At 36.2% G+C, this 288,358-nt stretch overlaps 4 protein-coding genes, 1 non-coding gene and 2 pseudogenes across 7 annotated transcripts; 5 read left to right on the forward strand and 2 right to left on the reverse strand.

The window, feature by feature from the left end:
- The first annotated feature begins 14,170 nt into the window (after positions 1 to 14,170).
- LOC131161346 (uncharacterized) lies at positions 14,171 to 54,099 on the forward strand. Its single transcript, XM_058117051.1, has 4 exons — positions 14,171 to 14,527; positions 14,622 to 14,709; positions 27,709 to 27,861; positions 53,810 to 54,099. The coding sequence occupies exons 1-4, from the start codon at positions 14,395 to 14,397 to the stop codon at positions 53,841 to 53,843; spliced, it is 408 nt and encodes a 135-aa protein (XP_057973034.1). The 5' UTR covers positions 14,171 to 14,394; the 3' UTR covers positions 53,844 to 54,099.
- Positions 54,100 to 81,087: 26,988 nt separating this feature from the next.
- On the forward strand, positions 81,088 to 126,677 carry LOC131161745 (mitogen-activated protein kinase kinase kinase 1-like). The gene is made up of 10 exons (XM_058117704.1): positions 81,088 to 81,325; positions 81,426 to 82,579; positions 88,262 to 88,346; positions 88,483 to 88,545; positions 105,668 to 105,825; positions 112,483 to 112,555; positions 112,658 to 112,717; positions 123,958 to 124,068; positions 125,461 to 125,700; positions 126,186 to 126,677. The coding sequence occupies exons 2-9, from the start codon at positions 81,630 to 81,632 to the stop codon at positions 125,671 to 125,673; spliced, it is 1,713 nt and encodes a 570-aa protein (XP_057973687.1). The 5' UTR covers positions 81,088 to 81,325; positions 81,426 to 81,629; the 3' UTR covers positions 125,674 to 125,700; positions 126,186 to 126,677.
- Positions 126,678 to 144,094: 17,417 nt separating this feature from the next.
- LOC131162386 (polyprenol reductase 2-like) lies at positions 144,095 to 148,735 on the forward strand. 2 transcript variants are annotated; one of them, XM_058118818.1, is made up of 6 exons: positions 144,095 to 144,542; positions 145,312 to 145,661; positions 146,966 to 147,200; positions 147,787 to 147,879; positions 148,192 to 148,263; positions 148,357 to 148,735. In XM_058118818.1, exons 1-6 carry the CDS (start codon positions 144,384 to 144,386, stop codon positions 148,459 to 148,461), a joined length of 1,014 nt encoding a protein of 337 aa, XP_057974801.1. In that variant the 5' UTR covers positions 144,095 to 144,383; the 3' UTR covers positions 148,462 to 148,735. The 2 variants fall into 2 exon arrangements, with proteins under 2 accessions (XP_057974801.1, XP_057974802.1); XM_058118819.1 differs by lacking the exon at positions 147,787 to 147,879.
- A 610-nt stretch (positions 148,736 to 149,345) lies between these two features.
- Positions 149,346 to 217,406, reverse strand: LOC131162608 (NADP-dependent D-sorbitol-6-phosphate dehydrogenase-like; annotated as a pseudogene).
- Positions 150,038 to 150,130, reverse strand: LOC131163260 (U6 spliceosomal RNA; annotated as a pseudogene).
- Positions 158,240 to 158,395, forward strand: LOC131163228 (5.8S ribosomal RNA). The gene has a single exon (XR_009139004.1). It is a non-coding gene; the product is annotated as a 5.8S ribosomal RNA (ribosomal RNA).
- Positions 207,992 to 233,913, forward strand: LOC131161796 (uncharacterized). 2 transcript variants are annotated; one of them, XM_058117767.1, is made up of 2 exons: positions 207,992 to 208,297; positions 232,536 to 233,913. In XM_058117767.1, exon 2 carries the CDS (start codon positions 232,549 to 232,551, stop codon positions 233,521 to 233,523), a length of 975 nt encoding a protein of 324 aa, XP_057973750.1. In that variant the 5' UTR covers positions 207,992 to 208,297; positions 232,536 to 232,548; the 3' UTR covers positions 233,524 to 233,913. The 2 variants fall into 2 exon arrangements, with proteins under 2 accessions (XP_057973750.1, XP_057973751.1); XM_058117768.1 differs by having other exon boundaries at positions 208,022 to 208,357.
- Positions 233,914 to 288,358: the final 54,445 nt, after the last annotated feature.

Here is a 288,358-nt window from a genome sequence, read left to right on the forward strand (position 1 = left end):
CCCTACGGATCTTCATTCCCTTAAGCACCGACTAGAATATAATGTTGGCCGAGCTCCCGTTGTCTATCAGCACGCACCTCACTTTGTAGTTAGCCACCAAAAGGGAGACTACTAAAGCATCGTCATGGGGTTGTTGTACTCCTTCTTCATCTTTGCTATCAAAGGTGATAGCATTGTCTTGTTTTTGTCTTTTGCCGCTTGGCCCCCTTTTCTCCGTTAAGAGTACCTGCTTAACATACCTTTTTCGGGCACCTCCGCTGTCTTTGCCACTAGCAGATCCTCCAAAGATCACAACAATTTATCCTACGATCTGTTCCTCTTTCTTGTCCTTGTTTGGCCTTTTCTGCTCATGAGATTCCCCTTGACGATCCCCCTTCTTTATGAACCTTGAAAGGTGGCCCTTTTTTTTTTTTTATCAAGGCTTCAATTTCATTCTTTAGTTGAATACATTCTTTTGTATTGTGCTCGTGATCCCTATGGAATTGACAGAACTTTGACATGTTCCGTTTATATAAGTGTGTTTGCATGGGTTCGGGCCACGAGATGTACTCTTTCTTTCTTATGTGCATCAACACATCGGTTCGCAGTGCATTTAGGGGAGTATAAGTGGGGAACTTATTAGGTTGACCTCTCGCCTTAGAGCTAGCATGCAGCGTGTTGTTCTCTTGCCTCTTCATGGGTCTGAAAGGTTCGCCAATCTCTCTATTACTCTTCCTTTTTCAACTCGATCTAATTTCCTCTAGTATCCATCATTTCTTCTAGGTTGATATACTTCTGTGCTCTGGCCATTAGTTATCCCATATTAGCTGGTGGCTTCTTCCTCGATGAGTACAGGAAATTTCTCGGTTGAAGGTTAGAGCGGCCACCCCCATATCTAGGTTATGGATCTCCAGGGTTACGGTGAGGAAACGGTGCATGAACCTTTTTTGTGTCTTCTGTTCTCCATTAACCATGCTCATCAAATGAGCTAACGTTTTTACGATTCTCCGACTACTGAGGAAATGGCCGGTGAATAGCTACTCCACCTCCGAGAAGGAGCCAATTGATCCAGGTCGTAGGGTTCGGTACCAATCCCTGACACTACCTTTAAGAATGGCTACAAATGCCCGACACATGATGGCATCAGGTGCACCCTACAATTGCATTAACACCTTTAAGGTGTCCAAATGATCGACTGGGTCAGTCAATCCCTCGTACCTTTCAAAGGTTGACATTTTGAATTTACTGGGCAATGAGACCTCCACCACTTCTTTGGTGAACGGCAACTCCAAGGATCTTAGAGAGGCTTCCCCGTAGAAGGGGTTGGTTTGGCCCTCTTTCATCATCTTCTCAATTTGGTCTATACAACCCTCTTTCATCATCTTCTTAATTTCATCTATCTTCTTAATCCTTTCCTCTAACTCGGTCAATCTTTGCTCGTTGACGCCTACGTTGTTCGCGTCGTCCACCTTCTTTGTGAGGTTAATTTTTTCCTCACTCTCCTTTAGTTTCTATGCTTTCTTGGGTGGGTTGGGGCTAACCTGTCGTTGGTGGAGAACGTGCTCTTCCTGATTCTTTCGCTGCAATAGTAAGTTGAACATATCCTTCATTTTCTTTTGGAAGGTGAGAAATTCCTCCATTTCCTTAATCTCATAGATTTTTCAATTAATGCAGATTTCTTCAATAAATTTAATTGAATATTCTAGCATATTCCCTTTTGTATTTTCCTTGTATTCCACAGTATTTGTATTCTAGTATATTGATGCAATAAATATGAGAAATTGATTTTTTCAATAATTGCTTTTAGGGGACCCGATTGTAAAAGGGGTGAACTTAATTCTGGGAAACAAAAGGACTTAATAAAAAGGACAAAATGAATCCATTAATTTTAACACAAAAGGACTCAATTTTTGAAAAGGACTTAATTTTTAAAAAGGGCTTAATTTTAAAATAAAAAGGACTTAATAAAAAAATAAAAAAATCTCAATTTTAAAACAAAAAAGACTCAATAAAAAAAGGACTCAATTTTAAATCACAAGAACTCCAATAAAGCACATTTAATAAGGGGACTCAATAAAAAGACTTTAATTTTAAAGAAACTGGGACTTGATTCTAAAATTACTGGGACTTGATTCCGACTCAATAAGACTTCAATAAAAGGGACTCAATAGCACGAATTCAATAACAAGGACTCGAAAAATAGCAGGGACTCGATTTCAACTCATAAAGCCTTAATAAAAAGGGCTCATTTAATGGGGACTTCAATTTTAACTACCTAAAGCTTAATAAAAATGACTCATTTATCAAGGACTCAATAACATGAACTCAATTTTTTAAAAAATAAGGACTTAAGAAAAATGACTCAATTAACAATAACTCAATTTTAAAAATAAGGACTTAAGAACAAGGACTCAATTAACAGGGATTTCAATTTTAACTACCCAAAGGCTTAATAAAAATGGCTCACTTATTAGGTACTCAATAACAGAGACTCAATAACATGAGCTTAATTTCAAGGATTTGATGATAGGGACTTGATTTAATAAAAAATACTCAATAAGATATTTCAAAAAAGTCCTTCAAATTTCCAGAATACAGACTCAACCCCTCCTTATGTGAATCATTATATTGTTACGAAAGGTCCCCACACTGAGTGGAAAAGAGAGGCCCAGTTAAAATTGGAGTGTCTACATTGTGTGATTGTGTTATGTAATTATTTTTTCACTAATTGTTGTATTTCATTGATTCAATATTCCGCTGTACAAATGCAATTTATACAACACATAAGAAAAAAAATATGTATCTACTATTCTGCATTAAGAGGTAATAGTTTAAAGGTATTTAATATTTACTTAGTATATCATTAATATAATTCTAATACTTGGTTTGAAAACCTATACAATATAAATATGAACATTTTGAAATATTTTTTCTAATTGTCTATCACTAATTTTGTAACGTAGTTGTTAAAAAATACCTAAGAAAAATAATATGTAAGTAAAAGAATCAAAGTAAGATTTTTGCTTTTCGTTTTCAATGTGAACTACTTGTCTTTTTTTGTTAACAATGCTTTTACCTTGTCCTCTATCTCCTTCTTTCTTCTACATTTCCTTTTCTCTTATTAATTTTTTTCTTATCCGTTGAATGTAACCCTTATTGTGCAAAACTCCGGCCTAACAAGCCTATTGAAGAAGCAAGCTTGATGTTAGTAGAAAATCCCAATAAATTAATGGAAAAAATTTGAAAAGATGGAAAACCCAAATAAATTGATGAAATAAATGAATATGATATCATACTTTATCAAAACCATGGTGGTTGTCGGAATTTACCATAGTGTCCGATGATTTACTGGTCAATCAAAACTATGGGGGCTGCCAGAATCAGTCATGGTAGCCGAGATTTATTAGTTTATCAAAACCATGGTGTTCAATGACTGTGTTATAAATGGGTTACCAACTCTTAACGGGCAAAGCGAGCCCTTTCATTATGAAATAAAGAAGGGAAAGATGAGTTGATATTTTTATTGGAGTCGTCGCGACTGACGGGGTCGAAACCGCAGCTTTCGCCTTGACAAGGCAATGCTCTGATCAATTGAACTACAACAAATGTATTTGCTCCAGCAGGTGGACCCCACGAATCCTACGAGAAAAACACATGGTAAAGAATGCTGCCTTCCATTTGACTCCTAGGAATAAAGCTTTTCAAAGCACCCGCAGATTGAACAACAGAATATCCGGAGCTTTTCAATATTCAGATGACCATGATCCAACTAAAATCAAACTTAACCAAAACAATGATGAGGGAGTGAGAAGCACAACATTAAAATGGTGCATTGCTTACTCATGGTAGAGATATATATTGTCGGAAAAGAAATGAGAAACAAAAAGAGAGAGTTGTTGAAATAGTTTAAAACTCATATGCAACTATTTCATTTATACTCTACTTGTAGAGACTCGAAGAATTATAGTAATTAAATAATAAAAGAAAGGAGAGAAAAGGAATCTTTAAAAAGGGTTTCAGTAGGGTCTCGTCGATGAGTGTAGAAGTGCTCATTGACGAGCAAGGCTCTTGGGCTCATCAACAGGGACGCGTGTCTTGTCGATGAGAAATTACCGAGAGGACTATTTCCAAAGCCTGAAACACGTCGACGAGGAGAAGGTGTTTGTCGACGAAACTCCTTATGGACTCGTAAATGAGGAGATGTGGCTCGTCGACGAGGTGGACAAGCATTCTATATAAGGTCAAGAAATCATTTTTCTTGTGAGAAACATGCAGGATTTCTCTCTCTCTCTCTCTCTAGCTTCATCCCCTCTGCCTTCTCTTTAGAAATTCATCTTCATTTCACGCCGGTACGACGATCCGAAGCTGCCACGTTACTCCTGGGAAGATTCTCTACAAATCTTTTGGAATGATTTGTTGGTTAGGCCAACTTGGGCACCACCCCAAAATTTGGGTAAGTTGATTATTTTAATATTTATTAAGGTATTTGGAATTTCTGGGTTGAGGGAAGGTATTAAATGAGTTTATACTGATATTTTGTTGGGGGAAAATGTAATTTTAGGGTGTTGTGCTGGGCACACTACAGGTGTAGAGTTGGTTGTTTTGTGGGCTTCTTAGGAAGCCAGATGAGGGGATAAACTAAGTCAGTATTTTTCATGAAATTATTTACCATATTACAACATTTATTTTTAGAAATTATGTATGTATTAGCACAGTGTTTGGAAATACTGTAGTTGAATAGGAAAATGGATTTAACGTTATTTATCAGGAAATATGATTTCAGATTAGGTTTTATACTTATAACATTATTTATATTTGCGTGGCATAAGTATAATTTTCATGGAATTATATTATATCAGAATATTGGCAATTTCTCAAAATAAGTATGTTTTTCTTAGTTTTCAGGAAATGCATGAAAATAGTACGAGAACTATGTTTAAAGTATGGTATTGAAACAGTACGAGGATTTCAAAACTATGTATGTTAAAATATGCCGGCGTAAAGGCCGTGGTTTTATATGATATATTATGTCGGCGTAAGGGCCATGGTTTAACATGATATACTATACCAGCGCAAGGGTCGTGGTTTTAATATGTTATAATATGTTGGCGCAAGGGTCGTGATTTACATGATATGTTATGCAAAAATATTATCATGACAGATATTATTGTGAAACAGTCATGTATCATTATATAAAACTTACTATATGTTATCAGAACTCGGATGGTTTGGTTTAGGCTTTCACGAAGCACGATACCATTGCTATATGTTCACAATCATGTATATGTTAGTGCTACTACATGTCGTAAGGGACTGTGGGAGAATGACAGTCGATGTGGTTTCATGGTAGTGCAGGCGTCCCTTTGGAAGTTCGAACTATGAGGAGCAGACCCATCGTACTTACAGACTTATGTTGATCTAGTGTGGTTGGCTAGTCATTGCTAGGTCCCGCCTTCAGGTTGCACAACTTAATCTTGTGGGGGTAAGACATGACATCAGCCAGCTATCCATCTAGAGTGTTATTTCATGTACAGTTATATAAGATGATTTTTATATATAGAAACTCAGTATGTTATACCATGATATGATAAATTATGTTTTATTCAGATATGATACAAACAGTTTTACCAAATATGATTTATGAACTATTACATATATAACACGAAAATACTCATGTTACCACACACTGATGTTAGTTTATTTCCCTTACTGAGAGGTGTCTCACCCTAGCTATATAAACATTTCAAGAAACCCAGATAGAAGAGCGAACAGAGTTCCGCAGCATTAGAGGTCGACTGTTATACCCTATTAGAAGGGTAAATCGCTATGGTAGGGTCTGATGGATTTTTGGGTTATGACCCTAGGGCACTTTTTTGGTTTTGTTTTTTTTTTTTGGATGTGTATATGTATATGACCAGTTTGGTAGAACTCTAGTATTTTGTTGGTTGGATGATTTGAAATGTATATGATAGATGTTTCTGCTACTTAGGTATCAGAGGTGTGTGATAGATTTATTCCATGTACCCACGGGTTAGGTGTATTATGTTTATGGATATTATAAATGTTTTATGTAAAAAAAAAATTATTATATGGTAAAATAGGCAGATCATTACAGTTTAGTATCAAAACCTAGGTTACTAGGTTTTGTAGACTCTAAAGTGCAGTGAAAACAATACTAGAGTATAGGAAAAGGATTTGAGGTTTTGTTTTGTAGTTTTGAGGCAGGACTTCCATGGTGATTTCTGTCTCTTTCTTAGAGTGACGATTTCAGGAAAGCCATAATGAACTATTGTTGGGTTTTGTTTCTATAGTGTAGGACTGAATCTCAAATAAAGATAAAAATGTCAAAATAGGGGGGTTTTGGTTATATGCATAAATTATAAGAGTAGGGTCCCTGAGCCATGATTATTGTCTTTTCAGGATAGACCCTGGAGGAGGTAGTGCCCATGCAAGCGGTAGTTACAGTGCAAGGCCCTCGAGTGCAGGCGGGGTTGATTCAGATGCAGTACTTGTCTAGCTCAGCAGGTTATGGCTGAGATCGCTAGGAGCTCTAGAGAGCAGGGAGGCCCGTCTGTAGGCCATGGGTGCACGATAGAGAAATTCATCAAGATGAATCCTCCAGCATTTTTAGAAGGTGCTGATCCTGCAGTCACCGAAAATTGGATGTAGGAGATTGAAAAGGTGTTGGTAGTATTGTAGTGTACGGAGGAGCAGAGGGTCTTATTCACCAAACTAACAGGGGAGGCTGAGAGGGGGTGGACTACTGTGAAACTCCTGGAGCATTAGAAGACAACGCTAATAGCTATGACATGGGACCGATTTAAAAAAAAAAAATTTTGATAGATATTTTACAGTCACTATTAGAGAGGCTAAAGTGGAAGAATTCCTGAATCTAAAGTAGGGACAGCAGTCAGTCCAGCAGTATGCGGCGATATTCATAGAGTTGTCCCACTTCTCCCTATACATTGTTCCTGATGAAATAAAGAAGGCGAGACAGTTTAAAAGAGGATTGAAGCGTAAAATATACAAGCAAGTAGTAGTGTTGAAGATACTGGATTTTGCTGAGTTGATCGACAGAGCATCATTGGCTGAGGCTATTGAGCGGATGAATGCAGAGGAGTAGGGATAGAAGAAGAGATCTACGCCTTCAGGCTTCCAACAAGGTTCTAGGCAGAGTCAGTGGAGGAGAGGAAACTATGGCAAAGGATAGATGTACGAGACTGGAGGTCGTGAGTTTCAGGTGGTGCATAATTTCCCTGTCTGTCAGACTTGCGGAAAGAGACATTTGGGAGAGTGTCGAGTGGGGAGAGTAGTTTGTTATCGCTGTGGTAGGCAGGGACACTTGGTGTGAGATTGTTTTACACCACCTGGTACCGCTCCTACTCCAAGACCTTACCGGGGAGGCTATTAGGCGCCCCATGGAGGCCAGCAGAGGAATGTAGCTCTGGCGAGGGTCTATGCTTTGACACTTGGAGATGCCAAGATGGTAGGCGACGTTGTGACAAGTACCTTTAACTTTTTATCATATCAAGTAATTGTTTTATTTGATTTAGGTGCCACCTACTCCTTTGTATTTGCGGCCTATATTAAATTGTTTGGAAATGAGACCCAGTTATCAGATGTAGAGTTGTCAGCTGCTACTCTGACAGGGTCAGTGGTGCAATGTCGTATGGTGCTCAGGGGTTATCCGATAAAAATTTAGGGAAGAGTACTATCAGCTGACCTTATTGTGCTTAGTATGCATGGATTTGATGTAATACTAGGTATGGATTGGCTGGCAGCTAACTATGCTAATATTGACTGTCATATGAGAAATGTGATATTCAGACCATCGGGAAAGCAAAAATTCAAATTTGTGGGGTCGCAGGTGAATTCCCTGCCTCAATTAGTGTTAGCTATGCAAGCGAAAAGACTACTTCTACACGATTATCAGGGGTTTGTGGCCTTTGTAAAGGAAATGTCAGGAAATGAATTAAAGCTTGCTAATACGCTAGTAGTGAAGGAGTTTTCAGATGTCTTCCTAGATGAGCTACCCAGTTTGCCTCCTGATCGCAAGGTAGATTTCTCTATTGATCTACTTTCGGAGACGACGCCGATTTCTAAAGCTCATAACAGAATGGCTCCAACAAAGTTAGGAGAGCTAAAGGATCAGTTGCAAGACTTGCTCGATAAGGGATTTATTCGGCCTAGTGTATCGCCCGAGGGAGCCCCAGTGTTATTCGTAAGGAAAAAAGACGGGTCCATGAGGATGTGTATAGATTACAGGGAAATTAATAAGATGACAATTAAGAACAGGTATCCTCTACCCCGTATAGACGATTTATTTGATCAGCTTCAGGGCACACGGGTCTATTCCAAGATTGATCTCAGGTCAAGTTATCACCAAGTGAAAGTAAAAGAAGAGGATGTCTCAAAGACTTCTTTCAAGACCAGGTACGGACATTATGAATTTCTAGTTATGCCATTTAGAATGACGAATGCTCTTGCTATATTCGTGGATTTAATGAATAGAATCTTTCATCAGTATTTAAACCGGTTCCTTGTAGTTTTCATTAACGACATACTGGTTTACTCGAGGAGCTTTGAGGAACATAAGACACATCTACGACTGGTACTTTAGATGCTTAGGGAAAATAAATTGTATGTCAAGTTTAGCAAATGTGAATTTTGGCTGGAGAAAGTGTCGTTTTTAAGGCATGTTATTTCAGGGGATGGTATTTCAGTGGATCCTAGTAAGATTGAGGCAGTGTTGAATTGGGTCAAGCCGAATAACGTTCAGAAAATCAGGAGTTTCTTGGGATTGGCGGGTTATTACCATCGGTTTGTAGAGGGGTTTTCACCTCTATCAGGGCCTCTGACGCGACAGACCAGGAAGAATGCCAGAATTTTATGGGATGATGAATGCGAGTAGAGCTTCTAAGAATTGAAGTAGAGGCTTGTCACTGCATCAGTGTTGATCATTCCATCTGGGGGTGATGATTATTTATAATGGCGCGTCCTTGAAGGGGCTCGAATGTATATTAATGCAGCAGGTTAGGGTAGTAGCGTATGCTTCCAGACAATTGAAATAATATGAAAAGAACTACCTTACCCACGATCTGGAATTGGTTGCAGTCATACACGCGTTAAAGATTTGGAGGCATTACTTGTATAGTGAGAGATGTGAAATATTCTAAGATCACAAAAGTTTAAAGTACTTCTTTATGCAGAATGAATTGAATATGCAGCAAAGAAGATAGTTAGAGCTCATCAAGGACTACAATTGCGCCATAAGCTACCACCCAGGTAAGGCTAATGTGGTGGCTGATGCATTGAGTCGGAAATTGGGGGATGCATCTTAGTTAGCAACAGTAATTCAACATCTGACCATGATGGAATTGGAGAGGTTCGGCATAGAATTAGCGGAGAGTGATCACCAGGCTTTTATTGCCAACCTAGTGGTGCAGCCTACTCTACAGGAAAAGATTAGGACCGCTCAGAGAGATGACGCATAATTAATAGAGCTGATAGCTAAGGTGCAGGATGAACAGGGAGAGGAATTTAGTATTTATGATGACGGTTCCTTTAGGTTTCGTTCCAGGTTGTGCATGTCTGCAGATATGGACATCAAGAGGACGATCTTAGAGGAGGCTCACAGGTCCTTGTACACGATTCATCCAAGTAGTACTAAAATGTATAGGAATCTGCATGACTTTTATTGGTGGAGTGGCATAAAGAGAGAAATTTCCAAGTTTGTGCAGCAGTGTCTAACGTGCCAGCAGGTAAAGGCTGAGCACTAGAGGCAGGCAGACCAGTTGCAGGCGCTTTACATCCTAGAGTGGAAGTGGGATCATATATCTATGGATTTCGTGACGAGTTTACAGCCGGCACCGCATGGTTAGAATGCTATTTGGGTGGTCATTGATGGATTGATGAAGACCGCTCACTTCATTCCTAATAAAGTCAACTAATCCGTAAACAGACTGACGAAATTATATATTTAGAATATAGTACGATCACATTGTGTGCTAGTGTCTATGGTATCAGACTGAGACCCATGTTTCACGTCATGATTCTGGAGGAGCTTGTAGAAGGCTCTGGGGTCTCAATTATCTTTCAGCACGGCGTTTCATCCTCAGATGGATGGCTAGACTGAGAGGGTGATTCAGATATTATAAGATATGCTGCGGGCGTGTGTACTAGATTTTAGGGGTAGTTGGACCCAGTATATGCTGCTGGTAGAGTTTGTATACAATACCAGTTATCAGGCCAACATCAACATGACACCTTATGAGGCACTCTATGGTAGGAGGTTTCATTCTCATCTATACTGGGATGAGATATGTGAGAGGTGAGTGTTGGGACTAAAAATAGAACAGCAAGCCTACGACAAAGTCCGACTCATTAAAGAATGAATTTATGCAGCTTAGAGTCGGCAGAAGTGCTACGCCGATACTCGCTACCAGAAGTTGGAATTTGAGGTTGGGGACCATGTGTTTCTGAAGATAGCGCCATTGAATGGAGTTATGAGGTTTGAGAGGAAGGGTAAGTTAAGCCCTAGGTTCCTTGTTCATTTCAAGATACTTGAAAGAGTGGGGTCAGTTGCTTACCGACTAACTTTACCACCAGTTTTGTTTCGAATACATGACGTATTTCATGTTTCCATGCTGATAAAATATGTCCCAGATTCCTCCCACGTGATCAGTTATGCAGAGTTGGAGCTTAGAGATTCACTAGCTTTTGAGCAGTAAAAAAAATTCCTTTAGTAAAAGTTCTGTGGAGAAATCACGCGGTGGAAGAAACCTCTTGGGTGTTGGAAGAAGAAATACGATGGAAATACCCGCACTTATTTAGTGGAGATTAACACTAGGTATACGAGTAAAGTAAATGTAGTATGGTTTAATTTTATGAAAAGCAAGATGATATATGTGTGAGTAGTATTGTAGGTTATAGAATATGTAATATTTTGGTTTTGGGAGAATTTTTATTTTATGTATATTTTGTAATTTCCCAGGACTCTGTATGTAACCACGATATTCCTATGCCACAAATGAGGGCAAGTAATAAAATAAGTAGCCTATTTTCTTTAAAGGATGGTGTCAATATAGATAGTAGATTTCGATGACGAAATTTTTATAAGGAGGGGAGAATGCAAAGACCCGAAAAATTATAGTAATTAAATAATAAAAGATATGAGAGAAAATGATTCTTTAAAAAGGGTTTCAGCAGGGTCTCGTCAACAAGTGTAGAAGTGCTTGTCAACGAGCAGGACTCTTGGGCTCGTCGACAAGGACGCATGTCTCGTCAACGGGGACGCGTGTCTTGTCGATGAGAAATTACCGAGAGGACTGTTTCCAAAGCCTGAACTCGTCGACAAGGAGAAGGTGTTCATCGACGAAACTCCTTCTTGGACTCGTCGACGAGGCCACGTGAACGAACATTCTATATAAGGCCGAGAATTCATTTTTTCCTGCGAGAAACATGCAGGATCTCTCTCTCTCTCTCTCTCTCTCTCTCTCTCTCTCTCTCTCTCTTTCTCTCCCTCTCTCTTTCTAGTTTCGTCCCCTCTGCCTTCTTTCTAGAAAAACAACTTCATTTCACACCGGTTTGACAATCTAAAGCCGCCACGTTACTCCTGGGAAAATTCTCTAAAAATCTGCTTAAGTGATTTGTTGGTTAGGCTAGTTTGGGCACCACCCCAAAATTTGGGTAAGTTAATTATTTTAATATTTATTAAGGTACTTGGAATTTCTGGGCTGAGGGAAGGTATTAGATGGGTTTATACTAAAGTTTTGTTGAAATAAAATGTAATGTCAGGGTGTTGTGGTGGGAACACTACAGGTGTAGGGTTGGTTGTTTTGTGAGCTTCTCAGGAAGTCAGGTAAGGGGATAAACTATATCATTATTTTTCATGAAATTACTTACTGTATTACAACATTTATTTTCATAAATTATGTATATATTAGCACAGTATTTGGGAATACAACAGTTGAACGGGAAAATTGATTTAATGTTATTTATCATGAAATATGATTTTAGATTAGGTTTTATGCTTAAAACATTATTCATATTTGTGTGGCGTAAGTATAATTTTCATGGAATTATATTATATCATAATATTGTGAATTTCCCAGAATAAGTATGTTTTTCTTAGTTTTTAGGAAAACCATGAAAATAGTACGAGAACTATGTTTAAAGTATGGTATTGAAACAGTACGGAGATTTCATAACTATGTATGTTAAAATATGCCGGCGTAAGGGCCGTGGTTTTATATGATATATTTTGCCGGCGTAAGGGCCGTGGTTTTATGTGATATACTATACTGACGCAAGGGCCTTGATTTTACAGTTATAATATGCCGATGTAAGGGCCGTGATTTACATGATATGTTATGCAAAAATTTGTGAAAATATTATCATGACAGATATTATTGTGAAACAACCATGTATCATTAGATGACACTTACTATATGTTATCAGAATTCGGATGACTTGATTTAGACTTTCACAAAGCACAATACCATAGCAATATGTTCACAATCATGTAAATGTTAGTGCTACTACATGTCGTGAGGGACTGTGGGAGAACGACAGTCAATGTCGTTTCATGGTAGCGTAGACGTCCCTTTGGCAATCCGAACTAGGCGGGGTAGACCCATCGTACTTACAGACTTATATTGATTTAGTATGGTCGGCCAGCCATTGCTAGGTCTCGCCTTTGGGCCGCATAATCTAGTCATGTGGGGGTAAGACATGACACCAGCTAGCTATCCATCCAGAATGTTATTTCATGTACAGTTATATAAAATGATTTACGTGTATAGAAACTCAATATGTTATACCATGATATGATAAATTATGTTTTATTCATATATGATACAGACATTTTTACCATATATGATTTATGAACTGCTACATATATAACACGAAAATACTCATGTTCCACACACTGATGTTAGTTTATTTCCCTTACTGAGAGGTGTCTCACCCCAACTATATAAACATTTCGCGAAACCTAGATAGAAGAGCGGATAGAGCTCCGTAACATTGGAGGTTGATTGTTCTACCCTGTCAGAATGATAAGTCGTTATGCTAGGGTGTGATGGATTTTTGGGTTGTGACCTTTGGATACTTTTTGGTTTTTTTTTTTGGGATGTGTATATGTATATGACCAGTTTGGTAGAACTCTGGTATTGTGTTGGTTGGATGATTTGAAATATATATCATAGATGTTTCTGCTGCTTAGGTATCGGAGGTGTATGACAAGTTTATTCCTTGTACCCACAAGTTAGGTGAATTATGTTTATGAATATTATGAATGTTTTAGGTAAAAAAAAAGAAATTATTATTATATGGTAAAATAGACACTTCGTTATACTACTAATAGTTTTTTGAACCTCCCAAGAGGCTAAGAGGTAGTGGGTGCCTATTGCTAAGCTGCTTATCATCCATTGCCCAAGTTGATTGTTTCCTTACTAAATTCAAAGTTGCTCATCCCGAGTCCAAAAAAGGAAAAAAAAAAGAAAGGATAAATTTACAGGATGTTCATGCATTCCTTACAATCATAAAGGATTTGAAGGTTTAGTCTGGCTATGGAGGAATTAAATTTGATAAAATAGAAGTAAATTCTAAAAGAAGTGGTGAAGATAATTGAAGAGAATAAATTATTAGAAGTAGTTGCATATGACAGTTTGTTATTTAACTTCTAAGTTTGTTTAGTGGAGAAAAAAATCTTTTACTCGAGGCTAATATTAAATTTTAAGAAAAATAATCTACTATAGATTTTTTTTTGATTACATAGGAACTCCAGTCACCAACAAGCCCTTCGAACCCCCTGGTGCGGCACCAAATCTACGAATCAGCGTCCTCCCCCTAGGTCTCGCTGATAAGGTAAAGTTCGAAATGCGGACACGACTTTCGTGCATCAGTTGGATGTTCGGTCAACCCGACCCCTGGGACACATATCCATTATCATTTACGATCCCCGCTGGCTCACAAAAAACTCTCACCATCCACGGTTCCTGTTGGGAACTCTCACCATCTACGGTCCCCATTGGCTCACAGAGTAAATTCTCACCATCCAAGTTTCATAAGTATATTTACATGAAATTGAACCTTCAATACTCCTTATTACGTGTTGATACCTTTCCACCGCACTATGCCCGTGGGGGCATCTACAATAGATTTAGGCATATGTTTTCATTCCTCCATTCTTTATTTATTTTTCCTTTTATTTTTTTCCCAAATATTTTCTGATTTTAACGAGCCCTTCCTTTTAAGCAGTCGATGAAGTAGGGAAATGGAAACCGTGCACAAAAAGGGGCCTGCTAGGGGTACTGCGGGTAACCGAGGTTCATCGGAGGGTGCGATTGATTGTTGAGCATTGGTCAGATCCGCTGACGACGACGCTTATTAGAACCGAAAAGTAGGGGGGCAATGGATTTGGGGGAGCTCTGGGCGATCTTCGGGCCTGGAGTTGCAGGTGCTGTCTTCGGCGCCGGCTGGTGGTTCTGGGTCGATGCCGTCGTCTGCAGCTCTGTCAAGGTCTCCTTCGTTCACTATCTCCCTGGTCCGCTCTCCCTCTCTCTCTCTCTCTCTCTCTCTCTCCCTCTCTCTCTCTCTCTCTCGTGGAGAAATTGATTTTAAGGTCGTTAGTTTTGCAGGCATATTTGCGTCATTGGCTGCTCTGATGTTCAACTGCGTTAGGAAAGAAGACATTGACTACTCTCCTTACGAAGAAGGCGAGTGGAGGTTAGATATACCTCTCTCTCCCTCTCTCAACTGCTTCTATTGTTTTGTTCGTTTGTTTATTTTTACTTGATTCAAGATCGGCCCATCTTGATTCTCTCGTACTATATGTAATATTTGGCTGTTGAAATGACGGGAATTATGTGAGTTAGGGTTTTATCCTTGCTCTTTCCTATAAGGGGTTGTCTCCATTTGATAATTTTTTGTTTAAAATTGGCTAACTATACAAATACTTTGCCTTTTTTGTTTTTCCCGGATACGAGTTTGGCCTTCAATATTGGATCGTTGATTATGCTCATTGCCATTTTCAACATTGTATATTATTTTACATATATATATATATATATATTTGCCTCACTTGTATATTCCTGTTTGATTGGTGTTGGGAGCTAAAACTGTATGCCGTGTTAGAAATGTTTTCTAACAAATAGACAATTTTATATATGCCTTTTCAATTTAAGTTACATTTCTATAATTTTACAAAGAGATGACTGCTTATTTTATTCAAAATTAAAAATGAATCTGCTGTGTAGTAGTTGGTGTGGCCCATGTCCTAGTTTGCTATTTATATTTTTCTGTAGGTATCATTTTGCATCTTAATGATTTGGGATTTGTGGTGACTATCCATTTGGTTCCTCATGTCTCAAGTTGTCCAATATAATTCGTGGCTGTTTGATAGAGCTATTTAAGTGACATGAGGTCAAGCCCATCATTGTTATTGACAAATCCTGCATACAAGTCCATATTGACCCAGAAAAATGTTTTGTTTCCTCTTTTTTTTGGTGTTTTTTGGGGTATTCAATTTATATTGTTTTATTAAAAGTAACGATATAAGACAAAAGATTCCTCAATTTTGGAGAAGATTCAATACTTGCCTCTTTATGATGTGTTGTCTTTTGGATGCTTTACCAAGAATGGAGGAATCTTTTGCTTTGATATTTCATAGTATTTATTTGTTGTTTTTGGTTTTTTCTAGAATTTTGACGGGAAATGTTCTATTCTCCTCTTTGTAAATTCTTATCTTATTAATGAAATCTCTTCTTTTACTATCTAAAAATAAGTGTAACTAAATAGAGAAGGGGCAAAACCTGGCTAAATTGACCAGCACCATTTTGGTAATGCTCACCGCTCATCGTCCACTCAAAACTCACTCACAGTCACTGAAATCCACATGCTAGAGATCACCATGACGCCCACTTCCATTTATGGCTAGTTGCAAAACCAATTCATTACATCCGCTTTGGACCGCCAGCACTACCACCCGATGGTCTGCCACCATCTTTTTTGGAAGTCCCCATCACAGCCATAAAGCCTTATCCATTGTGACGGCAGCCATGGCATCTATAGACCTTCAAGGAATCAAATTGCAATGGTCCTGGAAAGGCTACCAATTGCAATGTTCCCCTTTTATTTCTAGAGTTCACAATCAATGACAAATTAAGGGTGACAACCTGCACCAAACTAGCTAGTTTAAGAATTCTCTGTTTTTCAATCTCCAACCTAGAACATAAGCACAAACCTAGAGAGAGCGATGATGATGAACATCATAGCAGCAAATAAGTCATTGTCGCATGGGTCAATGAAGGTGGCAGTATTGAGACGATGTGTGGTGGATATTGAACCAGGCATGCTCATGAACTTCCAGGACCCATCTTAACTATCTAGAAACCAAAGTAACTGGTGAAGAAACCCAGACCCGCCATGAAACAAACCTGTTGTAGTCCCTTGTAAACTGCTTCGCTGCTGCAACTGTGCTACCATGATCCCTGGCTGCCCAAGCCATCCATCTTCATCTTGCCCTTCCCTTTTCTGCTGCTTCTTATATTTTCATCAAATCAACCCCTCATAGAGCAATGTATCTATGGCTCTACGCTGTGCATAATTGATCCATGTACTTTGTTCCTTCAGGTGCAAAATTGATTCATCTTGATAAATCAATCTTTGAGGGCTTTTGTTTTGGTGGACTTTCAATAACATTATTTTTTGAATGCTGAGAATTTTTTTTTCGATAAGTCAAAAACTGTTGATGGAACAAATATGTCAGTTCTTGGCCACACATTGGTGTGTGCTCTTTCAAAATAGACCATCTATAGGAACCTGCTATACTTAACAGCTTTATCAAACTAGTGTCTTGAAACGCAATATTCTAAAATATTTAGGGTTTAAATTGTGCAAGAAACTAAAACACGAGAGAACCAAATTGGCAACCCAAATATATGAGTATAAATGAAGCTTGCAGATGGCTGACAATGGCGATTTTCTGGTGATTGGAGTGGGAGAGAACTAGGGAAGGAGCAGCATTTTTGGCTAGAATCCCACCCAAATCCAACTTCAGATTTTAAAGGAAACTGGCTGGTTTGAAAAGGAAATGGGCCTCTATTGAATTGTCAGGCCCAATAAATAAGTGTCAGGTGGGTTTAATTGATAACAAGGTCTCTTCCTATGAAAATTAAGCTAAATAGGACAATTTCTCCAATAGCTCGTTTAACTTGGGCTTGCAAACATTGTGATAATTGGCCCACACTTTGTTTCTTCTCAGGGTTAGTGCATTGGTACTGTTTCTTCATCCTTGCTGGAACGTCAACACGAATGAGATTCTTCACCTGTTACTGATTCTGCTTGCAGAAATCCAACTGGCACAGAGTTGTCATTAGAATCAGATGGGGCCATTCTGATTACAATAAGATGCAAGCAAAAAATTTTCCTCGTCAAAGTGATGATACAATTAAGCTTCTTTCTGCTACAGATTTATCTTGCTGTAAATAATTTGAAATGATGGTTTTCTTGGAGTTGAAAGGGCATTTTGAGCATAATATTCTATGACAAGATCAAGCAAACCAAAGGGAGATGAAGGACAAAGACTCGAAAAGGAGAATTACTAGAATTATGAGACGCATATTGGAGGTGTATGAGCTAATGAAACAGAGGCTGTGTGAGGAAGAAGAAGGGGACAATGAAGGGGAAAAGAGGTGCTAGACGTCTCCCTATGCTCATCATTGTCTTCATTAGCACTCGAGCCCATAATCTCCCTAGTCACTGTCTCGAGTTTTTGGGCCCAAAGTTGGTGCCTCTAGATTGAAGGAGAGTTTATCTCTTCAAAAGATAGTTTGATCGTTGGAGGCTCTCAAGGCTCACAGATGAATGGAAATTCTAGCAATCTAATAGGGCTGTTCCACCATTGGAGGAGTGATTGGCTACACCTTCATCAATGGGTTCATGGGTCTTGGATGTCAGCTTCAGTAAAACCTAAAGTGATTCTAGATACTATGGGAGTTTAGGTGATGTTTCTAATTCATTAGTGGGTGGAAACTATGATTATGATGAGAGACTGGCCGACCAACATCCTTTAGTTTTTGTTGATTATGAAGTATCTAGAAGCTTGTGGGGATGATGTTCAGGGTGAGCTTGGTGGTACAGAGGGGCAGTGAAGTCATTAGGGGAATAGTTGTCATAAGGCTAAGTGTAGTAAGGTTTATCCTGTCGATAGCAGTGCAAGCTGGTGCTAATGTTCAAAAGGGGTGTGCGGATTAAAAGGTAAGGGAAAGGATAAAAATTTATGGGGAGATATGTCAGATAGTGAGAGTAGGTGGGATATCAATGCTAGCTTGAGATGTTTCTTTGGGGAGTCTTTGGAGGACTCTTTCTCATATTTACTCTATTTTACCCCTCACTAAATTTGTAGTGGTGAGGGGATGCTGCATTCGTTTTTGGAAAGAGCCATTCTCGGGAACGATTCTTTTTCCATTTCTTTTCTGCATCTTTTTAGATTGTCCTTTGGGCCAAACAGAGTTATTTCTTTCTTTGTGGATAATGGTAGTGGCTTTCTAGTCTTTTGGAATCTTCATTTTGGGAGACCTCTGAATGATAGGGGGATGGTAGAGTAGTCTTCTCTCTTGTCTGTATTGAACAATTGCAAATTATCCTTGGGTAGGGATGTTCTTTCTTGGTATTTGGATCATCTGGGATTTTTTTTCTTGTAAATCATTCTTTGAGTTTTTGACCTATTCAAATTATCCCTTTCCTCCTTTTTTAGATATTTGGAAGGTTAAAGTTCCCCTAAAAATTAAAGCATTTACTTAATTGTGCTTAACAAAATTAATACCAAAAACTTGTTGCAGATTAGGAGACTTTTAAAGGCTCTCTCTAGATGTTTGCATGGTCTATTATAGGAATTCTGAAACAGCCTCTCACCTCTTTCTGCATTGTGATTTTGTATGGAGGATTTGGAATAAATTGTTCAGTTTTATGGAAGAGAGTAGGGTCTGCCCCTATTATGTGGAAGATTTGTTAATCACTTCTTTTTGGGGTTTTGGGGGTTTTTTCTTGTAAATTGTATTATGGGGGTTTTTTCTTTTAAATCATTCTTTGAGTTTTTACCTATTCAAATTATCCCTTTCCTCCTTTTTTAGTTATGTGGAAGGTTAAAGTTCGCCCTAAAAATTAAAGCATTTGCTTGGTTGTGCTTAACAAAATTAATACCAATAACTTGTTGCAGATTAGGTGACTTTTGAAGGCTCTCTCTAGATGTTTGCATGCTCTACAATTGGAATTCTGAAACAGCCTCTCACCTCTTTCTGCATTGTGATTTTGCATGGAGGATTTGGAATAAATTGTTTAGTTTTATGGAAGAGAGTAGGGTCTGGCCCTATTATGTGGAAAGATTTGTTAATCACTTCTTTTACGGGCTTTGGAAGGAGGAAAGTAGGGCAGCTTTATGGAAGTGTAGTAAGTATGCAGTTTTATGGGGTCTTTGGTTGGAATGTAATGTGTGGGTTTTTTCCAAGAAGTAATTAAATTTGTATTTGGTGTGGGAAAAGGTTCAGTTCTTTACTTCTTTATGGTGTATTGGATTAGGAATTTTTAGGGAAGCTAGCTTTCAGGATTTAAATAGTGACTTGGAAGAATTTGTTGTGTAGACACCCCATTTTGCCTGGGGCATTTATATAGCAAAATTTGGATTTTTTTCCTTAATTTAATTTTAGTGCTTTTTGGGGTCTTTTATTCGGTATAATTTCTCATTCAGTTTTGAATTTAGCATATGTTTTTTGTAAAACATACAAAAACTGAATACATGGAAAATGAAAAAAAATTGAATACATTGAAAATGGAAAAAAAAGAAAAGAAAAAAATGAATTAAAAAATTCAGTGGGCCAGCATCTTCATTTTTAAACCTGCACGCACAAAAGGAAAATGACAATTAGACATGTGGGAAATTGCACAATTAAACATGTGAGTGAAATAAGGTTTCAAGGCAAATATAAATGGATCAATTCAATTTAAATTTGATTGATCAAATCAGAATTAATTGAATTGTTTCCCTAGGCCTATAAATAGTGAGCTTCAAAAGGGATATGGGAGGTGAAGAGAGGAATTGCTCATTAGAAAAATTGGAGAAAGAATTTTGAGGGAAAATTGAGTGATTGAGAGTGAGGAAGAGGAGAAAGATTGAAGAATAAAAGGCTTGAATTGCAAAAAGTGGGGAAAACTTGGTAGTGGAAGTTTAGATGAGTTCGGGCGAAGGAAAAACAAGTTGGCCGATTGGAGAATTCAGAAACAGAGGTTAGTTCTTAATTTTGTTTAATTAGTTTAATTCTGTTTCAATCTCTGGTAATGTTTAAAAATTGCTAAATTTTAAAATTCAGGGTTCTATAATTGAAGTTTAAATTGGAGCAGAATTTTGAACAGAGTTCAACTTTGACCCAAATATTAAGAATTTTTGCCAAACAAATACGGGTATTTAACCCGGATTCGAAAGCCTAAACCTAAATTTGGATCCAGACAGATTCGAAAACCTGAATATCCATATCCAATAACCTGGGTCCTAATATCTCAGATCTGACCTAGAAGACTTGGATCAGCTTGACCCGGGTCCAAGGTCATTGACCCATCCACCCAAGACCCAGGTCAATTTTGACCTGGGACATTGACCATTGACTTGGGTTCATTGGTCCTTGGAACTATACGAAGCCTAAGCTAGATTCACTTACCAGATTAGCCCATTTCCCAAATTGAGTTCATTGGGTTTGGCCCAATTGGCCAAGCCTCATTTAATTAGGTTCAAGCCCAATTCTTAACAAAACCTGACCTAATAGCCCACGACCCAATTGGGCCTGGCCCAACTTAACCAAACCCCAACCTAACCCTAACCAAAGGCCAAACCAGAGCCTAACCTAAGCCAACCTTGGCTAACCTGACCCTAGTTCAGACTAGCCTCGGTTCCCCTTGTTTGTTTCCCTAGAAAATGAAAGAAAATTGAAATAAAAGAAAAGAAAAATGAAAAAGAAAAAATTGAGAAAGAAAGAGGGGTTCGGTTCTTACCTCTCGATGATCCGAATTTGGATATGAACATTCTTTGCCTTTTATGATTAAAGAGCTGCAATAATGAGAAAGACAAAGTGAGAATAAGAAAGGAGAAAAAGAAAATCAAAAAAGAAAGAGATTGAGTGAGAGAGAGTCGTGAAAAAGGTAGAAACAAAGAGAGAAAGGTGAGAAAGAAGGTGAATCAGCGAAGAGAGGGAAAGAGAAGAGAACTAGAGAGTAGGAGAACAGGGTGAGAGTGAAGAGAGGAAGAAATCAAAAAAAGAAAGAGAGTGGGAAGCAAAGAGATTGAAGAAGGATAAGAGAGATGTGCGAGAGGAGAAGAAAATAGGGAGAGAGAAAGAGCGGGGTTTGAAGAGAGAGAGAGAGAGAGAGAGGTTCAAAGAGCGAAGAGGGAGGAGAGAGAATGGGAAGACAAAGAGAAAAGAAAAGAAAAAAAGTTTTTTATATTAAAATTTTTAAAAAATAAATAAATGAATAAAAATTATAATTAGTAGGACACATGTCACTGTTCGTACGGTGACACGTGGCATAACCAAGACCGCGCGTTCGGGGTCAATGTGGCGCGATTCTAGCCGCCCAAGTTGTGTTTTCTTTGGACAGCCGGGGTCATTGCCACGTTAGCAATCTAAGTCAAAAGCCTAGTGCCCATCATAGCCTACCACATGGTGGACGTCACCCTACTATAGCAAATTCAAATAAAATAAAAAAATATATCTTGTACCACGTGTCGCCATAGTTGGTTGACGTGTGGCAGGCCTCTTCCCCAATCGAGTCAGCCTGGTCCGACTCGGGTCGACCTGACGCAGGTTGACTCAGGTCAAGTTGACCTGGTCCAGACCGTTTGAACTGGTCTGACTCATTCTGAACCGCTGGTTTATTTCTAAATTTTTTTAAAAAATTTTAATTGCTTTTAAATTTGAAAAAAAATGGGGAAAATAGTAAAAAATCATAAAAAAACACAAGAAAAATTATTAAAAAATCAGAAAAAATAAATAAAAATTATTTGAGTTATTTTTTGACTCATATAACAAAAGAAAAACCAAAAATAAATAAAATGAAGGATAATTCTTTAAAAATTCCAAAAAATTGTAGGAAAATGCTAAAAAATGAGAAAAAAAATCTTGCATTTTTTTTTATAAAAAATTTGGGTAATGTTAAAAGACTTTTTTTTGCTTGATTTTTAATGAATTTGTTTAATCATTTCATGTTTAAATATCTGTATTATTGTATTTTGTGTGAGTGGATCCCAATGATTAAACAAAGGATAAAAAAGGAATTTCAAACCTCACCTATATTAGTTTTGAGGGGGGTTTATCTAATAAAATCCCCTCCTTTGGATGTCTTATTAGACATTCTTAAATCACACTTTATTTCATTTTTTTTTTTTAAATTTAATATTTATTAGCTTTTTAAGGAGTTAATTAAGATCACTAGTTTAGGGATAATTCATGGTTGATTAGATATCTTTCGTAGAATAGGTGTGTAGGGCGTGCTTGTACCTTCCCTCGCATAACTGAACTCCTCATCCCAATTCTGGTGAATGCTGACTCAGACTACTGGTTCCTTAGCCTAGGATTAGTTTAGAGACTAATCAACAAGTAGTAATTAGGTGAACTAACCGCATCTAGGAAAATAACAGGTTAGTGGCGACTCCATTAAACCTTTAATATTATTATTCTTCGCCATTCTGGACCCTTCTCCGCGACGCTGCGGCAGGTTGGAGTGATTTATGTTTTTTGTTGTTTTAGTTTTTCTTTGGCTTGTTCCGAATTTTTTGGGAGATGCCTTTTCTCCCCCTTGTATATTCTCTTCCTATTAATGAATTTCTTTTTCTAAAAAAAAAAAAATGTTGGATGGTGAGAGAGATGTCTCTGGTGAGTTTGCCTATGATGACAGTTTGTTATTGGATGAGTTTCAGGAACAATATAGGCTGACCGGTTCTTCTCTTTTAATTGGGAGATTTTTTGTATGTGCCACTGTAGATGGAGGGTTTGGTGGGGAGATGGAGTTAGTAAAGAGCAGAAATGTACATATGGGATTTTGCCAATTCCTATGGAGGAGATTAATGAGAAGGATTTAAAAGTCCAACAATTATGGGATAACATGGGATTTTGGCTGTCTGGTCCTGGAGAAAGAATATATTTGCCTTTTATATTGATATTAATGACGAGTTTATAAACCTGTTCAGTGTGAACTCCGACGTAGATATTCACTGAATATTGTTTAATCTCTAAATTCTCACATTGATTTTCAAGTAGCAAACTATCTTTGGCTTCCTTAATGTGCACCGTTGTCATTAACTTCTCCGAAATTTACTTCTTTGTGAGGTCCAAAATTTCAAATATGGAGTCTTGTGTGACATTTCCTTGTGAACAATTTCCCTCCTAGTTTTTGGTTTGTGTTTGTACGCCCCCATGTGTTTGTTTGTGCGCGCGTGCATGCGCAACAGAGAGAGAGAGAGAGCTCATAGTCCTGTGGTTGGGAATATTGTTTTAATCATTATAATCCACACTAGTGAATGCTATCAAGATTCATATGCCATAATAAGAAATCATTATAATTGTAGCTTAGCCTTAGTGTGGCCTAGCTGCTTTAATCTGTGCCTGAAGATGACTGCTAGATTTTCTGTTCTCGTAGTTTGTGGGATTTTGTAATGCTTTCAACTTATTTAGGAGTTCCTTTAGGTCATGGGAATCCTATATTAGAGAGGTTTTGCGATCCTTTGATTCCTAAGGTTTTTAGATGTCTTGATGGGTAGAAGGGTGTATACCGTGTATTCTCCATGGGAGGTTGGCATTATTTTAATCCAGATGTGTCTCTCATCCATTCCCTTGTACTTCTAATCCTGTTAAAATTCTTGTGGGGGTTTCTAAAAGGCTAAAGAGGATTATGTGAGATTTCCTTTGGCCATGGTGTGGTGAGAGGAGGGATCATCTTGTGAGTTAGGATGTTTTTTGTATGTCTAAGGATGAGGGGCATTGGGTCTTGGTAAGTTGGTGTTAAAAACATTGCTTTGATGGTTAAGTCATTATGGCACTGCCCTTTGGAAATGGATTCTCTAATGGTTGGGATGCTAATATTGTAGCTAGAGTTATGCATGAAAGCCCATGAAAATTCATTGTGCAGGCGTGTTCTTTATTTTTTTCCCTTTTATGTCAAAAATTGGGAGAGATGGGTGTAGGGTTCGATTTTGAAGGGACCTTGGAGAATTAAAATTATCAATTGCCTTTCAATCTTTTGTCTTGCGTGGTTCTTGCTGCTCTTATTTTTTCTTTTCTAATTATTCATGACATTGGGTTTTCTCTAGGATTTTAAATTCCACAGGGACTTCTAATAATCAACAGCAACTGTCTTCGTATCCTAAACCGTATTCAAAGAACTCTAGTTCACAACCAATTCACAATGTTATCTTCTCTATTCATCTACCATGATACTGATTATCAGTCATGATGGGGTACAATATCTGGCAATTAGTACAACTTGCAGGGAAAATACTTTGATTTGGGACTAGGGAGGATGAGGGTAGATGGTTTTCCAGTATTGATAAAGGAGAGCAAGAAAAGATCAATGGGTGAGGGTTCCTTTGTTGGCGATAAAATGGATTTTGCATGGTTCATGGTCTCATCTGAGTAGGTTTTTTCAGAGAAAGAAATTTGGTCATCTCGTTTGTGTTGCTACAAGGTCGATTCAGATTGGCAGATTTCTCGAGTTGGGAGTCCCATGGGTTTTCAGTTTTTGTTCCTAAAGGGTTAAAAGGAGGTGTTTGGAGAAATTCTGCGGAAGGGTTACAGGATTTGGTAGGGCGAAAATTGTTGAATGAGTTAAATCTTGAGGGGAGATAGTACTGAAGTGGTAAAGAAGGGCAACTCTGTGGAGTGAGGTCGTTAGGGAAAGAGAACTTCCTTTGGAATCATCTGCTTATGGATAGAGGTGCACAGGTTGTGGAAATAAAGAATGATTCCCTTGTGAAGGTAGTCTGAAAGCTGCAGCAAAGTGCAATTGAAGAGATAAGATGGCGGTGGCAGCAGATCTTGGGGTTCCTGCAAATGAATCCTCAACCAAAAAGATGATGTTGCTTGGGGAAGAGGGTATGGACTATCTAAGCCATGGTTGTTGATTTATTGAGTAATGGATCTTTTTAGGCTGCTGGGCCTAAGAATGGTGGGCTTCAGAGTAGTAAGCCTATGAGTACTAAGAGTTTCATGGGCCTGCTGGGAGAGGGAAGGGTCCGTTTAAAATTTTCAGTTGACATGGCCCAGTTGATGAATTGTTGTGGCCTTTTTATTGAAGGGGCTAAGGTAAAACAGACGAAGGGGTACCAAGAGGCATCCATGTTTTGAGTGGCTTCTTTTAAAGGGCCGAGGCTTGATTTATGGGATGAAGGGGCTTCATATTGTGATTTGGGTTTTCTTATTCAAATGTTGTAGGTCTTTTTCCAGATGTTTCTTTTCTGAATCAGAATGTTGGAACATTTGGAGCAGCGGCTTACTAAGCAACCTGTTATTGGTCTCAATGCTGATAAATCAATTAATACTGAAAATAGTGATTGTACTGTGGAGTGTCCAGTAAATTTTGTGATGAAATGGTTAGGATTTGTCAGGTAGATCAGGAGTTGCAATCAGATGGACACCATAATAGGGAAAATCTTGACAATTGGTTGTGCCAAGACGCAGTATTGTTGTGTCAAGCAACGTTCGGAACGTTTGTGAAAAGGCAGTGGGATTTGAAGGCGTTTAAGTGTTGATCAATGAGGAAAGAAGCGAAAGAATGAAAAACTTGCTTAAGAACTATACGAATTTACATATGGGGGAGGAAATTTTTAAAAATAGATGATGCTGGAAAGTTTTATGTTGAGGAGTTGCAGAATCGTTCTAAGTTTAACTTAGGTAAAGGAGGAAAACATTTTCAGAAAGGGGAAAAAAAGGAGAAACTGAGGACATTTCAGAAAATAGTGGGTATGATAGTGATTTTGTTTATGAGTAGTGGTCTTTAGTTGGATGAGTTTAAAGAAAATTTGGATAACGCTCTTGGTGATATTCTGTATGTACCCCCTACTCTGCTTGAAGGTCTGGAAGATGTTTTAATTGTTAAGGATGCGGATTTGGGTGTAGACTTGGCTGTGACTAATAAATGTTGGGATGATTTATTACCTACTCCATTGGAGGAGATTAGTGCACAGGAAGTTGGTAGTAAAAAATTTCTAGAAGATATGGGAATATGGCTGGGTGATCCTGGAGGGAATGAAGTTTGTTAAGATGGGGCTAAAATTAAAGCAACTAAAGGTCAGTGGGATCTAGCAAGTTCTCTATTCTCCATCAATTATGGAGGGAGGGCTCGGGGAGAGATTTTCTTGATTTGGGTTGTTCATATTTGGTTTTTTTTTTTTTTGTTATTTTTTTTCCTTTCTGGTGTTTCTCTTGTTCCTTTTTGTTTTTCCTGCTCTGAGCATCTCTTGTCCTCTCCTAGATTGTAATTCTCGATTTTTTTCTCTCTATATATTTCTTTGGTGATAGATAGAAAAATCACTAGAATCTTAATGATAGGGAGAGTGAAGAGCTTTCCACTCTCAAGTCTCTCCTTAGTTTGTTGAATGCTTTCAAACTTTCTCATTTTGGGATTTTTAGGGTTTTTGTTTGGATAATTTTGGTGTTTTTTTGGTGAACCTTCTTCCTCTTGTCTATAAATCAGTCTTCCCATTATTTTCCTCTTGGCTCTGGAGAGAGAAAATTCCTTAAAAAATGAAGGCTTTTGTGTGGTTTGCCATTCTTAGTAAACTCCCAACAATTTGTTGTATCTTCACAGGCCATATATGGCTCTTCCCCAGCCCAGCTGGGTTTGCTCAAGTGTTAGGGGCAAAGTTGGGCTTTGGTGACCCCAAGATCCAATGTTCGATTTCCCACGTGTGGCTTGCCTAGTGAATTACGAGGGATGCGTCAATGGGTGGGTGGCAATGTTTTCATCCCCCCTGTTTAGTGTCACTTGGGTGGGTCCAAAGGGCTTGCCTAGGTTGGAATTTTGAGTGTGTATATATATTTGTATAGTCTTTCCCCATGTGTGTGTTATGTGTTATGCTAGTAGTGGGTATCATGCTCATTCATTTCTTCATTGCTCTGTGGCTGTTGCTTATGGAACAGGCTTGTTGTTTGTTGGCGGGAGTGTTGGATTTGTCCTTAGTGTTTGAACGGTATCTTGTCAACTTATTTTGTTGCTTTTGGAGACAAAAGAAGGCAAAGGTTTTGTCGCAGTATGCAGTTTTTTCAGTTATATAGGTAATCTAGTTGGAGAGGAATGCTCGAATTTTTTGAGATCATGTGTCAACTATAGATCTGTTTCGGGACAAGATTATTTTTAGGCTTCCATGTTGGTGTTCTCTACAGGGTGTTTTGGTAGTATGGCCTTCACTGATATCCAGTTTGATTGTTGGTCCTTTTAACTTTATTTATTTATTTATTTATTTTTTTTCTATTAGCAACTTTTGTCTTTAAATATTATCTTCCGTTGTTATAATTCATATTTGTGGACACTGATTACTTTTAAAATTTTAATATTCATGTATTATAAAAATTCTCTTTCTCATGCAGGTTCTAAAATTAAATGGAAAACTAAATTTGTCCTGTATGTTTTTCTTGTTGGGGGCAACAGGTACTAATCCTTCGAACTGTGCAACTTATGAAATTGCAGGTTGAAGCTTTGGCTTTTCTTGGCTTATGTTGTATCCTTCGTCTCTCTAGCAGCTTCAGTTGGCTTATTGATAGAGGATTCACTCGAGAAATCAGATCCGTCAGTGTGGACGGGGATTGCGGGTGTCTTGCAATGTGTGTTTGTGCTGGTCAGGTAAATTTGCTTTTGGCTTCAGGGTTTATTTGTTTCTGTATAAAACGGAATAATGTTTTTTATTTTTTATTTTTTTCATGGTGTGAACGTACTTATTTGGATTGATGAACCTATTTTCTACCCCTGTTTTTTTGTTTTTAATCAGTAGAAGAGATAGATTCAATAATGGCGACCAAAGGGGTGCCGACCTTTGTACGAATTTTATATAATTCCAAAAAAAGTGTGAGAAATCAACAAGATCTAAATTAGCTTGTAATTCCATTTCATAGTAGCTGTAATACATTAATATCAGCAGATTAAGCTTTTTGATCATCTGTCTCTCAGATGAACAAAAGTGGTTTCCTCTCCTTTTGAAGCTCTTCTATTTCTCGCCCTTGACACAATCCAAAAAATAGTGAGGGTGATAATCAGTGCAGTTTTCTCTCTTCTATACAAACTGTAAATTCTGACCAAGCCCAGAATGACTGGTGCAATTGAGGCAGCAGTCACCCAAGAAAAAAACACAGCAGAAACATTGCTGTTTACCAAAGTTCCTTGGTCCAAGAACAGTAAGGGAGAAGATTGGCGTAAGAAGCATCTGTTAACCAAAACCTTTCCTCCAGAAAAAAAATGTTAAGACTGGAAATGCTGGCAGAATGGGATTTCAAACGCCCCCCTGGCCCCTGGCCAACAGAAAAATCAAAGCAGATTGGAAGTTTTTTTTTTTTGCCCTTTTTGAATTAATTGAGGGTGTGTTTATTTGTATTAATGAATTTGTTGGGAAGATATCCATCTTCATCTCATTGGAGTAGGATGCCTGCAGATGGATTGCCATCCAAATGGAGGTCTTCTGGTTTGGCAAAGAAAAGCATCTGTGGGTGAAAACTTTAAGGGCCCGTTTAGTTGTGGAAAAGATTTTTCATTTTCCATTTTAGTTTTCCAAAAATTATAAATTAGATAGCTAATTTTTCATTTTGAAAACATTTGTATAAAATAAAGGAAGAATGACAAAGTTTTGGCACTATTTACTGTGGTAATAGCTTTATTTTTTATTCTATATTTTCAAATAATTGCAAAAAATGCCACCTTGATTTCCAATTTTCCAAATTTATATAGAAAAGTTGGAAATTAATTTTTTGACTCGTACTTTATGTATAGGAGCATGGAATTTGGATCTTGGGCTTTAATTGTGTGGATTATTTGTGTTAGGGGCGAGGTATTGTAATGTAGCAGGAGAAGCTGCCGTTTTGGCTAGCGCGGCAATAGTGTATTCCATGGTTCTGTTTTCCTGGGAAGTAGTGGCTACCTGAGCCATAGAAGATGCTTTTGAGTTTCTTCCAGATCCACAAATCCAAATTCAAATCTCAAAATCCATGACCTTAAATACTACCTTATATAATTTTTGGAAAATTGAAAAATAAACTATGACGCCCCAATTTTCGTACAATTTCTTTTTATAAACAAATGAATTTATATTCACTCTTCATCCATAAATCGGCCACGTTAGCAATCCTACTATCATTCATACGACCCGACCCACATTGTGTACTTGGTAAAAAGTTATTTTATTATACAACCTAACAGCGGAAAGCGGTATATACATATCAGTCAGAATACAATACCCAGAGTATCAATATACACATATACACAATACTATTTCATACCCAAAAACAATACAACCCTAGGGAATCACACCTCCCTAGTCCAAACTTACCCTGTATATCAGGATTCTAGCTCCCTACTATCACGGAACTCTATCACCCGGTCGGCCTCTGTTCCCTGAAAAATTTAGATAAATTGGGTGAGACACATCTCAGTAAGAAGGAATAAATTATGTACAGTGTGTGGCCATATGAGTACAATTATAATACACTTTACTTTTCAAATCATCATTTCACCTGAGAAAATACATTGGCAAATATATTCTCATAGTCATATAGATATACAACACAAGCTTTTATAAGCTTTAAAACCATTTATCAAATTCAATGATTTCCAACACATATTTACCCGCGAAGTTCCTGAGAATAGGGAAGATTACCCGCCCATATAGGTAGCTTCCCTCTGCCCTAACACGTTATGCAGCCGGGTATGACCACATCTTATACTTATCAGGACACTCACCTTACTCAGTAAGCCATTAGGCCTAGAGTTTCACTTCGCCTCAATTATTTATGTCATTAACTTACACAGTTCATTTCTCATATTTAAAATTTTTTATTTCTCAATTTCCATTCTTTCTTTCATTTTTCATTTTAGCCAATTTTATCATTCTTTCACTTTCCGTTTTCATTTTACTTTCTGGCTCATGAGTATCCTTGGTATCAAATACCAACATCGCGTATGTAACTCATGGCCACCCTGAGGATCTTTCTATCCACGCCATGCTTTCCCCCATGGTCAAGGTTGTGCGGCCCGAAGGCTGGATCTAACCGCGGTTGGCCGACCCAGTTAGATCAAATATCTTATCACATATCGTGTCTGTAGTACAACTGACTGACCTATAACCCTGATCCGGACTCAGGGGGCCCACAACCCTACAAGATGGTATAGTCAACTGTCATGCCACATGCTCCAAGAGTCCGTGTGGTTGCACTAACACCATTAGCAACGGTATCGTGCTCAATATCATAACCATCCATCAGGATTCACTACCACTTACCCGCAATCATTATGCGGTATTGACATTTCATCAATCATATTTCAGTATATCACAATTCAGTTCAATATAAATATTCTCATTATTTCTATGCACATTTCATCATCTCGTAATAACATATATCATATTTCAAGTATTTTTCACATTTTCCCAAAATACTCATATCAATAATTTGTACAAACTCATTTCTCATGCAAATAATTTTTACTTACAAACAAATGCCCCATTTCATTATTTTCCAATAATCACATCAATCATTCTCATTTCAATATTTTCTTAGAAAATAAATATCGTTATATTTCACATTTTTCAATACATGTCATGTGCCACACAATTTTCATCTAATATTCATAACATATTATTTTCACACTCCAAAACATCACAATTTAAAATCACTCAAATGCCACACAATTTATCTGATATTTATATCGTAATAATTTACAGACAAAATAGCATGAGCACATTTTCACATATTAATTTAAACAGTAATTCTAAAAATACTGCTATAATTTATTCCCTTTACTTGACTTACTGAGAGTCTCGTTAACACTCAGATTCTACACCTTTGGCGCCCGAAATTCAAATCCTGAAATTCATATTTTTCCTAGATTAATTAATTCATTTCCCCCAAAACAATACTCATCTAACCTTCCCTAGGCTCCATATACCTCAAATTAACATTTAAACTAATATTTGACACCCCCACTTAATTTTCTGAATTTTATCTGCAGATCCCAAAATTACACCTGCGGTGCTCACCCGAGCCCTAAATTTCAAAAATTCTACTTCAACTCCAGATGCTCAACATTTTAGCATTTCTAAATTAATCCTAATTAATTAATAATAAGCCCCTTAATAACGCTTGTACCCCAAATTTGGGATTTTGCCCACAACGACTCCACGAGAATTCCGTCCCGTTAGACTTGTAGAGAATGATCCCTAGATTTTTGTGGTGGTATCCGTTCGTCAATCAGACTTATAATTTGCAAGAAATTAAAGAAAAAAGGGAAATTGGCTTACCCAAGGAGATACATCTACACCGCTCCTACCACTGATCCGCTCCGGTAGAAATGACGGCAGCGGAGAATGGAGTCCAGCGTTATCTTTCGATTTTCGATCGGGCGAAAATCGGTCATGAAATCGAGGAGTGAGGGAGAGAGAATGAGAGGAGAGAGGGAGAGTGTTTGCGACAACAGAAGAAAAGAAAAGAAGAAGAGGAAGAAGAATGAAATCCTGAAGCTTTTTAAGCTTCAGGATAAGATATAATAATAATAATAATACATTTAATTAATATTAATAATAATATATTTTATTAATAAAAATAAAAATAAATTTTAATTATTTTTGTTTCTTTTTTTTAAATCCGATTAATTAATTAATTATTATTATTATTATTTTTTTTTTTTTGGGAACCACTCTGCTAATCTTCTATATCCCTTTTTGGAGTTATTACATAAACTATATTTTTTGTAATTATTTTGAAATCTAGAAATAAAAAATGAAAAAATTGTTTTGCACATTTAAATAAACTCTTTATTTTCTAGCCCTTTAATGTGAATATTAAAAAACAAAAAATAAGCCAAAATTTTATAGTTTTTTGAAAAAAAAAAAAATGAAAAATGTTTTCCACAACTAAATAGGTCTGTAGAATGTGAGTGAGTATTCACTTTCGTGAGACTTCTAACGAATAACACGGGGATGGTTCCTTTTTGGAATAGACACATAAGTCGGAGCCGCGGCGCCGGGGGGGGGGGGGGGGGGGGGGGAGGAAGCCCTAACCACATAGATGCAATAGGGTGTTGGAGGGTATATAAGATGATGGAATCAAAATTTAGTAAATTTAGACTTTTAAATTATGTTGTGTAATTTACAACATAATTATAATATAATTATATGTTGTATAACAATAACCTAAGCTTTTAAATACATAATTATAAAATTTAGCATTAAATAAATAGAGTAACAATTTGAACTCGAAAAAACTAGAAGAAGAAAAGGATGAAGTTGAAAAATGCAAAAAGGAAATATTAAATTACTAATATCATTGAAATAAATATTTATTTTTGACAAAATAGTTCCATATCCCCATGCAAAACCACAATGCAAAAAAGATGGGATGCTGTCTCAGAATTCCTGTAAGGCTATACAGAGTACACAAACATCTGAATAGAGAGCCTTTAAAGGTCTCCTAGTCTGCAGCAAGTTATTGGTGTTAATTTTGTTAAGCACAACCAAATAAAAGCTTTAATTTTTGGGGGGGAACTTTGACCTTCCAAATAATAGGATAGAGAGGACAAGGAGAATTGGAATAGGTGAAGAATTCATTGAATGATTTACATGTAAACACCCCTGATTGATCCAGAGACCAAGAATGAACTTCCCTTTCCAAAGACAAGTTGCAATTGTTCAATAAGACGAGGAAAACAACTCCACCATCTCTCTATTGTTTAGAGATCTCTTGAGATGGAGATTCCAAGTGACCAAACTCCAAAGAGCTACTCACATTTTCAACAAAAAAAGGAAATTACTCTATTCGACTCAGAGCACAATCTAAAAATACGAGTAAAAGAAATGGAGAAGAAACATTCCCAACTCCCAAGCCATGGGTCTTTCCAAAAACAAATTCAGGAACACCCCTCCCCACCTCAAATTTAGTGTGAGGGGTGAAAAGATATCATGGAAGAGAGTTGGATTTGCCCGTTTTCAATGGAAGACTTGTTAGCCATCTCATATGTTGGCCTTGGAAGAAGTAAGGATAGAGCAGTGCTGTGGAAGATTGGCAGATTGGTAATCTTATGGGGAATATGGCTAGAGCGTAGTGCATGGATGTTTTCTGGGAAGAAGTTAGATTAATCACTGGCGGGGGAAAAGATTCAGTATATGGCTTCTTTATGATGTGTTGGGTTTGGAATTTTTAGGAAAGCTAGTTTCCAGGATTTAAATAGGGATTTGAGGAACTGGCTGGTTTGATTTTTGTTGTTTAGTATTTTTCTGGTTTGAACCAGATTTTCTTTGAGAGATATCTTATTCTCCCTTGTAAATTATTTCCCTTTCAGTGAAATTTCTTTTGTCATCATTTTTTTTTTTTTTTTTGACAAAATAGTGTTATCAAATTATTAAATAATCATCTCTTGTGAGTACTAAAACAAATAAATAATTTTTGTATCATTGCCATCTTCATTATAATTTTCTTTCCCCCTTTTTTCATATATAATATTTTGATAAATATTTATGAAAGGGGGAAAAGAGAAAAGAGAAGAAAAAATAAAATTTTTTTTTTTGGCCAATTGTAGTCCTGTAGCGGTTATATAACAGCTGTAGCGACCATTACATAATGGTAGTGGTCTGTAATGGCCGCTAGGACTGATTTTCTTCCTGATTTTGCAGTGTGTTATTTTGCGTAACATGTTTGTGGCCGCTATTTAAAATCAACTTTTTTGTTAGTGCTATGTATCCTTTAAATTAAAAATGAGATGAGCTGATGTGGGTTAATAAGTTACAGCATATTGGGTCCAATTTGGTATACTTAATATTGTCCAATAAAAACCAAGGACTTGAAGACGCTGCAATTGCAGGGGACAGAGCTGCGATGCCTTCGGGACCATCCGAGATGACCACGACTTAGCTGGTAAAAAAACTGAAGGAAGATGAGAAATGTTTGGAAGGCCCAAGAACAGTTGAGTCTATGGAGAAGCCAGCTATACCTAAATCCCTCAAATGGGTTGGTCAATAAGGTTTTTACTGAGTTGCAGAAAGCGTTGAAATGGACTCTCAGATAGGTTGCATCAGAAATCCTGGAAGACTGCTGGCAACAGAAAGAGCATATGCATTGAATCCATTGATGTCTAGAAGACAAGGAGCCTACTTTAAAGCAGGGAGAAGGATGTTTAGGTAGTAAAAACTACTTGCCAGTGATAGAATTTTGTGGAATAGTAATGTAATATTGAAGGTGTCTACCAAGGTTCGTGAAGGTATCTTTTTTGACATATTTGCTTGGGGCAATCCGATGATGAAGGCCAACTAGAGTGCCCGTATGGCGGTGATGAGGAATTGTTATTGGATAAATTGAGGATTTTTTTATGATACTTATAGCTCCCCTCTTTGCTATCTTGCTGATGCTGAGCCCAAGGTCCTGTTTGAAGAGGGGTGAAATGAGGGAAAGGGAAGGAGCAGGAGACCACCTTGGGTCATCATAACATTGTGCAGCAGACATGCTTTTCTCTATTTGGGTCTTTGCTCCAAGGAACGTAATGATATTTCAGGGGTGGTCGCAGAATACAGAAAAGGTATTGACAGCAGAGGTATTTTTAGTTTTTTTGCTGGCATTCTTGATGTTATTAACCTTTTGTTTCTGCATCCCCCTAACTTAGGCTATAACTTGATTGTAAATGAATTTTAAGATGCACTTGTGGATGACAGAAACCTCGAAAACAGCATCCTACATAGGCCTGCGCCTGTCGATGTGAATACTAGCACGAGTTTTCTGAAATGCCACAGGGAATCAAATTTGAATAGGGTGTTGTGATTGTGGAATTTCAAAGGGGTGAGAGGGATGTCTCATACATGAAACTCCACTCAAAGGGCAGCCCGGTGCATAAAGCTTCTGCGTATGCGGGGTACGGGTAAGGGGCGGACCACAATGGGTCTATATAGTACGCAACCTTACCTTGCATTTTTGCAAGAGGCTGTTTCCACGCCTCGAACCCGCTCCAGGTCACACAACGACAACCTTACCATTTATGTTGAGACCGAGTTCTATTGATCGAGAGGTTCTTGTTGTGGTCCCGAAGACATGTAAAAGAAGAAGAAGAGGACAGAGGTTTAGAAGGAATTGAAGAAACTTACCACCTCTATTAATTATGGAGGTAGTAAGGGTAGATAGGTTAGGGGTAATCATGTGTTAGGGTGAGGCTACTTAGTTGGAAAAATAGGTTATGTTTGGTTCACAGAGTGCCTATTCCTAGGAGTAGATTAATTGCAATAGATTGGTTATAGTTATAGAGAAAAACATGTTGCTACCATAAAACAAATAACAATGTGAAACTTTTTATCAATCTATAATAAGGAATAGATAATGAATAATTATTTTCAAATTTCAGATGATGAGAAGTTTCTTATGGTTAAGAGTTTGGGGTTCTTGGGATCATTTAGTTAGGTGGGAGGAGGCCTATAGGTCTAAAAAGGAGGGGGGGGGGGGGGCTGGTCTTGGAAATTTGGTGTCTAAAAACATCGCCCTCCTGGCTAAATGGTTTCGACTTTTTCCCTTAGAAGATCATTCCCTTTGGCATAAAGTGATTAGAAGTAAGCATGGGTTGGGTGTGAATGGGTGGGATACCATTGTTAATTTGTGATGTTATTTGGCGAGTCCATGGAAATCCATTTCTCAGATTTATCCGTTATTCACTCCTCACATTGATTTTGTTATTGGGAGGGGTTCTCCGATTCGTTTTTGGAAAGATCTGTGGTTGGGGAATGTCCTATCCACATCTTATCCTCACCTCTTCCAATTAAGGGCAAGATAGTATGATTTCTTTTTTTTGTGGTCCATTCGGTTAGCCCTTTGGTTTCTTGGAAATTTCAAAAGATCTCTAACTAATAAAGAGATGATGGAACTTCTTGTTGTCATTATTAAATATTGTCTTCTTTCTTTAGATAGGGATACTTGGTCTTGGGCTTTGGATCATTTGGGGGTTTATTCTTGTAAATATCATTTTCGAGTTTTTGACCCATTTCAACTCTTGTTTTCCTCTATTTTCATGTATTTGGAAGGCCAAAGCTCTCCCAAAGGTTAACGCTTTCATTTGGCTAACTTTGGCACTTTGCTGAATAGAATCAATACTGATAATTTTTTGCAAATTAGAAGACCTTTGAAGGCCTTATCTCTAGATATTTGTGTGCTTTGTTATTTGAATTATGAGTTTTTGACCCGTTCCAACTCTTGTTTTCCTCTATTTTCATGTATTTGGAAGGCCAAAGCGCCCCCAAAAGGTTAAGACTTTCATTTGGATGATTGTGCTGAATAGAATCAATACTGATCGTTTGTTGCAAATTAGGAGACCTTTGAAGGCCTTATCTCTGGATGTTTGTGTGTTTTTTTTTATTTGAATTATGAGTTGGCTCCTCATATGGTCTTACACTGTGATTTTGCTTGGAGCATTTGGAATAATTTTTGTGTGTTGGGAGAAGTTTAGGTTTGCCCAGTGACAGTGGATGGAATGTTGGCTATCTATTTTGAGGGCTTTGGAAGAAAAAGCATAGGATTGCTCTTGGAAGTGTGGAATATTTGCAATGCTGTGGGGTTTATGTTTGGAGTCTAGTGCACAGAATTTTCAGGGATAAAATTGAACAGGTAGATAGTTTGGGAGAAGATTCATTATTTGGCTTCTTTATGGTGCGTTGGCTCTGGTTGCTCTAAGGAAGCAAACTTCTCAGAAATTCAGCAAAGATTGGAGAATTTTTTTTGCTTTGATATTTCAAAGTTTGTTTTTTTTTTTTGGTGCGCGTGTTTTAGGTTTCTTTTTTCTAGATTGTTCCTAAAACTTGATGGAAGATGTCTTATTCTCCTCTTTGTAAATTCTTCTCTTTTTAATGAAATCTCTTCTTTTGGTATCAAAAAATTTCACCATTGGATGTTTATTCCTTGACACATGTTCGATGAAATAATAACAAATATAAAAGGAATAGCTATTACCTCTATTCCCAAATTCCTCATTGTTTTCCATTTTATTCTAAGGAATAGCTATTCTACGAACCAAACATAATCTTAGGGGTTTAGGGAATCTTAAGAAGCATCAGACTCTTAAACATGCTATTTCTAGGGCATCCACTAATTTGGTATGATTATGGAATCTAAGTTAGAGTAGGTCTATAGTTTTGTGGTTAGAAGTGTCAAGGGTCAAGATTTGAGGTTTTGAAGTGGATGCCTAGCATTCTTGTTATTTGGGACACTAGGTTTGCTACCAAAGGTGGATAGGCTTTTGAGATCTTTTTTCATCATGGTTCTCTCAGAGGTTCAAGGTCTTCTATAGTGGTTCATATCAATGTATGGTCCTAAACTCCAAATTGTCCAAAGCTTAGGAGTGTGTTTTTTTAGAAACAACCCATAAAAATCAGCAGGCCCTATCAATTCAATAAGGAAAGCTAATTATTTTATTTTTTACTTCTTCTTCCCACTTTGTGTTTTCCCCCCTTCATAAATCATTCTTGATATACTATGTGGTGAGAGGGGGGAAATATTATAATGATGATGATAATGATACACAATTTATATTTTTCAACTTATACCTTCTTTTCTTTTCTAGTTATTGTATATTTGCATTATTCATGTGTCTTATGTGTTTGATAGATTAATGGAATGTATAATGTATTTTGTTTTATTAATTAATTTATCGCACATAAGAATTTATCACACATAAAACTAATGAGAAAGTATAAATATGCGCACACACAATTTTTTTTTTTGTCAGTGGCGGTTTAAAACAAATGTAAATTTCTTCCCCTCACCAAACAACTTAGTTGAACTAAAGGATCCAAAATAAACTAAAACTCTTTCTAAGAAAGGTTAAAAGCTTAAAACATGCAAATACGCTAATATGCACAAGGTTTTGCGTGCTTGAAAAAATTCACCACTGTTACACTGGCTTCCCGTTATGTTATATTTGCTGCTTCCCTTTCCCAATAAACCCATTACTGTTACGGCATGTTACCCGCTACCGAGATTTAAAACCATGGAAGGAGGTCTCTATACCTTATGATAATGGACTACTTTCACAAGAGCCAACTCTCTAAGATACAAATCAAACTGAACAAGCTTCATAACAATACTAGAATGTTAGAGAGATTCAAAGCAAGATTGTGATGCTAAAGATGATAGAAGTGTCGAAGAGGGATTAAAAGGTGGGTGGAAAGTAGTGGAAAATTAGAAGCTACCCTTAGGGGGGATTCTAATGTTCTTTATCCAAATTCTAATAGATTGAGAGCGACAAGGTTTATGGTTGTTGGAAGGCAGCTTGTATGGGTTTGGAGATGAGGAAGGTGTTTGATGATATGCGAAAAAAATATGATGAGTCAATGCCAAAGATATTAAAGGGATATTAAAGGTCCTTGATAGATCTATCATCAAGGGATAATGTTTCATCTTGATCGAAAGAAATCCTCCATGGATGCAAATCCATATCAAGGGGAAAATGGAATCAGTGAGTGAATTGTCATTGTTGGTTATCATTCTTCAGATTTCACCTCAATTTTGTTTTGAGTAGCTTCATTGGCAGGAAAAGATTTAGCTGATTCAAGTATTTGGTGTCGATTAGACAAACTTGAGCTGGAAAATTTCTAGGAAGGGGTTTTGATTTCTAGATTTAAGGGTTATTTGATTTCGTTCCATTGGGGTGGGGGTGTGGGGTACGGGCACAGCCAGAGAATTTTTGTGGATGGATTATAAGGTTTTTGGGGCAGCAGGGGTTGGGCATGCCAGATTTGAAGGAAAACCAACCAGAATGTTGGAAGCACGCTTTGATGGGGTTTAAATAATTTGAGGAAGGATGATAATTTATTGGTTCGTGATTCATGTTATGGAAAAATGGCGTCTTCTGGGGATCAGATTTCCAAGCTAGCAGCAAAGATTAGCACTTGTTTGACTGCCTTGATGGGTAGAAAAGAGGAGGTGGCAGCAGCGGAATTGGGCAGCATTAACTAGTTGGAGGGTAGAAAGGAGGAGAAGGGCTACGTTGGCTACTTGGTTCAAGCATTGGAGGGTGGGGGTGGGGGTGGGGGTAGGTGTTGGTTATTGTGGAGATATTTAGGTAAAATGGAAGACCTAATCACAACGATAGGTCTCTCCATCTATTTATAATATATGTAAAGTTAATGCCAATGACATCAATGACCATAATACCCTTGCTTACAATTGCTTATTTACATAACACTAGAGCATATTAATAATACTAATAATCAAAATGTCCACTAACACTCCCCCTCAAGTTGGAGCATAGATAACTTGTGCTCCTTGCTTGTTTATTTAACACAGGCAACCCCCCCCCCCCCAAAAAAAAAAAAAAAAAAGAAGTCTTGGTGAACAAGTTAGCAAGCTACACAGATTTCACATAAATAGTTGTAATGAGCTTTTGCACAAGTTTCTTGTAAACAAAGTGCCAATCAACTTCAATGTGTTTTGTTTGCTCATGGAAGACTAGGTTTGAGACAATATGAATAGCAACTTGATTATCACTCATTAACTTCATTGACCGAGAATGTGGAAAACCTAGTTCCTCCAACATATTCTTCAACCACACAAGTTCATATGTAGTGTAATCCATGGCTCTGACTCAAGGCTTTACCCAGCTGTTGCACTTTGCTTCTTACTCTATTAAGAAACCAAATTACTACCAACAAAGATACAATATGTAGTCATGGAACTTTTGTCAGAAGGGGACTCAGCCCAATTTGCTTTTATATATCCCTAAATATAAGTGTGACCTTGATCTTGATATGAAAGACCTCTTAGGTGCACCTCTGAGATATCTCAAGATCCGAACTATTGCATCCTAGTGACTTGTTCTTTGAGAATTCAGAAATTGACTCACAATTGTTGGAAAAGATATATTTGATCGATTGACTGAAATAATTAAACTTTCCAATAAGTCTCTGGGACCGTTCTAGGTTAGACAACAAATCACCCATATCTGATGCTAACTTGCTATTAGGATCCATGGATGTATCTATAGGTTTGGATTGTGACGACCCAGTTTCATCCAAAATATCAAGAACATACTTCCTCTATGACAAAACAGTTCACATATGAGATTTGGATGCTTCTATTATCCAAGAAGTACTTTAATGGTCCAACATCTTTGGTCTGAAGCTTAGTTTGTAGAAAATGCTTTAGGCCCTAGAGACCTTTATTCTCATCACTAGTAATCACATATCATCCACATACACAATAAGTTGGTGTGTGCAAGTGTGGGGACTTCTTTTGGTGATGGTATTTCACAAAACTATTATCAAGAGTTTTGTGACCACTTACGTGGTTGTTTTTGTTAAATATGGAAGGATTTTGATGGTTCTGAGAAGGGCAATGACTGCCAGGTTGTGTTTTGGCAACTGCTAAGTTTTCCGGCAATCCCTAGTCTAGTTTCTAGGCTATAGAGGTGTGGTTGACCCTCCTATAATGTCAGATTTGCTAGGATAATCAAGTTTAGTGTTTAGTTTGGTGGTAGAGTTTAGGTTGGATCTTCCTTTAATAACATGTTAAGATATTTAGGTAAAAGGAAGACCTAATCAAAATGGTAGGTCTCTCCACCTATTAATAATATGTCATGTACATGTCAATGACCATAATACCCTTAGTAACTCTCACTTATTGACATAACACTAGCACATACTAATAATGCTAATGACCAAAATACCAATTAATAGTTACTAAAAGATGGTCCAAGTCTAGTAGAGATTTTGGACAAATATAAAAGGAGCGATTAGGGTTTTGGCTTAAGGGATTTGAACCAAATTTTAGGATTTCATAGAGAATCAGGTATGTTTAATAGGCAGGCTTTAGTTAGCCCAACACAGCTTGACCCGAAGTATATTTTGCCCATTATGTCCAATGGTGATTAGACCCAAAATATGAATAAACCTTTGATTCAAAATTTGCAAATGATTAGGGTGGTTCCTCAGGCTTCAAAGACAAATGACAAATCAAATCTTTCAAAAGAGGTCCTTTTGCAACTAAAGGAGGAGTGAGCTACATATTCTTCCCAAGCAAAGGATAAATGGATAATGGGTCCATGGGTTTTGGTAAGGCAGATTTCAGAAACAATGGGAGTGGTTCAGCCGCTTAGGTAAATCTGGTTTTGGGAATTCAGTTGATGTCTCTGCTTCCTTAAGGTGTGAGAAATGTGGTCATGAGGGGAGACTAGCCTATGAGCATCCTTCATATCAATTGATGGGATTACAATTATGAAGGTTGGGGTAATTTGTGGGGATGATGTTCAAGTTAAGCTTGGAGCTGTGATGGATAAGTGTTGTGAGGGTAGAAATAGTTGCGATAGGGCAAGGGGAAGTAAGGTTTATTCTCGCAAGCAATAGTGTAGGTGGATTTTAACAGTCAAAGTAGGGATACAACTAAAAAGTTAAGGAGAAAAACATTGAGGTGTGTTGGAGGATGAGAGTGGCATTGTTAGTTTTCATATGTTTACAGTTTGTTATAAGATGAATTTTCGGAACAGGAGCAGACATGAACTATGTACAAGAAGGATTAATTCCTACTCAATATTATGAAACGACTACAACTCAATTATATGGAACAAATAATGCAAGATTACAAGTGCAATACAAAATTTCAGATGTACATATTTGCAATCAAGAAATTTGTTTGAAAACTACTTTTATACTTGTCAAAGATATGTAACAGGAAATAATATTAGGAACATCTTTTTTCACATTAATTTATCCATTTCAAGTCAATGAAAAAGGTATTCATACACAAGTAGGAGGTCAAGAAATATTGTTTGAATTCATAGATAAAATGAAAGAAAAAGAAGTTAATATGTTGAAGGATTTAGCGAGAAAAAGAATTAACTTGATAAGACAAAAAAGGTAACATATCGAGCAATTATTAAAAGAAATTAATCTTAAAAAAATCGAAGAAAGAATTCAATTACCCGAAATTAAATCCAAAATTGAACAATTCAAAGAAAAATTAGAAAAAGAGGTCTGGTCTGTTCAAGTTTACCCAATGCCTTCTAGTCCAGGAAAAAGCATTTGGTAAAGCTACCTTATACAAAAGATTTTACAGAAGATAAAATACCTACCAAAGCTCAACCAATACAAATGAATCATGAATTGCTTGAATAGTGTAAAAAAGAGATTAAAGACTTATTGGACAAAAAATTAATTCGAAAAAATAAGTCACCATGGAGTTGCTCTGCTTTCTATGTTCAAAATCAAGCCGAAATAGAAAGAGGAGCCCCAAGACTTGTCATAAATTACAAACCCTTAAACAAAGCTCTTCAATGGATTCGGTATCCAATACCTAATAAAAAGGATTTATTAAATAGATTAAGTACTGTTTCAATATTCTCAAATTTTGATATGAAATCTGGATTTTGGCAAATACAGATTGCTGAAGAAAAGTACAAAACTGCATTCACTGTGCCATTCGGACATTACGAGTGGAATGTAATGCCCTTTTGTCTCAAAAATGCACCTTCTGAATTTCAAAACATTATGAATGAAATATTTAATCCTTATACAAATTTACAATTGTATACATAGATGATGTCCTTGTATACTCTGAATCAATAGAACAACATTTCAAACATCTAATCATTTTCCTTGAAGTAATCAAGAGGAATGGTCTTGTGGTTTCACAACCTAAGATCAAATTATTTCAAGTAAATATAAGATTTTTAGGTCATAATATCTACCAAAATACAATTACTCCAATATATAGAGCATTAGAATTTGCTAAGAAATTTCCAAATGAAATCAAAGATAAAAATCAACTACAAAGATTTCTAGCATGCCTAAACTACGTAACAGATTTTATTCCAAACCTTAGGATCATACTCAAATCATTATTCAAAAGATTAAAAAAGAGTTCGCCAGCATGGATGGATAAACACAACCAAATAATCATAAAGGTCAAAGCCTTAGTCAAAACTTTACCTTGCCTTAGTATTCCTGACCCAAAAGCCTTTATGATTGTGGAAACATATGCCTTTGATGTTGGATTCAGAGGTATTCTCAAGCAGCGGTTAAGTTCAAAAGAAACCTTAGTTAGATTTCATTCAGGAGCCTGGTCAGGTCCACAATTAAACCATTCCACAATCAAAAACGAGATTTTATCAATAGTTTTGTGCGTTCAAAAATTTCAAGATGATTTATTTAATAAAGAATTTTTACTAAGAATCGATTGTAAAAGTGCAAAAGATATTTTGGAAAAGGATGTTAAAAATCTTGTTTCAAAACAAATTTTTGCTAGATGGCAAGCCATTTTGTCAATTTTCGATTTTCAAATTGAATTCATCACAGGAACTTCAAACGCATTACCATATTCCTTACAAGAGATTTTTTACAGGGAAAAAATGCCTTGTCAAAAGACTAGTGACTATTACTCAAAAGCCAGCTCCTCAAAAGATGTCCTTGTTCAAAATAGGTTTCAACCCCTTATCAAACCTCCAACAATATCAGTACCTTTATTCAAAGAAATTATGGAAGGACAGCAACAGAGCTCTTCTTCACCAAAGAAATTTGTAAAAGGTTACATTAATAAAGATATCATCGAAGATCTATTTCCCATTGAACCTGAATGGGATTCTTCTTCCCCCTTTGATGTTATCAAAAGTTTTTTTTTTTTTTGGAGGATGTCATTTTGACACTCCTGACCCTCTGAAAAATCAAAAGTTTTATGAATTAATTTTAATTGATACAAATTCTATTTTCATAGGTCATAACTATGATCTCAAAGAAGTTTCAAAAATTAATTTTTCAAAAATAAAGATTTTAAAGATCATTACTCCTTTTGAGTGGGGTCAGCATCCACGCGTCTCAAGAAGGTTCAGAGGAATTTTTGTCCTCAGAACTATGACTACAAAGACTACATTGATGCCTGGTTCAATACCATGTTCATTCGTAATTACAGTCATTCATGGTTTATCCACTTTGATCAAAAGATTTTGAAAAACTTTCCAAAATGGTTTTTATCATGGTTCAAGTTCTTTGGTCATGAGAAAATTATTTTTCTTGAATCAATTCAAAATGATTTTGAATTGTTTCAAAAAAAATTTCATCCTTATGATCTGTCTGATCCCTCCTTCAAACTCCTACTATTTTGTTCATATTTCATGATAACTTGGATTTTTTGCTGGGATTATATTATAGTTCCTCGTGAAGAAAGTTCAATTTGTTATTCAAGAACTGTTAGAAGGATTTATAGGGTATGATGGTGGGAAAAATTCACCATGCCTGAAGGAAAAGTTCAAGCCTGGCTCCCTCAAGCCTCTGGTTCAAGCCCACCTACCTGCTATCCAAAATCAAAAGACAAGAAGAAAGTTTTTGAAGAAGATACTATGTCATCTTGTTCAAGAAAATCAAAGTCAAGCAGTATGAATCGAAATTATTATAAATGATTGCTCAATTAGAATCAGAAGACTCTGATGATTCTAATGATCATGATTTGCCCAAGACCATTGATCTTAATCAATTTGGATCAAACATCGAGAATTGGTATGATTTTATTCATAAGGATGATCCTATGGTTGAAGCCACTTCAAGATTTGAAGAGCCAAAGTCTTCAAAGGAAAAATAAATGATTTCAATATTTGTCAAAAGTTTTGCAACAGCATCAAAAGCATGAGGCTGACATTGCAACATCCAGCCTTATTTTTCAAAAGAATATTGTCAGGATGTCTCTATCGTCATCAAAAGCATTTTACAGCTGGTTGTCTTTTCTCCAGCTTTGTAATTAAATATGTAAATTATGAGAGTGTAAGGGAATGATTTTACACCTGTCCACCACTTGGGGTCAGGGTTGTAATTTTTAATTATTAAAGTATCTTTTGTGGTAGGGGTTCTTCCACCCAAAGGCAGCCGTCCATGTGCTGTTACCACCTCGCTTTAATAATTTTGTCTTTTGTGTTGGCTCGCGCGTTTTGTAAGAATCCAAAGTTGAATTTAGTGGTTGATGGGGCCCAAGGAGCACCCACACTAATTCACCCCCGATTTCAAATGGTTTGAAGTTCAAGCCCTGAGTTTATAAATATGTATTCATTTCCTTTGTAATACTTGCACCTGTTTGAGGGATAAAATCCTAGGCTTAGAGCCTCACTCAAACTCTCTCTCTCTCTCTCTCTCTCTCCCACATCTTTCGTCCAACTTCTGTCCTTGTAAAGAGGCATAAAATTCAATAAAATAAATTTTGTAACTTGAATTCAATTAATCATGTTTTGATGATTTAATTTTAAGTATGCTCTGTGATTGCAGCTTTTAGAGCTGATCCTCCGCATCATAAATTTTGAACTGTTTCTAATGTGTCTTTAATTCTATCCCTAACTCTTTGAGCAAATAATTTTGGTAATTTTCCTATGAATTTTTCTTTCCAAAATCCACTTCTTCCGTCAAGTCTCCATAACACTTTTGCAAGAAAAACATCTTTATACCATGAAAAATCGGATAATTTTGGACAAGTTAAATTGACTAAAATGACAATATTTTTCTCTAATGCATTATCAGGTTCTCCTATGAAAGCTTTGAGTATTGCCCAAAGTAATGCTGAAACAGCATCGCTAACTTGAGTTGGTTGACCATTTATTTCCTCAATTTTGACTGCTGCAAAAATTTCTTCTTTTTCTTGCAAAGTGAGATAATTATCCCACCAAGCCCTAAGTGTTCCATTAAATCCTTGAGATATTATATTGGCTATTGTAGGTTCTTCATTTTTTTTGAGTTTGAAAGCAGTGGCTGCTAGAGCCATTTGCTGTACTAATGTAGCTATTTGATATTCAGTGAATCCATCTAACTTCTTTCTGTCTTTAAAGGTTCTTCTTCAAATAACAAACTTGGTGGTGTTGGTCTTTTGTAATAAGGTCTATTGCTCTTATTTTTCCATGAATTAAAATTTCTTAATTTATTGATTTCGAACTCATTATTATCTTGATTGAATGTTTTTTTCCAAATTATGAATAGCTTCTACTTTTGTTAAAGTATTTATATTTTCATATTTTTTTAGTAGTTCTTCATTTTTTTTCATGGTTTGCTCATTTTTAGAATATAAATTGAGTTTGATATTGTCTTGAATTGTAAAAGGTTTATATATTGGCTCTTGTTTTTTAACTGTTTTACTTGATTCACCTATTTCGAAGGTACTATTAATCTTGACATCTTTGACATCTAACGACTCTCCTAACATGTTCTCGATTCTTGAAGATTGGCTTGCAATAGTTTGTAATATTTGATTTGTATAATTATTTTGACTTACTCCTATTAGGAATGTTAAATATCCCAATGTAAGTCCTTAATGGACTCAATTCTAGTTGAGTTGGGAATCCTAACACATTAAATAAAAATCCCAACATTAAATAGAATACCAATTGATTTGTGAATCATAATACATTAATTAGAAATCCCAATTGTCTTCGGAATCCTAACAATTTTAATTAGGAATCCCAATTGTAGCAATAAACTCTGGGAATCTCTCCTCCAAAGATTGATAATTTTCCTAAGTTGCACTTTCAGGTGGTAAGTGAGACCAGTGAACTATATCTCAACTTCCACTTTTGACCACTTGACGATCCAAAATTGCTTGTGGCTGCACTTTTGAACCTCACCAATAGGTGCAACATCAGTCAAGTGGCGTTGCATCATAACTTGCTTCCCCAACTTCTTTTTGAGGCTAGAGACATGAAAAACTAGATGTACCTTATTACCTATTGGTAAGTCAAGACGATAAGCAACAGGGCCTATGCGTTCCAGGATCTTATAAGGCCCATAGAATTGAGGAGACTACTTCATTGAAGAACGGACAGTCACAGATATTTGTCTATAGTGCTGTAATATGAGAAATACCCAATCTCCCATTGAGAATTCCCTTTCACTATGGTGCTTACCAGCTTGCTGTTTCATACGAACTGGTGCTGCAACAAGATTTTTCTTGAGGAGCTGAAGCACTTTGTCTCGATCATGTAACTCCTTGTCAACTTGATTAATTCTAGATGATATAGCTGATGACCTAGCAAGAACAGGAAGAGCTCAACCATAAATAGCTTCAAATGGAGTCAACTTGATGGAGAAATGATAAGTGATATTATACCACCATTCGGCCCATGGAAGCCATCGCACCCAATTCTTTGGTTTGTCACTAGAAAAGCAACAAAGAAGAGTCTCCAAGCACCTGTTGACAACTTCAGTTTGCCCATCTATTTGTGGATGATATGCAGTGCTTTTATTCCATTGTGTTCCTTGCAAACAAAAAGCTCCTTCCAAAAGTTGCTGGTAAAGACTTTGTCACGATCATTGACAATAGATTGAGGAATTCCATGCAACTTGACAATATTCTCAACAAAAATATGAGCAACACTTATAGTAGTATAAGGGTGTTACAGGCTATAGCACAAAGATGAGCATATTTTGTGAAATGGTCCACAACAACAAAAATAGTAGATTTACAATGAGAAGATGATAGTCCCTTATTAAAATCTATGGAAGCATCAGTCCAAGCTTCTTCTAGAATAGAAAGAGGCTATAGAAGACCTAGAATTGTCATAGTTTCCTCTTTTTATCATTGACAAACATCACATTCTGCCACTAACTTTTTGATTTCACCCTTCATTCCTTTCTAATAAAATTCTTGAGAAATGAACTTGCAGGTTCTAAGAAAACCAAAAGTGAGCTGCAACCAGTTGTGTGTGTGTAATTCTTTTAATTTGGCTTGCTTGAGGGTTGAATTAGGCACTAATATAATTCTCCACATATACAGTAATTTTGAAGAGAACTGAAGTTGTTCTTCTTGTAACTTTTGAATAATACCTAGTCTCCAAATTTTTCTACAATTCCTTCTTGATTTGTTCAAGAGTAGTACATGCACGAATAAAAATAGTTACAAGTTCAACTTGTTCAGGAAGTCATGAGAGTGCATCTGCCACCTCATTCTCAGCTCCTTTATTGTAAATAATCTTATAGTCGTAGCCCAACAACTTAGTGACCCACTTATATTTTTCCATAGAAGAGATTCATTGCTCCAAAAAATACTTTAGGCTGTTCTGATCAGTTAAGATTTGGGAATGTTGGCTCATTAAACACAATCTCCACTATGTAACTGCATGCACAATGGCTAACATCCCTTTGTCATAAAAAAACATGTTGATTTGGGATGGAGAAAGCGCCTTACTAGTAAAAGCAATGGGGTGTCAGTCTTGCATTAAAACTTCACCAATGCCAACTCCTGATGCATCGGACTCAATGATGAACACCTTGTTGAAATCTGGACAGGGAGGAAGTGGTGTGGTGGACATTGCATGCTTAGCTTGGCAAAGGCTTGTTTGGCTTCCTCACTTCATTTGAATGCATCCTTCTTCAAAAGAGCAGTCAATGGAGCACTAATCTTTCATAATCCTTGACAAACTTATGATAGTAGCCAGTTAACTCCAAAAATCCTCATAGCATTTTGATTGTTTGTGGAATAGGCCAGACACTTGTATTTTACAAGGATCTACTGAAACACCTTTTGGGAAACAGTATGCCCAAGGTATTCCACGTGCAGTTGAGCAAAGCTGCATTTAGATTTCTTGACAAATAGATGATGCTCAGGAAGAGTGGTGAGTACAGTTCTAGATGACAAATGATCTTCAAGAGATGAGATATATATCGGGATATCATAAAAAATGAGAACACGCTGACGTAGGTAAGGTCGGAAAATGTCGTTCATGAGACTTTGGAATGTCAAAAGGCGCATTGGTTAACCTGAAAGGCATAACCAAGAACTCATAGTGGTCATCTTGAGTTCTAAATACAGTCTTTTGAATGTCATCCTTGTGTACCCGAATCTAGTGATAGCCTAATTTCAAGTTAATTTTGGTGTACTGCTAAGTACCTCCCAACTCATCTCTAACAATTCATCCACAACATGGATAGGATATTTATCCTTCGCAGTGTTCTTGTTCAGTGCTTGATAATCAACACACATTCTACAAGAGCCATCCTTCTTCACCAATAATACAGGAGAAGAATATGGACTGACACTTGGTTGAATTATGCTAGCATCTAACGTTTCTTTTATTGTCTTTTTTGTTTCTACTTTCTAAGAACAAGTATAGCGATGAGGACAAACGTTAGCAGTGAGACTGCCTAGCAATAGGGGAATGCGGTGATCATGTGTTCCCTAAGGTGGCAATCCTTGTGACTCTTCTAGAATAGGTTAGAACATTTTTAAATAAGAGATTCTAGCCCTTCATCTTGGCCAAATTAATGTTGCAACTCTTGTGGTGCTCGAAGTTGTACTAGAAGGCCATGTTGCTTCTTTCTAAGGAGCTTCTCCATACAATGGGTTGAAACTATTGTGACATTACCACAACATATGCCTTTAAGAGAGACTCTCTGGCCATTCGCAGTGAACTTCATGACTATTATAGAGAAATTCACAGCTACATCACCTCAAGTGCTTAACCGTTCAATACCCCGAACCACTTCATAGCCTTCTAGTGGCAGCAAAAATAAATCAACCTACAACCTATGATTTTGCGTATTAAGTTTAACCTTCGGATACTTGCTTTAACATGTCAAGGTCCTTTCATCTGCAACCTTCACATCAAAATTTTCATATTGCTCCAAAGGATAGGCTAATCATTTAGCAATTTTAGTGTTCATGAAATTATTTGTGCAACCTGTATCAATTAAGAAAGTAATAGGTTTGCTTTTTAGGAAGCCACTAATTTTCATGCTTTGAGAATTAGCATAACCAGCTAGCATGAACTGAAGAAGTGATAGATTCATCATTATCATAAGAAATCCATCCCCCTTTGATCTGAAAAAGGGGATCATCCTCAACCTCTTTTGGCTTCTCCAATTCATCATTATCATCAGATTCCACCCCTTCTTGATATGAAAGGGGGGTCATCCTCGACCTTTTTTGGCTTGTCCACAGGTTCAATCACAAGAGTCGTCCCTTTTTGCAATGGTGCCCTCTATGCCATTTTCATCACATGCCAGCACGAACCCTTTGTCATTCACTCTTTAAGTTCTTCCTAATTCAATTGTTTGGCAAGAGGATTGCGAGGAGCAAGTGGTGTGATAGTACTGCTAACACTCTGCTTGCTAATGTATTTGTTGGAGTGACGACGTTCTTTTACCAACTTCTCCTCTTCTAATCATGGAAAGGATGTTGTAGCAGTCATAGTCCATGTCCAATGCACTTTTCCTCACGTCGAATGTTAGGTAGGACTTAGAAGACCTTCAATATAAGTTCCGACAAGTTAGCTTTCATTCCAATCTTTGGTCCTATTTGGTAGTCGTTCAAATCATGTCTAGTATTCCAAGACAGTGCTAGTTTGGGGTATTTTGGCAAGCTATCCATCAATATTCTCATATCTAGTGGGCAGACAAGTAATCTAGAAACAAATTCTGCCTATAAAGGCATTCGATAATGAGCTTCAAACTAGTCATACCATTGAATAGCATCACCATTCAAACTAATAGAAGCAATCTCAACTCTAGATGTTTCTAGAGTGCGGTGAAAGCAAAAGTACTTTTCAGCCCTAGAAACATAACCAGTAGGGTCATCAGTGTCCCATCGAGGAAATTCCACCTTCATGCGATAAGTACCATGATCACGCTTCCCTTGATAACCTCCTTCATGCGTGTATGACTGCTCCCTACAATTAGCTGTCGTAGAGGCATCATTTTCTCTCTTTGTAGGAAGATGTAATGAGTAGTTTAGAGAGCGATGCCTAGATCTCTTCAAATTGAGACTTAAAACATATTGCTAAGTTCAGCCTTTAGCCTAACTTCCATCTAAGATTGCTAAATTTTTTTAGGCCATTGCATATGAGTGAAGATCAAGAATTCCAAAATCTTGCTTTTGTTGGCGGGTTAACAACATCCTCAAGAATGCCAGCTCTGATACCAAATGATGAGACCCTAGGGTTTTATCGTAGAGAATATGGGGAAATTGAAAGAAAGGAAAATAGTAAGAGAAAATAGGGTTGATCACTTTGAAAGGATCTGCCTCCAAATTACACAAAGGTTATGAATTATGTTATTGCTTGAATCAAAAAAGCCCCATAGGGTTACATATATATACGGTAAGAAACCTTACTCCTATTAGGAATGTAAAATATCCCAATCCCATTTGATTTTGGAATCATAACACATTGATTAGAAATCTCAATTGATTTGGGAATCCTGACATTAAATAGAAAATCCCAATTGATATCAGAATCCTAACACATTAATTAGAAATCCCAATTGATTTGGGAATCTTAACATCATTTGATTCATTGGGGAACATATTGTATGTGCCACCATCTCTAATGAAGGGTTTGGAGGGAATTCCTATTTTTATGGAAGATGGGTTGGGTAAAGAGAAGCAGATGGGATTTTGCCTGTTCCTGTGGAGGAAATCAATTGGAAGGATGTAGGAACCCAACAACTATAGGAAAATATGGGGTTGCGACTGTCTGGTAATGGAGGAATGGACTTCGCCTAGGTGTTGGCAAAAGGAAAGTGAAGAAAGGCCAGCAGGAATTAGCGAACTTCCACTGTTCTGTGAATTACGATGGTAGGGTTTAAAGAGGGGTTTCCTTAATTAGGTTCTGCTGCTGCTTTTTTCTTTTTCCCCACCTTCTATTTTTGGATTTTTTTCCTTTTTCAGGATTTCTTGTCCTCTCTTTGGTTGTAATTCTTCTTGCCCTTCTTGATATATTTCTTTTTCTATATATACAAGAAAACACAAGAATAGCGGGCTAAGAAAATCATCCACTTCCTCTGGAAATCCAAGAAACAAATTCTGTTGAAGCAATCAGAGGAATAAGTTTTCAAAGAAGTGAGGAAAGCAATTTTTCCCCAAATCAAATCTAACGGTAAAGAGCAATTATTAAAAAAAGACTAGCATTTCTATAACCTAATGTTCATGAATCATAACACCATATAGACTGTACCCCAACCTCAACTTGCTATATGCTTCCTAAATTGTTCGAGATTAAATTGATGTAAAGGTTTCCAAAGAGATCATCCAACATTCATCAAAGAAAGCAAACAACTTATTTCATAAGCTCCTAGTGCCTGGACAAAGCAAGGAGAGATGCCAGTGTTTCTCATCAGTACCATAGCACTTCAGACACATCAGGAGATGGAAGCATTGTAAAATCTCCTAAACTAGATTAGATTATTGGTGTTTTCCTATTAAGGATGGCCAACCAATCAAAACCTTGATCTTAGAGGACCTTCTTTCCAAGTACAAACTTGAAAATTGGAGAAGGAGTGGACGAAAGGGTCAGTTGGGAATGAAAAGATTTACAAAAGAGCCCAAGGACCATCCAAAGTCAGGATCCTGGAGTCTTTTCTAGAAGAAGCCAAAAAGAGTCCCAACAAATTTTAGTAACAAAGAGTGTTCACCAGCCTATGTCATTAGTTGCCGGGCAAATGAAAATCCCAAGTTCAATTGTCATCTAGAACCAAGAAATAGGAACTAAGTGCACTGTGAGTAGTAAGACCCAAAAAATGGTTTAAGCTACACAAAAAAATGCTCCTTGAATCATAAATCCTCTCAGACCCAGACCTGAGGACCATTTCATACTTTGTATTTGATGAAAGAAAAGAAGGATTACATTTACAAAATAAGTTTCCAAGGATTTTCATGAGTAACTCTAATTCCAATATTGACATCTTACCTGTTCTCTTGCAAACCAAATTTACTCTTGATCACCTTATGCTAAGGGGAATTTAGAATCAGCTAGAGTGAAACCTCATAACCATTTCTCCCACAAGAGTAATGTTCATAGACACCGAATTAACAAGACTCAGCCCCCTTTTACTTTTAGACATACAAACCACCTCCCAACTCACAAAGTGATCCCTCTTGGCAACATTAAACCAAAGAAAAAACCTTCATCACTCATCTCAATATAGCAACTATTCTAATTGGAATATTAAATGAAGAAATAAAAAATGAAGAGGAGTCGAGGAAAGGGAGGTCTTGAGTTGGAGAAATACTGCTGCTCGAAGAAAAAGATCCCCCTTCCAACAACTATAAAGGCATTTAGATAGCTTGGCAACCACTGCTGGATGCCAAAAAAGACCAAACAGATGAAAGTCATCGGCCATTGCAAAACCTCACAACCTACTAGAGGCAAGACCAAAAGTCTCATAGCCACTTGACCCTCATACTACCTAAACCTATAAAAGGCTAAGAATATTATTAAAAGACAATCTATCATCAGATACGTAGCATTATCAGAAATATGCTGCTCAGAAACAAATCAAACAATGAAATCATCCTTATCCACTATAAGACCTTGCAGTAGGCCCCTTCAAAGGCCGTGTCTGGGTTTTGAGCTGATGAAAGAGCTGTTTGATTTATGGAATAAGAAGATATGTTTTAAACAACAGTTTCTGCTTTATGGGATGTGAAGACACAAAACTGCACTTCTTGTTTTGTTGCATTAATATTTTTTGGTTTTACCATCTCCTTGGATCTGCCACATCTGCCCTCTCCTTCTCGTCTCTGAGTTGACGGGCAAACCCACACCACCATTATTTTCCTGTAAATAAATGTCTCTTTTTTTGGGGGTCATATTCTCTCCAGTAACGCAATTCTGTTCTTTGCAGTGGGCTTATTTACTGGACTTCTCATTCAGAGTAGGTTGGCAAATATTTCCATTTGAAGTTGGCAGAGAAGGGAGCTGTCCATGCATTGTATCTTTACCTTAGTATGAGTGGTATAGAAATTGGTTCAGGTTTGTTTGTGTAATGTCCGTCCATATGTTAATAATCTCACAGCGAAAATAGTCCTGTTGATGTCATTGTGGTTGAGGATATTGTAGTTACCTTGTGAATTTTTAATTCTAACAATCTGTAGTTGGTTATATAAAATCTTAGTATAGCTATATTAAATATTATTTCTGTGGCATGTTTCCCCTTTTCAATCGTTTTCCTCTACCGGGACATCCGTTGTGTTCTACCACATCAGCCATGTATGTGGGAGCTTCAATCTTGGGTCTTAAATTTGAATTTGTGTGGATATAATACAAATTGGACTGAGTTCATATATCTAAAAGAGACTAGGATTTGAATTTTTATGGATTTTGATAATATATATATATATAATTGTATTAAATTAACTTAAATTTAAAATTTAAAATTTAAAATTTATGCTAACAAATGCAGCATTAAAGTATTTTACTTGTATAAAAAAAAAATGCATTCTCCAATTGTCATTCTAGGTGGGACGAGGAGTTAATTTTTCAAATCTGTTCAGTCTAGTTTGTCTCTATTAATACTCGATCTTCCGGAAGAAGTTCACCTCTCAAAAACTTGAATAGCATGGCCTACAAAAATTGGAACCACATGAAAGGACAAAAAAGCAATCACCCGATTTTGGTATTTGAATTTATAAAAAAGTATTGTATTGTATGTACTTGTGTGTGTCTGTATCTCTAATTTGCGATGAATATTCTTGAACATTATCTTAGAACATGTTTCGTTTGCAGAATGAAATAAGGTAAGAAAGAAATTGAATTAAAATTTGAATTGAGAGCATGACAAAATTAAATGATAAATTCAACTCTATTGTCTCAATTTTAATTAAAGCTTATGTAGAATTGTGTGTGTGTATACATACACACACTCATCCACAAGATGAGTGTAATCATTTTATATACAAAAAACGTCATTATATTTTAAAATTATAATAAAATATTCATGAACAAAAAAGCTAAAATATATTCAGATAAAATTTAAAATACATGCTCTCAAACTCAAGATAAATCTTTTTATATTTTTTTAGGGTTTTGTCCTTTTAATTCATTTTAGGATTGATACCCTTGCAATTTTTTCATTGAGATTTTTTTTTTTTTTTTTAGCATTTTTGGGCTCTATCGGTATGCCCTTTTAATTCCATCTAGGCTCAATACTATTGTAAAAATTTCGATGAGCCTCTCTAGCTTTTTTCCTGAGCTTTATGCTCTCTTTAATTCCATTTGTATACAAAATTTATAGGATGTGTTTGGTGGTATAGATTTGAGACATTTGATTTGAATTTTTGTGGATTTATACAAAACTCAAAGTAGTTTTATGTTGTAATTTGTTCACCTACATGAATCAAAATCCAAGGTCATGCTATAAGCTCGCAAACATCAAGTTAGAAATTTTTTGTTTTGTCTTTTTGACATGTCCATACACTTTTACTCTATTTTTGGGAGAGGCTTTGGATTTAGATTTGTGTGAATTTGAATGTGATGTAACACAAAATTATATTGAAATTTATGCAAGTTCACCTAAATGTAAATTCATGGCCTAAAATTTATGCTCCTAAATGCAACATTAATTTCATGAGGACTCAATATCTTTAGGAATTTTCATTGAGCTTCTATTTTTTATTTTTTTTTTCGCTAGGTTATATGCCTTTTTAATCTCATCCAAGCTAAATACCTCTAGGAATTACTTAACAAACCTTTTGTGTTTTTTTCTAGGCTCTATGCTTTTTATCTCCTAAAGACACAAATATCCTTACTCTGCGTTTAAGAGCATGAGTTTCAAACTTTAAATTTGGATTTGAACAAATTTGGATAAATTTCAATACAATTTTATATTATATCTTATCCAAATTTAAGGACTCCTCAAGCATGAGGTTAACAATTTTCATCAACAAAATGAAATACCTACAGAAAATTATCATTAAGATTCTTTGGCTTTTCTTTTTTTTAAGGAAATCTTCCCTTTCAATCCCATTCAAATTCAATACACTTTGAAAATTTTTATAAGCCTCCTTGGCTTTCGTCAGGCTGTGTCCTTCTAATCCTACTTAGCACCAATACCTTTAGGAATTTGTGGTTAAGCCTCTTCATTTTTTTAAGGCGCCCTATGCCCTTGAAACCTATCTTGGCACAATACCCTCATTCATTAATCCTATTTGGCTTATTTTTGGACTTTATGGCCTTTAAAACACGTCCATGCTCAAAGCCAACATGATTTTGGTCAATAAAATTAAATGAAGTAGCCATATTTGAAGTTGTATTAAAAATACTAGGATACACATACCAACAAACTAGTAAAAAAGAAGAACAGTTACTAATAGTATTTGTAGGGATTTTTTCAAATTCCATGTGCAAGCCACAACTTTGCCACTAGGGTTTCTCTAACCATGTAGAGACCTTCCCAGTTTGCTCTAAATTTTCTACCAGGGGTGCAAGCAAACCAACCAAAACCAACACAGCCCACTAAACAATATCCAACCATAACAAATTGGTTGGTTATCTTTTCAACTAGTTCAATTCAGCTTGGAACTAAAGAAAAAACAAAATCCTTGGTTCATTTTCGATCTTTGTTTTAAAAAATAGATAAACTGAAGTGAAGCAATGAAGGGGTTCTATCTAATTAAAAAAAAAAATAGTAGTTAGTGTGCCTTTATTGGTTAGTCGAATGCAAAACATTGTGTTATTCCTTATAACCCCATATTAAAGCTTGATATACATTGTTGACCCACAATCTGATAACTTAAGTTTTTAGGTAAAGTGGTTATCTAACATGATATCAGAACTGGTTACTAGGAGGTCCTGGGTTCTAGTCTTGTTGACCGCAATTTAAAAATAAAAAATATTGCATTCCTTATTATAGATGTTGTTTATCATGTGTTTATCTCTTCACATGCGGAAGAGTGTTAAAACTTGATATACATTATTGACTCACAACCTAACAGTTTAAGCTTTTAGGTAAAATGGTTATCTAACACCCCATCAAACCCAAAAGTCAAATAAAACCAATTTACTATTCTCTTATTTTAATTGAAGTTGTGGCTATGCCCCTCTCATGCTCTCAACTCCTTTGAAACCCTTAAACCATAAAACATCAACATCTGTAGTAGTGTTGTACGCACCCCCAACCATCGTGCGTCCACAATTCATGGCAGCATTATTGTTATGGTACCTATGTAGCAGTAATAAGTTGTTGCTTCTCCAGTTAAGACCCTCCACCTAACCCTAGGTAATCTGGTTTTTCATTTTTAATTTCTTATCTTAATCTATCTCCCTTTTTTTATTTTGATTTTTAAGGCCCATTTTGATGTTCTAATTTCTCAGTTGGTAACTTGGATAATTAAGGCCCATTTATGTGGCCCAAATTGAATAGACCCAATCAAACCATATTGAATACTTTCTACTCTATTCAATTTATTTTTATACGTGGTTTTGGTTTGGTTGGCCTCATATGTTTTAAAAATCGATAATTTGGTTTTAGGTGTAGAATTTTGCTCAAAATTGACCAAAACACATTGGTTACACCCCTATTTTCTACTAAAGTTTGGCCTTAGCTTGATATGTTCAACAAGACCAAATCCTTATTTCTTAATAGATCTTCTTTGGCTCACTCTATATGAATTTGTGCCAATTTTTGTTTATGTGTAGATGTTCAGATTGGATAATGCTCTTAAGATACTTTTAAAATATCTAAATTAGGCATTAAACTAGAATGCTTAAACATTATAGGAAAGAATTATCTTGACTAGGAAAATGCCTTTGTCCTATGTGAGGTTGAAAGGGGCTTCTTTGGTGGATGATTGTCTTGTCCATTGTTTGGTATGGCTATAAGATCATTGATAATTCTTCAACCATTGTCCTATTAAGTATTCTACTTTTGTTTTCCATGTGTGGAGGATCGTCTAGTTGCATATTTGATCATCTTGTTTTTTCCTATATAATTTACTTAGATGCATCGGGTGCAAATATTTAGTTTTATACAAATGCCTTGATTTTGTTGTTGTCAAATTGTTCCCTTTTATCTATAAGAAATATAGTTATATTATGGTTGTTTAATTATGTGCACTAAGGCATGAACTTCAATTGACTTTGAAGAGTTGTCAATTTCTACAACATTGAGCTTTCTTTCCCTTTGCATGGCAGGGATCACGAAGGTCAACCCCATAAGCAAAGAGCCAAGGGCTAACAAATGATGTTATTAATGTCCGTCCAGTCTCACATCGTTTCTATGAGTAGTTTCAAAGTCAGTATAAGATTCTCTTAACTCTCTCTCCTTAACACCTAGATTTTGAGGATGAGTTCTCTAACATGGTATCAAAGCTGGACCTTGGGCTGCTTAGCTCCTTTGTGGGCTGGACTTCTCCTCGCCTTATTTCCCCCCATGGGCTCTCGTCGCCTCATTTCCCCCTATGAGCTCGAAGGGGAGTATTAATATCTGTCCAGTCTCACATCGTCTCTATGAGCAGTTTCAAAGTCAATATAAAATTCTCTTAATTCTCTCTCTTTAACACGTAGGTTTTGAGGATGAGTTCTCTAACAGATGTCAATATAGTTATTGGCAGTTTGAAGATGCTTGCTTGTTGTTGGCATCAATCACATTTCTTGACAAGCTCTATATGACGTAATATTGAGGTGTTGGCTAATGACACAAATGTTGAAGAATTTGTAAGTGAGTGTCTTGCCCTCGTGAAATTCTTGGAGGGGATGTTGTGAGCTTCCTCTAAATATAAGCATTTAGTACTATTAGTTATCTTCCTATTAGTACTATTAGTACTATTAGTTATCTTCCTTCTAACTAAAGTTGAGCTTATAGCAGAACAACATGTTGATTCTGAGATTTCATTAACTTGGTTTTTATGATAACAAACTATTCTGAACTAATGATTTTTCTTTTAAGTCAGGTTTGAAAAGAATTTCAAGCCATTAGAGTTACATGTTGAAAGTACTTGAAGCCTTTGTTTATGTTATCTATTTGTATTTGTTTCTCTCAAATTGTAATGTTTTGTATGCTACAACTCATAGGACTACCATAGTAAGACATAACAAATAATAAGGATGAATGAGATGGATCCTGGGCTACTATGCTCGAATCAATTAACTAAATTTGGAAGAATGGTTGCTTGATCAACTGGCCTTTAGGATAGGTCGATCGATACCTATGTAAAAAATGAAAAAGGATAGGGGGCAGTCGAACCTCCTACTAGAGACCAATGACTACACTCGCTCTCAGGTTAGATTGGTCAATCAACTCATGTTTCATGGTCGACCTCTTGTATTAGTGTTAGCCCCAAGGTTTCATTAACCTGCTTTTGATGATAACAAACTATTGTAGTCTAATGATTTTGTACTTAAATTGGTTTTCTATAGGATTAAAGACAATGAAGTTAAATAATTAGAGAAGAATTGAAAAATTAAATTTTCATCTATTTACATTGTTATTGTCTCAATTGTATTGTACTTTAAGTTGTAAAAATATAATGAAATATAAGGTACAAAATAATTGGACAAAAACAGGAATTTTGGGAACAAAGGAAGACTAATTTCGGCCTTGGTGCTAGGGGCAATCAATTGGTCTAGCAATTCTTATCTGCAATGCTCATTTCTTTGCCTTTAACAGCTAGTAAGTGGTCGATTGGACCTAGTAAGCAATCAATTGGTCTGACTAGTAAAAAGGCTCCAATAGGCAAACAAACAACTAATTTTTCTCCAATCTCTATATATATGCTCTCCAAAGCCTTAAGAACGTTATAAAAAAATATAGATACTGAATATCCAAGTGCTTTGCCTTGAAAGTCTCTCTTACTCTCTTTATGTTTTAAATTGCTCATCTTTGAGAGAAAACTCTTAAGCCTTACTTTGATTACTTTTTAAAAAATTTATTTTGTGAGCTTGAATCGTAAATCTTTCTTGTGAGGAATTTGTTTTTGTAAGAATTGTTGTGTTTGGTTTTCTTGGTCTCCGAAAAAATAAGAATTATAATTTGGTTGCCATGTCTCCAAAAAACAATGGGTTGTGTTTGGTTCCTTGGTCTTTGTTAAAAGAGTGGGTTAGTGAAACCTCAAGGTGATTTGTGTTGAGAGAGTGGATGTAGGTGGAGATAGCCAAACCACTATGAAAAGATTTTGCAATCTCTTTTCCCTTCTATCTTTAAATTGCTCTATTATTGTTTTTTTTGCTTGATTTGTTTTATTTGATTTAATTTTTGCATCAAGCACTTTAATTTTCATTAAACCCAATTTACCCTCCTCTTGGGTTGCCTTTGGACCAACAATTATTATCAAAGCCCAACTCTTCTTTTAAATTTTGACTTAATAGTCTTTGAGTGATCCATGGCAACTGCCAACATTGATATTGAAGGATTCTACACCATTGGATCTTCATTCTTTAATGGAGAAGACACTACATATTGAAAAATGGGATAAACATTACTCCCTTGACTTTAAAATTTGGGATGCTATCTACAATAGATATACTATCCCAACCATTGTGGAGAATGGTAAGACCAAACCAAACCTAGACATATGTGGAATGATAATGAAAAATGTATACATCAAATAAATTCTAAAGTTATATACATTTTACATTGTGCATTAAATCATAGAGAGCATCAAATAAATTCTAAAGTTATGAACAATTTACATTGTGCATTAAATCACGGAGAATTTAATCATAGCATTGGATGTACTTTTGCTAATCAAATTTGGCACACACTTTATGTACTCATGAGTGAACCTCTTAAGGTAAAATTGTCTATGATAAAAAAGCTTGTCATTAAAAATGAAGTATTTGAAATAAATCCAAATAAGAAAATTAACGACCAACACTAAAGTTAAACTTGTGCAAAGAATACTTAGGTGTTTACTGAAAGAGTGACATGTTAAGAAGACCGAGACTATGGAGAAAATGGACCTACAAGAACCTCCACTTAAGGAGTTGCTTAGATATCTTCTTGTGCATAAAATGGAAGCAAAGATGATGGTGTACTTAAGAGACAAGAAAACATAAGCACTCACCTTAACAAAAGAAAAAAAAGGAAAAAGTAGATAGCGGTGATGAAATAATACTCATCACCAAAAAGTTCAAGAGATTCCCTAAAAAGAAGAATGATGAAAAGAATGAATAAGCAACCAAATAAGGGAAGATCACTTGCTATGAATATAAGAAGTTGGGGCACCTTCACACTGAATGGCTTATATCTCAAGAAAGAAATGAGGAGATTCAAAAAGAAGTCTTTGAATGTTTGCCTTATGATTATTGAGGACAAATATGAAAGAAATGACAAATCCTTGCCTTATGATTATTGAGGGCTATAAAGTAAGTTCTTTCTCCTTGAATGAAAATTTTCAAGATGACTTACTTAATACCCTTAAATTTAGGCCTTTTCAAATCTTTTAGTATTTTCAAAACAAATTATTATTTGTTGTGAAAGATGCCCTTTTAAACAATGCACAGCGGAATATGTATATTGTGTAAAGGATCAAACAAAGCCAAATGCAACAATATAAATGGTGATTATCCAAAATTATTCCACAACCACAATAAAGAAACAAAGTAATAATAAGAGCAATGACACCGGGAATGACGTGGTTCGGCAAAGCCTACATTTACGGGAGCAATCGACAAAGATTTCACTATAAAGATCACAAAATACACAATACAATGATTTTCAATGATCTTCTCTTATCAACCCTATGCAATATACCTAGAATGACATATTTAACAATCCCACGGAGGCTTCCCTTCAAATACCCAACCATTCTAACATTCATATTCAAAATTTGAAATCATCCTCACAACCTCGAGTCCATTTGTAGACAAATAGGGTGGGTCAATTTGTCGACAATTAGGGTTCGTTCGTCGACTCCATGCAATATGACTAATGCCAACTCTGCCCTAAGTTTGTAGCTCCACCTGCATCACACGCCCATTCATATTGTGATACTGTTGACCCAAGATAGAACTCCCTGTATTTCTGCCCTGACTCCCCAACTCCACTTGAATAACATGATTGGTGCTGCCACGATTTTTTGGCATTTGTTTCTCTTCCTTTACCTAAGTACGTTGTTCCTCGGCTTCATCAACAAAAGCCATGTCCTCGATCACCCTTTTTTTTTTTTGCTACAGGATCACCCAACTTGAACTCACCTTTTTTATACTCCATCACTAGAATAGTGCACCAGTGGACATCCACTTATAACCAAGTAGTCTACCGCAGAAGCTGCACACAATTCACTTACAACTTTCCCATCTAGCGATACCTTTGGTGACCGGTCACACGAGAAATGCACCATACGCACTGATTTCACCTAGAAGTACCTTGCAAGCCTTATAGACCTGGTAAAGCGGATCGAGTCGGATAATCCGTGGCAGATAAGGCGGATTATCGGGTGAAGAAATTATAATCCATATTCGACTCGTTTAAATGATGGATTAGGCGGTTTCGGGTCGGATAATTCATAGCAGATGGGTGGATAATCCACCATTCTCAAATATAATTTTATTAATAATTTATATTGTGTCATAATAATTTAAGTTGTATACGACAACTTGCGATTAGTTTGTGTATTAACTTTTCTAATAATTATATCAATCATTCAACCGTTTATACTAATTAACAACTCATGATTCATGTAAATAAAACTGTAAGCATTAAAACATAATAAATTAGTCCCAATAAAACTCAAAATAGAAACTTGAACCGTGCGACTCGTGTGAGTCTCTAAAATCAAAACATTACAACTGTTCTTAAAGCATGCGAATTTCTTTAAACACGGCTATTTTCAAATCCGAGGAATCTCTCAAAATAGACATTCGCAATTTTCCATATTAAAAATAGGATATTATCATTCTCTATTCAATGTTATAATGCATTTTTATTTACATTACTATGATAACATCTTTTAATTTTTTTAAACTATCAATTTCTTATATCATGATTTTATATCCTTAAAACAGACATTGATTGAATGAAAGGTAACCTCAATTCTTAAAAACTATCTCATTATCTCTTGCTCTACCAACAAAGTAGCCAAGCAATGCTCAAATTACATATCTCAAATTGCACTAAGTTTTTTTTTTTTCAAATTCACAACAATTAAAATCATAAGTTCAAAACTCATACTCTTAACAACGATTGAATTTTCTCCCCACATATTTGCTTTTCTTCAAATAAGTTGTAGAATTATATTTTTAGTGTGAATTTATATTGAATACCATCTAAGTACAAAGCTCGAAATCAACTACCTCAAATACAACTTAAGACAAAATTTTATGGGCTGATTGGTATTATTGTCAAAAATTACAGAAACGAAATCAAAAATAAAAATTAAAAATAAGAAAAGAAAAATCAAAAAATCAAAAACCAACAAACGACACAGAAGTCAGAACTCGGAAGACAAATTTCCCCAAAAGAGAGAGAATTGAACCTAGTTCCGTGGTTCGTGAAGCTGAAGCAACAAGTGAGTGATGGGTGGCAGTCGACGACGACGAAAGCGAAACCCTAAACGAAAGTGAATGAGAAGTGAGAACGCAGAGAATGAGAGAAGAATCAGACGACGAGCGACTCGAGTGAGAGAGCAATGGGCAAGCAGCAAATTGGCAAAAGTACGGCAACACCGCAAGGCAAGTGTTGCCAAACTCACAAGGCTCCGCGAGCGAGCGATGGGCAGCAATCGATGACGAGGTCGAAAAATTGAAGTATGAAACCTTAAAAGAAAGTGAACGGGAAGTGGGAAGTGAGAACGCAGAGAATGAAAAAAGAATCAAAAGATTCAGATGAGTGACTTGGGGAGTGGGAAGGGCTGAAGTAGTGAGGCGTTGAGTGGGGCGTGTGGGTAGTGGGTCGTGTGCGCATTTAGGCAGTGGGCTTACTGGGCTAGCTGGGTTAAAGGGTTTGAGCTGTAGCTTGTTGGGCTTTCCTGGGTTAATTTTGTAAGCGGGTTGGCGGATATCCGCCGGATAAACCCGACTTGACCTGCTAAGGGGGCGGATATGAAAATGAAAAATCATTTTCGACTCGTTTAGAAAACGGATAATTATAAGTCGGTTAAAATGGGTCAGATGCGGTTCGGATTAACAGATTTTTATCCATTTTGCTCGGTCTAAAGCCCTGCATATGATCCGCCCTACTCACAACACTCCTTAAACAAAACCAGCGTACTCAGCCCTAAAGTCTTACATGAGAATCTATCTCCTGGTTTGGTTCTCCACCTCAGCTACTGCATGAAGTACACTAAGACCCTTCTTGATAAACCCATGAAAAACATATGTCTATCCCTTGATGCTATCATCATCAGTTCCCAAACATTTGAATACACGTAGTCACTCATATGCTTTAACCGCATATGCCACAAGATATCTGACTCAAATTCAACAGTTGCAACTCCACCTACAAGCGTAACATCCTGTAGTGCATAGATATTTCCTGCTACTTTTTCTCCTTTCATCACTATGAAGTCGCCTTCACACACTTTCATTTCTCCACTTTCAAGCTTATAAAAATATTTTATTACAGTCTAAAGTACCCAAAGAAATAACATTCTTCCTTATACCCAATTCATGCTTTACGTCACATATGGTTCTTATAATACCATCATACATTCTGATTTTGACATTTCCAATAACAAATATTTTGTATGAAATATCATTTTCCACCAAAATAAACCTGCATAAACTGACCTGTAGGTGTCAAATCATTTTCTAAGATAAGAGCATCTGGTGTCTAAGATCCAAGAATCACCCATGAGGCACTCTGAGCCCGATAAAACACATAGCATATCTTTATCACTACATTCTGAATCTTCCTCCACTACATTTGCAGATTTTGACGAACCCTTAGGCATATATCGACATTCCAGCTTTCGCCAAACTAATGTCGAAGAATCCTCATCCATGACGTGATACAACACGTCATTAGCCAAACAAAGTCGAATGGTTGATACTTTCTGTTGGAATTGGTGTATACCCAAAAGGGGGGTGAATTAGGTATTAAAAATTTCTCTTGGGTTGAACTCAATTTGCAGCCAGTATTTCACAACCAAGGGTTTGTCTACGCATTCCCAATTAATCAAGCATGCAAATATTTAAGCCAAATAAGATATTCTCAGTAAATTAAATACTTGCATACAATCACCACATCATATCCCATTTAATCTTCAAAGCGTGTATGTAAAAATGATTAAACCATGAAAGTAAACATACACGTACAACATATCTCATTTAAATAAAAGTGTGCATGCAAATAATTAGAATTATGAGTAAACAAGCATACACATATGGAAATTTAAAGTGCAGTAATTAAATGAGATAGAGAGAGAGCAACACACGATATTTGTTATCAAGGTTTGGTCAATACTGCCTATGTCCCCGCCTTGGGCATACCCCCCAAGGATTACACTCTATTCCTACTCACTTAAACGGGTAGAGCAGAAGTCGTTACAATATCTTTTTACAGGGTGAGGTAAACCCCAGCCCAATTACCAGATTGAGCCCAACTGGTCTCACTTACGGGGCAGAGACACCCTAGTTCAATTACTGGGTTAAACCCAACCGGTCTCACTTATGGGGCTGAAACTCCTCAGTTCAATTAATGGGCTGAACCCAACCGGTACATTTAAAAATTATTTTTATATATAATGCAATGCTTCTAAATACAAGCATGGATGTACACATTAAAAGTTCAAATACATGCACTCTCTTATGATATGATATAAGCTTAGTAGAGTAAGGGTGCTTATCAACTAATCTATGCACAAATAAAATATATGGAAAATGAGTATTATGTTCTCCTATAAATATTTTTTCAAATAAAGAACATTTGGAAAATTTAGGAATTTAAGCTTAAGAAAATATTAGTGTTGTTAATAATTTTCTCCCAAAAATGCTTATCAAAGAGATAACCGGGAGAAAATCTAAGCTGCAATGCCCCAGACCCGCCACGTGGGGCCCGGAACGTTATGAGACCAACACGTGTCTCTGATACCATTCACACAGCCGAAAAAAAAAATAAAAAATAAAAAAAACCTCGAACAAAATATACTAGAGTTTTATATTTACACACGCAGATCTATAATGATTATAACCTCTTTCTTCATATTACAAACTTTAACAAAATATATTAAATATAAAAACTAAAAACATAATCGTCCTGGTACCACTCACAAAACTACCCCGCCCTAGAGCTATCTAAGCTCGATCACCTAGATAACCTGAAAAGATTAAATCAACGAAGGAGTGAGACACCTCTCAGTAAGGAAGAAATAGTTTATAATAGTGTGTGGCTGAAGGGTTTAATATATAATTAAAATATTCATACAATCGCGTTCATGATCCACTAGTAGCCAAAATATCATGCTCATAATCATACCATGGTCAACGTCTTGTCATCCAATCACATGCCCACATACATGCATATTTTACTGATAATTCCCAAGAATAGGGAATTCTACCCGCCCATACAAGTAGATTCCCTCTACTCTAGTACCAACACCAGGGCACTCACCTTTCTTAGTAAGCGCTCGGGTTATGTATCCAGGTAAAGTCACCAAGAATAGGGAAGGTCACCCGCCCATACAAGTGGCTTCCCTCTACTCTGGTATCCACAAATGAGTACTCGCCTTTCTCAGCAAGCTCTCAGGTGGAGTAATCTACTTTACCATAAATACTTAATTAATTGAAGTCACATGCAGCCAACAACATTCGTTTACAGAACTCCACACATATATGCATATACGAATAAATCAACACAAAATAATCATACAGTCTTCAATCATACCCACATAGAGTCTACAATCACACAATAAGTATTTGTCCACATAGGACTCTAACACACACATCATACACGTCCACATAGGACTGTCAATTACAACATACTTGTCCACACATGACTGGTCCACATAGGACTAACAAATCACACTACAAATATGTCCACACAGGACTTGGTCCACCCAGGACTAATCAAACGACACAGAGTACAACACAAACACCCCGTTCATGGTAAATAGGTAAACATCCTCCTCATACCACTACCAAAGTTTACCTCCTAATATAGACACCCACAAAACGACCTCCTCGTACCACTACCAACGTTAGACCTGGCAAAATGGATAAAAATCCGTTAATCCAAACCGCATCCGACCCATTTTAACTGACTTATAATTATCCATTTGCTAAACGAGTCGAATACAATTTTTCATTTTCATATCCGCCCTCTTAGTGGGTCAGGTTGGGTTTATCCGGCGGATATCCGCCAACCCGCTTACAAAATTAACCCAGGAAAGCCCAACAGGCTACAACCCAAACCCTTTAACCCAGCCAGCCCAGTAAGCCCACTGCCCAAATGCCACACGGCCCACTACCCACACGCCCCGCTCAGCGCCTCACTACTTCAGCCCTTCCCACTCCCAAGTCACTCATCTGAATCTTTTGATTCTTCTTTCATTCTCTGCGTTCTCACTTCCCAGTTCCCGTTCACTTTCGTTTAGGGTTTCATACTTCAATTTTTCGACGCTGTCGTCGATTGCCGCCCATCGCTAGCTCGTTCGCTCACGAAGCCTTGTGAGTTTGACAACCCTCGCCTTGCGGTGTTGCCGTACTTTTGCTAGTTCGCTACTTGCCCATCGCTCTCTCACTTGAGTCACTCGTTGTCTGATTCTTCTCTCATTCTCTGCGTTCTCACTTCTCATTCACTTTCATTTAGGGTTTCGCTTTCGTCGTCGTCGACTGCCGCCCATCACTCGCTTGTTGCTTCAACTTCATGAACCATGAAACCAGGTTCAATTCTCTCTCTTTTGGGGAAATTTGTCTTCTAAGTTCTGACTTTTGTGTCGTTTGTTGGTTTTTGATTTTTCTTTTTTTGATTTTTAATTTTTATTTTTGATTTCGTTTCTGTACTTTTTGACAATAATACCAATCAGCCCATAAAATTTTTTCTTAAGTTGTATTTGATGTGTTGATTTCGAGCTTTGTACTTAGATGGTATTCAATATAATTTCACACTAAAAATATAATTCTACAACTTATTTGAAGAAAAGCAAATATGTGGGGAGAAAATTCAATCGTCGTTAAGAGTATGAGTTTTGAACTTATGATTTTAATTGTTGTGAATTTGAAAAAAAAAAAAAAAAAAACTCAGTGAAATTTGAGATATGTAATTTGAGCATTGCTTGGCTACTTTGTTGGTAGAGCAAGAGATAATAAGATAGTTTTTAAGAATTGAGGTTACCTTTCATTCAATCAATGTCTATTTTAAGGATATAAAATCATGATATAAGAAATTGATAGTTTTAAAAAATTAAAAGATGTTATCATAGTAATGTAAATAAGAATGCATCATAACATTGAATAGAGAATGATAATATCCTATTTTTAATATGGAAAATTGGGAATGTCTATTTTGAGAGATTCCTCGGATTTGAAAATAGCTATGTTTAAAGAAATTCGCATGCTTTAAGAACAGTTGTAATGTTTTGATTTTAGAGACTCACACGAGTCACACGATTCGAGTTTCTATTTTGAGTTGGATTGAGACTAATTTATTATGTTTTAATGCTTACAGTTTTACTTACAAGAATCATGAGTTGTTAATTAGTATAAACGATTGAATGATTGATATAATTATTAGAAAAGTTAATACACAAACTAATCGCAAGTTGTTGTATACACTTAAATTATTATGACACAATATAAATTATTAATAAAATTATATTTGAGAATGGCGGATTATCCGCCCATCCGCCATGAATTATCCGACCCGAAACCGCCTAATCCGCCACTTAAACGAGTCGAATATGGATTATAATTTCTTCACCAGATAATCTGCCTTATCCGCCACGAATTATTTGACCCGATCCGCTTTGCCAGGTCTAGCCAACGTTATATGACGAATATACCAGGTACGATATAACGATCTCCTCATACCACTGCTAATGTTATATCATAATTTACATGAACCACAACACAAATAAAAAACAAACCTGACCAATCAATTACATCGACACAATTACCATAGTATACACAATCATCTAATATTTTCAAGCAAACAGTGTTCACAACTCAACAATATTCGCAACCATCATGATTTATCATTCCATGATACCCATAACCATTTAATTAGCAAAAATGGTTTCAAGCCGCACGATTTCTCCAAATATAATATATAATCAAATTAACATTTTCATTTCCTACATCATATAGATAATTATACCAATATATATATATATATAAAATTTTGTACCCAAATCTAACCATTTTAAAATTATTAAAAATCTATTATAAAGTATTTCCCTTTACCTACTCCACGGGATTCCTGCTCAAATCTGAACAAAATAAGACCCAGTATTCCAAAAATCTCAACTTCCTCAAATCTCAGAAAAATACCCCTTAAATACTTCCTAAACCCCAAATACCTCAAAATAATAATAAACCTTAAATTATCTCACTTGCCCTGGTTTTGGGATGTTTCCAAAACTTCTCAAATCGAAAATCCGCTTTGCTTATATTGCAGAGAATCTTCCCAGGAGTCTCGTGGTAGCTTCCGATCGTTGAACAGAGCTAAATTCGGCCCGGAATCGAAGAGAGAAGGCAAAGGAGCCGTGGGTAGAGAGAGAAAGTGAAGGAAAATAAAATTCCTCCACTGAAATCTGATTTCTCCCTATTTAAAAGCAACTTGGCACGTGGCCTCGTCGACGAGACATTTGGACTCGTCGACGAGCCCAAGCACACCACTCATGGATGAGACCAGGAGCTCGTCGACAAAATTCAAGCATTCAAAACCCTCTCTCAGTAAACCCTCGTCGACGAGACATGCATACACGAGGCTTTGAAGGCTGCTCATCAATGAGAAAACTCAACTCGTCGACGAGCGCTTGCTTATTTCCTATACAATTTCTTTTCCCTTTTCTTCTATTTTCCCTTCTTCCTTTTATTATCTTTCTTGTTATTTTAATTAGTTAAAATTCTCTTAGTCGTTACATAAGTAATACTCTCAAAAATGTTTTTCAAAGATTAAGTGCTAAGTAAGAGTATATGCAAATAAAATGTCCTAAATAAAATACTTTCCTCAAAAATAATTTTGAAATAAAAGCATGAAAGAGAGTTTGAGAGATTTGTATAAAAGATTTTGCTCCAAATGAATTGATTTTAATAATAAAAAATGTTGTGGGGGAACTTTAATTAATAATGGATTAGAGAGAAAATTTGAGCTAGTCAAAATTCTTAATCTTGAGTAATGAAGGGATATTTATAGAGTTGGGCAAAAATATGACCGTTTGGGGACACGGAGGTCATTTTGAAAATGTTTAATCATGTTTAGTTAATAATAACCTTGTTTATCTGCGGTAAAAAATTGACCAATCTAAGAGGTTTGGTCGACCAAGGACAAGGTTCGGTCGACCACTTATATAAGTTCGATCGACCAAGACAAATTTGAACTATAGGTTTGATTGACCATCTCAGAGTGATTCTGAACCCTTCGTGGGTTCGGTCGACTAAGGCAAGGGTCTGGTCGGCTACTCATCTTGGTTTGGCTAACCAAGGCTAACTTGAACTACATATTTGGTCGACTAAGTAGTTGGGGAGTTAGACACTCTATGGTTCGGTTGACCTAGGGAGGTACGTTCAAAACAGAACGGTCAACCGAGGGAAGTCAACATGTTGACTTCTAGCCTGTTCGGTCGACCAAGCCAATTTTTGCATGGTGGGTTCGGTCGACTAAGGCTCTTCAACTAAGTCAAAAATCCAACGTCGGTCGGTCGACTGAAGGCTTTGTTCTTGCGCCGATTTTGACCATAACCAATTTAAACCTTTTTGTATGATTTTAGTTGTTAAGAGACGGTTTTATGTGAAGTGTGGATGTCCCTAGGATCCGTCTATGGTTTTTTCTGAGCATATAACCATATCATGCATACGCATGCATTATTACAAACCAAATGATAAAAATAAATGCATATACAATTGAAAACAAATGTCTTCGTCTTTCTTTTGCTCTTCAAGACTCCATGGAAAGCGCATGAGTGTATAGTCTTCTCATCCATCCTGACTTCCATTTCCAGTCCACTTATGTGTGTGTTCAATTATAACCTGTTCAATCACTAAATGCACACATAAGTAACTTGTTCTTTGTCAGCATCAAAATAGGGAGACTAAAAAAGTTAACACTTTCGTTGCTCTCAATTCATTCCAAGTTGCTGCATCCATGCTATCCTGTTGATTTTTGTATAAAAATTTCACCATACCTTGCTACACCAAGAGATCCTTCACCCTTCTCTGCCACAAATCGAAATTTCTGGTTCCATCAAATTTTACAACGTCAAATTTAGCACAAGAAGATGCAAAGGCCATTACAACTTCGCTCTGATACCAATTTGCTGTGAAAAATGCCCCTTTAAACAATGCATAGTGGAACATGTATATTGTGTAAAGGATTAAACAAAACCAAAGACAACAATAGAAATGGTGATTATCCAGAATTAATCCACAACCACAACAAATAAAATAAAGTAATAATAAGAGCAATGACACCATGAATTATGTAGTTCGACAAAGACTACATCCACGAGAGCAATCAGTCAAGATTTCATTATTAAGATCACAAAATACACAATACAATAATTTTCAATGATCTTCTCTCATCAACTCTATGCAATTTACCCAAAATAACATATTTAATAATCCCACGGAGGCGTCCCTCCAAATATCCAACCATTCTAACGTTCATATTCAAACTTTGAAATCATCCTCGCAGGCCCGAGTCCATTCATCGATGAATAAGGTCGATTTGTCGAAGATTAGGATCCATTCGTCAATGAATCAAACCCATTCGTTGACGACTTTTGAATGTCTGAATTTTATCTGTTCTCAGTATCTCCACTCGTCGACGAACTATGCCCATTCATCGACGAATGTCTGCTGCATTACACCAATGACTTCACATATGCCTTTTTTCCTTTGTTTATGCACCCCACCAAGTATAAGAGTCACAAAAACACAACATTTTTGCCTAAGGTTTCATAAAAAATAAGGAATTGATACCGTTTTTAAATTTATGATTTTGTGTTTCCTTAAAAATTTTTAACATAATTGTTTATATGATATTTTGTGCAAATCTTCTATTATTTTTTGAAATATGATGAACATATTTTGAATTTAGATTTGTAATGATGTTTTGATGATAAACGGAAATTTTGTTTAACGATGAGCATTTTGATGAAAATTTGAAATTCTCTTATATTGAAATGCTCGTTATGAAACTCATGCTCAAATCTTGAGTTTGTTTGCATTGATTTAGGAGGAGCATACTTAAATTTAATATCATATATTTTGATTTTGTTATATGAATACATTGATGATTTTTTTTAAATATGAATATCTTGTTGATCATTTTTTAGCATAATGAGTTGCAAATTTTTGAAAATGTTGAATTTATGAGAGATGAGTTTCAATGAAATTGAACTTAGCTGAGTATCTTGTGTGACGACCCGATTTTTCTACCAATTTTTTTCATATAATAATAAATAATAACATTCCATCATTTGCCACATATCCCTGATACCATATATCAATATAGCCCAACCCGAAATGGGATATTGGGTATCTGACCATCAATACGCACAAACCATGCAATGTAATACATAAAGTGTCTGGGTCCCAAAATACAATACCAGAGTGATATAACCTTTACACACATACATATACATCCCCAAAAATCCGCAAATTACTCTAGAAATTATACAAGTCATATCCCCAACTCTAAAACACTTACCCTGAATACTAGGGTAACAGGACCTCCTCTACCTCAGAGCTCTCTTTGCTCATCTGTCCTGATTTTCTGAAATGTTTAAATTTTGGGTGAGACACCTCTCAGTAAGAAGGAATAAATTATTCACAGTGTGTGACAACATGAGTTTGGTTATATCATAACACATTCATTTAAATAATTATATCAACTAAGAAAAATATACAAATTTGTATTCATAATCATATATATATAAACATAGTTTCATAAACTTTCATATCATTTTCATAATCATATACATAAGCTTTTATATGTCATACCATATCAATACTCTTTCATTTTTTATATCATATACATACTCATTCATTTCTTATATCATATACGTACTCTATCATTTCTCATATTCATAATCATACTCTAGCCCATGGGTATCCACTAGCATATAGCACAACGCATCTGTAACCCATGGCTATTCATTTCTCATATTATTTTTCATTTTCATAGCCTAACTCATGAGTATCCACCAGTATAGAATACACTACACGTCTATAATTCATGACTGTTCATTTCACTTTTCACTTTTTATAAATATTTTCTAACTCATGAGCATCCACTAGTATAAAATACATGACGCGTCTGTAACTCATGGTTGCATATTATCGCGTCTGTAATGAGAAACCATATTGAGAATAATCACTTCTTTATGTATTCACCCTATATGACCGGGTTGTGCGGCCTGAAGGCTGGACCTAACCGCGGTTAGCCTACCCAGTTAGATCAAAACAGGGAACGCATCTGTAGTACAATTGACCTACCTAATCCAGGTCCAAACCCCAAGGGGTAACACAACCCTTCATAGACTCAATAGACTGTCTCGCCACACTCTGTATGTGATGACCCAAAAATATATATACGATTAAAGTACAATAATAATAAAATACTAAAAATGGTCATTAAGTTAATATCAATACAAAAGTGTTTTTCTGTAAGACTCTTGATTCCATGTTTGATGCCTAAGAAATATCTTGTCTTAGTGAGTGCTCAGAGACCATTGCGGCTTAGTCGCTCCTTGGAGGTTGGCCTGGTCAAAATGAAATTCCATAAGATAAACATGATAGACACTGTTTGCACACGTAAATAAGTACATATACATAAAATAGTGTTTTGATAGACATAATTTGTAGAAATACATAGTAAGATAATGATAATAATATAGGTATCATATGTGAGGCCCACATGAGTCCCGAAGTCGTGTGGGATTCACATGAGTTTCGAAGTTATGTAGGACTCATAAAATCGTATTAGAATTATTGGACTTACGTAGAATCCATTTGAGTCTCGAAGTTGTATGGGGCCTACAAGACCATGTGGGACTCACATGAGTTTTCGAAATTCAAATTTAATTCTTGTTCAAAAATAAATAAATACTAAAAATAGTTTAAAAGTAATAACAATGATAATAATGATTAATAAAAATAATAAAATAATAAAATAATTAATTAACTAATTGATTAATTAATTAGGTAAGTAATTAATTAAAAAATTATTTAATGGGAATGATAGCAAGCACTCCCACATGACTTCCATTCCCATCCCATGCTCAACCCATACCTTGCCCATCCCTTGTCCATTATTTAATTTAAAAAAAAATTATAATTTCACCCATCTCCCCACACTTTTATAAATTTCATTTCTTTTTCAAAATTTTCCTATAAATAGGAAACTCTCAACTTTCATTTTTCACAATAATTTTTCCAAGGAAGAGAATAATTAATGAGTGAAAGAATTTGTGGTGTAGAGAGAATTTTTGAGTAAATTCTCACTCACCCACTCTTTCCGATCTCATTTCTTAGAGATAGTTATTGTGTTCGTAGGATAAGGTAAAAGAAGAAGGTAAGTAAATTTGATTATGTTAGTTTATTTTTATTTAAAATTCATACCCGAGTTTATTTTATACGTAAATTTCAATTATGTTAGTTAATTCCATAAAATTTTCTTGAGTTTATTTTTACATATATTTAATTATACCAGTTCTATCTTTAATATACTTGTATTTATTTTTTTGTTAAGAAATGTTCTAATCCTCTCAGGTAAATTTTCAGCATTTCTTTCTATTAAAAAAATGATATATATTTTTAACACAAAAATTGTGTGGCATGAGTTTATTTCTACGTTGCATTTTTTTTTTCATGAAAATATGAGTAAAGATGAGATTTTCATGATATTATTTTAAATTGCATAAATTATAATAAAATGATTTTAAAACTCCTTATGGCAAAGCAAGTTCAAAGTTATAGATGCTCGGTACCGCAGTTTAAAGTTTAAACAGATAAGAATGCACCAACACTGTTTACAGAGTGGTTATTTATGTTAGTGGATTTCTCCTGAATGCACACCTAGTTCCAGACCAGGATTTAATAAGAAAAATCTCACTTAATATTTACGTACGTTGATTTAGTTTGGTCGGCTATCAAGCTAAGTCCGGTCTTCGGACCGCACAACCCAGTCATAGGGGTAAACATGACTTACGATAAATAGGCCTAATGGTGATTTTTACAATATATAAACATACATATTTAATTACGTGTACAAAGTTATTAATGATTTGAAGGAAAAGTATATGTTTATATGAAAAGGCCAATTCTTATGCTTAAATGACAATCTAAAGAAAATGTATAAGAAAAAGTATCTATATAGGTATATAATTAAATATTTTTACAGTTTTAAAGTTAAAAGTTAAATTTAACAGTCACAATATATGGTTATTAAAATTTACTGTTACAGTTGATGGTAAAAGTTTTATGCAGAAATTTTCAAACTCACATTTATTTTAGAAGCATTTTCGAAGTTATGGTATTAAATATTGTTTTACGAATTTTTTTAAAAAAAACTCATTTTGACTACACACTAATAATAATCTTATTTACTTACTGAGCATCGTCTCACTCCAATCATATTTTTATTTCAGATAACTCTAAAAAGCATGTCGGAAATCAGGCTTAGCAATCATGCAGGTGGGGATAGAAAAATAAAGATTTATTAGAAATATTAGTATGATAACAGATATTTATGCTTGTGTAATTTTTCTTCTTTTGAAATAAATAATTGTAATATGGATAATTAGCGCTCTGATTGAATAATAATTGAGTTTATTTACTTCCGCTGTAAATCAATAGTAAAAAGTAAATATCTCAGACCCTTCGGGGTTGGGGTATTACACTGTACCAAATGTGTGGTTGCACTAAACAATGCTAGTAATGGTACTGTGCTCTCAAAATAATTTTGGTCTATCAGGGTTCTCATTTCCACATTTCAGTATTCATATTTCACTATGTTTGTGTAATTCTCATCACATCTATATACATATCTCATCATTTCTATATAATTCTCTATTCAACATTTTTGTACAAAACATCTTTAAGTATTTCACACACCATCATTTCAGTATAAAACACATCTGTGTATTTCTCATTTCATCATTTTTGTAATTCTCATTATTTCTGTATAATTCTCATCTCATTTCATCATTTATGTGTAAAACATATTTGTATATTTTATATATCATCAATTCTCAGTAAAAACATATCTGTATATCACATTTCATCATTTCTATATAAAATATAACTGGATTTCTCATATCACCATTTTTATATAAAAATATTTCTGGGTTTCTCGTATTTTCATACCTGCATAAAATATAGTAGTATATCAATATTTTTCAATACAAATCATATATTTCATTATCCTTCACATTCCTAATATAAAGCTATTATTTCATATTTCTCATGCCACACAATTTTAAACGGTTATTCACAATATAATAATCATAAGGAAAATATTCATATCATAATTTTCCAATACTATATACCATATTCTCATTTTCACATATTTTAATTAATCAATAATTTTTCAAAAATATTTGTTATAATTTATTCCCCTTACCTGCTTACTAAGAGAATTCCTGCGAAGATCCTAAAACCCAAGCCCATGATGTTTTGGAGTTCAAAACCCTGAAATCACATTTCCCCAATTCAATGAGCTCAACCATAGAATTATAATTATTTTAATATTTCCTAAGTCCACACACTCCCAATAACTAATTAAACTTTAAAAATAATTCACTGATATAATTTTATTATCCTTACCCTAACTTTGGAGTGGTGTTTAGGAAACTCAAATTAAAAATTTGCTCTGATTAAAATGATGAGAATCGAAGTTAGGACCCCATGGTGGTGTCCAATCGTCGATTTGGTTAAATTTTTTTGAGGAATAATTGAGGATAGAGAGAGAGAGAGAGAGAACGAGAGAGTTTACCTTATCCTAGTAGTGGTGCCTACAACGCCCTAATCACGAATCCATTTTGGTTAAAATGTTGGCGACCGAGAATGGAAGCCAGTGGTATTTTTTGTTCTTCAATCGGCCGAAAATCGAGGAAGAAATAGAGGAGAGAGAGAGAGAGAGAGAGAGAGAGAGAGAGAGAGAGAGAGAGATGCCTATTATATTGTATTAATATATTATTATATTATATTATTTAATTAATAATAATAATTATTTATTTATTTATTTTACTTTTCCAGGATTTCATGTAAGAACTCAAACTGTGATATAGGGAATTAATTAATTAAGAGAAGGGTAAATTGGTAATTAAGCAAACTTCGTCAACGAAGTCTTTGTAGTTCTCGGTGATGAAGTGTAGAGTCTTGTCGACGAGGAGTGGTTGGGTCAAAGGGTTATAAATAGATATTTCATTACTTCTCAGCTAAGAAAACTCAAATTCTCTCTCTGTCTCTCTTGAAACTCAACCTACTCTCTATCTCTCTAGATTTCTTCGCCGTATGTAGCGGAAATCGTAAATTTGACGTTACCACGAGGATCAGGGAAGTATTCTCTACAAGTTCTATGAATTGAATTTTCGTTTCGGGCATTCTCGGGTTTTGGCCCAAAATAGAGGTAAGACTTAATTTTCAGTTTTGATTCTGTAGTCTTGTAGGTAACAGAGTTGTGAGCGAGTTTTGTATTGTAGGTTGTAGGTTTTTGAACTCGATTTGCGGTTTAGGGGCCTTGGAGTTCAGGATTTGTCATTCGGGAAAAGGTAAGGAGATTCAGTTTATGTCAGTTATTTTTTAAATCAAACTCGGTAGAACTGTGGTTCACAGTCCTGTGAGTGTTTTAGTTACTCATTTGGGAAAATCTAATGGGTAAAACTGTAGGTTTTTCATGTAACAGTTCTTGGGAAAAAGTGGGTACTAGGCTACAATCCCTAGCTTTGTTGGAAAACCTTTGGTATACTGTGTTATGTATTGTGTTAGAGATGGTCGTGCCTTGACTTTATTAAATTTTATACGCTTGGAAAATCATGATTTATAGATTACCAAATGGCTGTGGTTTGTTTGGTTATATGAGCATGTGTGGTTGTGTTTTGATGAAATGCAATAGGAACTAGGTTCCAAGTTGTTCCAGGTATTGAAAGAGTGTCAAACTCTATATCCGAGGGCGTGTGTTTATCGCCTGCCATGTTTGGCGAGAGTGTCTGCTCTATATTCGAGGGCGTGAGCCGTACCGGCTGATCACCGAAGGGTGTGGATGTGGATCCACTAGTTTGTACCGATATGATGCCATGTGAGCGTGGGGTTCGCCATGTGCCGGGGACCCCGTGTATTGCAGGCTGGCTACGGGCTGACGTTGGGTATCACAGGCTGGCTTCGGGGCGAAGGGTGTGACAATACCGGGTTACTTGATCATGTGTGTGTGCGTGTATGCACTATTTTGGAACTGTTTTGTGAAAGTATTGGAATTACATTTAACTGTGTATATTTTGCTGTCATGATAACACTTAAATGCCACACACTGATATAACTTGTATCTTCCTTACTGAGAGGTGTCTCATCCCTGCTGTACGTACATATTTTTTAGGTCCTTCGGGTAGCTGGAGCTAGCTACCTGGTGTAGGAGCGTAGTGTTGGTGTACAGTGGGAAGTACCTAGGTAATTCCTAAGCTTATGCTAGGTGGTCTTTTGGGGGTTTTGACTGCCACTAGAATTTGTGTTGTATTTTGTGGAGTTAGACTCCTTTGTATAGACTCTGATATGGTACTGTACATGTATAAAAAAACTTATCTTCCGAGGTGTTTCCATGGTATATGTAAATATGTATAGGGTGCCTGGGAACCCCACGGGAATAGACCCTCATTCATTGTATTGTGTCATTGGTGATTTGTATGATACAAGGACATGATTAGGTTACTTATTCACTCTCGGGTCCCACTACTGGGTTCGGGGCATGACACTTCACATCATGTGGTTGAGAAAAATTGAGCATATTGTTGATTATATTCAATATATTGATTATGTGAAAGATAAGCTTAAATAATTATTTTGTTGAAATGATTGAATTTATGGAATATTGAATATCTTGTTATGAATATTTGAGCATATTAAAATATTATCGTGAATGGTTTTATGGATTTGAGATTTTTCCTCCCTCTTAAGAATCTTTTGATATTTATTAAGAGGAAGCAAACATAAGTGAAAATCATTTTAAAAATATGAGCATCTTTGTAAATCATTTTGAAAAATGATTGTGAAATATTTTTTTTTTGAAAATTATGAATATATGCAATCTTTAACTATAACACTTTGGTTCAAACTTGATTTTCAAAAATTCATACCCCCCATTTTTTTTATACTGACAAAGGGATGAAATTTTTGATGGAATTTTTTTTTTAAAAGTTAATATGTATCAACTTTCTGTTAATTGACTTATGATCGATAATAATTGGTATCAATTTTTTTAAAATAATATATGACCGTACATTGATTTGATGTCATCAATTGTTATGGTGTTTGACTATGCTAATATTTTAAGTGGAGCATATTGATATGTCTTTTATGAAGAGATTTTTTTTTTTGTTTTTGGGATAAAATTGAAACTTTGTGCTAAAATGTTAAAATTTTTAGCCTCACCCTCATACTTTGGTCTTGATGATGTTAATGGGAGAGAGATAGGAAAAATAGGAACTTATGTGTGAACTTAATTGATTTATATTTGTTTATATTTTTTATGAATAGTTTGTTATCATAAAAAAAAGGGAGATTGTTAGCCTAGAGCCTTATTAACATAGTTTGGATGAGCATATTATTGTGGACTAATGACTTTGTACTTAAGTTGATTTTCTACATGATTAAAGTTATTGAAGTTGAAGAATTGAAGAGTTAAATTCTCATTTATTTGTATTGTTATTCTCTCAATTGTATTACACTTTAAATTGTAAAACTATAAGGAAATATAAGGCACAACATAATTGGACCAAAATTGGAATTTTGGGAACAAAGGAAAATTGAATGCAACCTTGGTGCCAAGGGTGGTCGGTTGGCCCCAGGGGCAATCGACTAGCCTATGCAGAGGCTAGAGGCGGTCAACCGACCCTTGGAAGTAGTTGATCATTCTGAAAACTCTTGTATGCAACAGTCATTTATTTGTCTCTAATGGCTAATAAGTGGTCGACCAGTAAGTGGTCTATTGAATCTAGTAAGCGATCAATTGATCTGACTAGTAAAAGGCTCCAATGGAAAAAAAGAAAAGAAAAACAGCTTTTCTCTAATCTCCTTATATATACCCTCAAAAGTCTTAAGAACGTTAGAAAACATGCACACTGAATATCCAGTGCTCTAACCTTACAAATTTCCTTTACTTTCTTTGTGCTTTAAATTGCTTATCTTTAAGAGAAACTCTTAAGCCTTTTTTGGATTATTTTTTGAGAATTTATTTTATTAGTTTAAATTGTAAATCTTCCTTATAAGGAACTTATTTTAAGTTGTAAGCATTGTCATATGGTTTCTTTGATCTTCGAAAAATAAGGAGTGTAAGTTGGTTGTCTTATCTCTGAAAAATAAAGGATTGTATTTGGTCATTGTCTTTATCAAAACAAGGGGTTAGTAGAAGTGATCTGCATTGAGAGAGTGAATCTAGATAAGGATAAACAAACCACTATTAAAGGAGTCTTCACTTCTCTTTTCAAATTGTCTTGATAAAAAAATTAGGTATAAATATTAGATAAATACAACTTTTTAAAATCTAAATTATTGAAATTTTATATAGTATTTATTTTATATATATATATATTACATATATAATATTAGTTTGGCTTGGTTCATTGTGGCCATTGAATGGTCGAATCTGAATCGACAACTGAAAAAATAAAAAAATTCAAATCCAAACTAAATCAAAAAATTAGTTAATCAATTTTTTGATTTTATTTGATTTGTTTGATTTTTTGATTTTTTTTGCCCACCCTAATCTAATAATAATTTTTTAAGAAACAAGTTAAAATTGATAATAAAAAGAAAACTGATAACCTAAACGCGATTGTAGACTTATAAATAGAAAATAAAAAAAATAGACGAAGTATTCTATCACACTCCACTGACAGAGATCGGGTGGGGAAGGGGAATCCGGACCCGCCCAGGCATTCTTCCCCGCGTTTTCTCTCTCTAGCGGCTGCGTTTACCAGTCTCTTCCCAGCTTCTCTCCCGCTCTCTCTCTCTACCCTCAAATTGACTGGAGCTCCAGTGGTCAGCTTTTTTCCCATCGACACCTCCTCTACGCCGCCAAATCCAAAGCACGAAATACAGAAGGGGCTCTTAGGTGAGACAGAAAATTTCTCCACTGTTTTCAGGCTGATGATTTTTCCTCGAATTTTCTCATCATCTTTCCTTCTATGATCAAACCCTTGGCTTCAATTCAGAGAGAGGAGACAGAAGAGAGAAAAAGTACAGAGAAGGAAGAGAGGGAGGTGGAAGAAGCCGCCGTTGTGTCTTGAAATCGCTCTGATAAAACCCTACCCTCTCGACGCCTTGTTGGAGTGAGGCGAGCAAGTGAGGAGATAGAAGTCGGAAGAGAGAGAAATTGTATGAGTTCTTGCGGTTAAATTACATGGATCGAGCTTTCAATGCATCTGCTACCTCGAATACTCGTTCATAGCAAGCAAAGCAGAAGCATGGACTCGAAGCAGAAGGGCAGGAAGCCGAAGCTCGAGCGTCGCAATGCTGCGAAGAACATCGACTATGATGCTTCGTCATCTTCTTCTTCACTCGACGAAGCTTCTTCACTGCGCACGCGATCTCTTGACTTGACCTCGCTTGGCGATCGCAGGAGCTTCAGAGTTGAGGGAACTGATGGAGACTTTGACCGAATTTGCCATAGTTTGGGGCTTTCTGCTGAGGATTTTGCAATTCCGCAAGCGGCATGGGAAGCGATGAGGATCCGGTCGTCGTCTGATGTCCTTCCGAGATCTCGACTACACCAATTAGAAAGTGCTGAGAGCCAGGAACGGGAGATAGAATCGCTGGAAATGCAGGACCGGGTGGTGTTATGTGATTTGCCAGCTAGGGTTCAAGATAGTGTTAGGGTAAATGATGCGTGTGAGACTCGGAACGACTCTCTTGAGTTGAATGGATATTCGAGTAACGTTGGACCTGCTGGCTCTGGTGGTGGTGGAATTAAGGGGGCTCGGCCACCGCTTCTTGCTCCTCCGCCAGTAATGTTGCTTCCAGTTTGTGATAATGGATGCTCGACTTGGGATATATTGAGATCTTTTGCTCCGGAGAGTGATAGAGGATCTTCTATTACAGAGCCGGATGCTTTTGGTTCAGATGATGAAGTTGGTAGGGTGACTGATCAGAGAGAGGAGGCTGGGGGGATGAGGCTTGGTGAGACTGCTATTCTTTCAGAGTCATGTTCTTTTACCACATCAAATGATGACGACTGCTCCAGCACTACCACGGAGCCTATGTCAAACATTTCACCCAATGGAAGATTTTCACACAACATAAAGGGTTGGCAAAAGGGTGGGCTTTTGGGGCGTGGTTCATTTGGATCCGTATATGAAGGAATTACTGAGTAAGTGCTGCTAATAATATCATTTTGAAACCATCTAGTTATAGAAACCATGAGAACGCCTTGCTTTGCTTCTCCTCTGCAGTACATTGCTCTGGAATTATATTAGGCATTTGTTTCACCAAAATGGTTTCAAAAGCATAATTGTGTGTTGGTCCTTACTCTTTTTGCATAGTTTCTTTTGCTGCTTTCTAGGTGATTATGTGCAGGGATATAGCATGGTTGTGATCTTTCTTGTCTACTGTGTTACATACATGAACTTTTATTAAGAATATTTATTAGGTTGGATGGTGGCTATTACATATATGCAATTGCTTCAAAAAATTTGAGAATCAGATGAAAAATGAATGGATAAAGTTGTTGGGGTCGGAGGATTTTGATTGCTTTAATATTAGGATCGCATATTTTGAATTATGTAAGCTTGATTTCTAGAAAGCATTTTTTTTTAAATAAACATGACTAGTGAATAGTTCTAACCACAGTCATGAAAGGGTAAAAGGAGAAAGAAAAAAGAATGGGTCGTGTCCAAATGGAGAAGGAAGCTGTTCAATCAAAGAGTTATCTTCTTTCTACTATCAGCAGTACTTGTTATCTGGACCCAAAAACATTGGGGGAATCATTATTCCTATTTTTAGAGTTGTAGGTTTTCATTTCAAATGAAGCGTTGCCTCATACCTTCCATGCAATCTTATTGCAAATCTTTGAGCAGCCTAGAGCATATCTGTTTTGTTGATTCCTCACTTGCATAACCATGAAATTCTTTTCACTGTTGATTGAATGAACTTATAAATATGTGTGTGTGTGTTTGTATATCTTACTGTCAATTTTACCCCCTTATCCTCAAAAACGGGAATTAGACTGCCCCTGTTCTTCAGAGGATACCTACTATTGAATGATTAATGGCCTTAAGATTCTACTTCTACTTCACTTTAGCATAGAAGAGCGGGATGCACTGATTTGAATGCTTACGATTGTTGGTTGGGGTAGACGTGATGGTAGACTATTACATTGTTACCAAGGAGAGGCTGCTCTGGCTGTGTAATAGTGAAATACTGCAGAAAGAAAATGCATTGTGCATTGAGAGAGGCTGGTATGGATTTGTTAGAAAAACCATTTCCTTGGTCAAGGTGGTAAAAAATGGGAGCGTGCTGGAGGCACATATTAATTTGCAGAGAAGGGAATTCACAGTGCTCAGGCTTGTCAAAGAGCACAAAAAAAAATGTGAGTATAATAAGCATTGCTGCTTTTTTCCTCGCTGCATGAAGAGTAGGGATTATGCATGAGGGAGATGGAATCCTAAAACATTTTTGAATTATTTTTCTTCCAATGACGGGGAAGAGCTAGCCCCTATTTAAGGCAATAACATTTCATCTCCACCAAGTGAAGGGTTTGCTGACTTGCTGACTTTCGGTGAGCATATGTTGAAATTTGATGAAATCCCTAGATGGAATATGGTTGCATTGGAAAAAGTTGATACAGTGATCTGTAAAATGCTACTTTCTTTGTCCAGTCAAGGAGGTTTGTCGGTTTTCAGCCGTCTTGTAAAGGCTAATTCATAAAGAAACGCTTAAGTTTGAAGATGGTTCTAAAAGTACCCCTCTTAATTCCATTGACTAATTTATTGATCTTTGGATTGCTACCAAAATAACAATAGCTAAAAATGACAACTCAACAAGGGAGGCTGCAGAGCTTTTTGTTCTTTTGTGCTTGTTGGATCTTTTTCGGCCTCCCCATGGAGGGTGTGGTAGCATTTGAACTTTGGACATTGCTGGTGTTCTCTTGTAGATCATTTTACCCATTTGGGAATATGTTCATTCCTTAATTTATCTTTCAATGTTATATCACTCATCCATTTAAGCATTCTCATTTCGGCAACTTTTACTTTTTGGATATTATGTTTCTTCTTCGCCCAACATTCTGATCCATATAGCATAGCTGGTCTTATAGCTGTTCTATAAAACTTCCCTTTTAATTTTAAGGGTATCCTGTGATCACATAGCACATTTGAAGCGCTTCTCCATTTTACCCAACCTGCTTTAACTCTATGCATTACGTCATCTTCAATTTCTCCTTCAGCTTGCATAATATATCCAAGGTATCGAAATCTACAAGTGTTATTTATTTCTTCATCATTAAGTTTAACTTTGTCTCCAATATTCCTCTTATCATTACTAAAATTACATTTCATATATTCTGTCTTATTTCTGCTTATCCTAAAGCCTCTAGATTCTGAAATTTCTCTCCATAATTCTAATTCAGCCTCTACTCCGTCCCTAGTTTCATCAATTAATACAATATCATCTACAAACAACATGCACCATGGAACCTCCTTCCGAACACTCTTAGTCAGTTGATCCATCACTAAGGCAAAAAGATAAGGACTCAAAGCAGATCCTTGATGTACACCTATGCTGATTGGAAATTCTCTAGTTTCTCCATCTATAGTCCTTACACTAGTCATTACTCTATTGTATATATCCTTAATGACATCAGTATACCTACTACATACACCATTTTTTCTAAAACCTACCATAGAACTTCCCTAAGTGTCCTATCATATGCTTTCTAAGGTCAATAAATATCATATGCAAGTCCCTCTTCTTTCCCCTAAACTTTTCCATTAATCTTTTTTAAAAGATATATAGCTTCTGTGGTAGATCTCCCAGGCATAAAACCAAATTGATTTTCTGAGACGTTTGTTTCACCTTAATTTTTTGTTCAACTACTCTTTCCCATAGTTTCATCGTATGATTCATAAGTTTAATTCCACGATAGTTATTACAATATTGAATATCTCCTTTATTTTTTTATATAGGTATTAAAGCATTTTTCCTCCATTTATCTGACATTTTTTTAGTTTTTATAATTGTATTAAATAAATTAGTTAACCATATAATTTCGTTATCACCTCAGCATTTCCAAACTTCAATTGGGATGTTACCGAGTCCCATAGTTTTCCCATTTTTCATCTTTTTTTAGTGCAAATTGAACTTCGTTAACTCCAATTTTGCAAATAAATCTCATAGTTTTAGTCTTTTCCTCATTTGACAATTTTAAGTTTAAGTCTTCTATTTGGTTTTTATTAAACAACTTACTAAAGTAACTTCGCCATCATTCTTTAATGTCTTCGCCCTTTACCAAGACAATATCTTCCTCACTTTTTATACATTTTACATTTCCTAAGTCTTTACTCTTCCTTTCTCTAGCTTTAGCAAGTTTAAAAATATCTCTTTCCCCATCTTTTGTATCTAATTTATCATACAAACTATTTAATGATTTGTATTTAGCTTCATTAGTGGCCTTTTTTGCATCTTTTCTCGTCTCCTTATACTTTTCAAGTTATCCCTGTTTCTACATTTTTGCCAAGTTTTATACCAAATTCTTTTTGTCTTTATAACTTTTTGTACATCTTTATCCCACCACTAACTTTCTTTGCTATTCGAGAATCTTCCCCTCGATTCACCTAAAATCTCTTTTACTATCTTTTTAATAGAGCTAGCTAATCTACTCCAAAGAGTATTTGTATCTATCCCATCCTCTATAGTCCAATCCCCATCTTTGATCATTTTATGTTTAAATTTTATTATATTTTCTCCTTTTAGGTTCCACCACCTAGTTTTTCTTTTCTTGCATTGGTGAAGTTTTTGTTATCCAAAAAAAAAAAAATGCCTTCTTTTCTCAGGAAGCCTATATGCTCTGAATCCTTACCTTCAATAATGTGCAAAAGAAATGGGGGAATATTTTGGGGATCGGGGTAACTGGTAAATAGATGTTTTTTTAAGTATAATGCTTAATCTGGGGGTCACAGCCTGTTGCACAGCCCTTGGACTAGAAACATCTGGGAATTGGCTATTGCTTTGGTCAAATGATGCGGGCTACAGCCAAAACTGTTGAAAAAGAAATCTTGGCCTGGAGGTGGCAACAGTAAATGTGCAGACAGGGAAAAAAGCTCTTCAGTATTTTTACACAAAGATGGCTCCCCCTTGGTGCCATACAACGATATTTCTTTCTTCTTATTAAAAATATTAAGAATTTCCAGACAATCAATTTTAACTTCTGATTCAGTACCTATCTTAAAATTGCTAAAATTGCTTCTCGTATTCTGTCTTTATTGGATTGTTATCATGACCTTTAGATTATGAAGGTTCTTTATACAGTCCCGCTTTTGAGTCCAAGGAGGTTACCATTGAAATTAACTTTAAAGTTCTAAAACATGGGACCTTCTTCTCTTACCTTCTTCCAAAACAACATGAGATCTCTAGTTGGATGAATTGTGGAATTTGAATTAGCCTCATAAATGTTTTAAGGAGACCAAACATCATTGACCTTTATCATGGTGATTCTTGTTTTGTTTTCATATTTCCCTGCCCTTCTTGGTTCTCAGGTTTTGTGAGTCATATTTATGTGTTTTTTATTCTGTTTCCATTCAGTGATTTTATTCTTTCCAATTTTATGTTGGACTTTTGATATTAATGGTTTACACTCTTGCAAATTTTTCTCGGCTACTCCATGTGAGGGAGATTCCTTCAACAACTCTCTCTCTCTCTCTCTCTCTCTCTCTCTCTCTCTCTCTCTTAATTTAAAAATGTGTGGTTTATCATTTCAACATCCCTTCAAATATAAAAATACAGGCCTATTGAGAAAGGGTGGGCATAATGTCGTCTCAGTTAATATTTTTTTTTTTGGTGACAATGCTTATCATGCAAGTATTGATATATTCTCTTGTATTTGAGGTGTCCTGGCTTACTGGTGGCAGGACTGATCCTACTGGAGCTTGCTTTTATTGCATTCCATTGGATAATTTGAGACAACAGGGATGAGACGCTATGGAAGATAAAATCTCTGATATAATTACCCTCCTGAAACTATGGTGCCTTTGTGACTGATGTCAATATTGTGAAATGCAAGGTTATTTAGTTCTGATATATTGTTTAGTGTGGTAGCTTGTTCTGTCCTGATTGTGTTACTGTTAAGTATTTTAGCTGTGTTGTTGGTTCTCTCCTTCCAGGAATCACAGGTAGTCTTTCTTTAGCTATTGTTGATTGCTTAGGAATATTGCATTAGTGCTGTGTGTGCTTTAAATAGGTTTGCATGGTCTTTGAGAAATTGGACAACACAGAGCTTCTAAAGAACACGGGTGAGAATACTTTTTCAGGTCAACTGTGAAGAGATCTAGTAAATGTAATGAGATTGTGAGGCAACCGGGTGCATAGACCTTGGAATATACTTCCTTGCCCCAGTAATTATGGGCTTGTGAGAACTTTAGAATATGCCCTTCTTATGGACTCACATATTGGGAGTTTGGAGGCTTTTCCCATACCAATAAAGGAGCTTCTGCTTGCTTGCTCCCCCTCAACTCCTCTTCCCCCCAAAAAAAATTTCAATTGGAGTTTCATTCCATCTATTGTGTTTTGGCCATCCCTCCCTTTTGTTAACTTTTATCTACCATGATGCTTTCCCATTCTAGGAAATGTTTTGTTGCACATGACTTTTCCATTATTTATACTTTATTTCTCTTATAAAAAGGCGGACCTGTAAATGAAACGTTTTTCCTTGGATTTGATGCACAAAATAACTTTCATTTTAGCAGGCAACTTTAACTTGTGAGAATCATCCTCTGTTTTATAATTATCGTTGTTGTCGTCATCATCATTATAATCATGAAATTTTATTGTTTTTATGCAGTGATGGATTCTTTTTTGCCGTGAAGGAAGTTTCTTTGCTTGATCAAGGAAGCCAGGGAAAGCAAAGTGTTTATCAACTTGAGCAAGTGAGACAGGCTTAAAGTTTATTATGGTGTTATCATGGTGTCATATCTTATTTTATTCACCTATATTCTGCCATTTGGGTATTGATAGAGTAATCCCTGCTAACATTTTCCTTTGCTCTCCTGTTTCTTTGTGCAGGAAATTTCTCTCTTAAGTCGATTTGAACATGAAAACATAGTTCGATATCTTGGTACAGATAAGGTGATACTTTCTTTGTGTTTTTGTACTTTTTGGGTATTGATCTTGGATTCTCTTCTTATTTTGAGTAAGAATAATGTATCATTTTTTTTTTTGGGGGGGGGCATAATAATGTTCCCTTTCTTGTTTGTATTGTCCTTCCTCTTCGACAGATATGCTTTTGCTGTATGGCTATAAAAGGCCGTACCCAGTGCACAAGGCTTTATTTTTTATTTTTATCATTAAAATCAGCCAAATATCTTAATTTTGACATGACATGGAACTTGTTGACACATGTACTGCACTCCAAACAAGCATGCAGAATCAGTTGCCAACTACAATGTGGATTTGGCTAAATTTGTAATTTTTTTAATAATAAAACAAATTCATTATAAAAATAAATAATTACAAGAAAAGGAGGATAAGTGTCCTCCATTAAAGGTAAAACAACATTACAGATGACTTTCATTCCCTTTGGGTATCAACACCAAATCCCCAAAAGAATGTGCCAAAAAGAAGCAAAAGGAAAAAAAAAAAGTAACTTATCCCAAGGAAAAATTGGAAGAAGTCATCTGATATTTGAAAATTCTCACATTCCTTTTGAGCTAAGGAACCCACAATATAGCAAACAGTGTGCTGTTCTGAAAAATCCTTCCCCTTAAACTCTTCCCCAAAGCCTAAAAAATTAAGCACCAAAAGATCACACACATTCAATGGAGCTATCTCATTCTCTCCATAACAAGAGAACGAAGTGTTCCATGGATACCTCGCCACCTGATAGTGAAGAAAAAAAATGAATATTAATCTCGTCTGCCTCGTGGCATGACATATAAACATCTAGACTAAGAGCTTTATGAGGTGTCCTTGTCTATAGTAAGTCATTTTTTTTAATCCTGTATGAAAGCCTGATTCTTGAAAAGAACTTTTTCTTTCCAAACACATTTGTTCAAACAGATGGGCTAGGATTTAAGATTTTCTAAGATGATTAAGAAAATACTTTGAAGAGATAGACCCCCCAATAATCCCCAAACCAAATCTTACGTATCCTCTCTTAGTAGGACAATAAAATCCAACACACCCAATAAAGAGGCAAACTCATCAACCCCTCTTACGTTGAGACTCCTAAAGGAATGGAAATCCCAAGAAAAAGAGTCTGCTAGAAAGATAGAAAGTGAATATTGGTGTATTATGAACAGAAGTCCAAACAAAAGCGGCACCAACATCTCCAACAATGTCTCACTCACACAAGCATCCTCCTAGAACCAAATCCTATCATCATGACCCTCTTTAAGGCGAGTAAGAGGAAAGAAAAGGCAAGCTATATGGGAACAAGCTTCAAGGCGCTCACTTGGGTGACACTGCCACTCCCCTTAGAAAGTATCATGCCTGTTCCAATGTATTTAATACTTGATCTTAATTTATTAAAAACGAAGTACAACAATGAAAGTACAATGAACATACCCTCAATGTAGTGTGTAAAAAGAATCAAGGATTACAATAATGCCCTTCACAAACACCCCAATAGGCCAATTACATTACCATAGTTATATCACGGTCCTTGACAACATAAAGATGTGAAGCTGATGCTTCAAAAGCTCCCCTGTTTCTTTCCCTCCACATCGAATTAAAAATGGCAAGGGGGGATGAGGGAGAGAGGTTCCTTCTTTCCTTACTGGAGTGGTTGCCTTTCCAAGCCCAGAAATCACGCTCCATATTTTGACACCTATTAAGGAGAGATAGGCCCTTTTTTCTAGAGTTGTCAATGGTAAGAATTTTCCCGAGAGTTGCTTCGCACATGAAGGCAACCTTTGTGGGGGCTGCTGTTTCTAAATGAGCTTCGAGGGGAATTTGTGGCTGTTTTCTGTTGGAGAAATGAGATGTTTGTAATAGGATTTGACTGTAATCAGATATGGATGTTCGGTGATCTTTGGATTACTCAGGGGTTTATTTGCAAATCCTTTTATGAGTTCTTGATCCGTTACAATTTGTTTTCCCTCTATATTCATTTATTTGGCAGGCCAAAGTTCCATAAAAAATTATGGTTTTATTTGGCTAGTTGTGCTTTTATTGTGCCAAGTTTTCTTCCACTGCACTATTCTTAAGCCCCTCTCTACCCGCTTTTGTGCCCCTTCTTCTTCAACATTCTGGACTTCTCTGATTTGCAGAGTGGGCCTCTTGAGTGTCTGCTCTTTCCTTGCCCAAAAAAATCTCCCCCTTGATGAAGAGGGTTCCTGTCCAAAGACTTCCCCTCCCCCCCCAAACCCAGCGGCATTAGAAGCCCTTTTTTTTTTGTGTTGTGAATGGGCGTCAAGAAGGTCCATTTCTGACAGCCTGCTTTTTACTATATGTCTTGGGTGGCTGTATCTCTATTGGGCCTAGATTCATCAAAATTCCATTTGGTTGGTCCTTGAGAACAGCAATTGGAGACCCAAACCCAAAATAACACTTCTATGCAAAGTATCCAGCTTTGCCGTTTGAAAACCATCACCTTCGATTTTGTAGAAAATTTTGTGGATATCCTTCTAGAATCCCCTCGTTCCCTGTCAATCTTTCCTGGAATAGCTTCTTTCCTTTCTTGGCTTCCCTCACCAGAATTCTACCATTGTCCCTGCAATGAAGCCTTGCCTAACACCATGACATGTTGTTGACATTCATGGAGAAACTGGTTAGGTCCCCTTGCCAAGACGCACATTTGTGGAGCGACAATCTACTCAATGTAGACATGTCCTAGCCATATGTTCATCAATCTTAGCCTGATCTCGTTCTGTAACTCTCCTCAAGATCCCCCAAAAATCCATCCAACCACCTGCCTCCTTTCCTTTCAGAATACAGGTCATTTGTAAGGAACCCTTATTAGGGATCTTCTCCAAAGATAAAAACCTTCTGAAACTATTGGCTCTCATTCTCACCATAAGAAAGTGATTAGGGGTTTTGTAAGTTCTGATCCATGAATTTGCGGTTCCTATGAATTGAAAGGAATAAAACTCATCTGAAATCCATCATCTTCCTCCCTTGAAAGAGAGAGACCGAAAAAATCATGATCATTCTTCTCCAAAATTTGGAGAAAATCACCTTACTTGATTAAAGAAAAGACCTTGTAGCAATGAAAATTTTAGTGTTCCCCTTTGGCTTTAAAAGAAGAGACAACATAAATACCAAATGAACTTGATGTCGAAAAGACCACACTAGATTAGCAAGCTTGACTCAAGAAATTCGCCATATAAACATGATGATGAAATGCTTCCCCAACTCATTAATAGGAAGTATTCAACATAATCAGCACAATTTATTCGACCTCGCCTCCTTTCTCGCTCAAGCAGCCCTCGTCTTCACCTCTTGCCGCAAGCCCTAGTTTGAATCCCCTTCCCATTTTTCTCCTTCTTGAACCTTCATTTTCTTCTCTTCTCCTCAGCTTTACCTTCGGTATCATTTGTCATGCACTGGGCCTTCCTCTACGACTATTTCCTAGACCTTTATCTTTGATTTTTGGTGCTTGCTAGCTTCCAAGTAGTCAGCTTTGTAACTGGTTTGCAAGCTTTTCTTTGTTCTTCTTGTTCACAAGCTTTCTTGTGATCGCAAGCTCCTTCTGTTTGAAGCTGGTCTTTGGCTATTCACTAGAAGGCCTTTTTCTCTTGTGGAACTTTCACTCTTTTGCAGGCTTGGTTTTGTTTGTTTGTTGTCTAACTTGACGAGATACCAAGGGACAGGAAGCATGCTGTGGGAGTCGAAAGGAACTAGGAAATCTTTCGACTTGGTCTTAAAAGGGGGAAGTTTTGATTTCCTTAGAATCATGGAATATCGCAGGGGAAGAAGGATCTCCATTTTCCTAGAGATGGAAGAATTCATATGGTTCCTTGAATCTTGGGATGAATTGTAGGCTTAGAGAAAGGCTATACCCTAGGAAATTTCTTGGTTTCGTCAAACAAGGAACGAGGATAGAACAGTCAATTTGCAGCTGAACTCTAACAAGTTGGGGAACCACCTTGCCCTTATGAGACCAATAGTGGTGCTTGGAGAACCCTTGCTTCTGGAGGGGTTTGAATCTAAGGATGGATGAGCATTTCCTCCTCAGCAGCTGAGTTGGGCCGCTGTATTTTTCCTCCCACAAAGAAAGGTCCAACATCTCTAGTTTTTTAGCATGTGGAGAAGAAGTTTACGGCCTATATGAACCCAATCCTCAATAGATAAGCTCCCTTGTGCCCTTGCCCTCATTGTGGTAAAGCCTTTGAGTTTATTGTTGAGTGATGGCATGACACTCAACTCATAGGTGGTGGGGAAGACAAGTAATCTCATGCAATCCTTCGTGAGTGTGGTGGGGGATAAAAGCAATGCTGTGATGACTCTTTGGATTTCCCTAAGCAGAATAAAGGTAGGCCCAAAGCCTTTTTATCGTTTGAGGATGTTAGAATGGGCCTTAACTTGGGCCTTGGAGCTACAAATATTGGGTACTTTTTGAGCCTTGCAATCTCACTTGACTACTAAGTCCAAACTTGACTCTTTTCTCCCTTTAAGCTAACGTAACTGTCCTTCTGAAGTTGCCAAAAAGTGATTCCACTTTGGGAAGGCTGTCCCCCCTACAAGACCTCCCCTCACAGGCAACTGCAACTCAAGAGGAGACTATTTTGGAGCAGTGCCCCTTAAATCTGAGACTTATACTGGAGTAGCCCTTGTTCTAGACCCCAGCATTGGCTATGACACTTTGTGTGTCAATCCCAACTTTAAGGATTTGATTGATAAACCCAAATTTGATACTTAGAATGATTTGGACTCGGACAGCGTGCACTTCAAGAATTAGGTATCTATATGGATTCTTCGGAAGTTGAAATTGGTTCATAGGCGTCTCATTTGAAGGGTTTGAGGAAGAGCCTTACAATTATTTGAGGAGACATTGAAAGAAAGAGAAAAGAGGAGATAGGAAGTAATCACAAAAGACTGTAGGGTAGTATTAGAAAGTTGGATACCAATAGGGGATTAAAGCACTTGGAATGCATAGTGAACTAGGATGCTCATAAATGGCAGAGGTATGCAGTAGCTGGAGCCTTTGTGTTAAATCATGTTAAGGAAAATCATTTCCTGGAACGTGAGGGGTCTTAACGACAATATGGTTGTGTATCTGCATGAAAGAAGTGCGGGCAGCCTTGAGACTAGTAGCATGGGAGAATTCCTTGGCTTTATTAGCGTGAATACCCTTATTGATCTCCCTCTCATTGGTAGCAACTTCACTTTGTTTGACTCTAGGGAGTCGCCTTCCTTTTGAAGGATTGATAGGTTCTTAATTTTGGTTGGGTTGGAACTTCACTTTCATCATGTGATTTAAAGTCTACTTCCTAGGCACATCTTAGATCATTTCCCCATCACCCTTGACACTGGGGGAGTTAAATAGGGGCTAACCCCCTTTCGCTTTGAGAATCTGTGGTTAAAAACTTAAAATATGATGGTTTTGAGGAGTTAGTGAAAAATTGGTGGTCATCTACTTTGGTCATAGGGAAGGCTAGTTTTGTGCTTGTTTCAAAGTTGAAAGGAATAAAAGAAAAGGTAGAGATATTGAGCAGAAACACCTTTGGAATGTCCAAAGGAAGAAGATTGTTATCCTTAATGGCATCAAAGAGCTTGATGAGTAGGAAATAATCCAGGGCCTTGATGATGAATAGAGAGCCAAAAGATCTGTGTTTAAGAAGGAATTGAATGAGGTTATTAATCTTGAAGAAATATTTTGGAGGCAGAAATCTAGAGCTTTATGGTTCAAGGAGGGGAACCGTAATACAAAATTCTTTCATCGGACAACAACTGCTCATTGTAGAAGTAATCCCTTATCCAACATTGAAATTGTGGAAATCACCTTAACCAATTTTAGGGAAGGTATTTGTGATTTTTATAAAGACTTTTACACTGAACTTGAGACTTGGAAACCTATAGTGGATGGCATCAATTTCAGATCTCTTAGTTCTTTCACTGCTCTTTCACTGCGGGGTAGCTTGAGAGACCCTTTGAAGGAGAAAAAGTCCTAGCTGTTAAAAATTGCAATGGGGATAAAACACCTAGACCGGATGGTTTCTCTTTGGCTTTCTTTCAGGCTAACTGAGCCTACTCAAGCACGACATGTTAAACGTGTTTGAGGAGTTTCATAGATTAGGAAAATTTGTCAATTGCATCAATACCACTTTTGTCACTCTTGTTCCGAAGAAAATTGGGGCTGTTAGCATCAAGGATTTCCACTTTATTAGCTTGGTGGGAAGCATTTATAAAATCATTGCCAAAGTTCTGGCTGAGAGGTTCAAAAAAGCAATATTGAAAGTCATTGGTTAGTGTCAACATGCTTTTGTGGCTGGAAGACAGATTATGGATGGTGCTCTTATTGCTAATGAGTGGTGGGTTCCTATTTGAAGGAGGGAGAAAAGGGGGAATGGTGTGCAAACTAGATACGGAAAAAGCATTTGATCGTGTCAACTAAAACTTCCTTCTTTATCTCCTTAGGAAAATGGGCTTTAGGGAGCTTTGGTGTAGTTGGATTGCTCAATGCATCAAAACTGAAAGTTTCTCAGTGCTCATAAGTGGCTGCCTTCCTGATTTCTTACGCTCCTCGAGAGGCTTGAGGCAAGGAGATCCCTTGTCCCCTTTCCTGTTTATTTTGGTTATGGAGGTGCTTAGCTTTATGCTGATGAAAGCTATTGAAGGAGGGATTTTTAGAGGTCTCAAGGTGGGCAAAAATGGAAGGCTTAGAGAAGTTTCTCATCTCTTTTTCGTAGATGATACTATCATATTTTGTGATGATGACCCCCTTCATATCCTCAACTTCCAATGCACTTTGTTAGGGTTTGAGGCCGTCTTAGGCCTAAAAGTGAGCTTATTCCAATTGGAGAGAACAACTGCCTTGGGAAGGGAAGGGGGGGGGGGGGACCTTCCTTGCTGGTCTTCTGGGTTGCAAAATGGAATCCTTTCCCATTAATTTCGAGCCAAAATTAAAGAAAAAGGAGCCTGGGACCCTATTCTTGGAAGTTTGAAAGGAGATTTTCAAGATGGAAAAGAAATTTCTTATCAAAAGGAGGTAGACTCACCCTCATTAGGAGCACTTTGACGAACTTCCAATTTATTTCATGTCCCTCGCCCTACTGGCCTTAGGTTGCTTGGAGATTGGAGGGAATTTAGACAAGATTTCTTTAGGGAAGCTTAGGGGAGGAGTTTAAATATCACCTTGTTAAGAGTGGTCAAACAACCACTTTGTTTAGGAGGTTTGGGGTTGAAATACCTCACTTTCAATAAAGCCCTGCTCAGGAAGTGGTTGTGGAGGTTCATGAAGGAGAAAGACCACTTTTGGTGGGATATTATTGTTTCTAAATATGGGCTTGATCATAATGATTGGACAACATACAATAGAAGGGGACCTTATGGAGTGGGAGTTTGGAAATTCATTAGGAAAGGATGGGATAATTTTTTCCAATTTGTCACATTTCAAGTGGGAAACAGTGCCAATGTTTTTACTTTTGGCGTATGTATTGCATGAGAACAATAATCTTTAGAGCTGTCTTTCCTTTCTTCTGCAACTTGGCTTGTGATGAAAATGCCCTTATTAGTCATCATTTCCAAATCATTGATTGGGAAATTTTTTGGAACATTCCTTTTACTAGGAATGTGGTAGATTGGGAACTTCATGCGCTCTTTGACTTGCATAGAATTCTATATAAATTCCAAAACATGCCCAACGAACCAAAATGGGCTTTGGACAAAAATGATGTTTTCACTATTAAATCTTTCTACAAGTTTTCACTATTAAATCTTTCTACAAGAAGCTCTCGTCGTTGGGAACAAATTGCAACAACTTCCCTTGGATTCACATTTGGAAGACGGCGGCCTCTTCAAAGGTTGCCTTTTTTGTTTGGGAGTCCATATATGGAAATATTTTAACCCTTGACACTCTGCAGAAAAGAGGGCTTACAGTCACAATTGGTCTTTTCTTTGTATGGCTGGACAAGGAACTTGTGGAATTTGGTTTTATGCTCGACTGGACGGCAGTGGGTTAGGGCAAATTCAGTTGGAGGGAAGATTTGAGCTTGGAAAGGCATTAGAGCCACCAAGGAGAAGTGAAAGGATTTGAACCTCATCCCTCTCGCCATCTTTTGGTGTGCTTGGAAAGAAAGAATAAAGAGAGCCTTCAAAGATTCAACTACTCCACTTCATACTTGCAATGGCCGGTGGATTGGTGCTGTCGTCAGGCGGCTTAGTAGGAAAATTGTTAATGATTATAATGTAACCCTTGATGTTTGCGACACTATACAGAGTGGTTAATGTTTTGTACCACGGGTTGGCATCCCCTCGATGCGTTGCTAATATAATTTTCTCTTTACTGATATATATATATATATAAATTAGCACATGTTTTGTGTTCTTAGAGAGAATTGGGTTTGTCCTTTCTTTTTTGGGGCATTTTTTGTGTTGCTGTTAAGAGGGTTTTGGATGGGGAAGGAGAGAGGCCTTGCGACATTCCACAATTATGGCTATCTTTTGGTGTATTTGGTTGGAGAGAAATGCCTGAATTTTTAAAAGTGGACTGCTTCTCCTAATTTGCTTTGGAGTAGAATGGTGTTTCTTGCGTTGTTGTGGTTTTTGGAAAATGATTTGTTTTGGCATTTATCTATGGCAGATTTACTGCAGGATTGAGTTGTTTTGCTCCAGTAGAGCTGCTTTGTAATTATTTGTTTTAATTATTTGTATTTTGGTTTTCCTTTTTCTTTTTCTTTTTTTCCCTGTTTTATTCTTGTTCTTGTGTTTCTTGGAGGTTATCTTATCTCCTCTATTTCCACCTTTTTTTTTTTGTGTTGCAGTTGTCCTCTCTTTCTTTAACAAATGTCGTTGATTATAAAAAAAAAAAAAAAAATTGAATTTAGTTTTCTAAAAATGAGAACAGTGAATGTGTTTGGATAATTCAAAAACAATTTTTTCTTTTTTTTTTCCTTGTTTATTGGGTGTTTTGCATTCAAAATTTGGTGGTGGTCATCATTGGTGTGTGGTGGCAGGCTACAGGGGTGGTGGTGGTTATCAGCGGTGGTGGTGTTTGGTGGCCGTTGGTGTAGTGGGTGCAGCAATGGCTGGTGGTGGGTGACAGTAAGTTGTGGTGGGGAGGGTGCTGCCTGGTGGTGTTGGAACATTTGAGCAATGGGGTAGGGAAGGGTTGGGAGTTTTTGATTGTATTAGAATTCACGAAAAAAAAAAAAGAATTAAAAAACATATTTTTTAGTGTCCTAAAAAGAAGATGTTTTCAGGATACTTCCTAAAAACACTTTTGTAAAAAATGCAATGTTTTAAAAGGCGAAGGTGTAAGGCGAGGCCTTTTAAGTTTTAACCTTTAAGAGGCGAGGCGTAAGCCTTAAGGCGTTGGGGTGTAAGCTTTCTGAGAATTTGTTTCTAAGATAAAAATATGTTAAATAAATTATATGTATTTAAAATAAAGTAAAATTAAGAAAATCACAAATATAATGTAAAAAACAAAAAGTAGATGTACTTTGCAAAATGGTTGTTGGTCATTCAAAAAGTGCTAACTTGGATACATGACATAAATCATGACAAGAGATAGCTATACTATTACAAAGTTCAAACTATTTTCATGATGTAAGATACAACTCTAAATTATTTTGGAAAGGTTGAGGTTCAAGAGTTTTAGAAATTGTTGAGGTTATATATGTCTTTTAGTATTATTATTTTTGAGTGTGTTAGTATGTTAATTAGTGAGAGTTGGTAAGGGTATTATTGTCATTAGAATGTATTTAAATTTGTATTATGAATAGAGGGAGAGACCTATCTTCAAGTTAGGTCATTCATTTTAATCAAATCTTAACATGGGATCAGAGCATGATCCTATTTAAATCCTATTTCCCTCAGCCGTCGCTGGAAAAACACTATTCTCACGGCTGTTCTTCCCTAATCCACCTCCATCCCATACTAAATCACAAAACCAACCATATACCCATAATGAGACCCCCCAATGACCCACCCCACAAAACCCTATCGCCAGAGGGCCCCCCACGCGCTGGGCAAATGCCGGCAGGGCTGACCCCACGCTCTGGCACATGAGAGCAGTTCTGGCCATTTTTTTTTCTTCTGCCATGCTTCAATTCCTTCTTTAGACTGTATTCCGTTAATTTCTGTTCAGGGTTTAAGCAGACTTCCTTGTGAGTTTTTTGGAGCCATGGCAGCGTTCGTATGTTCAGTTGTGAGGCTGTCGCAGTGCTATATCCGTGAGTGCATTGTTCTCCTTGTCCGTGGTTGTGTTGGTGCTTCACGTGATTTGTGATTGTTCCGATTATTGATAGTTCTTCTTGTTTTTGGTCTGATTGCTGACTTGTGAGTGTTGGGTTGGAATCTATGAATCCCAAAAATTTGTTTCCTACATCGCTGCTGCGAATAACAACTCAAAAGTTGGATGGAAATAACTATGTTCGATGGTCTAATGCTGGTCGGATTTATTTAGCAGGATTAGGGGAATCTGACCACTTGCTCCAATATGAGTCTTTTGATGAGAAGAGAAGACATGTGGGTTCAGAAACATGTCTTAATTGTTTCCCTCTTATGGAATTCGATGGAACCTCATATTGCACGGATATGTATGCATCTAGATACGGGCAAGGAGATTTGGGATTATGTCAATCTTCTGTAGTCCAGTAACATTACACATTTACACGTTTATATGATTTATCCCAGGAGTACCTTTAGTTACAACAAGAACATAGGAGCATTGCAGATTATTTTGGAGAGATGAAGCGTATTCATGAGGAGCTTAACGCCGTGCAACCTATAACTGCCGATATTCATGAGATGTAGAAGCAGAAGGAACATATGATAGTTCTTCATGTTCTAGCAAGCTTGAGACCTGAGTTTGCGGCAGTTCGGTCCCAGATACTCAATAGTGCTGAGCTGCCATCATTTGCTGATGTTTATTCTCACGTCCTTTGTGCTTCCTTTAGCACGCATTCTCCTGTCCTTGCATTTGGCTTTGAGAGGACAACCTTTGCTACACAGAATGATTCTAGTTTTCTACTAACAGCCGTAAAAGTTATCGCGGTGTTTCAAGTAGTCGTTGTGGTAGAGACGGACGAGCCAAACGTACTTCTCGCAAGTGCACTCATTGTGGATGTAATAATCATGGTATTGAGCAATGTTGGGATCTTCATCGAAGACCTTCACATGTTGCCAATGCAGCCACCACTGACTTCACACCTTTGGGGGCAGCCAATGCAGCCACCACCGAATCCTAACCTTTGGGGTCGAGCGGGGGGCAACGTACTGTCTCTATGTTAGAGAAGAGTATTCCAAGTTCCAGCAGTATCAAGTATCACAACAAGATTTTCTTCCCATTGCATCTCTTGCCCAATTTGGTAAGTACACTGTATGATTGTCATCCAGTACTTCTTATCCTAGTCTTTGGGTCATAGACTCTGCTGCCACCGATCATATCACAGGTATACCTAGCTTTTTATCCACTCTTCAATATTCTGCAAATTTACCTTTTGTTACTCTTGCTGAGGGATGCACTATTATAGTCAAGGGAATTGGGACTGTAAATTCCACTTCTTCTATTTGTCTTCCTTTGGTTTTATAAGTTCCCAAATTTCATTTCAATCTTATGTCCGTTAGCAAAAATACTAAATCCATGAATTGTTCAGTCACAGTCTTCCTTAATTCTATGGTTATTCAGGATTTGAAGACAAGGAAGACGATTGGCGGAGGGTGTGAAGTTGGTGGACTCTATCACTTTGAGCTGCTATCTCCTTCTACCGCTTTCACTACTGCTGCCTAACCTTTCCAAATTCAGTTTCTCTTGGGTCATCCTTCATTGGAAAAGTTAAAATGTTTTGTTCCTAGTTTGAGTTTGTGTTTCTAGTCTTGATTGTGAGTCTTGTTAGTTGGGAAAGCACCATCATGTTTCTTTCGCTTCTTGGGTCAATAAATGGGCTGCAAGTCCTTTTGTGTTAGTTCATTCAGATGCATGGGGTCCTAGTAGGGTCGCGTACAAGTTGTGTTTTCGGTACTTTGTAACCTTTGTGGATGATTATTCAATAATTTGGTTATATTTAATTAAAGACCGTTCTGAGTTATTTCATGTATTTTGTGCCATTTGTTCTAAAATAAAGACTCAATTTGGTTTGCCAATTCCAATACTTCGAAGTGATAATACTAAAGAGTTTTTCAGTGCACAATTCACTACCTATATGACTCAGTTTGGTGTTGTTCATCAATCATCCTATGCCTACACTCCTCAACAAAATGGGGTTGCAGAGCGGAAAAATAAACGTTTTTTTGAAATCACTCGAACTTTATTTTATCAAATGCATGTACCTAAAGTGTTCTTAAGTGATGTTGTACTTACTTCTTGTTATTTGATCAATAAAATGTCATCCTCTGTTCTTAGTGGTACAATTCCCTACTCCATTCTCTTCCCTAATTCACCTTTATTTTCTTTTCCTCCTCGTATATTTGGATGTGTGTCCTTTGTTCATCAACTAACTCCTGGGGTGGATAAGTTGGATCCTCGTGCTATAAAATGTTTCTTCTTGGGCTACTCATATACTCAAAAGGGATATCGCTGTTATAGTCCTATGTTGCATTGCTTCTTTGTTTTTGCCAATATTACCTTCTTTCAGTCTACACCTTACTACACTCAGTCACTGAGCGCTTCTGAGCTTAATGAGTCTCTTTCTTTGCCTAATCTTCCAACCATCTGAGCCTCCATGTAGTTCGAATCCTTCTCATTGCCTTGATCATCCTTACTTCTAGACGTATTCACGACGGCAACTCCAAGGAAGAGAGTCTTCTCTAGCTTCTACTACCACACCTTTGGTTTCCTTTTCTGATGATCATACTTCTCATGATGTTGAGCCTCTTATTGCTGTTCGAAAGGTAAACGCACACCTACTCAACACCTCATTTGCAATTATGTTTCTTATGACTCCTTATCACCCTCCTATTATTGTTTTGTCATTGCTCAATCATCTACTACCCTTCTTAAGTCTGTTTCGGAAGCCTTAGCCCATTCAGAATGGAGGGATGTTGTGGTTGGTGACTGGCGAGATGAATGCTTTACATGACAGTGGTACTTGGGACTTCGTACCTCTTCCTGCTGACAAGTCTGTGGTTGGTTGTCGCTGGGTTTATACTGTGAAAGTCAACCCTGATAGGTCTATGGCTCATCTTGTTGCTAAGGGATACACTTAGGTGTATGGTTTGGATTATTCTGACACTTTTTCTTTGGTTTTCGAACTTACATCAGTATGTTTGTTCATCTCCTTGACATTGACCTTTGCGTTAGTTAGATGTAAAAAATGCCTTCTTGCATGGTGACCTTGAGGAGGAGGTTTATATGGAGCAACCACTCGCGTATGTTACTTAGGGGGAGTCAGACTTAGTGTGTTAGCTCAAGAAGGCTTTATATGGTTTAAAACAATGTTCCAAAGCATGGTTTGATGGTTTCAGTGCTACAATACTTGAGCTTGGCGTTCGACGGTGTGCTATGGATCATTCTGTGTTTTATCGTCATACTTCATTAGATAGGATCCTTCTTGTTGTTTATGTCGATGATATTGTTATTACAGGTGATGATGATAAAGGTATTTATAGTCTCAAACTTTTTCTACAGACTAAGTTTCAGACCAAAGATTTGGGACCGTTGAAATACTTTTGGGTATAGAAGTATCGAGATCTTGTATCGGAACTATTGTGTCACAAAGGAAGAATGTTGTTGATCTGTTAGATGAAACTGGCTTGTTGGGATATAAACCGGTTGATAGACCCATGGATCCTAACAATAAGTTAATGCCGGATATGGGCGATTTGCTACCTAATCCTGGACAATACCGGAAACTTGTTGGAAAGTAGAATTATCTTACAGTTACTTGGCCGAGTATATCTTTTGCAACAAGTGTTGTGAGTCAATTTCTAGATTCTCTGAGGACAAGTCATTGAGACGCAGTAATTCGCATCTTAATATATCTCAAAGATGCATTTGGGAGAGGTCTTTTATATTGTGATCAAGGTCACACTTATATCCATGGATATTCAGATGCATATTGGGTTGGATCACCTTCCAATCGAAGATCCACTATCGTGTACAATATCTTGGTTGGTGGTAATTTGGTTTCTTGGAAAAGTAAGAAACAAACTGTGGTGGAAAGGTCAAGTGCTGAATCAGAATATAGAGCTATGGATCACACTACCTGTGAACTTGTCTGGTTGAAGAACATGTTGGAAGAATTGGGTTTTCTGCATTTTCAGCCTATGAAGTTGATGTGTGATAATCAAGTTGCTCTTCATATTGCCTCCAACCCGGTCTTCCATGAGCGGACAAAGCACATTGAAGTTGATTGCCACTTTGTTCGGGAGAAACTTGTGCAGAAGCTCATTACAACTGCTTATGTGAAGTCAGACATGCAGCTTGCTGATTTGTTTACCAAAGAGTTGGGGGTTGCTCGTGTTAGATTTATTTGTAACAAGCTAGGAGCTTATGACATTTATGGTGCAGCTTGAGGGGGAGTGTTAGAGGTTATATATGCCTTTTAATATTATTATTATTGTGTGTTAGTATGTTAATTAATGGGAGTTAGTAAGGGTATTATTGTCATTAGAATGTATTTAAATTTGTATTATAAATAGAGGGAGAGACCTATCTTTAAGTTTGGTCATTCATTTTTAATCAAATCTTAATAGAAATAAACTCATATTATGACATTCCTTTTATACAAACATGTAGTTAAAATTTTCTAACCAATTCTAACTTGAGAATCACACACCTAAAATGCATAAGCCTCAACTAAAAAGGCGCAAAAGACTTGTTTTTTTGTAAAAATGTGTAAGCCTCAGCATGTAATGCATTAGCCTTTTTGGAATTGGGTATTTTAGATTGAGCCTCAAGGATTTTTAGGTGTGCCTCGCTTCAAGGGGAGCCTCGATTGAGCCTTTTAAATCACTGGAAAAGTGAATAATCAAACGCATGTTTTCCCCTTGTATCCCTTAGAACTTAACCATTAACCAAACATGCCCTTAAGTTTTCTATTATATTATGGTACAAGAATTCTGATTAATGATTTGGAGGGCAATTTAATTTGATTTAAGACCTTGTTATGTTTCTCTTAATAAATAGCATAACTGCTCTAAAATTATCTTCAATCTCTTTGAAGGGCAATCACTCAAATTGTCTAGCAGATTGTGCCATTGTGGTAACTTTATTCTAACTAAAGATTTGGAGAAAGGCATGTACTGCAACGATAATTTTTAAGTATTGTGAACTGGATCCGTTATTGATTGAGATCATGTATGCATGTATGTATGCATGTTAATTAAGAGGATCCTGCAATGCATTTGACTGATTTAAAAAGTGAATTAAAAACTTTGTGCAACAGAGAAATTTTAAATGCCTGGCATTGAACAATAGTGTGATGCAAAACGTGAAAGTCCTTTGGCATGTAGATATGAAGAACGTAATCAATTTTCCTTAATAATTTTAAATTTATGTTGTGGGAGTACAGAGCATATGCTCTTCTATGTTAATCATGGTTTTAAAGAATGGCTGCGACCATTATGTAACATCGTTACGTAAAGGTTTTTTTTGGTTCCTAATAGTCTTACACGGTGCAAAATTGCTGGTAATAAAAATCACGGCCGTAGTGGCTGTTACTGACCTCGACTGTTACATAAAGGCAGCTACGGCCATTACATAACTGCTACGGGAATGTTATGCCAGAAAAGATATTTTATTTTTTACATTTTCTTCTCACTTTTGTTTTTTACCCCCTTTCATAAATTATTTTCAATATACCATGTGGCAAGAGGAGGAAAAGATTATAATGAGGAGGTTGATGGTACAAAATTTACTATTTTTTAAAAATACTTACAAGAGATGCATTAATTAACACTTTCAAAATACTAGCTTAGTAGGAAAAGATTATATTTTGATACTATTAGCAATTTGATATTTATGTTCTATATTTTCAATTTCAACCTTTTCTTTTCTAGTTGTTGTATGTTTGTATTTTTTGTATGTCTTATGTGTCTCATTGATTAATGGAGTGTATAATGTATTTTGTTTCATTAATTAATTTATCACACATAAGAATTTATCATGCTCAAGAATAATGAGAAAGTACAAATACCCACAAACACGTAATTTTTTTGTCCATGGTGGTTTAAAACAAATGTAAATTTCTTGCCCTTACCAAACAACTTAGTTAGTTGTACTAAAGGATCCAAAATACTCTAAAACTCTTTCTAACAAGGGTTAGAAGCTTAAAACATGCAATTACACTAATATGCACAAGGTTGTGCATGCTTATTCATGGTTTTACCTGGTTGTTACCTATACGTTTACGCTAGTTGTGCATGATGTTAATTATTCTCAATTCTTCGCACAAAAAAGTCATGGGTTGTAAATCGACCGTTACACCTGCTTCTCACGGCCGTTTACGGACTAACATCTGTTGCTACGGCCGTTACTACAGGGTTACAAAACCCCCTTTCTTCTTCAAAGCAATCAATTGTTACAAACAAAAATTTACTTTTCTTTACCCATACTTGTTAGGAATTTTTTTTTTATAAATATTATAATGTGATATTTATGTTCTTTATTTTTCAACTCAACCCGATTGCTATGTGTCTGAATTATCACAGATAAGAACAATGAGAAGATTAAAAGACCATGGTTGTAACTTATACTCGTCCTCAATAAAAAATCTGCTACGCACACAAAAAATTCACGCCGTTGCTTCCCGTTATGTTCATAGCTGTTACCGTTATGTTTACCCGCTTGTGTGTAGTAATTGTGAAATTAAAACACCCTATGCTTTAATCTGATGATGAAACTCATGCCCTTCAGGTAAAAAAAGTTACACATATTTTTAACATATATGCTAGCATCCAATCAATTTGCACATCTTATCAATATTTTTATAGAATTTCGAGGATTATGCTAAAAGATGGTTTCCTGTTGTACATGAGTTATTGAAATACATGAGCTTTCTTACTGATTGAAGTACATTTTTTTTTCTGGTTGAAAATTTGCATTTTTTTTTTTTAAATTCTTAAGATTTTTGATTTCCTTTTTTCTTTTTGAATTCTTTTTCTGTTTTGATTGCTGGATTGTGAATCTCCTGCTTGATGTGTCTTACAGGATGATTCAAACCTTTATATATTTCTCGAGCTTGTAACTAAAGGTTCCCTCCAGGACGTATATCAAAGGTTTAATCTTTGGGACTCCCTGGTCTCTGCATACACAAGACAGATCTTGCATGGATTGAAGTATCTTCATGATCAAAATGTTGTCCACAGGTGAGACAACTGTGCCTAATATGTACTTTGTTGGCTATTTATATATTTACATTGTCAATTTTCTTTTTCTTGGTTGTCTTGATCTCAATACATTCTAAATTGTTTTAGTTAGTGAACATTTTGCTTTCATCTATTTTGATTACATCTTCTGTCAACTTGATGTGATGCATAATGTACATGCTGCATGCATAGATTGAGGTTTGATGCCCTAAGAACTGTTGTTTCCTAATTCCTAATTTCTCTGGAGTTATTTCGATCTATGATTAAGTTTTGGATCTCCATTTTTGTCTTAGTTTGAAATTGATTGTTGTAGTTCATTAACCTTGCTCCTGCTTGTCCATTTCAGTTTATAAAATTTTTAGTATTCTTTATGATTATCATGGATGAAAATATATCAAGGGAATTTAGGGAAAGGAGGACTTTTTAGATTTTCTTATGATTGCTCTTTCAATTTCATCAATGTCATGAAAATGAAGTAGTTGACTCTTTCTACCTATGGAATGTGCACTGATACCTTTTTTTTCATTTGTTTTTGGGGAAAGGGGGGGGGGGGGGTGCATGGAAGCAGACTCCTCAATTTTAACCATTGAGAGGGTCAATGAATGAGGAGGGGAGAAGGAATCAGGGTTTTTGTATCTGTAGCAGAATGGATCTGCCAGTGCTTGTCGATTGAGTTTGTAGTGTTGTAGGGCTTTTGTAGTGATAGGAAGTTCAAGAAATTTCTTTGAAGTTCAAAGGTGTGGCACAAATTTTTGAAGAATTATCTTGAGATGATTTAATTTTTTAATTTTATTATTTTCTCTTTTTGTTTGTCGAGGGGGGAGGTGCTACTCAATCTTTGAGATTTAAAATGGCATCTCTCATTTGACGCATGCAAGTGTTTGGTTGACATGCTAAAAGTCAATTTGAATATAATGGGAAGTGTATGAAGGTTTAATAAAATTCAGTGGAGCAGATATGGTGTAGAATCAGAACAACATATGGTGGCTAGGGTTGGAGACCTTCATAGAGAGAGAAAGGTGATGGTACCTTAGCCTCATTCATGCTGGTGTGCATGTGGATTGGAATGGCTCAATGATTAATGTTATTTTGAACCTGGATCAGTTGGTGTATCTGTTTGGGCTTAAATGGGCTACCAAAGGCCTAAACAATTGAAATGCAAAGGCTTAGTCAGGTGGCAGTGGCACATAAGTTGTGGCCCAAAATGTACTGGTCCATATGGTAATAATCAAGTCGATGTAGATGGGTCATGGAGAAAAGAGAGGGGAAAATGGGGAAGAGGAGAAAGAAATTGGTGGGAACACAAATAATCCCTAATTCAATTAATTCCACTCCACCAACAGTACTAAATGATTGTTTGTAGGAAAATAAGAAACTTGAGAATTATGATTAAATCCTTGCATAAAAATCCCTAAGACTACGTTATTAAAATAACCCCAGATATAATCACAAAAGATAGTTTAACTTGCAAAATTACTGAAGTGACTCAATTGCATATCTTGGCTTTAGGATGGGGCCTCCAAAAAGGCTTAAGTTTGTCTAACCAAGTTTTGTCCATCTCATCATCATTACCTCCCCACCACCACCACCACCACCACAAAAACCCCAACCACCCACCAAAAAAACCACTTAGAAAAACTTGACCCTGTCAGGTGTGGACAGAGGCCAAGAATCCCATCACCATAATAAGTCCCAACATGTTCTTGTCAGGAAAGTGCACTGGCAATGGGTTTCAACTTGCCCTTGAAAGATGGCATCAATTCATACTTCTTGTTGGCAGTGAGAGATAAATATTTTCCCAAGCATTGTGGAGGACACATTGTCTCCACTAGCTACTCAATCTTGGAAGTGAGTACCAAGCATTCTTGTGAGGGTGAGAATGGGACTCAATCTTAAGTATGTCTTCTGGGCAGCTTCCTCCTACACTGCATTAGTGCCAGCTACCAGGATCAATAATTAAACAGCACAACTGCTTCTGGCAGATTACCTGAGTTTATGGAAAATACTGGTGCTTCAAATCCTGGTTGGTAATAATTTTATAGGGAAGCCAGCAAATGGAGAAAAGGTAGCTTAGGCAGAATTTCATCTCCATCATTAGCAATGACACTTGTTTCAGCTTCAGTAATCATATTGTTGTCTTCCTCATTTTTTTCTCCATGACATGAGTAGGACACAGAGTAGCATAGTGGCCAAAAGTGAGCAACAAATTTCAGTTGGGAATTTAAAGGAGGGGGTGAAACACCTGTGCCTGATCGGCTGATTGGTCAACTGGTTTGTCATTCATTAGAGGCTTCTTAAACTGAGGTGGAGCTTTCAAAACATGAAACTAGATATCCTCTTCTACTTGAGTTGCAAGCTAAAGTTTATCTCTAAATGTAATGAGGCGAACACGCTGCAAGTTTTGAGGCAATCATAAGTTTCAACCCTTGCCAATGTAAGACAATTATAATATATTCCTTCCCTTCTATATCTGCTTGGTTGGCCAAGTAGTAAAAACCAGCTGTTGTAGTTGGATACAGTCGTGTGATTGTTCTGCATCACACTAAAAAGCTGTAGATGAATGAACATGTTGCTGATGGTTGGGAGGAATAAATTGAACCTGCATAATGGGCTTAATCTCATCCAATGTCGGAATGGCTTCATAATTTTGTATTCATAATTTTTCTTGTTTTGAGCCACCAAATGGGAGCAGTGCCCTTGAGTCTGGATTCAATGTCTTTAGAATATTTCATTTAGGGATTTAATTTCTGAAACAGAAGCAGAGGACATCAGAATGAATGGAGAGAGAGAAAAAAAAGAAAAAAAGAATTACACTTTAAAGTGAAAGTGACATGCTATAAAAATAACCCATTTTCTGAAACTTTTCTAGATGAGAATCAAGAAAATTTGAAGTTAAAAATACTTCAAAATAAGTAAGGTAAAGACCTCAATGAAAATAATTTTCCAAGTAATAAATCCAATCTTTAAATGTGTCAGGAGGATTGTCACCATGAGAATCATATACATCTAATCTAGTACCTCAAAAATTGGGCTGATCTCCTCTAGGCACAATAACAAGGTTGGCAGTAGTGCATAGCTTTCCTGATGAGAGGGTGAGCCACTTGGAGCTTCGCCAAAAAGTTGAGAGGATGAAACTCCGGAATGTTGATGAATATGCACAAAGTTTGGGACATTTCTTTTGAGAGAAATGCCCTAGACTGAGAGTTCTATACCTTTTCTGAATGTTTTGACTGTTTATACAGAAATGTTATGCATCGGACTAGCCCAAATGAACCTATGTGGAAGCCAAGTAAAAATAACTGTTTCACAATAAGCTCCTTTTATAAGAAACTGAACAATCGAACCATTTGTGCTGGCCGCATCAGCTTCCCCTGGAGGACTAATGGGAAGACTCTGGCTCCAACTAAAGGTGTTTTTTCTTTTGGGGTGCTTGGGAAGCATCTACGGGAAGAATTTTTACCTCCCATAATTTACTTTAGAGGGGGGAAATCATGGTGAATAGATGCTTTCGCTTGGGAAGTAGCTCTGGGAAGAATTTTTACTGCCCATAATTCACTGAAAAGGGAGCAAAATCATGGTGAGTAGATGCTTTCTGTGTGAAGAAGGTGCTGAATCTGTGGATCATATCACTGCATTTAAACTAGAAATCTCTGGAGTTCAGCTATATAGAGTTGGACAGTTTTGGGTTACACCTGAGAGTGTGGACAAAGAGATATGGGCTTGGAAAGGCACTCACAAGGGAAAAAGCCTTGACATTGATCTTCCCACTATATTTTGGGTTTGTGTGGAGGATGAGGGGCAAAAAGCACCTTTGAAGGAGCAGCCATGTCTCTAAAATCCCTTAACGATGGAAGGCTTATTTTCCTTGCTCGCTGGGTTAATGGATCATATATGTGGTATGTTTCACAGTACTTGATTTTTTGGGTATTCTATCATATTGGTGATGCCTTGAATTTCTACTTGTTTTCCTTGTTCTGGTCATCTCATTTTGTTTGTTATTGAGTGCCCCTCTTTGTGCCCTTTGTGAATTTTCTCTCTGCTGATTAAAAAAATGTTCTGCAACTCCAGCAGTCTGTTTGGGAGGGGCAAACATTTTTATTGACAAAATGGTGAGGATAAGGGATAGAGACTGTTAAGGTTGAGATTAAAAGCATTCAGAGTCCTGAGAATACCCAGATGATAAGTAGGCAGGAGGCTAGGGAGCTGAAGGAAAACAATGGAGGTCATGGTCTTCTTCCCACTCCTTGTTTTCTAGAATGTGGCTGCTCTTCTATGTCAGATAGAAAAAAAAAAGCACAGCCGTGTAGTAGCAATAGTGGTCCTCTAAAATCAGTAGAATTAAATGGATAAACAAGGAAGACATGCTCTCATAAAAGGAATTTGCCATAGGAGTTCAATAATTTGAAAAGCTCCATAAATAATGGAGCTTTAAAAAAAAAGTGTTTTAGTAAGTGATATATATATACATATATTGTTTTTGTCATTTTATTTTTTAACATCTTGCCCTCACTGTGTTTTTAAGAAACTCGTTACCTGATGGTAACAGTCATGCTGTAATGGTCACAGCCATTGAAAACATTACGTAATGGGTAATAGGCAATGTATTCATGAATTCATTTTTTGCATTAGCATACTTTTTAGAATCATATAGATTTACACGTTTTGATCCCCGAATCTAATGCTTTAAATGATTTTTAGTAAATTTTGATCAATTTAAATATAACAAATACTACAAGTATTGGATGTCTTCTTGGTTGCTTTAGTTGCAATTAGTGAGAAGAAGTATGTGTTTGATACTTCTCCCAACATTGTTGATTATAAGAGAGGTAACTAAGAAATCATAAAAATTAAGAAACACAAAATATAGAATGTTCATATGCCAAACAAAAACAAAAAATGCATACAATAGAACATATATTTGTCTGCACAGTAGGTGTAAGAAAAACACAAAAAATATAATTGAAAGAACTTACGCTGTGCAAAAATGTAATTCAAACGAGAGAAAAAGTTAGGTTTATTTGAATGCTAGTATTAGTGACATACATACTCAATATCAAAGAAAATAAATCCAAATATGTTTTAATAGAAAAATTACAAGCTAAAATAAACCAACTTAAAATTGAGTTTCTAACCTTCAATATACGGGGAAAAAGTGAAAAAAAAAATGCAAAAAGAAAGGACTCAAAAAACCTATTTAGCCGTTCACAGATAGTCTAATAATGTAACAGCCATTATGGTATCATAACAGCTGTGTCAGCCAATATGATCGTGATTTGAAGGACCCCCGAGATGTCAGAGTCTCAGAAGCCACTGATACCGTATGTAATGGGCAGTATGCATTGATATAGAAGTCCTCACTCTTTTTTGTATTCTTCTATTTCTTATCTTAATAAAGTTTTCTTTTATAGAAATGAGGTAATGAATTGGAGGCATTGATTCTTGTGGTGGGGTTAGCGAAGGAAAGGAGGTAATGAAATGGAGGGATTTATCAGATAATGAAAGCGATGGTCTTAGTGAGTTTGACTGTGTGGGGTTTTACTGTTGGATGAAATTGGGGAAATATATGGATCTGTTTCTGACTCCAGTGACATTTTTAGGGGACTTATCATACATACACTCACCCATCCCCTTTGGAAGGATTGGAGCGGGTCTATATATTTGAAAATGATGATTTGGGTAATGAGCTGCAGCCCAAGGATGGTATTTACCAACACCAGTGGAGGAGATTTCAAGGATTTTGAAATTCAAGAACTGATGGATGAATTGGAATTTAAAGTTTTGTGATCTTGGGGGAAATGAAGTGCGGGTGTAAAAATAGAGCTAAAACGGGTTAAAGGGAGTTAGCTAACTTGAAGAGTTCGGTGAACTATGAAGGAAAAGGATGGAAGAGGGGGTTCCTTGTTTAATTGTCAATTTAATTTTTCTTTTTTTCCTTTATTTTTCTTTATTTTTCTTTGTTTTTTCATTTATTTTATTTTTTTGTTGGGGTGGACTTCTTGTCCTCATTCGTTGTAATATCACTCTCTCTATCTAATATACCTTCTTTTATTAACAAAGAAAGAAATAAAGTTTTCTTTTATACTATAAAAGCAATGAAGTTGTGGATATATGTTTCACTGTCCACAGTTTTTTTTCATGGCTCTACAGCTTATGTATTCACACATTTTGGTGAAAGGAAAGTTTTGAAACAGACTTGCAGTTTAAGAATTGTTTGGGAGGGAAGATGTTTTGGGGGAACAAATGCAATACTTTTAAGCTCAGCTTGCTGCATACGTCTATTAAGTCTTTTTCCCTGAAAAATTAGTAGAACAAGATGAGGTTTCTAGATGACTGGAATTAGCATCCTGAAATAGGAGTATTTTGCACATCTGCTTGTTGGACTATGCAAGGTGTGGATAGCAACTTTTATATGAAGGTCATCTGCAGATTTGAGCATAAAAGAGTTGGAAGTTCATGTATAATATAATTTGAGTCTTGAATTATATTTTCCCTTAAATAGGCTCTCCAATTCATTTGCTTGTTGATGTATTTGTTTCACCAAATTTAGGATTGTTTGGCTGCATATCTATATAAATTGTAGAACATGGTTACATCATGAATATGTGTGCACACACGCTACGTATCGTTAAGTCAAATATTTTTATTTCTTGTCTTAAGGGATATCAAATGTGCAAATATATTGGTGGATGCAAGTGGATCTGTGAAGCTGGCCGATTTTGGATTAGCAAAGGTTATGTCTTTTAACTTTTAAATTTAAAAAAAAAATAAAAAATATTGTGCTTCTAAAATGGTTTTGACTGTCTTCTAATTTTCTAGTTGAACTCGTTTGCAGGCTACCAAACTGAATGATGTGAAATCTTGCAAGGGAACTGCGTTTTGGATGGCCCCTGAGGTTTGCCTTCAATTTTTTTATTTTTATTTTTTTTTTGAGTTATTAGTCTTTAAAATGGTTCTTGTTGTATTGACGAACTGCACTAGCAGAGCAGTAGCATCAAACATCGTACCTTTTCAGGAATCAACTTGTGTAAATATGTTTAGCAGTGTGCAAATGTGTCACTGCAAAATATGCTATGTAATACTATGAAGCAGTTGTTTATAGTGTTGTGAATAGTTGAGTCAATTTCAAGACTTTTTAGCCCGAGCATATTTTTGAAACTGTCATTTGTGATTACAACTTTTGAAGCCATTGGTTTTGGAGGAAGAGAAACATCATAGGATGATTCTGAAATCATCTCATTTGTTTCTGGATAAAAATGAATGCATATTTATTTTTTATTTATTTGACAGTAAAAGAAAATTTATTAAAGTTCTGTTTGGAATTTGGGAAGCATGAATAAAAAGGAAGGAAAATATGAGAGAATCAATTTCTCTTCTTTGATTCTCAAGGAAAATGAGAAAGGAAATAAAAAATACAGTAAATGAATAAATAAAATTTCTATTTTACGTGTTGACACCATTAACCTTTCATTTTTCTTAATGATTATATTTGAATAAACACCCATTCTTAATAGTATTTGAGATAAAAGAGAGTAAAAAAAAAAAAAAAAAGGAAAATCAATTTCATTCTTATTTTCTCCTCCTTTCCTTCTCTCACAATCTAAAGGAGGACTAGGGATCCTTGAGGCTAAAAAAGGGCAAAGAAAAAGAAAAGAAAATTAAGACAACTTATTCAAAAAAAATTGCTTCAAACCCTTTTGTCAAAATTAATGAAACATTTTAAACTTTCTAACAATATTTTATCCTTTTTCTTCTTAATTTTCCACTTCAATTTCCTGCCTTCCAGGACCGGTCAAAAGCATCCCAGCTTATCTAGAGTCTAGAAGATCTTGAACTTGATTACCCTTCTCATTCATCTCATCCTCTTGGGGCAGAGGTGTTGGTGAAGTACCATCCCCTTCGAGTTTCCATTATCTTTCTTCACCTTGATCATTGTCCACTTCTAAGTTATCTCTTCTTCCTGTAAATAAGCACTCTTTCTAAATCAACTCTAGGAATGTTGAACACTAGTGATATCATCTGAGGGGGAGGGTCTGATTACAACCATACTGGGCACGAACGTCATCCAATAATATACCTTCTTCATGTTCAAATATGTTGTCAAACTCGCTATCCTCATCCTACATATCACCCCAATTCTTACACTGCACCTTATCTCCACCCTTACAACACATGTCCCTGGAAGCACTCTGTATGAGTTGGACTCTTAAGTGTAAAACTCCCATCACTATTCCTATGAGTACCATCTTCATATGCAATTCTGGATGAAGCCTTCGATTTTAAAAAAAATTTCTGCATCTTGGCACCTGACTAATCCTTATTCAAGCCCATGCGTTGTCAGTCAGTTTTACCCAGCATACTCCCCTGAGCATTCAATCGTCCAACCTGAGGGAGCTTCAGTTATTGTTAGGGAGAAAACCTCCAGAATAAAAAGAAGGCGTCTGACTACTAACTGAAGACTGCAACCCTTCTGCTCCCTGCTCCTGCTCCCTACAGTTATGCTTTTGTGAAGATGAAAGCCACCTCTCTGAATTGGTTGCCTCATTTGATCCTATAGAGACTGACAGACAATCAATGTTGTATAATTAGTTGAAGACAGTATGTCCGACATTGATTGCTGCCAAAAGAAGCTGCCAAAAAGTCCTCCACTGCTTCTAAACTCACCAACATTTGTCTAGGTAACCAATTTAATTTATTCCACATCTTCCAAGCATAATCACGATGTATTAACAGATGTGATGCATATTCTGAATAATTAAAACAAAGAACACTAATATCTGGAGAGAGTGCCTTCAAAGGTTTTTCCTAAGACCAAGACCGACTATCCTCCTCCGAAGAAAAATAAAAGTTTTTCAGCAATGCTATCAAAAAAGATAGCTCTACCAACTCCCTATCACGATCCATCATGCTCATTTACCCATTTCTCCACCATCTTAACTCCTTTCACAGCATCGCGCGATCCTTGAACCTCTTTTTCAGTTATTAGAAAACACCTTACCAGCAAGCCAGACTGATTTACTGCCTCAATCCCATAATCGAACTCATAAAGTGTCACTAAATAACTTCCATTTCTTTCCAATTCAAACCCCCTGGATACCATTTAGTGTCAAATCCCTATCAAGATGCTTAATTACCTTCCTGCACGTGCAGAGCCCTTATCTGATCATTATGCTTGGATGAGCAACAGCAGATAAATTATATTAATCTATTGACCTTGCCACCGACAATGAAACCTTAATGCAATGAGTCCATCTCATATTCTTCCCCAACAAATGAACAAATCCCTCTACACCTACTCTATTCAGTAGCAGGTCAAAGACCTTGAGATTCCTCTACATCTTCTTGAGATTCCTCTCTGTTATATTCAATCACCACCATCATGAAAGCGAAAGAGTAACAGCGGAAGAGGGACATGGTGAGAGTGCAAGGAGAGCCATCTCTAACAAGAATGATTAACTAGAAGACTTATAGACTCAAAAAAACCCTATGGATGTACTTCACCACTCTCCCTCTTCTCCTCATCTCTTTTGCTCGCCCAGTTCTGCTTCTAAAATCTTCTTCCACATATTTCTTCTCTGGTTCAGGAAGACTCCTCAAATTATGCTGCAAATCATTCACAGAATGGTGGACAAACAATGTCGTTCCCTTTTTTATGAAATGTCTTGGTGACTTCCAGCAGAAAGAAAAAGCCATAGTGATCATATTTGGCTGCTAAATTCCTGAATGATCAAGTAATGTGACCTTCCTTTGTTGACCTGAAGTTCAAGTGAAGGACGGGGTGGAGCTGGAAATCACCCTGGTGTTTGTGAATCAGTTATAGTTGCATCCCTACTTGATCCTATCTTTGTTATAATGCCCTCAAATAGTCTAAAGTTAAAGCCCAAAGCAATGCAAAGAAAGCAGTTCTGTCTCAAAGCAAGTGCTTAGGAGTTGGGAGTAGACTGATCCTGAAAGCCGTACCATTCCTTTTTTCATCTAAATTATCCAAAGAATAGGAAACCAATTGCATTCCCCCAAAACCTTCCTTCTCTTGCTCCTAGAAAAATTTTGGAATTTATTTTGTGAAGTCTCCCATGGAAATTTGGCAAAGCCACATGTCACCAAAAATATCAAACTGGATTGTTCTATTACAATGTAGCTATTGTCCATGAAGTAAGAGGTGAGTCGAAACTCATAAGGCCTTCTCACCTTCATCAAACCACTGTGTAAAGTGTGTTAAGAACCAAAATCCAGGTGATGCCTTGATTTTTGATAGGGCTCGGCCTCCAAATAACTTATTTTCCCCCTCTTCTTTTTCCAACTCATTGGTTAATTTGTATGACCATTGATGGACTTTTTTTTATTGATTTTTGGATCCAGGAAACAACTCGTAGAGATCTTTTTCCTATTGGAAGATACAGGAGCGAAACAATCAACCTATTGATATTGGAAAATAGTTGAGTCTCAATTGGGAGATGTTTCAGCTTTTATTCCTACTAATGCAATTTCCATTATGGATGGGCATTCCAGACCCCAGAGTAAATGAAGGGAGAAAGTTTCAATGAGTGTGACAGGATGGATTGATACAAAAACACTTGGAACTATCTTCTTTCTGAATTATGATCTTTTATTTGAACGTTTTCCTTGTAATTCTTGACTTTCTTGACACCCTGCAGTGTGGGTGATCTTTTTATTTTTGTTTGTACTTGGGTAGCCTTTCCCTAATGCCCCTTAATAGAATTTTGTTTATTGATTAAAAAAAAATCATTGTTTTCCAAAAACCCATTCTACATGCCTTTTCCATATCTAGTTTGCTCACTTTGTTCTTACCCTTCTGATTCGAGTATCAACCACCTCTCTGGCAATTGAGAGTTTAAGACAGCATCCAAAATTTGCTGTCACTCAACAAAATCATTTGATACCAATTACTTCACCATAACCTTTTTGAGCCTTGTGGCCAGCACCTTCGATATTAGCTTGTAGGCACCCCTGACGGGACTAACGAGCTGGGAGTCCTTTGTATTTCTAGCACCACTCCTTTTAGGGATTAAAGCAACAAAAATTGCATTAAGGCGGTCAATGGATTCCTCTACTGGCATAAGTCATCGAATAATTCCATCACATCTTTTTTGCTCACATCCCTCTGTTTTTGCCAAAAGGCCATAGTAAATCTGTCTGGACTGGGGGATTTATCTTCCACTTCTGTAAAGGTCTCATCAGCCAGGAAGCTTTCTCCAAACAGTGTCAACAGACTGGGTTGTAGAGCATTTCTCCATGAGTGGTCTTTTAAGAACTGTAAATTGCTTTCATTTCTGCCTCCTCTTCAAAGACCGACCCGCCCACCGATTTCCACTTTGTAAAAGTGATAACTCCTTTGAGGGCTAAGAGGATCCATGATGATAAGATGAAGGTCTAGGGCGGAGTTTTAGGATCGCTTTGTGAAGCTGCTCCTCCCAATCTACTGATAACAGGATTCTACCTATTCTGTGCAGGGATGGGTTCTCCCTAAAACTTGACCAGGTGAATGAGGCTCCCTGCAGAGGAGATCCATGAGTGAGTTTTAGTGTTGAAAATCTCTCAAACTCTCACACTAGTGGAATCAGAGCTTGAACCAAGTGTTTCTGACCCAAGAACCATCTCAAGATCTCCTCCCAATAATCATGGAATATTGTACCTCTGTCTAACATCAAGCAGCTCATTCAAGGGACCTCTATGCTGACCTTCCCTGGCTCATATATACCAGAAAATTCCATAGCAAATTATCCCCCAGATTTTTAAATGGGACAGTTATCAGAAAAATAGCCTGATGAGCATTCCATATTTGGCAGAACATCAGTCCTCCACACGATGCGAATTCCCCTGGCAGTTCTTCTTGCAGGCACACTTCCCACTTTTGTTTTTTGCCTCTGCAAATGCTGTGCACCAGCTGATTGGTGACTTTTTCCCATTTGATTTCTTGAATACAGATAAGATTACACTTCTAAAATTTAAATATTGCTTGACTATGTTTCCTTTTCCTGGTGTTGCTCAAGCCTCTAACATTCTAGGTTATTAATTTTGTAATCTTCATTGGCTAAATATTGCTTTCCCTTCTGCCTTGCCTTCAACAGGCCTCGACTCCACTACATTACAGTCATAGTTGCTCACAAAATTTAAGCTTCCTGTTAACCTCTTTACCTTTGCTGCTGCTATAAACTCCTTTTTTCTGTTAGCAACCTTTCATGTGGTCTTTTTCTCTTGATTTATTCATGGTCTTACAAATTTGATCTTCTAATCCTTCAGAGGAAATACTGATTTGCTGATTGCCTCTACCATCCTGAGGCTTGTTCCTCATAGATATCTTCGATGGAACCCCTTTCAGCAGGCAAAACGTTGAATGAGCTGCAATTAGTTAGCTCACGATCTGTTGACTAATTAGAACCAACATGGAGTAAGGGGTCAAGGAAAGAGGGTGATTAACGTCAACATAAGCTATGCAGGACGATTGCCCTCCCACTAAATCTTTGTCGCAGAATTAGCGTCACTGACATTCTTTAGATGTCGATCTCTCATGCGGCTATAGCCTCTCATTCTACTCTCCATCAATCCCTTTAGCTGTGTAGATGAACTATTGGCTTGGCTAGATAATTCTCCCCAATTGGCTGCTGGCCGTCCATCTTTGAAGGGACCTTGAGTTGTCTGAAAGACAATAACCTGACTGGGGATTTGGGTTGTTAGGGGATAGTTAGAATCCAATCTGCGCTGTGCTGGGCTAACTGACTCACTTTCTTTTTTTTTTTCAAAGCCATTATACATGCTTGTTTTGTTTGAAAGCTGCTTACACTTGGGCAGGCTAGAGCTTCATGTTGGGGAAATTGGTTTCGTGTGTGGGAGGCTGAGTATGAAGCTTGCACCCAGTTTTGGGAGGCGCCCAAGGAACTTGGGCGTTGTTTTGAAAATAAACCTGTTGGAGTGCCTTCTGAGATCCCCAGCAAGCAATGTTGCAGCTGTTGTGCATGTGTAGGACTGTGAATCCTCACACATCTTCTCCCGCAAACCTGAGCCTTCAACTGTATCAGATTGTGTTTCTGCCTACTACTGTGCCCGAAGCTCAATGATGCAGTCATTTTAGGGATTAAATTTTATTTTGTTTTTCATTTATTGTACTTTTATTAGGACCATAGTATATTTTATTAATAAAATTAATATTTTAGTTTATTTAAGTTTCTAGAAATTGTTATCTTTTTTTTTTTCTTTGCAAGCATTAAGCTTATTAGGGTGCACTTGTTTTGTAGGAAAAGGTTTTGAACAAATAGACCAGACTAAATAGTATAGCATTAAATTGACTATTATAATGATCCTATTCCATTTTTGATGTGCTATCTATAAGAGGTAGGATGCGGATGTGAGTGGAATTTATTTTATTTTATTTTTCTTTTTGATTTTATGGCTACAACTAGAAGATGCCTTAGCTTTGAGCTGGCCAGTTGTGGGAGCGGGGCAGGGCAGGGGACTGCGAGCTTTACCCCATGTGCATGGGCTAAGGAACCGAACCAACCCCCACACTTCTGTGTATTAATTCAAAGTTGAATCAAGAATGAAAGTTGTTGAACATTAGTCCTGCATCAAGCTTTATTTGAGGTTGCATTAACAATTAAAATTTTTGGACATTAGTCCTTCATCAAGAGGTATCAGAGCGTACTTTGATCGGTGTATCAATGTTTTTATAAGGTTCATGATTTCAACTCAAATCGCTAAGGGTGTCCGTGTTTGACAGGCTCACTGTTATTTTTAACTCAAAACTACAGTGTTCTTGATGTTGATTTAAGTCACAGACTGTTATTTTCAACTCAAAACTAGTGTGGTCATGATGTTGATTTAAATAACATCCATTGCAAAAGGCTAAACCCCTTGAACCATGTTGCTAGGCCAGTTGGCTCCTGCATTGGTAGTGGTCATTGCAAGTTGCCATTCTCAGAAGCAAAGCCTAAATCCCCAATGCTCAGATTAATCAATGCCTTTCTTTTTATATGCCACCAAAGCCCTCTATCATCCCCATCATTGAGATCGTATCCTAGTCTCATCATTGCTATGTTTCACTGCATGAACCCTTGCTGAGTAGAAGACTGAAATCAATAGCCATTAATTGATGTTCACCAGAGTTTGACCTTGCTAGGATCAAACACACGCTAGGCCAAGAATCAATCATCGACCTTCTTTGCAACTAGCGTCAGATCAAGCACATAATTATACCAAAAACTATTTCATTTGCCTTGAGGAAGAAAACAACACTGAGGCTTCGAAAGGAGTTCAAAGCATTTGGTTGGTGGCCCTTAACAAGGTGAGCATCAACAAGCTGCAGCAGACTAAGAGACTTTCGAAAGCTCTGCTGTCTGATATGTGTTATTTTTATGGTAATAGTTGAGAGGATGTTTCTCACTTGTTTATCCATTGTTCTTTTTCTTGGAACGTGTGAACTCTCTTTTTTGGGTGTTCGGAGAGTTATGGGTTTGTCAAAATCAGCAGAAGATTTGTTGACTATTTCTTTTTTGGAGAAAGGTAAGGAAGCTAAAATTCTGTGGAGATGTGCTCTTTGGGCTGTGGCGGAATTAGGCTTGAAACATATGCTAGAATTTTTACAGGGAAAAGATTATTAGTGGGATTTATTTGGGACAGAAATATGTACTTGGCTTCTCTTTGGGCTGATATTGCTGGCTGTTTTAATGGCTGCTGTTTTCCATCAGATACTGGAATGCTTTATTAAGATGATGCAGTTTTTTCTTTTGTTGTGCTGTTTGAGGACTACTTGGCTTCTCTTTGTTCTTCTTCTTTTTTCTCTTTTTTTAAATCCTCCTTCTCGCCTTCTTCTTCTTCTTCTTCTTCCTCCTTTTAATAAAGTTCCTTTTTCTATCAAAAAAGGAAAAATCTGCATTGGCACAAAGTGATAAAGATGTTGATGCATACATGCTTGAGTTTTACTAATTAGTTGTTTGACATTCTTTTGATGAGGATGGACAACATATTATTCAGTACATTAGGGGTCTTCATTATGATTTACACATTGAGTTGCAATCCTAATAACTTCTTTAACTCAGCTAATACTGTTAAGAAAAAAACAGCAAATACTCAAAGAACACTTGTAAGAAAACTAATACTTGTGAGGAATTATCAACTTCACAAGAGCCATGTCCAGCCCTCCACGAAGGCACCTTATTCAAAGCAGGTTGAACGCATCTGATTGACTGCTATAAGTGTGGGCAAAAGAGACACTCATATTGTGATTGCCCCATGCTGCTATAGTTAAGACTAAAGTCAGGAAGCCGAGCTTAAGGAATGGCAAGAGTTCTACTTTAGTTAGAATGTGAATGCATTTGAGTGTTCTGGGTAATAAGATGATGAGTAATGTTAGCTAGTCTGCATGTTTTCTTTAGCTCCATGTTGAGTTTTTTTTTTTGAATACTGTTAGCATGCAGATTGAAATTTATTTTCATTTTTTATTTATGTTATTTTCTATAGGATCATGCCTTTAAATTTTTGGATGTTTTAATTTAAGGCAATTAGTAGTTTATTTAAGTTTCTAAAAATAGTTTTCCTATGTTCCAAGCTGTGTTAACCTGGAAAAGGCACCACCTATGTTGTAGTTTTACTAAGAGTTGAAGTAAGAGTTAAAAGTTGTTGAACATTGTATTTGCATTACTCAACCGCCCCATTTAGGTGCAAACCAGAATGGGGGCAGTTGATGAGGCCAAGTGATGAAATGAGGTCGATGATCTGTCAAGGGAAAACCAGTTCTCAGATCTGGCAGCCTATTTAGGAAGCATGGCTCTTTCTTTAAAGATCTTGGAGAACATCAAGAATTGACCATGACTGGTGCTGTTAAGGCATAAGAACAGCATTAGGCATTGCTATTTTTTTTTTGATAAAAAAAAAAGAATTTCATTGATGGAATATGAAGGTACAAGCGTAAGAGTAAGGCATCTTCTTTCAAAGCTGTGTGTTACCCCAGAAAAATCAAAAATGGAAAACCAAAATGAACACTAGAAACAACCCAAAAAAATCAGCAGGCCCTATCATTTCAACAGGGAAAGCCAATCACTCTGAACATCTGAAAAGTAAACCTCCCTGAAGTTCCCATTAGCCACACACCAAAGAGGAGCCAAATGTTGAATATTCTCCCAAACCAGGAAAAGAGACGACTTTTTCCCTGTAAAAATGAGCACGTTTCGTTCCATCCATAAGCCCCAACTCCTGAGAGGGTACAAATACCTAGTCCTTGTTACGCCCTTCCCAACTCCCCCTAACAACCTTCCCATCGACGGATTCAAGCTTAGTCTCCTAGATCAAAACAATGTCAGGAGAACTCCTAAGAAAAACCTCCCTAACCAAGCTTCTCTTCCTAACTTTACCAAGACCCCTAACGTCTTAGCTTACAATCTTCATAATTTAACTTGCTTACCTCATCTCCTTGTTCCTTTTCCACCCCATAATTGATGGAAGAAATCAGATTCTTTAATTATTTCTAAACCATCTTCTTTCTCCTCTCATATGTTTTAGGACTCAATCCCAATCTAACCTCAATTCCTGCAAGACACACAAGTTTCAAACCGAGGTCATTCAGGAGTTCGTTTGGATCTCTGTAGCCTCTCTCACTACCTCCTAGACCAAAAGCCAGAGGCACTGCCCCTAGCAAGACCTTCCTTGTGGCATGCAACATCAAAAGAAAGAGAGGACTAAGAGGGAAGGGGAAGGATACCTTTTCAAAAGCTGGATGAGTTCTAATTATGGGTGTAAGTGGGTCAAGCTTACTCGCGATCTACTCGGATTCGATTTGTCCCCTAACTCAACTTGACTCAACTCGATTCTACTCGAGTTCGAGTTAAATTTGAGCTACTTGAGTATTTTCATAAGTCGATTTTAAGCTTAGTAATCGTACTCGAGTTGACTTTTGAGCCTAATTGAGCTTTTTAATTTTATTATTTTATATTGCATACGTTATATAATATATATTTTATAAATATATTTAATTTTATATGTAAATTAATATATAGTTAATATTAACTTATAATCAAGTTGAGCTCGAATTTTATGAACTTGTATTGGAGTCGAGTTTGAGTTTAACAATTGTGAAATTGATCGAGTTCGAGTCAAGTATCGAATTTAACATTTTCGGGTTAAGTCGAGTTTGAGTATTTTACTGTGTCAACTCGACTCGGCTCAAACATACCCCTATTTTTTATCACCCAAAGGAATAGCTACCTCTTCATCAATACCCCTCCCAACATCGTGCGGTTTTTTAGAATAGCTACCTCTCCATCAATACCCCTCCCAACATCGTGCGATTTTTTAGCAAGGTCCACTTTTACAAGAGTATGCTTAGGAACAGGGGACAGAGGATCCTTTTCAATCACTTCTATGCTCTGGTAGAATTTTGTTCATATATATTTTATCCTTTTCATTTTTAGAATTTTGTTTGCTGAATTATTTGTAATTATTTAACTTATTTTCTTTCAACAATGTGGAGTGCATACAACAAATGAGGGGGAGGCATGGGGATATTACAAAGAAAGAGGAGGCTCCCCCACCTTGCTTTTTGCTTTCCCTCTTGTATAAATACCCACCCCATTCAGCCATGGGCCTCCCTCATCCTGATGGTGGTTGCTTCCTTATGGGTTCAATTGTTTAGCTCACTTAATAGGAAATGAGTCTGGTAGGACAGTTTAAAATTTTTTAAACCCGATAATTAACCAAACTGATCGATTAAGCTGATGGTTTGTTTTTTTTGAACCGTTGGTTTCAGTTTGGTTTTGTTTGCAAGATTAAAAAATTGAGTAATGCAGTTCAGTTATTGGTTTTGAATAAAATCAAGCTGAATTAACTGATATACCCCTAATTGTGATCAGTACCTGATCCCAAAATCTCAACCCTATGCCAAACTCAAACTTCCGTTACCACCATCCCTCCAAATCAAAGCTTGTGGATGATATCGTTGTTCATTTTTTCTCATTTCATGGTCTCTCCTTTTGAATTCTTTGCTGCAAATAGAATTTTGAACTTCGGAAAAGTTTTGATTTATATGTTAGATTTGCTTCAGAAAATTGCTTATTGATTCTAAGATGGGGGCATATATAATGTGTACTGTTTTTTTACAAAACGTTTTCCTGATCATGCTAATTGCAGGTCGTGAATCGGAAGAACCAAGGCTATGGGCTTGCTGCTGATATATGGAGTCTTGGGTGCACGGTCTTGGAGATGGCAACTAGTCAGATTCCATACTCTCATTTGGAAAGTGTATGTGACACATTCATTGGACCTTTCTTTTAGCATGTTTGGCATTCTGCTATGTGTTTTTACATGGCAAAAGTGAAAAAGCATCAGCTTCATAAATGCAGCATTTTTCATGTGTGAATGATTTGTGGGAATTTTTTTATCTACAGTAGTTCTTTAGTTTTTTCCCCACAAAGCCTTCTCAAGTCTGTGTTTTGGATAGAGAAACCAACCAAAGAAAAAGGAAAATCAGCAGGTCAGAACCGAATCCCTCAACCACCCTCCATGGCCATTTGACTACAACCCTAATCCCCCTCCCCCCAAACCCCCTCATAAAAAAAAAGAAAAAAAAAGAAAAATACAAAAAAAAAAAAAAGGGAACCTGCTGCAATTTCCATCTTCAGATCTCTCCTGTTTTATACCAAAAATCTTTTTAAATACTCCTTTGATCTTAACTAAAAGGTCTGCATGAAGGAAATTAATAATAATAATAATAATAATCATCATCATCATCATCATCATCATCATCATGTTTTCGGCATCGTCGTCATCAATGCTATGAAAGGGGTGACACAAGGCATTTTAACCCTTATGAGGCAAGATTAAGCATTTTAGGAATTTTAATTTTAAGATAAAAATATGTAAATATATGTATATTTTTAAAAATAAAGAAAAATTATAGATAAAATTTTAAAAAATAAAATATAATTTTTAATATGCTTGTTAGCCAAACTAAGAATACTAACTTGAACTTTAGTAAATCATGCCAAACATATATTGCATTACAAAGCTCAAATTATTTTCATGACCTAAGATACAGCTCTCAGTTATTTGAGATGTTGAGGCTCAAGAGTTTTAGGTCAGTTGGTATTAGGACCGACCTTTGTTGACACGCGTGGTTATAATTTTTCTTGCAAAAAATCTAACTTGGGTCTCAACCTAAAATGTGCAAGCATCAACTGAAAAGGTGCTAAGGTGTCCCTTTTGTACAAATGAACAAGCCTCCGTATAATCCATTGACCATTTTTTTTTGTGTTGAGATCTGGTATTTAGACTCTGCTAAGCGTTTTGGCGTGAATTGTTTTGAGGCGAGCGCATCAAGTCAAGCCTCAATCAAGCCTTCAAAAACATTGCTTATTGTTGTTGTTGAATTGTTTTGAAACTCATTGGAAGTGAGGTTATTTAGTAAGCTAAGTGATCCAATGATTATCAAGTGAGAAATTCAAGGAACATAGATGGTATACAAAGTCTATTTGTTCTTTTCTATTTGTTTTTCTCTTTCCTGATGCTGAGGCCCTTCAACCAAATCTGCAGGAGTGAATAGTATGGTTGAGACATCTTAGTCTGTCTGTTATGTAAACTGTAACATAATTGTTTCCAGCATATTAATGACATTTTCATTTGATGACCTAACAGATGCAGGCATTATTTAGGATTGGAAAGGGCGTGCCTCCACCTGTTCCTGATTATCTCACCAGAGATTGTCGGGATTTCATCCTTCAATGTCTACAAGTTAATCCTGATCATCGTCCCACTGCTGCTCAGCTGTTAGACCATGCTTTTGTAAAGCGGTCACCCCTTGCTTCCTCAGATTCAGCTTCTCCTCTCAATATTGGCAGGCGGGTTTGAAAGTTGTCATTGACCTAAGATTACTAGGTAAGGGACACACAGTTTTTATTATGATAGCTTATCAAATATTTTTATGGATCATGTTTATATTGCAAGTATTTGTGTCCATTACTGACACCTTGATTCTGCTATCTGCCTTCATGTCCCAATGGGGAAGGAGAAAAGGTGATGCCAAATTTGTCATTTACAATATTTATGAAACCCAGGCCACCTAAATGTGTCGGAAATGCCTTTTAGTGATATGAAAAGCTATGACTTGGGATCTTCTGATCATCAATGGACAAATTTTTTAAACCTATTTGTGTGGAATGGATTTTTTGCTAGAGAATGGGCAAAATGATATGGTGTAATTTCCTTTTCGTCTGTCCTCTCATCAATTTTTAACTTGCAACTTGGGTTGATTTTTGTTTTCACATCATTGATATGTTGGAGAGCCTATATTCTGTAAAATATGTTGTTTATTTTTTATATTGGATTTTCGAGTTGATTGATTCGTTATCTGGTTTGTGCAGTGATGGAATTTTACCTGCGTGGTACATGCTTGAAATCTTGCGTTGCCCAGAATTTTTGCATTGAATCAAGGACTCCGAATTGTCTGCAGTTACCAAATTATGCGTGAAGTCGAAGCATTCTTGGGATGCCTACGAGAATCTACCTCCATAATTGTTTGCAGCCATTTACTTTTCTTTCTATATACCTGAATTGTATTCGTCCAAAATACAAGCATTGCCAGTACATACCCCTGTGTGTAGAATCCCATCAGGGGCATCCCCTGGTTGTGCCAGTCAAGAAACTTTCTGCTAGAGAGCCAGTGCTTGTTATTTATTGTTGACAAATGTGGGTTTCAATGTTGCAATTTCGTTACCCCCGTGTTTTCTTTCTTTCTTTCTTTCTATTTCTTTTGAATGTGTAATCGGAGTGCTTTTGGATTAATGATTGTAAATTGTAATTCAGGCAAGATCTGTATATATTTAAAGAAATGTTAAAGCCATATTTCAAGTGAAGTTCCGGCATGTTTGCTTATATGGTGCTTGTCAAATGCACAATTTTATTGTTCCCCTTTTTCTCATTGTTTTGGTTGGGGGGTGGGTGTTGGTAACATGTTCCTTCTACTTTTTTGGAGTATTGGGAAGCGAGTGGATTGAAACTCTTTAACATAATCTAATTGAAACATTTCTTGGATGTAGCAATGAATCCAAACTTCTGAATTGATCATTTAGTTCTTGTGGGGAAAGGTTGTTTTTGTATTTTAATTTTATTCGAGAAAAGATTTACAATTACTTTATGTTTGAAGAGATCTTGAATTTGGATTTATTTTGGATTTAGATAAAATATAATATAAAATTGTATTAAAATTTATTCAAATTCACTCTATTGGAATTTTAAAAAGTAATAAAAATATTTTACTTATTGCACTTTATTAAAATGTAAACAATTATGCAAAATTTATATATATATATATATATATGATATAAAGATGGATCAGGAAACATATGATCCGTTAAAAAACAAAACCCCCCCTGCAATCTCTCTCTCTCTCTCTCTCTCTCTCTCTCAATTTCTTTGCCATTTCTCTGCGAAATTGAAAAGCAGACATCATTTTCGAATCCTAGTTCCGCTCTTTAAAGTTTTGATCGGAGAAATTTCGTCTTCTGCACACCTTAGGCACTACTTTAGAGTTATGATAAGTGGACTATATTATGTCAGTTTTTATTTTAAAATTTAACCGATTAAATTTGAGTATATGAATATCATGACATTATGTCAGATTTTATTTTATAATTTACCCGATTAAATTGAGTATATGTTGGAATTGGTGTGATCCCAAGAGGGGGAGGGTAAATTAGGTTTTAAAAATATTTTGGCCAAATTAAATATTTACGTCAATATACCACATATCATATCCCAATTTAATGTACACGAGTGTATGTAAAATAATTTTAACAATGAAAGCAAATATACACGTGTGCAGTATATCTTATTTAAATCAAATGTGTGTATGCAAATAATTTTGACATTAAATAAACATTCATACACATGCTGAAATTAAAGTGTAAGAATTTAAATAAGATGGAGAGAGAGTGACACACAGATTTGTTATTGATGATCAGCTAATACTGCTTACGTCCCCGCTTTGGGCATATCCCCTAAGGATTCCACTAACCCTGCTCACTTAAACGAGTGGAGTAGAAACCGTTACAACTTCTCCTTACGGGACGAGGTAAACCCCAGCTCAATTACCAGGCTGAGCCCAACTGGTCTCCCTTATGGGGCAGAGACACTTCAGTTTAATTTCCAGGCTGAACTGAACCGGTCTTCTTTATGGGGTAGAGACTCCCCAGTTCAATTCCGAGCTGAACCTAACCGATACATTAAAAATTTTTTGTACATATAAAATGCTTTTGAAAATACAAGCAGAGATGTACACGTTAAAGCTCAAATACATACACTCTAATATGATACAAGTTATGCTCAGTAGAGTAAGAGTGCTTATCTAAATAATTAATGCACAAATAAACCATATGATGTAGAGACTCGGATAATTTCCATAAATTAATAACAGGAGAAAGAGAGAAAAGAAGAAATTAAAAACAGGGTCTCGTCAATGAACACAGGGGATTCGTTGAAGAGCACACAGGAGGGTCTCGTCGATGAGGACGTGTCTCGTCGATGAGAAGATACCGAGAGACTATTTTTCAAGTTCTGAATTTTGTCGATGAGGAGTAGGCATTCGTCGACGAACTTCCTTCTTGACCTCGTCGACGAAGTGACGTGGCTCGTCGACGAAGGCCAGTGTATAAATAGCCTAAACTTCATTTTCAGCCGAAATTTCATGCACAAAAACTCCTTTCTCTCTCTTTACTTCGTCCCTTCCCCCCTTCTCTCTAAGTTTTCGGGCCGAATTCTCACCGATTCGACTATCCGAGGCCACCATGACGCTCCTGGAAAAGTTTTTTTCAAGTCCGCCGGAGCGGATCGTTGGTGAGGCTGGTTTGAAATTCATCCCAATCTCAGGATGTGACATTTTATTTAGTGTTTGCCTTTCCCACAATTATAAGAAATGTAGTATACGAAGAAATACTGATATTTTGTTCTTAGAGATATTGTTTTCAGGGTTTTGAGTGGGGAACCCTACAGGTGTAGATTCAGAATACAGTAGGGGCTTTTTAGAAATTAGGTAAGGAAAATATGTTATGTTAGGGAGTTTTTAGTATGTATAACAGAAAATTATGTATGTATATTTACAGCATGTTGATCAGTTATTTTTCCAGAATATCATGAGTATTGTTATTTCAGTGAAATTACATAAATGAAACATGAGATTTTAATTACACAGTTGTGTGGCTTGAGTTTATTATAGTTTAACATGTTGATTATGAAATTTTACAGATATCTAGTTATACATTTTATTAGCAGGAAGTAAGATTTATAATATTTTTCAGAATAACATGATTTCTAAACCATAACACTCAGACATATATTACAAATATTTCAGATAGATATTACAAATATTACAAACAGATACTACAGATATTTCAGATAGATGTTATAAATTGTTGGTTGCCCCAGCCCGGGAGTATATAGTCTAGAGGGGGGGGGTGAATAGATTATTTTCGCGGAATACATATTTTTCTACAAAATAAAAACTTTTGGCAAGATACGAGAAATTATATCGCAATATGAATATAAATCATGCACAAGATATAAAATAAAAAGTGTAAGGGAGAGAAAGAACAACACCGGTATTTTTACGTGGTTCGGCACCAAGCCTACATCCACGCCTTAGCACAAAGCTAAGGATTCCACAATCCACTATAATCGCTCCTTCCGCAGCGGAGCAAGCCTTACAAACTTGGGAACAAATCTCTACCGCTCACAAAGAGCCTTTATCAATTCGGTTAACAAAGAACCTTACGACATGGTTCACAAAGAACCTTTCACACGAAGATGGAAGATTACAAAGAATGCTCCTTACAATGAGAAAATATGATTTAAAACTCAAACCTCACACTGTTCTCTCAAGAATTGAATCAAACACAGTGAGTAAGAGAGAATGAGCACATGTAATGAAAAACTAATATGCAATGTGCTAGGTTTTGTATAAAATGATGTTTTTTACTAACAATGATCAAAGACCTTCAAAACCATGCAAATACAAGCTTAATAGCTTGTATTTATAGCCCAAGAGCCTTAGGAGCCGTTAACTAGCCGTTGGGGGGAAGAAAAAATATTTTATTTGACAAACTAGCCGTTTTCCGTCCATTAGTGTCATTTTGCCCATTGGACTCGTCGACGAATCTCCTGTGTTCACCGACGAGGTCCCTGAATCAGAAAAAGTCATAAAAATGAAAGTTGTTGCATTTTGTCTTAGCTTTTCAGGGACACCAAGATCATTCCATTTGGACCTTTGTTATACCCAAAATACCGAAGGGTGTTCATGACTCAAGGTTGCACTATGGTAGTGACGATTGCTTTATTTTTCCTTGTCAAAAAGCGTTTTAATGACTTAAAACATTCTTGAGCAAAAGTATATGAAATATATTGAGTCTAATGAAGATTAAAACTTGTCTAAGTGAGTTTCCACATAAATATAAGATATCTTGTTTTATGAAAACATATTTGAAAACTCGTTGCGATATCTTATATGCTTAGTATGTCCTTTATTGAAAATATGCTTGACTTTTAGGACTTTAGGACGTAGAGCTAGATTTTTGAAATCGGGACCAAGTTTTGAAAATGTTTATAACTCATATATTACTTAACACTTGCCCCATTTTGAAAACTTAATTGAGTATAGGATTATTTTGACAACCTCTTTGTTTTTACTTTGAAAACTATGAATTGTGAGTTTGTTACTTTTGTCTAGATCCTATATGCTTATGTGTCCTAGTATGCTTATGCAATGGCTCAAATCTTACTTAGAAATCATGCAAGACACACACCGCAAGAGTTATAATACGCATTCTATAAGAACCTGGAAAATATATAAAAAAGATTTCTGCAGTTTTCGTCGGCGAAGCCAGATTTCGTTGACGAAGGTAGAAGACTTTTCGTGGACAAAATTCAGAGGGTTCGTCAACGAAGAGAAGCCGAGAGGTTTGGAGAAATTGAAATATCAGACTTCGTCGATGAGGCGGCCGACATCCTAGACGAAATACTCGACTTTTCGTCGACGAAGGAACTTTTCGTCGACGAAAACTGGGTGGGTCAAAGGGGTATAAAAGGAAAAATTTGTTTCTTCTTCATTAAGTTTTCTAATCTCTCTCTCTCTACTCTATCTCTCTAAACTCTCTCTCTCTCTCTCTCTCTCTCTCTCTCTTTAGATTTCCTTGCTGGTCGTCGATAGAATCGGAAATCTGAGGTTACCACGAGGATCGTGGAAGGATTCTCTACAACTTCTGCGGATCGGAATCTCGTTTCGGAGATCTTCGGGTTTCGGCGTAAAATCGAGGTAAGGCTCGATTTTCATTTCTGATCTGGTAGTTTTGTAGAGGATGGTCTCGTGAGTATATTCTGTATTGGGAATTGTAGGTTTTGGAACTTGGTTCGCTGTTTAGGAGCGTTGGAGTTTGGGTTTTGCTTATGGGGTTGAGGTAAGGGGAACTATATTTATATTGGTTATTTTTGAAATCGGACTCGGTGGAATTATGGTCCACGGTCCTGTGTGTGTTTTGGCTACTCATTTGGGGGGATCTAACAGAGAAAATATGGGTTTTCATTATTATAGTTTTTTTTTTGGGAAAAAGGGGGCGACGGGCTGCATCCTTGGTTTTGATGAAAACCTATGTATATGTTGATTTATACTGCATGATTGGGATGGTCGTGCCTTGACTTTGTATAAACTGTATTTATTTGGAAAACCATGTTTTAGATTACCAAATAAGTGTGGTTTGTTTGGTTCTATGAGCATGCATGTGTGTGTGATATGTTGAAATGCTAGTAGGAACGCGGTTCCGAAATTTTCCAGGTACTGAGAGTGTCCGGCTCTATATCTGAGGGCGTATGAAATCGCTGACCATAGATTGGCAAGAGTGTCAGGCTCTATATCCGAGGGCGTGAGCCTATCCGGCAGATTAGGCTGCAGGGTGTGGATCCACTGCTTAAGCGCCGATACGATGCCATGGGAGTCGAGGACTTGCCATGTGCCGGTGGCGCCGTGCTTCACGGGTGGGCTACGGGCCAGCGCCGTAATGCAAGATCGGCTTTAGGCCAATGAGTGTGACGACACTATGTGTTGATCATGTGTGTGTATATGATAGACTGAGTTGATGGGATCGCCTGTCCTTGTGACCGGTGTACTAAGAGAACTGAGCTGATGTGATCGACAGTTCTGGTTACCAGGTTACTAATCATATGTTGTGTGTGCTTGTAGGCACTGTGTGAATTAGTACTGGATTGAATTCAACTGCGTGTATGTTTTGTCATGATAACACTCAAATGCCACACACAGATATAACTTGTGTTCTTCCTTACTAAAATGTGTCTCACCCCTACTGTACGTAAATTTTTACAGGTCCTTTGAGTAACCGGAACTAGCATCCTGGTGTAGGGAGCGTAGGAGGCCGGTGTACTGTGTAGCGCTTGGGTAAGTGCTAGGACTGTAGATTTGTTGGGTTGCCATTTTGGGATTGTATCTGGGCACCCGGTTGTATGTTTTTGTTAGAGCCATGTTCTGCTCTTGTATAGATTCTGGTATGATACTGCATATGTATATATATAGAACGACTTTTCTGCTGCGTATATGATTATGTTTGGATGCATTTAGGGTGCCTGGGAACCCCACGGGGTCGGACCCTCATCCATTGTACTGTATCTCTTGATGATTGTATGATACGGGGACAGGTTAGGTTATATTCTCACCTCTAGGTCCCACTTCGGGGTTTGGGGCGTGACACACTCACTCACACAACCCTTATTACAATTAATTTATACACAATAAAAACTCCAGGATGTGCTTTGGTGCTTCTGAGTCAGTGTCATTCCGATCTTTTCTATTTGATGTCTACTAGGTCCGATCTTGCTTCTGATTTGGCACCTCTGTGTTTCTGACACTTTGTACCTATATTAGATAAGATCTACAAGGATGGAAAATACTAAAAACAACAAATAGGTTAATATCATCAAAACATATAAACCAAGATAGTGTAGCTGACAGGGCTAACACAAATATTACAGAGAGATATTACAGATAATACAGACAGGTATTAAAGATATTTCCGTCAGATATTTCAGATATTATAGCTAAGATTTATAGTGTTATGGTTGTTTTGAAATCATGTTAAAAGTAGCAATATATATATATACACACACATACTAGTATTACACAGTATCAGATCCCTGAGGATATTACAGACAGATATAGACAGTAGAAAACGGTACCATTGCTATTTCAGATAGAGTGTAACCACATAACTCAGATAGTATGTGGATTCCGTCTAACCGCGTCAGGAGAGATTGCAGCCTCCCCAACAAGCTAGGTTGAGGTGGCCGGTTAGATAAGGTAGAGAACAGTAGTAGTGTGCCCGGAGAGATTGCAGTGGGTCAGATTGGCGGATGATAGAGATATAGATTGACTTTCCTAGTAGACCAACCAAAGTAAGTCCAGCCTACGGGCCGCACAACCCTATCATGAGGGGTTAAATCATGACATACAGATCCCAGGGTATTAGTAGAAATTCTTATGTACAGATATATCACACAATAGCTGTTATACTACAATATTAGCAGTATGTATGAATAGAAAACTCAGATACATAGTTGTATTTTAAATTACATTACGAGAATTTTGTACAACTTACCAGCATGTTTATTTTACTATATCAGTATTATTTTAGTATATTAAATGTGAAACTCAATCGCCACACACTAGTAATAGCATATTTCCTCTTACTGAGCGTTGTCTCATCCAAGTGACTTACTATTTTTCAGGAGATCCAGTTAGGTGGGAAGGTTAGGCTCGCGGGTAGAGGTTATCTTGCACTGCCCATACTGGAAGGGTAGGCATTTTTATGATGCCTGTGGTTTGGGGTAGAATTCCAGGTTTTGGTGATGTCACTGGGCATTCTGTAATAATTACATACACTATGAGATTTATAGTTTTCTGGTATTATATATGAAAGTTTACAATTTCTTGTATACCGCTGCTTAGGTATGTATGATGATAGAGTTTCTTCGGTACTCTTTTGAGCCTGAGATATTTTCAGTAGTATTTCAGACAGATGCTATTTATGTTATGGAAAAAAAAATTTGTATAGTAGCAGGTTGTTACATATGAGAATATCAAAATGATTATCATGTTCTCCAAAAAAGATTTTCACTAATAAAAATGTTTGGAGAATTTGGAATTTAAACTCAAAAACAATATTTGTGCAATAAAGGATTTTTTCCAAAAATATTTATCAAGAAAAATAACGGGAAGAAATCTTAAGGCTACTCTCAAAAATAATTTTAATAAATGAAGATGAAAATGAGAGTAAATGTAAATGGATATAAAATAAATGTCCAAAATAAATATGCTCCCCTTCAAAATAAATTTTGAAATAAATAAACGGGAAGAGAGTAGAAAAGATTTGATAAAAATATGTCCCAAAGAAATTATTTTTTCAATAAGAATTGGTTTGGGAGAATTTTGATTAACAAAGGGTTTAGAGAGAATTTGGAGTTAATAAAAATTGCTAATATGAGGTTATGAGGGAGTATTTATAGATTTTCTGAAAATTATGACTGTTGGGGACATAAGAGAAATTTTGGAAAAATATTAATGAAGTTTAATTAAGATTAACCTTTGTTTATCGTGGTAAAAATTTGGCAACCCGAGAGGTTCGGCCGACCAAGGGTAAGGGTCGGTCAACCAACCTACGTAAACTTTGATTTTTTTTTTTTCTAACAACTCAGTTGACCAGAGAAGCATCATGGTCGACCATCTTAGGGTGATTCTGAACCCTTTGTGGGTTCAGTCGACCAAGGCAAAATGCTGGTTGACCACTTATATGGTTTGGATGATCAAGGTGTTTTTGATCTGTATGGTCGGTCAACCGAGAGAGGTGGAAGAGTCAATTTTGACTGTTTAGTCGACCAAGGAAGTTACATTCAAAAATGGGTCAATCGACCAAGACAAGTGAAAAGGTTGACTTTCTCTCTGTTCGGTTGACCAAAGCATTTAACACACCAAGAGTTCGGTCGACCAAGCCTTTTGAAAAATTAAGGTATGCCTTTCTTTGACCTAATAAGTTTTATCCCTATTTCTAAAGGTATGACATTAAAGTTTAAGAGATTCCTATGATCATTCTATGGTCTTGTCTGAGCATATAACCATATCATGTAGATATATGCATTATTATAGACCAAATAATAAAAATAAATGCATATACAATTAAAAATAAATGTCTTTGTCTTCCTTTTGATCTTCAAGATTTCATGGAAAGCGCATGAGTGTATAGTCCTCTCATCACTCCTGACTTTCATTTCCAGTCCACTTATGTGTGTATTGAATTATAACATGTTCAATCACTAAATGCACACATAAGGAACTTGTGCTTTGTGAGCATCAAAACAGGGATCGGATTCAAAAAGCTAACAATATATGAATATGGTGATATTTATTTTATTTAAATATATGCCTGAGCAAATTAAAATACGTAGGTTTGATCATGTCTGTTTTTATTTAAATATATTTGAGTTAAATTAAACCGTAAGGATTTGATCATATTAGGTTTATTTAAATATATAAGAGTTAAATTAAATATGTGGAATTGATCATACTCGTGTTTTTATTTAAATCTACAGAATATATATATTTATAAGGATTTCTCAGGAAATTTATAAAATTATAATTATTAAACAAATTGTGTGGCATGAGTTTATTTTATTTTATAGTATAAATGAGTAAGTTTGGGCATTTTAAGGTGTTATATTTATTACATGTTATACTATGAATTTTACGGTATTATATTTATTAATTGGTTGATTAGAAATAATGATGAGATTTATTACAAATTTTGTGTTGGGAAAATGATAAGATGATTAGACTGGTTAATTTCATAAATTGTGGTTATATGTTTTAAGAACCCTGATGGGCTGAATGTGGTGAATGCTCGGTACCGTAGCTATAGAGGAATATTAGTGCAGTCACATTATTATGGAAGTGTTGACAGTGGATAGTCGATTTGACCTGAATAGGGGTTTACACACTTGTTTCCGAACTAGGATGTGATAGGCAAATCAATCTTACAAACATAATGTTTTGATTTAGTTTTGGTCGGCCAACCAAGTTAAGTCCAGTTTTCAGACCGTATAACCTGGTCATTGGGGTTAAACATGACATACTTCGGCCAAAAGGAGTCTTTTATACATATTGGTATATTTATGTGATTATGACCATTTAATTGGCTCAAATGATGTTTTGGAGGAAAGTACATTTATTTATTTATATATGTGATCTACGGTTTACAAATGCAATTTTTATTAAAGCAAAATTATTGAATATATTTTTATACTGTAAAGTTCATGTTAGTCACACACTGATAATAATCTAATCTTTACTTACTGAGAGGTGTTTCACCCAATTATTATTAAAAATTTCAGATACCTTGAGGAGCATAGCCAAAATCAGAGTAACATAACGGAAGCGTGGGAGAGATTAGAAAGAGCGGTTTAGATTAAATTTTAAGTTTTTTTATTTTTGTATAATTTAGAATTTTTAAGGATGTATTAAATTTGATATTTGAGATATTGTTATAATGAGGTTACTTAGTACTCTGGTATAATCAATTTGGGGTCTTCCACTGTATAAAATTAATTGTAGGTTCGGGTCACTACGGTAAACATGAGCTGAGCACTAAGCCATAACGTAACCTAATTTGTTTCATTGCACCTTCCCATGTAAAGTGTGTTTTTAGAGGAAGGCAGGTAGGCTGAACATATTTAGAAAAACTAGTGAATTCACAAGCATCATACCAATTATGTAAAAACCGTAAGCAAGTGAAACAATTCAAATAATAAATCAAAAAGCAACGCCGATTTATTTCCTTACACTTCTGTACGTAATGTGTGTTTAGCCATAAAGACAAGAGGCTAATCACATGTACAAAAGTTAGTGAGTCATACAATGATTCATGCACATTCACCTTCCTTAAAGAGCTTATTGTATAATTTATACTCTAATGCAAGAAAACATTAATACAATTGCATAATCATTTTCTTCTTTTCTCCATAGCATTACTCTACCTCAAGAATAAATCCTACACTAGTATTTACTAGTGAAGCAGCATGTATGCTGCACGTGCTACACCTTCTATTAATATAGGATACATTTGAGTAGGCTAAACACTCAAAGCCTATATTTGGTGCAATAATAATGTGGGATAAATTTAACCAAGAGGGTGATTATTAATTCTTTAATTTGGTATAAGTCTAGCTTATTCGCTTTGTTGATAGTATCTAGTCACTTTCATATAAAAAAAGTAAAAAAAAATCCACACATGAATTTTTTTCAATTCACACATATTCTTAAATCTCAAAATAAAGGAATTAATTTGGCATCATCCATTGATAGATTGCTTATATGAAATCTTTAAATTTTAAGATTTAACCTCATTATTTGTAAATTGAAGTTATGTTGACTGTGCTCTACCTATTTTAAATCTTATTGAGTTGAACTTGGAACTCAAAAAAAATAAAAAATAAAAATTGTTCTAAACATCTTGCCTATGAATGTCACATTTTTTATTTCCCTTTTGTATTGAACCACTTGAGGAAAAATTATGTGCAAAAGTATGTGCAAGGAGCCCTCTAATTAGAAACTGTATAACTAATATTAATACTCCGATTATAGTGTTGAGAAAGAAGTAGAGCTTCAATGCAGGTAGAAAATACAACTTACATTTCATCTTTTGCAGCATGTGTACTATAAAAAGATAAAATTAAGATCCAAACACCATGCCCTTTATGATACCAATGGAGAATTGTATCTATGCACTTTGGCATATTTTCAAAAAGCAATTTATGTTACAAGAACAATTATATCATACTATTGTTAGGGATCTAGGAACAATAATCACACATACAATACAAAATAAGAATACCAGATTTACGTGGCTCGGTCTAATCTGACCTACGTCCACGGAGCATACCGAATATACTATAACCTGAGAGAAAAATAAGAGGAGTAGACACACACTCAACTAAACTCTTCTCACACTTTTCTTTCTCTCGCTTTCAGTACTCTCACACTTCTCACTCACTCACTTCACTATATTCACATTCATGTACAATTGCTTCATTATATAGCTATATTGAATGGATAGGAAAGGAAGGGAGTAATTGGGATATTTAATAGGTTATTTTAGCACACGGGCATTATCATTCCAGCACATGAAAGCTGGCTCCTCCCCGACTCATTTTCATTTACAACTCATCCTCTTCAAGGCCATATAATTTTTTGTTTCCATTTAATCCGTTTCCATTTCAGCTTAACAATCTCCCACTTGGAGACGGAGATACCATCTCAACTAGTATATAGATAATGATGTGCTCAAATTTGTCTTCAAGCATGAAAACCAACTGAAGTTGAATACAACTTCAGCTTCTCTGTAGTTACCACCTTTGTTAACATATTTGCCGGATTCCTGCTACCTTGGATTTTTTCCAGTATCAACACACCATCCTCTAATAGAGATATGATGAAATGATAACGTAATCCAATGTCTTTGGTTTTGGAATGAAATGCAGAGTTCTTTGCCAGTTGTATCACACTCTAACTGTCGTTGTGCAAAACATTTCTTTCCTGCTTTATTCCAAGCTTTGTTAACAAACCTTGAAGCCAAATCATCTCTTTACTAGCTTCTGTCACTGCTACATGCTTAGTTTCTGTAGTAGATAAAACAATAATCTTCTGTATCTGTAACATCCAACTAACAACTATTTTACCAACAATGAACACATATCCGGTGGTGCTTCTACGATGAACAATTTCACTTGCGAAATCGGCATCAACATATCCTCGAATTTTCAAATCTCCTTCGTCAAAACATAGCACTTCTCAATAGTGCCAGGTAGATATCTTAAAATCCACTTCACTGCTTCCTAGTGAGTCTTCCTTGAATTTTTGATAGAAGAAACCGTCGTTTTAGGATAATCATAGAAGACCTTCAAGGGATTTCTGCCTCCAGGCTGCGAGACCAAAACTCAAAATTCCAATTTAACCTCCAATAATGACTTACTAAAATCCTAATCAGCCCATTCTTATTCTCATCTTAATTCATACCTATACTCTAGTATTATTATCTACTAAAGTCTACAGAACCTAGCAACCTAGGCTCTGATACCACAACTATAGCGCTCCAAATTTGGTGGGGCCCGGAGTGCTACTAATCCATAAATAACCCATTTCACAATCTCTGATACCATAATATATGACTCGAACCCAAAGTGGGGTACCGACTACACCTATCCATAACTCAATCTAAAATCATGCAGCGGAAAATATTTTTAACCTCAAAACTATACTAGAGTTCTAATACCACCATAGTTACACATGTACCTCCAAACATTCATACTACATCCCAAATAGATAAAAAACATATCTATATACATATCAGTGTCTCAAGTCAAAAGTATTGAAGGACAGGCGATTGACAACTTACCCTCAGTCGACTGAACTTACACTAGCTTACGAATATCTCAGGTTTAGGCTCATTAAGCAACTGACTCTTTAAGTGCAGTTGGCTAACCTGCGATAGTATAAATAGTTAATGTTCGTAAAACCCTAACTTTTTCACACTTTAGTGCACTTCAGTCCAGTTTCACTTCTCACTTCACTGCTTTTGATTAGAGGCTCGAACGCATAGAGAGTTATACAGGCGGCTCCTCCTCTTCACAAGGAAAGGCTCCCATGGAGACGAGCTCAAGAGGTGATGAAGATGAAGATGATGATGAGGAGGGTACAGAAACATATGGTGGAGATGATGCTTAGCTAAATTTATTTCTTATCTCACTAAAACAAATATGGGTTGTAATATGTGTGTTTGATACAACTTTTGATATTGCTCTCTTATTTTGCTTTGCTACTTCTATTTTAATGCTTATTTTGGATATGTTATTTTACATACTGAATTTGGATTATGTTGAATATCTTTTGCATATTAAATTATGGATATCTGGATTGGACATTCTGATGGATGATTGCCTTGAGAATTGCATGCTGAACTTGGACCTTGTTCATGTGAACTGAATGCTGATTTATGGTCCCCAGTTGATTTGTATGTTGTTTCTTCATAGTTAATCCTTTTTTATGAAGTCAAAAGGGGGAGAAGAAGCATTAGCAAAATTAAGCATGTTGAACATGATAGCATGATATTAACTTAGCACTGCAATATAAGCTTGACATTGTATACATGTTGACACATATACATGGACTTATACATGATATGAATATTCCGAATTTTGAGAAGTATGCCTTATGAATGAATTTCTAATCTTATTGAATATGGAATGTATTTAGAGAAATAATTCATTCAGGGGGAGTTATAATTGATATATCATGATATATGTTGAAAGTTTTGAAAATTCTGATATTCACTACATGACTTCTTAAGGATATGTTTATTGTAAGGGGGAGCCTTATTAAGGATTTCTCATTTTTGCTCCTTATTTGTCATCATAAAAAAGGAGAAGATTGTTGGCCTAATAAGGCTTAATCTCGTTTTAATGATAGCAAATTAAGGATACTTAACATGTTTGTTTGAGTTAAGTTTCAGTGCTCAAGTGTTTTTATGAAATCAAGTTCGTATGTTTGAAGAGATTGAATGAAGTTTGCATTTAAAGCTATGAGTCATGATGGATGTAAAGCATATTGAAGATTTGATTAAAGCTTGGACAAAGTGTGGAAGCTATAAGACATGAAGACTTAGGCTCTTAGATAGTTTTTATCTTATTAAAGTCTCATCTAAGTACTTCAAATTTTAATATTGATGATTGAAACTCTTAGGAAATATCATGGACTTAAAGACCTATTTTTATACATGGAAAATATTTTCATAAGGCCTCAATTAAGTTTTCTAAGTTATAAATTTAAGTTTTGGAACCAAACTTTGAAAAACAAAGTGTGGCTTAATGGTCAGGCAACTGATGATATATCATCAGGTGACTGACAGACTATTGACTTTGTAAATAAGCAAATAGAACATAAACAAGCGACTAACCTATCGAGACTAGTCGATTGCCCCAGTACTGACTTTCAGAATGTGCTATTTTTTAAAGAGTTCAGGCGACTGACCCTACTGCCTAGTCGATTGAAGTCTATGTTTTAAATTATTAACAATGCTAATATTGTTTCCAAAATTTGCATGAATGGTTTCCAAATTCAGAGAAAAATTGGGGAAAACATTTAGAAACCCTTATGCACTATATATACATATTATTCTCACATATTAGTGCAACTCAAGGCACACATACGAATTCAAAATTGGTGTTGTACTACTAAAATATTTTCTAAAAGGGTTGATGTGTTGTTCTTACTGAAACTCACAAAAATCTGATTCGTTCTATTGAAATCCACACTCTATAATTAGATTACTGGTGATAAACTTTCGAGCTCCATCTTCTTTATTGATTTCTTTGAAGTATATTGATTCCAACGTATACTAATTTGCTCTTTTTGATGAGTATTCTATTGTACAAATAATCTTACTTTGTTTGTTTTGTTATTGATGGTTCAAGGATTTGAATCATTGCCTAGAGAGAGGATTTTTCTCGTTAGAGAGGCGGCTCCACCTTGATCGGAGAGAGGTTTACTTCAGCTGGTAATGAAGTGGAAAGGAAAATCCTTAAAGTGGGTTGCTTGAGGCAAGGATGTAGGCTACTAGCTGAACCTTATAAAAAATTTGGTGTTCAACTCTTCTTCCCTTACTCTTTAAATTTTTGCAAGATATAACTTGCGTGCATGTTTGATATTCTTTGAGAACTTTCTGAATATTTGAGAACTTGCTGAATATTTGAAAACCTACTGAAAATTGGAAACTTGGTGAATATTGAGAATTTGCTGAATATTTGGAATTGTGACTGAACCAAGTAGTTATTTTTAAGATTGATTTAAGTTGTTGGATTAAAAATCGTGTTGAGATATAATATCTAAATTTTGGGCTGAATTAACTGAAGTAAAGTATTTGGGATTGATCATTCTATTGAAACTTAAAGTTGTAAAAGAAAATCCAAGTTGCACTACTAAATTTGTGTTTTTGAAAAGATCATTGACTATTGTTGAAAATCAAATTCTGAATTGATAAATTGAATTATTTGAAGTTTGAGTATTGGATTATATTTTCAGATTTCATATTCATACCTAAGATTCCCGTTTGGTATAGTATGGTTGCTATTTAGATATTGAGATTGTGGTTGTATAAGTTTAAATTAAAAAGGGTTAAGGTAATCTGAATTTCCACTAATAAAATTTTTAATTACCCAATTTACCCCCTTCTTGAGAATACACCTTTAATCTCACACCTTTTAGGCCTTCTGGAGCTAGTTATATATATGTGTGTGTGTGTGTGTGTGTGTGTGTATTTTGATGCATACATTTTATTGTTTAAAATATTTTTAAACAATAAAAATTAAAATAAATGTGCATAAAAAACAAGATAGAATCGAAAAATATGATTCATATTCAATAATTTTCATAATGTGTGTCTACATTTTTAAGAAACACATGATGATGCATAAAAAATTAAATGATTTTTGTCTACCTAAAGTACTCTTAGAAAATTATTGTTTAAATCGAAAATGAATGATGGTATCACTAATCTTTGATAACTTAAATGATTATATTTAAGATATAAACACTCACAATGATCTTAACTCTTTCTATAATATTAATTTTTTAACTTATTAAAAAAATAGAGACATTATTGGCATATTTAGAAAATGTTATTGTCCCTCTATAATTATTTTTCTAATGTTGTTCTAATGACAATTTGATCATTTATTTTTTTTATTTTATAAAAAATATAAATGTATAATGTGATAAAAAAAATTATAACACAAATTAGCATAAAATTTTTAGCATGTAGGATTAAAAAAAAAAAAGATTTGTCTATTTGCTTCTTAGTTCATTAATTTATATATTTGATTTAGAGTTAATTTTAAACATACATTATTTTACATATATATATATATATATATATATATATATTTAAAAGTACTTTCTCTTTAATCGTCACTACTCACATTGTCTTTTATTTTTTAAAAATTTTCAATGACATAAAATAGTAAAAAAAATAAATTAAAATATTAATTTTATATATCAATAAGTAATTTTAGATTTAAATATAATGTTTATTAATATATAATCACAATTTTGACAAGATCAGTCTTGACTCACTTAGTTCCATTTTAAACTCAATTGATAAATGAGCTGAACATAAAGAAAGTTAAGCTTAGCTCATTTAGTTAACGATCCTAACTCGATCTTGATTTTAAGAGTTCGTTTATTAAACGAGATTAGCTTGAACATGTTATAACTCAACTGACTCGATTGCACCACTAGATAAGAGTCATAAGACTAGCATGACCCTCCCTACAAAGTTGGAGCATATATAAAAGACATTTTCGATTTATTTCTAGGAAAAAAAAACCTCAGGCCTATTTAGTCGTGAAAAGGATTTTCTATGTGCTAAATTTCAATTTTTCAAAGAATTATAAGTTTTAACCAATTTTTAAAGTTTTCAAGATTTGTATTAAAAAGACAAGATTTTGTTTAAATATGTAAAATAATTTTAAATATTGAATTTTAAAGTTATTTTTTTCTTTCTCTTTGGATTGATATCTTTTTATACTTTTAAATTACCTTTAAATTATTTTGTTAATTAAATATTGGCAATAAAATATAAGCTACATTGTACCCTGGGATATAAGTTCAAAATTTTTCTCAAGTAATTCTTTTATTATGAACATTGAAAATATTGTCTTGTTTTAATTGATTTGTTTCAATAATATTAATAAACATCTTTACGGTTTTATTCTCTCATAAATATTGAACCATTAATACATTTTTTTAAATATTTTTTTGTGAAAAATAAACATATAATTCTATTTAAAGATATTAAATATTTAATGGTTACAAACTTAGATTTATTTTTTTTTAAATATTTAATCAGAATTAAATCATGTCAGACTTCTATTCACACATCATGAAGTGAAAAAAATAAAATAAAATAAAATAATAAACATCATAAATCTAATCTAATAGTGCTCATGTATAATTATAATTATTTTAAAATTAGTTAATAATAAGTTATATTTTTTTTTAATATTTAATTTTGTAATATCTTAAAATACCATCAATCGATTGACATATAAAATAGTTAATTAAATTATAAAATAAAAAAAATTACTCCAAACAAAACAAAAAACAAAAAACTAAAACTATAAGAACAAAAACAAACATGCATACGCAGAGGACACCAGAACAGGGAAGAAGAAGACGAAGAAGAAGGAAACTTGCACTACTCCTCCCCCTGTTCTCGACACTTGCACGTCTGGCATCTCTTCACCTGTATTCTTTCTTCACTAGCAAGCCCTAGGGATTATATCTAAGTTAATCCCTGCACTTTTATGGGCCATCGCCGCTTCCCTTACTCTCTTCAACTGGAATCATCACAACCTAAGGTTTTTTGAAGCAGTTTACAGAGTTACTGCACGCCCTCTGTCTCTCTGCAATGGATTTCCCACGACTCGTCGGATTGTTGAGATTGGCATGGGTTGCTGGAACGCTGCCCATTCTCATAGCTCTGATGCCTTCTTATGGGCTCAGTTCGTTTCGCGAGGTTCTGTTGGGGTTTGCGAAGAGAGGGAAGACCATGCAGTCGTCCTCCCATGTAAGTTGAAGATCGTTCACCGAGAGATTTTTCTTTTCTTTTTCGGTTTTGGTTTTTGTATTTTCCTTTCAAATTTAACTTACGACACTATTAGTGGATTTAGGGTTACCTTTATGAATGGAAGTGTGCTATACTGAAGGATTACACTCCGCTTGGAAAAAAAAAAAAAAAATGAAGTTCGCTTAATTTGCAATAAATCATTACGCGGAATTCATTTGCGAACGAATTCATGTGTTTGGAGGCAGAACGACCCAAATGAATTCGCCGCTTTGCCTGACCTATTAGATTTTGACCACCCTTCCTGCGCCTGTCTGGTCCGATCGTTTAGCCGCTCTTTCTAAGAGACGGGAATGTAACCACGAGTCATTTTCCTTGGCTAACAATAATTTGGCGGGCGGACGTGGACAGCGCGGTAGTCATTTTGAGCAGATTTGATCAGTCAGAGGGAATCCGAGGCGTTGGTGTACAAAATAAACCCACTCTATCTGCTGGGTTACGGGCAGGCATTTTACGATAGGGCGGCATAATTCAACTGAATTCTTATGTTTGAGTATGATTTATTAGCGAAAATGTATTTTGATTGTCATGTCAAACATATTATAATGGCAGGTCATACTGTATTGTTATTTAGGAGACTGGGGAAAGGGGGGAATTGTTGTCTACATTATTATACTATTATAATTTCTCTTTTTATTCATTATTGAAAATAAAATGCATCTTATCTCTCTGATTCTATCAAGCTAAACTTTACTACAATGTTAAATTGTAGAGATTCACTGTTCCTCAAAAGTTCTTTCTTCATTTCTACGTGGTGGCTGTGGTGTGGACAACATTCTTGGTTCTTGTAACATCGTTCTATGCCTATAAAATGGTGCCATTGGTTTCTGAGCCATTGGATTACTCAACCATTGCTAGCGAATTGGCTGGAGGCTCACATATCTCTTCATTGTACGAATCTCAATCAATCCGGGGAAAACTGATAAACAGCGTCTGGCAATCTCTGTTTCTACTTCTGTTAATGGAAGTTCAAGTGTTAAGGCGCCTTTATGAGTCAATATTTGTATTAAACTACAGCCCATCTGCTCGGATGCACATTTCTGGCTATCTAACGGGCATGTTGTAAGTTTCATGGATATTTTCTTATTATTGATTCTCTTCCTGCCATATTCTTCACTGCTAATTTTGTGAGTGGAGTGGGTGATGCCTGGGAATTATTGGATCAGGTAATATTAATCTCTTCGTCTTAAAAATGGAAGTCTTGTGATGAAATATCCTATCTTTTAGCACATGCTTATGCTTAACGTTTACTTCAAACATGCTTTCATATGTATGTCATGATGTGCTTATTGTTAAATTTGATCCATTTGACTGAGAAAGCTTGTGGTTCGAAAGTTAAAAGCTTGCAGATTTCTATAACTTTGCACATTGTAGTTGCTTTTCTAATCCTGCCAATATGTTGAATAAATTTATGGATTTTTAGTAAAGGTATTCCTTCATATGCGGTATGCGATTTCAAAGTTTCTTCTCTTGAAAGTTCTTCTTTGCAGCACTACAGCTCCCTATTAAAAGAATATTATTTGCATTTTGATATATACATATACTTTTGTTGCTTGGCATACATTGTGTACACCTAAACTATTTAGTTCACTCTTTTGTTGCATGTGATAGTATGTTTTATTTATGCATTGCTATTGCCAATTTATCCACTAGGGTGTCTTCTAGATGAATAAATGCAAATTTTCACCATTTTGCAATCAAGTGACCAGTTTGCATGGAGATATCCAAACTGCGAAGCATTGATGGATTGGAAAGTGACATGTGAAGCTTTGCAGTGGCACTTAAGTGCATGGAGAAACTCTGATTTGATTCCTATTTACTCATGCTATACCTGAAAATCTGTTTTTGCAGAATTGTTATCCCTCTTATATGTAGCAAGTTTTATTAGTCAATATTGTGATTTTACGGGTTGGAGAAGTCGTAGTGGTTGTTAATACCATTTGAGAGCTTACATTATGGAGTTTGGACATGATGAATATGATTCTTCTTGATTTTATTCCCATCCAAATAGAAACATTTGAGCTTGGTTCCTATTGTCTATGATTCTTTCTCATTGTTGTGAATTTGATGTCCACGGCATCCTCCCTCTTCTGTCCCATGTAATTTATATGTAATTAAATGGTTTATTATGTTGATAAGTCAATCATAAAATTAAATAAATGAACAAAAAATGAGAATCGAAATTTTTTAAAAAAAAATAAAAAGTTTCGCCTAGATCCAAGTTTTTGACCTCTATTTATTCCTTTTAGTTTATCTCCTTACTTATATTATTGATTCAATGTTCATCGTTTCTTGTTTCTTTGATCTTCCAGTGACTATTCACGTGTCAGAATTTTTACTAATTTGTGTCATTTTCCTGTGGTTAGTTTCTACATAGCAGCACCTTTATCACTTTGCAGCATTTGGTTGCCAGCAGTGTTCGAATATGCAGCAGATGTAGTGGCTGAGTTTATTGTCAGAGGCAAGAATCAGATGCCTGCTGTTGAATTTGATTGGTGGGGATATTTGAATCCTCTTATGAAGCTTGGGTGGCGCCAATGGATTGGTGCTGCTATATTTTTCTGGGGTTGGATTCATCAGCTCCGTTGTCATGCCATTCTTGTGAGTGTTATGTCTCTGAAAATCAGTTGCTTGGTTTTAACATGATGTTAGCATAAGAAATAATTTTTATTCTTTGATGACTATGATAAGATAGTATTCTATATAAAATATAAAATTAAAATTAAAATACTGATCAGATTGGAGCAACTGGCAGTTGATTGCAAATGGACAGTTGTAGTGAATAGTGATTGATGAGGAATCTGTTTCTTCATATGTTGGACAGAGGTGCTGAATACATCTCTTGTTCATTTCTCCAAAAGAAGGATTCCCCAGTGAGATGGTGGAAATTGAATATATATGCAGTGTAGAAAAGTGCTTTTGATGTAGTTTTATTGTTATCATAAGCAAACCCTCTTTGTAAAGGTTCAGGGTCAGGGTAGAAATTCTTTGAAACAGAAGCCTGTAGTTTTTAGGTGGGAATGGATTGATTTTTTTCCAGAGTGCTAGTTTCTCTGGTTCTGCCATTTATCCCTATCTCACAGTTAGGGGAAGAGGGATGACAAAGTGAGCATAATCAGGAGCACTACTTGAATTTCCAGTGCAGCTACCATGCCATTTTTCACTGACATTTTTAAATATTGATCAGGGCTCACTACGTGCACACACTGAACAAGAATATGTTATCCCGCATGGTGATTGGTTTGAAATCGTTTCTTCTCCCCACTACCTGGCTGAAATCGTGAGTCTCTCTCTCTCTCTCTCTCTCTACATGCGCACGCACACATTTACGTGTGCTAATGACTTCCCACATATCTTTGTTACTCCTGACCATTGGATTCTTTGGTGTTCGATCTTTAAAAACCTCGTGGTCTATGAAATAATTTCACCACTCCTCCTGGGAGTGAAACTGTAGAAAATATTTGTATTGTGGATTATGTAGTTTATTGCTTGGGGCTAACATTTTCAGGCCTAATTGCTTTTCTTCTGCTCATTCTTCCGTTTTTTTATCCAATGGCTAGCTCTTCTAACTGCTGCCATGCTAATACTGAAGGTTATATATGCTGGTCTTGTGGTTGCTAGCGGTGGTACTGACCTCACAGTCTGGTTACTTTTTGAATTTGTGGTAATTTTTCCTTGCCAGAGATTTAAAACATTCAGAAATGTTTTTGAATTTGTGCTTTCTTGGAAGCCTGAAGCTTTTGTCTTGCCATGGCAGGTAGCAAACCTGGCGTTTGCAGCAGCAGAAACCCATAGATGGTATCTCCATAAATTCGACAACTACCCAAGAGGCAGATTCGCGATTATTCCATTTGTTTACTAATGTATATGCTTTTCATCCACAAAGTTTCTGTAATTACTTTTCAGTGCAATTTACTCGAGGGAGTAGAGGAACATTTTGGTTCTCTGCATATTAATAAACTCTTATCAAGACAGGGGGCTAAATACCCTTTGTATCATAAAGCAGAGGATGTTTCATCTGCACATTTTCTCTTTTTGTAGAAAATGAAATGATAAACTTGTTGGAACTTGTGGAGTTTTTGAATGAAAGGAAAACTATACACACATTGTGGCGTAAGAAGCCAATTACTTGATAATTGCAGTTGTAAAATGTGTATATTGTATAATTGGTTAAGAGCTGCCTTGTTTGATTGGTTGTGTTCAAAGCTCCGTTTGCCCCTGTTTCTATCTTCCTTTTAAAAAATAACTGAATAATAAATAAACAAGAAGTTGCTGATTGGGGAAAAAAAAAATCTCTCTTTTTTTCCCAAGGGGGCAACAAAACTTATTCATTTTCTGTCGCCTTTTCGAGTTTACAAAAATTGTTCATTTTCTGTGGCCTTTCTGAATTTAAAACCCCATCCATGCAATAACATCATTTTGAATCCATTCTGTTTGAATTGGTGCTTTCTCCAACATGTATCTTGCCATTAGGCATGTTGGGTCTTGCTTGCTTTTCTTTTAATAGCTATGGTTCTATCCATCTATCAAGTATGATTTAAGAATCAATATTGATCAAGTGTTACATGGGTAGCTCAACACATTTTCTTTATTTGTTAAATCGAGCCAGAGATACATAAGCCTAAGAAGAAATAATGATCCACTCTCTTATTAGACCAAAAGAAGTAGCAGCTTACAAAATTACAGATATGCTTAGGCATATGGATCTACGCCTCAAGTCTTGGCACATTGATTTGTTCTATAATTCTAATCCATGTTTTTTATGAGATTCATGTCCTCTTGGTTCAGCTTAAACTCAAGAGCTTGGAGGTTCTCTTTCAATCTCCCCAGTTTCGATGTCTTCGAGATGACAACGGTGTTCCGTTGGTTGCCCCACTAGTGGACAATCTGAGCCACCGTCCTCTTTTATTTCTCAGCCAAACCCTGACATCATAGAAATTGAGCTTTACCTAGTAGTCAAAAGAGAAGGGTGAAGGAAAAATAATTAAGAATGGCCTCCACTTCTAAAACTAAATGGGTAAATTTTGTAACGCCCCAAGCTAAATTTGTTATGGAGCACAGCGTCTCTCCTTCCTCTACCTGAACCAGACAATACGGGCGGGCCTTATCGGACTAATGACTGGCCCCACAGACCAACACATGTCATTTTCAATGTGTTTTGTCCTCACTCACACACTTCTTGAAAAAACTTCTCAAAAGGTCACTCATCCCAAGATTACTCCAAGCCAAGCATGCTTAACCGTGGAGTTCTTATGTGAAGGCTCCTGAAAAGAAATGTGCACCTTATTGATATGGGTAGTAACATCTAATCCTTTTTAAGTTTTTCTTCCATGGGGTATCACATTCTCCCCCACTTACAGAACGCAATGTCCTCGTTGTGAACTCACACATTTCCAAACCCAGGCGATGTGAATTTCATCACACTTCCAGCTGGGTAATTGCTCTGATACCATTTCTCGATTTGTGCGTGTCATCCTTGCGCAGGGGCCATGCTCTGTATAGTTCCAATTTTATCGGATGTCTATTTTCACTTGTTTAATTGAGTAGGATTATAAATGAGTCGTGTCATTTTATATTAATGGATCATGAATGGGTAAATGAAACTTAGCCTGTGATGCACTTAATGTCCTATTTTTTTCACACATAGCCGGTCCCAAGCCCAGGTTAAAGAGGAGGGTTGCGTTAGGTAGCTAATAGTCAGCGTAAAATTTGTCAAATGAATCCTTACCGAATATTTGTCGGGGCGTCCCCTACGAGCGACGTGTTGCACTTGAACCACCCGGATGTAGCGAAAAGTGGGCGAGGGTGGGCTAGGTCGTCGCCTTGAAGCAACGCGCCGTGTTGGCGCCTACGTACAGTGTCAAATATGCGAGGGTTCCTGCATTATTCCGAACGTGGGCAAGTAAAGACGTTAGAAACAAGGATTAGATTAGCAACTTGGAATATAGGGACACTTACATGTAAAAGCATGGAAATTATGGATACAATGATTAGAAAAAGAATTAATATAATTTTCCTTCAAGAAACTAAGTGGGTGGGGGAGAAAGCTAAAGAAATCGATAAATCGGGATTTAAACTTTGGTACACTGGAAAAGAAAAACATAAGAATGGAGTAGGCATTATTATAGACAAAAACTTAAAAGATAGCGTTGTCGATGTAACTAGAGTAAGGGATAGAATTATAAAAATCAAGATGGTTTTAGAACAAGAGATAATAAATATCATTAGTGCTTATGCTCCTCAAGTTGGTTTAACAGAAAAATCTTAAAAGACAATTTTGGGAAGATATGAATAGTATTATATAAGGCATACCAGGGCCGAGAAAATAAATATAAGAGGGGATCTAAATGCACACGTTGGAAGAGATAATAAAAATTATGAGAGGATACATAGAGGATATGGATATGGAGACAAAAATAAGTCTGGAGAGATGATCTTAGACTTTGCTATGTCATATGATTTTAGTATAATGAATACTTGTTTTAAGAAGAGAGAAGAACACTTAATAACCTTTAAAAGTGGACAAAATAGAAGTCAAATAGAATTTTTTTTAACTAGGAGGGTAGATCGTTTATCATGTAAGGATTGTAAAGTTATTCCAGGTGAAAGCCTAACCACACAATATAGAGTCTTAGTGTTAGATATATGTATTAAAAATTGGAAGAAAAACGATAAAATAAATCAGTGTAGGAGAACTAGATGGTGGAACCTGAAAGGAGAAAATATAATAAAAATTTAAAGATAAAATGATCAAAGATGGGGATTGGATCATAAAGGATGGGATAGATACAAATACTCTTTGGAATAGATTAACTAGCTCTATTAAAAAAATAGCAAAAGAAATTTTAAGTGAATCTAGGGGAAGATTCTCGAATAGAAAAGAGAGTTGGAGGTGGGATAAAGATGTACAAAAAATCATAAAGATAAAAAAAAAAAAAATTGGTATAAAATGTGGCAAAAATGTAGAAACGGAGATAATTTTGAAAATATAAGGAGGCAAGAAAAGATGCAAAAAGGGCTGTTAGTGAAGCTAAATATAAATCATATAATAGTTTGTATGATAGATTAGGTACAAAAGAAGGGGAAAGAGATATATTTAAACTTGTTAAAGTTAGAGAAAGGAAGAGCAAGGACTTAGAAAATGTAAAATTTATAAAAAGTGAGCATAATATTGTCTTGGTTAAGGACGAAGATATTAAAGAAAGATGGTGAAATTACTTTAGTAAGTTGTTTAACAAAAACCAAATAAAAGGTTTAAACTTAAAATTGTCAAATGAGGAAAAGACTACAAATATAAGATTTATTCACAAAATTAGAGTTAACGAAGTTAAGTTTGCACTAAAAAAGATAAAAAATGGGAAAGCTATGGAACCAGATAACATCCCAATTGAAGTTTGGAAATGCTTGGGTGAAAACAGATTTATAAGGTTAACTAATTTATTTAATACAAATGTAAAAACTAAGAAAATTCTAGAAGAATGGAGGAAAAACACTTTAATACCTATATACAAAAATAAATGAGATATTCAAAATTGTAATAACTATCATGAAATTAAACTTATGAGTCATACGATGAAACTATGGGGAAGGGTAGTTGAACAAAGATTAAGATTAGAAATGAAAATCTCAGAAAATTAATTTGGTTTTATGCTTGAGAGATCTACCACATAAGTTATTTATCTTTTAGAAGATTAATGAAAAAGTTTAGGGAAAAGAAGAGGGACTTGCATATGATATTTATTGACCTTGAGAAAGGTGTATATTGTAGGTATACCGATGCCATTAAGGATATGTACGATGGAGTAATGACTAGTGTAAGGACTATAGATGGAGAAACTAGAGAATTTCCAATTACCATAGGTGTACATCAAGGATCTGCTTTAATTCCTTATCTTTTTGCTTTAGTGATGGACCAATTGACTAAGAGTATTCAAAAGGAGGTTCCATGGTGTATGTTGTTTGCAGATGTATTGTATTAATCGATGAAACTAGGGATGGAGTAGAGGCTGAGTTAGAATTATGGAGAGAAACTTTGGAATCTAGAGACTTTAGGATAAGTAGAAATAAAACAGAATATATGAAATGTAATTTTAGTAATGATAGGAAGAATATTGGAGACAAAGTTAAATTTGATGATGAAGAAATAAATAGCACTTGTAGATTTCTATACCTTGGATCTATTATGCAAGCTGAAGGAGAAATTGAAGATGACGTAATGCATAGAGTTAAAGCAAGTTGGGTAAAATGGAGAAGTGCTTCAAGTGTGCTATGTGATCGTAGAATACCCTTAAAATTGAAAGGGAAGTTTTATAGAATAGCTATAAGACTAGTTATGTTATATGGATCGGAATGTTGGGCAACAAAGAAACGTAATATCCAAAAAGTAAAAGTTTTCGGGATGAGAATGCTTAGATGGATGAGTGGTATAACATTCAAAGATAAATTAAGGAATGAACATATTCATGGTAAGTTAGGTGTAGCTCCTATAGAAGATAAGATAAGGGAGGGATGACTCAGATGGTATGGAAACTTGCAACGTAGGCCACATAGTGCATCTGTAAGGAAAAGTGACTTAGTTACTGAGGGGGGCAGTAGAAGGGGTAAAGGTAGACCTAAAATAACTTAGGAGGAAATAGTGAGTAAGAATTTAATATCCTTGAATCTATCAAAAGAAATGGCTCATGATCACATAAATGGGTAGAAAAGGATTCATATAGCTGACCCCACTTAGTGGGACTAAGGCTTGGTTTTGTCGTTGTTGTTGTTGAATGGGTGAATGGGTCATCAACGACCTAACCCATTTGACCTTTTGTCAACAATTTAACATGTCTGCATTACTGCTATCAATCAGTTCAAGGAGAAACTAAAGCCTACTAACTTTGAGAATGAGTCATCCAGGCATGATACTGAACCAAACAATTCAATATTGGCTACATACCCCCCCCCCATAGGAGTATGGGTTGTAATGCAACTTCCATGCTTTTGGAAAAACTTGACAAGGGAATCATGTTGAAAATACGAGTGGGTCTCGATTTGGTTAATAGCGAGCTTCATTCTTAAGTAAGCCAAGCAATCTTTAGTTAAAAAGATGTTGTAATTGTTGTAGATAATACGAACTCAATATTTTCGTGTGCTTTAAGTGTTCAACTTCTTTACATAAACACCTGATACTGATGTTGCAAACCAAACCCATGGAAATCAGATCTTCATGGCATGCCATGTGCTTTGCAGTGAGATGGTTGTGTCAATGTCTAGCACCCCTTCCTCATCCAAAGCACTGGAAATTGTTCCCACTCCTATGCATTTGTACAGTAGAGTTACGTACAGTATTTCAAGAAATAATGAAAGAAGAAGATGACTCAGATGGTTAAATGTATAATAGTTTCTCAAAGCTTAGTTATATGGCAAAGTGATAAATAAGTTATGATGAAGACAGGTGAAATGAAAGGAACCAGTATGCTTTAAGGCAATAGGGAAGTGAACAAGGTATAGATCCACATAGTCTAGCTGAAGCTTCTTCAGACTGTCTTTAAAGGCATCAGAAACATGACCATGGTTTGAATTCCAAAGCTACATTAAACAAGATGACAACTTCACATTGCTTGCATTGCATTATATATACATTTTTATTAGATTATATCTAACAATGCAGTAATGCTGAACCAAAGAAGAATTGAAAAATCTTGGAATTTTAGTTTTTCATTGACCTTGGTGGTAATAAAGAGATCCTCCCTCTTAACAAGCCCACTCTAAATGGCTTCTACAAGTGCCTTCCCAACCTTTGTTTCATTCTTGTAATGAGGTGCAAGCAATTACATCAGCTTAATGTCAAGGGTTCTACACAAATGAGGCAAAGTTTTGTATAGGAAGGAATTTAACAAGGTTTGGAATAATGAATATTGAATAGTTCTACAAAGTTAGGCTTTGTATTATATTTTTTTAATATGTATTGTGCAGGTGGTGAGTTACCTACACAGTTGAAATGTCGATAACCAATCTTGATGGCATTTAGGATAAGATCTCTAATGTCCTTCTTGTTCATGCGCCAAACACCAAGACCCATTTTGGGCATCTTGAAGCCACTACTAAGCGTAACTTCAAATCAACCAAATATGCAATCTTATAATCATTGATGATGAATGCACTTAGCCATGTTAGTTGTGGGGATAACATGAAAAGCATGCTTATGTAATTACATACTATTACATCAGGCTTACAGTGGCTATTGATGCCTATATCTTATCACTAGGTGTTGATTTGCTTGTGTTTAAGTCAAAGTGATAGTAGAGTTGCATAAATATGTCATTACATATCCACCTTCTTTGATAGCCTTACTTATTGATGGTGCCTTTCATGTTTCCATTTTCCCATTTCCTTTTTTATCTCTACCACAGCTTGTTGAGTGCATGCTTGTGCAATTATGCTATTGTACCAGACTTACAATGGCTATTAATGCTTATATCTTGTCACGGGTGTTGATTTGCTTATGTTTAAGCCAAAACAATGGTGGATTTGCACTTATATGCTATTGAATGTCCATTTTATTTCATAGCCTTGCTTATTGATGTACCTTTTCATGTATTTAGTTTCTCATTTACTTTGTTAGCTTTACTAGCTAAGTGCATATGTTATGCAACTATGCCATTGCACCAAGCTTATGATGGCCATCAGTGCTTATATCTTTGTCACTGGGTGTTGATTTACTTGTGTTTGAACTAAAGCAATAGCATATTTATATTTCTATGCCATTTAATATCTATTTTCTTTCATAGCCCTAGTCACGGATATACCTTTTATGTATCTATTTTCCTATTTTCTTTATTAGCCCTTTACCACACCCTATTGAGTGCATGGTTATGCAACTATGCTATTGTACTAGGCTTACAATGGTCATCAATGCTTATATCTTTTCATTGGGTCTTGATTTTCTTGTGTTTAAACCAAAGTAGTAGCATATTTGCATTTATATGCCATTCAATATCCATTTTCTTTCATATCCCCATTTCCATTGTTATCTCTACCACACGCAATTGAGTGGATGTTTATACAATTATGCTTATTTGGTTTACAATAGCCATTGATGCCTATGTTGTTGACGTTGGCTGTTGATTGCTTTTGTTCAAAGCTAATGCAATAGCATATTTGTGTTTACATGCATTGCCCATATTTTCATTCTTGAAGCATGTTCTTCAGGAATTTTTGGTAAAGTTGTTGTCGCACCTAGCAGTGCTACTAAAATCCTACTCAATGCGTGTTTATTTGCAAGGTTTTTTTCCTAACAAATTACATTGCATGTTTTAAATTTATAGTTAAGCGTACGCGATGGTGTGAGTGGGCATTGGTTTGTGAGGACTTGTTGGCTCTTTGCTTATGCTGAGAATTGTACCTATACATTTCTTTTCATTGTTTCTTCAAGCGAATTGCTTCCTTGGGCAAAATATCGATTCATATGTTGCCTACCTAAATTGAAGGAATTATCAATTGAAGTCTCTATTTTCATTGTATGCCTCTTTTAGGGGTGCAGGGTGAATCTAGAAGCAACCTACAATCCATGCATATGCCTCACTTGTATGTCATATGCTCATGGTTTTTCGGGTATTATTGCTCTTGCTCTCGGATATAGAACTGTGTGTGGGGATGGGGTTTACACTCCAATGTGCCCTTAATCGAGTGTCTATCACTTGATGCAATACACGATGATGACATTTGCTTTGATTTTCTTTTAGGCTCATATAATGTCAGTGTTGATAAAGAATGCTACCTGGTTGATCCGACCAGTGGTCATATGCTTTTCTCAAAGATTAAGTCATGCATGTGTAAGTATGAACTAACTTAAATTGTGAAACTGTGAATGGCTCATTAAATCAGTTATAGTTTGTTTAATGATAATTGCTACTCTGATAATCATAATAATTCTGGAGCTAATACGCACAACAAACCCTAACTTTTGGAAGGGGTGCATTTATTAGATAAACGGTCGACACATGCTTTACCCGTTGCTCTGATGATTCATGACAACTCGATGGATCGCATGGCCTTGGTGTCGGCGATGCATCATTCAAAATTTTGCCCTATCAACTTTTGATGGTAGTATAGTGGCCTACTATAGTGGTGACGGATAACGGAGAATTAGGGTTCGGTTTCAGAGAAGGAGCCTGAGAAATGGCTACCACATCCAAGGAAGGTAGTAGACGCATAAATTATCTAATCCTAACACGAGGAGGTAGTGACAATAAATAACAATACCGAGCTTTATAAGTTAGGCAATTGGAATGAGTACAATCTAAATCCCTTAACAAGGATCCATTATAAGGCAATTTTGGTGCCAACAGTCGTGGTAATTCCAGCTCCAATAGTGTATATTTAAGTTTGTTGCAGTTAAAAAGCTCATATTTGGACCTTGAGTTGGGTTGGCCGATCCGCGTTTTTGTGTGCACTGGTCATCCCATCCCTTCTATTGTCGATGTGCTCCTGGCCTTAATTTTCCATGTCGTGCCTCTAATGTTGTTACTTTGAAGAAATTAGAGTGCTTAAAGTAAATCTGCTCTCTAGATACATTAGCATGGGATGGCATCATAAGATTTCAGTCCTATTCTTTTGGCCTTTGAAATCAGATAAATGATTAATAGGGACAGTCAGGGGCATTCATATTTCATAGTCAGAGGTAATATTCTTGGATTTATCAAATACCATCCTAATCTCAACCATTAATGATGCTAACTAGGGATCAACGGGTGTTGCTTATAGGATTCCACTGGCACCTTATAAGAAATCAAAGTTTTTGGGTTCCGGGGGTAGTATAGTCGCAAGGCTGGAACTTAAAGGATTTAGCATAAGGGTACACCAGAATTGGAGCCTACAACTTAATTTGACTCAATACGGAGAAACTTACCAGGTTTAGACATAGTAAGGATTGATAGGTTGAGAACTCTTTCTTGATTCTATAGGTGGTGGTGCATAGTCATTCTTCGTTGGTGGGGCGATTTGTCTGATTAATTCCATTAATGAATGAGACCTTAGCCTGCTAACTAGCTAGGTGGAGGTGATCCTTCATGACTAGCTTCTTAAAGGTACTATGGCCAATTAGGCCACAGAAGTTTGAGGCAATAATAGGTCCAAGATGCCCTTAGATGTTCTAGGGTGCACGCAAGCTACACTAATCTATTCAACGAGTCTATTGCCTTGGTCAATAGGCCCGGACAGTATTTGAAATTTCATCATGATGGGGATAATTCATTGCAATTGTTGGTATTCAACGAGGAGTTCCCAGTAAGCACGAGTCATCAGCTCGCGTTGACTGCATACCTCCCTTTGTACACACTTGAATGAATGGTCCAGTGAAGTGTTCAAATCACAGCTACGTGGGCGGTTCACCACTAGTGAAAGAACGATCCTTGAACATGTTATTTACATAGTGGTGATTGTCTTGTGCTCACCTCACCCTTGTTGGTCTAAACATCACAAACCATGTGTTCCCCATTATTTTATTAAGTAGTAAATCATGTTTGTGTGCATGCTCATTTCAACGAGTCTCACAATAACTTGGGTGTGGTATGTGCCAATGAATTGAAATGAAATAACATTCTCCTATTGCCTCATCTACGGTGTGCAATGGGATGTGTTTTCTTTGGAACCATAATGACTCTTAGAAACGGATATCTTGGCTCTTAAATCGATAAAGATTGCAACAAAATGTGATACTTGGTGTGAATTGCAGAATCTCATGAATCATTGAGTCTTTGAATGCAAGTTGCACCCGAAGTCATTAGGCTGAGGGTATGTCTGCCTGTGTTTCACATGATTCTCCCACAAAACATTGTTGAGCGTCAGATATTGAGGGGTGGATGTTGGCCTCCAGTCCAATTAGTTGTGGGTGGCTAGTTGAAAATATGAGTTCTAGAGGACACATTATATGACGATTGGTGGTTGTTAGACCCATTCATTGTGTTATGCTACATCATTTGAGTTGTGTCGACATAGGGATCACTCCATCCTCAGTGACGAATTGGGCCCAAGTCCCCTGGAAGGGGGCGCTGTCATGCTAGGACCCTGTTGAGGAGTGTGCTTTGGGTTCTCCAGCTTAGTACATTTTCATTGCAAGATTTTTATCTTATTTATTTATCTATTTTGCAATTATCTCTGTTTTTGATATTAAGCTATAGGTATGAACATGGGTGTGTTTTTATATTAGTAGTTACCTTTGTTTCTAACATTAAGCTTCAAGTGTGTCTACTGCAGTCTATCTATTCACAAAGTGTTGTTTTTTAAAACTCCTTTTAGGTCCTATAATCTAGAATTTGTTTTAAAAAGTGGATCATTAACTTAGTCAATACCTTTGCTGTATTTATTCTTCAGCCTTTTAAAAATTTTCAAACCAAAGAAATTAAATATTATTCATCATTATCATCCTTTTCTAAGTTACTTGAGATTTACCTTGCATGGATTATTCATTATGCTCTCTTATTCAAAGAAAATTTGCATTCATGCATATGAAGAGCACTGTGAAAGGGCTTCACTGTCTGAACTGGAGATAGGTTTGTTGTGGTGAGTAGGGGAATTGGGAAGATAACTAAAAAAGGGTTAAGCCAATTGTATTTTCTCTTTATATTAAATAGCATTAAGCCAATAAGAATGAAGTTTTGTTCAAATCTTACTGGAAAAGTGGGCCAAAATTCATGCTTGTTGGAAGATTGTTGAGCCACAATAATTAACAGTCTATGGATAGCCAAAGAAAACATTTCTGTTTTGTATTTTTGTCATCTTCTTTGTTTTTTTTTTTATCTTCTATTTAAGATGCTCAAATGTAAGCACCATCAAGGTATCCAATTTGTCAGCAAATAAGTTTCCCCCTGAACTCTTCCGGTTTAAGTACACTCTTGAAATTTGAAAACAATAATGTCAAGCCTGAACTCAATGTATGTAATATCAATTTTTACATTGAATTCTCAGTTTCTAAGCAATTAAACTAAAAATTTGAGTAATGAATTTAGATTTGTAAATATATGAACAAATTTCAATATATGTATTACCATTTATCCAAATTTTGATGTGAAAGCTCCATCGTAAGTCATTCAAGGCCAAGTTAGTGCAAACTTCTTCTTTTGAATTCTCAGTTTCTAAGCCTTAGTGCAAGAGAATTTCATAGGTGAAACTTGATGGTTTACTTTTAGGGTTCATATAGAGAGTTCATGGCAAAAGCAGAAGCTTGGTCTGCTATTCTAAACATGAAAAGCATATTTGAAGGAGTATTTAAATGATTCCCCTGTGTTGCTATGCATTCTCTTAGTGTTAGTGAAACATACACCCTTATGAGTATATAATTGCCTATATTGTCAAGGGCCAATAATGATAAATGTACTTTTATCCCATCTTTACTTCATTCATATATAAGCATGTCAAAAAAACTTGGCATGTTTTTTGAATGCCCAAATCATTCCTATAACTACTCTTTTAGTCAAATTAAAATACTTTTAACTCTTTTCTATTCCCTCCATGGTTGGTATGAATATTTGAATGCATGAAACATCTCTATAACTTCCCAGAACCACTCTCCAAGTACTTGTCACATACGCAATCAAATTAAAATATCCTTACTTCTTTATTTTAGTTATTTTTTAAAATTTAAAAAAGGAGAGCAATGGAGCATGGGCTTAGTTGTCCAAGATTAGTTTAAATATTCTTTTTATGAATTGATTTGAATTTATTTCTTAGGAGTTGTTGGTCCGTGTTATCTTTCAATATTTCTGGAAATATGATGCTTGTGATGTCTTATTTCTACGTTTATTTGCGTGAATTTAGGTGTAATCCCAAGAGGGGGTGAATTGGGCATTTCAAAAATTCTACGTCTTTAAGTTCTAATTTTAAAAAGCACAACTACACAAACACAAGTTTGGAGATAACACAAATTTCAATATTACACAACCTAATAGATTCAAGCAATGTATATCCCAAACAATTAGAATCACCCAATCAATTCCTAACGCAGAAAATGTAAAATAGATTATCAAACACAAGCGAAAATAAAAAGAGATAAGGGAGAGAGATGCAAACTCAAGATTTTTACGAGGTTCGGTGATGGGGATCAGTAGCCCTTACACTTGTCTCTCGCCAACATGGTGACACGTAGACGGCCACCCGATGTCCACATTGGTTTATAACTCTTGCAGGCATGCATGGAGTATCTTGAATATTTTCAACATGAGAAGACCTGAGTTAACATACTATTGCAATTTCGAGTTCAAGACCTATGAGGGCCCCACACAGCTTGTGGGCCCCACATAGCCCAATGGGCCCTACGCGGTTTTGGCCTTCCTTTTGGAATATGTTTAAATTTCAAATTTGAATTGTAATAATGCAAGACAACTAAACTTGACTTGTGTGCTTATGAGTTGAAGTTTCTTGTTTTTTAGTAAGTATTAATTGTGTTACGTTAATAGTTGTTGAAAGTTGTTAAGAGTTGTTGTTGAGAGTTGTTAAGTGTTTAATGCTTTGTCTCCTAGGCTATGTGTTGACCTTATCGGTCACGCTCGGTTTTGATTATGACAAATACTCTTTGTATCTAATGAGTGTTTAAGGTTTTGTGCAGGAACTAAGATTGTTAAAATCAAGATGGGCACAAAGTAAGTAAAGCCTGAAGACTGATTATCGATCTTAATTGTAATATAATTCATTTGTGAAAATCGGTTTGTAATAGTAAATAGGGCTTTGGTTTGTAATAAACTCACAAACATCACATGTATGATAAATACGTAAGCTCAAACAAACCGTGAGTGAGAAATGACCTTAGAACGACCTTAGGGTTTTCCCGTCGACTGACACCGGACTTTTTCGGTGTCTTCAAATTGGACCCCAAGTGACCCTAGGACACTCACATTTGCACCTATGTTTGTTAGGCACTTGAATAGGGTTTGTATGTTTCAAAACTGGACTGAATTGCACACATGGTGCACTTTCGGTTGACCAGCCAAGTCAGTTCATTTTGGCCTAGTCGATCGAACTAGACCTAGGTCAACTGTTGACTAAGGTCCTGGTCGATCGAACCTATGCAGTTCAAAAAAAAGCCCTGGTCAACCGAAACCTCTCCGGGTCAAATTTTTGACCACCTGGTTGACCGAACCACAATAGTTCAAAAAGCCTCGGTCAACCGAAACCTTCTCCGGTCAACATTTTGACCATCTGGTCGACTGAACCAGGTTTGTACACCAACTACCTAGTCGACCAAGAGTCCTCGAAAAAATTCCCAGCGGTCTGGTCGACCGAACCAGCCAGTTCAAAATGGCCCGGTCGACCGAACCAGCCAGTTCAAAATGGCCCGGTCGACCGAACCTCTAAAAATTGAGAAATCGCCCTTTGCTAGTCGACCGAGCCCTCAGTTCAAAAGTCTCTTGGTCGACCGAACCATATGAGACTTGGTCGACCGAACTTGTTCTGGTCGACCGGACCTCTCGGATTGCACCTAATTTTTACCACAGTTAAAATTTTTAAACAGGGCTAAAAGTCATTAAACTTTTCTAAAAATCCCTAATAGGTCCCCAACGGTCAAAAATTCTGGTATGTCTATATATACTCTTTCATTTGGGAGAATTAAGAATCGATTAGCAAAAATAGAAAATCAAATTCTCTCTCAAGCAAAATATTTCTCATTGCTCATACTTTTACACTCTAACTTACCTTCAAAAGTTGTTAAATCATCTGTAAGTGTTCTTGAGTGTTTAGATTGAAAGGTTTGCTCTCTCTTTGCTATGAGATTGTTTCATTTTGTTGAGAGCCAAACCCAAAAGGATTCTTAGGGGACTTTACTGATAAGTTCATACTAAGAAGACTTTACTAGATCTTCTAAGATTGCATATTCGTTGCAACATCTTAAGAAGTTCGCATTTGCTTTTGGTTGCAAAATATTTTCAAAATCATTTACAAATATCTATTGCTCCTTATTTTGAAAACCATTGGAGGAAATATTTGTTTTTGAGGTGAAACATCTTTGTTGCAATATTTATTCACTAATATATTTTTTGTTGAAAACAAAGATCATATATATTTTGCAAGTCCAAGCATATACATATTTATGTGATTGAGATATTCTACTGATCGATACTCTTGAGGCTTACTTAATATTTTGTGTGAGCATGTTTGATTGAACATCTTGAAATACATAGATTGCCGTTGACACTCTCACATACGTACTACACTGATAGAAAATATATTTGAGAGTTGAACTATTTAGACCACACTGAGCTTACATTTTAAATCATCTGTGATGTTTGTGATTGAACGCATTTGGGTGCAAATATGCTTTACGTAGAAGCACTTTAATATTGTACCATTTGATTGTATATCTGAGATATTCCAGGCGTGGCCTGAGGGGGCGGTAATCCAACCCGATAAGGATTGGTGTAAAGGTTGAGGTCAGCCCTATGCTAATTTACCTAGTTAAGGTTGAGGTCAGCCTTGTGTTAATTTGACCTAGTTTGTATAGGTGCCGCTCCACCCGTTTAAGTGAGTAAGTTATTGTGATAATCCTTGTACTGGTTAGCCAAGGCAGGGACGTAGGCAGTTGGCCAAACCTCGAAAACATATCTATGTTCATTACTGCTTTCTGGTGCATGTATAATTAATTAAACTGCTTTAATTAACTTCTGATATTACTTGCACTAGATTGACTATAGGGTTGTGAACATACTACTGTTAGGAGGAACACCTAGGAGATAGAAATTTAAAAATACCAATTCACCCCCCCCCTCTTGGGATCACGATAAAGCTAACACTATGCCTATAAATAGCCTTCTTATTATAAGAACAAGATATGAAGTTGAAGTTGAATATAGAAGAAACATTTCTTTGCTTGAGCTTTTAAAGTTTGTCCCTCTCCTTGTGAGTGAGTAGTGTGAGGCTACAGTATTCTCTCCGGAGATCAAGTGATGAGAGACCACTAAACTATCTAACAACTCCATCAACCTCTCCTCTATCTAATACTCTCACGGCCCCCATTAACACCACATAGCCAGCACCTTCATACACCCACACGATGATCATCATCTACACTTCATTACTGCGTTCATCTTGTGATTCAAAGCTTGTACAAAGGACCTATGGTGTGACCTAACTACGTGTGGAACAACGTCAAGTCATCCAAATCAATCACTTGGTAACTGCAATACTTGTGTTTGAATCCTTTGCTATATCTTGTGAACCCTTGCTAATAGATTAAAATCACATCTTTGAATAACCCATTTGATCCATAGATTGCAATATTGGTACTTGCTAGTTAAAATCAATTGTATGAATATTAGTTTGCTAACATAGAACTTTTATTCTTGAATCTTTGAAATATCAACTTTTCAGCATATAACTTGATTCCTTTGTGAAAGAACCAATTGAGACTTAATTTCTGGACAAGTCATACACATTTTCAAAATCCTTTGTGAATTACGGTGTTATCCCAAGAGGGGGGTGAATTGGGTATTTTGAAAAGATTATGACCTTTAAGATCTAATTTCGAAAAACCTTCAATTACAAACTTTCAAGTTACCTAACAATGAGGTTAATGTTTCACAAATAATTTTGCAAAAAGATATTATTGAATGCTCTTGAATCTAGAAGATCTAGAATGAGAATGCCCAAAATTTGATGTGTATAAGTTGGAGTGCAAGAAAGAAGTGTATTTTCATTTAATGCTCTCAAGATCAATCAAAAAGTGAGGCTCTAGGGTTTAGAGGTTGTTTTTATAAGTAATCTCGGCCTTAGGTTAAGTCTTGACTGTTGGATCAATTAGATTAAGTAAACAATCCGCATGTTTTCTCGCTAAAGTTCAAAATTTAAAGTCTCTGCAGGGTCAGTCGATTGAGCTATCAGGTTAGTCTTCTGATGTTCCTTAAAGCAGTGAAAATTATAGTTTGGACACAGGGTCAAACGACTGAACTGTAAGTTCACTCTTCTAACGTCCCAACTCAGACGACTAAACTGAAGGTTCAGTCTTCTGAGGATGTTCTGCCTGTTCTATGTTTTAGCAAATAAATCTTCAAATAACTAAACTAATTCTTCAGTATTCTAAAGAAATTCTTCAAACATCTCAGGTAAAACTTCAGTTGTCTGAGGTTGCATCTTCAGACTTCTGAGGGCACCCCTTAGTCATCTGAGCATAATAACTTCAGAATTTTCAGTTTTGTTTTCAAAAGTCCTTTTTGCGCTCTTGCTTTGATTAATTTTTAAACATTTTTTCGGGGTTTAAAATAAGGTCTCTAAGTCCATAACTAACTCTAGAAGATTTTCATGAGATGCATGTGTCCTAAGGTCAGTCTAGGGTATATTTTAAGCTTCTAGCTATATCATATAAAATATGCAAATACAATCAATTCTAAATACCCATTCCCATGATGATCTTTAATCTGACGCTTGCATGTTCATTCTTCTACTCTTTTAGTTCCATGGATTGTGTTAGGTTGTATTTGCTTTAATCCTCGTGGCTTCCATGACTTCCTCACCTTCCGTGCATACTAAATAATGTTCCTGCTCACAATCTCAATACACGGGTCAAATACCAAGTGATTTGTCATTAACAAAACAGGATTAGACTCATATAGTCAACAATCTCCCCTTTTTTTATGATGACAAATATACAAGAAAAAATAAAAAATCAGTTATGCCTAACAAGGCTCCCCCTCAAATAATGCACAATCTAAAATTTAACAATATGAAATATGCTTATACACAATGTAAAATAGGCAATAGTTTTGCACGAATAACTCATGTACTTATGTACTTTTCTCCCCTTGCATTCAAAACTTTTGCAAACTATTTTTGCTATAAACTTATATTCTTCTCCCCCTTTTGATATCAAAAAACAGGTGTGAATATAACAATATTGTTCGAACATAACTTTATCGCATCTTTTAACATATATATCTCCCTATGTCACTCACCTGACTACTCTCCTGTTATTAAGAAACAAGCAAACTCTCACCCTTTCTAAGATATATCTATGTTATTTAATCAAATTTCAATGAGAACATACACAACATTTTAATTTTTTATAGATATGGATAAGCAAATCAGTCCATTAAAGTCCAAAATCTATGTGAGCATGTATCCATAAAAAATTAACATGTAATAACCATTCTTTAGTTTTGATACCAAATGTGAACAAATGAGCCAAATTTGAAAATTCTAACCAATTGTGAATATTCAATGTGAATTATTAATTGATGTTTCTCCCCCTAAGTTATGTAATCTAATATAATTCTAGGCAACTTCTCGACTATGCATCAAGCCTAATTCACATCTAATTTGGATAAACCTATCCTCCGCAAGTGGTTTCGTGAATATGTCTCTGCCCATTGTTCATTTATGCGTACAAAGTCAAATGTCACATCTCCTTTTTGCATATGGTCACGAAGAAAATGATGTCTAATTTCTATGTGTTTAGTTCGTGAATGTGATATATGATTCTTTGAGATCTTTATTGCACTTGTATTGTCACATCTTATAGGAACTGTGTCATAGCTTAATCCAAAATCCATAAGTTGTTGCTTCATGTAGAGCGTTTGAGCACAACAACTTCCAGTTGCTACGTATTCAGCCTTGGCTATGGATAGAGCAACTGAATTTTGCTTCTTTTAAAACCAAGATACTAAAGAATGTCTTAAGAAATGACATGTGTCTTTCGTGCTCTTTCTATCTAGTTTACTATCGACAAAATCAGCATTGGAATAGCTAACAATCTCAAAGGATGTATACTTAGGATACCATAATCCAAGTTCAATGGTTCCTATCAGGTATCTAAGTATTCGTTTGATAGCTAATAAATGTGACTCTTTAGGTGCAGCCTAAAATCTTGCGCACAAACATACACTAAACATTATATCAGGCTTGCTGGCAGTCAGATATAGTAAGCTACCAATCATCCCACGATAGAGCTTAACATCTACTGATATCCCTTATTCGTCTTTGTCTAATTTCAAAGAAGAGCTCATAGGTGTCCCTAGTATTTTTCCATCTTCTATATTAAACCTTTTGAGTAAGTCTCTAATGTACTTTGATTGATTTATAAAAATTTCATGTTTTGCTTATTTGATTGGAAGTCTTAGGAAGAAATTGAGTTCACCCATCATGCTCATCTCAAATTCATTTTGCATAGTACTTGCAAACTCATTGCACAATTCTTCATTTGTTGCTTCGAAAATGATATCATCTACATATACTTGAACTAGGAGCATGTTATCATTCTTAGATTTTATGAATAGTGTTGTGTCTATCTTTCCTTTGGTAAATCCATTATCCAGTAGAAAATCGCTTAACTTTTCATACCAAGCTCTAGGAGCTTGCTTTAAACCATACAAGGCTTTAGTTAGTCTGTAAACATGTTTTGGATACTTATGGTTTTCAAAACTTGGGGGTTGTTCTACATATACCTCTTCACTTATGTAGCCATTTAAAAATGCGTTTTTGAGATCCATTTGATATATTTTGAAATCCTTAAAAGCAACATAAGCTAACAACATACGAATGACTTCCATTCTAGCTATAGGTGCAAAGGTTTCCTCAAAGTCTATTCCTTCTTCCTGGTTATATACCTGAGCTACTAGTCTTGCTTTATTTCTAACAACTGTCTCATGTTCATCTTTCTTGTTCTTATAGATCCATTATGTTCCAATAACTGTCTTATCCTCTGGTCTAGGAACTAATGTCCATACGTTATTTCTCTCAAACTGGTTTAACTTTTCTTACATAGACATCACCCAAGATTCATCCTCAATTGCTTCACTCACATTCTTAAGTTCTTCTTAAGATAGGAATGCACAATGACTAATCATATTTCTAAGTGAGGATCATGTGGCTACTCTACATGATGGTTCACTTATTATTTGATCAATGAGGTGATTCTTTATGTACTTCCATTCTCTAGGTAGTTCATTAACCTTATTTTCAATTTGATTGTTTTTAGCAGATGGTTCCTTAATTTCATTTATCTTATCTGAATCATTTTCAATAGAAATTTTTTCAAACTCCTTATTTATCTCAATTTCATCCTCACCAGTATTTTCAGAGAAAAGATTTGACTCATCAAATACTACATGGATAGATTCTACAACAGTTAATGATCGTTTATTATATACCATGTAGGCTTTACTATCTAAGGAATATCCTCGAAAAATAACTTCATCTGATTTCACATCAAACTTTCCTAAGTGTTCATTGTCTCTAAGCACAAAGCATTTATAGCCAAAGACATGAAAATACAAGATATTTGGTCTATGGTCATTCCACAATTCATAAGGAGTCATATTTAGATATGGTCCAATCAAAACTCTATTTAGAACATAGCAGACGGTATTCACTACCTCAGTCCAGAAGTACTTAGGTAACTTATGTTCATTAAGCATAGTTCTAGTCATTTCTTATATAAACCTATTCTTTCTTTCAACTATACCATTCTGTTGAGATGTTCTAGGAGTTGAAAATTTATGAGATATTCCTAATGAATCATAATATTCTTCCATATCTTGATTTTAAATTCTCTACCCTATCATTCCGAATATTTTTGCTTGTATATCCTTTTGCATTTTGAATTTTCTTGCATAGTTTAATGAATTGTTCACACGCTTCTTCTTTGTGACCTAAAAATAGCACCCATGTATATCTAAAATAATCATTAACTATAACGAATGCCTATGATTTTCCTCCTAAACTCTGAATTGGGTTTGGACCAAATAAATCTAAGTGTAGCATTTGAAGTGGCCTAGTAGTAGAGATTACTTTTGTAACGACCTGCTATTCAAATGGGTTTTTTTTTTTATACTATAACATTTAAAATGCTCTGATACCATACTGGATTAAACCCATCCATCAACCTAAGCAACAAGAAGCAGAAATCAAATAAACATAACCATATGTAATTATATACAATACCAGAGTGCTAGAATGTGTCCTCGAAATATACATATACATATATATATATATATATGTTTCCCCAAAATACTCTCAACTGGCTAGGGCTATACAAAAATACTCCCACAATACTCACATCACTGTCAAGGCAATACCAAAGTCCCTCTATCTGCGAGCCTGGTCTGCTCGTCTACCTGGATCACCTGAAAAATGATTCAACACTGGATGAGCCAACGCTTAGTAAGACGAAATATGCTATTACTAGTGTGTGGCAAATGAACTACAATATTATGAAAATTTTTTTCTATATAATCACGTAAATACAGTACAAGTAATAAAAACCACCACCATTTCCGTGTTGCTTAACATGTTAGTATTGTAGGTTACTATTCAAAATACTTTTAATGTACATAGGTATATTCTCTATCTCTGTAAATCTGTATATACATAATAGTAACTAAAAACTTTCCCTGTGGATAACTGTGTGTCATGATTGAACCCCTCAAGACAGGGTTGTGCAGCCCGTAGGCGGGATCTACACTGGCTGGCCGACCAGGGTAAATCACTATACTCCCTCGGTCTGATTTGCCCTCCTCAACCCATATCTGATGGGGAGCCTGTCCATGTCTAGGGCACTATACGATCGACCCATTACCACGTATTATCTAAATAGGTGGTTGCACTCTATAAACTTTATGTAGCTACGGTACCGTGCTCTGTAACTATATGGTCCAACAGGGTCTAATACTATATAATACATTACTATCTACAACTATCTGATTTATCATGATTCTGAAATAACTGTATTAACCATGACAATGAAATGAACTGTAACTGTATCATCTGTATTTCTGAATTGAACTGTACTCTGTAAGTCATGGTACTGAAAATTGTATAATCATGATACTGAATACTGTAAAATCATGGTTCTGTAAACTGTATAATAACCAGTGGATATATATTCTGTAAATCATATCCTGAAAATACTTTCAAACATATTTTCGTACTATTTTCATATTCTCAAGCCACACAATAATTCAATATATAATATTCATAATTAATAAATTGTATAATATCCTGCTGTGAATAATAAACTGGTAAAAATATACATTTCATATTGGAAATCATTTTAAAACTACCTAGCATAGCATCTTTCCCTTACCTGATTCCTGTTAAAAATCCCCTACTATAACGGGTCCAACACACGCAGGGTTCTCCACTCACCACCCTGAAAACAACATTTACCAAAACAGAAGATCAATATTTCTTTACCTACATCATTTCCTATAACTGTCAAAAGACCAAAAATTAACTAAAAGGCCTTACCCTGAATTTAGGATGAATTCCAACTTCATTTCACCAACGATCCGCTTTGGCGGACTTGAAGAGAAGTCCGCCAGGAACGTCGTGGTGGCTTCAGATCATCGATCCGGCGACTGGCGGGGCCAAAATCGAAGAGAGAAGGGAGAGAGACTGTAGGAGAGAGACTATAGGAGGGAGAGAGAGGAGAGAGAGAAAAGCACTGAAATTGAATAAAAATCCAAGTTTTCACTATTTATAGGGCTAGATTCATCGACGAGACATGTCACTTCGTCAACAAGTCCCTAAGTAATTTCGTTGACGAACCTTACCTCCTCGTCGACGAAATTCAGACTGCCCAAAACCCCTCTCGATATCTTCTCGTCAACGAATCTTGTCTTCGTCAACGAGGTCCTCTTATGCCTTCATCGACGAATCCTCTGTGTTCGTCGAAGAGGCCCCTGAAAAATTATCTTCCTCTTTATTATTCAAATAATATCATTATTCGGGTTGTTACAACTTTCTTCTTCTTAAAACTAGATCTTGCTTGTTTTCCCAGTTGACATGCATCATAGATTTTATTTTTCACGAATTTTGCCTTAGGCAGTCCCTTAACTAAGTCTCCCTTAACTAGTTTAGATATTAAGTCGATGTTTGCATGTCCTAGTCTCCTATGTCAAATCCAACTAATCTCATTCATAGCAGAAAAACAAGTTACGTGTTGAGAAGCAAGATTGTCAAAGCTAATGGTGTAGACATTTTCATGACGATCAGTAGTAAACAATGTTTTGTTTTTAGGTTTGTTTTCTACAGTGCATTTGTCATGTTCAAATGAGACTTTATAACCTTTATCACATAGTTGACTTATATTCAATAGATTATGCTTTAATCCATAAACTAATGACACGTTATCAATGACAAGGAAAGGTTCCTTACCAACCTTACCAACTCCAATGATTTTACCTTTTGAGTTATCCCCAAATGTAATGAATCCTCCATCTTTCGATATGATAGATGCGAATTTAGCTTTATCTCCTATCATATGTCGCGAGCATCCACTATTCATATACCACTTGTCCTTTGAAGTGGACAACCTCAAACAAATCTACAAAGCATAATCAAATAACTACTTTTGGTACCCAGATTTTCTTGGGTCCATGGGGGTTAGTGCTAGACTCTCCTTTGACTTTCTAGACCTTTTTAATTTTAACATCTTTGTTCTTAAAAGGACGGTCAAATTTTAAGTGACCTGACCTCTTACATTTAAAAGATGTAGTATATCTATAAGAATCTTTTGTTGGAACATAAGATTTTGACTCTCTTACAAAATATCTCATGTAAAGATGTCTTTGTTTTAGGTTATCCTTTCCATTAAAACCACTACCTTCCTTTTCTAGGGAGTTTCTTTGAGCTCCAAGAAGTTTTTCAAAATTAGTTTGACCTTTTGTAAATTTACAAATAATCTTAGATTTATCTTTCAAATTCTTTTCTAACTCCTCAATTTTCAAATCCTTGTCTCTCATTAAGGATGCATGAGATTCATTTTGACTTTCTACTAACTTTGAAAGTTCCTTCAATTTTAACTTCAAATTAGAATTCTTCTTATTCATTTTCTCAAGCATTTTAAATGTATACAAACATTCCTGTTGCAGTTCATCATAAGAAAGTTTTTTCATTTTCTGAATCATTGGAATAATAAGATGAAGTGGAAGAAAAAGATTGTACCTCGTGGTCTTCGAGAGCTATCAGACACAAATTTGCAATCTCATCATCACTGGATTCAGATTCTGAACTACTGGTACTGTGAGTATCCCAACCAACCTTTAGTGCCTTCTTCTTCTTCTTAGACGCTTTCTTTAGCTGGGGACAATCTGGCTTGATATGCCCAACTTCTCTATAGTTATAGCACGTAGGAAGATCATCATTTTGCTTCCTTCTTCTTGACTCTCCCTTTTCTGTTTTTGAGCCCTTGAATTTTCTAGTGTATTTCTTGTTCTTTCTCATAAACTTTCCAAATTTCTTAGCGAGAAGAGTCATATTATCATCCGATTCTAAATCACTTCCTTCACTAGAGCTATTAGATGATGCCTTAAGTGTTGTAACTTTCTTTGCTTTATTTTTCTCATTCTTCCTTTCATTTATTTCTAGTTCATAAATAATGAGTGATCTGATCAGTTCATCAACCGACATCTCCTTTAGATTCCTTCCTTCTGCTATTACAATAGCCTTAGCTTCCCAAAATGGCAGTAGTCCCCTAAGTATTTTCCTGATCAACTCATAAAAATGGTAAGATTTTCCAAGAGCATTTAAAGAATTTGTGATGCACATGAATCTAGTATACATGGATTGAATAAATTCATCAACAGTCATTTTAAATGCCTTATATTGACTAGTAAGCATATCTATCCTACTATGTTTTACTTTCTTAGTACCTTCATATATGACTTCTAATTTTTCCCAAATCTCTTTTGTAGTGTTACAGGTCATCACCCTATTAAACTCATTTACATCTAGTGCACAGAATAGCAAGTTCATTGAAGTAACATTTATTTGCATGGATTTCCAGTCTTCATCTATATACTCATCTTCAGTATTAGGAACATTTACCTTGTCAACTATTTTCATAGGAACATGATTTCCTTTAGATACAATTTCCACACTTTCCAATCAACATTTAAGAGATATATACTCATTCTTCTTTTCCAGTAGGTGTAATTTACACTGCAAAAAATATGTGGTCTAGTGGGCGAGTGTCCCTCACCGAATGGGGTTACACCAATGTGTGTCATGTGATCTTTTTTCAAAAATAGCAATTAAGTCTATGTAACCTCGCTCTAATACCAAATGTGAATTGCGGTGTTATCCTAAGAGGGGGGTGAATTGGGTATTTTGAAAAGATTATGACTTTTAAGATCTAATTTCGAAAAACCTTCAATTACAAACTTTCAAGTTACCTAACAATGAGGTCAATGTTTCACAATTAATCAATCTAATATGTGTCTTTGTCAAGCATTCACTTTTACCCAATTACTCACAGATGTAACAAGTGTTCAACACATACACAATGCACAAGTGATTTAAATACAATGCGGAAATTAAAAGGGAGTTAAGGGTAAGAGAGATGCAAACACAATTTTACGAGATTTAGCCAACCTAGCTTACGTCCTCTCCTTGAGTAACCCACTCAAGGATTCCACTAAATCCCTACTCCTTTAACCAGGATCGAGCTTCCCTTACAATCCGTTGCTTACGATAGGTACAACTTCCTCCTACTCCACTGCTTACAAGAGATACAGCTTTTCCCTCAAACCCGGTTCACAACCCGAATTGTGATTACAATATAGAAGTTACAATTTCTACAAATACACTCAAATGCTTCTACACAAAGCTAGTGAGTACAATAGAAAATCGTAACACATATCCATATGATAAAACTTGAAGCTCACTATGAATGTAACGATGAGATCGTTATATGAATGATATGCTTCACAAAATTTACCTTCAAGTTAATATCTCCGAAAAAATAATTTCTTATAAATAAATGCTTTGGAGATTTTAGGGTTTTAAAATAATCCACTTGATGCAAGAATATCAAGATACGATCCTCGTGAAAATATTTTTTTTATAACACTTAGATCTTGGTTCTAGCTATCAAGTAATTTGTAAGATTACATCTTTGAATGAAAATATGACTTGAAATATTACAAAGATTTAAGCAATATTTTTCAAAACAATATTTCTCACAAATATATATTGAAACACTGTCAAAGTTTGCAATCAAATAGTTATTGTATTAGTAAATATTTGAACGAAAATATATTTAATAAGATCTCAAATATTTTAGTTTAAACAAAATTTTCTCAAGTATGTATATTCAATCAATGAATAAAAAAATTCAAATTATTATTTTTGTTCCCAAGAAATATATATAAATCTGAAAACACGGAAAAACAAAAATAAGATTTAAATTCATAAAATAATTTTACCAAACCTCAAACCTCAAAACGAATGATACGTTGCAAAAAGATATGATTGAATGCTCTTGAATCTTGAAGATCTAGAATGAGAATGCCCAAAACTTGATGTGTATAAGTTGGAGTGCAGGCAAGAAGTGTATTTTCGTTTAATGCTCTCAAGATCAATCAAAAAGTGAGGCTCTAAAGTTGAGAGGTTGTTTTTATAAGTAATCTCGGTCTTAGGTTAAATCTTGATCATTGGATCAATTAGATTAATTAAACAATCCGCTTGTTTTCTCGCTGAAGTTCAAAATTTAAAGTCTCCGCAGGGTCAGTCGACTGAGCTATCAGGTTCAGTCTTTTGATGTTCCTTAAAGCACTGAAAATTATAGTCTAGACACAGGGTTAAACGATTGAACTGTAGGTTCAATCTTCTGAAGTCCCAGCTCAAACGACTGAACTGAAGGTTCAGTCTTCTAAGGATCCACAAGCTATAATCAGTTCTCCCAAAAAATATTTATCAAGTGAAATATATGGGGAAACTTCTAGCTATACTCTCAAAATTGATTTTCAACAAATAAAACAAAAGAGAGTATTATTGTAAAGACTCAGAAAATTTATAATGATTAAATAATTAGGAAGATAATAGATGGAATAGATAAATAAAGAATAAGAGAAAGGGGGAATTTTGAAAGGCAAACAGCGGATCTCATTGACGAAATTCTTGTCTACGTCAACGAGTGTTCTTCTGAAGGTCATCGACGAAATTCAGTTCCTCATCGATGAAGAGATCCTGAGTGAGTGAATTTCAAATTTTAAGTTTCATCGATGAACGCATCCTCTCATCGACGAATTTCCTTGTGTGACTCGTCGACGAATCCCGTCTTCTCATCAACAAAGTCATATGGCAACATCGTGTATAAAAGGATCCAAAGTTGCTTCTTTAAGAAGAAATCTATTTTTCTCCATTTTTTATCTCTCTAAACTATTTTCTATGCCTTCTCTCTTCAAATCGGGCCCGGATTCAGCCCAAATCAACAAACGAAAACCGCTATGGTGTTCTAGGGAAGATTCTCTGCACATCTAGCGGAATAGATTTCTAAATCGGGCTTTTTGGGAAACGCTCCAAAGTTGAGGTAAGGGTTTGGATTCTTAGTTTTGGGGTTTTAAGGGTTTATTTGAGGTTTATAGTTGGGAATATGTTGAAATAGGAGATTATTTGGGGTATATCTAATTAAACTAGGGTTTTTGATCCAGGGTTCAGGTGAGTGCCACAGGCATCATTTTGGGGTTCTTATTGGTGTAGTTCAAGAAAGCATGTGCGGGGGAATATATATTAAACCAGGTTTTATGAATTAAAAGGATAAATGGATTATATTATGTATATATGTATATGTTTCTGTATGGGTTTAAAATACCAACCGTTTAAATTATAACTTCTGAGCCTAGGGCCATTTTATTAGATATGTAATTGTGAAAATGGACTGATGAAAGTGAAAGATTTTTCAAAATAATTGTGTAGGAAATTAAAGGTATACTTTCAGTATATAAACGATAAATGAGGGTTGGCTTATTTTACAGAAAATGTTTGAAATATATTGCTAAATTATGTGGCATAAGTAAAATGGAAATTCTGTGTTAAATTATGTTATATGTATGAAATGCAGGTTTTACAGGAAATGCAAAAAGAATGAAAATGTGTTATGAATTATAGTGCATGTGATTGTTAATTCAACCGTGGATAAATGATGAATAGTTGAAAAGAGTTGTAGTAGTAGAATAGTGCAAATCTATGTGGACTAACTGATGAATAGCTGAAAGGAGCTTTAGTAGCAAAATAGTGTATATCTATGGGAACTAACTAATGTACAGCTGAAAGGAGCTGAAGTAATGAATGTAGAAAATTAAATGGAAAGAATGAAATGAAAGGTGAATGAGATGGAAATGAAATGTGAAATGTGAACAATATAAAATGGGAAAGAGCGACGTAAAGTGAAATGCTATAAAATGTCAAAGCTGAGAACATGAACAAATGAGAAATACAGAATAAATGACAGACAGAGTAATGTATTATTGTAGTATCAGTATTCATGCTACTATGATATGTATTTATATAGGCGGGGCAAACTCTTCGCTCGAGGGCTTGCTGAGAAAGGCGAGTGCCCTAGTAGGTATCAAATGTAGCAGTAGGCTACATAACGTATTAAGATAGAGGGAAATTACTTGTATGGGCGGGTAAATTTCCTTATTCTCAAGAGCCTTTGTGGGTAAACCTTTGTATGAACTTTGTGAGTACGAGATTACTTTTTCACCTGATGGCTTACTGAGTAAGGTAAGTGCCCTGATATACTTCAGTTGTAACCATTGGTTGCCTAAGGTATTAGAGCAGAGGGGTGCTACTTGTATGGGCGGGTAATCACCCCAATCCTTAGGTATTTTCATGGGTAAAATACCTTGCATGTGTTTGATCAGGCTCAGGAAAGGATTTTAGAAATTATGATAATGATATGCAATTGATGAATACATATACATATGTTATTTACAAACCTCATGTTGATCACATGCTAATTTAATATATTGTTTCTTCCTTTTCTGAGATGTGTCTCACCCGAATACAAATTTATCTTTTTTAGGACCTCCACGTGATCGAACTTAGAGAGCTCAAGGTTGTTATAACATTTTTGGATATAGAAAGGAAAAGGGTATAAACTTTGATGATACTTTTGGGATGTATAAGTTTTATGTTTTGTGTTTCCACTACATGATTGAGATTATGATATTAGATACAGGTGAAATATATCAGAGATATTTTTCGTATAACACTCTGAACCCTAGTTTCAGGTTCAGGGCATTACAATTATGCCTTGGATGAAGGATGAATGCCCACAAGAAATTTGTTTTCTTTCAAAAAGAATTTTTAAAATGAGTGTGGGAAGGAGGATAAAAGATTTTGATATGAAAGATCGATGCCCAAAATAAATTCTCTCTTAAAAAGATTTTCAAACCAAAAGGAATAAGAGAATATGGAATTTAAAATCAAAAATAATTTTGGGAGTGTTTTCAAATCTAATCTCATGTTTAAAAATGAGTAATGGAGGGTAACATATAGAGTTGGGAAGATTTTTGACCGTTAGGGACATATTAGGGATTTTAAAAAATATTTAATTAAGTTTTAACCCTAATTATTGAAATAAAAATGTGTGAACCCAAGAGCTTCAGTCGCCCGATCCTTAGGTTCGGTTGCCCGAATAGACACAAGCCTATTTTTGGGTTTAGGTGGTTGTGGGTGAGTTTGGTTGGCTGAAACCAAGGCGATTTCCCAACCTTCGTAGGTTCGGGCGCCTGACCTAAGGTTTGGGTTGCCGAACCTCCCAATTCAGTCGCCTGGGGTGTTTTTGAACTATAAGTTCGGGCGCCCAGGGACGATAGAAAAAGTAATCTTTAAGGTTCAGTTGACCGTGGACGTTTAGTTTAATTTTGGTTTGGTCACCCAAGCCTTAGTCAACATGTTGACTTTCTACCAGTTCAATCGACAAGGCCATTTATAACTTCCTATGGTCGATCGCCCGAAGTCCTTTAAAAGTAAGATTTAGGTCTTGTTTTTTATTAGAACTCTCCCCTGTTTACATAGTTATAACTTTTGAGTTATGGGGGATTTTGCATAAAGTGCTTGGGGACCTATGGTCAGTCTACAACCTAGGCTTTTTAATTAAGCCTAAAAACCTAGTGTCGGTCGACCTTTTCTATAGTCTTTTGATTTCCCTACGGTCTGTCTATGGTCATTGCTGAGTTTTCATTCATACCATGCATGTCATGCATTATTACACACCAAATAGAAAAAAACTAAATGCAATTACAAAGAGAAATAAAGGTCTTCTTCTTCTTCTTTTGCTCCTCTGATCATGGAATACGTCAGGCGATATGATCTTTATGTTCCTTAGGTTTCCATCAATCCTCTTTCATGTGTGTGTTTAGAAATATTAACCTGTTCAAGTACTAAGCACACACATTAGTTCCAAGTGTTTTGTCAACATCAAAATAGGGATCAAACTCAAATAGTCAACATTCCTATTCAATATCTCAATGCACAGGTAAGATATTAAGTGATTTTTCATTATCAAAATAGCATTGGACTCATAGAGTCAATAATCTCCCCGTTTTGATGTTGACAAATACACGAACAAAAATGAATTAAGCCTAAATAGACTCACCCTAAGATTATGCATGATTTATAGTATTGCAATGTAATCCAAATATATTGTAGAATAAAGACAATAAAAATATTCAATATGCAATTTGAAACAGTATGTGCAGTTGAGTCTTCCCCAATATTTCTTACTCAAAATATGCCCAATTTTTCTAGAAAATATTTCTCCCCTTTTTGACATCAACCAAAAGGGCTAAGGCAAAAAGATGGAAGTATTTAAATGAATCCCTAGCTTAGAGAAATTGCCTTTTTGATAAAAATAACTGTTTTTAAAAAAATGTCATGGTGAGCACAAAGCAATATTGCAATCAACATTTATACAAACATGAAAACAATTTAGTTCAGTATAGTCATAATTCGTGTTTTTTTCACGATGCATCAAATATTCACAAAAGAATTTAAGCATGCAGTTTATTACATAGAGTAGTGGTATTTCTCACAAGATATGAAGTATATAATAAGATAATCGTGAAACTGCTCAATTTTAAGTTAAGTTTTTCCCCTTCAGTTATGCACTCCAATTTTCTTTAGGTAACTTCTCTATTGTGCATCAAGCCTAATTCTCGTCTGATTTGGATAAACATATCCTCTTGAAGTGGTTTTATGAATATATTGGCCTATTGCTCATTTGTGCACATAAATTCAAGTACCACATCCCCCTTTTGTACATAGTCACGAATAAAGTGATGTCTAATCTCTATGTTCTTAGTTCATGAGTGTGAGATGGGATTCTTTGAGATATTTATTGCACTAGTATGATCACATTTTATGGGAACAGTTTCATAGTGCAATCCATAGTCCATGAGTTGTTGCTTCATATATAGCGTTTGTGCACAACAACTTCCAGCCACTATGTATTCAGTCTCGGTTGTGGACAGTGTAGAGACCCGGATAATTTTCATAATTTAATAATAGGTGAAGGAGAGAAAAAGAAATTAAACAGGGTCGCGTCAACGAACACAGGGGATTCGTCGATGAGCACACATAAGGGTCTTGTCGACGAGACACATCGACCCTTATGTGTGCTCGTCGACGAATCCCCTATGTTTGTCGACCAGATTCTGTTTAATTCCTTTTTCTCTCCTTCACCTATTATTAAATTATGAAAAGTATCCGGGTCTTTACAATCTCCCCTCCTTATAAAATTTCATCCTTGAAATTTACTATCTGTGTTGAACACCATCTACTACTCTCTGAAGAAAATTGTCTACTTATTTTATTACTTACCCTCATTTATGGCGAAGGAATATCATGGTTACATTCAAGGTTCTGGGTGATTACAAATATATTTAAAAAGAAAAACTCCCCCAAAACCAAAATACTACCTATTATATAACCTAAATTACAACATTAATACCACTCTATACTAAACAAATTATATCCTTATCTAAGCACACTGACCAACACTATAATTCATTAAACAAGTGTGGGTATTTTTGCCTAATTTCTTCTTCAAGATGCTCCTTTTTTTCAAAAAAAAAAAAACACATATAAACTACACTAATATCCCTGCTATATCATCTCAGGCCTCAGATGGGCACTATGGTATTCTTGTACATAATAGACATACCTATGCAGCAGGAAACATAAGTCATACAACCATATATATATACATACAATACCAGAATCCAGTGATATCAAACCATAGTTACATTTTTACATCTCTCACCAATACCATCTATCCCAAAACACAACGCTCTATACACACTTACCCTATAGGCAGGGTAATCAAGAGGTCACTCTATCTGCGAGCCTGATCTGCGAGCCTAGCTGGCTCACCTGAAAAATGTTAAAGTAATTGGGTGAGACGACGCTCAGTAAATGGAAATATGTTATTATTGGTGTGTGGCGACTAAGTTGCATAACTACTTTAATAACATATGAAACTGTATAAAATGGTAAATCTGTATAAAGTATATCGTACATTAATCATAGTTTAAAATATAATTGTATCATCTGATTTTCTACTTTTCATACTTCTAGTATCATACTATATTTATCAAACACTATAAATCTGTATACATATACATAACTATGTTTTTTTCCTAAAAATCTATATGTCATGATTTGACCCCTTAAAACAAGGTTGTGAGGCCCGTAGGTAGAACTTAACTCTAGTTGGCCTACCAGGTAAGTCACTATACTCTACCCTTCCTCAGTCCGACTAAACTGGATCCACTCCTAAGTACGGAACTGGAAAAACTATCTCGTCAAACTGGGCCCTCTCAACCCAGAAACTGGGGAGCTGCATCCACTCCGGGAACGGTTGACGTTACCCACACGCTATGTGAGATATGTGGTTGCACTCTATTATATAAATAGCAACAGTACCGTGCTCTATTATCTGTATCTGTCTGTAATATTTCATCAGGGATCTGATACTGTATATATATATATATATATATATATATTACTATATTTTTTTCTACTATTTTCATCATGTTTCCAAAATAATCATAACACTGTAAATCTGAACTGTATATACTGTGATATCTAATCACAAATCTGTAGTAATTGACTGTAATAACTGTATATCTTTCTGTATAATATGTAAATTTGAGTGTTACTGTATTAGGAGATATGATATTCTGTAATTACTGTAATACATTAATTTGAATAAGAGCTGTAATATACTGATCTAAATAAAAACTGTAATACTCGTTTGATAAATATCTGTCTACATCTGTATATACTGTAAATCATGATACATGCTGGGAAAAACTATATAAATTCTATATTAAATAAACATCCACTCAGACCACACAATTATTAAAACTCACAATCCACAAAATTAGATAATAAACTGGTATAAATATAAATACACATAAAATTTCTGGTATCTTTGCTAAAATTTTCTAGTATAGTATATTTCCCTTACCTAGTTTCTGAAAAGCCCTTTTTTCTGTATCTGGTCCCACACTCGCAGGGTTCCCCACTCAACACCCTGAAAACCACATCTCCTAGAACAAAACATCAGTATTTCTTCGTATACTACATTTCTTATAATTGTGAAAAAGGCAAATACTAAATAAAATGTCTTACCCTGAGATTAAGATGAAATTCAAACCAGCCCCACCAATGATTCGCTCCAGTAGACTTGCAAAGAACTTTCCCAAGAGTGTCATGGTGGCCTCGGATAGTCGAACCGGCGACAATTCGGCCCAAAAACTTAGAGAGAAGGGGAAGAGGATGAACTGAGGAGAGAGAGAGAGAGAGAGAGAGAGTGTGTGTGTGTGTGTGTGTGTGTGTGTGTGTTTTGTGCATGAAATTCCGGCTGAAAATGAAGTTTAGGCTATTTATACACTGGCCTTCGTCAACGAGCCATGTCACATCATCGACGAGGTCAAGAAGGAAGTTCGTCGATTTAAATGCCTACTCCTCGTTGAAAAAACTCAGAACTTGGAAAACAGCCTCTTGGTATTTTCTTGTCGTCGAGATACGTCCCCATTGACGAGACCCTTATGTGTGCTCGTCAACGAATCCCCTGTGTTCATTGACGAGACCCTATTTAATTTCTTTTTCTCTTCTTCTCTTATTATTAAATTATGAAAATTATCTAGGTCTCTACAGACAGTACAACTAAGTTCTGTTTCTAGGAGAACCAAGAAGCTAGAGATTGTCCTAAAAAGTGATAAGTGTCGCTCGTGCTTTTTCTATCCACTTTACTACTAGCAAAGTCAGCATCAGAATAACTAGCAATCTCAAAATAAGTGTACTTCGGATACCATAATCCTAATTCAATAGTTCCAATAAGGTATCTATGTAACGACCCCGACCCGCCACATGGGCTCGGAGTACTACTTTAGTGATGTATGTGTGCCCGATACCTTATTCATTAAATATAATGCACATATACGCAATGGAAATAAAATACAAAACCCTAAAATTACATTACCAAAGTTCTAACAATCTTTATACACAAATATATCCATTTTCACATAATTACATCCCATAAAACTAAAAAAAAATAAAATCTCTATATACACACTAACTACATAAAATTTACACCACTAGCCCGGCTCCTCTAGCTTGCTAGACCCGATCTCTAGGATTTCCTAAAAAGATAATTTGTAAAGTAGGGGTGAGTTACAACTCAGTAAGGGAAAGACTAAGTTAATGTCAGTGTGTGGCCAGCATGCATTTAGTGTACAGAAAATAACCAGTTCACTAAATATATAAACACATTTATGAAAACATTCTTAATTTACACTCGCACACACAATTAGTTGAGGATAGGGAAGATTACCCACCCATACAAGTAGCTTCCCTTTTCTCTAGGACCATTACTGCTACCAAGGCACTCACCTTTCTCAGCAAGCCCTCGAAGTTATCTTATTAATTAACTGTATTCACATAAATTAACAGATGTGCATATAAGACACTCCCTGTGACAAACATGCCATTTAACTTCCCCATGGCATGGGTTGTGCGGCCCGAAGGCTGAACCAAGCCTGGGTGATCAGCCCAAACAAAGTCAAAAACAACATCCTCTACAAACACATCTATAGGCATCCACACCAAAGTTGTAGGTTCGAAGCCCTTACTTCAACCTCACGCAGGCAGTCGGCTGGACCCCCTACACTTCTATCCAGACAATGTGGGTGCACATGGTCTAAATAGCAACGGTACCGTGCTCACAATACACTGGTCCCCAGGGTTCCTAAAGCATATCATGCAATTTAGATAATATAAATCATCATTTAAAACATTAATTCACATATATTTCCTATTATTCCAAAAATCTGGCCCTTGACCACAAAACACAATATGGCATATAGCTATCAATTAAAACTCAGCCCTCAGCCATCAAATAATAATCCTGGCCCTTGGCCAATCAAACAATACCCGACTACCGACCGTTAATTCAAACACCTGCATTTCATAAACAGTTCCAGTATTTTCATAAACATTTCCAATATTTCTCGAACAATTCAGTCTTTCAAAATCCCAAATTTAGATATATAATAATTCATACAAATTAAATCATCTACCACAGGATTTTCCACATTTTAATATATCCATATAAACAAACAAACTTTCCACTGTTCATTTTATTCAAAAATATCATACCATATATCCTAAGTTTGTAAAATCCATTTCGAATGACTGGTTTTCAAAATAACCTTTAAATTCCCAAATAAATAAATATATAAAAACAAACAATTAAATTGATTCAAATTTCATAAAATTTCTAACTTAACTTAATCTCCTTACTTGATTCCTGAAAAAGCTCGATAACACCCCGACCTACGCCCCAGGTGTTCAAAAACCCCTAAAACCCTGAAATTCAAATTTTACCATATTATTCATCACAATCCCTAGAGTAACTTTTCATAAAATTTCCCAAAGTTCTGAATACCCTAAATAGCCTAATAAAAGCCTAAATTATCAAACTTACCCCCCGATTTAGGATTGGTACCCCGGAGCTCCAATTCAAAAACTCGCTCCAGTTAGATTGTAGAAAATCTCCTCACAAGTCTCCTAACAATTTCCGTTCGTTAATGGGGCTTATAGTTTAAGAGAAATTGAGGTTAGTTTGAGATTTGGTCTTACCCCAAGAGATATGCCTACACCGCTCTCACGACAGATCCGCTCTAGTAGAAATGTCGGTGGCAGCGAGCAAAGCCTAACGATATTTTTGGATTTTTGATCGGCCAAATAACGAAGACGAGATGGAGGAGAGTGGGAGAGAGGAGAGAGGACGTGGGGGGACAACAACACGCCTCTGCTCCTTTTCTTAAGCTTGAAGTATCTCAAGATCTATTTTATATGTGTATATATATATATATATCATTATAATATTATATTATTATTATTATATTATATTATTTAATTATTAATTAATTAATTTTTAAAATTTTAATTTTAATATTAATTTATTTTTTGTTATTTTTTTATATTATTTTTTTTAGGATCACTACATTCTCCTATTCTTACAAAAATTTCGTCCTCGAAATTTGTTAACTATTATCAATCACATTTTTCACTCACTACCACTGTCTACAGAAGAGTCGGTAGCCACCCACATAGCGGCCCCATCTCAAGTTTATTAACTACCTTCACTTATGGCGGAGAAATATCGTGGTTACAATACTGCCTTTGGGAAATTACAATATCATAACCAATTTTCCTAAAGACTATCCATAATTAAAATTATACACAACTAACTACCTAACCTACTCTAATCCTTCTATATACAACCATACCCTTTCCCGTCTGGCACTAGCCCTCGCTGAACAGCTGTGGGTACTTCTGGCGTATTTTCGTTTCTAAATCCCAAGAAGTCTCTTCAATTGCATGATTCCGCCACAGCACCTTAACTAGAGGTATATCTTTAGTACGCAGTTCCTATATTTTTTGATCTAAAATCTGAACGGGTACCTCCTCGTATGCCAGAGTATCCCCGATCTCCAACAATTCATAACTAATCACATGTGAGGGGTCTGGAATGTACCTCCTCAACAAGGACACGTGGAACACGTCCTGTATCCTGGACAGCCCTGGGGGTAGTGCTATCTTGTACGCCGTCGAACCAATCCTCTACAGAATCTCGAACGGTCCAATGTGTCTAGGGCTCAGCTTGCCCTTCTTCCCATACCTCATCACCCCTTTCATCAGAGCAATCCTCAAGAATATCCTATCACCTACTTCGAATTCTAGCTCCCATCGGCGAGTGTCCGCATAACTCTTCTGTCGACTCTAGGCTGCCCTGATCCTTTCCTAATAAGTTCAACCTTTGCAGAGGCCTGCTGATCAAGTTATGGTCCCAAAATTTGCCGCTCACCTACTTCATCCCAGTACAATGAAGATCAGCACCGGCGACCATACAAAGCCTCATATGGTGCCATTCCAATGCTGGCCTTGTGACTATTATTGTATGCAAACTAAACCAATGGCAGATATCAGATCCAACTGCCCTCAAAATCTAACACACGTGCCCGTAGCATATCCTCAAGAATTTGAATGGTTTGTTCAGACTGTCCATCTGTTTGAGGGTGAAATGTAGTACTAAAAGTAAGTTGAGAACCCAACGCTCCCTGCAAATTCTTCCAGAAATGAGAAGTGAACTGTAGATCCCAATCTGAAACGATGGACACAGGCACACCATGTATTCTGACTATCTCTTGAACATAGAGTTCTGCGAGCTTATCCATGGAATAACTGGTTCTAACCGGAATGAAATGGGTAGTCTTCGTCAATCTATCAACCACTACCCATATGACATTCTGCTCTTGCAACGCTGAAGGAAATCCCAATATAAAGTCCATCAAGATATCCTCCCACTTCCACGTAGGGATGTCTAGTGGTTGAAGTGGTCTCGCTGGCCTCTGGTATTCTGCCTTCACCTGCTGACATGTCAAGCACTAACCCACAAATTTAGCATTTTTCCTCTTCATGTTACTCCACTTGAATGATTCTCGCAAGTTTATATACATCTTCGTGCTACTTGGGTGAATAGTATAGAGAAACAGTAAGCTTACCCTAGAATCGTCCTCTTTATCTCTACGTCATCTGGCACACACAATCGAGTGTGAAATCTAAGAACTCCATCCTCAGTAACATTAAAGTCTGTGTGCTACTCATCATGTATCTTCTCTACTATCTCCATTAACTCTACATATTTCAACTGAGCTATTCTGATTCTCTCCCATAGAGTCGGTTGAACCACCAGACTAGAAATGAACACCTGATGATTCCCTTCTTCTACACCTAACCTCTCCAAGTCCATCACGATCTGGTGCGAAGCCATAACTGCCGAGGCTGACATACCCCAGATTTTCGGCTCAATGCATCGGCTACCACGTTCGCCTTTCCTGGGTGATAGCTAATGGTGCAGTGTCATAATCCTTTATCAACTTGAGCCATATGCGTTGCCTCATATTCAACTCCTTCTGGGTGAAGAAGTACTTGAGACTCTTATGGTCAGTAAAGATCTCGCACCTTACACCATAAAGATAATGTCACCAGATCTTCAACGTAAACACAACTACTGCCAGCTCCAAGTCATTCGTAGGATAGTTCTTTTCGTACTCTTTCAACTGACGAGACGCATACGCAAGGACTTTCCCTGCTGCATTAGAACACAACCAAGTCCCTTTTGTGATGCGTCATTGTAAATTACAAATCCACCCTCACCTGATGGAAGGGCCAACATTGAGCAGTGACTAGACGCTGCTTCAATTCCTGGAAGCTCTGCTCACATTTGTTGGTCCAGTAAAACTTCACATTTTTCTTTGTGAGTCATGTCAAAGACCCTGATAATCTAGAGAACCCCTCGACAAACTGGCGGTAGTATCTGGTAAGGCCTAGGCAACTACTGACTTCCTGCACGTTCTTCGACCTTGCCCAATTAACTACAGCCTTTACTTTGCTCAGATCCACTGAAATCCCTTCCATGGATACCACATGATCCAAAAATGCAACCTGCTCTAAACAGAATTCACATTTCTTAAGTTTAGAAAATAACTTCTTTTCCCTGGGCACCTAAAGTATCGGTCTCAGATGAGCTTCATGCTCCTCAGGGCTCCTTAAATAAACCAAAATATCATCCATGAACACAATAACAAACTGCTCTAAGTACTCGTGGAATACCCTGTTCATCAGATCCATAAATATCGTTGGAGCATTCATCAACCTGAACGGCATAACTAAGAACTCGTAATGGTCGTACCGAGTCCAAAAAGCAGTCTTCGACACATCATCTGACCTAACCTTCACCTGATGATATTTAGATCGCAAATTGATTTTAGAGAAAATCTGCATACCCTGAAGTTGATCAAACAGGTTGTCATTTTAGGGTAATGGATACTTGTTCTTCACCATTACCTTATTAATATCTCGGTAGTTGATGCACGTCCTCATTGACCCGTCCTTCTTCTTCTCAAACAACACCGGTGCATTCCAGGGCGATACACTCGGTCTGATAAACCCCCTATTTAGAAGCTCTTGTAGTTGCTCCTTTAACTCCTTTAATTCGGTTGGAGCCATTCTGTATGGGGCTTTGGAGATTGGTGCTATCCCTAGGATCAAATCAATTGCAAATTCCACCTCCCGATCAGAAGGCAACCCCGGTAAATCCTCTGGAAAAACATCAGAGAACTCCCTTATCACTCGGATATCTTCCAACTTAAGTCCCTCCTTTGGCACTTCCTTCATCACTGCAAGGTAACCCTAGCATCCCCCCAAAAGTAACCTCTTCGCCTGAATAGCAGAAAGGATCTGTGGTGCCGAACGCACACACGACCCAACAAATAAAAACTCTTTCTCCCAGGAGGTCTAAATACCACCTCCTTCCTACGACAGTCAATGTTCGCGTAGCTGGATGCTAGCTAGTCCATGCCCAAAATAATGTCAAAACCATGCATATCAAGGATTATCAAACTAGCAAGCAACGCACTCCCCTGAATCTCAACTAGATAATCCTTGATCACCTTGCTACATACTAGCACTGACCCTGTCAGTGTGCCCACTACTAACTCTATCTCCAACAGTTGAACCTCTAACCCACATAGTTTAACAAATCCCCGAGACATAAACGAGTGGGTTGCACCTAAATCAAATAATACAATGGCACTATCTGACAGTATGTAAATAGGATATAACCCGACTTAGAAATTTCGAATTTAACATAATTAATGCAAATATGGAATAATGGAATTGATATAATATACGGGTTCCAATTTAATAATTCATATTTCAATTCTATCACAAAACCATTGAGGTAAAAACCTCTATCCTAACATTAACTTCACACACATACCCATTTGTCCTAACATTCTAACCTAAATTTCCTGAGTTCCATTCCCTCAACCTAGAAACGAAACCATCGATGGATTTACCATGGTTTTTTGAAACTTGCGACTAATTTAGAAAATCACAGAATTCTGTCAATAGATTTTTGCCTCCAAGCTTCCAGATTAAAACCCATCTTAACCTACCCACTCCTATCCCTATCTTATCTCAACATATACTTTGGTAATTATCAATCCTCAAAGTTTGCAGAACTTAGCAAACCTAGGCTCTAATACCACCTCTAACGAACTCGACCCGCCACATGGGCCCGGAGTACTACTTTAGTGACGTCTGTGTACTTGATACCTTATTCATTAAATATAATACAAATATACACAGAGAAAATAAAATACAAAATCCTCAAATTACATTACCAGAGTTCTAACTATATTTATACACAAATATATCCATTTTCACATAATTACATCATATAAAACTAAACAAAAATAAAATCTATATCAACAAACTACCTACATAAAATTTACACCACTAGCCCGGCTCCTCTAGCCTGCTAGACCCGATCTCTAGGATTTCCTGAAAAGATAATTTGTAAAGTAAAGGTGAGGCACAACTCAGTAAGGGAAAGACTAAGTTAATGCTAGTGTGTGGCCAGCATGCATTTAGTGTACAAAAAATAACGAGTTCACTAAATAGATAAACACATTTATGAAAACATTCTTAATTTACACTCACACACACAATTAGTTGAGGATAGGGAAAATTACCCACCCATACAAGTAGCTTCCCTTTGGTCTAGTACCATTACTACCACTAAGGTACTCACCTTTCTCAGTAAGCCCTCGAAGTTATCTTATTAATTAACCGTATTCACATAAATTAACAGATATGCATATAAGACACTCCCTGTGACAAACACGCCATTTACCTTCCCCATAGCACGGTTTGTGCAGCCCGAAGGCTAGGCTAAGCCTGGGTGATCAACCCAAACAAAGTCAAAAACAACATCCTCTGCAAACACATCTGCAGGCATCCACACCAAAGTTGTAGGTCTGAAACCCTTACTTCAACCTCACGCAAGCAGTCGGCTGGACCCCCTACACTTTTATCCAAACAGTGTGGGTGCACATGGTCTAACTAGAAACAGTACCATGCTCACAATACACTAGTCCTCAAGGTTTCTAAAGCATATCATGCAATTTAGATAATATAAATCATCATTTAAAACATTAATTCACATATATTTCCTATTATTCCAAAAACCTAGCCCCCGACCACAAAACACAATCCGGCATAGCTATCAATTAAAACTCAGCCCTCGATCATCAAATAACAATCCTGGCCCTTGGCTAATCAAACAATACCCGACCACCGACCGTTAATTCAAAAACCTGCATTTCATAAATAGTTCCAGTATTTTCACATGTATTTCCAGTATTTCTCGAACAATTCAGTATTTCAAAATCTCAAATTCAGATATATAATAATCCATACAAATTAAATCATCTACCACAGGATTTTCCACATTTTAACATATCTATATAAACAAACAAGCTTTCCATCATTCATTTTATTCAAAAATACCATACCATATATCCTAAGTTTATAAAATTTATTTCGAATGGCTGGTTTTCAAAATAACCTTTAAATTCCCAAATCAATAAAAATATATATATATATATATATATATATATATATATATAAACATAACAATTAAATTGATTCAAATTTCATAAAATTTCTGACTTAACTTAATCCCTTTACCTGATTCCTGAAAAAGCCTGATAACACCCCGGCCTATGCCCCAAGTGTTCAAAAACCCCTAAAACCCTGAAATTCAAATTTCACCATATTATTCGTCACAATCCCTAGAGTAACTTTCCCTAAAATTCCCCTAGGTTCTGAATACCCTAAATAGCCTAATAAAAGCCTAAATTATCAAACTTACCCCCCGATTTAGGATGGGTACCCCAGAGCTCCAATTCGAAAACTCGCTTCGGCTATATTGTAGAGAATCTCCCCATGAGTCTCCTAGAAATTTTCGTTCGTTAATAGGGCTTATAGTTTAAGAGAAATTGAGGTAAGCTTGAGATTTGGCCTTACCCCAGGATATATGCCTACGCCGCTCTCACGACAGATCCGCTCTAGTAGAAATGTCGGTGGCGGCGAGTAGAGCCCAACGGTATTTTCGAATTTTTGATCGCCCGAATAACGGAGACGAGATAGAGGAGAGTAGGAGAGAGGAGAGAGGAGATGAGGAGGCAGCAACACGCCTCTGCTCCTTTTCTTAAGCTTGAAGGATCTCAAGATCCTTCAGGTTATTCTATATATATATATATATATATATATATCATTATAATATTATATTATATTATTTAATTAATAATTATTAATTCATTAATTAATTTTAAAAAATTTTAATTTATAAATTTATTAATTTATTTTTTGTTATTTTTTTATTATTTTTTTTAGGATCACTACAATCTAAGTATTCTTTTAACTGGTAATAGATGCAACTCTTTAGGTGCAGCCTGAAATCTTGCACACAAACATACACTAAACATAATATTAGGCTTGCTAGCAGTCAGGTATAATAGGCTACCAATCATGCCACGATAGAGGTTAACATTTACCGGTATACCTTGCTCATCTTTATCTAATTTTGTGGAAGAACTCATAGGTGTTCCTAAGATTTTACTGTCTTCCATATTGAACATCTTGAGCAAGTCTCTAATATATTTTGATTGGTTTATAAAAATTCCATGTTTTGCTTGTTTTATCTAGAAGTCCTAGGAAGAAATTAATGTCACGCCCCGAACCCAAAAATGGGACCCAAGGGTGAAAATATAAACCAACCAATCCCTGTATCATACAAAACATCCAAGATACAGAGCAAAACATCCTTAGTGCCCTCATATGTGACTTCTAATTTTTTCCATATTTCCTTAGCATTTTTACAAGCCATGACTATATTAAATTCATTTACATCTAATGCACGGTATAAAAGATTTATAGTAGTAGCATTTACTTGAACTGCTTTCCAGTCACCATTTGTATATTCGTTTTCAGTCTTAGGTACATTTTCTTTTTCAAAAAATTTCATAGGAACATAATCTCCTTTGGAGACAACTCTCCACACTTCCAATCAGCATTTTGAATCAAAATACGCATTCTTTGTTTCTAGTAGGTGTAATTAACACCACAAAAATGGGTGGACGTGTGGACGAATGTCCCTCACCAAATGGGGGTACATCAATATGTGCCATCGTGATCTTTTACAAAAACGATTAAGTTAAATGTAATGAGGCTCTAATACCAAATGTGAATTTGGGTGTAATCCCAAGAGGGAGTGAATTGGGTATTTCAAAAATTCTACATCTTTAAGTTCCAATTTTAAAAAGCACAACTACACAAACATAAGTTTAAAGATACACATAATTCAGTATTACACAACTTAATGGATTCAAGCTATGTATATCCCAAACAATTAGAATTACCCCCCAAGGATTCCACTATCCCTGCTCACTTAAATGGGTGAAGCAGAAGCCGTTTACAACCTTTCCTTACAGGACAAGGTAAACCCCAAGTCACATTACAGGGCTAACCCCAACCTGCACAACTCTCCTTACGGGGCGAGGAATACCCCAACTCAATTACCAGGCTGAGTTGAACTAGTCTCCCTTACGGGGCAGAAACTCCCTAGTTTAATTACGGGTTGAACCTAACCAGTCTCCCTCATGAGGCAGAGACTCCCCAGTTCAATTAATAGGTTGAAACCAACCAGTACATGAACACATTTTTGTACATAATAATGCTTTTGAAAATACAAGCAGAGATGTACATGTTTAAGGCTCTAAAACATGCACTCTAATATGATATGCATTACGCTGAATAGAGTAAGGGTGCTTATCAAATGATTAATGCACAAACAAAAAAATACATGAATATAAAATGATTATTATGTTCTCCAATAAAGATTTTTGCAAATAAGAGTATTTGGAGAATCTGGAGTTTAAGTTCGATAAAATATTTGTGCTATAAATAATTTCTTCCAAAAATATTTATCATGAAAATAATTGGGAGAAACCCAAGCAATACTCTCAAAAATAATTTTCAAAAGATAAATATTAAGTAAGAGTATATGCATGTGAATACAAATAAAATGCGCAAAATAAAATACTCTCTTCAAAAATGATTTTGAAATAAACAAGTAAAAGAGAGTTAAGAGAGATTTATTAAAAAGAGTTGCCATAATAGAATAATTTTAGCAATAAAAATTGATTCGAGGGAACTTTGATTAACAAAGATTTAAAGAGAATTTTAGAGTTAATCAAAGTTACTAATCTAAGTTATGAAAGGGGATTTATAGTTTTTTTTTTTAAAAAGTGACCGTTGAGGGACACACTCTTCATTTTAGAAATGTTTAATTAAAAAATTAATGATGATTAAGTGATGAAGATTAACACAACCTGAGAGGTTCGGTCGGCCGTCTTAAAGGGTCAGTCGGCCGTCTTAAAGGGTCAGTCGGCTGAACACTCACAGCATATTTTGAATTTCAAAGGGGTTCAGTCGGTTGTGGGAAACATTGGTCGACTGAGCTAAGGCGAAAAACCAAACCTTTGTAGGTTCGGTCGGTCGGGCTTATGGCCAATCTACCAGTTCTTTAGGTTCAGTCAATCGAGGCATTTTTGAACTACAAGTTCAGTAGCCCGGGGACTGTAGAAAAGTCAAGTTCCATGGTTCGGTCAACCGTGGATGGTACATTCATTTTACAGTCGGTCGCCCAAGGCATGGTCAACAAGTTGACTTTTGGCCTAAGTGTGTTCGGTCGACCGAGGTGTTTATAACTGAATGTTTCAGTCGACCCGGCCTAGTTGAAAACTCATGTTTGACCCTAATTTTGACCCTAACTGATGAAAACCTTTTGTATGATTTTAGTTGTTAAGAAAAAAGTTTTTATTTTGCCATGTTAGGTGCCCTAGGGTCTGTCTACGATCAATATGAGCATTTAATCATATCATGCAGATTCATGCATTATTACAAGCCAAATAATAAAAATTAAATGTAATATAAATAACGTCAAAATGTCTTCTTCTTTTGCTCTTCATTTCCCATGGAATTCACTAGGAGTATGTAAGCTTTATGTCCTTGCTGGCTTCCATTTTCCAGTATCTTATATTCGTGTTAACATGTAAACCTGTTCACATACTAAATGCACACATAGGATATATGTGCTTTGTTAGCATCAAAATAGTGATCGGACTTAAAAATGCAACAATCTCCCCCTTTTGAATGATGACAAACGCGCCAGAGCAAAATGAGTACAGCCTGAAAAGGCTCTCCCTAACAATATATACAATGTAAAAATATAGACAATACAGTACAAGCATATCATAAAAGAAGACTTTACAAAAACCATGTATTTAAATTTTTGCGTTAAAGCACATGCTCAGATAATTGTCCCTATATGATTTGCCCCTAAAAAATTCCCCTTTTTTGGTCATAAAATTTTGTTAAAAAAAATTCTCCCCCTTTTGGCACTAGCAAAAAGGGCTAAATTAAGTAGAAAATAATTTTATCATTTAAAACTTATTCAGCAAAGAGAACTCCCCCTTTTAAAAATAATTTTTATTTTTCTTAGAAAAACTCTCCCTCTTTTTGGCATAAGATTTGGGCATAAAGAAATTTTAAAACTATTTAAAAACATTTGGCAATATCACACATAAAACAGTTTAACTGGTCATTTAAGATCAATGAACTAGTTGTGCAACACCTCTTTAAAAACATTTGATATATATAAGTTTCATGACACAAAATTTGTATAGCACTTTTAATAGCACATGTCATGAGGGCATTTCAGCACACAAGTAAGATATAAAATATATTCCATATAAGTTACATTCTTGCTTTAAATATATATATATATATATATATATATATATATATATATATAATATACATAGATAAATATATATCTCCTTTATGATTTTCATTAAATGTTTGGGAGCGGTGCTTACTAAAAAATAAACTTTAAAGATCACGCAAGTAATGTTTTTATGGTTTGGCATTTAAGTACATTCCTAACATAACCAGAATAAACAACCACATAAATCTCAAAGATATCAAAAAATTTAAAACATGGATCATATGGTAACCCAAGAATAGTTTAGGAAAAGCAATATATTTTCATTTATAATATTCAATAAAGACATTACAATTAAGCACAAGCCACAAAAAAAATTCAAAAACCAAATCTAAGCTTGAAATTTTGTGGGAACAACAAGATGGAAATTTTATTTCTAGGTGCTCCCCCTATCAATCTAAATATGTGCTTAGATTTTGCTAACTACTTTTTATTCTTAATAGATTTTACTAGATATATGTTTAATAATTTTGTATTTTGCCAGTAAAATTATTCCTAAAACACACAAGCACCATAAATTTATCATAAAGTCATCTGCAAGGTGTAATGACCTGCCTATTTTACCGTAAATAAATTTGTTTTCATAATAACATTTAATATAATAATTCTTATATCCTATTCAACTGCTAAAACATAATCAACCCGAACCCGTGGGTACCAGGGATATATTGGAAATGCAACTCTGATACCTAAGTAGCAGGAAACATAATTTACAAACATACCAGACAACCAACCACAATATATACCAGAGTCCTACTAAAATTGTTATATATATAATCATCCACAAAAGACCAAAACTAGCCTAGGGTCACCTCCCAAAAATAAATCCAACCTTGGCTCTACAACTCACCATTCTGACAGGGTAGCTCGGTCAGACTTTACTGTCGCGGAGCTTTATCTGCTCCTCTACCTAAATTTCCTGAAATTTTTATATAGCTGGGGTGAGACAACTCTCAGTAAGGAAAATAAACTAACATCAGTGTGTAGCGTTATGAGCATTTTCATGTTATACATATAAACAGTGTAATAAGCATATTTGGTAAAATTTGTTTGTAGCAGAACTCAGTAAAATATGATTTGTCATATCATAATAAAGCATACTAGATTTCCATACATGAAAATCATCTTATATAACTGTACAATACTATAATAACACCTAGGATGGATAGCTAGCTGATGTTATGTCTTACCCCCACATGACTAGGTTGTGCAGCCTGAAGGCGGGCCAACCATACTAGATCAATCATAAGTCTATAAGTACGATGGGCCCGCCCACCTGGTCCCAGACTGCTAGGGGGACTACTCTACTCTACACTGAAGCCACATCGACTGCCATCTCCCGCACTACTGGTTGTGTCGTAGCACTATCACAATTCTGAACATATAACTATGGTACTGTGCTCCTGAAACTGTCATCCAGGTTTTGATATCATATAATAAGTTTCATATACTAAACATAACTATTTCATATTTCATAATAATATCTGTCATGTTAATATTTCATAAATTCTATCTTATCATACATGATTATGGCATCTGCACCAACATGAATCTCGGTATCTGCGCCAGCATAACATAACGTGAATCACGACATCTATGTCGACATAACATAACATGAATCACGACTTCTGTGCTGCATATCATAATATACTAAACATAATTTTTTTTGTACTGTTTAATATTATAATCATAAAATCATAGTTCCTATATTGTTTCATAATTGCCTTGAAAACTATCATATCATGCTTAATCTGGGAAAAACATTCTAATCTGATATGCATAATTAAATGGAAATTTAAACTCATGCCACACATAAATGGGTAATCTCTTGAATGTAAAATTTGTTCCCAAAACCATATTTTCTAATAAAACACGTTTAAATCATAACCCTGTTCATAATAGTATTTCTCAAACATAATTATATAATATACATATTTTCCTGAAATTTAATGTTGTAAAATAATAAATAATTTCATGAAAAATTCTGACTTAGTTTATCCCCTTACTCGACTTATTGAGAATCCCACAAAACCCTCAATTCCTACAGCTACAGTGTTCCCAGCACAATACCCTGAAAGTAACATTTTCCCCAACAAAACTTCAGTATTATCTTTCCTAACATATTCTCCTTACTCTAAAAACACCAAAAACCTAATAAAACCGAGATTAGCTAACTTACCCAAATTTTGGGATGGTTCTCAAGTTGGCCTGACCTACAAATCACTCTAGCAGATGTTATAACGACCCGAAGAATAATGGTATTTAAATAATAAAAAGAAAGGGAAATGGAAACCGGAAACAGAAGGAGGCAGTCGATGACGTTGCATTTTGGAAAGGATAATCTTGAGGAATTTTTCAGCTCCTCGTCGATGAATACAGGGGACTCGTCAATGAGGGTATAACAGGAGCTCGTCGATGAGGATATGATTCGTCGACGAGAAGATACCGAGAGAGGATTTTTGGAAGCCTAAAACTCATCGACGAGGGTTGAAGTTCGTCGACGAACTTTTTATAGAACTCGTCGACGAGGTGACGTGGCTCGTCGACGAATCCCGCAGTATAAATAGGGTTAAACGTGATTTTCAGTCCATTTTCTTGTGCCGAATCTCTCTCTCTCTCTCTCTCCTCATGCGATTTCTCTTCCTTCTCTCTTCGATTTCAGGCCGAATTTCCACCGGTTCGAGGATTTGAAGCCACCACGATGCTCTTGGGAAAGTTCTCTACAAATCTACTAGAGCGGAGCGTCGGTAGGACTAAGGTGGAAACCAACTCAAATCCAGGGTAAGACTTTCTACTCAATATTTGGATTTTTGACAGTTGAGGAAAGCATAGTACACTTAGGAATACTGAACTTTAGTTATGAGAAATTCCATTTTTTAGAGTGTTGAACGGAGAACACTGCGGGTGCGGAACAAATTTTCTTAGGTGCTTTTTAGGAATCAGGTAAGGGGATAAACTAAGCTAGTTCTTTTAAGGAAACGTATGTATATATAGCATTTGATTTTAGGAAAGTATATATATATATATATATAATTTATATTTGAGAAAACACTGTTGAAAATGATGGTATGTTGAATATATGCAAAACCTGTTTAGTGTGGCATGAGTAGAAATTGTCATGAAATACTGTTTTCTGGAAATGTGATTATGATATGGATTTTTATAATGGAAAATCAGCGTACGGGCCGAGCTATGTGTATGATTTGATAGCGTACGGGCTGTGCCATGGATATAATTTGCCAGCGTACGGGCTGTGCTATGTGCATGATTTGCCAGCGTACGGGCCGAGTTATGGAAATGATTTGCTAGCGTACGGGATGTGCTATGATATGATTTGCTGGCGTACGGACCAAGCTATGGTAAAATGTGAAATACCAACGTACGAGCTGATGATTTTCATGATATATGTATATATGCAAAATGATATGATTGATTTGATAATTAATGATATGAAATATTCATGTATCACAAGTTTCAATATATGTTATATGATATTAGAACCTGGTTGACTTGGTTTAGGCTAACATTTGCACAGTACTATTGCTATGTGTCCATGGTCATTATGATCATGATATTTGTGTTAATGCCGCTGTACAGAGTGGTGTGAGAATGGACGGTCGATGTGGTTTTTAAGAAGTGTGTGAGCGCTTCTGGTGTACGAACCAGGTCTGACAGACCCATTAAACTTACGGACTGTACTTTTGACTTGGCAGTAGTCGGCCAACCATTGGCAGGCCCCACCTTCGGGCCACACAACCCAGTCATGTGGGGGTAATACATGATAACAGCCAGCTAACCTACTAGGAATGTTTTTGTATTATTATTATATGAGATGAAATATATTTATGAAAATGCAATATGTTCTGTCATGTTTTGATGATATATATGTTTTCCCAGATTTGACAAAACAGTTACTAAATATGTTCTGTATGGTATATGTATAACACAGAATACTCATGTTGCCACACACTGGTATTAGTTTATTTCCCTTACTGAGAGGTGTCTCACCCTAAACTTTTATAAACTTTTCAGGAGCCCCTGATAGGAAAGCGAGAAAAGCCCCGCTGATTTAGAGTTGTTTGTCTACCCTCTTTGAAGGGTAAGTTTTAGTAAAGACAGTTGGATTTTTTTAGAAATGTCCCTAGATCTTGTTTTTGGGATGTATATACTGAAATACAGTGGATATAGTGACTCTGGTATTTATGATAATATGATGGATGTTTTCATATTTATAATATTGTGATTGCATGTTTCCTGTTGCTTAGGCTTCCGTTATGTGTTCTTATGTATCCCTAGTACCCACGGGTCCAGGTGGATTATGATCTGCTGAGTTGAGGGTTGTGATTTTGTAATATGAAAAAAAAATGTGGAAATTAAGTAGGTCATCATAGACATGGTGGCTTCCGATCGTCAAACCGGAGAAGAACGGGGCTAAAATCGAAGAGAGAAGGAGTGGAGGACGAGTTTTGGGTGAGAGAGAAAAGTTGCATGCAGAAATCTCGTTGAAAACCTGAGTTTGAGCTATTTATACACTTGCCTTTGTCGACGAGGCCAAGTAGAGAGTTTGTCGACAAACACTTATTCATTGTCGACGAATTTCAGACCCTGAAATAGTCTCTCTCAGTAATTCCTCATCGACGAGACACGTGTCCCCGTCGACAATCTCAATAAGCCGCTTCGTCGACAAACTTTTTGCGTTCGTCAATGAGATCCTGCAATGACCCCTTTTAAAATTTCATTTTTCTCTCCTTCTTTTATTATTTAATTGCTATAATTCACTGGGTCTCTACACAAGGTGTTCATATGCCTTAGGAACAATCCATATCAAGTATCGTGTCAATAGAGATAGGATATGATATTCAAGGTATCTTAAAAGGCTTTAGACTCAAAAAGTAGAGACAATAATAATAATGTGAGTCCATGGACAGGTGATTATAATCCTTTTTCATAAGAATGAGGCTTAAGCTCCCCTGTGTATTTGCGTGCACACATACTTGCATTTAGTTCAAGGATGATAGTCATTTAAAGACACTCATCATATATTCATCCTTTTCAAAGGATTTCAGTATGCAGCAAATATTGGTCATTCAACACATATGCATGACATATTGCATTTCAATTTAATACATGATAGTCAATCAAAGTTATGCTCAAAAGTTATGCAATAAGGGTTCAAAAAAGGATGACTCAACTCAAAATACACAATGAGTGTGTGCAATACGAGAACTCCCCTAAAGTCATGCAATTTCCCTAGTTGCATGGACTTGAAATTTATGACATGATTATTAACCATTTAGGTCCAACATGAAGTTCATAACCAAAATATTTTGGACCAAACGGTGTCCATGAACTAGTCCCTCCTAGGACAACATTAATACTGTACATGTTTTTCAGTTTAGCACATACGATTTAATATTCAACATGCATTAGCTAACTATTTAACTGTTTTGCATGCATTATAAAAATAATCATACGGCTCATCTAGCATGCATTTTATCATTATTTATTCTAGTACATGACTTCATTTTTGGGAAAAGTTCTATCGAAATTTTGGCAGAATGCCGCCTGTAAATTGAACATCTTCCCATTTTTCCATGTACCTGAAACCTGATAGATTCACGCAAACAATTCAAAATAATCTGCATCATGCAGATACTATTTAGTTCAAACATGTGAGAACCTATAATATCTACCAGCATGCAAATCTCAATATACCGCATTAGCCATGTAGTTGGCGTTCCAGTTCAAGCATGCAATCCAGTAGTTCAGGCAATAGTTCAAGTCAAATATAAACTATCCATCAAAAGATGTGATCATTTTGTAAGAAATGGATAGTGGCATTCAGCTCAAAGTAGTTTAAAAGGGAAAATTATCCATTCATCATAAGATATAATCATCTAACACAAATGGATATTTGCATTCAGCTCAACAATAGATCATCCAAAAAGTATAAGCACAAATTTGAAATGTTTATTGGATGAATTTTAACCAAAACTGCTCCCCCTCAATTGTGCAGCCAAGTCATTAAGTTTCCTAGCCAAAAGCCTAAGATTTTCAATGGACTTTACTTTGGCAATCTTACGATTAAATTAAACAAATAATTTTTAACGGGGGAATGAGCTTCAAAGGTATTTGAATATGTTTGCTCAGTTAAGCTTCATTATGAGTTTAGGGTTATAAAATATGTAGAATATTAATTTCCTAAAACTCGTTACTATGTGATAGAAAAATTATGCTATATTCAAGAATTTAAAACTTTATATATATATATATATATATATAGCATAAAAAATATTTTTACAGGTAAATGCTCTTTTGTCCATCTGAAAGGGGATAGCCAATATATTCATATATTCACCAATCATAAAAAAAATGTCTATGTATATTAAGCTAGATTGGATATGATCATTAAGACTTACGTATTGACTTGATTTTCTTATGGTTCATAGTATGATAAAAAAGTATATTAAAATTTAGAGTTTTCACTATTTCAGCAATTGACACGTTATCTCCTCATTAAAAAGAATTACAAAAGTCTTATGAGTATTAAAACATTTCTTTTAAATTACACCTCATAAGATAGTATGCAATCATAAATATATTTTCATGATTCAAATGAAATTTAACTCAATATAAGCATCACGAATCATGACATGAAATAATCAATTAAATAAAAGGAGGCTAGATATACCTTTCCATTTTACTCCTTAAACATTTGAGCTCGGAGTGGTGTCTTTTTCCCTCTCAATTTTTTAAAAATCTTATGGTTCCCAACATCCTTAGCACTTAGAAAAAATATAAACTTGTAAGAGCATTAATGACTAAGGATGGTAAAAATATGCATGACACACAAGATGATATGCATTAAGAAACATGTCATTTACATTCAATTCATGTTCAGTTTTGGGAAACTTTGCATTTTAAAAACATTTTCTTTTGGATATGAAAAACTTTGACAAACTCTTTCCATGGAAAGGTTTAACCCTCAAAATAAGGATACACTGTTGGAATTTGTGTGATCCTAAGAGGGAGGAGGAGTGAATTGGGTTTTAAAAATATTTTGGCTAAATTAAACATTTACGTTGATTCACCACACATCATATCCCATTTTACTTATGGTCATGTATGTAAAACTAAATAAGTAATATGTGTAGACATACACGTGTACTCATTTAAAATAAATGTGTGCATGCAATTAGTTATAACCATAAATGAACAAGCATAAACATACTAAATTTAAAGCGCATAAATTAAATGAGATAAGGAGAGAGACACACACGATATTTGTTATCCAAGTTCAACCAAACTAGCCTATGTCCCTGCCTTGGGCATACCCCCAAGAATTCCACTATCCTTGGTCACTTAAATGGGAGGAGCAAAATCTGTTTACAACCTTTCCTTATGGGGTAAGGTAAACCCTAAGTCACATTACAGGGCTGACCCCAACCTACACACCTCTCCTTACGGGGCGAGGAATACTCTAGCTCAATGCCAAACTGGTCTCTCTTATGGGGCGGAGACTACCTAGTTCAATTACGAGTTGAACTCAACCGATCTCCCTTACGGGGCAAAGACTCCCTAGTTCAATTAGCGGGCTGAACCCAATCGGTACATGAAAACATTTTTGTACATAGTAATGCTTCTGAAACACACACTCTAATATGGTATGCATTATGTTCAGTAGAGTAAGGGGTGCTTATCAAATGATTAATGCACAAATAAAATATATAAATATAAAATGATTATTATGTTCTCCAATAAAGATTTTTGCAAATAAGATTATTTGAAGAATTTGGAGTTTAAGTTCAAGAAAATATTTGTAATATAAATAATTTCTCCCAAAAATATTTATCATGAAAATAATCTGGAGAAACCCAAACAATACTCTCAAAAATGATTTTCAGAAGATAGATATTAAGTGAGAGTATATGCATGTGAATACAAATAAAATGCCCAAAATAAAATACTCTCTTCAAAAATTATTTTGAAATAAACAAGTAAAAGAGAGTTGAGAGAGATTTATTAAAAGGATTTTGCCCCAAAAGAACAATGTTGACTTTTTGAGTTTGATCCCTGTTTTAATTATGACAAATCACAGTATCTCATTTGTGTGCTAAGTGTATGAGCAAGTTTACTTTTCTAAGCATGAATGACAGATGAGAAATAGAAGCCGAGAAGCACTTAAACGAGCACATCATTCGGCACAATCCATGATATTGCAAAGGAGCCGAGCATGAAGTTCTTTTATTTTTCTTTCAAGTTATATTGTAATTGTAATAATTTTTTTTATGGTCTATAATAACTGCATCTCATGAATGATAAGGTTTAATACTCAAGACCATAGATTGACCTTAGGGATGTCGACCGATGCCGGATTTTTTGGGTTAGCTCAAGAGGCCATAGATTTACTTTAGGTCCCTAAACACCACATGAAAAATCCCCTTTAACTCACAAGTTATATCTATGCAAATTGGGGTGAATTCCAATCATAAACAGGACCTAAATCTTACTTTCAAAGGGCTTCGGGCGATCGACCATAGGGAGTTATAAATGGCCCGGTCGACGGTCGACCGAATTGGCAGAATGTCAACATGTTGATTGAGTCCTAGGCGACCAAACTTAAATTGAACTAACTGTCCCCGGTCGACCGAATGCTTAAAAGCTACTTTTCCACTGTCCCAGGGCAATCGAACTTTTAGTTTAAAATAGACTCGGGTGACCGAATTGTGAGGTTCGGCAAACTGAACTACTCACCGGGCGATCGAACCTCGATCATTTGGAAAATCGCCTTGGTTTCAGCCAATCAGACTCACCCTTGGGCACCCAAACCCAAAAGCTTAGCTTTTCTTTATGTGTCTATTCGAGTGACCGACCCTAAGGACCAGGCGACCGAAACTCTCGGGTTGCCACATTTTTACTGCGATAATTGGGGTTAAAATTTGATTAAACATTTTTAAAATTCCAAATAAGTCCCCAACGGCTATAATTTGTGGAGTACCTATAAATATTCATTCATTTGCTTTGATTAGCAATAAGATTAGCAAATAGATTAGTAAAAATTCTCTCAAATTTTATATACTCCTATTTGCCTACACTTCAAATTTTCTAGCCCAATATTTCACTCTCTCTCTCTTACATTCTTTGCTAAAATTATGAAAAAAAGAGTTTCATTTTCTCATACTCCTCTCTTGCAAATTTGATTGCAAGATTGAAAAGTAGTCTCTATATTGCTGTGAGCCTTTCTATACACTATTTTTAAGCTTATGATCTCACATTTCTATACTAATTGAAAAAACTTGCTTGAGAGTTAGCTTGGTGATTTTCCCTTATTATTTTCGTATTGATTTATATTCTTGTGGGAAAATCTTACTTTAGCTCGTGAGTCTCTTGCATTCTGATTGCAAGACTTGAAAGCTTACATTTGTTTTTGATAAATCTTTTTGGTAAGCTATAATCCATAAACCTTTGTTGTGCTTAATTTGTGAAAAATATTATTGAGGTATTTGCTTAAGGTTGTTTAGATTCTGTGATTGCTTACATTGTGAATACATATTCTAGAATCAAAGACCTTACTCACTCACACGTATACTTTGATACACATCTTGTTGTGAGTAAATACACCGTTTAGAACAAATCTCACTTGAGCATTAATTCTCTATCATATGTGTGTGCATTGTTTACTGTGTTGAATTGCAGTACATATCTGCTTGTGTAGAAATATTTGAATTGTATGCAAAAATTCTTATCATCTGTTCTATTCCAGGCGTGGCCTGAAGGGGTGTTGATCTAACTCGTAATAAAAGGTTGTAAAGGTTGGGGTCAGTCTTGCGAATTCGAGTTGGGGTTTTCCTTTGTTTAGTAAGGAAAGGGGTGTTGTATTCGGTGTTGCTCCACTTGCAAGTGACGGGGACGTAGGCACAATTGGCCGAACCCCGATATAATATTTTGTGTCCAGCTTTCTCTTTCATTACGTTATTTAATTTCCACACTTATATGCTTTTTTTTTTTTTATTACGGTGAATGCTTGGGAAATACTGAGATTGCTTTAATTGTTTAAATTTTTGCTTTGTTTAATTTATTGTGGGAATTGGAATTTGTTTAAAAAGACCCTAGGTTGTGAAATACTATTGCTTATATAAATTGACCTAGGAAAGTTTAAATTTCCAATTCACTCCCTCTTGGGAATACACCAATTCCAACCAACAATTTTAGCAATAAAAATTTATTTGGGAGAACTTTGATTAACAAAGGTTTAGAGAGAATTTTAGAGTTAATCAAAGTTACTAATCTAAGTAATGAAAGGGGTATTTATAGTTTTTCTAAAAAAGTGACTGTTGAGGGACAAGTTCGTCATTTTAGAAATGTTTAATTAAAAAATTAATGACGATTAAGAGCTGAAGATTAACCTAACCTGAGAGGTTCGGTTGATCGTCTTAAAGGGTCAGTCGGCTGAACACTCATAGCATATTTTGAATTTCGAAGGGGTTTGATCGGCTGTGGGAAACATCGGTCGGTTGAGATAAGGCGAAAAACCAAACCTTCGTAGGTTCAGTCAACCGAGCTTAAGGCCAGTCTATCAGTTCGTCAAGTTCGGTCGACCAAGGTGTTTTTGAACCACAAGTTCGGTCACTTAAGGACAATAGAAAAGTCAAGTTCCATGGTTCGGTTGACTATGGATGGTACGCTCATTTTACGGTTTGTCACCCGATGCATGGTCAACAAGTTGAATTTTGGCCTATAGTGTGTTTGGTCGACCGTGGTGTTCATAATTGAATGGGTCAGTCAACTAGGCCTAGTTGAAAACTCATGTTTGACCCTAATTGATGAAAACCTTTTGTATGATTTTAGTTGTTAAGAAAAATGTTTTTATTTTTCCATGTTGGGTGCCCTAAGGTTTGTCTACGGTCAATCTGAACATTTAATCATATCATGCAGATACATGCATTATTACAAACCAAATAATAAAAATTAAATGCAATACAAATAACATCAAAATATCTTCTTCTTTTGCTCTTCATTTCCTATGGAATTCGTCAAGAGTATATGAGCTTTATGTCCCTACTGGCTTCCATTTTTCGGTATCTTATGTTCGTGTTGACATGTAAACATGTTCACACACTAAATGCACGCATAAGATACATATACTTTGTCAGCAACAAAATAGGGATCAGACTCAAAAAATCAACATGTGTGTTGGAGATTCTAGGGTTTGCCTTCAAATAGGTTTTGCAAAGATAAGAGAATATGAAATCTTTGAATGAAATATGAAAGTAAACACTTCAAAGATTCAAGCCCTAGTATAAACTTTTTCCCAAAATATTTTTCAAACAATGGATTTATGGAAAACAAGAGTTTTTGCTCCCAATAAATATTTCAAATAGAATGAGTAGAAGAGTAGAAAAATATGATTTGAATGCCTAAAACAAAAAAAACTTGTTTACCAAACCTCAAGATCAACATAGCTTTGCAAGATGGATGCCCTCAGATCTTGAATATAGAAGAGAAAAAAGCCCAATAATGATTTTAGTGTCAGAGAATGCAGGCAAGAGCTTTAAAATAAGTTTTAGGGTTAGTATTTATAGGCACTTTAGGCATATAGTAGTTTTCGACCCGTTGGATCATAAAAATATATTTTATTAAATAAAAATATGACCGTAGAGCGTTGGAGCGCCGGTTTTGCCCGACAGACTCGTTGACGAGTGGAGAACTAGTCAACGAGTGTCCTTCACTTGCTCATCGACGAGACCAGGGGATTAGTCGATGAGTGGCTTGTTTGAGAAAATTAGGGTGTCGGTATTTTCTCGTTGATGAGACCAGGAACTAGTCGATAAGTGTACTTCACTCGCTTGTCAACGAGACTAGGTGACTAGTTGACGATTGCCTTGTTATTCAGCCCTATTAACCTTCTAAAATGTAGATCCAACGTAGGACAAGTGCATATGAATATTTCATGAAAAACATGCATCCTAGGGTCTGTCTATTGGTCATTTTGAGCTTCCTATCATATCTTATGAGACATGTAAATACAAACAAGACTAAATACAAATTACAATTGAAAAGTTGAATTGTCTTCATCATTTTGCTCTTTAATATGGAATGAGCCAAGTCGTATGCGCCTTACGCTCCTCATGGCTTCCATAGCATCCTTACCATCCGTGCGTGCTAAGTAATGTTCCTATTCAAAATCTCAAAGCACGGGTAAGATATTAAGTGATGGTCTTAGTTGTCCATGATCAGTTTAAATATTTTTTTTATAAATTGATTTGGGTTTATTTCTTAGGAGGTGTTGGTCCACGATATCTTTCAATATTTCTTGAAATATAATGTTCATGATATATTATTTCTTTTTTTTTTTTTTGGAATACGCACCGGGTATCCACGCGTTCATTTTACGGTCCACGTGACTAATCCTGTGCCCCTTGAAGTTGACCCCACAACTCCAAAGGGAGGATAAATTCAGGAGTCCAAGGGCGGAAACGAGTTCGGGAGGGTTTGAACACCTGACCTCGTGAAAGACACTCCCGCAGTTCGCATTACCACCTGAATCACACCCTGTGGGTGTGATATATTATTTCTATGTTTATTTGAACATGAGAATTTTACGTGGTTGATAGTCTCAATATTTACGAGAACGAAAGATTCTCATAGAACAAAAGTAATCGATTCCCATCGCACATGGATAAATTTTGTAGGAGTCTCTTTTCCCTTTAAATCCTACTTTTCATACCAATTGCACTTGTTATTTTAGTGAGCTTGACAATAATGCCCTATAATTTACTATTATGACACTATTGTTTCTAATATTATAAAGGAGATTCTCCTTTTGACATATTCTTTCAAAAATGTCAAATTTACTCCTATAGCTACAAAAGATTATTTCTAAATATTCATTTAACTATCTACAACTATTCCAAATTATCCTTATAATTATGCCATATTCATCCTTATAATTATTTATAATTAACCCAAAATACTCATGTAACTGTATACAAATATCCCAAAATGTCCTTATACTATTTGATTTTTTATTATTTTTATAATTTTTTAAAATTTCAGAAAACTAAAGAGTTGTGGAGCACACACATATAATACATAGTCATGACCAATTATGATTAAAAGAATAAATTATTAATTAAACAAAAGTACTATTATTATTACATTATAATAATACAATTTAATTGTTAATATTTAAACAGAGGCCGTGCCTTGGTGCGATGGCAAGTGCCTCCACCTCGGTATGGGTGGTCTCGGGTTCGAGACTTGGGAGCAGCCTCTCCAAAAATGGGTGTAAGGCTTGTCGACGTCCACCTCTCCCTGACCTCACTCAAAGTGAGAGGCTTGTGCACTGGGTATGACCTTTTAATTGTTAATATTTAAACATCGTATTATCTCAATTAGCGCCGACCTGATCATAAGGTCGTTGAGGTGCTTGCCTAGGATTACATTAAAAAAAAAATTTTGGGGCCCCCAAATTTTTTTTTAATGTAATAATGTTAACAATATTTATGATGCTCTCTTCCCATACATTGACTTTTTCACTATCAAGTTAATGAAATTGTATTTTAAACTGTAAAGTAAATGCAATTTAATAAAATCATTAGATGAGAATAATCATTAGACACTTGAAAATATTTTAAAACAAAAATAATCATTAGATGAGAATATTTTGAAACAAAAATGTTTGACATATTTTAAAATGTGGAAGACATTCAAATATTAATGATTTTGATTTATTTTCAGAATTGAGAATTTTAAAAGAAAGTTTGGAAGAAACAAGTACACCAATTGAAACATTAAACTTTATACAAAAAATAAATTATTTTGCAAATGCATTTATTGCTTATAGAATTTATTAATGATACCTGTGACAGTAGCTTCTGTAGAAAGAACTTTTTCAAAACTTAAACTTATAAAAAAATATTTGCGATCAATTATGTCACAAGAAATATTAAATGGATTGACTATGTTATTAATGGAAAAAGAAATACTTGAAAATTTTGAATATAAAACTTTAATTAGTGATTTTGCATCTCAAAAAATTAGAAAAATTAAATTTATATAAAAATAAAAATAAAATAAAATATGAAGAGCCCCTAATTAAATCATTCACCTAGGCCCTATATTGTGAAGAGCCGGCCCTGATCTCAATCATTTCGATTAATTGGTTTATTTAAGTACATGTTCTTTGTAATTTTTTGTGTTAAAAAGTAATTATTTTTTATATATTGTGCGTTCACATATTAAAAGTATAATGATCATATATTTGACATATTTACTAAAATTTTTATGTTTAAAAAGAATATTGTATAATTTTAAAAATGAAATTTCATTTTTCTGAAAATTTTTTACACGAACCAAATGTCCGTAGAAAATTCTCTTCATAAAAAGCATATTCACTCCGTAGCATTCCAGAAAAAGGAAGGGGGTGGGTGGTGGTCACCGGCCCGCTAGACGGGCAACCCTGGTAGGCTCTTACGCTCCACGCGGAGCCCTATTCGCGAACGTGAGTCCCTCACGCGAGCAAAAGTCGGACACACTGTCTCTCTCTCGCTTGTCTGACTCCGGACCCTCCGTCTGCTCTCTCTCACGCATTCCAAGTTCTAGGAGAGCATTTAAATCAACCAGTAGTCGCTTTCTTTCTCATCTCGATCGACGCGACACAATATCGCCTTACATTCAGGTACGTTCGATGACCGATTTCGACTCTGAAATTCTCTCAATTATCCTTTTTAGGGTTTTGGTAAGGCGATCCTCTCTGCACGTTTCTTTTTTATTGTTATTTTTTCGTCTTCGTAGTGTTCTGCATTCTGTTAATTTGTTGTGCTCATTCGGTGAAGTTTGAATTTTGATAATTTCTCATGTATGCATTTCAGTTTCCATTTTCTTCATTTTATTTTTGGCTTTATTATGTTGCTTGAACTATTACTCTGTGTTCAGATCGCGTACTAAGTTCCATTTTGGATTTATCACACCTGAGGGTAATTTGGCTTGCACATTAATCTGTAAATATTTGTCCGCCCTTCGAGATGTGTTAGAGGGGAGGGTGTGGGCTGGGGTGTTGAAATTGGATGTATTGGGTCAGCGGGTGCCATGTATAATTTTGTGACTAGTGCGTGGATGCTTCTGGTACTCTATTTACTTGGCTTAGGTTGTAGAGATGGTGGTCTGGTGGGTTCATAGGACCAGCTTTGTGATCTGCTTTGTGAGGGAATCTGCCCTTTTGTATAATTTGCGGGCAACGATGGTGTTCATAGGAGAGAAGTTCGCCATGTTTTGTAAAATTTTTCTTGTATATTTCCATGTTTGATTGTCCTGTATGTCCTTCTATGTAAAACAAAGAAATCGAAGGGAGAATTGAGGGAGAGAAATAGGAAGAGGAAGAGAAGCAGGGAGAAGAAAGGAGAAGAAGAGAGAAGCAGCAAGACAGAACAGAAATTTGGGACAGAAGTTGCAGGACAGAAAATATAAACAGAGCACAGAAAGAAACGGAGAGAGGACAGAAGAAGAAGAAGTAGAAGAAGTGGAAGAAGAAAAGGGAGAGGGCTGCACAAGAGAGAGGGAGAGGGAAACTGGAAGCAGTTCAGAATTTTAAAATTTGATAACTGTCTAATACAATGCAGAAGTAAAGTTCTTATATATTCAACATTACAACTAAACAAACAAAATAGCTTCAAAATAGTTATAATGCCCAAAATCACCCTAAACTAACTAAACTTCTATAATAACTAGAATCTCTCTACACTAAAATAAAATCCTAATTTCTAGAGCTATAGAAATATAAGCACCTAAAATTCTCCATTGGTGGTCCTCCATCGCCTTTTTTCTTTTTTTCTTTTTAACAAAACAAAGAAGTCAATGGAAAATTATTATTTTAACATTGTTAGGTTATTAAGTTACTTAAAAAGTTTAATCTATTATGTTATGGGCCAACAATGTATATCAAGCTTTAACACTCCCTCGCACATGCAACCTGCTAGCATGTGGAGAAATAAACACATGATAGACAACATCCATTACAAGGAATATAATAATTTTTTAAATGCCACACAATAAACATAGGTAACAAGACTGGAACTCAGGACCTATTGGTAACCAACTCTGATACCATGTCAAATTACCATTTCATCTAAAAGCTTAAACTATCAAGTTGTGGGCCAACAATGTATATCAAGTTTTAACATAATTTATCTCATTGACTATTTAAACTAGAGATTGATGAATTTTCATCATTTATGTTCAAATTATTTTGGGCAAGTATCTTTACCTGCAAAATTTTTATTTTATTTTTTTCCATAGAAATGTTCTCTATTGAAGTAAAGAGGAAAGATGGTGTTTATTTTGTTTTATTTTCTTGCATAATCTGTGTTTTTGAAATCATCCTTACCCTTCACCTTCATTGCCTTCTTTGAGTTGGGGTTGAAGATAAGGGAAGAAAGTTTTATCATTTTTTTGGGATCAAAACAGCCATTTTTGTGGTTTTTTATTTGCTTTAGGCCATCAACAAATTTAGTTTTCCAAAATATTGTGGAGTATTTGGTTTCGTTCTTTTCCTTATCTTGTAGAATATGACAATGGGGTGATTAGGAACATTTTTATTGATTTTCCTGAAGCACTTTTAGAAGTTTGGCCCAGATGTATTATTTTTTAATTTGGCATGACAAAGAATCACGTAAGGGAAAATCAGGAAACAAATACTTTGATTGTGATTACCTTCTTGATATGAATGGAAATAGATTCTCCATATGTTCTAGAAATCAAAATCAAGATGGCAAGCCACAAAAGTTTGGAGAAGGAGTTCATGAGGTTTTCCAACTGTGAGATTCCTCTATGATAGGAATTCAATTTAGTACAGAATATTCTCTGCCCAATTTTTAAAATTCAATTGGATGGATAAAAGCAGCATAGTAATTGGCCTTTGATTAAGAATTGTTTTAAAGGCCAAGTTGCATTAGGATCTTTTTTGAGTTCAACTAGGCTTAACAAGGGTGAGGCCCAGCACCTAAGAAGCACCCGACTTCTGGGAGCCTGAAATGTTGGTATCAATCACAATAACAAGGGGTTTGTCTCCCAGCCTGCCTTAATCTTCTCGTCCAATTCCGCAACTATTTTCTTGAGTACATATGTCTAGGCATATGTGTTTTACCTGTGTGCATGCATGCCTGTGCATGTGTGCATGGTTCTTGATCTCATTGTATGTCTGAATACGTGCTTATATGTTATAGGTGAATGCACATGCATGTGAATCCACCAGTCCATGACAAGCATGGGCACATGGTAGTGCATGTGAATGTGCATGCTTGTGTTCCCATGTATATAATGCACATGTTCATGCACGTGAGCATTTGTATGTGCATACAGTAAATGCAGCTGAGCAACACCATTCCTTTTTAAGCGTGTCAAATTCCAAGGTTTTGTAATTTACCATATTAAATTAACTTTTAGTAATTGTAATTATTACCTGTCTTATAACTGTTATTTTAGATTTGTATTCACCAATTCATATAGAAATAAAACATATTTCAATAATAATTCTTATAAATTTGTATGGTAATAAACTATGTATAGAACTGTATTTGCTAGGCTCAATAAATAAACAAATAAGAAAGATTCTCAGGAATTGTCTAACTATCCTGAGTTAGGAAAAAAGGAGGCACTCTCTGCCCTTCCTCTTCTTTGAATCAGCGACGACTTTCAGATGTTACTCCAGCAAATCAGAATGACTTGTCGAAGGATGTCAACAGCACTGAAAGTTCATAATCAGAGGAAGCTGCTGGATTTTCCCAGGAGAAGGTGCTCCGGTTTCTTTCGGAGGTTAATTTGTGGATGAAATAGAGATAATGTCCAATGAAGCAGAAATTTGATGTTCATGGAAAGAGGGAGGAGGGTGTTGCAAGTAGATTAATTGAGGGAGATCAGTTTGGAGTACTGCACAGCATCGATGAAGGATTGTGTTCATCCTTGCTCTTACGATTGGCCTTCTTATTGGTGGTGGGGGATGATGCTACACGTGGTGGCATTTTTAGGCTCTTACTATGGCTTTTTGGTTGACAATGGACAAGGATGGTGCTACACCTGATGGTTTTCAACTTCACATTCATTGGTACAGCAAGGTATTAGTGATGGGGGAATTTATAGCCAACATAGTTGTCCAGAATTGGCCTCTCCATTTTTTTTATTTATTTATTCTTCTTGAATTCATGATTATGTTTCTGTAACAAACTCTTTTATTATTAATTCTTCTACTTCAACGAGCCCTAGTGCTGTTGACCAGTCTACATGGGATTGTAACAGTCAGGCACATAAGATCCTGTGAGCATTATACTTGTTGCTCCTTAGCTGGTTAATGCTGATTCTCAAAACACCCGTGTCAGGGGAAGAATGGAGCTAAGGGATTACCTACAACCGTAACCTAGGGAATGATAGAGGCAACCAATATGTGCACTCCCTTATGGATGCTTTAGGATTGATGATAATGAGTCTGTTAGGGTAGAAATTAGGATGGGAAGGATTCCAAGGCAGGTGCATGGTATGGTATGCAAGCATGGTATTATTGTTAATTCCCTTTTATTTATTTTGGTTATTTTTATTTGAGTACCATCTTTTGGATTCTAGGATGTTATTATTCTCTCTTTAGGAAAGTAGTATTTTAGTTTATTAGGATTCTAAAATTATTTTCCTTGTTTGTCAAGCATTACAAGACTATTTCAACTGAAAAGTGTGTCCCTCACCTATTTGAGTTCAACTATTGTGCTTGTTGTTCCCTTACAGTTAGTCCCGGATTGGTTACAACTCAAGAGAGTTTAACTTTCAATGCAAGAAATTGACTAGAAAGTCAGTAAGTTCTACTCCTGTTTCAGTAAATTTGATCCTTAACACATTTTAATTTTGTCTTCAAGAAAATGGAATCCAGCCCCAAAATTTTGCTTCAGACAGTGATAAATTGGTCTGTGTCTGTTTAAAATTGAATCTGTTAGGCAATAAGTTGAGGCAGATTATGGAATTTCAGTGACCCTTGCATTCAGATATACTGCAAAAAAATCCAGACTTTTCTATCATGGTAAGGGATCAATTTGAGCTCATTAATAAAAATGTTTTAGATGTAAAAGCAGAAGGGCAGAGTGGAAAAGTAGATAAATGAATTAACCTAACCTCTAAGGTAGCTTGTCTCAGAGGATCATCTTCGGTGGAAAATTGTTGCAATAAGATATGGGCTTTAGTGCAATGGGTGCACCTTCCCGATTGGCAGAGGACCATATGGAGCAGGGGTGTGGAAATACATTAGGAGAGTTTGGAATGACTTTTTCTCCTTTATTAGATTTCAGATGGGGGTTGAAGACAACATTTAGTTTTTTGGCATGATGTGTGGATTTATCTGGAGGCTCTCAATGTATTATTTCCAGCCATCTACAAAATAGTTTGTGATAGAGATGCTTGCGTTAGTCAGTGCCTTCATGCATCATTACTGGGGTTTTTCTGGATATCCCTTTTCATAGAAATGTGGAAGATTGGGAACTTGACCAACTCACTGATTTCTACAGTCATCTTTACTAGATCTAGCTTCAAAACACTCAAGACCTTTCTGTTTGGTCCTTGGACAAGAAAGGGGTCTTCACTGTCATATCTTATTACAATGTTTTTTTTTTTAATCCGAGAATCAATCTACATTCACTCCCCGTGGTCTCAATTATTGAAGACAGCTGCCCCAAAAAAGGTTTTTTTTTTTTTAAACCTAGGAAGTAGCTTATGGTAAGATCTTGACCCTAAACAACTTGCAGAGAAGGGTGTTCTCCATTGTCAAAAGATGTGCCCTTTGCATGGTTGATTGCGAATCAGTTGACAATACCCTTCACCATCGCCCTTGGACTAGAACTCATTAGAGTGTGGCTTTGACTCTTTTTGAACGTAGGTGGGTTACCGCTAGATCTGTGGGAGGGGAGCTCTGGGCTTTGGAGGAGGGATTTGGGCAACAAAGGAAAATAGTAAGGCTTTGTCTCTCATTCCTCTTGCAATTTTTGGTGTGCATGGAAAGAGAGGGACATAAGGGTTTTCAAAAATTCAATCTCGATGCTTTAGTTCAGCGAAGAGCAGTGATTTATGCAGTTACCAGTTAGCTTGTAGCAAATGAGTTTAATGTAATTTCTTATTTTTGTGACACCCTACAGAGTGCTTGATTTCTTGTACTACAGTTTGGCATCCCCTTGATGCCCTTTTAACAAATCCTTTTTTTATCAATTAGAAAAATAAAAAAAGTAGCCTGTCTCAGTTCTCAGGTTGCTACTTTTCAAAAGCAACTTTACCGTAAGTTTGATGTATTTGTCTCCAAGTTTGATGCTTTTGAGTCCAAGATGTTCAGTTTCTTGATGGAAAACAGAAGAGAATACTGATGTTCCATCTAATACCCCAACTATTGTTTGTATCGGTAATACACCTACTATGGTGCAAGTCTTTAGCAAGTAGAACTATGGAATGAAGATTACATATGCATCCGAGTTCACAGGTGAAGGAAAATCCCAAGTTCTTTTTCAGTCAGCTCGATCCAATTGTAAAGATGCTATCTACCAAGGCATTGAGTTGGAAGAGAAGGATGGCAATGCAATTATTTGTGTTAAGAGCATTGCATATAGTTAATGGCATAGACTAGTTCATCAATGACAACTTCATAGGGAAGCTCCCATGATTGAGTGGAATCTTATACGTTGTCTCAGGCATTGGTCAATTATGAGCAAGAGATGTGCTACAATTTGGCTGCATTGCCACTGACTCGACATGATAAAGCTATAAGCTTGAGTTCTATAAATTGGTTGCTAGATGACTTTGAACGACAGTGTGTTCTGGCACATTGTGGTACCTTAGTATGGATTACAAAATGAATTGCAGTCCAAAAACTTTAGCTCAATTAATTCATCAAGCAATTGCCTTTGCTTGGAGTACCAAGAAAGAAGGGCAAGTATGAAGGATACTTGCAAGTAAATAATAGCTCCAATAGAGTTACTTCCTGCTTCAGCTGAGCCACCTGATCCTTAAATACATTTAGAATTTTCTAGTTGAGTACTTTAATTGTGGTCAAAAGGGTCATTCGACAGTCAGCTACATTCCCACATCATCTAGAATTTTTTGAGCACCGACATTCAGTGCACTAATAGGTAATAACCCATTAAACACAGCCAAGTCTACACCTAGTCCCCCCTCCTCAAAGATAGAAACATCCTCTAAATCTTCAAGTGCTGAAGGGGCGCATAAGAAATATCCCCAAGAGCATCAGGAGAAGCGGAAATATAATCCATATTTTCACGAATCTCATCCAACAATAGAATAATCACACACAAAATCACTAACATACGTACTCTACAACAGCAACAACAAAATCAAGTCTTAAGTCCTACTAGGTGGGGTTGGCTATATGAATCTTTTTCCTCCAATTTATGAGATCATGTACCATTTCTTTTGACAAATTCAGAACTATTAAATTCTTACTCACTATCTCATTCCATGTTATTTTAGGTCTACCCTTACCCCTTTTACTATCCCCCACACTAACTAACTTGTTCTTCCTCATTGGCGCACTATGTGACTTACATTGCATGTGCCCAAACCATCTGAGTTGTCCCTCCCTTATCTTATCTTCTATAGGAGTTTCACCTAACTTACCGCAAATACGTTCTTTCCTTAATTTATCTTTCAGTGTTATACCACTCATCTATTTAAGCATTCTCATCTCGACAACTTTTACTCTTTGGATATTTTATTTCTTCGTCGTCCAACATTCTGATTCATATAGCATAATTGGGCTTATAACCGTCCTATAAAACTCCCCTTTTAATTTTATGGGTATTTTGTGATTACAAAGCACACTTGAAGCACTTCTCTATTTTACCCAACCTTCTTTAACTCTATGCATTTCATCATCTTCAATTTCTCCTTCAAGTTGTATAATAGATCCTAGGTATCGAAATCTAAAAGTGTTATTTATTTCTTCATCATTAAGTTTAACTTTGTCTCCAATATTCCTCCTATCATTACTGAAATTACATTTCATATATTTTGTCTTATTTCTACTTATCCTAAAGCCTCTAGATTCCAAAGTTTCTTTCCATAATTCTAACTTAGCCTCTACACTGTCTCTAGTTTCATCAATCAATACAATATCATCTGAAAATAACATACACCATGGAACCTCATTTTGAATGCTCTTAGTTAGTTGGTCCATCACTAATGCAAAAACATAAGGGCTTAAAGCAGATCCTTGATATACACCTATGGTGATTGGAAATTCTATAGTTTCTTCATCTATAGTCCTTACACTAGTCATAACTCCATTATAAATATCTTTAATGACATCAGTATACTTACTACATACACCTTTTTTTTCCCAAAACCCACCATAGAACTTCCCTAGGTACCCTATCATATGCTTTCCCTAAGTCAATAAATATCATATGTCAGCCCCTCTTCTTTTCCTTAAACTTATTCATTAATCTTCTTAAAAGATATATAGCTGTTGTGGTAGTAGAACTCTCAGGCATAAAACCAAATTGATTTTTTGTTCAATTACACTTTCCCACAGTTTCATTGTATGATTTATAAGTTCAATTCTACAATAGTTATTACAATTTTGAATATCTCCGTTATTTTTGTATATAGGTATTAAAGTGTTTTTCCTCCATTCATCTAGCATGTTCTTAGTTTTTATAATTGTGTTAAATAAATTAGTTAACCATATAATTCAGTTATCACCTACGCATTTCCAAACTTCTATTGGGATGTTATCCAGTTCTAACTTCCATTTTTCATCTGTTTTAGTGCAACTTAACTTCAGTAATTCTAATTTTGTGAATAAATCTCATATTTTTAGTCTTTTCCTCATTTGTCAATTCTAAGTTTAAGCCTTCTATTTGGTTTTCATTAAACAACTTATTAAAGTAACTTCACCATCTATCTTTTATGTCTTCGTCCTTAACCAAGACAATATCATCCTCATTCTCCTTTTCCAAAATATTCCCCCATTTCTTTTATTCCTCTAGAAAATAATTTCATCCTTTATTTAAGACTTGGAACAATTATGAGGTTCCTCGATATAAAACTTTCCAGCATTATCTATTTTTTAAAAATTTTCCTCCCTCCATACTAGAATTCATTTGACTATTAAGAAGCAAACTTTTCATACATTTCCCTCCCTTTGCCAATCGAGCTTTTCTTTTCCATTCTTGCTTTCCCCAAAATTACCCACTACCTCTAGGCGTGATTCATAGCCAAACCTTTCCTATCTGGCATCCATTTGATTGCATCTCCCGCTCCACCTAAGGTTTCTTAACCACCTCATTACAAAAATTACTGGACATCTATACATTATGAGCATTAATATCGGTATTTAAACTTGATCTATTAGCATTGAGACCTTTGATAGGTTGCTTGGCCCCAGCTCCTAACATTCCGACATTCTGATTTTGAAAGAGGCTTCTGGAAAAAGACTTGCTACATTCGAATAAGAGATTGCCAAATAGTAATCTTATCTCTTCATGATTGGCATAACGTCCATATAATTGAAGTGCAATTCACCTTGTAACCCATATCTCTGCCCTATAAGAGAGATCCCTTCAAATCATGTCTGGGACTCTCCTATTGACAATGTTTCCTTTTGTAACCCTTAGCCTATTTACCTTAGTCCCTTAGCAAATTGTTCACCAAATGGGCCAAGTTGATCAAAATTTTTAAGAAGAGCCCTTACCTCTCCCAGCAAGCCCACAACACACTTCCTGTACTTGTAGACCCCCTACTCTCAAACCCACCATTCATAAGCTCGACGGCCAAATAAGATCCATTACCCAATAAACCTAGAGGACATGGATTAGAAAGCCCACACTTTTCCCCTCAATCTAGTGAAGCGTGGGTAACACTGCTAATTGTTGATGACTTTATGCTAATGGGATTTTGGGGTTTGGGAGAATAAAAAAAAGGGTGGCGTGATGGACTTGTGCTGTGGATGCTATTATTTGGACTTTGTATCTTGAGAGAACTAAAAGAAGTTTTAATGCGGAACAACTTCTTCCCATTTGTTATCAGAAAATTGTTTTCCTCATTTCTTTTTTTGCACATTCTTTGGGAATCTCCAAAGGGATTGGGAGCTTTTTTTTTTTTTGGCTCATCTTTGGAGGATGCCTTGTTATCTGCAGTTCGTACTTCTTTCTTTTATCGTCAACAAGAAAAGTCAGAGTAGATCCTAGATGGATGAGGTTAGAGACTTAGAGCGAATACAGTTAATATGGAAGGACAAATGGAAGAGGTTTTATTAAAAGAGAATGTCAGTTAGAGGACAAAGTATCAACTGAGGTTGGTTGAGGATGGTGAAATGTAATAGTAATGTTGCGTGATTAATAGTGTTTTTGCTAGTAGGAGAAGGATGAGCTTTATGAAGGAATTGGACTGTGACTAGTGAGAGTTGACTATGGTGAACATACTAGAAAGAAACTTTAACTCGTTAGAGAGGCCTTCTGAGGAGCTGGAGTTAAGGTGGGTACTTTTGGAGTATATAGGGATAAAATGCCATGTTCAGATAGTCTCACTAATGATTTATCGTTTAAAGATAGAAGAGAGGTTATTAAGTACAAACTCATAATTCTTTTTTAGCAGTTTTAAAGTAATGGGGTGGTGATAAAGAAAAAGAATTCCCCTTTCATAGCACTTTTTTTCTTTGTTCACTTTTTTTGTTGAGCTTATAGCCTTAGTTCCTAAGAAGCAAAGCTCTTTGCAGATTAAAATATTATAGTTGATAGTCCATACAAGATTTGGCTAAGGTGTTACTTTAGAGGTTAGTCTATTTCAAGTGAGAATGTGTCTATGTTGCAGAGTACTTCTATCAAGGATAGAATGATTCTCTATGTTGCTTTAGTAGCAAATGGTGGTTGAAAAATTGCTATAAAAGGGGGTAACATGATATTGTTTTTAAGTTGGATTTTAAGAATGCTAAAGATACGATTATTTTTATTATATAGAGCATTTTAGAACAAGGGATTATGTGAGTGGCGCAGGAAATGGATCAAAGATTGTAGTTCTTTTGTTTCAAGGTCAGTTATTGTTCATGTTGAGCCTAAGGATATGCTTAATACTTCTAGATGGCTTCAATCAAATGATCCACTTTCTCGCAATTTATTCAATTTGTGGTTATGTGCTTGGCAGGATGGCAATGCATAATCAAGAGATAGCAATGCATAATCAAGAGATAGGGCTTACCTAGGATCTTTAAGGAGGGACATAATGTAGAAATTTCTCATTTGCAATGTGCTAATACATTTTTTTTTTCTTAAAAGGCAAATGTTGAAAAGTTTTGGAGAGTGCTTTCATAAATGAGAATTTTTAGCATACTCCCATGGCTGAAGATTAATGCGGCTAAGGATGGTGGTGCTTGTGTCACACGCTTAAATAATTTGTTGGTCCATTACCTAATAATTTGAACTTCTAGATAAATTGATTATTTAACATGGTATTGGATTTCCAAGGAAGTCCTCATGGGTCAAGTCTTGTTATTTGTGACTTTCAAGTCTTGCTATCTATGACTTACCCTGTATTTCTGTTATATTAGACATGTTTATGCACCCATTCAAGTTTGTTGGATTTGCCTCTTCATGTGTGAGAAAATGTCACATGCTAATAGTAGTGTTGCATAGCCTGATATACATTATTGGCACACCACCTAATAGCTTATGCTTGTAGCATGTTGGCCAATCAGCAAGTGTTGGAATAGCCTTTATCTTACCTGGGTCTAGCAGTAGGATTACACTTATTTTCTCATCTTTTCGGTATTCCTACTTACCCCTAATTACTTTAGTCTTTTGAGTAGGGTTGCCTTATTTCCTCTTTACTTTGACAAACTTAGAATGGGAATGAAACATGCCTATAGCACTCCATTTTAATGCTTCTTTTGCAGAAGAAAAAGAAAAAGAATTACAAGCTAACAAAGAACAAGAACTCCTTAAAGCTAAACAAGAAAAGAATAAATAAAACCTAAAAAAAAAAACAAACAAATTACAATTACTTATTAAACACTTCTTAAGAACCACCATGTCATAGTTTTTTTTTGCTTGATAATAGAAGAAGAATTCGTTGATAGAATAAGAATATAAAGCTGGGAGAATAAGACATCTCCTTGACAAAGGATGGAAAATCCAGATCAAAAACACGAAGCACCAACCTAAAGATTCAAGGAAAAAAGAGAAAAAAGCCAGCACGAACTAACGCTCCAACACATAATGCCAATTCAGCTGAATATAAGAAAATTTCACCCCCTTAGAATTCCATTGTCCTACACACCAAAGAGAAGCCAAACAATGTATCTTTTCCTGAACTAGCAATAGAGAAGACTTCTTCCCTAGAAAACTGCGTGCATTACGCACTATCCACAACCCTCAAAAGACTACAAAAAAGCACATTTCCAAAGCATTGCCTTTTCATTTTTCCTCCCAAAACTAGCAAAAGACACTGCCAAAAAATCACCACCATGTCATAGCTAATGAAGCACTTTTTAAGTTTCTCTGTTCTTTCTTGCCCCCTTTTCTCTTCTTTACACTATTGTCATGGCCACATGGCAATCCGATCCTTTCCATGACCTTAGAGAGTAGTTAATCTCAAGCATAGTTTATCCAATAGATCTTTTGTTTCAATATTCTTATCATTTACTTAACTCCATATTTGAAGCTATAATGTGCATACAAATGAAGCAAGGAAAACAAAAAATAACAAAAAGTACAAAAGCACAAGTAAAAACCAATAAAAAGGTTATTTGAACAAAATATGCAATAGCAATCAATTGTTAAACAACAACAATAACCACCTTAAGCCCCATTAGGTGGTGTCGGCTACATGAATCCATTTTTACCAATTTATGCAATCATGGACAATTTCCTTCGACAAATTCAGGGATACTAAATTCTTACTATCTCATTCCAAGTTATTTTAGGTCTACTCCTACCCCTTCTACTACCCCTCATGGTAACTAATTCACTCTTCCTCACTGGTGGAATATGTGGCCTATGTTGCAAGTGCCAAGACCATCTGATTCGTCCTTCCCTTATCTTATCTTCTAGAGGAGCTATGCCTAACTTACCACGAGTATGTTCATTTTTTAATTTATTTTTTAATGTTATACCACTTATCCATCTAAGCATTCTCATTTCGGTAACTTTTACTTTTTGAATGTGTTGTTTCTTAGTCGCCTAACATTCTGATCCATATGGCTTAGCTACTCTTACAGCCGTCCTGTAAAACCTCTCTTTTGATTTTAAGGGTATTCTACAAAAACAAAGTACACTCGAAGCACTTCTCCATTTTACCCATCCAGCTTTAACTCTATGTATTACATCTTCAATTTCTCCTTTAGCTTGCATAATAGATCCAAAGTATCGAAATCTACTAGTGCTATTGATTTTTTCATCATCAAGTTTAAGTTTGTCTCTAATATTCCTCCTACTATTACCGAAATTACATTTCATATATTTTGTCTTATTTCTACTTATCCTAAAGCTTCTAAATTCTAAAGCTTCTCTCCATAATTCTAACTTAGATTCTACTCCACCCTTAGTTTCATCAATCAAGAATATCATCTAAAAACAACATACGCCATTGAATCTCATTTTTGATATTTTTAGTCATTTCATCTATCACTAAAGCAAAAAGATAAGGGCTTAAAGCAGATCCTTGATAGTTGATGTACACCTACCAAAGCAATAAATTGTTACTTCATAATATTCTGGTAGCCCCATTATAAAATTTTATTAGGGTGTATCAGAATGTTCAATAGAAATGAAGTGCCTTATTGCAATTATGCAACGTCCTTTGGTAGAAAACAATCATCTTGAAAGGGCCCATTGTAGAAACATGGCGGTCATCTAAGAAAAGATTGTATAGAACATAGACCCTTTAAACTTAAAATGGCATTATATATATGCCATTTAATGCCATAAAGTCACTCATGTTCTTTAATTACCTCATTTAGGATGAAAACTTTCCAGCTGCAGTGCCACGGTGCCACCAAAATACAATGGGGCCATTTAAATTACAAGGATGATCAGAGATACCTTACTAAACTCTCCTGGAATTAATCCAATTTTGAAGCCCATCTAGCAGTGATCATTGATAGCAAACATTCCTAATCAAAGCATCTCACAAGAGTACAAGATCTTCACATGAATTTATGTGGAGTTGGGGCAAAAATCACAATGTAGCTCATAGTAGTTTTCTCTGCATGATAATTTCACATTCATAAATACAGTCCCTGCACCTCATTATGGGATCCCTTAGCCTTCACCAGGATACTTATGAAACCTTCACAATTTTGTGAAAATAAAATCCTGATAATCTTACAAAATAGTCACCATCCTGATGCCTCCACCTCAATTAGAACTTACTTAGCAGCACTATCAGGGCATTGATTAAAAGATCAATGTCATTTTTTATCAGGTTGTTTTGGTAGTGTGAATTTCTTTTATTTTTAGCATGATTGGAAGGCTTTGTAAGCCTGATTTTTATATATATATATATATATATATATATATATATATATATTTCTTGCATGTGTTCTTTTTCTTCTTCTTTTTGCTTTTTTCTTTTGTTTAGGAGGATTTCTTATTCGCTTTGTTTATTCTTTCTTCTCTTAATAAAATTTCTCTCTCAAAAAAAGGGGGAAAAAAAAAGAAATTATCCCTTGGCAGTCACTCTAAGGGACTGCAGCACAAAATGATTTGAAGCCCTAATTACTATTAGACCTAATTACTGGCCTCATTTGTGAAAAGTAGGGCCTTGCCTAGTATGACTGGGGTTAGATCTGGCTTATTCTAAGTTGAATTTCTCAGCTAATGCCTGTTAAATGAATGTGGTTGTGAGTCTATATGATCCACTCAAGGGTAGGGATAAAAAGATGATGCTATGCGCACTTGCGCAGTGTACATGCACAAGATCCATTAGAAATATGTTAAATTTGAAGTCATGTTAATGGAAACAGCACTTGCTAGGATATTTGAAAAATTGAAGACTGCCATCAGAATACGTGTCTTTCGATTGGGATGCAGTTAGCCAAATGCCAACTAGACACTGAGCTTTTGTATCCAAATGATTTATGGTCAGGTAAACTCAACTTGTCAAAGCTTTAAATACAAACAATTTTGGATTTATTTGCATATTAAAAAAAAAACTATTAAATTTTTTAAATATGCTGAATTTTATTTAAATTTGTGTAATTCATTTTCAGGTATAGAATCTATAGATGCCTTGGTGGCTGGTGTTTGGGTTGGCTGTGGTTTGTAATTTCTGCAAGTTTATTAAGCCAAAACTTGGGTGAACTCCTCAATTGCTTGCCATGACCTTTAGAGGCTTGTCCTGTTGTTGGAGCTTGCATTTCTTGCTGTATGAGCTGAGGGACCTCACTGCATTAACTCCCCCTTGTTAAATTTAAAAATATTGATTAGAAGTTCTGCAAGCCTTATTGGACGTGGTCCATTCCCCAGTTCTGTTCATTGTGATAATGGAGTCTTCAAGCAGGTTGGTGACTTGCAGTATTTGTTAGTCTTTTGAAGGACTTTGACGTGGGTTGGCAGTTGTGGGCCTGGGTTACCATCTCGGACTTTGCTGGTGATACAATTCTTGTTTATGGGAAGGGAGAGCAGCTTTTTATTATTTTATTATTTTTATTTTTAAGGTTCACACTATCCTTTTGTGGCTTTAGCAATGTGCAGCAAAAGTTTATTTTTGGAGGGAGATATAGTGTTAAATATGGAAATCGGTTGAACTGCTTTAATGAAGTCGTGGGTGACATCTGAAAGTTCATTGTCTTGTGGTGAATGGGAATAGAGTTTGATTTTGGTTGGCACATCTGGTGCAAAGATGTGGCTTCAAAGGATGTCTACCTGAGTTTCAGATGGCTGGTGGGGGGAGAATTGTTGTCTGATCTGGTCAAATTTCCTTCTGAAAGATTGGTTTCATCTATTTGGTTTCTTAGAGGATTTGAGGAGGTTGGTAACATGGTGGAGCTTTTGGCTAGACCTCTGGGTATGTGATTACGAGAAGTGTCTGAGGATAGGATTGTTTGAAGGGGTAGGAAGGGCAGTGGATAGTGTCAGAACCTACAGTGGATATAGTGTCAGAACCTTCTACAAGTTGCCAAGTTGCAGCAGGCAGATATCTTTCCTTGAAAGCTGTTTTGCAGCCTAGTGATCCTGAGTAGTTTGACTTTTTGTTTGTACAGCTACTTGAGAGGCCATGTTTGTTGGGTTTGTTGAGGCAACTCAAAATCTTGGTTAATTGGTCCTTTCTTTGTCTTTGTTGTTGTTGTTGTTGTTATTATTATTATTATGGGGTGGTTTTTTTTTGTGGGGGTGGTGTTGCAAATAACTTCTCTGCTTTGTTTGTTGGCGATTGAGCTGTGAAGCGTAATTTGTCATCTTTTTTGGATCTCATTGACATTAATTTCCACATCAAGGAGTGGGATAGCTGTGTTTTTGTTTGGATGGCAGAAACTGCAAAATGCATTTGTATATCTGTGTGTGTTTTTCTGTATGTGCATCATTAATTGAGATTTGAATCGTGAATCAAAATTTGAAATTTGGGAATCGAGAATCATATTGAATCGTAAGATTCACCACAAAATTTATAAAATCAATTCTAGATGGCATGCACATATTGATATGTGATCAACAAGCAAAATAATAAAATACATTTAATTTTGGCAATAAAAAATCATTTTTCACGTGTATGCTTTCCCCAATCAAATGAAAAGTAAGGGAATGAGTTGGGAAATATTAATAAAAATATGAATTTTATGCTGCTTAAGGGAAGCAATCAAGAAAAATCACAAAAAATTGAACTTTTGAATTCATATGCTTTCTCAGATAAAAATAAAAAAATAATTAAGCTAAAAAAATAATAATTGAACAAACTACTAAAAGAGCACTATTGAAACACTATAATTAAATTTGGGCTTTTTCCCAATATCGAAACACTATAATCCTCTTAGAGTGAAGAATGGTTTTGTGAAGGCAACATAAGACCTAAATTTCTATTTTCTTGCCTTTTTGGAACATAATTGACTTAGACAAGGAACCGAAGGTAATTGTGTAAACATAAAAGCAATTAAAAAAAAAAAGAAATGTTTTTTTGAAGTTTAAAACTAGTCAGATATGTCAGGATATGATAGCTCTAGAATTTTTTGAATTGATGGATTGGATTTATTCATCATATTCACAAGGTGAATCAATAGATTCGACAACAATTCAGTTTATTTTTAGATTTGCTAATATGATTTGAATTGAATTGCTATGGAACCAATACAAATTATATGAATCGAATTTTGAATTGTAAGATTCTAGCAACTATGGTGTGTATGTGTTTATTTGATTTATATATTTTATTTAAGGTGGTTTCGTCATTGGATGTGGGATCCTTGTGCACTGTTACAATATTTGATTTCTATCTTAATATCAAAGAAACTATTTTTAAATAAATATGAAATGCTGTACATATATTTGTGACTCATTGCCCTAGTCCATCTAGAACTATTGTAATATGCGACTCATATGTTGAGTGAAACGCATGTACAAAGAAAACATGGTAGAAAAACAGTGAAGTTGACTTGCAAGAAGAAACCGGTGATGGTTTGCTTGAAATCGTCGACATTTTTGTTTAGGTGCAGAAGAAATAGTCGATGGATTTGCAGTGTTATATCGACTGTTTGGTCTCGGCATTAAATCGTCGACAATATGTCTGAAACCGTTGATGGTTTTGCGTGGTTACTCAGTGCTGATTTTCAAATTTTGAATTGGGAAGTTATATAGGTTGGGTTTCGGGGGGAAAACCTCCGAGAGGGTTATATGTACATGTATGTTGTAACTCTATGTCTTTGGACACAAGATAGTGAAAATTCACAGCCGTTTGCTCCTATGGATGTAAGCATTGCCGAACCATGTAATTCTTCATGTCATTGTTATATTGCTTTCATATAATCTGCGTGATTGCCTTTTCTGTACATTTCATCGTTGGTTGCTGCATTGTGTGATTCGGTTTTCCGCTGCGCATTCATTTGCACAACAAATTGGTATTAAAGCATTTGGTTACAATGGCTTCTAGAATTTCTTCTGTAAAGTTCAATGGATCTTGAAACTTCAAACTAAGGCAGAGAAGGGTTAAGGATTTGTTAGTGCAGTAGGGTATGGTGAAGACATTATATGGAAGTCAATCGGAAGGCATGGACGAAACAAGTTGGAAGGCGTTGAAAGCGAAGGCTATCACGACTATTAGACTTTGTCTAGCTGATGACGTGTTGCATCACGTCATGGATGAGGAATCTCTGGTGGTTGTTTGGCAGAAACTGGAACGTTGGTATATGTCCAAGTCTTTAACGAACAAGTTGTATCTTAAGCAGAAATTGTTTTGGCCTAAGTTGGCGGAGGGTTCGGATTTGAACCAATACATCAAAGTATTCAATCAAATTATAAGCGATTCGATGTGGGTTAATGTGCAGTTCGAGGAAGAAGACAAGGCGTTGATTCTATTGAATTCCCTACTTGCGTCTCATATGTATACAAATTTGGTTACAACTCTAACATGGGGAAAAGAAACCTTGAATTTGGAAGAGGTTACAAGCGTTTTGCTAGGTTTTCATCAAAGAAAGAAGGCCAACGATGAGATTTCACAAAGTGAAGGGTAACTAGGAACGTGGGAGAAGCAAGTTCTGGAGCGGATCGAGTAGTAGTAAGTCGTGGTCGCAGTCCAGGAAGAAAGACATACGATGTTTTAAGTGCGGGAAAAAGGGGCACATAAAACCAAAATATTCGGAAAGGAAGAATGGGAATGTAGAAAATCAAGAGGGTTCTTCAAAATCGGTGAATGCAGTAGAAGGAGACTCAGAGAGCGGTGATGGTGATATGCTTTCTCTTTCATTGGGTTTAGATAGCCTCACGGATTTTTGGATGCTAGATTCAACATGCTCTTATTATATGGCACCAAATAAAGAATGGTTCAGTACATGCATGTTCGTTAATTTTGGATCTGTTCTAATGGGAAACGATGCTTCATGCAAAATTGTTGTAATAGGAAACATCAAAATTAAAATGTATGATGGTGTTGTGAGAACATTATGTGATGTTAGGCATATATTAGATCTATGGAAGAATTTGATTTCATTGGATACTTTGGATTGTAACAAATTTAGTCGCAAGTCTAAAAGTAGGGTAATGAAGGTGTGTAAAGGTGTCTTAACGGTGATAAAGGGATAGAAGTTAGCGGGAAATATCTATGCACTGTTGGGTACTATAGTTGTAGGTGGAGCTGGAGTTGCAGATTCTGAGTTAGATAATACTCTTTTGTGGCATATGTGGTTAGGGCATATGGGAGAGCGTGGGATGAAGGAAATTCATAAGAGAAATCTTTTGAATGGTGTCAAAACATGTAGGATGAATTTATGCAAGTATAGTGTTCTTGAAAAGCAGAATAGGGTGCAGTTCAAAACAGTCACTCACATGACGAAGGGTATTCTTGACTGGATTAATTCAGATGTTTGGGGGCCTGTGAGGGTAGCATCCCGGGATGGACATATGTGCTTTATGAGTTATATAGATGATTACTCTCGAAAGGTCTAGGTGTACTTCATGTGGCACAAGTCGGAGACGCTTGCCAAGTTCAAATTTTGGAAAACTGAGGTGGAAAACTAGATCGAGAGGGGGATTAAATGCCTCAAGTCAAGCAATGGAATCAAGTACATTGATTCGAGATTCATGGAGTTGTGTGAGCAAGGAGACATTTCATAGTATGTAGGACACCACAACATAATGGTGTGATGGAAAGGATGAATCGAACTCTAGCTAAAAGAGCTCGGTGTCTTAGGTTGAATGTAGGGCTTGCAAAGAACTTCTGGATAGAGGCAGTGTGTATGACGTGTTTCTTGGTTAACTGATCACTAAGGCATCACTAGATGAGAAAGTTGTAGATGAGATGTGGACAGATAATGCGGTAGACTACTCCGATTGAGAGTGTTTGGATGTCCAACCTATGTACACATTTTTAGTGAGGAGAGATCAAAGCTTGTTGTAAAGTTTAGACTGTGCATTTTTCTGGAATATAAGAAAGGTGTTAAAGGGTTCAAGCTGTGGGATCCAATGGCAAACAAGGTGGTGAGCAGTAGAGACGTGATTTTTGATGAGAAAAATCCATGTTGCAGTGTACTCAAGAGGAAGAAGAGAAAAACGTGTCAGAAAATTTGTGCAGAAATGAGCATGTGGTGCAAGTGGAGTTAGAGACTCGGAGCAGTGATGAAAATGTTCATAATGCATGGAGTTCTAACTTGGGAAACCAGCAAGGTCCTAGTATAGCTATACATAGAACCAGACGCACTATTAGGCCACCGCCTAGGTATGTATTTGATGATCTTGTGTCTTATGCTCTCATTACCTGTGGCAAAGATCCTACTACTTTTCAAGAGGCGATTCCCAGCTAAGAGAAAAGTAGATGGATGGGTGTTATGGTGGAGGAGATGAAATCACTGCATAAGAACTAGACATGGGAGTTGGTGGAGCTTTTAGAAGGCAAGAGGGCGATAAAATGCAAAGAAACAGTATCAGAAAAGGAAGGAAAGAAGTTCAAGATTCGGTTAGTAGCAATGGTTTACTCGCAAAATAAAGGAGTTGATTATGATGAAATCTTCTCCCCTGTGGTTAGACACACTTCCATTAGAGTAGTGTTGGGATTGGTGACGCATTTTGATATGCATTTGGAGCAAATGGACGTAAAGATAGTGTTTCTCCATGGTGATTTGGAGGAGCTGATTTACATGGTACAACCAGAAGGGTTTAGTCAACCTAGACAGGAACACTTAGTTTGTAAACTGAAGAAATCACTTTACGGGATGAAGTAGTTTCCGAGGCAATGGTACAAATGTTGACTCCTATATGATCCAGATAGGTTACAGGGGATGTGAGTATGATTGTTGCGTTTTTGTGAAGAGTCTTGAGGCTTCACTCATTTTTATGTTACTTTATGTTGATGTCATGCTGATTGTTGCGAAGGATATGACTGAGGTAAATCAGTTGAAAACTTTGTCGAATAAAGAGTTTGACATGAAGGATTTGGGTGCGGCTAGGAAGATTCTTGGGATGGAGATTCGTAGGGACAGAGTTGTAGGGAGATTGTGGTTATTTCAAGGTAGCTATGTGTAGAAGGTGTTGAAGAGATTTAGCGTGGTTCATGCCAAATCAGTAAGTACACTGTTGGCGAATCATTTTAAATTGTTTGCCGCCCAGTGCCCAAAGATAGATGATGATATTCGTGACATGTTAAACGTCCCCTATGCTAGTGCAGTGGGGTGTTTAATGTATATGCTATTGGGATGTACAAGACCGGATCTGGCACAAGCTGTCAGTGTGGTAAGTTTCTTTCAAATTCAGGTAGACAACATTGGGATGTAGTCGAGTAGATTTTCAGATACTTGCGGGATACTTCATGCTATGGCGTCATGTTTGGCAGGCAACAGAGTGATTCGCCAGTTGTGGGATATGTGGATGTAGACTATGTAGGGGACTTGGATGACAAGAGGTCTACAACAGAGTATGTTTTCACCCTTGTGGGAAGGTCTATTTGTTGGAGATCCATGGTATAGTCTCTGGTTGCATTGTTAACAACTGAATCAGAGTATATGACAATCGCAAAAGCTGCCAAGGAAGCATTGTGACTTACAACTTTAGTCAAGGAGCTGGGTATTCAGTAAGGTGGAGTTCAACTGTGTTGTGATAGTCAGAGTACCATTTCTTTGGCGAAGAACCAAGTGTATCATGTGAGAACCAGACATATAGATGTGAGGTTTCATTGGATCTGGGAATTAGTTTCTTTTGGTGAATTTGTGCTTAAGAAAGTTCACATTTTTGAGAATGCAGCAGACGTTTTGACGAAGTTTGTTACCACGGATAAGTTCAAGAATTGCTTGGACTTGCTTAATATCTCTAGTTGCTAGATGAGAGGTGGTCCCAACCTATTGTCTTAGGTGGAGCTGCGGGTTATGTTTTCGATTTTCTCCTAAGGGGTGTATATTTGCTAAGGTGGAGATTGTTGTAATTTATGGCTCATATGTTGAATGGAACGCATGTACCAAGAAAACATGGTAGAAAAATAGTGAAGCTAACTTGTAGGAAGAAACCGGCGACAGTTTGCCTGAAACCGTTGATGGTTTTGTTTAGGTGCAGAAGAAACAGTCGACGGATTTGCAGTGTTATATCTCAACTGTTTGGTTTCGGCATTAAATCGTCAACAATATGTTTGAAACCGTTGACGGTTTTGCTCTTTTATTCAACGTTTGTTTTCGAATTTTGAATTGGGAAGTTGTATAGGTTGGGTTTCAGGGGGAAAACCTCTGAGAGGGTTATATATACATGTATGTTGTAACTCTATGTCTTTGGACACAAGACAGTGAAAATTCACAGCCGTTTGCTCTTGTGAATGTAGGCATTACCGAACCATGTAATTATTCGTGTCATTGTTTTATTGCTTTCATATAATCTGTGTGATTGTGTTTTCTGTACATTTCATCTTTGGTTGATGCATTGTGTGATTTGGGTTTCTGCTGCGCATTCATTTGCACGACAAGAACAAACCCTAGCCAAAGTGCCTACTTGTTCAGCTTCAAATCCTGCCTAATTCAATTTAAATTCCTTGAAAGTTGGCCAGAACATTGTAATACAGAAGGCAATAAAAATGTAACATGCTGTGCACAAGGCTCCCACACCATCAGGAGTCTAGGGAGGGGATGATGCATGCAGTCTGACCTCCACGTCAGTCGAGACCATTTTGGTGACTTAAAACTTCTGATTTTCTGGTTTGGATGTAACATCCTTACAATCACCAAAGACACATGCTTGCACCAAAAACATGCGTGTAGTATATATGCTCTGAAGCTGCGCAGTTGTGTGATGTATTAAGGGGTGACAATGGCATAAACATAGTTAGGTGGTCATAGAACATGGTATTTTAGGTGCTGTTCGGGACTATTTAATTGTTATGTTCTGAACAAATGAACTGAGTTTTGAATTAGTGAACTAGATCAAAAGCAACTTTGAGTTGTTTGCAGTTATCTGGTTATTGTATTGTTTGTACATCTAAATTTGTGTTCTTATCCATTCTAACCTTGAAAAAAAAAAAAAAAAAGGTTGAAATCATACCCATTCTAACCATGGCAGCAGCCCACCCCTATTGACCATATTGTAGAAACATAAAGAATCAAACCTTACATCCACAATTGAAATGCTAAGCAAATCATAAACATGTATAGAATCAATCCGTCCACCATTGAGTTTCTCGATTTATTCAGTCATTCTACAGGAAAATATAGTCAGCCTTCCATCAACCAATTGGTTTTGATGTTTTATTGGAGAAGGGCGTGAGAAGGAAGAAAGGGATTGAGACTGAGGGATGCAGCATGAGGGTTTGAGACCTTGATCCAATTATGGAGATCTTTAGGTACCATAGGAGTGACTAGATTGCAAGAAGCACAAAGGAGCTGATGATAGGATGATGGTCAGGACCTCATTGCAGATATCAATGCTGGTGATGAGAGTTTGTTTGGGTAGTAAGCAATGTTGTTTTGGCCCAACTCATGGTGATGCCATTGAGGATCCAATTGTGAACCAGTTGGGTAATCTGATTGTGACTCAGACCAGAGTTCTGCTACAGATCCTTGATCCATTTTTGTGAAATTGAGATAATTTTGCCCCTTCCCATGATATATGGCTGAAATATGAATGACGGCTAGCCAAATGTGGTTTAGAGTGAGATTGATGGGATATGGTAAGGGAGGTGGAGGTTTGTTGTGAGATATGGGGAGAAAGAAAATTAAGAGGGAGAGATGGAGATGAATGTGAGAGGATGAGTTAATGAGGGATAAAATTTTAAAAGGGCACTCTTAGCAAGGGTTTGACCAAGTAAGAGAGCCCAAACTAACACTTTTAAAAGGCGTTTAGAGTGGTTCTCTTAATTCTGACCTGTAGTAGGAGGCTGTCAAGCGCAAACAAAAGAACATCTTAATCTGGATGAAAAATTTTGGTGATATAAAGGTCTTAATGCTTACACTAACAAGTAAGAGTCAATTCTGGGAACAATAAAACATGTCAGGGAGTTCTGAAGCAACCGAGCAATTATGTTCTTGCTTGCATTGTGTACAGCTTTTTGAAATGGCCTCAGGCTTGTGTATCTATTCTATTGCATGTGTCAAGTTGTCTTATCATCAAATACTAGGGATAAGGTGTTCGACTATATTTCTTATTCTGTATCTTAACTGAATTACAGTGCCTGGCATTTCTACAGAATGTATTGTACAACTTAAGCTGAATCAGGAATTTGTTCCTCCTCCACCGCATACATATGTTGGATGTTTGTTTGACCATAAACAACATATATATACACTGTACCCTGATCCATGCTGTTGTGTTTGACATGGGTACTTGCACATTTAGAAATTTCAGTGTATCAGATATTTTTTGATTTAGCTATGTATTGAAATATATTTCATGTATGATATGTTGTATTGGAGCTGTAAATTAACCAGCTGTATGGATGCCTTAGCTAGCAGTCAAGGTTAGAGCATGCTGTCTTCAAGTCACTCCTAGGTGTAGTGCATCTTGACATTCCGTGGGATTTAGTATGGTTTGACATGGTGACAATTATGTCTTACAGATGAAGATATGCTTATTTTATTGAATTCGTCAAGTAATCATATTTATATGGTTGTTATAGGAAGTATCAGGTCTTTTGGATGGTTCAAAAGGCTGAGTTTGAGGTTTCTTGTAGCAGACAATTACCTTTTTCATCTGCCCTTGATATTTTAATGCCTATCTCATTAGCCTGTTGAATTATCTGAAATGGTTTTATACGCATTTATTTTTTGTTTTATTGAGTTCCAGGTTTGACCTATAAATGGCAAAAGTAAGCAAGGTACGACGGAAGTCCTGCTCCCGACATCTCAAACCAGCTCCATACCCTCTGCAGTCTTGCACTCAGAAGGTTTTGAAAGATGTTTGCTGGAAGAATAAATGTTCTGAAGCATTGGAAAAGAAAGAGTGGGACAATGCAGTTTGTTCAGTGTGTCTGGAGTTCCCTCACAGTGCAGTTCTTCTTCTTTGTTCTTCTTACAACAAGGGTTGTCGCCCTTATATGTGTGCCACAAGCTATCGTTATTCCAACTGTCTAGACCAGTACAAGAAAGCTTACACTAAAGTAACTTCAACCGAAAGCACACAACCATGGCATATGGTAACAGACAATTTAACAGATAGGCCGGATTCAGGTGGGCCTGATAAAAAGATGGAGGTCTTGGAGCTTCCATGCCCACTTTGCCGGGGTCAAGTGAAGGGCTGGACAGTGGTGGAACCAGCCCGGAAGTATCTTAATTCAAAGAAGAGAACATGCATGCAGGATGGCTGCTCCTTTGTTGGAACTTACAAAGAGCTCCGGAAGCACGTCAAGGTAGAGCACCCATTTGCACGGCCTCGAGAGGTTGACCCTGTGCTTGAAGAGAAGTGGAAGAGGCTTGAGCACGAGAGAGAGTGGGAAGATGTGATGAGCACAATTAGTTCATCGATGCCAGGTGCAGTAGTGATGGGGGATTATGTAATAGAGGGGAATTTCCATGGATTTTTTAGAGATATTGGTCTGGATACCTACTTAGGGGAGGTTCCAATCCACTTGGAGTCATCCGGTTCTCGCAGGAATGGTGGCATCCGATTGCATAGAAGTGGTCATAGGGGTCATCACTCAGTGGGTGAGGAAGAAGTTGTGCATCGTGGTGTAGCTGCTGGTGCTCGCAGTGGGAGACTATTGGCACCGGGGAGACCAAGGAGACGCAGGAGGCATAGAGAAGCTGATGAAAGATCAATAATAACTATAGACTAAAATTCAGCAGGGAAACAAAAGGCATGGGAAGGGTGAATTTTAGCTATAACTATATTTATGTTCTGAAATGGTAGGTACGCGTATTTACAGCGTTGTAGTTGTCTGTGATAAGGTGATTTCAATGGAGGCACTTCTGGTGGCTCCCTTCTCTTACCCTTTGGAAATATTTGTGTAGATGATGTTAGTCTGGAGGAGAGCTATTCCAGCCGGCCACTTCCCTCAATTGGTGCGTGGTTTGGTTCAAATTCCATTTGGAAATGGGTGGTCATTTGAACAGGAGGATCCATTTGTAGAAATCCAACTTCATTTATTTTTGATTCTGAAGTCCTTTCCCTTTTGCCTCTTGTTTCAGAGAACATGATCTTCCTGATAAATATAATTTATTTCGTACATCTTGAATACTGATTTGATCTGGAAAAGGATTTTCTTTGGCTTTCTGGAGTAATCGAGTGCCAACGGTCGACATCTGTGTGGAGTCATGTTTATTATTAATTTTATGCAATTATTTGCTTAGTTATTTCCCCTTCCACATCAAACAATATTGGGCAAAATAAAACCATGCAAAGTAAAACAGGGAAGGTTAGGTTGGGGAAAACGAACTTCAGAGCTCTGCTTCTGAAGGGAAGGGCTTGTTCTAGCTACATTTGTTGAAACTAAACGAGGGCAAGTTCGAGTGTGGTTGGATAACAAGTAATATAAAATTGTATTAAAATTTATCGAAACTCATTTAAATTCAAATAGGAGGTTTGAAATTCATGCTCCCAAAATCAGTGGAAGATTATTCTCAGTGTAGATGGATGCCAATGAGTTAAAAAAAAACAAGTACTTTTAATAAACAAGTTCTTATGTTAATAATAATTTACACTTATAAAAATACTTATTATTTATAAGTGTGTTTTTCACAAGGTATTTTTTATTAGTGGTTCCAATAATTTCTAAGGGTTTATTTGGGGGAAGGAAAGAAAAGGAAAATAGATTGAAAGTTCATTTTTCATTATAATTTTTCTTTATACCAAATAATACTAAAAATTCAGAAAAATTAAATGTTATTGATGCCTAAAATTTAAATTTTTCTACTTTTAGTTTTTCAAAATTTTTTATAAATTCTAGGTTACTTATTAATTTTCTAATATTTGAATTAAAAGGTAGAAAACAAAGAGTGTGTTTAGTCATGTATTTTCATTTTTTTATTTCTAAATTTCAAACTAGACATTTTTTGTTTCAATTTTTTAAGAAATAAAAAATTTTAAAAACAATAAAAGATGTTTCCCAACTTTTGTATATAAATTTAGAATTAGAAAATAAGGTGATATTTTTGTAATTACTTAAAAAAATAAATAAAATTGTTTCAGCAAATGAAAAATGCTAACATTTTCTATTAGTTTTCATTTTTTTAATAGAATTGCTGTAAAAATTATTTTAAAAATAAAAAAAATATGTTCATGACTAAATGGACCCTAAAATACTATTGATACGAGTACAAAGCATTAATATTCAAATCCTACTGTAATTCATTGCCAAGGACAATAAAACTGAAGTTATTAGGTTGCTTAAATTTATTTATTTTTTCTTCTCTCTTTTTCAACTAGAGGTACTATATTGTATATATTGTGTATATGATGAATGCACCATCAAAAGAATCCATTTTAGGATTATGACATTCGGATATCAATGCAGGGTTTATAAAGTCAAGACTATTGAGTCCATTTAAGGTGGATTGAGCTGGAAAGAAAACAAAAATAAAAAAAATCCACATGAAAGGAAATTAAGTAAAGGCAAATCATGAGGATTTAGTGTTACAATTTTGGATGTTTATTTATGTTGCTAAGGTTATGATACTAGGTATCATGAAATCAAAGCTCAATAATTAGGTCTTATATATTTAATTTGTCTTTTTCAAGACTCATGAAAGTTGATTAATATTTTTCAAGGAGGCCGAATGTGGTGATCTGAAAAAATAAAAAATAAAAAATAAAATTAATTAATTAAATAAATAATAATTATTAATTAAATAATATATTATATATATATATATATATATATATGTATATATATATGTTAAAGGTTCCTCAAGCTTCGAAACATTTCAATTACCCCCCCAAAAAATCGTGAGCTCTCTCTTTCTCTCTCCTCAAACTCTCTCTCAATCTCTCTAAAATTTCTCTCCATTTTCTAGCCAAATCGAAAAACGAACGTCATTTCTAGGTCCTAACTTCGTTCCTAAACTTTTTAACCAGAGTGATTTCGTCATTTGGACATTGTAGGCACCACTCCAGGTTAAGGTAAGGGTAATAGATTATGTCAGCTTAATTTGAAAATTTAACTGATTAAACTTGAGTTTTTGAATAATTTTTGTTTTATACATGTTTTTTTAGGGAAAATTAAAGTGAGTAGGGTAATTATCTCCTTTTTCCTATAAAACGTATATTTTAAGTTAAATAAAATCATGGAGATGATCATACCCTTGTTTGCTGTAGATATATATATATATATATATATATATATATATATATATATTGTTTCCCAGGTAGATTATTATATTATGATTTATCACTCAAATCGTGTGGTATGAGAATGATTTATTATTGTTGTATAATTAAACCTATTGGATTTTTATGGTTTGTGAATATGTGAATATTGAGAAATGATTATTGAGAATTCTGTGTTGAGAAAGAAACGAGATTCATTTTGAGAACACTGTATCGAGAAAATGGGATTGTGAATTTGACGGTTGACTACCAATTTGTGAAGCTGATGACTTGATACTGATGACGAGAATGTTTGGAAAGATTGTTATGAAATTTATGTTGAGAATATGAGTTCGTATTACTATTTTATTATATAAATTGCATTATATGGTTTAGAACCCTGATGGACCAGATGTGTTGATAGTTCGGTACCGTAACTAGAGAAATTGTTAGTGCAGCCATACTGTTCTGAGAGTGTTGGTTAATGGATAGTCGATTTGGCCAGCGAAGGGTTGTGTACCCCTCCTGAAGTCTAGACTAGGTTGCGGTAGGCAAATCGGACTTACAGAGGAGGTATTTTGACTTAACCTAGTGATAGGCCAGCCAGAGCTAAGTCCAATCTTTGGACCGTATAACCTGATCATGGGGGCTTACACATGATGTTATATGATTGTCCAATCAGGGAGGTTCTTTTACGCATATAAGTAGATTTATGTAAACAGAGAAATTTATTGAGACAAAACATGTTTTAAGAAAAAAAGTATGTATTTTCAAATTATATAGGTGTGAGTATAGTTTTAAATGCTATTTCATTTGAAGTTAAATAATGGATGAATTTTGTTTGCACTAAAACTCACTTGTCACACACTGATAATAATCTATTCTGTCTTACTAAGAAGTGTCTGACCCCAATAATTTTAATATTTCTTGAAATATAAGAAACCAAACTTAGAGAGCTCTGGGGCGGGTCTTAGATAGTTTTGTTTAAAGTAAGTGTTTGTGTAACACTGATATATATACTTTTGTATATTTTGGAATGTAATATTGTCTTTGGGAAATACTATTGTGATGGTGGTGGTTTAGTACTCTAGTATGGTGTTGAGGTTTAGATTATTTTTTGCTATTGGTTTTAAATTAAGTTATGGAAAGGTGTACCCTAGGCCTTACTGGGTTCCGGGTCGTCAGTGATGTGGTATCAGAGATAGCATTTTATGTGCAATATAGTTTTTTTTTTTTTTTGGGGGCGTGCCAGTTGTGGTATCAGAGCCTAGGTTCTTAGGTTCTGTAGACTTTAACATATAATAATATCATAGTATAGGTATGAATTTTGATGAGGGTAGGAAATGGGTAGGCTAGGTGTTGTAAGGTGGGTCGGGTATAGGATGCATAATAGAGTAAAATGCACTAAGTAAATTAGAATTTTGAGTTTTGTCTCGTAGCCTGGAGGCAGAAATTCCTTAACGGTCTTCTATGATTTTTCTGAAACAACGGTTTCAGGAAGCCATGGCAAACCATCGACGATTTTGTTTTTGAGTAGTAAGACTAAACCTTAAATTGGGAACATGGACGTTAAATTGGATTGTTGGTACGAGGGAAGTTTAAGTATTTTAGTATGAGGATATAAAAAATTTATAGTTTCTTAGTTTGATGATTGTACCGTTCATGTTATGATATTGGGATTCTAAGATTATTTTCTATCCTATCTTTAGGATGGACCCTAGCGATGGCAATGCAAATGCTGGAGGAAGTAGTAACCTGGGGACTTCCAATGAGGACGACACTGGTTCCTCTTTCGTGCTGTGTGGGTTAGCCCAGCAGGTCATGGTAGAAATTTCATGGAACTCTGGGGGACAAAACTGACCACCTGCTGATCAGGGTTGCACTATAGAGCAATTCTTTTGCATGAATCACCCAACGTTTGTAGGAGGAGCTAACCCAATAATTGCAGAAAAATGGGTTTAGGAGATCGAGGAGATATTGGCAATCCTTCGCTGCACTGATGAACAGAAGGTCCTGTATGCTACTTTTAAGATGATGGGAGATGCCAAGTGTTGGTGGATAATTGTGAAGCTACTTGAGGAGCAGAGGCTAGGACTCGTAGCTCTGACCTGGGACCATTTTAAAAAAATTTTCTTTGATTGATATTTCCTCGCTTCCACTAGGGATGCCAAGGCGAAGGAGTTTTTGAGCTTGACCTAGGGGCACTTGACCGTTCAGCAGTATGCGGCCAAGTTTGTTGAGTTGTCCTGATTTTCCCCGTATATGGTGCCAAATGAATCAAAGAAGGTGCGGATATTTTAGAAAGGCCTGAATCTAAAAATCTACGAGTAGGTGGTGGCATTTCAGGCTTAGAATTTCTCAGGGTTGGTAGATAAGGCAACGATATTGGAGACAAGCCCATAAAGAAGTGCAGGGGTATAGAATCAGAGGAAGAAGCCCTTGCCTTTTGGTTTTCAAGCTGGTACTAGTCAGGGTTCATGGAGGAGAAATAGCAGCATTGTGGGCTAGAGACCGGAAATGGGGAATCAAGCTGAAAAGGGTAATCCATCACACCCTCGTTGTCCTAGGTGTTATAAGAGGCATGAAGAGGAATACCGGGTTAGAGCGGTGATCTGCTATTGTTGCGGTAGACCTGGTCACATTGCACAAGACTGTCATGTGGTGCCAAGTAATGCACCCACTTCTAGTCAATTTTGAGGAAGCAATCAGGCACCCCGATGCAACCAGTAGAGGAACACTGCCTAGGTGTGGGTTTATTCACTTACACCAGGAGATGCAGAGAATGCTGGTGATGTGGTAATAGGTTGTAATGACCCAAAGAATAATGGTATTTAAATAATAAAGAGAGAGGAAAATAGAAATAGTAAAAAGGGGCGGCAGCAGAAGCATTCGTTGACGACCTGACATTTTGGGCTCGTCGACGAGGGTGCGCTTCGTTGACGAGAAGATACCGAGAGGCTATTTTTTTCAGCTCTGAATTTTGTCGACGAGGAATAGTATTCGTCGAAGAATTTCCTTCTTGACCTCGTCGACGAAGTGATGTGACTCGTCGATGAAGGCTAGTGTATAAATAGCCCTAAACTCGATTTTCTCTCAGAAATTTCATGCAGAACACTCACTCTCTCTCTCTCTCCTCTTTGGTTTCTCCCCCTTCTCTCTAAGATTTCGGGTTGTATTATCACCGGTTCGACGATCTGAAGCCACCTCGACGCTCCTGGAAAAGTTCTCTGCAAACCTACCGGAGTGGATCGTCGGTGGAACTACTTTGGAATTCATCCCTATTTTAAGGTAAGACTTTTTATTCAAAATTTGATCTTTCCATAGTTATAAGAAATGTTGTACATGAAAAAATACTAAAGTTTTTTTTTTTTCTAAAAAATGTTGATTTCAGGGTGTTGAACGGGGAACATTGCGAGTGTAGAACGAGTCTATTTTAGGGGGTTTCTTTGCAGAAATCAGGTAAGAGAATAAACTAATGCAGTCATTTTTTTATGAAAATACTATTAAATTACTAGTAGATTTATGTTCAAAAAGCATGTTTTATATTTGAATATTATTGAGAAAATGTTTATTAGGGAAAATACTGCTATTATATTGAAATGTATGTATTAGTATGAAATGCCAGAAAATATGATTTCAGTATAGATTATATGGTCTTATTTAGCATTGTGTGGCATGAATATTATTTTATGTGAAAAGTATTATGTTAAGACAATTTTACAGATAAAGTATGTTTTCAGAAATATGGAATAAATAACATGTTTATTCAGATTATTATTTATGAAATGTTCGGCGCAATGCCATGATTGATAGCCGGTGTAAGGCCGTGTATTATGTATGATTTTGGAAAGGCCGTATTTATGAAATGTTCGGTGCAAAGCTGCAGATGTGAAAATAATCGACGCAAGGCCGTATGTATTTATGCTATTACAGAAAATGCTATCAATCTATTTACGTTAAACTGTATACATGTATTATAAATTATTAGAACCCGGATGATAGTTCAGTTCAGTTACAGGAGCACGGTATCATAGCTATAAAGATCAGATTATTATGTTTCAAACTTGTGCAAACCGCCCCTGTAAGTATAAGGGGTGGGAGATGGATAGTCAATGTGACTTTCAGTGTAAAGTTGTATATGTCCACCTAGCAGTTCGGACCAGGGTGTGTTAGGCCCATCGTACTTACAAACATTTTTGACTCGACAGTGGTCGGCCAGCCATTGTCGCGTCCCGCCTTCGGGCTGCACAACTCGTCATGGGGGGTAATACATGACATCAGCTAGCTATGCATCATGGGTAAATTTTAGTTTTATTAGCTATACCAGACAGTTCATGAATAGTATGATTTATTAGAAATATGAAAGTATATGTTTATGGAGTTATTAAATGATTAATGCTTTCTAGTATGCAAAATGTACTGTATATTAACAGCATTGAATATTCATGTTGTCATACAGCTGTATTTAGTTTATTTCCCCTTACTGAGAGGTGTCTCACCCCTAGCTTAAATAATTTTCAGGAAACCTAAAAAGAGCGGCAGAGCAAGGCTGCCGTTGAGTTAGTTGTGCTACCCTGCTAGGAGGGTAAGTTTTGAGTTAGGATCAGGAGATTTTTGATGTGGAATCCTAGATATATTTTTGGATATTTTGGGGATTGTATATGAGTACAGTATTATTGTGGATTGTAGTTAACTCTAGTATTATGTTTTTTTTTTTTGGTTTGATGGATGTAATTTATATTTATTGTTGCTTAGGTTTCTGCTGTGTATGTCGGGTGCACCCCGTTACCCATGGGTTTGGGTTCACTTTATTGATTGTGATTAATCATACAGTAAATTAACCAGGTTGTTACACAGGTAATATCTTTATTTTTGAAAATAAAGTTGTTGTTTTATTTGATTCAGGGGAAACACATTCATTCATATATCTAGAGTGTGTAAAATTGTGTGGAGTAGGAACCTAGCTATTGGATGTTGATTTATCCGTGGTCACATCGACGAGAACCGTAGTGGTTTGTATAAAGGTTCTTAAAGACTGTCTGATCTGTATTTAGGGAAAGATACTACCCGCCAATTTAGTAGTATTTGACATGCATGGATTTGATGTGATTAAGGGAATGGACTGGTTAGCCTCTAATTTCACTAGTATTGATTATTATAAGAAAGAGGTAGTGTTTAGACCTCCCGGGGAGTAGGAGTACAAGTTTGTTGGGTCGTGTGTACACTCCTCACCACGAATACTATCAGCTATTCAAGCAAAAAGGCTACTCTTGGATGGATGTTAGGGGCATCTAATTAAAATTTGAAGATATTCTAGTAGTTAGGGAATTCTTTGATGTATTTCCAAAGATTTACCTGGGTTGCCTCCCGACCATGAAATTGAGTTTGCCATTGACCTACTTCCAGGGACATCACCTATCTCTAAGGTTCCATACAGAATGGCTCGAGTAGAATTAAAAGAATTGAAGGAGTAATTACAGGAGTTATTGGATAAATGATTTATCAGACCCAGTGTGTCACCTTGGGGCGCACCAGCTTTATTTGTTAAAAAGAAAGACAGGTCGATGAGGATGTGTGTCGATTACCAGGAAATAAATAAGGCGATAGTTAAGAATAAGTATCCACATTCCCGTATAGATGATTTGTTTGACCAACTCTAGGGAACGCATGTCTATTCTAATATTGATCTCCAATCAGGGTATCATTAGGTGAAAATTAAGTTAGATGATGTTCCAAAGACTGCATTCCGAACCAGGTATGGTCACTACAAATTCTTAGTTATGCCGTTCGTACTGACGAATGCTCCTGCTGCATTTATGGACCTTATAAACAGGATTTTCCATAAATACCTAGATCAGTTTATGGTGGTATTCATTGATGATATTATGGTTTATTCGAAGCTTGAGGAGCATGAGAATCATTTGAAGTTGGTACTCCAGGTGTTATGGGAAAAGAAGCTTTATGCCAAGTTTAAGAAATGTGAGTTCTGGCTGGAAAAATTTGCATTCCTAGAGCACGTGATATCCAGGGATGGTGTTTCTATAGACCCAGGTAAGATAGAGGTAGTAGTGGGTTGGGCAAGACCGAAGAATGTTCATGAGGTCAGAAGTTTCTTAGTTTTGGCAAGGTATTATCACCGATTCATGGAAGGGTTTTCTAAATTATTAAGTCCTCCGACAAGGTTGACAAGGAAGAATGTGAAATATGAGTGGACTCATGAATGTGATCAAAGTTTCCAGGAATTAAAACAATGGCTTGTCACTACTTCGGTCTTGACCATTCCATTGGGAGAAGGTGGTTTTGTGGTTTACAGTGATGCGTATCGGAAAGGGCTTGGGTGCGTATTGATGCAATGGGGGTAAGTTATTGCATATGCTTTTTGGCAACTTAAGGAGTATGAGAAGAATTATCCGACGCATCATTTGAAATTAGCAACAGTGGTATTTGCATCGAAAATTTGGAGATATTACATGTATGGTGAAAATGTGAGATTTTTACAGATCATAAAAGCCTCAAGTACTTCTTCATGCAAAATGAGCTAAACATGAGACAGAGAAGATGTCTAGAACTGATAAAGAACTACGATTGTACCATTAGCTACCACCCAGGGAAAGCTAACGTGGTAGCTGATGCGTTAAGTTGAAAGTCAAGGAATGCATTGGCCTCAGTAGTGGTAACTCAACACCAAATCAGGATAGATCTGGAAAGATTTGGTGTGGAGGTGGTGAAAGGAAGTCATCAAGCTTTCATTGCTAACCTAGTAATTCAACCAACCTTGCTGGAAAGGGTTAAAGCTGCACAGATGAAAGAAGTAGAGCTGGTGAAGATTATGGATAAAGTATAGAGTAGGCTAGGAGCAGATTTTAATATCTCAAATAATGGGATTTTAAGGTTTCGCATTAGATTATGTGTACCCGATGATGCAAAAATTAAAAGAATAATTCTGGAAGAGGCTCATCGCTCCATTTATATAGTGCATCCAGGAAGCATTAAAATGTATAGTAATTCACGCGAGTCTTTTTGGTGGAGCAAGATGAAGAGAGAAATTGCCTGATATGTGGAGCAGTGCCTTACATGTCAGGAGGTGAAGGCTGAACATCAGAGACTAGTAGGGCTATTGCAACCACTCCATATTCCTGAGTGGAAATAGGAGCACATTTCTGTGGATTCGTAATGGGGTTGCCGCCAGCACTTCATGGGCAAAACGCCATTTGAGTAGTTGTAGATTGTCTGACAAAAAATGCCCATTTTATTCCAATCAAGGTTAACTACTCCATGAATAGATTGACATAGTTATATATTTAGGAGATAGTTAGACTACATGATGTGCTAGTGTCCATTATATTGGATCGAGACCCATGGTTCACATCCTAGTTCTGGAAAAGTTTGTAGAGAGCCTTGAGATCTCAGCTGACCTTTTGTACAACGTTTCACCCCCATACTGATGGAAAATCAGAAAGAACAATTTAGATATTGGAGGATATGTTATGAGCACGTGTGCTAGATTTTGGAGGAAATTGGATTCAGTATTTGCCATTGGTTGAGTTCGTTTACAACAATAGCTATCAGACCAGTATTGGGATGACACCGTATAAAGCTTTATATGGTCGGAGGTGCCGATCTCCATTGTATTGGGATGAGGTTGGCGAACGACGAATTTTGGGACCAGAGATTATACAGCAGACCATTGAGAATATCAAACTCATTCAAAAAAGAATTAAAACAGCTTAGAGTTGACAGAAGACTTATGCTGATACTCATTGACTCACTCGAAAAATGAGCAGCTCGGAAGCTATCCCAAGTATAGGAGTTCTGTCATGTAATATTAAGTCTAAGGGCTAGATCGTCTCCTCAGGGAATGCGTTTAATCTCAGATTTTATGTTCTCCCAATCAAAATTAAATTGCACTGAACTCAGTTTAGATTCGGGTTTTCAAGATTGTTGAATTCCACTTTGAATTAAATGACATGTAATTTAAAGTCCTAAACTAAAATGTACTAAATAAAAGAAAATAAGAATAGAAACCCTACGTCTACTTAAAGAAATATTGGGACACGGGTTAATAAAAACTAGAAACCTAAAACATGGAACTAAAACATGTAAGAATGGAAACTCTAATCTACCTAAGGAAACATCGAGACACGCACTAATTAAAAATGGCAACTTTGGACACGGAATTAAGAGCACACTATGGAAACTCAAACAGACACAAACATGCACTAAAAATCGAAACTTTAACAAAAATCGAGAATTCGAACCAAAATTTAGTATTTTGAAAACTTAAGAAATACCTAGACAATATATAAAAACACGAACTTTAACAAGAAGAAACCTAAACTAAATCAAACTTCAATTAAAAATTAAATTTTTTTAAGAGAAGAGAACAACTAAATTAATCTACTACTAATTTATGGGAAGACAAAACAAAACAAAACACAAGAAAAAAAACACAATTAAATAACCATTACAAAATAAAACATTAAAACTCAAACTTGCAAATAACATAAATAAATAATAATAAACACAATAGTATCCATCAAAAGAAATAAATAAAGAAAGAAAGGAAAAATAAGAAGAGAGAGAGAGAGAGAAATCCTTGAAGATGTGGCCGAGAGCTGGGGGTTCTTGGTGTGATCGGCCATGGCTGCTGCAACTGCTGGTTTGGTGGATGCTAGCCATGAAGTTGGCTGCTATTGTGTGTTCTCGGGTTGGAGAAGCTGTTGCAGCAGAGAGTTGTTGCTGGTGTCGTGCAGGAGTTGCTGGAACAGGGGCTGCCACGGCTGGAAGGCTGGCCGAGAGCCTGCTGGTTTCTGCTGGAAGAGCCCTCGGGTTGGCTGCTAATTTCTGTTGGAAGACTGGAGAAGGGCGCGGGACTGCTATGTTGCTGGCTGGCCGAGAGGAGGAATAGAGGGATACAGGGGAAGAGGAAGAAGGAAAGGGAAAAGAACAGAGGGAGAAAGAAGGAAGGAGAAGAGAGAACGAGAAGGAGAAAAGCAACAATTGAGAAAAAAAATACAAAACCAAAGAAGAAGAAGAAGAAGAAGAAGAACAACAACAACAACAAGAACAAGAACAAGAACAGAGGACCCCTGGGGCTGCGCTGGAGGAGGGGTTTAAAAAGAGAAAAAAAGAAGAAGCCCTACCCAGATTAGCCAATCCGACCCGGCTATGCATGGCCGGGTCACATCAACTATCCATTCAAGTATATATTTTTTAATTTTTTTAATTTTATTTATTCTCTGTTCGTCGCAAATTTTGCTCTTCTGGAGCTCGTATCTCACAAAACTCAAAACACAAAAGTTGTAGATAATCCTTTCCTCTTTCTCCAAAAATTTGAATCGTCTCGATCGGAGCTCGTTCGGAAAAGTTATGTACGAAATACGAACAAGTATCGGATTTGGTTCCCGAGAATTTTCCTGCGACAAAAAATTACCAAAACTTCATAAATAGTGCAATAAAGTGCAAGAATGATGATTTTGGAATTTTATTAAAATATTGGATAATTTTGGACATTTAATTAAAAATATAAACTGTAAAGCTCGGGTTAAACATCCAATTACGCAGTTTCGACGCGTAATCACTCACCAACAAGAGCTAGAGTTTGATGTAAAAAGGGTAAGTTAAGCCCTAGGTATATTGGGCTATTTGAGATACTAGAGAAGATTGGTCCAGTCGCTTATAGGATAGCGTTACCCTTGACACTGTCTAGGATCCATGACATGTTTCACTTGTTCATGTTAAAAAAGTACATCCCAGATCTTTCGCATGTGATAAGCTATGAGTTATTGGAAGTCAGTGACACCTTATCATATGATGAAGTGTCAGTTCATATTCTAGACCGGAAGGAGCATGAACTACGTACCAAGAAGATTCTATTGGTGCAAGTACTCTGGCGTAATCATGCAATTGAGGAAGTTTTATGGGAATTAGAAGAGGAAATACGCCAGAGGTACTCACATTTATTCAGCAAGGCCCAAAACTAGTCAAGTAACCGTGGCAGTATACGTAGTTGTTCAGTTATTCTGTATAAAGGCTTGTTTAGGATAGGTTTGTAATTCTAATCTATCTGTTTTTGATTTTAAGTTTTGAGTGGTTTTTGGGAGAGTTTTTATATGGTTATTTGTAATATCCCAGAAGCCTTATATGTAACCACGGTATTTGTAGTAATCCGCAGGTAAAAAAAAATTAATTAAAAATGATAATAATAAAAAATTAAAATTAAAATAATTAATTTAATTAACAAGTAAAAAAAAATATATTGAAATAAGATATATATATATATATATATATATGTAAGATATTATAATATATATGTAATATATAAGTTAAAGTTTAATATATATATACTTTAGGAAGCTTCTTTGATTGTTTCAATCCTATATGAATTGGATTTCTTGTGCATCCAATCTGAATTGGATTTCCGCCGGTGCTCTTAGTTTCTCTCTCAATCTCTCACTTCTCGTCATCTTCTCGTATTCTCTCTCCCACTCTCCTTAATCTCTTCTCCAATATTCGGCCGATCGAAAATCCGAAGATACCATTGGGTTTCTATTGTTGCCACCGACAATCCTACTAGAGTGAATTTGCTATAGGAGCGGCATAGACATATCTCCTGGGGTAAGGCCAATTTTCATACTTACCTCAATTTTTCTTAAACTGTAAACCCAATTAACGAACGGAAATTATTAGGAGACTCGTGGGGAGATTCTTTACAATCTAACTGGAGTGGGTTTTTGAATTAGAGTTTCGGGGCACCAATCTTAAATCGGGGGTAAGTTTAATAATTTAGGCTTTATTAGGCTATTTAGGGTATTCAGAATTTAGGAAAATTTTAAGAAAAATTATTCTAGGGATTGTGATGAGTAATGCAGTGAACTTTGAATTTCAGGATTTTAGGGATTTTGAAAGCCGTGGGGCATAGGCCGGGGTGTTAGCGGGCTTTTAGGAATCAGGTAAGGGGATTAACTTAAGTCAGTAATTTTATGAAATTTGAATCAATTTAATTGTTATGTTTATATAAATTTATTTATTTATTTATTCATTTAGGATTTTAAAGGCTATTTTGAAAGTCAACTGTTCAAAATGGACTTTACAAACCTAGGATATATGGTATGGTATTTTTGAATAAAATGAATGGTGGAAAGCTTGTTTGTTTATATGGATATGTTAAAATGTGAAAAATTGTGTGACAAATGATTTTATTGGTATGGATTATTGTATATTTGGATTTGAGATTTTGAAATACCGAATTGTTTTTTAAATATTGTATTTTTTAAGAAATACTGAAAATGCTTGTGAAAATACTGGCCAGTGACCGGGTATTGTTTGATTGGCCAAGGGCCAGGATTATTTTTTGATGGCCGAGGGCTGAGTTTTAATTGATGGCTATATGTCATATTGTATTTGGTGGTTGGGGGCCAGGTTTTTAGAATAACAGGAAATATATGTGAATTAACGTTTTAAATGGTGATTTCTATTATCTAAATTGCATGATATGCTTTAAGAACTTTGGGAACCAGTGTATTGTGAGCATGATACTGTTGCTAGTTAGACCATGTGCACCCATACTGTGGATAGAAGTGTAGGGGGTCTCAGCTAACTGCCTGCGTGAGGTTGAAGTAAGGGGCGTCAGATGTGCAGCTTTATTGTGGATGCCTGTAGACGTGTTTGTAGAGGATGTTGTTTTTGACTTTGTTAGGGCTGATCACTCAGGCTTAGTCCAGCCTTCGGGCCGCACAACCCATGCCATGGGGAAAGTAAATGGCGTGTTTGTCACAGAGAGTGTCTTACATGTATATTTGTTAATTTATGTGAAAATAGATAATTAATAAGATAATTTTAAGGGCTTGTTGAGAAAGATGAGTGCCCTAATAGTAGTAATGGTATTAGACTAGAGGGAAGCTACTTGTATGGGCAGGTAATCTTCCCTATCCTTGGCTAATTGTGTGTGTGAGTGTAAAATAAGAATGATTTCAAAAATGTATTTATCTACTTAGTGAACTAGCTATTTTATGTACACTAAATGGATGCTGGCCACACACTGACATTAACTTAGTCTTTCCCTTATTGAGCTGTGCCTCACCCCTACTTTAGAAACTATCTTTTCAGGAAATCCTTGAGATTGGGTCTAGAGGGCTAGAGGAATCGGGTTAGAGGTGTAAATTTATGTAGGTAGTGTGCAGATATAGATTTTATTTTTGTTTAATTTTATGGGATGTAATTTTGTGAAAATGGATATATTTGTGTATAAAGATAGTTAGAAATTTGGTAATGTAATTTGAGAATTTTGTATTTTTATTTCCTCTGCATATGTGTGTTTTATATATGATGAACAAGGTATTAGGTACACAAACGTTACTAAAGTAGCACTCCGAGCCCATGTGGCGGGTTGGGGTCGTTACAGGTGGTATTAGAGCCTAAGTTTGCTAGGTTCTACAGACTTTGAGGATTGATAATTACTAGAGTATAGGTTGAGATAAGACAGAGATAAGAGTGGGTAGGTCAAAAAGGGGTTTTGGTCTAGAAGTTTGGAGGCAGAAATCCTTTGATAGACTTCTGTGATTTTCTAAATCAGTTGCGAGTTTTAGAAAACCATCGTAAATCCATCAATGGTTTTGTTTATGGGTTGAGGGACTGGGACTCAGAAATTTTAGGTTGGAATGTTAGGATGAGCAGGTATGTGTGTGAAGTTAAGGTTAGGATGGAGATTTTTACCTTAATGGTTTTGTGATATAATTAGAATATGAATTATTAAATTAGAATCTGTATATTATATTAATTCCATTATTCCATATTTGCAATAATTATGTTGAAGGTGAAATGTCTAAGTCAGGTTATATCCTATTTACATACTATCAGATAGTGCCATTGTATTATTTGATTCTGGTGCAACCCACTCGTTTGTGTCTCAGGGATTTATTAAACTATGTGGGTTAGGGGCTCAACTATTAGAGATTGAGTTAGGAGTGGGCACACCGATAGGGTCAGTGTTAATATGTAGCACGATGATCAAGGATTATCTAGTAGAGATTTAGGGGAGAGTGTTGCTTGCTAGCTTGATAGTCCTTGATATGCATGGTTTTGACATTATTCTGGGTATGGACTGGCTAGCATCCAACTACGCGAGCATTGACTGTCGTAGGAAGGAGGTGGTATTCAGACCTCCTGGGGAGCTGGAGTTTGTATTTGTTGGGTCGTGTGTGTGTTCGACACCACGGATCCTTTCTGCTATCCAGGTGAAGAGGCTACTTTTAGGGGGATGCCAGGGTTACCTTGCAATTGTGAAGGAAGCTTCAAAGGAGTAGCTCAAGTTGGAAGATATCCCAGTGATAAGGGAGTTCTCTGATATTTTTCCAGAGGATTTATCGGGGTTGCCTCCTGATCGTGAGGTAGAGTTTGCAATTGATTTGATCCCAGGGACAACACCAATTTCTAAAGCCCCATACAGAATGGTTCCAATTGAATTAAAGGAGTTAAAGGAGCAACTATAGGAACTTCTCGATAGGGGATTTATCAGACTAAGTGTATCGCCCTAGGGTGCACCGGTGTTGTTTGTGAAGAAAAAAGACGGATCGATAAGGATGTGCATCAACTACTGGGAGATTAATAAAGTAACAATGAAGAACAAGTATCCACTACTCCGAATCGATGACCTGTTTGATCAGCTTCAGGGTATGCAGATTTTCTCTAAAATCGATCTACGATCTGGATATCATTAGGTGAAGGTTAGATCAGATGATGTATCGAAGATTGCTTTTCGGACTTGGGTCAGCCATTACGAGTTCCTAGTTATGCCGTTCAGGTTGACGAATGCTCTAGCAGTATTTATGGATCTGATGAAGAGGGTATTCCATGAGTACTTGGACTAGTTTGTTATTGTGTTCATAGATAATATTTTGGTCTATTTGAGGAGCCGTGAGAACATGAAGCTCATCTGAGACTAGTACTTTAGGTGCTCAAGGAAAAGAAGTTATTTGTTAAACTTAAGAAATGTGAATTCTGACTAGAGCAGGTTGCTTTTCTGGGTCATGTGACATCCAAGGAAGGGATTTCAGTGGATCTGAGCAAAGTATAGGCTGTAGTTGATTGGGCAAGGCTGAAGAATTATGGTACCTTCACTAATGGAAGCTTCTGGCATATTTCCGTCTTTAATTCTCAGGAAGCTTCCTCAACAGCATGATTACGTCACAATACCTTCACTAATGGTATATCTTTTATACACGGTTCTTGTATTTTCTGATCCAAAATTTGAACTATTACCTCCTCGTATGCCAGAGTACCCACGATCTTCAATGACTCATAACTGATCACATGTGAGGGGAACGTACCTCCTCAACATGGACACGGGGAACACATCGTGTATCCTAGACAGCGTTGGGGGTAATGCTATTCTGTACATCGCTGAACCAATCCTCTCCAGAATCTCAAATAGCCCAATGTATTTAGGGTTCATCTTGCTCTTCTTTCCATACCTCATCACTTTCTTCATCGGAGCAATCCTCAATAATATCATATCACCTATCTCAAGTTCTAGCTCCCGTCTGCAAGTATCCGCATAACTCTTCTGCCGAATCTGGGTTGTTTTAATCCTTTTCCCGATAAGCTCGACCTTTGTAGAGGCCTACTGAACAAGTTCTGACCCCAAAATCAGTTGCTCACCTACTTCATCCTAGTACAATGGAGATCGGCATTGGCGATCATACAAAACTTCATATGGTAATTATGGTAATTAAATAATATTAGAAAGGCGGAAATAAAGGAGAATATTTACAGGGTCAACAGGCGTTCGTCGACAAACAGGCTTCTTGGGATCGTCAAAGTGGACATGTGTCTCGTCGACGAGAAGATATCGAGAGGGGTTTAGTGGAGCTTGAAGTTTGTTGACGAGGGATTCGTGTTCGGTGACAAACTTCCTTCTTGGACTCGTCGACGAGGTGACGTGTCTTATTGACGAATCCAGGTTTATAAATATGCGTAAATCAGATTTTTTTAGTGAGAATTTGTGCAAAAACCCTTCTCTTTCTCTTTAAAACTGACCTTCTCTCCTTCTCTCTACAATTTGGGCTTCGTTTTTCACCGGTTCAACGATCGGAAGCTGCCACGCTACTTCTGGGAAGATTCTTTTCAAGTATGTTGGAGTAGATCATTGGTTAGGCCAACTTGGGTACCATCCTAGAATTTGGGTAAGTTGAATAAATGGGTATTTTCAATTGTATGAGACTTATTTGAGTTTAGATTTTAAGTTATATGGGAATATGCTAGTGTTTTGTGGAATAAAATTTGAGTATTATATTTTCAGGAATAGGGTGTTTCGGGACCCTACAGATATGGGTTAGGAACCCCAGTGAGTATTTTTAGAAGCCTGGGTAAAGTATAATTCAGAAATTTACGAGTATGTAGGCTCGGGGAAATATAGTTGATTTATTGGAAATATGCATATGTGTATTATTTCAGGATTTTGGGGAATAGTATGCCGTGAGCGTGAGGATTAAGTTGGAGGCGAGCCTCCCAGCCAGTTAGGTAAGGGAGATATGTTATACTAGGAAGTTTAGCAAGTTTACTAGAAAATTTTATATATATATATATATATATATATATATATATATATATATATATCAGTTTATTATTCAGTTTTTCCAGAATATGAGTTTTATTATTTGTGTGGTCTGAGTAGATATTTGTCTGATACAGAATTTATGTAGTTTTTCGATAATATCATGATTTACAGTATATACATATATAGATAGATATTTACGAGAAAGATCTTTATTAGACAAGTACTACAGATATTTTACAGACCAGTATTTTACAGTAATTATAGAATGCTATGTTTTCCAAAACCATAATACTCAAACTTTACAGATTATTCAGTTAGATATTACAGTCATACATACAATTATTTTATTAAGATATTAGAGTATTTACAGATCAGATTTATAGTGTTATGGTTATTTTGGAAACATGATGAAAACAATAGTGTAATTATAATAATAACATATACAGTATCAGATCTATGATGAATTACTTTAGACAGATTCAGTTAGTAGAGTACGGTACCGTTGCTATTTTCAAATCAGAGTACAACCACATATCTCAGATAGTATGCGAATTCCGTCAACCGTGCTTGGAGAGTTTGTTGTCTCCCTAGTACTCTGGGTTGAGGGGGCCGGTCTGACGAGGTAGTTTCCAGTTCCATGCTTAGGAGAGGATGCAGTTTGGCCAGGCTGAGGATTGGTAGAGTACAATTGACTTACCTGTAGGTAGGCCAACCAGGATTAAGTCTTGCCTACGGGCCGCACAACCCTGTGATGAGGGGTTAAATCATGACATATAGTTTTTTAGGGAAAAATCTCAGTTATGTATATGTATACAGATTTACAGAATTTTTAGTAAATATAGTATGATACTAGAAGTATGAAAAGTAGGAAATGATACAATTATACTTTAAACTATGATAAATGTGAGTTATACTTTATATTGATTTACTAGCTTATACAGTTTCAGATATTGTCATTATAGTATTTATACAACTTGGTCACCACACACTAGTAATAGCATATTTCCACTTACTGAGCGTTGTCTCATCAGAGCAATTTAACATTCTTTAGGTGAACCAACTAGGCGAGCGGATTAGGCTCGCAGATAGAGAGATCTTTTATTTTGCCCTGCTTTTAGAGTAAGTGTGCTTAGGGGATTACATTTTGAGTAGATGATACTAGGGTGATGTGTATTATATATAAATATATGGTTTGACAATACTGAATTCTAGTATTGTAAATATAGATGTATGACTTTATGTTTTCTGCTGCATATGTGTGTTGGTTTTGTACAGGTATACCTCAGTGCCATTTGGGTTTGAGATGTTATAGTAAGTAATACAGGGGTATCAGAATAATTTATATTTTATATAAAAAAATGATATAATTTTTAGGTCGTTGCAGTACTATAGACGAATTGATGGATTTCTTATTTTGATCTAACCGGGTAGGCCAACCGCAGTTTAGATCCATCCTTTGGGCCGCACAACCTTGACCATAGTGGGAAGCATGGCGTGGTGAATATCCTCAGGGCAGTCATGAGTTACAGACGACACATGGATGGGTTACAATGGACACTCATAAGCTAGATTATGAAATGAAAATGAGAAGTAAAAGAGTGTGAGTTTAATTATATAAATAACTAGGGCGAAGTAAAACTCTCCGCCTGAAGGTTTAATGAGTAAGGTGAGTGCCTTGATAAGTATCAGTTGTAGCCGCACCCGAACTATTCGGGTAAGGTTACAAACGATATTAGAGCAGAGGGGAGTTACATGTATGGGCGTGTAATCTCTCCTATCCTCGGGAAATTTCGCTGATAAATATGGATTGCATGTGCATGAAATTGAGAAATGGAACAAAGCTTATAAAAGATTTTTTTTTTATATTTATATGATTATGAATACGAATTTGTATATTTTCTCATATGGTATTATCATTGAAATGAGTATATTATGATATAACAAACTCATATTGTGACACACTGTAAATAATTTATTCCGTTTTACTAAGATGTGTCTTTCCCAAATATCTAATCTTTCAGGAAACCATGACAAACTAGGTGATAGAGCTCCGTGATAGAGGGGAGCTAGTATCCTGATAAACAGGGTGAGTGTTTTGTTTAGGGATATTTGATTCCTAATGTATTTTGTGGGTTTTTGGGGATGAGTATTGTTCTATAGAACTCTGGGTATTTATATTCTAGATGGTTTGTAAATATTGACTTCCGCTGTTAGGAATGTGTGTATATGATGAACTGATTACCCGGTACCCTATTTGGGGTCAGGTTATGTTGGTATGGTATCATAATTTGTAACGTGACCGATATTTGATTAATATTTATTATTTATTAAAGAGGAAAAAAAATTGTACAAAAATCGAGGCATCACAGTATTCCTCCACCAAAAGTGAAGGTAATTACGGGACTGCTATGTGGGTGGCTGCTGGCTCTTTTGTAGTGCGTGGTTATCATTCAAAAGAATTCCAGAGTTGGGTTGAATATTGGTTAGAAAATTTCAAGGACAAAATTTTTATAAGGAGGGGAGGATGTAGAGACTCATAAAATAATAATAATAATAATAATAATAATAATAATAATAAAATGGAATTTGGTTTGTTGCAGACCAAACTGTCAACGATTTGGTGGAACTAAGGAAAACCATCAACGATTTCGAATTACCAAGGGTTGTTAAATAAAAACGCGGTAAAAATGGTTTCTTAAAGACCAAATCGTCGACGATTTCAAGGAAACCGGAGATAGTTTTGTCTGGGACAGCAGCCTATAAATAGGACTTCAGCTCATTTCTTTTGGAATTTTTTTTCTCTCTTTCTAGGCTGCGATTTCTCTCTCTCTCTCTCTCTCTCTCTCTCTCTCTCTCTCTCTCTCTCTCTCTCTCTTTAATTTCTCTCCAATCCTTAGTCAAATTGAAAAACAAACACCTTTTCTGGGTACTAAGTTCGATCCTCAGCCTTTTAACTGGAGTGGATTTGTCATTTGAGCATCGTAGGCACCATTTTAGGGATAAGGTAAGGGAAATAGATTATGTCAGTTATTTTTGGAGTTAACCGATTAAAATGAAGCATGTTATTACAGGAATGTTATATATGATTTTCTAAATAATTGAGCATATAAAAATGATAATTTTGGGTTTATATATATATATATATATATATATCTGTGTGTGTGTGTGTGTGTGTGTATTTGGGAAAACTAAAGTGAGTAAGGGTAATCATCTCATTTTTCCTATAAAACCTATATTATGAGTTGAATAAAACTATGAAGATGATCATACCCCTAGCTTTAGCAAAGTATATTTTTCCCAAACAGTTTATTATATTATGAATTATCACTCAAATCGCGTGGCATGAAGATGATTATTATTGCATAACTAAACCTGTTGGTTTTTATGGTATGGTATGATAAAAGTTATGGTTTTATACTAACCTTAGAAAATGTTGAGAATAATGTGATTTATGAAAAGACGGTTTTATATCGATATGTGAATGATGATTTTGAAATGACAGTTTGATACCAAGTTGAGAAAATGAGATCATGTTACTGTTTTTATTATATAGATTGTATTATATGGTATAAGAACCCTGATGGACCAATTATGTTGAGAGCACAATATCGTAGCTAATGATAAGTCAGTGTAACCACACTATTTAGAGAGTGTTGGTAGTTGGATAGTTGATTTGGTCTGAGAAGAGTAAGATACCCTCCTAGAGTCCGGACCAGGTTGTGTAGGCAAATCAGACTTACAGACGAGTGTGTTGACTTAGCCTGGTGGGCCAGCTAATGCCAAGTCCAGTTTTCGAACCACACAACCCGATCATGTGGGGTTAATACATGATGTTATATGATTGTCCAGTCAAGAAGGTTCTTTTATGTGTGTGTGTATATATGTAGATTTATGTAAACAAAGAAATTTATTGAGATAAAGCATGTTTTGAGAAGAAAATGAATATTTTCAATGATATAAGTGCGAGTATAAATTTCAAATGCTATTTCTTTTAAAGTTAAATTAAAGGTTATATTTTGCTTACATAAAAACTCATTTTCCACACACTGATAATAATCTATTCCGTTTTACTGAGAAGTGTCTCACCTCAATAATTTTAACATTTAAGAAAATCTAGGGAGCCGAGTTTAGGGAGCTCTGGAGTGGGGCTAGATAGTTTTGGGTTGAAGTAAGTGTTTGTGAGACACTGATATGTACATGTATATAGATATGTTTTGTATACCTTGGGTTGTATTATTGTTTTTGGGGAGATACTTATGTAATTAAAAAAGTTTAGAACTCTGGTATAGTTTTTGATATTTTCGCTGCATGTTTTAAATTGAATTATGGATAGGTGTACCCGGTACTCCTTTAGGTTCAGGTTGTTATAATGATGATATCAGAGATATATGAATAGAGAATAGTACTCCGGGCCCCACTAGGTTTGGGGCACTACAAAAAAGATCTTATTTTTTTAGAGTATTTTGGAAAAAAGGGAATGTATTAGGGAAAAATTTAGTCTTAGATCTATTTAAAAGAGGTTTATTTATTTATTTAAAAGAGGCTTGAGAGAGCTTTAGGGGAACAAGTTTTGGGAGGAGGCACAAGGCATTTGGAGATTGACTGTAGTATATTTGGAGAATTGAAGTTTGGGTGCTCTTGGGTTTTTGAACTTGGGTGCACCTTGTAGAGGAACTCAAGGTATCTTTTTTTTTTTTTTTCTTCTTCCATGAATACATTCTACATGAATGCATATTTGTGATATACAACATGTAGCTCCTCTGTACGCAACTGTATAATCTTCCTCTTCTCGTTTTCTTTCTTTCTTCTTCTTTTGCATCTTCTTGTTGTTGTTGACACCTATTTTTTCTGAGAATACAAAATAATATTGATTAACTTAAAAGGAAAGAATGAATGTAAATTTATACTAGACCTTTCCCAAATCTACTTTGAGGGTTTTGATTTTCAGGTCGAGAGATTCAACGATCTTTGATCACGACTCACAAGAGGTGATGACCACATTGAGGCCACAGTCATGGCAAGGGTGAGAGCTGGGAGGCGACGACCACGACTCAGGCGAGGGTTAGGGTGACGAGATGGCAAGAACAAGGTGACTTAGGCGAGGGCTAGGCCGCTAGGCAGACGACAAGGGGGAGGCGACTCAGGAGAGGCCACGAGGGCTTCACCGACGGCGAGGGGCCAAGGGCGAGCCGTGACCCGCAAACAAGGCTATCAAACTCTCTCAAATTCTGGAGGCTGTCACAGGAGAGTGGAGAGTGAAGGGCCAGAGGCTACTGCTAGAGAGCGGAGAGTGGACTCAATGGAGGATGGAAATTGGAATGAAGTATGGAAATGGGACCCTAAACTTAAAAGATAACTCGTAATGCGTAAAAGACAATTTATATAAATTATATATAATTATTAATAATAATTATTATATAATTTAGTTAATTTGGTTAACTGAAATTAATTTTATATCAAATTGAACTGAAAATTGAAAGTTGATTTTTAACCAAACTTAAAATCGAACCAAATCAAATTATATTTTAACCAAACTAAATTGTTTCCGTTAATTCGAGCAATTCAATTTTCGCCAAATTGTGCTCGTCCCTAGTCTTGAGAATCAATTTTTTTGGATGATTTAACTATTAATATAGATTGTCCATTGGGTATTTACTAAAGGGAGCTTTTGTTTGAACCTTGAAAAGAGTATGCATGGATCTTCATTCTAGCTAGCAAACAAAGAACATAACATCAAGATTAATTCTTACTGATTTCATATTACTAAGGGATTTCATTCTTATTGTATTCTCTTGAGCTTATTGAAAAATACTAATAGGTTGAGACTATCATAAGTCTCTCTAGTCTTACCGATACTAATCAAGAGTACTTTATGTGAGCTAAAAAAGAACCTATGGATCTACTGTCTTTAGATTTGTATTTGGGGTGTTTCTTGAAGGGACTGGGTGTCCTGAGTGCTGAGTAAATGGTGTGGGTAAGGCCAAGGGAAGTGCACTGGATTGGTTCTCAAACTTGAGTGCATTTTGTTGTGATTATTTGGTTGATCTTAGAGAAAATACCCAAAACTAGTTTTCTTGGGGACTAGATATAGGTCTAGTGAGTGATTGAACAACTATAAATCTTCTATCCTTCTTGCTTATAGCTTTGTTTTGTATTCTCTTTATTGTGCTTTTAATGGTTTGAATTATAATTCAATTGATAATTAAATTACTTGCATTCAGTCTTAACGTTTGAATTATATATTAGTATAAAAAGTCCTCTTGGGTGCCTATTCAGACTAACACACACATACAAACACACACACATAGAGAGAGAGAGAGATGATCCCATCACTAGCAACCCCTTTTCCAGTGATGGGATGGCCAACATGATAGAAGAGTGGATTGGAAGGGGAGCTAGTGGCTTGTTGTGGCGGCGATGGAATATTCATGTCTTGTGGAGGGCAACACTCTGAATTTCTGAATTGGTAGGCGTGCACAGAAGAAAATCTAATGTGGGCTTTTAGCAAGTAGGTTGGGTTAAACTACCGGTTGAACCAACCCAAATATATATATATATATATATATATATATATATATATATATGTATATGTATATGTATGTATATATGTATATGTATATGTATGTATATATGTATATGTATATGTATGTATATGTATATTATTTTTAAAAAATATTGTTCAAGATCCTTTGGATACTTGACTAATCCACTGCAATTTCGTAGAGACTAAACAACAAAATAAATAAATAAAGAAATTTCTTTTTGAATCACCTTTTTTATTTTGTTACCTTGTTGATATTTGAAAACACACTTTGATTATGAAATCATTATGAATTATTTAATATCTTCACTTTAGAGATTGTTACATTGGGTATTATTATGACATTAATTGTTGCATTGCTCCAACTGTGCATAGCCGCTTTTGTTAAGCTAGCTATCTAGGCTTCACTGATTTGGTTTGACACTTCTTTAGTATTGTAATGATGGACCTAAAATAGGTTTTGGGAGGGCGACTGATTGATTGAGTGGGGTTTATATGCCAACTTTTACTAGGTCATCCGACCTAGTTGGTTTATTTGAGTCATTTGAGGTTGTAGCAAGACTCTTCATCTCTCACGAAAAACAACAAGGTCGGATGACCTAGTAAAAGTCGGCATATAAACCCCACTCAATCAATCAGTCGCCCTCCCAAAACCTATTTTAGGTCCATCATTACAGTACTAAAGTAGTGTCAAACCAAATCAGTGAAGCCTAGATAGCTAGCTTAACAAAAGCAGGTATGCACAGTTGGTGCAATGCAACAATTAATGCCATAATAATGCCCAATGTAACAATCTCTAAAGTGAAGATATTAAACAATTCATAATGGTTTCATAATCAAAGCGTGTTTTCAAATATCAACAAGGTAGCAAAAGAAGGCATTGGTTTTTCCTATAATATTAATGTAGTACTAACATGCTAACACTAATTGTACAATCTCTATTATGGACCATGTGGTTATGTCAATTTGAAGGTGTACTAACCTTGTTAGACGTGATTTTTCCTTGTCTTAGCCGTGACCGAATCTGGATTTCCGAGGGAGGCACATTAGGAGGGAAGGTCACTCATCCGTGGGTTTGGTGCTGGCAGAGGGGGGCCCTATCACACCCCGAACTCGCCAGGTGGGGCTCGGGGTGTGATGAGACCTATTGACTTTGGTGTACTCCAGGGGGGGAGGGGTGAATTGGGTATTTAAAATTTCTTCCTAGGTATGTTCAAATTAGCAGCGGTAATAATCAACCTAGGGTCTATCTATATACTCATAAACCCAAATGCGCAGATAAATAAAATGTGCGTAAATTAAATCATGTGCAACATTCACATAATAACATACATATCCAGTAAATAAATTGTAGAAATGTAAAGTGCACACACGATATGTTATCAGGGTTCGGCCAATACAGCCTACGTTTCTGCCTTGGCTCACTAGCACAAGGATTCCATTACGGCTCACTTAATAGGTGGAGCAGCACCTAATACAACTAAGTCAATTCATAGGGCTGACCTTAACCTACAACCGCACCTTACTAGGATGATGCACCTAACTTTTCTAACCGGATCTAAGCCAATCTGGGACTATTCAATAGGATTAGTCTCCCTCTTAAGGACCACGCTTGGAATACAACAAATGTAATTTTTGCGTACACAGAAATATGCTTTTTCAAGAAGCAAATATGTACTACGATGCACAATATAATCAATGCACCTCAAACAGATAGGAACTATAAGCTTTGTGCTATACGTGTGCAAAACACTCAATCTTATGTCAATATTCAATCAAGCACAAGAGTGTATAATCTAAGTAGTCTTTGAAACAAATAATCAATGTAAATCAATCACCACAAGTTTCAAAGTGTTTTAACAAGATTATTCAAAATATCTTATATATGATTTTCTCACAAATAATAGCTAGAGATATTTAAGAATATGTAAGCTTGTGAAAAATATTTTTGCAAATAAAAAACACACAAGCTTAATGAGTCTTGCAATGATGATGCAAAGACTCACTAGCTATGAAAATTTTTCCACACAAAGTAAATAAAACTGGGGGAAAAATCTTTGCTTAACCCTCAAAAGAAAATCACATGCACAAAAGCAAGTGAGGGTTTCTAGCAATATTAAACAATCAACAAACACTCACAAGACTTTGATTTCTCAAGAGAATGGAAGTATTAGGGTGTATGAGGTTTGTATAAGAAAATAAGGCTTAGGATTTTTCAAAAAATTTTTCTTAATCTATTTTGCTAATCCTTGCAAATGAACCCCTATATATAGCAAAGGGCTAAATTATGACCATTGAGGACATAGGGGTCATTATTAGATTTATTTTAAAATTGTTGAGTAAAATTAACCCCTTTTAACCACGGTGAAAAATAAAACAACCCGAGAGTTTCGGGTTCCTGACCTGAGGTTCGGTCACTTGAACAGACACATGGGGAAAATTACGTTTTTGAAGTTCGGGTGCGTGTGAAAGAGGACGTTTGCTGAACCTAAGTGATTTTCCAAAAGAGCGCGGTTTGGTCGCCCAATCTAAAGTTTGGTATGCCAAACTTGAACTTTTGGTTGCCCGAGGCATATTTGAACATGGGAGTTTAGGCTGCTGAATTGTTGGGAAAAGTCAGAATGGTGGTTTGGTCACCTGTGGATGCTACGGTCATTTAGGTTTGATCGCTTGAAACCAAGTCAACATTTTGATTGGTCAAAGGTTTGGTCGCTCAAGGTGTTTTGAATACCATAGTTCGGACACCCAAAACCTCGTTCATTTAGCCCTTTACATCCTATTTCAATTCAATTTCTTTCCTTGATAGTATATGTGATATAGAGGATTATCTTAAGTGAAAGTGCTGGAACTTAGGGTCTTTCTAAGGTTGTTTTGCTTGCCAAAAAAATCTGGCGCCGGTCGACTATTCCTAAGGTCTTTTTAAGGTCTTGAGCTTATAGTCCTATATGCATGATATGTCGATTATTACAAACCCATTTTAAATGAAATTACTACACACCCAATAATATTACAACAAATAAATATGCTGGGGTCTTCATTCTTCTTCAAGTTGTCGCATGCCATCAATATGATCCAGTTAGTATGATCTTGCACACAAACTTGAAAGTCATCAAATACAAAGAGTATTTGTCATTATCAAAACCGGGAATGACCTATAAGGTTAACATTCTCCCCCTTTTTTATGATGACAAATACACCATACAAAAGTGGGTACAACCTTGAAAGACTCCCTCTGACAATATGCACAATGAGAGTTCAAATATTTTTCAGAAGTGCCCAGTACCCAATTTTGCCCTCTTCTCCCCCTTTTGGCAACAACAAAATGGGTTATAAATATAAAGCATGTAACTAAGGAATTTGAGTATGAATCATTTAAATACATGATAATATTGGGAAAATTTTTAGAAATTTTGCTAGTATGCCGTTTGAAAATAGAGCATTTTCCAAAAAATACCTGTATGGAAATGACCTGATTGAGTTTTGGATTAATAGTTTATCCACAACTACCAACTCAAATAGTCCAGTATGATCAAGACATAAAATAGAAATATAACTTTCAACAATCAAGAGATATAATAATCATGTAGGGCAAAATGAGTAACACAAACAGTCTTACAAAGCATGGAGTATAGGAATTAAGCACACAAACAGTATAACTGGTCATTTAAAGATTTAAATGACATGAAAACAGAATCAGACCATAAATATGTACAAACCATTGCAATTGAAAACATATCATAAGACCCATGGAAGATTTGAGTTTAAAGCACACGACATATGATAGCAAATAGTTGGTTTAAGCACAAACATAGTCTAACAAGTTCGTATGCATTTACATATGAAGTTATCGAACCAGTTATGCAATTAAAAAATATATATATATAATAATAAATATATATCTCCCTTAATTTATTGTCAAGAAATACTGGGGGTGCTTGCTGAAAAAGAAACTTTAAAGATCATGCAAGCAAGCAAATATTATTTTGGTTTAGCATTTAAGCACAATTTCATAAGATAACCAAAATGAGACAACCATATGGATCTTAATAATTTAACAATCAAATACAAATCATATGGTGACGCAAGTGACAGTGGCAAACAACATATTTCACATTAAGATTTTCAATGAAATCAATACATTTTAGCACATGCCACAAAAAGTATATCCAAGATCTAAGCTAAACATATTGGTAAGCATATCAAGATGGAATTTTATTTTGGATGCTCCTCCTATCAATTTGAATTAAAGCTTAGATGAAATAAATTTCATATACTTTACAAGGAATTGATTTCATTAGATATGCCAAAGTATAAGCGAGCACTCAAACAATTCTTCAACAACTATACTGGATATTTACTAACCATATTCATCTCTGATCAGTATGGTCGTCCCTATAGGCCATAGATGCATCAAAGAATATATATTAAGGCATGAATTTATGTTTATAACCAAGAACACTCCATGTCACGCCTGAACCTAGAAATGGGACTCGGGGGTGAGAATGTAACCTAACCTGTACCTGTATCCGATAAAACATCCAAAGATACAGTACAATGGATGAGGGTCCGACCCCGTGGGGTTCCCATGCACCCTAAACACATCCAAACACAATTATATACCCAACGGAAAAAGGTCATTCTATAACGACATATACAGTACCATACCAGAGTTTATACAAGAGCAGAATATGACTCTATCAAAATGTACAAACGATTGCCCAAATATATCTCAAAATGGCAACCCATCAAAATACAGTCCTAGCACTTACCCAAGCGCTAAACGCAGTACACTGGCCACTACGCTCCCTAGACTAGGATGTTAGTTCCGGTTACTTGAAAGACCTGTAAAAATATACGTACAGCAGGGGTGAGACACCTTTTAGTAAGATTCCCCCAAATCAGTAGCCAAAACACACACAAGACCATGAACCACAGTTCTCCCAAGTCCGTTTTAAAAAATAACATACAATTCCCCTTACCTATTCCCCGAATAACAAATCCCAAACTCCAAGACCCCTAAACAGCGAACCGAGTTCCAAAACCTACAAATCACAGTACAGAATATGCTCACAAGATAGTTTCCTACAAAACTACCGTATCAGAATTGAAAACCGAGCCTTACCTTGATTTTACGCTAAAACCCAAAAATCTCCAAATCGAGATTCCGATCCATAGAAGTTGTAGAGAATCCTTCCACGATCCTCGTGGTAACTTCGGATTTCCGATTCCAGCAACGATCGGCGAAGAAATCTAGAGAGAGAGAGAGAGTAGGGAGAGTTCTAGAGAGAGAGAGAGAGAGAGAGAGAGAGAGAGAGAGAGAGATAAGATTGAAGTTTCTTAACTTGGAAGTAAAGATTATTCTATTTATAGCCCTTTTGACCCGACCCAATTCGTCGATGAAATGGTGCCTTCGTTGACGAATTTCACTGACTTCGTCGATGAATCGGTGGCCTCGTCGATCAATCTGAGATCGCCAGTTTTTCCGAGACTCCTCGGCTTCTCCTCGTCGACGAGTCTCTGAATTTCGTTGAAGAGAAGAACAAAGGCTTCATCGACTAAATTTGGCTTCGTCGACGAAATATGCCAAATTCCCAATTTGCCCTTCTCTTATTTTTTTAAACCCATTTATCACGGTTTGGGTTCTTACACTCCATATTTGTTTATAGAATTTTAAAAGCTGGATATGATGTTCAGGGTTCTTAGAAGAGCCTTATAATCAAAAAGCGAGGTGATGCATATGGGTCTTTTATACTCTTTCTCTAGGGATGGATCTTAGCTCCCCTAAATGTTTGATGATTATGTGAGGATGAAATTTAATTATTCAATTGATTTTCACTCATCCTTTTAAAAAGATGTTGACCTTATTGGTCACGCCCGGTTTTGATTATGACAAATACTCATTGTATCTAATGAACGTTTTGAGGTTTTGTGTAGGAATCAAGAATGATAAGATCAAGATGTGCACAAAGCAAGAAAAGCTTGAAAACCAAATCATATTCTTTGTAATATATTTATATTGGTCTGTAATAGTAATTAGGGCATTCGGTTTGTAATAAGCTCACGCACATCACATGTATGATTTACTATGTAAGTTCAAATCGAACCATGGATGAGATAGGGCCGAAGGTCGACCGACACCGGACTTTCTCAGTGTTTCCAAATTGGACCCCAAGTGACCTTAGGACACACACATATGTCACATATGTTTATTAGGCACTTGAAATAGACTTATTTGGGTCAATTCGGGACCGAAATGCACACTTGGTGCATTTTCGGTCGACCGGCCAATTCAATTCAATTTGGCCCGGTCGACCGAAACCGGTCCGGGTCAACTATTTGACCCAGGCCCGGTCGACCGAGCCCTTATAGGTCATTTGACCTCGGTCGACCGAACTACCTGGGAGTCAACAGTTTGACCTCCCGGTTGACCGACTAGATTTGTACTCCAACAACCTGGTCTACCGAGGGGTCTTGGGAGAATTCCCAACGGTCTGGTCGACCGAGCCCTTCAGTTCAAAATTGCTCTGGTCGACCGAACCTCGGAAATTTGGCAAATCGCCCTCCTTGGTCGATCGAGCCACTTAGTTCAAAATCCCCCTGGTCGACCGAGCTACTTGAGTCCTGGTCGACCGAACCATTTCTGGTCGACCGGACCTCTCGGGTTGGTCTCATTTTTACCGTGGTTAATATTTTTCTAAACAGGGTTAAAATGCCTTAAACATTATTAAACTTTTCTAATAATACCCTATGGGTCCCCAACGGTCATATTTCCTTCTATGGCTATATATATGTGTTCATTTGCAAAAATTAAGAGAGATTAGCCACCTTGATTAGGGAAGAATTCTCTGAAAAATAAAAACCCTATACTACTCATTTTATCACTCAAACCACTTATACTTGCCTTCTAGCATTGCCTACATATTTTGTAAGTTGATTGAGTGTTTTGTTTAATAGGTTTGCTCTCCTTATGCTACTTGTTTGATGTGATTTTCTTGAGAGCCAAACCTTAGGATTCTTAGGAGGCTTTTGCTAATAAGCATTTCCTAAGAAAACCTTGTTAGATCTTCTAAGCTTGCACCTTCATTGCAAGATCTTAAGAAGAGGGTATTTTCATTTTGGTTGCAAAAACATTTTCAAATATCTACTGTGTTTTTATCTTGAAAATATTTGATGAGATATTTGCTAGTGTGATAAAATCTTTGTTGCAATATTCGTTAATTCATATATTCCTTGCTGAATACAAAGATTGAGTATCCTTTTGCAAACCAAACTTATACGTTGCTAGAGCTTCATATACATATATGTATTGAGAAAACTTGTTGATTGAAATATATGAAGTTTGGATAATATCTTTGTTTGAGCACTTAGATTGAATATCCTGTGATACAAAGATCATTTAGGTTTGCACTCTCACGCACTCATTACAACAATAGTAAATCTATTTGAGAGTTGACATCTTAGACCACATTGAGCTTACATATTGAATCATATTTGTGGTGTATATTATTACGCGAATTTGGGTACTTATCTACTTTACTTGAAAGCACAATCATTGTACCATTTCATTGTAATACACTTTGGTTGTATTTCCAGGCACGGGCCTGAAGAGGGAGACTAGCCCTGGAATAGTCCCGGATTGGCTTAGACCCGGTTAGGAAAGTTAGGTGCGTCGTCCTGTTAAGGCGTGTAGGTTGAGGTCAGCCCCGCTAATTGACCTGGTTAAGGTTGAGGTCAGCCCTGTGTTAATTTGACCTGGTTGTAAACAGTGCCGCTCCACCCTTAAGTGAGCTATTAGTGGAATCCTCTTGCTTGCGAGCTTGATGCAGGGACGTAGGCACGGTTGGCCGAACCCCGATAATATATCGTGTGTTTATTTATATTTCCGCACTTTATATTTACCGCACATGTATGTTATGGGTGAATGATGCGTATGACTTAAATTTCACATTATATTTATCTACGCATTTGGAAATTGAATAGATAGACCCTAGGTTGTGTATATACTGTTGTAGGATAGATTAACCTAAGAGAAAAAGTTTTAAATTCCAATTCACCCCCCCTCTTGGGAAAACACCAATTCTAACAATTGGTAGATTTTAACGTTTATTTTATCATAATCATCTTCATACAAGGTTTTACTTTGGGAAAAATTTACCAAAATTTTGGCAGCATGCCATCTGTAAATTGGACGTTTTCTCATAAAACCTATACCTGATAAGTTCAATCAAAAAATTTATAATTCAGTTCAAGACACACGAGAACTTAAAACCACTATTAGCATGCAATACACATCAACTGCATTTGTAACGACCTGCTTAACTTATCACATAAATAATCACATTAAACACCCTGATACCATTAACTAACCTATAATAAAGTCAACCCAAACCCGTGGGTAATGAGGACGCACCTGTCATACAGAGTAGAAACCTAAGTAGCAGTAAACATAAATTTCATTTTCCGAACCATTAAATATATTATACCAGAGTTACCTACATTCCATCATAATACTGTATATATATACAATCCCTAAAATCATCAAAAACCTACTGACCCTAGTTCAAAGGATTCACCTTCCTAGCAAGGTGGCAAACACTGCCCCAATGGTAGCCTCAATCTGCCGGTCTTTCTAGGTTCCCTAAAATAGTTTAAGTTGGGGTGAGAAACCTCTCAGTAAGGGAAATAAACTAAATACAACTGTGTGGCAACATGAATATTTAGTGCTATAATAGATATACAGTACAAGTCACATACTTGAAACACTGGTAAAACATAACTGAGTAAACATATAATTTCATAATTCTACTAAATCATACTGTATCTAATTGTTCATAAAATCATCTTATATAATTAGTAATTCTGAAATTTACCTAAGATGAATAGCTAGCTGATGTCATGTATTACCCCTATGACGGGTTGTGCAGCCTGAAGGCGGGACCCAACAATGGCTGGTTGACCACTGCTGAGTCAAAAATGTCTGTAAGTATGATGGACCTGCTACACCCTGGTTCGGACTGTCAGGTGGACGTCTACAACTCTACACTGAAAGCCACATCAACTATCCATCTCCCACCCCCTCTACTAGCAGGGGCAGTTAGCACAAGTCTAAACTGAACTAAACTATATAGCTATGATACCGTGCTCCTAAAACTGATCTAAACTATCATCCGGGTTCTAATAACATATAATACATGATAATATACTGTTTAACATAAATAGATTGATAGCATTTTCTGATTTCTGTAATAACATAAATAAATACGATCTTGCGCCGATTACATTCATAATTGCGACCTTACGCTGGCTATCAATCACGGCCTTGCGCTAAACATATCATACATACTGATCTGAATAAATGTATTATTTATCATGTATTCTGAAATCATAGTGTATTGTATTATCATGTTATTCCTGAAATAACTGCAAATATGCTTTTCCTGTAAACTTGATTTAACATAATACAATTTGCGTAAAATAATATTCATGCCACACAATGTTGAATAAAACAATAAATTCCACTTTGAAATCATATTTCTTGACATTTCATACTGAAAATACATATTCTTGTGTAACAGCAGTATTTTCCAAATATACATTTCTACACATATGCTCATAGGTAATACATGCTTTTTGAAAATTAATTTGCTAATAAGTAATAATTATTTTCATAGAAAATTACTACTTTACTTTATTCCCTTACCTGACAATTGAAAAACCCCTACAGTGTCTAGTCCTACACCCACAGGGTTCCCCGTTCAACACCCTGAAAATAATATCCCCCTGAGAAAAACTTTAGTATTTCTCCAAGTACTACATTTCTTACAACTATAGGAAAACCAAATATTGAATAAAAAGCCTTATCTTGGATTTGGGATGGAATTCAAGTTAACCCCACTAGCGATCCACTCTAGCAGACTTGAAGAGAACTTTCTCAGGAGTGTCGTGGTGGCCTCGAATCGTCGAACTGGCAAGAATCCAGCCTGAAATCTTAGAGAGAAGGGGGAGGGGATGAATAGGAGAGAGAGAGAGAGAGAGAGAGAGAGAGAGAGAGAGAGAGAGAGAGAGAGAGAGAGAGAGGAGGGCTATTGCATGAAAATTCTATAGAAAATTCGACTTTAGGCTTTTTATACACCTGCACTCAACGAAGGAAGTTCGTCAATGAATGCTTATTCCCCGTTGACGAAATTCAGAGCTGAAAAATAGCCTCTTGGTATCTTCTTGTTGACGAGACATGTAACGACCTACTATTTAACTGAGTTTTTTTTTTTTTTTTTCACATACTATGAAATTTATAATGCTTTGATACCATACTGGATTAAACCCAATCATCAACCTAAGCAGTGAGAAGTAGAAATCAAATAAACATAACCATATGTAATTATACACAAAACCAGAGTGCTAACATATTTCCCAAAATATACATGTACGACTGTTCCCCCATAAATATCCTCAACTGGCTAGGGCTATGCAGAAATACTCTAAAAAATACTCACTCTAATATCAGGGCAATATTGAGGCCCCTATATCTGCAAGCCTGATCTGCTCGCCTACCTGGATCACCTAAAAAATGTTAAAGTAATTGGGATGAGCCAACGCTCAGTAAGACGAAATATGCTATTGCTAGTGTATGGCAAATGAGTTACAATATTATGAAAATCTGTTTCTATAAAATCATGTATAACTAGATTTGTAAATACATTACAAGTAATAGAAACCACCACCATTTCCATGTTACTTAACATATCTGTATTTTAGGTTACTATTTAAAATTCTTCTAATGTACATAAGTATATTCTCTATCTCTATAAATTTGTATATATATATAATAATAACTGAAAATTTCCTTATGGATAACTGTGTATTATGATTTAACCCCTCATGACAGGGTTGTGCAGTTCATAGGTAGGATCTACCCTGGCTAGCCGACCAGGGTAAACTACTATACTTCCTCGGTCTGATCTGCCCTCCTCAACCCATATCTGATGGGGAGCCTGTCCACATTAAGGCACTATACGATCGACCTACTACCACGCATTATCTGAATAGGTGGTTGCACTCTGAACTGAATATCTATAGCTACGGTACCGTGCTCTGCTGTATGGTCCAACAGGGTCTAATACTATATAATATATTTCTATATACAACTAATTGTTTTACCATGATTCTGTAATAACTGAATTAACCATGACACTGTAATAAATTGTAATTGTATCATCTGTATTTCTGAACTGAACTGTAATTTGTAAGTTATGGTACAGAAAATTGTATAATCATGGTACTGAAAACTATATAATCATGGTATTGTAAACTGTATAATCATGGTACTGAAAACTGTATAATCATGGTATTCTGTAATTACTATAAAACATAACCACTGACTATATATTTTGTAAATCATATCCTGAAAATACTGTAAAACATGTTTTTTTACTATACCCATATTCTCAAGCCACATAGAAATTTTAAACATTTTATACATAAATGATAAATTGTATAAATTTCTATCATGAATAATCATCTGATAAAAACATATAATTTATACTGAAGCATAGTAAAATTGCCTAACATAGTATATTTCCTTTACCTGACTCCTGCTAAAATCCCCTACTAAGATGGGTCCTACACTCGCAGGGTTTCCTACTCGACACCTTGAAAATAATTTTTGCCAGAACAAAATGTCACTATTTCTACGTCTACAGCATTTTCTACAACTTCTAGAAAGCCAAATTCCAAATCAAAGACCTTACTCTGGATTTGGAATAAATTCCAACTTCGTTTCACCAACGATCTACTCCGGCAGACTTGAAGAGAACTCTGCTAGGAATGTCATGGTGGCCTCAGATCGTCGATCTGACGACTGATGGGGCCAGAATCGAAGAGAGAAGAGGGAGAGACCCTAGGAGAGAGAGAGAGAGAGAGAGAGAGAGAGAGAGAGAGAGAGAGAGAGAGAGAGAGAGAGAGAGAGAGAGAGAGAGAGAAGAGAGCGTCGCTGATTTTCTGTGATTAAAATGAGTTTAAGGCTATTTATACTGCGGGCTTTGTCGACGAGCCACGTCATCTCTTTGACGAGTCCTTAAGTAATTTCGTCAACGAACCTTACCCTTCGTCGATGAAATTCAGAGTAGCCCAAATTCTTTTCTCAGTATTTTCTCGTTGACGAGACGGAACCTCATCGATGAGGTCCTGAAGAACCCTTATTGACGAAACCCCTGTATTCGTCGACGAGGCCTGGAAATTTCTTGAAATTATTATTACTTCCAAAGTGCGATATCGTCGACTACCTCTTTCTGTTACTGTTTCCATTTCTCTCCCTCTTTATTATTTAAATAATATTATTATTCGAGTTGTTACAAGACACGTGTCCTCGTCGACGATCCCAGTAGGCCTTTTCATTGATGAACGTGTTGTGTTCGTTGACGAGACCCTATTTAAATTCAAATTTAATTCCTTTTCTCTTCTTCTGCTATTATTAAATTACGATAATTTTTCGGGTCTGTACATTCTTGACTCCATATAAAATTTCATCCTCGAAATTTACTACCCATGTGATTCACCATCCCTTAAAGATAAACGGTCTACTTATTTTATTACTTACCTTTACTTATGGTAGAGGAATACCGTGGTTGCATTCAAAGTTTTGGGAGATTACGTATATAAAATAAAATTCCCCCAAAACTAAAATATTACTTACTAACTAAACTAATACATATATTGACTAACTTGCAAAAGAAACATTGCATAACTATTCACACTTTACTTGGTTATAATTGAACCTCTTGGAACAATTGTGGGTATTTCTACCTTATCTATTCCTCAAGCTCCCAAGAAGCTTCTTCTATTGTGTGGTTTCTCCACAGGACTTTCACAAGAGAAATCTTCTTATTAAGTAATTCTTGTTCTTTCCTGTCTAGAATCTGTACTGGTACCTCCTCATAAACTAGTGAATCACCGAACTCTAATTCACCATAACTGATTGGATAAGAAGGGTCTTAGACGTATTTCCTCAACATGGAGACATGAAAAACGTTGTGTATCCTGGACAACATAGGTGGTGAAGCTAACTTGTAGGCAACTGACCTTACTTTCTCTAGAATCTCGAATGGGTCAATGAACCTAGGGCTAAGTTTACCTTTCCTTCCAAATCTCATAACCCCTTTTAACGGAGTTATTTTAAAAACACATGAGCGCCAATATCAAATTCAAATTTCTTGTGGCGGTTATCAGCATAAATCTTCTATTGGCTTTGAGCTACACTGATTTTATCTCGGATGAGTTGAACCTTATCATACGCTTGCTGTACTAATTTTAGTCCCACAACTCGCCGCTCATCCATCTCGTCCCAATATAAAGGCGAACGACATCTTTTATCATAAAGTGCCTCAAACTATGCCATACCAATGCTGGTCTGATAACTGTTATTGTACACAAACTCCACCAGCGGCATGAACTGAGTCCAATTACCCCCAAAGTTCAGCATGCACGCTCGAAGCATATCTTCTAATATCTGTATTGTCCTCTCAGTCTGACCATCTAACTGAGAATGGAACGTCGTGCCGAAAAAATAACTAAGACCCTAGAGCATCTTGCAAGCTCCTCCAAAATCGTGATGAGAAATGTGGGTCTCGATCTGACACTATAGACACTGGAACTCCATGAGAATGGACTATCTTCTCAATTTAAATCTCTGCCAAGTGGTTAAGGGAGCAGCTGATCTTGATAGGAAGGAAGTTGGCGGTCTTAGTCAAATGATCTACAATCACCCAGATCGCATTCTGGCCATGCAATGCTGACGGCAACCCTGAAACAAAATCCATGGATATATGATCTCATTTCCACTCTAGGATAAAAAGTGGCTACAATTGATCTATCGGCCTCTGGTGCTCAGTTTTACCTGCTGGCACGTCAAACATTGCGCTACATACGCAACAATCTCTTTCTTCATACCACTCCACCAATACGACTCTCGCAGATCCCTATACATTTTCGTTTTGTCAGGATGTACTATGTACAAAGATCTATGAGCCTCTTCTAGAATAGTCTTTTTGATATCAGCATCAGCAGAAACACATAATCTAGAATGGAACTGCAAAGTTTCGTCATTTGTAATACATAATTCCTCTCCCTGCCCATTTTGTACTCTGACCAATACCTCTACTAATTCTAGATCTTCCTTCTGGGCAACTTTAATCCTTTCCTACATAGAAAGCTGCACCACTAAACTGGAAATACATACCTGAGGACCACTCTCGACCAACTCTATGCCGAGTTTCTCCAGATCCATCATAATCGGATATTGAATCTCCATAATTGCTAGTGCTGGTCCCACAGACTTCCTATACAGTGCATTAGCTACCAAATTTGCTTTTCTTAGGTGGTAACTGATAGTACAATCAAAATCTTTAATGAGTTCCAACCACCTTTTTTACCTCATATTCGGTTCCTTCTAAGTGAAGAAGTACATTAGACTCTTATAGTCGGAGAAGATTTCACATTGCTCGCCATACAGGTAATGCCTCCAAATCTTCAGTGCATGTACTACTACGGCCAATTCAAGATCATGGGTAGGGTAGTTCTTCTCATACTCTTTCAACTGTCTAGAAGCATACGCTACTACCTTGACATGCTGCATCAATACACAGCCAAGTCCCTTCATGGACGCATCACTGCAGATAACATATTCCTTACCTCATAACGAGATGATCAGCATTGGTGCCGTGACAAGCCTTTACTTCAATTCTTGGAAGCTCTGCTGACAACTGTCGTCCCATTTAATTCTGACGTTCTTCCTAGTCAGTCGCGTTAGAGGCCCTGATAACGCTGAGAATCCCTTAACAAAACGACAATAATAACTAGCCAGTCCCAAGAAACTCTTGATCTCCTGGACGTTCCTCAGTCTAGCCCAATTCACTACTGTGTCAATTTTACCAGGATCCATAGAAATTCCATTCCCTGAGATAACATGCTCCAAAAACACAACCTTCTCGATCCAGAATTCACATTTACTAAACTTGGCATACAATTTCTTTTCCTTAAGCGTCTGTAAGACCTGCCTTAAATGCGTCTCATGCTCCTCATGGTTCCTTGAATAGACCAGTACATCATCAATAAAAACAACAAAAAACTGGTCTAAATATTGGTTGAAAATTTTATTCATCAAATCCATAAATATCGTAGGAGCATTCGTCAGACCAAATGGCATAACGAGGAATTCATAATGCCCATATCTGGTCCTGAAAGCCGTCTTCGACATGTCTTCTACCCTTACCTTTACTTGATGATATCCTGATCTAAGGTCAATTTTAGAATACACCAGTGTACCCTGGAGCTGGTCAAATAAATCATCTATACGGGGTAGAGGATACTTGTTCTTGATTGTCACCTTGTTGATTTCCCTAAAATCTATACACATCCTCATGGACCCGTCTTTCTACTTCAAAAATAATACTGGAGCTCTCCACGGAGATACACTAGGTCGTATAAAACCCTTATTAATAAAATCTTGCAACTAATTCTTTAATTCTTCCAACTCTGCTGGCGCCATTTGGTAAGGTGCTTTAGAAATCGGAGCTGTACCTGGAAGTAGATCAATGGGAAAATCCACCTCGAAATCAGGTGGCAAGCCTGGTAGCTCATTTGGAAACACATCTGTAAACTCTTTTAGTACTGGCGCACTAATGACCTTCAATTCATTCTCTGACATTTCCTTCACAAAGGCCACGAACCCCTAACAACCACTCAGGAGTAGTCTTCTCGCCTGAATAGCTGAAACCAACTGAAGTGGGGATTGTACTCGTGACCCTATAAACTTGAATTCTGGTCTTCCCAGAGGTCTGAATATCACTTGTCTCGAACGACAATCTATACTAGCAAAGTTAGCTGTTAGCCAATCCATGCCGAATATGACATCAAACCCGTGCATGCCCAGTACTATTAAATCGGCAGATAAAATTCTTCCCTGAATTTCAATTGGACAGTCTTGGAGCACCCTACTACACCTCACTACTGACTCGGTCGGTATGGTTACTAACAGTTCGATGTCTAATAACTGTGTTTCTGCCCCATATAGTCTAGTGCACTCCATAGACACAAACGAGTGTGTGGCTCTTGAGTCAAATAATGAAATAACTTTAAAATAAAACATGCTAATCATACCTATCACCACGTTATCGGCTATCTTAGCATCACCCAGCATTAAAGCAAACACTCTGGTTAGAGCCATATTCCTCTGCTGGCCTCCACGTAGCGCCTGATAGCCTCCCCGAACAGGTCTAGGAGCGGGAGCAGCTCCAATCTGAGCCTAATAGTCTCTCACCATATGACTTGGCTCCCCACATCAGTAACAGATATCTTGCCCGACATGACACTCACCCGGGTGTCTTTTCCCATAAGTCGGGTAAGCTGGAAAAGGCTGCATACCCTGAAAACCATGATTCCCTATCTGTTGCCTCCGATCCCTATAGTAGCCACCTCTCTTCCATGAACCCCTACTGGACCCCTGCTGGGAACCAGAAGGCATGGATTTCTTCCTCTGTCTTTATTATTCAGCCTCCAATCGCTCTCCAACTTCCACTATAGTTGCTCTGTCTACTAGCTCGGCAAAATCTTGCAATTTCAATATCGACACTTGCTTATACAATTATCTCCTCAAAACCCTTTCAAACTGTCTTACCTTCTTTGTCTCATCTGGAATAATGTACGAGGCGAAGCGAGATAGCTCAATGAACCTCGCCATGTACTATTGCACTGTCTATTGTCCCTACTTCAGATTCAAGAACTCCTCAATCTTGACTTCCTTGGATGAGGTTGGAAAATACTTATTGAAGAATATCTCTTTAAACCACTCTCATGTCATCTCTATAGACACTTTCCTCTATTACTCTAGGAGTTTCACTGCCGTCCACCATCTTTCAGCCTCTCTAGTCAGTTTATATGTGGTGAACAGTACCCTCTGCTCCTTAGTATATTAGAACATTACAAATACTTTTTCAATCTCCTGCACCCAGTTTTCAGCGACTGCAGGATCAGTTCCTCCTAAGAAAACTAGAATATTCATCTTAATAAACTTCTCAATCGAGTTGCCGTGGCCTGCAGACGAACCACCCAGCTCTTTAGAGTTCCGAGCAATTTCAGCCATGACTTGCTCAGCCATGTTGCGCAAAACTGCATCTGAGTCACCTCCCGCAGCGCCTGAGGGTCTAGCGCACTACTACCTCCAGGGTCCATCATGAAAAGAAAATAAACTTAACTTAGGGCCCTATCACCATAACATATCATCTAGCTAGTATATTATATCCTTAACTAATTCATCACCCCTAATCTTAATTCAAGGTTCAATCCTGCAACCTAGATACCCAACCTGACAATAGTTTACCATGACTTTCCTGAAATCTTCACCCTAGGAAAGTCACACAAACCATCACGGTAGTTCTACATCTAAACTACAAAATCAGACCTCAAATTCCCTTATCCTACACTCTGGTATTATTACTGCTGCATTCTAGAGTCAATAGAACCTAGCATCTTAGGCTCTGATACCAAACTATAACGACATGCTTAACTTACCACATAAATAATCACATTAAACACCTTGATACCATTAACTAACCACATAATAAAGTCAACCCAAACCCGTAGGTAACGGGGACACACCTGTCATACACATCGGAAACCTAAGCAGCAATAAACATAAATTTCATTTTTCGAATCATAAAATATATTGTACCAGAGTTACCTACATTCCATCATAATAGTGTTTAGATATACAATCCCCAAAATCATCAAAAACCTACTGACCCTAGTATAAAGGACTCACCCTCCTAACGAGGTGGCAAACTGCCTCAATGGCGGCCTCGGTCCCCTAGTCTTTCTTGGTTCCATGAAATAGTTTAAGTTGGAGTGAGACACCTCTCACTAAGGGAAATAAACTAAATACAGATATGTGGTAATATGAATATTTAGTATTATAATAGATATACAGTACAAGTCATATACTTAAAACACTAGTAAAACATAACTGAGTAAACATATAATTTCATAATTCTACTAAATCATATGGTATCTAAGTGTTCATAAAATCATCTGATATAACTAGTAATTCTGAAATTTCCCAAGATGAATAGTTAGCTGATGTCATGTATTACCCCATATGACGAGTTGTGTAGCCCGAAGGCGGGACTTGACAATGGCTGGCCGACCACTGTCGAGTCAAAAATTTCTGTAAGTACGATGGGCCCACCACACCCTGGTCCAAACTTCCAGGTGGATGTCTACAATTCTACACTGAAAGCCACATTGACTATCCATCTCCCACACACTCTACTAGTAAGGGCAGTTAGCACAAGTCTGAGCTGAACTGTATAGCTACAGTACTGTGCTCTCGAAACTGATCTGAACTATCATCCGGGTTCTGATAACATATAATACATGATAATATACTATTTAACGTAAATAGATTAATAGCATTTTCTGATTTCTGTTATAACATAAATAAATACGGCCTTGCGCCGATTACATTCATAACTGCAGCCTTGTGTTGAAAACATACATAATCCACGGCCTTGCGTTGGCTATCAATCACGACCTTGCGCAGAACATATCATACATACTGATTCGAATAAATGTATTATTTATCATGTATCCTGAAATCACAGTGTACTGTATTATCATGTTATTCTTGAAATAACTGCGAATATGCTTTTCCTATAAAATTGATTTAACATAATACAATTTGCGTAAAATAATATTCATGCCACACAATGCTAAATAAAACCATAAATTCCATTCTGAAATTATATTTCCTGAAATTTCATATTGAAAATACATACTCCTGTGTAACAGTAGTATTTTCCAAATATATATTTCTACACATATGCTCATAGGTAATACATGCTTTTTGAAAATTAATTTGCTAATAAGTAATAATTATTTTCATGGAAAATTACTGCTTTAGTTTATTCCCTTATCTGACAACAGAAAAACTCCTACAATGTCTAGTCCTACACCCGCAGGGTTCCCCATTCAACACCCTGAAAACAATATCCCCCTGAGCAAAACTTTAGTATTTCTCCGAGTACTATATTTCTTACAACTATAGGAAAGCCAAATATTGAATAAAAAGCCTTACCTTTTATTTGGGATGGAATCCAAGTTAACCCCACCGGTGATGCACTCCAGTAGACTTGAAGAGAACTTTCCTAGAAGTGTCGTGGTGGCCTCGGATCATCGAACCGGCAAGAATCCGGTCCGAAATCTTAGAGATAAGGGGGAGGGGATGAATATGAGAGAGAGAGTGTATACCCTATGGGTCATACCCTGTGTTGATTATGACAAATACTTAAGTATTTAATGACTGCCGGGGTGATGTGCAGGTTTATCTTGGTAGTAGCCTAAGATGGCACTTGGAGACTTGGAGGAAAACGAAGACGAAGACCCTAGATATAATTTATTTGTTGTATGTTATATTCGGGTTTGTAATAATTAAGTAGGAAAGGTCTGTAATAGTAAATAGGGCTTTGATTGTAATAATTACATACATCACTTGCATGGCTTAATACGTAAGCTCAAAAGGAAAATGACCTTAAACAGACCTTAGGGAACACCAGACTTTTTCAGTGTCTTCAAATTGGACCCTAAGTGACCTTAGGACACACACATTTATACATATGTCTGTTAGGCACTTCATTAGGGTTTGTATGCTTCAAAATTGGACCGAAATGTGCACATGGTGCACTTTCGGTCGACCAGCACAACCAGTTCATTTTGGCTTGGTCGACCAAAACCTCCCTGGGTAAAAGTTTGACCATCTGGTCCACCGAACCAGGTAGTTAAAAAGGCATTGGTCGACCGAAACCTCGCTGGGTCAAAGTGTGACCATCTGGTCAACCAAACCAGGTAGTTCAAAAGGCCCTGGTCGACCGAAAACCTCCCTAGTCAAAATTTTGACCATCTGGCCGACCGACCACTTTTGTACTCCAACTACCTAGTCGACCGAAGGGTCCTCGGGAGAATTCCCAGTGGTCTGGTCGACCGAACCAGGCAGTTCAAAATGCCCTAATCAACCGAACCTCAAAAAATTGAGGAATCGCCCTCTCCTGGTTGACTGAGCCTTCAGTTCAAAAGTCCCTTGGTCGACCGAAGCATATGAGACTTGGTTGACCGAAACATTTCTGATCGACCGGACCTCTCAGGTTGTCCTAATTTACCGCAGTTAATATTTTTTCAACAGGGTTAAAATTTTTTAAACAGGGTTAAAATGCTTTAAACATCATTAAACTTTTCTAATAATACCCAATAGGTCCCCAACGGTCATATTTTCTCCCATGCCTATATATATAAGATCATTTGAGAAAATTATAAAATGGATTAGCAATCTTTGATTAGGAGGAATTCTCTAAAAATCCCAAAGTTTATAATACTCATCCTCCAACACTTATTCTTACCAGATCTTCCACTCAAACATTTTTGTAAGTGTGATTTAAGTGTTGTTGCTTTCTAGGGTTGCTCTCCCATGTGTGGTAATTGTTTTTGACGACTTTAATTGAGAGCTAACCCAAGTATTCTTAGGGGACTTTGTTAATAAGTCTCTCCTAAGAAAACTTATATTAAACTTCCAAGTATTGCACATTCATTGCAATACCTTGTGAAGTTTGTATTTGGTGTGGATTGCAAAAACCATTTCAAAATACTTTCAAATATCAAGTGTACTTTGTCTTGATAAATCTTTAAAGAGATATTTGTTTTTGTGAGAAAAATCTTTGTTGCAATATTCATTGATTTATATCTATAGTTGAATATAAAGATTAAACTCTTTTTGCAAACCAAACTTATACATTGCTAGAGCTTGATATACGTATATGTATTGAGAAAACTTGTTAATTGAAATATATGAAGTGTGGCTAATATCTTTTCTTGAGCATTTAGATTGAATATCTAGTGGTACAAAGATCATATAGGTTTGCACTCTCACGCACGAATTACATTGATAGTAAATCTATTTGAGAGTAGACATCTTAAGACCACATTGAGCTTACTTATTATATCATTTGTGGTGTATGTGATTGCGTGTAACTGCGTACATATCTGCTTTACTTGAAAGCTTTTTCATTGTACCATTTCATTGTATTTCAAATACTATTGTATTTCTAGGCACGGGCCTGAAGAGGGAGACTAGCCTTAGAATAGTTCCAGATTGGCTTAGACCCGGTTAGGAAAGTTAGGTGCGTCGTCCTGTTAAGGCATGTAGGTTGAAGTTAGCTGCACTAATTGACATGGTTAAGGTTGAGGTCAGCCCTATGTTAATTTGACCTGGTTGTAAACGGTGCCGCTCCACCCTTAAGTAAGCTATTAGTGGAATCCTCTGACTTGTGAGCTAGAGGCGGGGACGTTGGCATAGTTGGCCAAACCCCGATAACATATTGTGTGTCTATTTACATTTCAGCACTTTATATTTATCGCACATATATGTTATTGTATGAATGATGTGCATGATTTAAATTCCACGTATTTTACTTATCAGCACATTTGGAACTGTGTAGAAAGACCCTAGGTTACCAAAACTTATTGACTTCTAACTTAACCTAGGATAAAAGTTAAAATTTTCAATTCACCCCCCTCTTAGGAATACACCTTTTCTAACAGAAAGAGAGAGAGAGAGAGAGAGAGAGAGAGAGAGAGAGAGAGAGGTGGGTTTTTGCATGAAAATTATGTAGAAAATTTGAGTTTAGGTTATTTATACACCTGCACTCGTCGACGGGCCACGTCACTTCATCGACGAGGCCATGAAGGAAGTTCGTCAACGAACGCTTATTCCTCGTCGACAAAATTCAGAGCTGAGAAATAGGCCTCTTGGTATCTTCGCATCGATGAGACAAGTGTCCCCGTTGATGATCCCAATAGGCCTCTTCGTCGACGAACGTGCTGTGTTCATTGACGAGATCCTGTTTAAATCCAAATTCAATTCCTTTTCTTCCTCCTCCTATTATTAAATTACGATAATTTTTCGGGTCTCTATAGCATCCACCATGCAGGAGGCTTTCGATACAAGCATGCAATCCAATAGTAATCAACAATTCATAAAATATAATCTATCCATTGAAGAATATAAATAGTAGAGAGCAGAGGATATATTTGAGCTCAGTACAGTGCGATTATTCATTAAGGCATAAAGACATAAATGATATAAGAATATGAGAGCATTTTAATTTATATAGATATGCAGGATAAATACTCCCCCTCAATTTTGTACTAAATCATTCTATGCCTTTTTCGATTTTTCAAATTCTTAAGCCAAGTACCCTAAGATTTTTCAGTGATTTAAACTTGTTGATGAATGCATTCAGCTTAGATGACCAAAAAAAGTCACAATGACATATTTTATAGGGTCATAAGCCTACTTTTGCCTCTTTATAATTTTCAATGCGTGAAAGGCACCAGTTGGAATGGCTTTCGATATTAATTACATGTGCGTAGGTCACTTTGAGATATACGCATTCATCAAGATTAGGACCTAGGCAACCAATTTAGCCATTCTACTTAATTCACGAGGATGAAGCTCTAAATGATTTTATATAAAGTTTAAGAGCAGGTGAAGCGAATTAAAATAAATACTCTTAAAGTTTTGATCTCTATTATTTTTGGAAGAGTATTTTGGTAGTAGCAGGACATTGTACAAGATAAGCATTCTAAAGAATATGTCCTGACTTATTCCGATAAAGAGCATTGTGGAGGATATGAATAACTAGTAACCGACGCTCTTTGGTAATTGGAATGTATCCTTTAGATATGATCACAAATTTGGAGCATGGATACGAACCAATGAGAGGATGGATCTTTACCTGATGTGATCGTGGTAAGGTAAAGATTTCCTATGGAGGGATTAAACCAAAATTAAAGGATTTACAATTTAAACTCAAAGGGACTAATCCCCTAGTGGATGCCTTTAATTTGGTTATAGCTATGACAAGCACTCAATATATATTAGTCATTTATGATCAATAGTGCTTTAAGCCTAGAGTGATGACTTGATTTTGATTTAGGCTTTTCATATTCAAAAATACGTTTTGGGTATAGTGATATATAATATAGGATGGATCCCTTAAACCACAAACTTGTGTGATGGACAAAATATGCTTAACTTAAGATGTTTTATCCTTAAGTATGAGTTAAGCATTTAAAATTAATTACCAGGCATAGATGCCATGTCCATTTGAAAGTGCATAAAGATTCTTAGTATAACAAGATAGTGTTTAGTGAGTGTGTATACTAAGATTTTCATTTTAAGCAACAACCACTTCCTAAGCTTACAGTCATCACAACTCCCTAAACCTAATCCTATGATCTAAAGACAAATTTAAATAATTTGTTAATTTCATTTTGAATCCATTTTTCCTTAGATCATAAGAGATTCACCATCATGATAATCCAATTCATTTTCTTATCAGGCCTTTCGCACTACTAGATGGACACGTAGATTGAATATGCCATTTTCTTTTACAGTGTAAGTAGTTTTTGTAAATACGTGAAAGATTATGCTTACAAATCTCATTTTCGTTCGATGAGGCATAAAAATAGCTATTGGATTTAAAGGATGAACCCTTTTTGAAAATGTTTTTCTTTTTAATTCTTAAGGTTTATTATGATTATTCTTTTCATTTTTAACTTCGAGTGAAACTTTAGAATAATCATCTACTTCTTCTTCTAAGCATATAATTTTCAATATCTTCTTAATCTTTCTCTTTTCTAATGTGGCATGATAATAGTTTAGATCTTTTAATTGTTTTGCCAACCTTCTACTTTCATTTTTGAAGACAGTTTTCTGCTTAGATACTCTAACTAGAAGTTTATGCATTTTAAATAAAGTATATTCTAGTTCTTTGTTCAAGGGCATGCTTTCATCATAAATTTCAACATATGATTTATCACAAGATTTATCTCTATAACTACCATATGAATCCATGCATGCTTTGTCAGCATATTTATCACAAAGAATACCAGATGATTCATCATACTATATATTGTAGTATTTTGCACCAGAATCATTGCATGCATCATTAACAATATTATCAACAGATGATTCAGCATATGATAGATCACAACATTCAACACAAGAATCATCAACATAGGTAGAGATAGAATCATATAGCTCAATATCTGATAAAGCAATTTCCCTATCATTTACCATTCCCTGATAATCTGAACATGACACCTCTGGAGTGGTGGTCTCCTTTTCCTGGGTCTCTCCATATCTCTTTTCCAGCTCAACCTAGATCTCCCTCGCATTTGTACATGCCATAATCTCAAACAAAACATTAGAGTCTAAAGCACAATATAGCATGTCCATGACATGTGAATTTGCATGCATTAAATTAATATCATTTTCTACTAACATACAAATTCCTTTATCAATCACCTGCCAGACCCTCGAATTCCTAGATTTTATAAAAACGATCATTCTAAATTTCCAAACCATAAAATCTACACCATAAAACCATGGCGAATCTGAAAGGGATCGTTCCACATTGAATGGGGATACACCGATGTGAGCCATCTCAATCTTTAGTAAAAACGTTTAAGTCAATGCTATAAGGCTCTGATACCAATTGTTGACTTTGGTGTATTCCCAAAAGGGGAGGGGGGTGAATTGGGTATTTAAAATTTCTTCATAGGTAAGTTCAAATCAGCAGGGGTAATACTCAACCTAGGGTCTGTCTATATACTCATAAACCCGAATGCGTAGATAAATAAAATATGCTTAAATTAAATCATGCGCAACATTCACAGAAGAACATACATGTGCAATAAATAAATGATGGAAATGTAAAGTGCGCACACGATATATTATCGGGGTTTGGCCAATACTGCCTATGTCCCCACCTTGGCTCACCAGCATAAGGACTCCACGACGGCACACTTAACGGGTGGGGTGACACCTAATACAACCAGGTCAATTCACAGGACTGACCTCAACCTACAACCGCACCTTACTAGGATGGTGCACCTAACTTTCCTAACCGAGTCTGAGTCAATCCGAGACTATTCAATATGACTAGTCTCTCTCTTCAGGCCCACACCTGGAATACAACAAATGTAACTTTTGTGTACAACATAACAAGCGAATATGTACTACGATGCATAATATAATCAATGCACCTCAAACATATCAGAACTATAAGATCTACGCTATACGTGTGCTAAACACTCAATCTTACGTCAATATTCAATTAAGCACAAGAGTGTATAATCTAAGTAGTCTTTGAAACAAATAATCAATGTAAATCAATCACTACAAGTTTCAAAGTGTTTTAAGAAGATTATTCAAAATATCTCAAATATGATTTTCTCACAAATAATAGCTTAAGAGATATTCAAGAATATGTAAGCATGTGAAAAATATTTTTGAAAATAAAAAACACACAAGCTTAATGAGTCTTGCAACGATGATGCAAAGACTCACTAGCAATGAAGATTTTTCCCACACAAAGATTTATTAAATAAAAACGGGGGAAAAATCTTTGCTTAACCCTCAAAAGAACATCACATGCACAAAAGCAAGTGAGGGTTTCTAGCAATATTAAACAATCAACAAACACTCACAAGACTTTGATTTCTCAAGAGAATGGAAGTATTAGAGCGTATGAGGTTTGTATAAGAAAATAAGGCTTAGGATTTTTCAGAGAATTTTGCTTAATCTATTTTGCTAATCCTATGCTAATCCTTGCAAATGAGCCCCTATATATAACATAGGGCTAAATTATGACCCGTTGAGGACATAGGGGTTATTATTAAATTTATTTTAAAATTGTTTAGTAAAATTAACCCCAATTAAATGTGGTGAAAAATAAAACAACCCAAGAATTTAGAGTGCCTGATTTGAGATTCGGTCGCCCGAATAGACACATGGGAAAAGTACGTTTTTGAAGTTTGGGTGCGTGTGAAAAAGGACAGTTTGCTGAACCTAGGTGATTTTCCAAAAGACCACGGTTCGGTCGCTTGGTCTAAAGTTCGATATGCCAAACTTGAACTTTCGATCACCCGAGGCATATTTGAACGTGGAAGTTCGGGATGCTGAGTTGTTGGGAAAAGTCATAATGGTGGTTTGGTCGCCTGTGGATGCTAAACCAAGTCAACATTCTGACTGGTCAAAGGTTCGATCGCCCGAAGTGTTTTGAACACCATAGTTCGGTCACCCAAAACCTCATTCATTTAGCCTTTTACATCCTATTTCAATTCAATTTCTTCCCCTGATAGTATATGTGATATTGGGGACTATCTTAAGTGCAAGTGCTGGAACCTCGGGTCCTTCTAAGGTTGTTTTGCTTGTGGAAAAAATCCAACGTCGGTCGACCATCCCTAAGGTTTTTCTAAGGTCTTGAGCTTATAGTCCTATATGCATGATATGCAGATTATTACAAACTCATTTGAAATGAAATTATTACAGACCCAATAATATTACAACAAATAAGTATGTCGGAGTCTTCATTCTTCTTCAAGTTGCCACATGCCATCAATATGATCCAGTTAGTTTGATCCTGTACACAAACTTGAAAGTCATCAAATAGAAAGAGTATTTGTCATTGTCAAAACCGGGAATGACCTATAAGGTCAACAAGACCATTCACCGTCTTTGATACCATTCTCACAGTGAAATTAAACCACCTCAAATGAAATACTAGAGTACTATATACTATATATATATATCTATCTATCTATATAAGTGTATCTATCTATCCATATTAATCTTATTACATAACCAACATTTAAAAACAAAATTATTCATATATTAATTCTTGCAACCACTCACAAGTTACCAAAATTCTCAACCTTGCCCTAGAGCTTTCTAAGCTTGATCACCATAAGGACCTTAAAAGTCAATAAATCTTCGAGGTGAGATCCTTCTCAGTAAGAGAGAAATAAACTATAACAGTATGTGGCAGAAGAGTTTTAATATATATATATATATATATATATATATATATATAAAATATAAACTCATCCATTAATCATCAATAACTAGCAAAGCACTTACAAACTGTAGTCACACCAACAAAACCAATATTTATAGTGAAAGTTCCCGAGGATTGGGAAGATTACACGCCCATACATGTATCTTCCCTTTACTCTAATACCATTACAACTACCAGGGAACTCACCTTATTCAGTAAGCCCTCGGGGTTATATTTACAAGCAAAGTCTCTGAGAATAGGGAGGTTTACATGCCCATACATGTAACTTCCCTCTACTCTGGTACCAGACTATAATTATCAGGGCACTCGCCTTTCTCAGCCAACCCTCGGGTAGAGAGATTTACTTTACCATTAATATTTATATATTTGAATTCACATACCAGTATACACCCACATTCACATCAATCATTCCACATAGCCTACAAACATATACACCACAGTTCATTCACACAAGATACAACATAATCCATTAAACTTAGTACATAGCCCACCTAGGGTGGCTGCATACCTACCAGTACGTGGCCCACGTAGGGTAGCTACGTACCTCGCTATACGTGGTCCACGTACGGCAACTTCATATCTTATAATATATGGCTCACATAGGGCAGCTACGTATTTCACTGTATGTGGCCAATGTAGGGCAACTGTGTATCCACTGTACGTGGCCCACGTAGGGCAGCTACGTATTTCACTAGACAATTACATTCACAACAGATAGTATTCAAAATCAACTCATATTCATCATCAAGCAATGTTCACAGCCAACCAGTACTCACAACCAAGTAGTATTCACAACTAATCAGATTTTACAAGCAGTCAGTATTCTCAAGAAAACAATATTCTCAATCAATTAATTATAAAGGATTATTCTTATGCCACATAGTTTTTCCCAAATTATAATGTAGAGACTCGAAGAATTATGGTATTTAAATAATAAAAGAGGGAGAAAAAGGGAATTGTAAAGGGAGTCACAGCAGGTCCTCGTCGACAAAGTGGCTTATTGGGATCGTCAACTAGAACACATGTCTCATCGATGAGGATTTACCGAGAGGGCTATTTCAAGGTTTGAAATTCGTAGACGAAGGTTATGAGTTCATCGAAGAACTCCCTTCTTGACCTCATCAACGAAGTGACGTGTCTTATTGGCGAAGGCAGTTGTATAAGTATGCCAAAATCAGATTTTCAGCGCAGAAAACTTCATGTAGCCCTTTCTCTCTCTCTCTCTCTCTCTCTCTCTCTCTCTCTCTCTCTCTCTCTCTCTCTCTATAACTATGTCCTCTCCACCTTTTCTTTAGCTTTCTGGCCTAGTTATTTTCCAGTTCGACGATCTGAAGGTGCCACGTTACTCCTAGGAGATTCTCTTCAAATCTGTTGGAGTAATTTGTTGGTTAGGCAACTTGGGAACCATCCCAAAACCAAAGTGAGTGGATTATTTGAGCATTTTCAGTATTACCCAATTCATTTAAAGTCAGATTATGCATTATATGGGAAAATACTGGGGTCTTGTGAAGTAAAATTAAGATATTATATTTTCAGGAATAATGTGTTTTGGGACTCTGCGGACAAGGGTTGAGGACCCTAGTGGGTGGTATTTTAGGAACTCAGGTAAAATGATATACAGATTATAGTTTAGGATTTGTGCATGTGTGGATTTAGGGAGTATGTATATGATAATTATTTAGGTTAATTCAGTTGTTTGTTTTGGAAAATATACGTGTGTTATCTCAGAATGTTGAAATTATGAATGCCACACACGTGGGATTGCAAATAGTAGTTAGGGCTCAGATAGTCAGGTAAGGGAAATATGTTATGCTAACAATTTTAGTATAATAGTCAGCATAAATTATTTGTTTTACCAGATTATTACTATTCATATTATAATATATTTGTATAGCAGAAAATAAAAATTTTAGAACAAGTGAATTTATTTATTTAAATTGTGTGGCATGAGTTTATAGCAAACTAGTATAATATTTATACAGTTTACAAATACCATGTTTAACAGTGTATTAGGTAGAAATATCATGGAATAAATATATGTTTTATAAAATGATGATTTTCAGTATACATACAGATAGAAATTTTACAAAATATTTAGATTACCATGATTTATCTATTTTTCATAATACCATGATTTACAGTATATGTATAGTAACATATATTTACAGCATATTCAGAATACCATGATTTTAGTCAGATAATTAGATATACAGACATTAAATGTTCAGCCAGTTAAGACGAACGGGAAACTAAACCCTGTATTCCAAAAATTCTTACTTAATCAGTTCAACCCCTGAATATTTATCATTTAACATCTCTTAAGCCCACACACTTCCAATAATTAATTTAATATTAAAAATATCTTACTTACCTTGGTTTTGGAGTGGTGTGCACGTACCCCAAATCAAGTTTCTGCTTCGGCTAACTTGAAAAGAAACTCCCAGGAACCTCGTGGTGGTTTCCGATCATCGTATTGGGTTAAATCTAGGTCGAATTTGAAGAAAGAAGGTAAGAGAACTGAAACCTAGAGAGAGAAAATGAGAGAGGAGAGAGAATTTGTGGGAGAAAAGATACATGGCCTATTTATAACTTGGCCTTCTTTGACGAGTTTAAAAGGTACGTCGACGAAGCCAAGAAGAACGTTCGTCGATGAGGTCATCGTGTTCGTTGAAGAAGCATTTAAAAACTTGAATTTTCCTTGATCTCGGTAATTCCTCGTTGACGAGACATGTGTACTTGTTGACGAAACCCACAAAGACGTTCATCGACGAGGAGAACAAGTTTGTCGACGAGTCCCTACTTGATGCCCTTTTTAAATTTATTTTCCTGTTTTGCTTTTATTTATTTTCTTTTATTTTTTTGAGTTCGGGTTATTACATTCTTCCTTCCTTACAAAATTTCGTCCTCAAAATTCGTTATTCAACATATATTCTATTACACATTTCAATTTATTATAGCATGCAAACAATTGTGTCACTCTGAATTAAATAAAATTATTATCTACTCCAAACATAAACACATTACCTGTGCCTCCAGCAGCATCTGTCCCAGTTGGGGAAAGTGTGTAGACACGCGCTAGTCCATCACGTGGCATCAAGTTATTTCCTCAATTTTGATCTAAAGCAGGTGTTTTGTTCGGTGGTCCCTGGTTGTGACCTTGCAGCTCATGGCAATCTTGAGCTATGTGGCCGTACTTGCCACACTGGTAGCACATAGGACCCCTACCTCAGCATTCTCCCCAATGCCTCCTTTTACACCTTTGTTGACCTTATAGGTCACGCCCAGTTTTGATTATGACAAATACTCATTG

Source organism: Malania oleifera, chromosome 8 (assembly GCF_029873635.1).
Source record: "Malania oleifera isolate guangnan ecotype guangnan chromosome 8, ASM2987363v1, whole genome shotgun sequence".
Lineage (NCBI taxonomy): Eukaryota > Viridiplantae > Streptophyta > Magnoliopsida > Santalales > Ximeniaceae > Malania > Malania oleifera.

Bases quoted from the DNA above. Each gene is read 5' to 3' on its own strand.
- LOC131161796 (XM_058117767.1), top strand. From the start codon at position 232,549: ATGGCAAAAGTAAGCAAGGTACGACGGAAGTCCTGCTCCCGACATCTC.
- LOC131161745 (XM_058117704.1), top strand. From the start codon at position 81,630: ATGCATCTGCTACCTCGAATACTCGTTCATAGCAAGCAAAGCAGAAGC. The intron at 82,580-88,261 runs GTAAGTGCTGCT...GTTTTTATGCAG, and splicing joins GTATATGAAGGAATTACTGA to TGATGGATTCTTTTTTGCCG. The intron at 88,546-105,667 runs GTGATACTTTCT...TGTGTCTTACAG, and splicing joins GATATCTTGGTACAGATAAG to GATGATTCAAACCTTTATAT.
- LOC131161346 (XM_058117051.1), top strand. From the start codon at position 14,395: ATGGATTTGGGGGAGCTCTGGGCGATCTTCGGGCCTGGAGTTGCAGGT. The intron at 14,528-14,621 runs GTCCGCTCTCCC...TTAGTTTTGCAG, and splicing joins CTTCGTTCACTATCTCCCTG to GCATATTTGCGTCATTGGCT. The intron at 27,862-53,809 runs GTAAATTTGCTT...TGTTCTTTGCAG, and splicing joins TGTGTGTTTGTGCTGGTCAG to TGGGCTTATTTACTGGACTT.
- LOC131162386 (XM_058118818.1), top strand. From the start codon at position 144,384: ATGGATTTCCCACGACTCGTCGGATTGTTGAGATTGGCATGGGTTGCT. The intron at 145,662-146,965 runs GTAAGTTTCATG...TCCTGTGGTTAG, and splicing joins GGCTATCTAACGGGCATGTT to TTTCTACATAGCAGCACCTT. The intron at 147,880-148,191 runs GTGAGTCTCTCT...CTAATACTGAAG, and splicing joins CCCACTACCTGGCTGAAATC to GTTATATATGCTGGTCTTGT.